The sequence below is a fragment of the Amia ocellicauda genome, chromosome 6 (assembly GCF_036373705.1).
Source record: "Amia ocellicauda isolate fAmiCal2 chromosome 6, fAmiCal2.hap1, whole genome shotgun sequence".
Classification (NCBI taxonomy): domain Eukaryota; kingdom Metazoa; phylum Chordata; class Actinopteri; order Amiiformes; family Amiidae; genus Amia; species Amia ocellicauda.
Genome location: NC_089855.1, coordinates 4448495 through 4736852, shown reverse-complemented (window position 1 = coordinate 4736852; position 288358 = coordinate 4448495). Strand labels below are relative to the sequence as shown.

Sequence of the window (288358 nt, the reverse complement as noted above, 5' to 3'; positions counted from 1 at the left end):
TTGAACTGGTATGTCTGTTCAAAATTGCAAACAGCTAGACTAGCACTAGAAGCGAGAGGAAGGCATTTGACCCGATGTACTCGTCTTGGAAGCTGCAGTAATTAAATCGTTCTAGAATCGCGGCCAGTCCGTGTTTAAATGACCCCAAGGAGTCGTCTGCAGCACGATGCTTGGCCAGTCTGTGTCCGTCCACCTCACTCTGTGTGAATAAGTGCTTCCTGTTTCCTGTCCTCACTCCCTTCAAACCCGGTCTCTCCTTACGTTCCTCTGTCCTCGTGCCCCTGTTCACGTTGAAGTGATGCTCTGGACTCTTATTATTATTATTATTATTATTTTTATTTCTTGGCAGATGCCCTTATCCAGGGCGACTTACAACATAAGTGCAAAACAAAGTGAAAAATACAGTTAAGTAAAGGCATCAAACATTACAAATTCAATTTATATAAAACATCCCGGACAGTATGGTTAAGGCCTGTCTTGATTTTGAAGACCTGATTCACGTTTCCATGTAATCTTCTCTGTTCCAGCCTAAAAGACTCTGAAATACACTCACCTAAAGGATTATTAGGAACACCTGTTCAATTTCTCATTAATGCAATTATCTAACCAACCAATCACATGGCAGTTGCTTCAACGCATTTAGGGGTGTGGTCCTGGTCAAGACAATCTCCTGAACTCCAAAATGAATGTCTGAATGGGAAAGAAAGGTGATTTAAGCAATTTTGAGCGTGGCATGGTTGTTGGTGCCAGACGGGCCGGTCTGAGTATTTCACAATCTGCTCGGTTACTGGGATTTTCACGCACAACCATTTCTAGGGTTTACAAAGAATGGTGTGAAAAGGGAAAAACATCCAGTATGCGGCAGTCCTGTGGGCGAAAATGCCTTGTTGATGCTAGAGGTCAGAGGAGAATGGGCCGACTGATTCAAGCTGATAGAAGAGCAACTTTGACTGAAATAACCACTCGTTACAACCGAGGTATGCAGCAAAGCATTTGTGAAGCCACAACACATACAACCTTGAGGCGGATGGGCTACAACAGCAGAAGACCCCACCGGGTACCACTCATCTCCACTACAAATAGGACAAAGAGGCTACAATTTGCACAAGCTCACCAAAATTGGACAGTTGAAGACTGGAAAAATGTTGCCTGGTCTGATGAGTCTCGATTTCTGTTGAGACATTCAGATGGTAGAGTCAGAATTTGGTGTAAACAGAATGAGAACATGGATCCATCATGCCTTGTTACCACTGTGCAGGCTGGTGGTGGTGGTGTAATGGTGTGGGGGATGTTTTCTTGGCACACTTTAGGCCCCTTAGTGCCAATTGGGCATCGTTTAAATGCCACGGCCTACCTGAGCATTGTTTCTGACCATGTCCATCCCTTTATGACCACCATGTACCCATCCTCTGATGGCTACTTCCAGCAGGATAATGCACCATGTCACAAAGGTCGAATCATTTCAAATTGGTTTCTTGAACATGACAATGAGTTCACTGTACTAAACTGGCCCCCACAGTCACCAGATCTCAACCCAATAGAGCATCTTTGTGATGTGGTGGAACGGGAGCTTCGTGCCCTGGATGTGCATCCCACAAATCTCCATCAACTGCAAGATGCTATCCTATCAATATGGGCCAACATTTCTAAAGAATGCTTTCAGCACCTTGTTGAATCAATGCCACGTAGAATTAAGGCAGTTCTGAAGGCGAAAGGGGGTCAAACACAGTATTAGTATGGTGTTCCTAATAATCCTTTAGGTGAGTGTAAAGTTACAGGTCATTTTGAAGCAACCGGGGAACGAGGTGATCGATCCCGTGAAACGAGTTCCTGGCGAGGTATGTTATTTCTGTTGTAGTTTAAAGGAATAATATCGAAACTAAATCAGTTGTAATAACAGAATTCATTAAAGTATTGAGGACTGAGTTATTATAGAAGCAGACAGAAATTGTAGATTTGATTCATCGTGTGGGTAAGTTTGCATGTGCTTTGAACAAAGGTGGAGAATCCGCCATTTTGTGGTGATTCACTGTGTGAAGAAAAGCCGCGCTATGATCTCTGTGAACAGATGCTGACGAGCGAGTCTACAGTCCAGAGGCATCTTTTGAAAGGAGAAAGCAAAATCGTTTGTGATTACAGGTAATTAGATTAACGGACGTTTATTTTATGATGTGATCTGAAAGGGAGACGAGGTGCAGTGTTGTATGGTTTTGCAAAGGGGTGGATAGATCTGTAAAAAGCAATGTCAACCGCTGTGCAGCGTGTTAAAATGTCACATTGAAAAGCAATAGGGAAAGCACATGTTGAATTGTAAGGTAAGTTATTTAGGCTGCATAGTGCTAGTGGATCCTGTGTGCAGGTCGTTGTTTCCTGTGCTGTTTTCTTGTCTTGTGGAAGCTGTTACAGCTGGAATTGAACTCGCAGCCATTAGGACGCGCTGCGCCGCTCTGCGTGTATCCACACTGCGCATGTGCGCAGCCTCCGACATGTTCAGAGGTGTTTTTGCTATAAGCGTGAATATAAGAGCCGCGCCGTCCATTTTGATAATAATCTAAGATGAATGTAGTCTAAATATGTAAATAAGTGTCAGTGATCTGTGTCTGACTGTGCTATACATTTGAGCATGTATGTATTTTCATACAGCTCATATTTTGTTTGTATAGACCATCCGTCCATTTTGAGTCTTTTTGCCGAGTTCAGTGTGTTTACAGAGAAGCAGCGCAGCCGCGCAGACTCTCACTGCGGGGTTATATGCGATTTCATTAGTAGTTTGTTTTAATCCCAGTTACAAACGTTTTACGATTAAAATGGAGATGGTCAAATTAAACGATTTTGCATAAATATAACCTTAGTAAATGCAAATCCGTGAAATGTATGCATCGGCCAATCGTACACATGCACTGCAAGACAGACGCGCGTATCTGACCTTTGATCTACACAAATCACACACACACACACACAGTACTGCTGCCGGGTCAAATCATTATTCACTCAGAAGCCCACCCATTGGTGGAGAAGCGCAGAACTGCGCACATCTGCGCACATCTGCGCCACACGGACGTGACCGCAGCCCCGCCTCTTCCATTGACCCCAGCGCGCGCCCGGAACAAAACCAGACCACGTGTTTTACAGAAAAGCCATCTTTGTAGGGATCAGACGCAATTTTAAAAATGTTTAACGTACAAAATTAAGTTAGGTAAAGCAGGGTTCCCGCGGCTCCTTAAAAAGTCTTAAAATAAAACCTGTGAAATTCAGGTCATAAATTGTCGTAGGTATTAAATTTGCGGATGGTGGGTTTAAGGCTGATGTGAAAACTGTCTCGCACAGTGGCGCTGTAGGTAAAACGTCTAATTAGCGTGTATTTGTTTGATTAAAGGACGACTTAGTCGGATCCGCCCAAAATTCGGGCATCGATTACAAAGTATTAATGATCTGATTAACGATTTGAGATAAAGACAGGCGGTGTTTTTAGCTGCGTAGCTGAGATTGTGCTGAGAAGAGGCACGTGCGCTGTGTTTACATCGCGCACTTCCTGCTTTGAGAAGCGCATGCGCAGTGCAGCTCATGGGGCTGGAGTTGCCCAACGGAGAGGATTTACTGTGAGCGTCCCGAGCCGTGCAGATCTGCCTTTACTAGCCAATCAAAAAACCCGGCTCAGCAGCTGATCAGTGTCGGGTTACAGACCCAGCAGCGCCAGAGAGGTTCAGCTCATATCTCAGCTAGTATACATGCTACTGCTATACATGTGGGATCTATGGATTCAGAGCAGCTTCAGCTGTGCAAGTGTTATGTACTTATAGTACAGTATATATTATTATATTATATATACGTGGAAAATGTGCAATAAAGTAAAAACAGAAACAGAATTAGATTTTTTTTTCCAGCAATGGAAAACGGAAGCTGATTAAGATTGTAAGGTCAGCAGAATATATAACAAGACCCCCTGGCATGCCAGGTGCCCCTCTGCCACTTCCTGGAGAGGCCCAGCTTTGCTCAGTGGCATGTCTGAGGGACCTGAATAACTCGGGGAAAATAGGAGCTCAATGTTCTCCTGGGTCAGTTTGCAAAAAAGGTGCATTATTTCAGTGTTATGTACATAGTTTATTGAAATACAATGCATATTGCAATACCTAAGGCTTTGAAGAGTATGTTCTAAGTGTCAAAACTGTTCACTATTACTGTGTGGGGTGTGAAATCAATCATACTACAAAAACATGAATTCTGTTTATTTTGTATGGCACATTGTTCACTCAAATACTGTCTTATAAGTACATTTTGCATGAAAAATGCATTTAGCAGAGGTTGTTCTGAAGAAATAGATATAAAACACTGTGGTTTATAAGCAAATGCATATTGTTTTATCAGCAAGAATTCAGCAAAAATTGGCTCAGTCCTCCGAGGGTTAACTTAGTAATTGACAATGAGAGACTCCGCCATTAAAATAAGTTTTACGTTGACGTCTGGTTGCGTGTCATCTTTGCGTTGTTTAGACATTTTTGGGTCTTAAATTATATTTGTTGAGGTCTTAAAAAGCATTGAATTTGACTTTAAAAATGGTGCAAGAACCCTGTAAACATCTTTATAATACACAACTCGGATTGTTTATTTGATTCAAGTTTATGACCAGTTTGCGGTCCCTAATTACTGTATATTATGACATAATTTGCTATTGTTTCGTATAAAATACGAATTAAACTACATCATATAAACATATGAGGTACTTCTTACATTTAAACTTAACATTTGTATAATATCCCTGTAACAATGGTCATGATTTTGAGTAGGCCTGGATATTACACTTTAAAAAAAAAAAAATTACATTATGTATTGGTTTTGAAAAGTTAATTTAATCAAGGTGAAAATACATTTTTTCAAATACAGTGGATATTATTAGTGTATTATGGTTTGCCGTTTACAAGATCAATATGAATGACCTTTTTTGTTTGTTTATATGCCTGTTTGTTTCAGACTGGACGTGTTAACCGAAACAGTAGTTGGGAAATGGCAGCTACAGGTGACATGTGTGTTTTATGGGAAGATGAAACACTGGCGTTTTCTGTGAAAAGGACATTGTGTCTATGATGTCCACACATTCAAATATGGAAATGCAGTCACTGCACGCTATGGGAAGCAAACACACGCTGCCTTCGTGTTATTAGATCAGGTACCAAGACCTCTGTATTTCTGTTTAGCTTCACTTTTTTAAATGTTCATTGCTTGGATAAAGACGTCTGATGATGATTATAATAATAATTATTATTATTATTATAAATGTCTGCAATAATAACCCAAATATTTTATAAATATAAATGTTGTCCCAAATAGTGTTACCCGGCAGTATTTAGCAAGGTATAGGTGCTAGAAATAACATCACTGACAAATAGTGTCACCAGTGTTATATAAAACAGTGATGCCTTGTCCTTAAGTGTCCTAGGCTGGGATTAAATCAAAACTGTGACCCACCGCTAATAGAAACTACACCACTGTACTCAGTTGCAGCTGCATTTTCAGTAAGATGACACTTTCTGCTAATCAGAAATGTACCTGCTGTGATGTACAGGTGTGTAGTTTGTATGAGCGGGTGGGTCAAAGTTTTGATTTAATCCGGCCCCTAGTCTGCTGCTTCTTTTTCTGCGATATTTGTTTAAACTGTACCTTTCACTGTTGTAGTGTTAGGAGTACATTTGTGATACAGGTATGGTCTGCAATGCTAGTCTGTATTATTGTTATTAATTATTACATAATTAGTGAAAGCTGTATTTAAAAACAAAAATTAACATGATCATTCCATAGGTTCAGTGGAGGAGGTGTTATACCAGCTTGCAGATCATCTTGATGTATTTTTTAGAACAAAGAAAAGTTTCCAAAAAGAGAAAAATCAAACCCAAAACATTTGAGGATTACATCAGGCTTGAAGGAGAAGGTAAGTAGACTATTGACTCATAGTTCATGCAGCAATATGTGGTAAATGCAGTTTCAAATTAATCAGTATCAGTATCAAATTACTGTATTAAGGTAAACACAAACTACGGGTATACAGTCCTTACTAAACACATACAAGTAAAATGTACATATTGTACATAGATTATTAAAATGTGTTGTTTATTTGAAAACATTTGCCATATTTAATGTATTTGATTTTGTTTCATAGCAGAAGAAAAGCATCAATAAAGGCAATGCTCTTTATAATACTGCAACAATAGGCACTATAATACAATTATAGTACCAAAACAATTTGTATTAACTTGACTCATCCACAGTGACAAAATGGGGCACCTGTAAACTGACTTCTTATCACCCTGACCTGTGCAGCTTTCTGCTCTCAGAAAGCTGGTCAATATTCCTATTTCCATTCAGTGGACAATATGGTATTAATGTGAGCTCTAATGATTGGCTTATTCTCGTCCTAAAATTGTACTGTGTTAATGTTATATGTTTTATAACTACTTTGTCATGAAACTAACATGTTTTTTCTTCTTTCTTTAGTGTATGCCATCAACAAACTAAGAATGAATAATTCAGACTTCAATAAAGCACTACATTCAAAAGCCCTCACTTCCAAAAGGGCAGTTTTGATGAATCGTGTAAAGTATATCATGGCAGGGGAAGAGCAGGTCATATATACACTACCGTTTTTGGGGTCACTTAGAAATGTCCGTGAAACTTGTTCAGTTCATGTCTTAGTTGTTGAATCTTTTTATGTTCATACAAATATTTACACGTTAAGTTTGCTGAAAATAAAAGCAGTTGAAAGTGAGAGGACGTTTCTTTTTTGGCTGAGTATATATATATATATATATATATTTATGTTTTTCCTAATGTTCTATTGGATAAAAGTTTACAGATAGTTTTCAGTGTGTTATGATTTATGTTAGACAGTTATTTTATCTACTCTTATTTCAAGTATGTGAAGGGTATTTTGTTGCTATAGTTTAATTTAAATAGTTTTTTTAACATAATATGACACTATGTAGACACATTTTTACATTTAAAACTTCATCTGTTATACTTTCATTTATGTATTGAATGCAATTTTAAATGTAGTTTTCAATGTGATATTATTTTACAGAGGGTGCATAGGAATTACCTGCCATTTAAATAATTAGAACTTAGCAGTTATTGACTACTCTAAAATGTGTCATCTTTGAAGCAAACATTCAAATAACTTTTTAGACTGGTAAAGACTATCAAAATATGGATCAAGAAATAATTAGTTAACTTCTTGTTACAAGTGGTTAGCACACCATGAAGTACCAGTAGACTATGGAACATTAACCTGACAAATTATCTGTTAGCCAGAAGATCGCCACTACTGTTAGCCAGAACAGCTAATTTGCATATGAAAAAGTGAACTTGCAGCAAGTTTGCCGCTGACATTCACCACAAGTTTGCAGCAAGTTTGTGGAAAGCTCGCCACGACAGTTTCCCAGAAGGTGTATATTTTGGTAAGGGTGTGTATCCCTCAGTATCGGCCCACCCAAGGGTGTAGCTAGAGGACTAGGTGGCCAATTTTCGGCCCAAAATTCCTCCCCCTTTTTTTAATTATTATTAATAATAATAATTCTTGGCAGATGCCCTTATCCAGGGCGACTTACAACATAAGTGCAATACAAAGTGCAAGAATACAGTTAAATACAAGGCATCAAACATTAGAAATTCAAGTTTACATTATACAAGCAAATCAAAGCATAATACATTTTACGAATCCCAGTTTACACAGGTAAGTACAGTAAATGAGGTCATACATCCTGGACAGTAAAAGCCAAGTGCTGTCAAGATGTTCGGTCACAGTTAAGGGCTACGAGAAAGGGAGCAAGGAGGAAAACAATAATACAAGTATTAGTAACGCAAGCAGCATGGTCAAATGTTGTGAATTGCTATCTTATGGGGATTAAAGGAATTATATTACAGGTACTGTCTGAAAATGATTTTTATTGGACAAATCTGCATAGCAACAAATTGTTTACACCAATACCAGAGATGTTTATTGAGAGAATTAACCACTCCGAAAGCTTTTAAAACAAAGAGGTTTTGTTTTGGCTAAAAAAAACATCTCTTAAGAGAAGATGGGGAAAGATGGCGGCGCCCTGAAATTGCTCAGTCAAATGGGGGATGTTTTGAACATTTTACAGCGTCCGAGACTGGTAAAACTAAATACAATAAACTTTTTAGTATTGTAAACGTTTAATTTGGCACATTGATTAGTATTGTACACAGTTATGACAGCGATTTGGAAGAGGGGGAGGCAGAAGTTCATCTTTAACTTTTTTGGCCACTACCCACAGTGTCTGGTCGAAGGGAAAAACTTACCAGCCACTTGGTATTTTACCAGCCGAAGGAAAACATCACCAGAAATGCATGAGGGTGTGTAAATGTGTGGTGAACATGTTAAAACGTGGCATTTATTCAGGTAATGAATCACCATAACAAAAGCTAATTGCACACCTGTAGACTAGACAGGTGTGTATGAGTGAAATGGATCTGCATTGATAAAACATGCTCCCCCACAGTTTCTACTTGCAAGTGTCATAAGGTCTTTGATCAAAACATTGCATTCTATTGAATTATAACACTTGCTAATAGAGACAGTGTGGGAGCATCTTTTTCAAATTAATCAATCACATATGCAATAACATGGCAGCTAATGGGGATCTGTATCAACACACTAAACTAACACATGAGAAGGGGTGTTATATGGTGACACATTATTGCTCTTCATACTCCTCTTCCTCTTCAGTGCTTCTCCCTTCTCTGGGTCTCTGCACGTCATTAAAAGGATTTCAGTGGATTGGCTAGATATTCATAGAGTCACGGTCTGTGGTTGCGTAAAAAATATATCATCTCTAGGAATGATGACAGACAGTGACGTTGTTTCCATTGGTCAATACCGCACACCAGCAAAGACGGGATGCAAACAAACCGCACGTCTCTGTCGCAAATCATTTCAACATAAATGAATACGTTGTAATTGATGAATACTTATGTAACACAACAACTTTGTTAAATACATATCTATGTAATAATATATTATTAGAAGACGTATGGAAATGGCATAATAACAGCAGACCTGTCAGCTCTCACGCACCTCGTATCAGACTCTTGTATTATTGTCCCGACATTAGCACAACTTTTTAATGTCACAATTTCAAATTAACTATAAAGGTTGTGCCTGTTTTTTATAAAGGAATATTTTACAAGTACAGCTATAATTGACCGACCAATATGTTTTTCTTTTTCATTTTTTCATTCAATTGCCAGTTTAGCAATGTGAGCTGCAATGAAAATGCCTTAACATTAGCGTCCTTGTGGCAATGTTTTCCGGTCACAGCAGCGAAATACAAAATGTAGAAGACCTATGTAGCAATCTAATTTATACAATCTACTTGACTAAACGATTGACTTTTCCTCTCCAAACCACTCGGGCTGCCGCTCTGCATTCGGCAACATAACTGTGGGTTCGAGCTCCAGCGAATACAGAATAAATAGCAATAGCCGGCTGTGTGTGTATTCATGTGGTTGTTGCTCCTCTTTCCTTTTCCTTTTCAGATGCCATATATTAAAAAAAAAACCCATGATATTGTGGTTTGCCAAATCAACTTAAGATACCAACAATACGTCACCAAATGTATTCGTATTTTGAAACATACCGACAAATACTCTATCAGAAACTAAAAGTTGAGTTCCTGTACACTTGTTGGCCCCCCACCAAAGTGTCTGGTAAGATTGACAGATTTACCCGCCACACGCAAGTGTTGAAATGAGTGAAAACAAGGATAGATTTGAAACATTTATTAATCATTTCACTTGAGAATCACGGGTTCCAGCCGCTTGGGTGACCTCCGTCTCTACCTGGCGCCTCTCGGCCGGTGTGGCCCCGGTGTGGCCCCGCGTCTCCCTCCGTCAGCAGCAGAGGATCAGCTCAGGACGGTGACGATCTCACACGCCGAGCAATAACTGAGCAACATCTCAACAGCACCTAGACCAGCTCTCACTGTCTACACACTTTACTGATGCACTGCAAATGGGACACATTCATAATCTGTACTGAGACGCACAATGAGATGCACTATATAGTGACACACAGTATATACTGAGACAATACATACACACAATACACTGAGACACACACTATGTATACACACTATATAACTGAGACACACAGTATATACTGTGTGTATATACAGTGGGGGAAAAAAGTATTTGATCCCCTGCTGATTTTGTACGTTTGCCCACTGACAAAGAAATGATCAGTCTATCATTTTAATGGTAGGTGTATTTTAACAGTGAGAGACAGAATAACAACAAAACAATCCAGAAAAACGCATTTCAAAAAAGTTATACATTGATTTGCATGTTAATGAGGGAAATAAGTATTTGACCCCTTCGACTTAGTACTTGGTGGCAAAACCCTTGTTGGCAAACACAGAGGTCAGACGTTTCTTGTAGTTGGCCACCAGGTTTGCACACATCTCAGGAGGGATTTTGTCCCGCTCCTCTTTGCAGATCCTCTCCAAGTCATTAAGGTTTCGAGGCTGACGTTTGGCAACTCGAACCTTCAGCTCCCTCCACAGATTTTCTATGGGATTAAGGTCTGGAGACTGGCTAGGCCACTCCAGGACCTTAATGTGCTTCTTCTTGAGCCACTCCTTTGTTGCCTTGGCTGTGTGTTTTGGGTCATTGTCATGCTGGAATACCCATCCACGACCCATTTTCAATGCCCTGGCTGAGGGAAGGAGGTTCTCACCCAAGATTTGACGGTACATGGCCCCGTCCATCGTCCCTTTGATGCGGTGCAGTTGTCCTGTCCCCTTAGCAGAAAAACACCCCCAAAGCATAATGTTTCCACCTCCATGTTTGACGGTGGGGATGGTGTTCTTGGGGTCATTCGTCCTCCTCCAAACACGGCGAGTTGAGTTGATGCCAAAGAGCTCGATTTTGATCTCATCTGACCACAACACTTTCACCCAGTTCTCCTCTGAATCATTCAGATGTTCATTGGCAAACTTCAGACGGGCCTGTACATGTGCTTTCTTGAGCAGGGGGACCTTGCGGGCACTGCAGGATTTCAGTCCTACACGGCGTAGTGTGTTACCAATTGTTTTCTTGGCGACTATGGTCCCAGCTGCCTTGAGATCATTAAAAAGATCCTCCCATGTAGTTCTGGGCTGATTCCTCATCGTTCTCATGATCATTGAAACTCCACGAGGTGAGATCTTGCATGGAGCCCCAGACTGAGGGAGACTGACAGTTATTTTGTGTTTCTTCCAGCTGTTGTCACCTCCTCACCAAGCTGCTTGGCGATGGTCTTGTAGCCCATTCCAGCCTTGTGTAGGTCTACAATCTTGTCCCTGACATCCTTGGACAGCTCTTTGGTCTTGGCCATGGTGGAGAGTTTGGAATCTGATTGATTGATTGCTTCTGTGGACAGGTGTCTTTTAAACAGGTAACGAGCTGAGATTAGGAGCACTCTCTTAAAGGGTGCTTAAAGACCAAAGAGCTGTCCAAGGATGTCAGGGACAAGATTGTAGACCTACACCAAGCAGCTTGGTGAGAAAGTGACAACAGCTGGTGCGATTATTCGCAAATGGAAGATTCATTGATTGATTGAAATACTAATTCACACAAATGTCCTTTGGCTTTCTCTGTGTGTGATTGATCTGTTACAGGGGTTCCCAACCCTGGTCCTGGAGATCCCCTACCCTGCTGGGTTCTGTTCCAACTGAGCTCTCAATGACTTAATTGAACCCTTCATTTAATTAATTTGATTACATTTGAATCTTTACAATGTGTAAATAGTTCCTTAATAATATAATAATTTCCTTTAACTTAACGTAAACCCCCTACTGTTACAAATAAATAAAAGTCCCTGATTTAGGAAATTGTTAGTTCAATTAAGTAATTAAGTAAGAGCTCAGTTGAAGCAGCAGGGTAGGGGGTCCCTCAGGACCAGGGTTGAGAACCACTGATCTATTAAATTCTTTATTACAGTGTGGTATTTGTTAAGACACGCATTCAGTCTGACTGGGAGAGCGTATGTGCACAGTAATTAAGAATATTTTAAACAAGGGGCCAGGGGGGCAGGGAGCTCTGACAGTGGGAAGGAAGGAAGGAAAACCAAGGGAAACTGCTAGTAGGAAAGTCCTCAAATGTTTGTACCTCAATGCCAAGAGTATAAGGAACAAGATGTTAGACATAGAAGCCACAGTGCTGGCGTGTGACTATGATGTTGTAGGAGTGACAGAAACATGGCTTACAGAAAATAATGGGGATGAATACAAGTTGAAAGGATACACACAGTTTAGGAGGGTTGGGGTAACATTATATGTCAGAAATGACATTGAGGCAGAAGAACTCAAATTAGATCCCAGTAATGGAACAGAATCTTTGTGGGTTTTGAACAAGATATGATTCATATATATATATATATATATATATTCCTGTCCTGTATGAAGCATTCAGGGCTCTGCAGTGTGTGAAGGTATTTAACAATATACGTGATTTTCTTTTACTTTTAGATGTCAAGTTTAGCCATTGTTTGTTTTCTAATTGTCAGTATTATGCAAGGACAATGAAAGCAATCGATTCCCAAATTAATTTTGCAGTCGGTTATATGTTATAGCAGGTGTCACTTTGAATAATTTAGTTAAATTTAGTTAATTTAGGTAAAGACCCCATCAACAAAAAGACAAATCTTCAGTTGTCTTAATTGCTACTACAATATCCACTTGGATGGCATTTGAAAATAATACAGAATTAGATTGTGAAGTCTAAGACTGGCTTGAACTGGTATGTCTGTTCAAAATTGCAAACAGCTAGACTAGCACTAGAAGCGAGAGGAAGGCATTTGACCCGATGTACTCGTCTTGGAAGCTGCAGTAATTAAATCGTTCTAGAATCGCGGCCAGTCCGTGTTTAAATGACCCCAAGGAGTCGTCTGCAGCACGATGCTTGGCCAGTCTGTGTCCGTCCACCTCACTCTGTGTGAATAAGTGCTTCCTGTTTCCTGTCCTCACTCCCTTCAAACCCGGTCTCTCCTTACGTTCCTCTGTCCTCGTGCCCCTGTTCACGTTGAAGTGATGCTCTGGACTCTTATTATTATTATTATTATTATTATTATTTTTATTTCTTGGCAGATGCCCTTATCCAGGGCGACTTACAACATAAGTGCAAAACAAAGTGAAAAATACAGTTAAGTAAAGGCATCAAACATTACAAATTCAATTTATATAAAACATCCCGGACAGTATGGTCAAGGCCTGTCTTGATTTTGAAGACCTGATTCACGTTTCCATGTAATCTTCTCTGTTCCAGCCTAAAAGACTCTGAAATAAAGTTACAGGTCATTTTGAAGCAACCGGGGAACGAGGTGATCGATCCCGTGAAACGAGTTCCTGGCGAGGTATGTTATTTCTGTTGTAGTTTAAAGGAATAATATCGAAACTAAATCAGTTGTAATAACAGAATTCATTAAAGTATTGAGGACTGAGTTATTATAGAAGCAGACAGAAATTGTAGATTTGATTCATCGTGTGGGTAAGTTTGCATGTGCTTTGAACAAAGGTGGAGAATCCGCCATTTTGTGGTGATTCACTGTGTGAAGAAAAGCCGCGCTATGATCTCTGTGAACAGATGCTGACGAGCGAGTCTACAGTCCAGAGGCATCTTTTGAAAGGAGAAAGCAAAATCGTTTGTGATTACAGGTAATTAGATTAACGGACGTTTATTTTATGATGTGATCTGAAAGGGAGACGAGGTGCAGTGTTGTATGGTTTTGCAAAGGGGTGGATAGATCTGTAAAAAGCAATGTCAACCGCTGTGCAGCGTGTTAAAATGTCACATTGAAAAGCAATAGGGAAAGCACATGTTGAATTGTAAGGTAAGTTATTTAGGCTGCATAGTGCTAGTGGATCCTGTGTGCAGGTCGTTGTTTCCTGTGCTGTTTTCTTGTCTTGTGGAAGCTGTTACAGCTGGAATTGAACTCGCAGCCATTAGGACGCGCTGCGCCGCTCTGCGTGTATCCACACTGCGCATGTGCGCAGCCTGCGACATGTTCAGAGGTGTTTTTGCTATAAGCGTGAATATAAGAGCCGCGCCGTCCATTTTGATAATAATCTAAGATGAATGTAGTCTAAATATGTAAATAAGTGTCAGTGATCTGTGTCTGACTGTGCTATACATTTGAGCATGTATGTATTTTCATACAGCTCATATTTTGTTTGTATAGACCATCCGTCCATTTTGAGTCTTTTTGCCGAGTTCAGTGTGTTTACAGAGAAGCAGCGCAGCCGCGCAGACTCTCACTGCGGGGTTATATGCGATTTCATTAGTAGTTTGTTTTAATCCCAGTTACAAACGTTTTACGATTAAAATGGAGATGGTCAAATTAAACGATTTTGCATAAATATAACCTTAGTAAATGCAAATCCGTGAAATGTATGCATCGGCCAATCGTACACATGCACTGCAAGACAGACGCGCGTATCTGACCTTTGATCTACACAAATCACACACACACACACACAGTACTGCTGCCGGGTCAAATCATTATTCACTCAGAAGCCCACCCATTGGTGGAGAAGCGCAGAACTGCGCACATCTGCGCACATCTGCGCCACACGGACGTGACCGCAGCCCCGCCTCTTCCATTGACCCCAGCGCGCGCCCGGAACAAAACCAGACCACGTGTTTTACAGAAAAGCCATCTTTGTAGGGATCAGACGCAATTTTAAAAATGTTTAACGTACAAAATTAAGTTAGGTAAAGCAGGGTTCCCGCGGCTCCTTAAAAAGTCTTAAAATAAAACCTGTGAAATTCAGGTCATAAATTGTCGTAGGTATTAAATTTGCGGATGGTGGGTTTAAGGCTGATGTGAAAACTGTCTCGCACAGTGGCGCTGTAGGTAAAACGTCTAATTAGCGTGTATTTGTTTGATTAAAGGACGACTTAGTCGGATCCGCCCAAAATTCGGGCATCGATTACAAAGTATTAATGATCTGATTAACGATTTGAGATAAAGACAGGCGGTGTTTTTAGCTGCGTAGCTGAGATTGTGCTGAGAAGAGGCACGTGCGCTGTGTTTACATCGCGCACTTCCTGCTTTGAGAAGCGCATGCGCAGTGCAGCTCATGGGGCTGGAGTTGCCCAACGGAGAGGATTTACTGTGAGCGTCCCGAGCCGTGCAGATCTGCCTTTACTAGCCAATCAAAAAACCCGGCTCAGCAGCTGATCAGTGTCGGGTTACAGACCCAGCAGCGCCAGAGAGGTTCAGCTCATATCTCAGCTAGTATACATGCTACTGCTATACATGTGGGATCTATGGATTCAGAGCAGCTTCAGCTGTGCAAGTGTTATGTACTTATAGTACAGTATATATTATTATATTATATATACGTGGAAAATGTGCAATAAAGTAAAAACAGAAACAGAATTAGATTTTTTTTTCCAGCAATGGAAAACGGAAGCTGATTAAGATTGTAAGGTCAGCAGAATATATAACAAGACCCCCTGGCATGCCAGGTGCCCCTCTGCCACTTCCTGGAGAGGCCCAGCTTTGCTCAGTGGCATGTCTGAGGGACCTGAATAACTCGGGGAAAATAGGAGCTCAATGTTCTCCTGGGTCAGTTTGCAAAAAAGGTGCATTATTTCAGTGTTATGTACATAGTTTATTGAAATACAATGCATATTGCAATACCTAAGGCTTTGAAGAGTATGTTCTAAGTGTCAAAACTGTTCACTATTACTGTGTGGGGTGTGAAATCAATCATACTACAAAAACATGAATTCTGTTTATTTTGTATGGCACATTGTTCACTCAAATACTGTCTTATAAGTACATTTTGCATGAAAAATGCATTTAGCAGAGGTTGTTCTGAAGAAATAGATATAAAACACTGTGGTTTATAAGCAAATGCATATTGTTTTATCAGCAAGAATTCAGCAAAAATTGGCTCAGTCCTCCGAGGGTTAACTTAGTAATTGACAATGAGAGACTCCGCCATTAAAATAAGTTTTACGTTGACGTCTGGTTGCGTGTCATCTTTGCGTTGTTTAGACATTTTTGGGTCTTAAATTATATTTGTTGAGGTCTTAAAAAGCATTGAATTTGACTTTAAAAATGGTGCAAGAACCCTGTAAACATCTTTATAATACACAACTCGGATTGTTTATTTGATTCAAGTTTATGACCAGTTTGCGGTCCCTAATTACTGTATATTATGACATAATTTGCTATTGTTTCGTATAAAATACGAATTAAACTACATCATATAAACATATGAGGTACTTCTTACATTTAAACTTAACATTTGTATAATATCCCTGTAACAATGGTCATGATTTTGAGTAGGCCTGGATATTACACTTTAAAAAAAAAAAAATTACATTATGTATTGGTTTTGAAAAGTTAATTTAATCAAGGTGAAAATACATTTTTTCAAATACAGTGGATATTATTAGTGTATTATGGTTTGCCGTTTACAAGATCAATATGAATGACCTTTTTTGTTTGTTTATATGCCTGTTTGTTTCAGACTGGACGTGTTAACCGAAACAGTAGTTGGGAAATGGCAGCTACAGGTGACATGTGTGTTTTATGGGAAGATGAAACACTGGCGTTTTCTGTGAAAAGGACATTGTGTCTATGATGTCCACACATTCAAATATGGAAATGCAGTCACTGCACGCTATGGGAAGCAAACACACGCTGCCTTCGTGTTATTAGATCAGGTACCAAGACCTCTGTATTTCTGTTTAGCTTCACTTTTTTAAATGTTCATTGCTTGGATAAAGACGTCTGATGATGATTATAATAATAATTATTATTATTATTATAAATGTCTGCAATAATAACCCAAATATTTTATAAATATAAATGTTGTCCCAAATAGTGTTACCCGGCAGTATTTAGCAAGGTATAGGTGCTAGAAATAACATCACTGACAAATAGTGTCACCAGTGTTATATAAAACAGTGATGCCTTGTCCTTAAGTGTCCTAGGCTGGGATTAAATCAAAACTGTGACCCACCGCTAATAGAAACTACACCACTGTACTCAGTTGCAGCTGCATTTTCAGTAAGATGACACTTTCTGCTAATCAGAAATGTACCTGCTGTGATGTACAGGTGTGTAGTTTGTATGAGCGGGTGGGTCAAAGTTTTGATTTAATCCGGCCCCTAGTCTGCTGCTTCTTTTTCTGCGATATTTGTTTAAACTGTACCTTTCACTGTTGTAGTGTTAGGAGTACATTTGTGATACAGGTATGGTCTGCAATGCTAGTCTGTATTATTGTTATTAATTATTACATAATTAGTGAAAGCTGTATTTAAAAACAAAAATTAACATGATCATTCCATAGGTTCAGTGGAGGAGGTGTTATACCAGCTTGCAGATCATCTTGATGTATTTTTTAGAACAAAGAAAAGTTTCCAAAAAGAGAAAAATCAAACCCAAAACATTTGAGGATTACATCAGGCTTGAAGGAGAAGGTAAGTAGACTATTGACTCATAGTTCATGCAGCAATATGTGGTAAATGCAGTTTCAAATTAATCAGTATCAGTATCAAATTACTGTATTAAGGTAAACACAAACTACGGGTATACAGTCCTTACTAAACACATACAAGTAAAATGTACATATTGTACATAGATTATTAAAATGTGTTGTTTATTTGAAAACATTTGCCATATTTAATGTATTTGATTTTGTTTCATAGCAGAAGAAAAGCATCAATAAAGGCAATGCTCTTTATAATACTGCAACAATAGGCACTATAATACAATTATAGTACCAAAACAATTTGTATTAACTTGACTCATCCACAGTGACAAAATGGGGCACCTGTAAACTGACTTCTTATCACCCTGACCTGTGCAGCTTTCTGCTCTCAGAAAGCTGGTCAATATTCCTATTTCCATTCAGTGGACAATATGGTATTAATGTGAGCTCTAATGATTGGCTTATTCTCGTCCTAAAATTGTACTGTGTTAATGTTATATGTTTTATAACTACTTTGTCATGAAACTAACATGTTTTTTCTTCTTTCTTTAGTGTATGCCATCAACAAACTAAGAATGAATAATTCAGACTTCAATAAAGCACTACATTCAAAAGCCCTCACTTCCAAAAGGGCAGTTTTGATGAATCGTGTAAAGTATATCATGGCAGGGGAAGAGCAGGTCATATATACACTACCGTTTTTGGGGTCACTTAGAAATGTCCGTGAAACTTGTTCAGTTCATGTCTTAGTTGTTGAATCTTTTTATGTTCATACAAATATTTACACGTTAAGTTTGCTGAAAATAAAAGCAGTTGAAAGTGAGAGGACGTTTCTTTTTTGGCTGAGTATATATATATATATATATATATATATATTTATGTTTTTCCTAATGTTCTATTGGATAAAAGTTTACAGATAGTTTTCAGTGTGTTATGATTTATGTTAGACAGTTATTTTATCTACTCTTATTTCAAGTATGTGAAGGGTATTTTGTTGCTATAGTTTAATTTAAATAGTTTTTTTAACATAATATGACACTATGTAGACACATTTTTACATTTAAAACTTCATCTGTTATACTTTCATTTATGTATTGAATGCAATTTTAAATGTAGTTTTCAATGTGATATTATTTTACAGAGGGTGCATAGGAATTACCTGCCATTTAAATAATTAGAACTTAGCAGTTATTGACTACTCTAAAATGTGTCATCTTTGAAGCAAACATTCAAATAACTTTTTAGACTGGTAAAGACTATCAAAATATGGATCAAGAAATAATTAGTTAACTTCTTGTTACAAGTGGTTTGCACACCATGAAGTACCAGTAGACTATGGAACATTAACCTGACAAATTATCTGTTAGCCAGAAGATCGCCACTACTGTTAGCCAGAACAGCTAATTTGCATATGAAAAAGTGAACTTGCAGCAAGTTTGCCGCTGACATTCACCACAAGTTTGCAGCAAGTTTGTGGAAAGCTCGCCACGACAGTTTCCCAGAAGGTGTATATTTTGGTAAGGGTGTGTATCCCTCAGTATCGGCCCACCCAAGGGTGTCCAATAGCGAGAGAAACCTTTGTCCAGCAGGGGGCTTTTGAACTGTACTTGACAGTCTTTCTTTTTTCCTTGCAGGGAGCTGATCCATCAGGCCAGACCAGACGAGACGGGGAGGTGCCGGTTGACAGAGCTGCAGAGTCCTGGGTCCTTGGAGCGGTCCGGAGGCCGAGGCGAGTGGAGATTGGGACGGACCGGGAGCGACAGGGGACCTAGCCAGAGGGGTCGGAGGACTCCTCACGGAGTGGGTCCCATCCAGAAGCCCGGCCGACCATCTACCCGGAGCCCGGCCTGACCAGGACTGCTCCCCGCTGACGTCACCAGCCAGGATCCAGGAGAGGCCTCGGATTCCAGGGACCGACCAGGCCGATCGGCAACGTCCCTGAGGGAGGCCTCCTGCAGCCAGGGCCCGGACTTCTCCCCGCAAGGCCCGCTCCCTGCAAGAGCCCCGGAGGTGGAAGCTGCTCCCCAGCCAGGTGGACTTGCCCCGACCTCCGGATTGAGAGCCTTCCGACCCTTCTCCAAGGTAGGAAAGTGCAGCATGGCCCAGCGAACCGCCGGTGTGAGGCGCCATAATGCGGTGCGCTTCAGCCGTGAGGCTGGAGCCGAGACCGCGGCCCTCACCCGGCTGGAGTTCAGCAGGTCCGTGCTGCAGAGGGGCCTGGGCTTTGCCCCTTCTGAGCTGAACTGCGTGGTAAAACTGCCTGGACCTAGGGACGTGTTCGAGGTGAGCTTTAAGAACCCTCAAGTGCTGGAGAGTTTTTGGAACCTATATAGGGAGAAAAAAGACAGCATGCCCCTGAATGACTTTGTGGTCGACGCCCTGACGGATAGAGAGATTAAAATTGTAACTATTCAGTTTTACAACGAAGCAGTGGCAGAGTACGACGTAGAAGTATGGCTGAGGAGACACTGTGAGATCCTGTCTGAAAGTAGGAGAGTTAATGATGAGGATGGGGTCTGGACCGGTGCTCGGCGGTGGCAGGTGCGCCTGCAGGTGGAAGTGGCCGCCATCGGCGGAGTACGCCATCTACCAAGCACCGTGGTTTTAGGAGCAAATAGGGGGCTTGTCTTTTATCATGGCATGCCCAAATTATGTAGGAACTGCGGGGCCCTGGGTCATTTAGCCGCAGCCTGTACCATTGTTAAGTGCAAGGTCTGCGGCGGGGAACATCAGACCAGGGCCTGCAAGCAGGAGAGGGCCTGCAACCTGTGCGGTGGGGGAGGGCACCTCTTTAGGAATTGTCCCTCCTCCTATGCAAATAGGGCGCGGGCCCTCGGGGGTGGTGGAGAGAGAGAAAACCAAGCGGAGGCTCCTCCAAAGGTGATACCCCAAGATGGGGGTAGAGAGGAAACAATCCTCAGGAGCCTCATAGGCTCCCTCTCTGACTCTGGGTCAGAAGTGGAGGCAGAGGGAGAGTGGACAGTGGTAGCGGGGAAGAGAAGGAGGGCTGAGAAGAGGAGCATGGGTAGGGGGGGTATGATGAAAAAGAGGATTCATTCTGCAGATTCTCCCCCCCCTGCCGGCTCCTCCCCCGCTCCAGAGTCCCCTCCCTCTAATTTTTATACACCCCACTCTGACTCCGGAGAGGAGAGTGGTGGGCCTTCTCCACTGCCCCGAGTGGGCAGCCTGGTAGATGAGAGGCCCCCTAGAAATAACATTCCTCCTGCCCCACAACTGAGACTCTCCCAGGGGAGGGGTCAGGTATGCCCTCCCGGCAGTAGTGGGAGAGCCGCAGGTCCTCAGGAGACGAGAGTCGGCGCCAGTGTCCTTTCCCAGAAAGACATCAGGGACGTGATGGCAAGGTCACTGGCGCTGGGGGAGGAGGCCTGCGGCGGCAGACAGCCGGGAAGGGAGAGACCACCCCCTCCCCCACCATTAGTTAAAAGAACGACTAGCGGGGTCTATACAGTTTTCTCCCCAGTTGTACATAAAGCCTCTGCCCTGCCATCTGTTCGTCGGGCCTCGGCCTCAAAGGAACCAGGGAGAACCTCCAGCACCACGGGCCCTGAGCCCAGTGGAGTTTTGCCCGCCTTACCGGGTGGCGGGAGCCGAGCCCCCCCCATAGTCTTCCTAGAGGATCAAGCGGTGAGGCAAATGATTGAAATGATGGGTGCTAGCGCTAAGCTAGGTGAGGGAGAAGAGAGGAGTGGGGAAGAGAAAGGTTTCTTTACATGATTGTTACGGAGCGGGTAATTGCCCTCACAGCCATTATGGCATTAACCATTATTTCAATTAATGTGAGGAGCATTGCTGAGGTGAAAAAGAGGACCGATGTTTTAAACTCTCTGGCTGGAATGAAGGCGGATATTATCTGTTTGCAGGAGTGCGGCATCCCGTTCCAAAAAGAATACAAAGATCTCCGGGACACTTGGACCCTAGGAGAATCCTTCTGGTCGGGGTCCAATGTGTCCCGAGCGGACGGGATTGCCGTACTCCTGAAAAACCCCTTCTTAATAGTTAAAACATTCAAGGTTATAGAGGCGGGCAGACTGGCCAGCCTCGATTTTAAATACAAGGGGGCTGTATTGAGGCTGGTCAATGTCTATGCCCCCACCAGCCAGAGAGAGAGAGTCCTCTTTCTCCCTCAGCTACGCCCGCTCCTGATCGGCACCTTGCCAGTTATCATTTCAGGTGATTTCAACTGTGCTCTGAGGGATGTAGACCGGAGTAAGCCCCGCAACGATAGATCCAGCAGGGACCTCGCTGCGTTCGTGGAGGACTTTGAACTCTGCGACGCAGGTCGGGACCTGGTCCCCTTGTTCACCTGGGTGAGTTCTTCTGGCTCCTCCTTCTCCAGGATAGATCTCGTCCTCCTCAGTAAGCCACTGGAGAGGACCGCCATGTCTTCGGAGGCGGTCTTCTTTTCAGACCACAGGCTCCTGACGACAGAGGTGCTCATTCCGAGCACACGGGAGTCGGGGCCTGGGGTCTGGAAGCTCAACACCTCTCTGCTCGATGACCCTCGTGTGATTAAGACCTTTAGCAGACGCCTCGAAGAGTGGAGGACCCTGAAGGACCTTTTTGATTCTCCCATAGAGTGGTGGGAGATGATGAAGAAAAGAACCAAGGGCTACTTCATTCAGCTGGGGAAACGGAAAGCTCGCGAGAGGCGGGCGAGATATTCCCATCTAAACGCCCGCCTCCAGCGCCTGAGTCTTTTACAGCTCAGAGGCTTCGACCTAGCTGAGGAGGTGGCCCGGGTCAAACTGAGTCTCTCCGCCCTCTATCGGGAGGAGCAAGAAAAGATCAAGGTCCTTTCCAGGGTCCGCATCATGGAGGACGATGAGAAATGCAGCCGCTTCTTCTTCAAGAAAACGAAGGAGAGGCGGCCTGCAATGTCCTCCATGATCGACTCCTCGGGGCAAGAGGTGGAGGGCAGAGAGGCTGTTGAGACAGTGGTGCGGGATTTCTACAGGGAGTTGTACGACCAGAAGGTGGTGGATCAAAATCTGATCCATCACTTTCTGTCCCTGTTGGAGTCCCGCAATGAGGGGGACGAGGAGGAGGAGGAGGATCCAGAGATCACCACCACTGAACTCTCCCAGGTGATAAAGAGTCTTAACTCTGGAAGGACACCGGGTCCCGATGGGATCCCTGCTGAGTTCTATAAGATCTTTTGGGAGGTGCTTAAGGAAGATCTGGGCCAGGTCCTGGGGTCGATGTACAGAGAGGGCAGATTGGCCCCTTCGATGAAGAAAAGTATCCTCTCCCTTCTTCACAAGAAGGGAGACCCAAAAGATCTGAGGAACTGGCGGCCAGTCAGCCTCCTGTGCACCGACTACAAGATACTGGCCAAAGCACTGACGCTCCGGCTGCAGCGGCCACTCCCTCAAGTCGTGGGTCCCGACCAGGTCTGTGGTGCCCGGGGGAGATCGGCGGCCGACAACGCCATGCTGCTCAGGGATGTCGTGGCCTACTCGAACGAGAGAGGGCTTCCCCTGGTCCTAATCAGCTTGGACCAGGAGAAAGCCTTCGACAGAGTGGGCCACGAATACCTGCAGCTCGTTATGGAGAGGATGGGTCTCGCTCTTGGCCTGAGGAAGTGGGTGAAGATCATCTACAGCGGCCTAAGCAGCAGGGTCCTTGTGAACCGCCACCTGACCGAACCATTTCCGGTCAGGTCGGGGGTCCGGCAGGGTTGTCCCCTGTCGGCCCTGCTGTACGTCCTCTGCTTGGAGCCGTTCATGCAGGCGATCCGCCGGGACGTCCGGGTGACAGGTTTCCATCTCCCGGGTTCCGGCGGAGAGCAACTGAAGGCCCTGGCCTATATGGACGACGTGGCCGTGGTCTGCACGGACGCTCCGTCCGTGGCCAGGGTCGAGGAACTGCTGGACGGCTTCTGCAGGGCGACGGGGGCCGCTGTGAACAAGGCCAAGAGCGAGGTCTACCTCTCCAGGGCATGGCCTGTCGGCCGGGGCCCGCCGACCGTGTTCCCTGTGAAGCCGTTTATCAAGGTTCTGGGGATCACGATCGACGGGACCAACACGGGCACCCGGAGCTGGGAGGAGGCCATAGCAAAGGTCCAAAGGAAGATCCACGGCTGGAGCACAAGGACCTTGACGATGGCTGGTAAGGTGCTGGTCGTAAAGGCCATCCTCTTCCCGATACTCCTCTACGTAGGAATGATCTTCCCCCCAGACAAGGGTATCGCAAAACTAGTGACCCGAATTATATTTCGGTTTGTCTGGGGGAGCAAAATGGAGAGGCTGAAAAGAGTGCAGATGGTGAAGGGTACCCTGGATGGAGGCAGGGGGGTCCCGGACGTTGTGCGGCTGATAAAGGCGCAGGGGCTGGCCTATGTGGTTAAGAACATCCAGGCTGCTGGCAAGAAAGTGAGTTTCATGAACCGCTTTTATTTTGCCAGCAGCCTGAGACCATTCGGCCTCTGCGCCATGGACAACACCAGGCCGCACTCGTGGGATCCCCCGCCGTTCTACAGGGCGCTCCGAGCCTTTGCGCTCGAAGTAGGCCTCCATAAAGTCGTGCTGGCCTCCTGGGATTATAAGACCATCTGTAGTCAGATGAGATCTGCCCAGGAGACCAGCCGGATAGAAGATTTCCCTCCCGAAACCTGCCGGTTTATCTGGGCTAACGCTACGCACGTTTGCCTCACGAACACGCAGAAAGATGTCTCCTGGATGGCTGTGAGTCGGTGTCTCCCCACCCGAGTGTTTATGCACAGAAGGGGCATAGCTCCTTATGACACCTGCCCCTATAAGGGTTGCTTGGGGAAGGAGACGGAGGCTCACATTTTTAGTGAGTGCCCCTCCGCCCACAGGGTCTGGCTCCTGTTTTCTCCGTTCCTCCACAGGTTCGCCGTTCCTGCGCGGGCGACCGCCCAGCAGATCCTATACGGTCCGGCAAGGGGAATTTCAACATCAACCCTGAGGTGCTGGTGGCGTGTCGTCTGCGCAGTGAAGCAGGCACTGTGGGAGGGACGGAACATCTGTTTGTTTAATAAGCAGGAGCTGGACCCGATCGTCATCGCGCGGAGGGGCATGGTGTTTGTAAAAGACTACGTCAATCTGGAGGTCCATCAGAGGGGCAAGGAGGAAGCCTTTAAGAACTGGCGTATACAAGATCTGGGGGAGCTCAGGATCCCATGATGGGACCCACCTCCGGGGACGGTTAGTTCCCCCTGCTGGAGCCCGAGTCCAAGATCTTTTAAAGATCTTTTAAAGATTTTATGAATGATTGTTTTTAAAAGAAGATTTTAAATAACAAATCTTAATTGTTTTTAAAGACTTAGTTGTTTTTAAATCACAATTGTTTAGGGTTTCTGGTATAGTTTTGTTATATTTTTTTGTCAAATACATTGACCGTTTTGGGTTTAATTTAAAATGCATTAGACTTTTTTGTTTGTTTTTTATTTTTACTTTTTAATTGTTTCTTTAGTTTGTCTATTGCATTTTCTGTTATCTTCAATGTATTTGACTTTTTTGTTGGTGTGCAGTTTTTGCTTTTATCACGTTTTGTTTATTTGATTTGAGCACGTTTATTTTAAAGTTTATTGTTTTAGTTTTGTTAAAAAAATCACAAGATTTTAAAAATTTTAAGTGATTTTAAGAACTGATATTTTAAACGATTTTAATCATAAGTATTAAAATTGAAATTGTTCTATTTTAAGAAATGTAAAAATACTAAACCTAATAAACAGTATTCCACCCAAGGGTGTAGCTAGAGGACTAGGTGGCCAATTTTCGGCCCAAAATTCCTCCCCCTTTTTTTAATTATTATTAATAATAATAATTCTTGGCAGATGCCCTTATCCAGGGCGACTTACAACATAAGTGCAATACAAAGTGCAAGAATACAGTTAAATACAAGGCATCAAACATTAGAAATTCAAGTTTACATTATACAAGCAAATCAAAGCATAATACATTTTACGAATCCCAGTTTACACAGGTAAGTACAGTAAATGAGGTCATACATCCTGGACAGTAAAAGCCAAGTGCTGTCAAGATGTTCGGTCACAGTTAAGGGCTACGAGAAAGGGAGCAAGGAGGAAAACAATAATACAAGTATTAGTAACGCAAGCAGCATGGTCAAATGTTGTGAATTGCTATCTTACGGGGATTAAAGGAATTATATTACAGGTACTGTCTGAAAATGATTTTTATTGGACAAATCTGCATAGCAACAAATTGTTTACACCAATACCAGAGATGTTTATTGAGAGAATTAACCACTCCGAAAGCTTTTAAAACAAAGAGGTTTTGTTTTGGCTAAAAAAAACATCTCTTAAGAGAAGATGGGGAAAGATGGCGGCGCCCTGAAATTGCTCAGTCAAATGGGGGATGTTTTGAACATTTTACAGCGTCCGAGACTGGTAAAACTAAATACAATAAACTTTTTAGTATTGTAAACGTTTAATTTGGCACATTGATTAGTATTGTACACAGTTATGACAGCGATTTGGAAGAGGGGGAGGCAGAAGTTCATCTTTAACTTTTTTGGCCACTACCCACAGTGTCTGGTCGAAGGGAAAAACTTACCAGCCACTTGGTATTTTACCAGCCGAAGGCAAACATCACCAGAAATGCATGAGGGTGTGTAAATGTGTGGTGAACATGTTAAAACGTGGCATTTATTCAGGTAATGAATCACCATAACAAAAGCTAATTGCACACCTGTAGACTAGACAGGTGTGTATGAGTGAAATGGATCTGCATTGATAAAACATGCTCCCCCACAGTTTCTACTTGCAAGTGTCATAAGGTCTTTGATCAAAACATTGCATTCTATTGAATTATAACACTTGCTAATAGAGACAGTGTGGGAGCATCTTTTTCAAATTAATCAATCACATATGCAATAACATGGCAGCTAATGGGGATCTGTATCAACACACTAAACTAACACATGAGAAGGGGTGTTATATGGTGACACATTATTGCTCTTCATACTCCTCTTCCTCTTCAGTGCTTCTCCCTTCTCTGGGTCTCTGCACGTCATTAAAAGGATTTCAGTGGATTGGCTAGATATTCATAGAGTCACGGTCTGTGGTTGCGTAAAAAATATATCATCTCTAGGAATGATGACAGACAGTGACGTTGTTTCCATTGGTCAATACCGCACACCAGCAAAGACGGGATGCAAACAAACCGCACGTCTCTGTCGCAAATCATTTCAACATAAATGAATACGTTGTAATTGATGAATACTTATGTAACACAACAACTTTGTTAAATACATATCTATGTAATAATATATTATTAGAAGACGTATGGAAATGGCATAATAACAGCAGACCTGTCAGCTCTCACGCACCTCGTATCAGACTCTTGTATTATTGTCCCGACATTAGCACAACTTTTTAATGTCACAATTTCAAATTAACTATAAAGGTTGTGCCTGTTTTTTATAAAGGAATATTTTACAAGTACAGCTATAATTGACCGACCAATATGTTTTTCTTTTTCATTTTTTCATTCAATTGCCAGTTTAGCAATGTGAGCTGCAATGAAAATGCCTTAACATTAGCGTCCTTGTGGCAATGTTTTCCGGTCACAGCAGCGAAATACAAAATGTAGAAGACCTATGTAGCAATCTAATTTATACAATCTACTTGACTAAACGATTGACTTTTCCTCTCCAAACCACTCGGGCTGCCGCTCTGCGTTCGGCAACATAACTGTGGGTTCGAGCTCCAGCGAATACAGAATAAATAGCAATAGCCGGCTGTGTGTGTATTCATGTGGTTGTTGCTCCTCTTTCCTTTTCCTTTTCAGATGCCATATATTAAAAAAAAACCCCATGATATTGTGGTTTGCCAAATCAACTTAAGATACCAACAATACGTCACCAAATGTATTCGTATTTTGAAACATACCGACAAATACTCTATCAGAAACTAAAAGTTGAGTTCCTGTACACTTGTTGGCCCCCCACCAAAGTGTCTGGTAAGATTGACAGATTTACCCGCCACACGCAAGTGTTGAAATGAGTGAAAACAAGGATAGATTTGAAACATTTATTAATCATTTCACTTGAGAATCACGGGTTCCAGCCGCTTGGGTGACCTCCGTCTCTACCTGGCGCCTCTCGGCCGGTGTGGCCCCGGTGTGGCCCCGCGTCTCCCTCCGTCAGCAGCAGAGGATCAGCTCAGGACGGTGACGATCTCACACGCCGAGCAATAACTGAGCAACATCTCAACAGCACCTAGACCAGCTCTCACTGTCTACACACTTTACTGATGCACTTCAAATGGGACACATTCATAATCTGTACTGAGACGCACAATGAGATGCACTATATAGTGACACACAGTATATACTGAGACAATACATACACACAATACACTGAGACACACACTATGTATACACACTATATAACTGAGACACACAGTATATAGTGTGTGTATATACAGTGGGGGAAAAAAGTATTTGATCCCCTGCTGATTTTGTACGTTTGCCCACTGACAAAGAAATGATCAGTCTATCATTTTAATGGTAGGTGTATTTTAACAGTGAGAGACAGAATAACAACAAAACAATCCAGAAAAACGCATTTCAAAAAAGTTATACATTGATTTGCATGTTAATGAGGGAAATAAGTATTTGACCCCTTCGACTTAGTACTTGGTGGCAAAACCCTTGTTGGCAAACACAGAGGTCAGACGTTTCTTGTAGTTGGCCACCAGGTTTGCACACATCTCAGGAGGGATTTTGTCCCGCTCCTCTTTGCAGATCCTCTCCAAGTCATTAAGGTTTCGAGGCTGACGTTTGGCAACTCGAACCTTCAGCTCCCTCCACAGATTTTCTATGGGATTAAGGTCTGGAGACTGGCTAGGCCACTCCAGGACCTTAATGTGCTTCTTCTTGAGCCACTCCTTTGTTGCCTTGGCTGTGTGTTTTGGGTCATTGTCATGCTGGAATACCCATCCACGACCCATTTTCAATGCCCTGGCTGAGGGAAGGAGGTTCTCACCCAAGATTTGACGGTACATGGCCCCGTCCATCGTCCCTTTGATGCGGTGCAGTTGTCCTGTCCCCTTAGCAGAAAAACACCCCCAAAGCATAATGTTTCCACCTCCATGTTTGACGGTGGGGATGGTGTTCTTGGGGTCATTCGTCCTCCTCCAAACACGGCGAGTTGAGTTGATGCCAAAGAGCTCGATTTTGATCTCATCTGACCACAACACTTTCACCCAGTTCTCCTCTGAATCATTCAGATGTTCATTGGCAAACTTCAGACGGGCCTGTACATGTGCTTTCTTGAGCAGGGGGACCTTGCGGGCACTGCAGGATTTCAGTCCTACACGGCGTAGTGTGTTACCAATTGTTTTCTTGGCGACTATGGTCCCAGCTGCCTTGAGATCATTAAAAAGATCCTCCCGTGTAGTTCTGGGCTGATTCCTCATCGTTCTCATGATCATTGAAACTCCACGAGGTGAGATCTTGCATGGAGCCCCAGACTGAGGGAGACTGACAGTTATTTTGTGTTTCTTCCAGCTGTTGTCACCTCCTCACCAAGCTGCTTGGCGATGGTCTTGTAGCCCATTCCAGCCTTGTGTAGGTCTACAATCTTATCCCTGACATCCTTGGACAGCTCTTTGGTCTTGGCCATGGTGGAGAGTTTGGAATCTGATTGATTGATTGCTTCTGTGGACAGGTGTCTTTTAAACAGGTAACGAGCTGAGATTAGGAGCACTCTCTTAAAGGGTGCTTAAAGACCAAAGAGCTGTCCAAGGATGTCAGGGACAAGATTGTAGACCTACACCAAGCAGCTTGGTGAGAAAGTGACAACAGCTGGTGCGATTATTCGCAAATGGAAGATTCATTGATTGATTGAAATACTAATTCACACAAATGTCCTTTGGCTTTCTCTGTGTGTGATTGATCTGTTACAGGGGTTCCCAACCCTGGTCCTGGAGATCCCCTACCCTGCTGGGTTCTGTTCCAACTGAGCTCTCAATGACTTAATTGAACCCTTCATTTAATTAATTTGATTACATTTGAATCTTTACAATGTGTAAATAGTTCCTTAATAATATAATAATTTCCTTTAACTTAACGTAAACCCCCTACTGTTACAAATAAATAAAAGTCCCTGATTTAGGAAATTGTTAGTTCAATTAAGTAATTAAGTAAGAGCTCAGTTGAAGCAGCAGGGTAGGGGGTCCCTCAGGACCAGGGTTGAGAACCACTGATCTATTAAATTCTTTATTACAGTGTGGTATTTGTTAAGACACGCATTCAGTCTGACTGGGAGAGCGTATGTGCACAGTAATTAAGAATATTTTAAACAAGGGGCCAGGGGGGCAGGGAGCTCTGACAGTGGGAAGGAAGGAAGGAAAACCAAGGGAAACTGCTAGTAGGAAAGTCCTCAAATGTTTGTACCTCAATGCCAAGAGTATAAGGAACAAGATGTTAGACATAGAAGCCACAGTGCTGGCGTGTGACTATGATGTTGTAGGAGTGACAGAAACATGGCTTACAGAAAATAATGGGGATGAATACAAGTTGAAAGGATACACACAGTTTAGGAGGGTTGGGGTAACATTATATGTCAGAAATGACATTGAGGCAGAAGAACTCAAATTAGATCCCAGTAATGGAACAGAATCTTTGTGGGTTTTGAACAAGATATGATTCATATATATATATATATATATATTCCTGTCCTGTATGAAGCATTCAGGGCTCTGCAGTGTGTGAAGGTATTTAACAATATACGTGATTTTCTTTTACTTTTAGATGTCAAGTTTAGCCATTGTTTGTTTTCTAATTGTCAGTATTATGCAAGGACAATGAAAGCAATCGATTCCCAAATTAATTTTGCAGTCGGTTATATGTTATAGCAGGTGTCACTTTGAATAATTTAGTTAAATTTAGTTAATTTAGGTAAAGACCCCATCAACAAAAAGACAAATCTTCAGTTGTCTTAATTGCTACTACAATATCCACTTGGATGGCATTTGAAAATAATACAGAATTAGATTGTGAAGTCTAAGACTGGCTTGAACTGGTATGTCTGTTCAAAATTGCAAACAGCTAGACTAGCACTAGAAGCGAGAGGAAGGCATTTGACCCGATGTACTCGTCTTGGAAGCTGCAGTAATTAAATCGTTCTAGAATCGCGGCCAGTCCGTGTTTAAATGACCCCAAGGAGTCGTCTGCAGCACGATGCTTGGCCAGTCTGTGTCCGTCCACCTCACTCTGTGTGAATAAGTGCTTCCTGTTTCCTGTCCTCACTCCCTTCAAACCCGGTCTCTCCTTACGTTCCTCTGTCCTCGTGCCCCTGTTCACGTTGAAGTGATGCTCTGGACTCTTATTATTATTATTATTATTATTATTATTTTTATTTCTTGGCAGATGCCCTTATCCAGGGCGACTTACAACATAAGTGCAAAACAAAGTGAAAAATACAGTTAAGTAAAGGCATCAAACATTACAAATTCAATTTATATAAAACATCCCGGACAGTATGGTCAAGGCCTGTCTTGATTTTGAAGACCTGATTCACGTTTCCATGTAATCTTCTCTGTTCCAGCCTAAAAGACTCTGAAATAAAGTTACAGGTCATTTTGAAGCAACCGGGGAACGAGGTGATCGATCCCGTGAAACGAGTTCCTGGCGAGGTATGTTATTTCTGTTGTAGTTTAAAGGAATAATATCGAAACTAAATCAGTTGTAATAACAGAATTCATTAAAGTATTGAGGACTGAGTTATTATAGAAGCAGACAGAAATTGTAGATTTGATTCATCGTGTGGGTAAGTTTGCATGTGCTTTGAACAAAGGTGGAGAATCCGCCATTTTGTGGTGATTCACTGTGTGAAGAAAAGCCGCGCTATGATCTCTGTGAACAGATGCTGACGAGCGAGTCTACAGTCCAGAGGCATCTTTTGAAAGGAGAAAGCAAAATCGTTTGTGATTACAGGTAATTAGATTAACGGACGTTTATTTTATGATGTGATCTGAAAGGGAGACGAGGTGCAGTGTTGTATGGTTTTGCAAAGGGGTGGATAGATCTGTAAAAAGCAATGTCAACCGCTGTGCAGCGTGTTAAAATGTCACATTGAAAAGCAATAGGGAAAGCACATGTTGAATTGTAAGGTAAGTTATTTAGGCTGCATAGTGCTAGTGGATCCTGTGTGCAGGTCGTTGTTTCCTGTGCTGTTTTCTTGTCTTGTGGAAGCTGTTACAGCTGGAATTGAACTCGCAGCCATTAGGACGCGCTGCGCCGCTCTGCGTGTATCCACACTGCGCATGTGCGCAGCCTCCGACATGTTCAGAGGTGTTTTTGCTATAAGCGTGAATATAAGAGCCGCGCCGTCCATTTTGATAATAATCTAAGATGAATGTAGTCTAAATATGTAAATAAGTGTCAGTGATCTGTGTCTGACTGTGCTATACATTTGAGCATGTATGTATTTTCATACAGCTCATATTTTGTTTGTATAGACCATCCGTCCATTTTGAGTCTTTTTGCCGAGTTCAGTGTGTTTACAGAGAAGCAGCGCAGCCGCGCAGACTCTCACTGCGGGGTTATATGCGATTTCATTAGTAGTTTGTTTTAATCCCAGTTACAAACGTTTTACGATTAAAATGGAGATGGTCAAATTAAACGATTTTGCATAAATATAACCTTAGTAAATGCAAATCCGTGAAATGTATGCATCGGCCAATCGTACACATGCACTGCAAGACAGACGCGCGTATCTGACCTTTGATCTACACAAATCACACACACACACACACAGTACTGCTGCCGGGTCAAATCATTATTCACTCAGAAGCCCACCCATTGGTGGAGAAGCGCAGAACTGCGCACATCTGCGCACATCTGCGCCACACGGACGTGACCGCAGCCCCGCCTCTTCCATTGACCCCAGCGCGCGCCCGGAACAAAACCAGACCACGTGTTTTACAGAAAAGCCATCTTTGTAGGGATCAGACGCAATTTTAAAAATGTTTAACGTACAAAATTAAGTTAGGTAAAGCAGGGTTCCCGCGGCTCCTTAAAAAGTCTTAAAATAAAACCTGTGAAATTCAGGTCATAAATTGTCGTAGGTATTAAATTTGCGGATGGTGGGTTTAAGGCTGATGTGAAAACTGTCTCGCACAGTGGCGCTGTAGGTAAAACGTCTAATTAGCGTGTATTTGTTTGATTAAAGGACGACTTAGTCGGATCCGCCCAAAATTCGGGCATCGATTACAAAGTATTAATGATCTGATTAACGATTTGAGATAAAGACAGGCGGTGTTTTTAGCTGCGTAGCTGAGATTGTGCTGAGAAGAGGCACGTGCGCTGTGTTTACATCGCGCACTTCCTGCTTTGAGAAGCGCATGCGCAGTGCAGCTCATGGGGCTGGAGTTGCCCAACGGAGAGGATTTACTGTGAGCGTCCCGAGCCGTGCAGATCTGCCTTTACTAGCCAATCAAAAAACCCGGCTCAGCAGCTGATCAGTGTCGGGTTACAGACCCAGCAGCGCCAGAGAGGTTCAGCTCATATCTCAGCTAGTATACATGCTACTGCTATACATGTGGGATCTATGGATTCAGAGCAGCTTCAGCTGTGCAAGTGTTATGTACTTATAGTACAGTATATATTATTATATTATATATACGTGGAAAATGTGCAATAAAGTAAAAACAGAAACAGAATTAGATTTTTTTTTCCAGCAATGGAAAACGGAAGCTGATTAAGATTGTAAGGTCAGCAGAATATATAACAAGACCCCCTGGCATGCCAGGTGCCCCTCTGCCACTTCCTGGAGAGGCCCAGCTTTGCTCAGTGGCATGTCTGAGGGACCTGAATAACTCGGGGAAAATAGGAGCTCAATGTTCTCCTGGGTCAGTTTGCAAAAAAGGTGCATTATTTCAGTGTTATGTACATAGTTTATTGAAATACAATGCATATTGCAATACCTAAGGCTTTGAAGAGTATGTTCTAAGTGTCAAAACTGTTCACTATTACTGTGTGGGGTGTGAAATCAATCATACTACAAAAACATGAATTCTGTTTATTTTGTATGGCACATTGTTCACTCAAATACTGTCTTATAAGTACATTTTGCATGAAAAATGCATTTAGCAGAGGTTGTTCTGAAGAAATAGATATAAAACACTGTGGTTTATAAGCAAATGCATATTGTTTTATCAGCAAGAATTCAGCAAAAATTGGCTCAGTCCTCCGAGGGTTAACTTAGTAATTGACAATGAGAGACTCCGCCATTAAAATAAGTTTTACGTTGACGTCTGGTTGCGTGTCATCTTTGCGTTGTTTAGACATTTTTGGGTCTTAAATTATATTTGTTGAGGTCTTAAAAAGCATTGAATTTGACTTTAAAAATGGTGCAAGAACCCTGTAAACATCTTTATAATACACAACTCGGATTGTTTATTTGATTCAAGTTTATGACCAGTTTGCGGTCCCTAATTACTGTATATTATGACATAATTTGCTATTGTTTCGTATAAAATACGAATTAAACTACATCATATAAACATATGAGGTACTTCTTACATTTAAACTTAACATTTGTATAATATCCCTGTAACAATGGTCATGATTTTGAGTAGGCCTGGATATTACACTTTAAAAAAAAAAAAATTACATTATGTATTGGTTTTGAAAAGTTAATTTAATCAAGGTGAAAATACATTTTTTCAAATACAGTGGATATTATTAGTGTATTATGGTTTGCCGTTTACAAGATCAATATGAATGACCTTTTTTGTTTGTTTATATGCCTGTTTGTTTCAGACTGGACGTGTTAACCGAAACAGTAGTTGGGAAATGGCAGCTACAGGTGACATGTGTGTTTTATGGGAAGATGAAACACTGGCGTTTTCTGTGAAAAGGACATTGTGTCTATGATGTCCACACATTCAAATATGGAAATGCAGTCACTGCACGCTATGGGAAGCAAACACACGCTGCCTTCGTGTTATTAGATCAGGTACCAAGACCTCTGTATTTCTGTTTAGCTTCACTTTTTTAAATGTTCATTGCTTGGATAAAGACGTCTGATGATGATTATAATAATAATTATTATTATTATTATAAATGTCTGCAATAATAACCCAAATATTTTATAAATATAAATGTTGTCCCAAATAGTGTTACCCGGCAGTATTTAGCAAGGTATAGGTGCTAGAAATAACATCACTGACAAATAGTGTCACCAGTGTTATATAAAACAGTGATGCCTTGTCCTTAAGTGTCCTAGGCTGGGATTAAATCAAAACTGTGACCCACCGCTAATAGAAACTACACCACTGTACTCAGTTGCAGCTGCATTTTCAGTAAGATGACACTTTCTGCTAATCAGAAATGTACCTGCTGTGATGTACAGGTGTGTAGTTTGTATGAGCGGGTGGGTCAAAGTTTTGATTTAATCCGGCCCCTAGTCTGCTGCTTCTTTTTCTGCGATATTTGTTTAAACTGTACCTTTCACTGTTGTAGTGTTAGGAGTACATTTGTGATACAGGTATGGTCTGCAATGCTAGTCTGTATTATTGTTATTAATTATTACATAATTAGTGAAAGCTGTATTTAAAAACAAAAATTAACATGATCATTCCATAGGTTCAGTGGAGGAGGTGTTATACCAGCTTGCAGATCATCTTGATGTATTTTTTAGAACAAAGAAAAGTTTCCAAAAAGAGAAAAATCAAACCCAAAACATTTGAGGATTACATCAGGCTTGAAGGAGAAGGTAAGTAGACTATTGACTCATAGTTCATGCAGCAATATGTGGTAAATGCAGTTTCAAATTAATCAGTATCAGTATCAAATTACTGTATTAAGGTAAACACAAACTACGGGTATACAGTCCTTACTAAACACATACAAGTAAAATGTACATATTGTACATAGATTATTAAAATGTGTTGTTTATTTGAAAACATTTGCCATATTTAATGTATTTGATTTTGTTTCATAGCAGAAGAAAAGCATCAATAAAGGCAATGCTCTTTATAATACTGCAACAATAGGCACTATAATACAATTATAGTACCAAAACAATTTGTATTAACTTGACTCATCCACAGTGACAAAATGGGGCACCTGTAAACTGACTTCTTATCACCCTGACCTGTGCAGCTTTCTGCTCTCAGAAAGCTGGTCAATATTCCTATTTCCATTCAGTGGACAATATGGTATTAATGTGAGCTCTAATGATTGGCTTATTCTCGTCCTAAAATTGTACTGTGTTAATGTTATATGTTTTATAACTACTTTGTCATGAAACTAACATGTTTTTTCTTCTTTCTTTAGTGTATGCCATCAACAAACTAAGAATGAATAATTCAGACTTCAATAAAGCACTACATTCAAAAGCCCTCACTTCCAAAAGGGCAGTTTTGATGAATCGTGTAAAGTATATCATGGCAGGGGAAGAGCAGGTCATATATACACTACCGTTTTTGGGGTCACTTAGAAATGTCCGTGAAACTTGTTCAGTTCATGTCTTAGTTGTTGAATCTTTTTATGTTCATACAAATATTTACACGTTAAGTTTGCTGAAAATAAAAGCAGTTGAAAGTGAGAGGACGTTTCTTTTTTGGCTGAGTATATATATATATATATATATATTTATGTTTTTCCTAATGTTCTATTGGATAAAAGTTTACAGATAGTTTTCAGTGTGTTATGATTTATGTTAGACAGTTATTTTATCTACTCTTATTTCAAGTATGTGAAGGGTATTTTGTTGCTATAGTTTAATTTAAATAGTTTTTTTAACATAATATGACACTATGTAGACACATTTTTACATTTAAAACTTCATCTGTTATACTTTCATTTATGTATTGAATGCAATTTTAAATGTAGTTTTCAATGTGATATTATTTTACAGAGGGTGCATAGGAATTACCTGCCATTTAAATAATTAGAACTTAGCAGTTATTGACTACTCTAAAATGTGTCATCTTTGAAGCAAACATTCAAATAACTTTTTAGACTGGTAAAGACTATCAAAATATGGATCAAGAAATAATTAGTTAACTTCTTGTTACAAGTGGTTAGCACACCATGAAGTACCAGTAGACTATGGAACATTAACCTGACAAATTATCTGTTAGCCAGAAGATCGCCACTACTGTTAGCCAGAACAGCTAATTTGCATATGAAAAAGTGAACTTGCAGCAAGTTTGCCGCTGACATTCACCACAAGTTTGCAGCAAGTTTGTGGAAAGCTCGCCACGACAGTTTCCCAGAAGGTGTATATTTTGGTAAGGGTGTGTATCCCTCAGTATCGGCCCACCCAAGGGTGTAGCTAGAGGACTAGGTGGCCAATTTTCGGCCCAAAATTCCTCCCCCTTTTTTTAATTATTATTAATAATAATAATTCTTGGCAGATGCCCTTATCCAGGGCGACTTACAACATAAGTGCAATACAAAGTACAAGAATACAGTTAAGTACAAGGCATCAAACATTAGAAATTCAAGTTTACATTATACAAGCAAATCAAAGCATAATACATTTTACGAATCCCAGTTTACACAGGTAAGTACAGTAAATGAGGTCATACATCCTGGACAGTAAAAGCCAAGTGCTGTCAAGATGTTCGGTCACAGTTAAGGGCTACGAGAAAGGGAGCAAGGAGGAAAACAATAATACAAGTATTAGTAACGCAAGCAGCATGGTCAAATGTTGTGAATTGCTATCTTACGGGGATTAAAGGAATTATATTACAGGTACTGTCTGAAAAAAAAAACATCTCTTAAGAGAAGATGGGGAAAGATGGCGGCGCCCTGAAATTGCTCAGTCAAATGGGGGATGTTTTGAACATTTTACAGCGTCCGAGACTGGTAAAACTAAATACAATAAACTTTTTAGTATTGTAAACGTTTAATTTGGCACATTGATTAGTATTGTACACAGTTATGACAGCGATTTGGAAGAGGGGGAGGCAGAAGTTCATCTTTAACTTTTTTGGCCACTACCCACAGTGTCTGGTCGAAGGGAAAAACTTACCAGCCACTTGGTATTTTACCAGCCGAAGGAAAACATCACCAGAAATGCATGAGGGTGTGTAAATGTGTGGTGAACATGTTAAAACGTGGCATTTATTCAGGTAATGAATCACCATAACAAAAGCTAATTGCACACCTGTAGACTAGACAGGTGTGTATGAGTGAAATGGATCTGCATTGATAAAACATGCTCCCCCACAGTTTCTACTTGCAAGTGTCATAAGGTCTTTGATCAAAACATTGCATTCTATTGAATTATAACACTTGCTAATAGAGACAGTGTGGGAGCATCTTTTTCAAATTAATCAATCACATATGCAATAACATGGCAGCTAATGGGGATCTGTATCAACACACTAAACTAACACATGAGAAGGGGTGTTATATGGTGACACATTATTGCTCTTCATACTCCTCTTCCTCTTCAGTGCTTCTCCCTTCTCTGGGTCTCTGCACGTCATTAAAAGGATTTCAGTGGATTGGCTAGATATTCATAGAGTCACGGTCTGTGGTTGCGTGAAAAATATATCATCTCTAGGAATGATGACAGACAGTGACGTTGTTTCCATTGGTCAATACCGCACACCAGCAAAGACGGGATGCAAACAAACCGCACGTCTCTGTCGCAAATCATTTCAACATAAATGAATACGTTGTAATTGATGAATACTTATGTAACACAACAACTTTGTTAAATACATATCTATGTAATAATATATTATTAGAAGACGTATGGAAATGGCATAATAACAGCAGACCTGTCAGCTCTCACGCACCTCGTATCAGACTCTTGTATTATTGTCCCGACATTAGCACAACTTTTTAATGTCACAATTTCAAATTAACTATAAAGGTTGTGCCTGTTTTTTATAAAGGAATATTTTACAATTACAGCTATAATTGACCGACCAATATGTTTTTCTTTTTCATTTTTTCATTCAATTGCCAGTTTAGCAATGTGAGCTGCAATGAAAATGCCTTAACATTAGCGTCCTTGTGGCAATGTTTTCCGGTCACAGCAGCGAAATACAAAATGTATAAGACCTATGTAGCAATCTAATTTATACAATCTACTTGACTAAACGATTGACTTTTCCTCTCCAAACCACTCGGGCTGCCGCTCTGCGTTCGGCAACATAACTGTGGGTTCGAGCTCCAGCGAATACAGAATAAATAGCAATAGCCGGCTGTGTGTGTATTCATGTGTTTGTTGCTCCTCTTTCCTTTTCCTTTTCAGATGCCATATATTAAAAAAAAAAACCATGATATTGTGGTTTGCCAAATCAACTTAAGATACCAACAATACGTCACCAAATGTATTCGTATTTTGAAACATACCGACAAATACTCTATCAGAAACTAAAAGTTGAGTTCCTGTACACTTGTTGGCCCCCCACCAAAGTGTCTGGTAAGATTGACAGATTTACCCGCCACACGCAAGTGTTGAAATGAGTGAAAACAAGGATAGATTTGAAACATTTATTAATCATTTCACTTGAGAATCATGGGTTCCAGCCGCTTGGGTGACCTCCGTCTCTACCTGGCGCCTCTCGGCCGGTGTGGCCCCGGTGTGGCCCCGCGTCTCCCTCCGTCAGCAGCAGAGGATCAGCTCAGGACGGTGACGATCTCACACGCCGAGCAATAACTGAGCAACATCTCAACAGCACCTAGACCAGCTCTCACTGTCTACACACTTTACTGATGCACTGCAAATGGGACACATTCATAATCTGTACTGAGACGCACAATGAGATGCACTATATAGTGACACACAGTATATACTGAGACAATACATACACACAATACACTGAGACACACACTATGTATACACACTATATAACTGAGACACACAGTATATAGTGTGTGTATATACAGTGGGGGAAAAAAGTATTTGATCCCCTGCTGATTTTGTACGTTTGCCCACTGACAAAGAAATGATCAGTCTATCATTTTAATGGTAGGTGTATTTTAACAGTGAGAGACAGAATAACAACAAAACAATCCAGAAAAACGCATTTCAAAAAAGTTATACATTGATTTGCATGTTAATGAGGGAAATAAGTATTTGACCCCTTCGACTTAGTACTTGGTGGCAAAACCCTTGTTGGCAAACACAGAGGTCAGACGTTTCTTGTAGTTGGCCACCAGGTTTGCACACATCTCAGGAGGGATTTTGTCCCGCTCCTCTTTGCAGATCCTCTCCAAGTCATTAAGGTTTCGAGGCTGACGTTTGGCAACTCGAACCTTCAGCTCCCTCCACAGATTTTCTATGGGATTAAGGTCTGGAGACTGGCTAGGCCACTCCAGGACCTTAATGTGCTTCTTCTTGAGCCACTCCTTTGTTGCCTTGGCTGTGTGTTTTGGGTCATTGTCATGCTGGAATACCCATCCACGACCCATTTTCAATGCCCTGGCTGAGGGAAGGAGGTTCTCACCCAAGATTTGACGGTACATGGCCCCGTCCATCGTCCCTTTGATGCGGTGCAGTTGTCCTGTCCCCTTAGCAGAAAAACACCCCCAAAGCATAATGTTTCCACCTCCATGTTTGACGGTGGGGATGGTGTTCTTGGGGTCATTCGTCCTCCTCCAAACACGGCGAGTTGAGTTGATGCCAAAGAGCTCGATTTTGATCTCATCTGACCACAACACTTTCACCCAGTTCTCCTCTGAATCATTCAGATGTTCATTGGCAAACTTCAGACGGGCCTGTACATGTGCTTTCTTGAGCAGGGGGACCTTGCGGGCACTGCAGGATTTCAGTCCTACACGGCGTAGTGTGTTACCAATTGTTTTCTTGGCGACTATGGTCCCAGCTGCCTTGAGATCATTAAAAAGATCCTCCCGTGTAGTTCTGGGCTGATTCCTCATCGTTCTCATGATCATTGAAACTCCACGAGGTGAGATCTTGCATGGAGCCCCAGACTGAGGGAGACTGACAGTTATTTTGTGTTTCTTCCAGCTGTTGTCACCTCCTCACCAAGCTGCTTGGCGATGGTCTTGTAGCCCATTCCAGCCTTGTGTAGGTCTACAATCTTGTCCCTGACATCCTTGGACAGCTCTTTGGTCTTGGCCATGGTGGAGAGTTTGGAATCTGATTGATTGATTGCTTCTGTGGACAGGTGTCTTTTAAACAGGTAACGAGCTGAGATTAGGAGCACTCTCTTAAAGGGTGCTTAAAGACCAAAGAGCTGTCCAAGGATGTCAGGGACAAGATTGTAGACCTACACCAAGCAGCTTGGTGAGAAAGTGACAACAGCTGGTGCGATTATTCGCAAATGGAAGATTCATTGATTGATTGAAATACTAATTCACACAAATGTCCTTTGGCTTTCTCTGTGTGTGATTGATCTGTTACAGGGGTTCCCAACCCTGCTCCTGGAGATCCCCTACCCTGCTGGGTTCTGTTCCAACTGAGCTCTCAATGACTTAATTGAACCCTTCATTTAATTAATTTGATTACATTTGAATCTTTACAATGTGTAAATAGTTCCTTAATAATATAATAATTTCCTTTAACTTAACGTAAACCCCCTACTGTTACAAATAAATAAAAGTCCCTGATTTAGGAAATTGTTAGTTCAATTAAGTAATTAAGTAAGAGCTCAGTTGAAGCAGCAGGGTAGGGGGTCCCTCAGGACCAGGGTTGAGAACCACTGATCTATTAAATTCTTTATTACAGTGTGGTATTTGTTAAGACACGCATTCAGTCTGACTGGGAGAGCGTATGTGCACAGTAATTAAGAATATTTTAAACAAGGGGCCAGGGGGGCAGGGAGCTCTGACAGTGGGAAGGAAGGAAGGAAAACCAAGGGAAACTGCTAGTAGGAAAGTCCTCAAATGTTTGTACCTCAATGCCAAGAGTATAAGGAACAAGATGTTAGACATAGAAGCCACAGTGCTGGCGTGTGACTATGATGTTGTAGGAGTGACAGAAACATGGCTTACAGAAAATAATGGGGATGAATACAAGTTGAAAGGATACACACAGTTTAGGAGGGTTGGGGTAACATTATATGTCAGAAATGACATTGAGGCAGAAGAACTCAAATTAGATCCCAGTAATGGAACAGAATCTTTGTGGGTTTTGAACAAGATATGATTCATATATATATATATATATATTCCTGTCCTGTATGAAGCATTCAGGGCTCTGCAGTGTGTGAAGGTATTTAACAATATACGTGATTTTCTTTTACTTTTAGATGTCAAGTTTAGCCATTGTTTGTTTTCTAATTGTCAGTATTATGCAAGGACAATGAAAGCAATCGATTCCCAAATTAATTTTGCAGTCGGTTATATGTTATAGCAGGTGTCACTTTGAATAATTTAGTTAAATTTAGTTAATTTAGGTAAAGACCCCATCAACAAAAAGACAAATCTTCAGTTGTCTTAATTGCTACTACAATATCCACTTGGATGGCATTTGAAAATAATACAGAATTAGATTGTGAAGTCTAAGACTGGCTTGAACTGGTATGTCTGTTCAAAATTGCAAACAGCTAGACTAGCACTAGAAGCGAGAGGAAGGCATTTGACCCGATGTACTCGTCTTGGAAGCTGCAGTAATTAAATCGTTCTAGAATCGCGGCCAGTCCGTGTTTAAATGACCCCAAGGAGTCGTCTGCAGCACGATGCTTGGCCAGTCTGTGTCCGTCCACCTCACTCTGTGTGAATAAGTGCTTCCTGTTTCCTGTCCTCACTCCCTTCAAACCCGGTCTCTCCTTACGTTCCTCTGTCCTCGTGCCCCTGTTCACGTTGAAGTGATGCTCTGGACTCTTATTATTATTATTATTATTATTATTATTTTTATTTCTTGGCAGATGCCCTTATCCAGGGCGACTTACAACATAAGTGCAAAACAAAGTGAAAAATACAGTTAAGTAAAGGCATCAAACATTACAAATTCAATTTATATAAAACATCCCGGACAGTATGGTCAAGGCCTGTCTTGATTTTGAAGACCTGATTCACGTTTCCATGTAATCTTCTCTGTTCCAGCCTAAAAGACTCTGAAATAAAGTTACAGGTCATTTTGAAGCAACCGGGGAACGAGGTGATCGATCCCGTGAAACGAGTTCCTGGCGAGGTATGTTATTTCTGTTGTAGTTTAAAGGAATAATATCGAAACTAAATCAGTTGTAATAACAGAATTCATTAAAGTATTGAGGACTGAGTTATTATAGAAGCAGACAGAAATTGTAGATTTGATTCATCGTGTGGGTAAGTTTGCATGTGCTTTGAACAAAGGTGGAGAATCCGCCATTTTGTGGTGATTCACTGTGTGAAGAAAAGCCGCGCTATGATCTCTGTGAACAGATGCTGACGAGCGAGTCTACAGTCCAGAGGCATCTTTTGAAAGGAGAAAGCAAAATCGTTTGTGATTACAGGTAATTAGATTAACGGACGTTTATTTTATGATGTGATCTGAAAGGGAGACGAGGTGCAGTGTTGTATGGTTTTGCAAAGGGGTGGATAGATCTGTAAAAAGCAATGTCAACCGCTGTGCAGCGTGTTAAAATGTCACATTGAAAAGCAATAGGGAAAGCACATGTTGAATTGTAAGGTAAGTTATTTAGGCTGCATAGTGCTAGTGGATCCTGTGTGCAGGTCGTTGTTTCCTGTGCTGTTTTCTTGTCTTGTGGAAGCTGTTACAGCTGGAATTGAACTCGCAGCCATTAGGACGCGCTGCGCCGCTCTGCGTGTATCCACACTGCGCATGTGCGCAGCCTCCGACATGTTCAGAGGTGTTTTTGCTATAAGCGTGAATATAAGAGCCGCGCCGTCCATTTTGATAATAATCTAAGATGAATGTAGTCTAAATATGTAAATAAGTGTCAGTGATCTGTGTCTGACTGTGCTATACATTTGAGCATGTATGTATTTTCATACAGCTCATATTTTGTTTGTATAGACCATCCGTCCATTTTGAGTCTTTTTGCCGAGTTCAGTGTGTTTACAGAGAAGCAGCGCAGCCGCGCAGACTCTCACTGCGGGGTTATATGCGATTTCATTAGTAGTTTGTTTTAATCCCAGTTACAAACGTTTTACGATTAAAATGGAGATGGTCAAATTAAACGATTTTGCATAAATATAACCTTAGTAAATGCAAATCCGTGAAATGTATGCATCGGCCAATCGTACACATGCACTGCAAGACAGACGCGCGTATCTGACCTTTGATCTACACAAATCACACACACACACACACAGTACTGCTGCCGGGTCAAATCATTATTCACTCAGAAGCCCACCCATTGGTGGAGAAGCGCAGAACTGCGCACATCTGCGCACATCTGCGCCACACGGACGTGACCGCAGCCCCGCCTCTTCCATTGACCCCAGCGCGCGCCCGGAACAAAACCAGACCACGTGTTTTACAGAAAAGCCATCTTTGTAGGGATCAGACGCAATTTTAAAAATGTTTAACGTACAAAATTAAGTTAGGTAAAGCAGGGTTCCCGCGGCTCCTTAAAAAGTCTTAAAATAAAACCTGTGAAATTCAGGTCATAAATTGTCGTAGGTATTAAATTTGCGGATGGTGGGTTTAAGGCTGATGTGAAAACTGTCTCGCACAGTGGCGCTGTAGGTAAAACGTCTAATTAGCGTGTATTTGTTTGATTAAAGGACGACTTAGTCGGATCCGCCCAAAATTCGGGCATCGATTACAAAGTATTAATGATCTGATTAACGATTTGAGATAAAGACAGGCGGTGTTTTTAGCTGCGTAGCTGAGATTGTGCTGAGAAGAGGCACGTGCGCTGTGTTTACATCGCGCACTTCCTGCTTTGAGAAGCGCATGCGCAGTGCAGCTCATGGGGCTGGAGTTGCCCAACGGAGAGGATTTACTGTGAGCGTCCCGAGCCGTGCAGATCTGCCTTTACTAGCCAATCAAAAAACCCGGCTCAGCAGCTGATCAGTGTCGGGTTACAGACCCAGCAGCGCCAGAGAGGTTCAGCTCATATCTCAGCTAGTATACATGCTACTGCTATACATGTGGGATCTATGGATTCAGAGCAGCTTCAGCTGTGCAAGTGTTATGTACTTATAGTACAGTATATATTATTATATTATATATACGTGGAAAATGTGCAATAAAGTAAAAACAGAAACAGAATTAGATTTTTTTTTCCAGCAATGGAAAACGGAAGCTGATTAAGATTGTAAGGTCAGCAGAATATATAACAAGACCCCCTGGCATGCCAGGTGCCCCTCTGCCACTTCCTGGAGAGGCCCAGCTTTGCTCAGTGGCATGTCTGAGGGACCTGAATAACTCGGGGAAAATAGGAGCTCAATGTTCTCCTGGGTCAGTTTGCAAAAAAGGTGCATTATTTCAGTGTTATGTACATAGTTTATTGAAATACAATGCATATTGCAATACCTAAGGCTTTGAAGAGTATGTTCTAAGTGTCAAAACTGTTCACTATTACTGTGTGGGGTGTGAAATCAATCATACTACAAAAACATGAATTCTGTTTATTTTGTATGGCACATTGTTCACTCAAATACTGTCTTATAAGTACATTTTGCATGAAAAATGCATTTAGCAGAGGTTGTTCTGAAGAAATAGATATAAAACACTGTGGTTTATAAGCAAATGCATATTGTTTTATCAGCAAGAATTCAGCAAAAATTGGCTCAGTCCTCCGAGGGTTAACTTAGTAATTGACAATGAGAGACTCCGCCATTAAAATAAGTTTTACGTTGACGTCTGGTTGCGTGTCATCTTTGCGTTGTTTAGACATTTTTGGGTCTTAAATTATATTTGTTGAGGTCTTAAAAAGCATTGAATTTGACTTTAAAAATGGTGCAAGAACCCTGTAAACATCTTTATAATACACAACTCGGATTGTTTATTTGATTCAAGTTTATGACCAGTTTGCGGTCCCTAATTACTGTATATTATGACATAATTTGCTATTGTTTCGTATAAAATACGAATTAAACTACATCATATAAACATATGAGGTACTTCTTACATTTAAACTTAACATTTGTATAATATCCCTGTAACAATGGTCATGATTTTGAGTAGGCCTGGATATTACACTTTAAAAAAAAAAAAATTACATTATGTATTGGTTTTGAAAAGTTAATTTAATCAAGGTGAAAATACATTTTTTCAAATACAGTGGATATTATTAGTGTATTATGGTTTGCCGTTTACAAGATCAATATGAATGACCTTTTTTGTTTGTTTATATGCCTGTTTGTTTCAGACTGGACGTGTTAACCGAAACAGTAGTTGGGAAATGGCAGCTACAGGTGACATGTGTGTTTTATGGGAAGATGAAACACTGGCGTTTTCTGTGAAAAGGACATTGTGTCTATGATGTCCACACATTCAAATATGGAAATGCAGTCACTGCACGCTATGGGAAGCAAACACACGCTGCCTTCGTGTTATTAGATCAGGTACCAAGACCTCTGTATTTCTGTTTAGCTTCACTTTTTTAAATGTTCATTGCTTGGATAAAGACGTCTGATGATGATTATAATAATAATTATTATTATTATTATAAATGTCTGCAATAATAACCCAAATATTTTATAAATATAAATGTTGTCCCAAATAGTGTTACCCGGCAGTATTTAGCAAGGTATAGGTGCTAGAAATAACATCACTGACAAATAGTGTCACCAGTGTTATATAAAACAGTGATGCCTTGTCCTTAAGTGTCCTAGGCTGGGATTAAATCAAAACTGTGACCCACCGCTAATAGAAACTACACCACTGTACTCAGTTGCAGCTGCATTTTCAGTAAGATGACACTTTCTGCTAATCAGAAATGTACCTGCTGTGATGTACAGGTGTGTAGTTTGTATGAGCGGGTGGGTCAAAGTTTTGATTTAATCCGGCCCCTAGTCTGCTGCTTCTTTTTCTGCGATATTTGTTTAAACTGTACCTTTCACTGTTGTAGTGTTAGGAGTACATTTGTGATACAGGTATGGTCTGCAATGCTAGTCTGTATTATTGTTATTAATTATTACATAATTAGTGAAAGCTGTATTTAAAAACAAAAATTAACATGATCATTCCATAGGTTCAGTGGAGGAGGTGTTATACCAGCTTGCAGATCATCTTGATGTATTTTTTAGAACAAAGAAAAGTTTCCAAAAAGAGAAAAATCAAACCCAAAACATTTGAGGATTACATCAGGCTTGAAGGAGAAGGTAAGTAGACTATTGACTCATAGTTCATGCAGCAATATGTGGTAAATGCAGTTTCAAATTAATCAGTATCAGTATCAAATTACTGTATTAAGGTAAACACAAACTACGGGTATACAGTCCTTACTAAACACATACAAGTAAAATGTACATATTGTACATAGATTATTAAAATGTGTTGTTTATTTGAAAACATTTGCCATATTTAATGTATTTGATTTTGTTTCATAGCAGAAGAAAAGCATCAATAAAGGCAATGCTCTTTATAATACTGCAACAATAGGCACTATAATACAATTATAGTACCAAAACAATTTGTATTAACTTGACTCATCCACAGTGACAAAATGGGGCACCTGTAAACTGACTTCTTATCACCCTGACCTGTGCAGCTTTCTGCTCTCAGAAAGCTGGTCAATATTCCTATTTCCATTCAGTGGACAATATGGTATTAATGTGAGCTCTAATGATTGGCTTATTCTCGTCCTAAAATTGTACTGTGTTAATGTTATATGTTTTATAACTACTTTGTCATGAAACTAACATGTTTTTTCTTCTTTCTTTAGTGTATGCCATCAACAAACTAAGAATGAATAATTCAGACTTCAATAAAGCACTACATTCAAAAGCCCTCACTTCCAAAAGGGCAGTTTTGATGAATCGTGTAAAGTATATCATGGCAGGGGAAGAGCAGGTCATATATACACTACCGTTTTTGGGGTCACTTAGAAATGTCCGTGAAACTTGTTCAGTTCATGTCTTAGTTGTTGAATCTTTTTATGTTCATACAAATATTTACACGTTAAGTTTGCTGAAAATAAAAGCAGTTGAAAGTGAGAGGACGTTTCTTTTTTGGCTGAGTATATATATATATATATATATATTTATGTTTTTCCTAATGTTCTATTGGATAAAAGTTTACAGATAGTTTTCAGTGTGTTATGATTTATGTTAGACAGTTATTTTATCTACTCTTATTTCAAGTATGTGAAGGGTATTTTGTTGCTATAGTTTAATTTAAATAGTTTTTTTAACATAATATGACACTATGTAGACACATTTTTACATTTAAAACTTCATCTGTTATACTTTCATTTATGTATTGAATGCAATTTTAAATGTAGTTTTCAATGTGATATTATTTTACAGAGGGTGCATAGGAATTACCTGCCATTTAAATAATTAGAACTTAGCAGTTATTGACTACTCTAAAATGTGTAATCTTTGAAGCAAACATTCAAATAACTTTTTAGACTGGTAAAGACTATCAAAATATGGATCAAGAAATAATTAGTTAACTTCTTGTTACAAGTGGTTAGCACACCATGAAGTACCAGTAGACTATGGAACATTAACCTGACAAATTATCTGTTAGCCAGAAGATCGCCACTACTGTTAGCCAGAACAGCTAATTTGCATATGAAAAAGTGAACTTGCAGCAAGTTTGCCGCTGACATTCACCACAAGTTTGCAGCAAGTTTGTGGAAAGCTCGCCACGACAGTTTCCCAGAAGGTGTATATTTTGGTAAGGGTGTGTATCCCTCAGTATCGGCCCACCCAAGGGTGTAGCTAGAGGACTAGGTGGCCAATTTTCGGCCCAAAATTCCTCCCCCTTTTTTTAATTATTATTAATAATAATAATTCTTGGCAGATGCCCTTATCCAGGGCGACTTACAACATAAGTGCAATACAAAGTGCAAGAATACAGTTAAGTACAAGGCATCAAACATTAGAAATTCAAGTTTACATTATACAAGCAAATCAAAGCATAATACATTTTACGAATCCCAGTTTACACAGGTAAGTACAGTAAATGAGGTCATACATCCTGGACAGTAAAAGCCAAGTGCTGTCAAGATGTTCGGTCACAGTTAAGGGCTACGAGAAAGGGAGCAAGGAGGAAAACAATAATACAAGTATTAGTAACGCAAGCAGCATGGTCAAATGTTGTGAATTGCTATCTTACGGGGATTAAAGGAATTATATTACAGGTACTGTCTGAAAATGATTTTTATTGGACAAATCTGCATAGCAACAAATTGTTTACACCAATACCAGAGATGTTTATTGAGAGAATTAACCACTCCGAAAGCTTTTAAAACAAAGAGGTTTTGTTTTGGCTAAAAAAAACATCTCTTAAGAGAAGATGGGGAAAGATGGCGGCGCCCTGAAATTGCTCAGTCAAATGGGGGATGTTTTGAACATTTTACAGCGTCCGAGACTGGTAAAACTAAATACAATAAACTTTTTAGTATTGTAAACGTTTAATTTGGCACATTGATTAGTATTGTACACAGTTATGACAGCGATTTGGAAGAGGGGGAGGCAGAAGTTCATCTTTAACTTTTTTGGCCACTACCCACAGTGTCTGGTCGAAGGGAAAAACTTACCAGCCACTTGGTATTTTACCAGCCGAAGGCAAACATCACCAGAAATGCATGAGGGTGTGTAAATGTGTGGTGAACATGTTAAAACGTGGCATTTATTCAGGTAATGAATCACCATAACAAAAGCTAATTGCACACCTGTAGACTAGACAGGTGTGTATGAGTGAAATGGATCTGCATTGATAAAACATGCTCCCCCACAGTTTCTACTTGCAAGTGTCATAAGGTCTTTGATCAAAACATTGCATTCTATTGAATTATAACACTTGCTAATAGAGACAGTGTGGGAGCATCTTTTTCAAATTAATCAATCACATATGCAATAACATGGCAGCTAATGGGGATCTGTATCAACACACTAAACTAACACATGAGAAGGGGTGTTATATGGTGACACATTATTGCTCTTCATACTCCTCTTCCTCTTCAGTGCTTCTCCCTTCTCTGGGTCTCTGCACGTCATTAAAAGGATTTCAGTGGATTGGCTAGATATTCATAGAGTCACGGTCTGTGGTTGCGTGAAAAATATATCATCTCTAGGAATGATGACAGACAGTGACGTTGTTTCCATTGGTCAATACCGCACACCAGCAAAGACGGGATGCAAACAAACCGCACGTCTCTGTCGCAAATCATTTCAACATAAATGAATACGTTGTAATTGATGAATACTTATGTAACACAACAACTTTGTTAAATACATATCTATGTAATAATATATTATTAGAAGACGTATGGAAATGGCATAATAACAGCAGACCTGTCAGCTCTCACGCACCTCGTATCAGACTCTTGTATTATTGTCCCGACATTAGCACAACTTTTTAATGTCACAATTTCAAATTAACTATAAAGGTTGTGCCTGTTTTTTATAAAGGAATATTTTACAATTACAGCTATAATTGACCGACCAATATGTTTTTCTTTTTCATTTTTTCATTCAATTGCCAGTTTAGCAATGTGAGCTGCAATGAAAATGCCTTAACATTAGCGTCCTTGTGGCAATGTTTTCCGGTCACAGCAGCGAAATACAAAATGTAGAAGACCTATGTAGCAATCTAATTTATACAATCTACTTGACTAAACGATTGACTTTTCCTCTCCAAACCACTCGGGCTGCCGCTCTGCATTCGGCAACATAACTGTGGGTTCGAGCTCCAGCGAATACAGAATAAATAGCAATAGCCGGCTGTGTGTGTATTCATGTGGTTGTTGCTCCTCTTTCCTTTTCCTTTTCAGATGCCATATATTAAAAAAAAAAAACATGATATTGTGGTTTGCCAAATCAACTTAAGATACCAACAATACGTCACCAAATGTATTCGTATTTTGAAACATACCGACAAATACTCTATCAGAAACTGGTAAGATTGACAGATTTACCCGCCACACGCAAGTGTTGAAATGAGTGAAAACAAGGATAGATTTGAAACATTTATTAATCATTTCACTTGAGAATCATGGGTTCCAGCCGCTTGGGTGACCTCCGTCTCTACCTGGCGCCTCTCGGCCGGTGTGGCCCCGGTGTGGCCCCGCGTCTCCCTCCGTCAGCAGCAGAGGATCAGCTCAGGACGGTGACGATCTCACACGCCGAGCAATAACTGAGCAACATCTCAACAGCACCTAGACCAGCTCTCACTGTCTACACACTTTACTGATGCACTGCAAATGGGACACATTCATAATCTGTACTGAGACGCACAATGAGATGCACTATATAGTGACACACAGTATATACTGAGACAATACATACACACAATACACTGAGACACACACTATGTATACACACTATATAACTGAGACACACAGTATATACTGTGTGTATATACAGTGGGGGAAAAAGTATTTGATCCCCTGCTGATTTTGTACTTTTGCCCACTGACAAAGAAATGATCAGTCTATCATTTTAATGGTAGGTGTATTTTAACAGTGAGAGACAGAATAACAACAAAACAATCCAGAAAAACGCATTTCAAAAAAGTTATACATTGATTTGCATGTTAATGAGGGAAATAAGTATTTGACCCCTTCGACTTAGTACTTGGTGGCAAAACCCTTGTTGGCAAACACAGAGGTCAGACGTTTCTTGTAGTTGGCCACCAGGTTTGCACACATCTCAGGAGGGATTTTGTCCCACTCCTCTTTGCAGATCCTCTCCAAGTCATTAAGGTTTCGAGGCTGACGTTTGGCAACTCGAACCTTCAGCTCCCTCCACAGATTTTCTATGGGATTAAGGTCTGGAGACTGGCTAGGCCACTCCAGGACCTTAATGTGCTTCTTCTTGAGCCACTCCTTTGTTGCCTTGGCTGTGTGTCTTGGGTCATTGTCATGCTGGAATACCCATCCACGACCCATTTTCAATGCCCTGGCTGAGGGAAGGAGGTTCTCACCCAAGATTTCACGGTACATGGCCCCGTCCATCGTCCCTTTGATGCAGTGCAGTTGTCCTGTCCCCTTAGCAGAAAAACACCCCCAAAGCATGTTTCCACCTCCATGTTTGACGGTGGGGATGGTGTTCTTGGGGTCATTCGTCCTCCTCCAAACACGGCGAGTTGAGTTGATGCCAAAGAGCTCGATTTTGATCTCATCTGACCACAACACTTTCACCCAGTTCTCCTCTGAATCATTCAGATGTTCATTGGCAAACTTCAGACGGGCCTGTACATGTGCTTTCTTGAGCAGGGGGACCTTGCGGGCACTGCAGGATTTCAGTCCTTCACGGCATAGTGTGTTACCAATTGTTTTCTTGGCGACTATGGTCCCAGCTGCCTTGAGATCATTAAAAAGATCCTCCCGTGTAGTTCTGGGCTGATTCCTCATCGTTCTCATGATCATTGAAACTCCACGAGGTGAGATCTTGCATGGAGCCCCAGACTGAGGGAGACTGACAGTTATTTTGTGTTTCTTCCAGCTGTTGTCACCTTCTCACCAAGCTGCTTGGCGATGGTCTTGTAGCCCATTCCAGCCTTGTGTAGGTCTACAATCTTGTCCCTGACATCCTTGGACAGCTCTTTGGTCTTGGCCATGGTGGAGAGTTTGGAATCTGATTGATTGATTGCTTCTGTGGACAGGTGTCTTTTAAACAGGTAACGAGCTGAGATTAGGAGCACTCTCTTAAAGGGTGCTTAAAGACCAAAGAGCTGTCCAAGGATGTCAGGGACAAGATTGTAGACCTACACCAAGCAGCTTGGTGAGAAAGTGACAACAGCTGGTGCGATTATTCGCAAATGGAAGAAACACAAGATAACTGTCAGTCTCCCTCAGTCTGGGGCTCCATGCAAGATCTCACCTCGTGGAGTTTCAATGATCATGAGAACGGTGAGGAATCAGCCCAGAACTACACGGGAGGATCTTGTTAATGATGTCAAGGCAGCTGGGACCATAGTCACCAAGAAAACAATTGGTAACACACTACGCCGTGAAGGACTGAAATCCTGCAGCGCCCGCAAGGTCCCCCTGCTCAAGAAAGCACATGTACAGGCCCGTCTGAAGTTTGCCAATGAACATCTGAATGATTCAGAGGAGAACTGGATGAAAGTGTTGTGGTCAGATGAGACCAAAATCAAGCTCTTTGGCATCAACTCAACTCGCCATGTTTGGAGGAGGAGGAATGACCCCAAGTACACCATCCCCACCGTCAAACATGGAGGTGGAAACATTATGCTTTGGGGGTGTTTTTCTGCTAAGGGGACAGGACAACTGCACCGCATCAAAGGGACGATGGACGGGGCCATGTACCGTCAAATCTTGGGTGAGAACCTCCTTCCCTCAGCCAGGGCATTGAAAATGGGTCGTGGATGGGTATTCCAGCATGACAATGACCCAAGACACACAGCCAAGGCAACAAAGGAGTGGCTCAAGAAGAAGCACATTAAGGTCCTGGAGTGGCCTAGCCAGTCTCCAGACCTTAATCCCATAGAAAATCTGTGGAGGGAGCTGAAGGTTCGAGTTGCCAAACGTCAGCCTCGAAACCTTAATGACTTGGAGAGGATCTGCAAAGAGGAGTGGGACAAAATCCCTCCTGAGATGTGTGCAAACCTGGTGGCCAACTACAAGAAACGTCTGACCTCTGTGATTGCCAACAAGGGTTTTGCCACCAAGTACTAAGTCGAAGGGGTCAAATACTTATTTCCCTCATTAACATGCAAATCAATGTATAACTTTTTTGAAATGCATTTTTCAGAATTTTTTTGTGTTATTCTGTCTCTCACTGTTAAAATACACCTACCATTAAAATTATAGACTGATGATTTCTTTGTCATTGGGCAAACGTACAAAATCAGCAGGGGATCAAATACTTTCTCCCCCACTGTATATACACACACTATATACTGTGTGTCTCAGTATATACTGTGTGTCTCAGTTATATAGTGTGTATACATACTGTGTGTCTCAGTATATAGCGTCTCAGTAAATAGTGTGTGTATATATACTGTGCGTCTCAGTATAAAGCGTCACAGTATATAGCGTCTCACAGTATATATATATATACTGTGTGTCTCAGTATATAGTGTCTCAGTATATAGCGTCTCAGTACATAGTGTGTGTGTATATATATATATATATATATATATATATATATATATATATATACTGTGTGTCTCAGTATATAGCGTCTCAGAATATAGTTTGTGTATATATACTGTGTCTCAGTATATAGTGTCTCAGTATATAGTGTGTGTATATATATATATATATATATATATATATACTGTGTGTGTCTCAGTATATAGTGTGTGCATATATACTCTGTGTGTCTATGCACTATAGTGCATCCACTGAGATTACCGGTACTGTGAGATGTCACTCAGTTGATCCTCTGGCCGCCTCTAGGATTACTCCTGCACGTCCACGCTGCGGCAGCAGCAAACACGGCTCAGGAAACAGCAGAAGCGCTTCCACGCGGACAGTCTGGCCTGCTCCGGCACCTGGTTCTGGTTCTGCTGTTCGGATGGATGGTCGTCGTCCGGGGACACCACATCCGGGGACTCATTATCCAGGGACACCTCGACCAGGGACTCATTATCCGGGGACACCACATCCGGGGACTCATTATCCAGGGACACCTCGTCCAGGGACTCATTATCCGGGGACACCACGTCCAGGGACACCTCGTCCTGGGACTCATTATCCGGGGACACCACGTCCGGGGACACCTCGTCCGGGGACACCACGTCCGGGGACTCATTATCCAGGGACACCTCGTCCTGGGACTCATTGTCCGGGGACACCTCGTCCGGGGACACCTCGTCCGGGGACACCTCGTCCGGGGACTCATTATCCGGGGACACCTCGTCCGGGGACTCCTCGTCCGGGGACTCATTATCCAGGGACACCTCGTCCGGGGACTCCTCGTCCGGGGAATCCTCGTCCGGGGAATCCTCGTCCGGGGACACTTGGGACGGCGGGCCCTCCAACACCTCAGAAGGTTTCCAGGTGGCGGCACTTACGGCACAGTGCTTCCAGGGGGCTGAGGCCCTCGCCTCTGCAGCCTGTATCAGCTTTGACACCCGGCCCGAAACTCCGGCCACAGACGCCTCTTCAGTCTCCTGCCACAGTGGATAAAAACACAAACACAAAGCAAATGAGCACTCAGTACACAGCTCTCCTCTCCCCTTCTCTCCTCTCCGCCTCTCTTTCCCTCTCTCAGCTTCTGGGGGACTGCAGGGGAGACTCTCACGGGCCCCCGGGGGGCTGGGGTCACTGCCCCCGTGGCGCCCTCTCTCCTCTCCCCCCTCTCTCCTGTCGCCCCTCTCTCCCTCTCTCTATCCTCCCCCTCTCTCCTTTCCCCTGTTCTCCTCCCCCTCTCTCCTTCTTTCTCCCCTTCCCCTCTCACCGGCTTCAGGTGGACTGCTGGGGTCACTGACTTTGCGGCGTCCCGATCCCTTGCCTCTGCAGCCTGGATCAGCTTTGCCACCCGGCCCGAAACTCCGGCCACAGACGCCTGTTCAGTCTCCTGCCACAGTGGATAAAAACACAAACACAAAGCAAATGAGCACTCAGTACACAGCTCTCCTCTCCCCTTCTCTCCTCCCCCTCTCTCCGCCTCTCTTTCCCTCTCTCGGCTTCTGGGGGACTGCAGGGGGGACTCTCACGGGACCCCGGGGGGCTGGGGTCACTGCCCCTGTGGCGCCCTCTCTCCTGTCCCCCCTCTCTCCTGTCGCCCCTCTCTCCCTCTCTCCTTTCCCCCGTTCTCCTCCCCCTCTCTCCTTCTTTCTCCCCTTCCCCTCTCACCGGCTTCAGGTGGACTGCTGGGGTCACTGACTTTGCGGCGTCCCGATCCCTTGCCTCTGCAGCCTGGATCAGCTTTGCCACCCGGCCCGAAACTCCGGCCACAGACGCCTGTTCAGTCTCCTGCCACAGTGGAAAAAAACACAAACACAAAGCAAATGAGCACTCAGTACACAGCTCTCCTCTCCCCTTCTCTCCTCCCCCTCTCTCCGCCTCTCTTTCCCTCTCTCGGCTTCTGGGGGACTGCAGGGGGGACTCTCACGGGACCCCGGGGGGCTGGGGTCACTGCCCCTGTGGCGCCCTCTCTCCTGTCCCCCCTCTCTCCTGTCGCCCCTCTCTCCCTCTCTCTATCCTCCCCCTCTCTCCTTTCCCCCGTTCTCCTCCCCCTCTCTCCTTCTTTCTCCCCTTCCCCTCTCACCGGCTTCAGGTGGACTGCTGGGGTCACTGACTTTGCGGCGTCCCGATCCCTTGCCTCTGCAGCCTGGATCAGCTTTGCCACCCGGCCCGAAACTCCGGCCACAGACGCCTCTTCAGTCTCCTGCCACAGTGGATAAAAACACAAACACAAAGCAAATGAGCACTCAGTACACAGCTCTCCTCTCCCCTTCTCTCCTCCCCCTCTCTCCCCTTCTCTTTCCCTCTCTCCCATTCCCCTCTCAGCTTCTGGGGGACTGCAGGGGGGATTCTCACGGGACCCCGGGGGGCTGGGGTCACTGCCCCTGTGGCGCCCTCTCTCCTGTCCCCCCTCTCTCCTGTCGCCCCTCTCTCCCTCTCTCTATCCTCCCCCTCTCTCCATTCCCCCATTCTCCTCCCCCTCTCTCCTTCTTTCTCCTCTCCCCTTCTCTCCTCTCCCCCGTTCTCCTCCCCCTCTCTCCCTCTCTCCACCTCTCCCCTCTCACCGGCTGCAGGTGGACTGCTGGGGTCACGGACTTTGCGGCGTCCCGATCCCTTGCCTCTGCAGCCTGGATCAGCTTTGCCACCCGGCCCGAAACTCCGGCCACAGACGCCTCTTCAGTCTCCTGCCACAGTGGATAAAAACACAAACACAAAGCAAATGAGCACTCAGTACACAGCTCTCCTCTCCCCTTCTCTCCTCCCCCTCTCTCCGCCTCTCTTTCCCTCTCTCGGCTTCTGGGGGACTGCAGGGGGGACTCTCACGGGACCCCGGGGGGCTGGGGTCACTGCCCCTGTGGCGCCCTCTCTCCTCTCCCCCCTCTCTCCTCTCCCCCCTCTCTCCTGTCGCCCCTCTCTCCCTCTCTCTATCCTCCCCCTCTCTCCTTTCCCCCGTTCTCCTCCCCCTCTCTCCTTCTTTCTCCCCTTCCCCTCTCACCGGCTTCAGGTGGACTGCTGGGGTCACTGACTTTGCGGCGTCCCGATCCCTTGCCTCTGCAGCCTGGATCAGCTTTGCCGCCCGGCCCGAAACTCCGGCCACAGACGCCTCTTCAGTCTCCTGCCACAGTGGATAAAAACACAAACACAAAGCAAATGAGCACTCAGTACACAGCTCTCCTCTCCCCTTCTCTCCTCTCCGCCTCTCTTTCCCTCTCTCAGCTTCTGGGGGACTGCAGGGGAGACTCTCACGGGCCCCCGGGGGGCTGGGGTCACTGCCCCTGTGGCGCCCTCTCTCCTCTCCCCCCTCTCTCCTGTCGCCCCTCTCTCCCTCCTCTCCCTCCCCCTCTCCCTCCCTCTCTCTCTCTCCTCCCCCTCTCTCTCCCCCTCTCTCTTCCCCCTCTCCCTCCCTCTCTCTCCCCCTCTCTCTTCCCCCTCTCCCTCCCTCTCTCTCCCCCTCTCTCTTCCCCCTCTCCCTCCCTCTCTCTCCCCCTCTCTCTCTCTCCCTCCCCTCTCTCTCTCTCTCTCCTCCCCCTCTCTCTCTCTCCCTCCCCTCTCTCCCACAGTGAGATGTACCTCCTGGCTATTGTCGCCGTAGTTGTTCCGCATTGTTCGGCCGCCGCCATGTCCTCCTATCTTAGGCTCCTGGCTGGCGGCCTCCTGCAAGTGAGCACATTTGAACAGACGGATCAGACAAAACCCAGCAGAGCGGATCAGGGGCCCCGTGCAGCTAAATGTTTTGGGGACCCAGTTGGAAAACAGAATACAATAGCTAAAAACAACTGCTATTCAATGCTTTCAACTCCATGTATAGGTAGTGTAAGTTACTTTAAATGTAAGTGTACATTAATGCAGGGGTTCCCAGCCCCGTGCCTGGAGCAGCCCCTACCCTGCTGGTCTTTGTTCCAACCCAGCTCAGTTACTTCATTGCACAATTCTACACTTACACTACAATTAAAGGGCTCTGATTTAGGACATTATTTGTTCAATTAAGGGTTCAGTTAAGTAACTGAGATCCCGGTTGGTACCAGCAGGGTAGGGGCTCTGTACAGAAAGAAGTTTGTAACGTTTCTCCAGTCCAGTAAAAAGCCAGTGGGCTTAAACTATTCAGGTAGAGATGGAAAAATAATAAAAACCGAAAAAATAATGATATCGCTTATCTCACAATTTACAGTAAGCTAATTCGTGCATTGATGAACCCTCTTTTTTCTGTTAGTTAATTAGCTAACATTAACACATACTTCCCAGGCCTTGTTGATGCATTAGTTACGGACTTGTTCATGCTGAAGAACAGATCACTAGTCACTGTTATATGATAGACACGTGTTACAACGTGTTGCCAATTTGCTTTATCAAACCAAAACGTACAGTGAGTTTTTTATTTTGGATAAATACATGCAAATATACAACCCTGTGACAATCCGTGTTAGAAATCGCTGCAGTGCAGAGTTGACTGGATCTCAGTGCCGAGGGTTTAAGACTTTTGAACCTCGTTTGTAATACATCGATGAAGGGAAACGGTTACTTACGTTCTCTTTAGCTTTCCAGAATTCTCTAGCGGCTTTTATCCGACACGCAATACTCAATAGCTCTGCGCGAATGAGGCGGCGGCGGCGGCGCCCGCGAGAGCGAACTGCGCGCCATTGTGACGTAGCCACCCAGAACGCGGCGGCGTCCTTAGCGACCGACGTCACCGCCCTGGCAACCGTCACAACACGTGTCTGAACACGTGACTGATCTGAAGGGCGCTATACGATAAACGTCGATTGATTCATTGATTGATTGAAATACTAATTCACACAAATGTCCTTTGGCTTTCTCTGTGTGTGATTGATCTGTTACAGGGGTTCCCAACCCTGCTCCTGGAGATCCCCTACCCTGCTGGGTTCTGTTCCAACTGAGCTCTCAATGACTTAATTGAACCCTTCATTTAATTAATTTGATTACATTTGAATCTTTACAATGTGTAAATAGTTCCTTAATAATATAATAATTTCCTTTAACTTAACGTAAACCCCCTACTGTTACAAATAAATAAAAGTCCCTGATTTAGGAAATTGTTAGTTCAATTAAGTAATTAAGTAAGAGCTCAGTTGAAGCAGCAGGGTAGGGGGTCCCTCAGGACCAGGGTTGAGAACCACTGATCTATTAAATTCTTTATTACAGTGTGGTATTTGTTAAGACACGCATTCAGTCTGACTGGGAGAGCGTATGTGCACAGTAATTAAGAATATTTTAAACAAGGGGCCAGGGGGGCAGGGAGCTCTGACAGTGGGAAGGAAGGAAGGAAAACCAAGGGAAACTGCTAGTAGGAAAGTCCTCAAATGTTTGTACCTCAATGCCAAGAGTATAAGGAACAAGATGTTAGACATAGAAGCCACAGTGCTGGCGTGTGACTATGATGTTGTAGGAGTGACAGAAACATGGCTTACAGAAAATAATGGGGATGAATACAAGTTGAAAGGATACACACAGTTTAGGAGGGTTGGGGTAACATTATATGTCAGAAATGACATTGAGGCAGAAGAACTCAAATTAGATCCCAGTAATGGAACAGAATCTTTGTGGGTTTTGAACAAGATATGATTCATATATATATATATATATATATATTCCTGTCCTGTATGAAGCATTCAGGGCTCTGCAGTGTGTGAAGGTATTTAACAATATACGTGATTTTCTTTTACTTTTAGATGTCAAGTTTAGCCATTGTTTGTTTTCTAATTGTCAGTATTATGCAAGGACAATGAAAGCAATCGATTCCCAAATTAATTTTGCAGTCGGTTATATGTTATAGCAGGTGTCACTTTGAATAATTTAGTTAAATTTAGTTAATTTAGGTAAAGACCCCATCAACAAAAAGACAAATCTTCAGTTGTCTTAATTGCTACTACAATATCCACTTGGATGGCATTTGAAAATAATACAGAATTAGATTGTGAAGTCTAAGACTGGCTTGAACTGGTATGTCTGTTCAAAATTGCAAACAGCTAGACTAGCACTAGAAGCGAGAGGAAGGCATTTGACCCGATGTACTCGTCTTGGAAGCTGCAGTAATTAAATCGTTCTAGAATCGCGGCCAGTCCGTGTTTAAATGACCCCAAGGAGTCGTCTGCAGCACGATGCTTGGCCAGTCTGTGTCCGTCCACCTCACTCTGTGTGAATAAGTGCTTCCTGTTTCCTGTCCTCACTCCCTTCAAACCCGGTCTCTCCTTACGTTCCTCTGTCCTCGTGCCCCTGTTCACGTTGAAGTGATGCTCTGGACTCTTATTATTATTATTATTATTATTATTATTTTTATTTCTTGGCAGATGCCCTTATCCAGGGCGACTTACAACATAAGTGCAAAACAAAGTGAAAAATACAGTTAAGTAAAGGCATCAAACATTACAAATTCAATTTATATAAAACATCCCGGACAGTATGGTCAAGGCCTGTCTTGATTTTGAAGACCTGATTCACGTTTCCATGTAATCTTCTCTGTTCCAGCCTAAAAGACTCTGAAATAAAGTTACAGGTCATTTTGAAGCAACCGGGGAACGAGGTGATCGATCCCGTGAAACGAGTTCCTGGCGAGGTATGTTATTTCTGTTGTAGTTTAAAGGAATAATATCGAAACTAAATCAGTTGTAATAACAGAATTCATTAAAGTATTGAGGACTGAGTTATTATAGAAGCAGACAGAAATTGTAGATTTGATTCATCGTGTGGGTAAGTTTGCATGTGCTTTGAACAAAGGTGGAGAATCCGCCATTTTGTGGTGATTCACTGTGTGAAGAAAAGCCGCGCTATGATCTCTGTGAACAGATGCTGACGAGCGAGTCTACAGTCCAGAGGCATCTTTTGAAAGGAGAAAGCAAAATCGTTTGTGATTACAGGTAATTAGATTAACGGACGTTTATTTTATGATGTGATCTGAAAGGGAGACGAGGTGCAGTGTTGTATGGTTTTGCAAAGGGGTGGATAGATCTGTAAAAAGCAATGTCAACCGCTGTGCAGCGTGTTAAAATGTCACATTGAAAAGCAATAGGGAAAGCACATGTTGAATTGTAAGGTAAGTTATTTAGGCTGCATAGTGCTAGTGGATCCTGTGTGCAGGTCGTTGTTTCCTGTGCTGTTTTCTTGTCTTGTGGAAGCTGTTACAGCTGGAATTGAACTCGCAGCCATTAGGACGCGCTGCGCCGCTCTGCGTGTATCCACACTGCGCATGTGCGCAGCCTCCGACATGTTCAGAGGTGTTTTTGCTATAAGCGTGAATATAAGAGCCGCGCCGTCCATTTTGATAATAATCTAAGATGAATGTAGTCTAAATATGTAAATAAGTGTCAGTGATCTGTGTCTGACTGTGCTATACATTTGAGCATGTATGTATTTTCATACAGCTCATATTTTGTTTGTATAGACCATCCGTCCATTTTGAGTCTTTTTGCCGAGTTCAGTGTGTTTACAGAGAAGCAGCGCAGCCGCGCAGACTCTCACTGCGGGGTTATATGCGATTTCATTAGTAGTTTGTTTTAATCCCAGTTACAAACGTTTTACGATTAAAATGGAGATGGTCAAATTAAACGATTTTGCATAAATATAACCTTAGTAAATGCAAATCCGTGAAATGTATGCATCGGCCAATCGTACACATGCACTGCAAGACAGACGCGCGTATCTGACCTTTGATCTACACAAATCACACACACACACACACAGTACTGCTGCCGGGTCAAATCATTATTCACTCAGAAGCCCACCCATTGGTGGAGAAGCGCAGAACTGCGCACATCTGCGCACATCTGCGCCACACGGACGTGACCGCAGCCCCGCCTCTTCCATTGACCCCAGCGCGCGCCCGGAACAAAACCAGACCACGTGTTTTACAGAAAAGCCATCTTTGTAGGGATCAGACGCAATTTTAAAAATGTTTAACGTACAAAACGAGGTAAACATCTTTATAATACACAACTCCGATTGTTTAATTGATTACATTTTAAAACCAGTTTGCGACCCCTACTTTAAGTCAGTATTGCGGTGCATTGTGGCAGAGAGCTCGGGTTTTATTTGTTATTTACCAGTAAACCTCAGTATTTAGTTACTGTCTGACATTACCCGCATGTGTGTGCGAATATATATTGTAGCGTTTCAAGTGCGTTAATTAATTACCTTCCTTGAATAATAACACGATGACGACAAGGTGACCTGGTAAATAGGAGGTCGACTTTATTCTTCCTGTCTCTACACCCCACGGGCTTTGTTAGCCAAGCACACGCCAAAACAATAAACCCACAACGACTTCAAGTTCCCTATTTTTCTGTGTCTCAATACCAGCCACTTGGTCTGGTTGCTCAGGCACATTATTTGTACAGCTTTGTCTCTAACAACAGCCTCTGTGTACAGCGTCCTCTTCTCCAACCCCCGCCATCGCTATTTATACCCCCTCCCACGTGATTTCCTCCCTCCAATCCCTGTTTCTCCTGGGCCTGACCTCTGACCCCTGACCACTAAACGCGCCAGGATCGCTGGGTTCTGGATCAGAAACTTCGTTTTCCAGGATAGTGTGGATGGCGGGATGACTGTGGTTTCTATCTGATCAGCTGCAATCGTGTGAAGTAAGATCGTGAGTAGACAAAGCACAGATAACCCTGCTACTGAACAAGTGTGTCTTATAGCCGGTTGGATTAATATAACTCGGCCCCCCTGTGAACGGAGAGATAAACAGCGAGGCGGTGAAAAGGAGAGTAAACACCTTCGTGAAGTTGGCACTCCGTATAATTAAATAATCACCAAAACTATTCCATTAATTTGTGCTGATTTGTGCCGCAAAAATGAACGTTTGTGCTGGTTTGGTCTTTGAGATATTAAACATTCTTTTTTGGGCTGTGTGACGTCACTCTCCACCCCATCTCGCTCAAATCGCTCCAAACCGGTGCGATTCGTTTGCGCTCGATTTGTGCCGTTAAAAGAAACAATCTAAGTAATTCCCTTTACATAGAAATAACACAATTATCTCCCGGATCTGTGGCGTCAGTCTTGCATTTACCCCATCTCGTCCAACGCACTCATTTTCTGACTCGTTCGTCTGTGCTCTCGGTGCGGGTTTCTTATCATCGCTGTCATTGTTTTTTTTTAATTTTGACAGTAACTTCAATCCTCAAATCCAATCACATTTGCCCTGTATCTGTGCTCGGGTAGCACTTGTTTGAATTCACCTCGTGTATATTGGAACTTAATATAATGTTGCTTGTGTTCTGGTGCATCGCTGAAGCAAGCATTACATCTCGTTTATTACCATCATGTTTTAGGAGTTTATTCAAAGTAAAAAGTAGACTAACTTTACCTCAGTGAATATATCGTTGAGGCCACTGCATTATAATAACCGTTTGCTCGATTAGTTAGTGGTTGTTTCGTTATTATTTCCCTTGTGTCTAAAAGATAAGTGACTTGTAGTTGAAGGTACAAGGTAAAGAACTGAACTGCTATGTGTTGTTGTGTTTATTTCTGAATATGTGAAATCTGTTTCCTGGATATACTAACGTCGTGAGCAATGCTATTTGTGTGTAGGCATCACAATAATCCCTTCATTTCAGGGTATTACGAGCTTGCAGGTACACAGGGAGGAGAATCAATATCACTGTTTATGTGGGGACCCGGGGATTTGTTCTGAACTTGTGCAATGTTAACTCCTACATTCATGACAGGTGCTTGTGCTGGTAACTTTACATTTATGAATAAAATGCAGGATACAGAGTGAAGACCCTTAACCTCTGCCCTGGCTGGTGTATTGACACTGGGGTATCTTGTGCAGCACCCTTCTAGTCACGGGGCTCTACAGGGCAATTCCAGAGTGAGATTATTGAACTACACTTATTTATTTGTAAGTCATGTCATTTCTGACAGCTTTTCACAATGTGAAGCAGTAACAGAAATGCTGAACTGTAAATCAGATTATGATGGTTATTTCTTAGCCTTATGCATGCATACACAAGCACTTCTGTGACTCTGGTGTGCATTTGCCCTCAATAAACAAGGGGCACCATATTTTAGCCCCCCCCATAAGCCTGTTGACCTTGTGTGTGTGTGTGTGTAGTTCATCATTGTACACAATCCCTTAAGGCAGGGGTTCTTAACTGATTTGGACCTACAGACCCTCTAGTCTGACCCATGGCCACATGATACATGGGATCCACATCAGAGCTCAGTGGAAGTGCACAAGCCATTCGTACGTCATTCCTCAGGGACTCATGCATTCATTCATTCATTCATTCATTAAGACTTGGTGCCATTATTGTCATGTGTCACCACTTAGACCTGAGGCCTCAACACAGACCTTCAAGAACACACTGTTGCACAAGGGTTCGATCAAAGCTGATTTAATGCCTTTACTAAATTTGCTTTGCTTGGTGCTTTGAGGAATCGGCCTGTGATTGATGTCTAGTAAATATACACGTTGTATAGCGTTTATATAGTTGCTGTGCTTATTGGAATGATATAGAAAGCTAATCTCATTTGTCCTCTTAATTTTTCTGGGATTAGAAAAATAAAGCCTATTTACACATTCATACTACAACAGCTCGGGCAGGTAACGGTTTATTTTGCTATAAATAATATTGAGGATGGAGATTATGGTTATGTTTCAACCCTACATTGTGTTTATATTACCCTAAGTGGTTCTGTAATGCAGAAAAAAATGAATAAAATACAATGCTAGGCAAACCTTGAGATGAAATGATATTAATGGTTTCATATTCTCCCTCAGGTTTATCTTCCAGGACTAATATTTAGGGGTGTTTTATTCTATGTCTCCACTGGAGGGCTCTGTCCTCTGGATCCATATACAGTCCTCATATATTACTAGATTTATATCGGCATGACTTGTGTGTGTTTTTGTGTACATATATTTGTGCTCTCAATACACAACGTTGTGGCAAAATGTCGTCTCTCTTTGTTTTTCCTATAGTGAATATCGATTGTGGATAAATACAGCTGCACCCACGAGAGCGAAATTACATTTTTAAAGAGCCCTACAGGACAAAGTAATTTTAGGTTTTCATCACTTAAAGTCTGCTAATAAATAATCCTTGAAAGCTCAGAAAAGCATTTCATAATACTGCAAATGTCTTTCCCCTCAATGCCAGTGGTGGGACACACAGCCCCATACTGTAGATGAGGAGTGTGGTTTGTAGTTCGCTAGTGGAGTTGTTTTGTGACTGTTAGTATTTCTGTCCCATTTACAGCTGTGTGTGACTGTTGGAGACCAGCAGGGTGCGCGGTCCTGCTCTTCCCTGCTCAATCCACGCCCTCCAGCAGGGACACCCGCTCTCGCCACGGCCGCCCGAGACGGGGCTCAGTGTAGTCCGTTCATTTGTTTATTTTCATTAGGATCAGAAGGAGATGCGTCTCAGTACACAGTGTGCGCGTGTGTGTGCGTCTCAGTACACTGTGCATCTCAGTACATGGTGCATCTCAGTACACGGTGTGCGCATGTGTGCGTCTCAGTACACTGTGCATCTCAGTATACAGTGTACGCTTGCGTGCGTCTCAGTACACGGTGTGCACTTGCGTGCGTCTCAGTACACAGTGTGTACGTGCGTCTCACTACACTGTGCGTCTCAATACACTGTGTGCATGCGTCTCAGAGCACTGTGCGTCTCAGTACACTGTGCGTCTCAGATCACACTGTGCGCTTGCGTGCGTCTCGGTACACGGTGCGTCTCGGTACACGGTGCGTCTCGGTACACGGTGTGCGCGTGCACATGCAGGGGAGGGGGTGTGAACTGGGGACTGGCTCTCCACTGTGGCTGGGGTGGCAGATCGAGAGTTAAATACTCCCTGTTCAATACCAAAGCAGACACCGCTGGCTTGTACTGACTCCATTCGATCTCTTCTTTCTGCTTGAGAAGACTGAGCGCTTCCTGGGTGCCCTGGGATCTGTCTGGAAGGGCCCAGGACTGTGGATCAGCCACAATCTCCAGAAGGACTGAGAGGAAAGAGTGAAAATCAAAGACCTGCAATCCAAGTGTAATCCAAAGAGAAGTCCAAAAATTGTGAGTTCCTTACCGGGGTCAGTGTAGTCCGTCAGCGGGTCTGTGTGGGATTCTGGGGGTGAGCTCTGCCTCTTGTAGTTCGGGTGGGTACAATGTTGAGGTAGCGAGCTGGAATATATTGCCCGCCTATGACCAGGGCCCGTGGCTTGACACGCTGCGCAGCGGGGCGCGACTGATGGCTGGTCCTCTCTTCATCAAGCTCTTGCATTTTCACTTTAGACCTCTGCTCAGACAACAGCTTCTGCATTTGTTCCTCAAAACGATTGATTGTTTTCTGCTTCTCAGAGTTGTCAGTGAGCAGCTGAATAATGTTCTGCGCAGAAATCAATTTCGCATCGCTTTCGATTAGCCTCAAGGGCCTTTTGGAGCTGGGCGGTGAGGTGTTGGATGTGGGCTTGATCAGCCATCTTCTCAGATTGATTTCTCTTCTTCTTGGAGAGGACTTCCTCGCACATCTCTCTCTTGGGCACAAGAGCATTCTTATGCTTGCAAGTGATGGAGCGCAAGTCTTTCTCCAGAATCCTGGACTTCTCTCTCTCGTCCTGCAGCTCTGCAGCGAGCTGTTGGATCTGGACCTTATGGTTGGTCCTAGTTTGAGAGAGAGCATCACTCAGCTCTTGAATTTTCTCTGAATTGGACCTCTGCTCAGACTTCCATTCTTCTTCAAGAGTGCATTGGTGTGCTTTCTCTTGTTCAGCGGCTTTAGTGAGCAGCTTGATCTTCTCCTGCTCAGTAGTCAATTCCTCGCATCGCACTCGCTCTGTCTCCAAAGCCTTCTTGAGCTGGGCTGTGAGGTTTTCAATCTGTGTCTGATGGCTGGTCCTCTCGTCAACTAGAGCATCACCCAGCTCTTGCATTTTCAATTCGTTAGACTTCTGCTCAGACAGCAGCGTCTTTCTTTCTTGCTCAAGAGTGCAATTGATTTCTTTCAGCTTCTCAGACTCTTCAATGAGCAGATGGATTTTCTTCTGCAATGCAATCGATCCCTCACGTTGCAGTCGATCAGCATGATGAGCCCTTTGGAGCTGGGTAGTGAGGTGCTGGATCTGGCCTTTATCAGCCATCCTCTCTTGATGATTTCTCTTCTGTGAAAGGAGATCCTCGCACCTCACTCTCTTGGCCTCTAGAGCCTTTTTCTGAGTGCAAATGATGGAGTGTAGGCTTTCCTGAACAGCCCTGGAGTTCTCTCGCTCTTTCTGCAGCTCTGCAGTGAGGTTTTGAATCTCATGGCTGGTCCTCTCTTCCATTTTCAAAGCAGTTGACCTTTGCTCAGATAGTAATGTCTGCCTGTCTTCCTCAAGAATTGCTCTCTGCTTCTCAGCGCATTCTTGAGCTGCTTAGTGAGATCTTGTATCTCCGCCACCTTCACAGAGATCAGTCCCTCATATCTCTGCCTCTCCGCCTCGAGCTCCGTAAGTTTGCTGCCCTGCGTTAGTAGTAGGTTTTGCACACTTTCTCGAAGGGCAGCATTGGATTCGTTGTGCTCCTGTTGATCTGCTCTTAATCTCAGCCTCATACATCTGCTGTGCAGAAAGCAAGACCTGAGGAGGGGGGTGCAGGTGGGAAAGGGTGATTGTTTGTCAGCAGTAAGTGAGGTTAGAAGCTCTAAATGGGCTTAAGAAAAAATATCCCACACAATAAATGAATAAAATACATGACTAATACAATAAAAAAAAGTAATATTATACAAAATAAAGATGTAGTAAGTAATCATTTAAACTAACGATTGAATTAAGAAAAGAAAATACTGATTAGTATGTGTGTGTGAATGTGTGATATGTTTGCATAAATTTGCATACAAAGGGATACATTTGTGGGAATAAACTAGATGGTCAGGTTCATCACGTTTAGTTTAGTTTAGTTTAGTTTATGTTTAGAGTTAGTGAGGGAAGATGATGATTTAGCAATGTGGAAAGATGAATTCCAGAGCATGGGACCTCTGTATCTGAACAAGATTGTATTACTTTAGGTACGACAGTGAGGAGGGTGAAGGGTATTACAGGCTCGGTTGGGGGTCGGGTCAGATGTGCGGGTGGGAAGGGGGCGACTCGGCCCTGAATTCAGCCCAGAGTCCCCAACCCTGGTCCTGGAAGAGCCCCAACCCTGCTGCCTTTTGTTGCAACCAAGCTCTCAATTAGTTAATTGAACCCTTAATTGAACTAATTAACCAAATCGGAGCTTTTTCAATGTTTTAAACAGTAGGGGTTTTAAGTATAGAATTGTATAAATATCTTAATAAGGAACCAACTGTTTTATTACACTATTTAAAAAGTCAAATCTAAGCAGATTATTACTTCAATTAAGGTCCAATTAAGTAATTGCTCAGTTGGAACAAAAGCCAGGGTTGGGACCCTTGCACTACTACGCTGACTCCGGCGTACTGCTGTCCCCCTCGTCACTTACACTGTTGCACTTATTTATTCTTATTCACTATTTCGTTATCACTTTTGTTTTTTAATATCTATGTCCTTATTGTATCACTTGTTTTATTCATTTCACTTCACAGTCACACTGATTGAATTCTCTTCTGGGAGAGAGAGAGAGAAAGTCAGATATTTGAGATTTAAAACTCCTTTATTCTGAACAACAAAATAGATAATTATAAAATCCAAAAAAATTATCCAGTCCAGTATGAAGACATAAATATATATTAAATAAACCCCCAACACACATCAAAAATAACCGGCAGCAAACGTATAAAGCATTAGAAAGACTAATTGAAAATCAGAGTGCACCCCTCTTGCCCATGCTGCACCCTCTGCTGCACACCCCCACTGATATCTCTGCCCATGTTGAAAAAGGAAAAATCCACCGCTATCCTAATCGAAACAAGGACTTTAAAAATACATTGTACATCATCAAGACCTGCACTGGACAGCCTATTTTTACAGGATTTTAAAATGGCTAGCCTCGCTTGACCCAGGCGATCCTTTTATGAATATTGAATACTAAACATCAAAAGCTCTTTACGAAAAACACCCTAGAGACGTCAGTAGCCTAAACATTAAAAAGAAGGCTTTAACAGCCATAGTATAGAGCTGCCTCTTCTCTCCAGAGTGAAACTGCAGGTCAGTCTCTCTCTCCAGACTCCACAGCATCCGAGGCTGCTCACCCAACTCCCTCTCCGGCAACACCGAGGGGAACACGAGCTCGGGCCCCGGGACCCACCTCTCTGAAAAACACTGCAGGACAAACTCCAACATGGCAGGGGCCGTAGAGGCTCTAATCTCCACCAGCGGTCTGTCCATGAACCGCACAGAGGGCACGCCTGTCATGCCCAGCACCCCGGCCAGCTCAGCGCCGCTCTTCCACCTCCACTCGTCCCAGTCCACCAAGTGACCCAGGGTGGAGACTCCACCCTGCACAAAAACTAAAACAAACTGTCTGGAATCAAAACAGTGCATTTTAAAAATATAATTCAACAATAAAGGTACAGGTACAGGACAGCCGGCTTCAGCCAATGGTTTCCACTCCAGAATAACTTAACCAGAGTCTTCTGCACTGACTCCAGCAGCCCTAGGTGGGGATCCATACACACCAGTCTGTGCCAATGCATGGACTACCAGGTTATTAATCACCAGGACCCTCCCTCTGAAAGATGAGCCATCTCTGTAGTCTCCCCCTCCCAGTTTAGCTGCATGTAAGCCTCCGTGCCCAAATACACCCCCAGCACCTTCAGTCCCACTCTGTTCCACTCCAGCGCCTGTGGTAGAACGGGAGGCACCTTCCCCTGCCAACTGCCCTCCAGGAACGCTCCACTCTTGGCCTAAATCTGGCTCTGAGGAAGCTCTCTCACGTCCCGGTCATGAGTCACAAGACATTCACGTCATCGGCATACACTGAGACACGGACAGGCAGGGAGCCGGTGCAGCAGCAGCTCGACAGAGAGAGAGTAGAGCAGCCCTGTCTGATCCCTCTCTGTGCTGGAAAAGGCTGACTCAGACCGTTGTTAGTGTTAATAAAACTAAAAACATTTAAAATAGAGAAGTTTAAGATGAGAACCAAAAGCCTCCAGGGTGTTGAACAAAAACCCATGATCCACCTGGTCAAAGGCCTTCTTCTGGTCAAGCCACATCAGCCCAAACTCGAGATTGAAAAGGTCAGAAACGGAAAGTAAAAACGAATGATCAAAAATGGAGCGCCCTGGCACACAGTACGTTTGATCGCTGCGGGCGCCCCCGATATCGCTTCCAGGTACTTTTCCTCACATACTCATTTTTTTTTTTTTTTTATGACAGGTGGACTCCAGAACATGTCACTCATGCCGTGTATTACTACATTATTCATATTTCTGATGTTGAAAACCGTTAACAAAAAGTTTGACCCGAGTGTGGTCTGCTGTGTGAGTGCTTAATAATGCATGGTAGCCTCTTCCAAAAGCAGGTCTCAAACTAAAATACAAATCCCATACAAATTTTAAATAATGTTCTATGTAATGTTAGTGTGTTATAAAAATAATGCATAATGGTTCAAGGCATGTTCCCTGTAATGCAGTGTTGTCAATGTCAAGAAATGAATGATATTTGTTTACTCACTGGTTTTCGACAGTGTAAAACATCATGTGTAACTTTAACTTTAAAAAGGCTAACAGGATGTCAGGGTATATTGTCAAAAGTGTAGAATTGAGAACAAGGGCAGTGATGTTCAGACTGTACAATGCACTAGTTAGAGCTCATCTGGATACTGTGGACAGTTCTGGGCTCCACACTTCAAGAAAGATATCGCTGCTCTAGAGGCAGTTCAGAGGAGAGCAACCAGACTTATTCCAGGTCTGAAGGGAAAGTCCTACTGAGAGACTGAGGAACTGAACCTTCTCACCCTGGAACAGAGGAGACTACGTGGGGACTTGATCCAAGTCTTCAAAATCATGAAAGGCATCGACCACATCAAACCAGAGGAGCTTTTCCAGAGCAGCAGGGACATGCGCACCCGGGGACACAAATGGAAATTGGGCTTCAAGACATTCGAGACAGAAAACAGGAGACACTTCTTCACACAGAGAGGCGTCACAATCTGAACAAACTCCCCAATGATGTGGCTGAAGAGACAATTTGGGAACATTCAAAAACAGACTGGATAGGATACTTGATCACTTAGTTATTAATGGACACCAAAGGAGCACGATGGGGCGAATGGGCTCCTCTCGTTTGTCAGCTTTCTTATTTTCTTACTTGTATGCTATATGGATTTTGTCATAGATTTAAAAAACCCTAAGAATGACCTAATTAAGCAAATCATCAAAATAAGTTAATTAATAGTTCTGGTAAAGAATTAACAGCCTTACAAGCCGCACATTTCAGGCTAGTTTAGCTAGGTAAATGTATTCTTGCTATATAGGCAGAAAAATCCTTGATGAGGCATAAGTGAATGCGATGGGATTTAATGTCTGATGTCATACACGCGTATCATTTTTCTGGACGGTAGCAAATTTAAGGTTTTAAAGGTCAGTGATTGTTACCAACATGGAAAGTCCAGTTTGACTACTATCATATAATAAACCATAGATCTGTCATACATGTATATAATAAGAATAGAAAGATCCTACACTAAAAATACTCAATGAAGATGACTTTCTAATACTACGTGACATGAAAGAATAGATTTTATGTGTCGCTGCAAAACTGCTGGAAACTCAAACAGCTTGAAGTGGCACAATGCACTGAATCAACACTGGCTGAGTCAAGCTGTGTGTTTACCAGATAGTAACAATCTGGAGTAATCCTGGCTACCGCTGTGCCTCTGAATGTTATCAGTCCTGGCTGCTAAACAAGCAAATATTTTGTATTTTCTCTGCTATGCTTGAGTGAATTCAATGAGTACCTGACTGAGTAATGAGTACCAGAACCCTGTGTGCACTTTTTTAAAGTTTGCAGAGCCGTGTGAGCAGAGGTGTGTGATTTAAAGAGCTGGTATTAATGATTAAACCCATCCTCCCCCCTTTTAACTTTTGGTCTCACCCCACTGTAATCCCTCACCACTGGGAGTTTAAGATTGCCTCAAGTGGGATATTTCCTCTTTTCCTCAGTTTTCATGACTGGTGAGGATGTTAGCAAGAATTGTTTTTGTTTTCAGTCTCATATCGGCTGGTGCCACGCAACTCTGCCAACCTGGTAAGTAAACGTTTTTTTAAGATGCATTGACTACATCTGGGTCTTTTTATCTTCGTTTTTAATAATGGATAGATCCTGCAAACTAGTTTTCTATATTGCCATCCTCTTTTATAGAAAACATGTATGTATTTCCATTACAATAGGCACTTGAAGTTGAACAGCATGTTATGAGGGATTTTATCTCATTTGAAACCAATGTTTTGTTTTTTTCTCAGTACATCCCTTGTACAGCTGCAATGTAGAGCTGCACAGAATAAGTATTCACTTTCTCTAGTTGCTCCCTGTCTCTTCACACAGTTGCAGTTATCCTTCAACTTTAAGTTCTTAATGTTTTGAGCAACACTATTTTATTATGTTTTGCATTCAGATCTAATATTGGTTTATTTGTCATCAATGTTCCTGTCATTAATGAAGATAAATGTTTGACCTGTTGTGTTATTATTTACTATTTAGATTGTATTTTAAAAGTTATTTTGTGACTTGAAGCTTCATTCAAGGGATATTAAAAATGTGTACAAGCACGTGTATTCCTGTACAGTATGCATAGTAAGGAGAAACATTTTACATCTTAAATATTTGCTGTAACTAGTGCAATATGATCTCAGCAACTCCTGCTTATAATTCAGACATAATATGCTTTTAAGCTTTCCTTTAGCAACAATTTAAAATCAATCGATTGGGTTTACAAATGATGCATGCACACAGCCTCACAGACCTTCTACTGATTTACCTGTGTATCACATTTAAAATCAATCCCAGTGCCTTTACACCCAGGTACACCTGTCATAGACCCCCCTGGCCAGCAGGGCTCCTCAGGTTGTGCTTTGTGCAGATGCCCTGTGACCTTACGCTAATACTGGAGTCGCTGCAGGCACAGTATGTAAACTTATGTATGCTCCTACGGGTGACTTCAGATAGAGGTAAAGGGCTCTCCTGTAGAAGAACTGAAAATAATATGGAATATGCACAATCTAGAATTAGCTGGAAGGCAGATGGAAAAGGATAAGTGTGCACATGCCCAATGAGTATGTGATTCTGCTTTTCTACAGAGCATTATATTGTTCCTCCTTCACTCATCAGGAAGTTATTTAAGCTGAGCACTGTGTATACACACCACAGTATCTCACGAAGAGACTACACTGGGGTGGGATGTGTCTTTTATAGTTTCTCACAGCTGTCTGTTGTGGTATGTCTTCACTTTATAAATTGTCCTGTAAAGTAAAAGATGCTACAGGAAAACAAAATGTCTCTTTCCCCAGGTGGAGACGAGGCCAACCTAGTGAGGATAAGTATCAAAACCGCTCTGGGGAAAGATGCAGTAAGTGCCACTGTTCCTACAATATATCACACAGGTTTATATATATATATATATATGTTAAAAATACCTGGATAAGTCTCCACCCCACCGAGCGAGTGCTTGGTGGCACTTGGTTGAAGCACCTTTAGCAGGAATTACAGCTGTGAGTCAGTAAAGATGGGTATCTGCCATCTTTGCACACCTAGATTTGGCAATATCTAGATAGGGTTTTGATGGTGCCATACAGCTTCCACTTAATAATTTTCTTGACTGTGCTCCAAGGGATTTTGGTATTTTTTATACCCATCGCCTGCTCTGTGTCCCAGAGTTCTTTTGAAAACTCTTGGTGCTCACGGTTGAGTCTTTGCTTTGAAATGCACAACCCAGCAGAGGGAACCTACAGGAACTGTTGAATTTATCTGGAAATCACGTGAATCACTACAATTTTACACAGGTTGAAGCTACTTAACATGGTGTGTGATTTTGAAGGTGATTGCCTAAACCTGAGGTGATTCAGCTACTATTACAGGGAGTAGTGGACACTTATTCAACCAAGCTATTTCAGTTTTGAATTTTTATTAATTTGCTACAAATTTCTATAATATCTTCTTCACTTGGAAGCTGTGGGATAGGATGTGTAGATGCATTACAATCGTTGTTTTAACATGTATCTTAATTAGAAACTGTAAGGCAACAAAATAATAATTTAAAAGGGGTCTAGACTTTCTATAGGCACTGTTTATATGTGTGTGTGTGTGTATGTATAATATATAATATATATACACACACAAATGTATATTTCTTATCTTTTCACAGTATGCCTGGAATGAAAGTGAACTGTTTTTATTCAGAGCAACTATTGCATTTGCAGTCAGAAGACATTTCAATGATGACACTTACAAGTAAGTACAACATAAAGCAGCACCGATACTCATTTAATTAGTATTACTTATCTCTTATTAGCACAGCAAAGACAGAATGCCCGGCTTCATGGAGAAGGAAGGTCCTGGTTTAGCATTGTGCTAGAACAAACAGAAACCATTTCAATTCTTAGTTCATTGTCTGCAGTCAGCACTTTTCAACGATTGTTCTCCTAAAGCAAACACCACAGAAAAGAAAGATCAACCTCAGGCCCAAAGAAACCAAATACCATTTAACATGCTGTTGACATCTGGTCAGAAAATGCCTTTCATATTTGCAGAGCAAGATGTTTTTAATGTGTGTGTGTTTTAAAGTTTAACCTTCTTGTAGTTACCCAGGGAATGGGTGAATTATTTTCACCCCTTTCACACCATATTTACCCCCAAAAAAACTATTTTTAGTCAGTGGCAATGTTATTGTATTTTGATTATGTAACCTGCACAATCTGAGTGCTGCTAATTTTTCAAGCAGTCAAGCATGTAAGAGAGAAACACCCAGCACATCGTAACATTTCATACAGAATACTGCCAAATCTGTGAATCCTCAAATGAAATTCAATAATGACCATCAATGGCAACATATGTAAAGTCTTTAAAATGTAACCTGAATCAGATACAAACCCAGAACAAAAGAATAAATGAGGTTTGTGAAACTACGTACCAGTCTCTCTGGCTGGGTCGTTTCTGTTCCAAAGGAAGGAGCTCGTTATAATTGGGTCTGGGTTTTGGAAGTGGTTGTTGACTGTCCTTAGACAACACTTCCCACGCTATATAATGACAAAACGAAGCCTAGTTTTGAATCTAAAGTTCCCTGATACCAGCCATTGATGGGACAAAAAAATAATGTGATGTCACATTATTAATGCTGACTAAACGGTTTTACTTGACAACTGTATCTCTCTCTCTCTCTTCATCTCGAGGTTCACATGCTGCATAATATTTGTTTAAACTGATAACACAGTTTAATTTCTCAGCAGCTCTTTTCAGAAACCCGATATGTGCTTTAGGGAACACGTGTGCCACACTAGGCAGCACAGATTGATTGTATTCTTTGTATGTATTGAATGTTTCGATTTCTTGATAATTTATTTTCACATTAAAAACTCTCCCAAATAATTCATTCACATCTATATGACAAAGTGTGAATAGTGTGTATGAATACATTGATTAGTTATTATTTTGATGGTCACATTAGTTGTAAAGAGAACAGTATACACTTTAAATCAATGTGCTAGTTGTCCGCAAATAGGAGGACTACTATACATACTACACAATAATGTAATTTGGATTCGTTGTTATATAGATACATTATATACAGATTTCTTTATCTAAGCTCTCTTTATGCATATTATTTACAGCTGAAATTGAATTAAACTATATGGTACAGCAAATTTAATTAACACAAGCCTATTCATATACATGCATCTCTGCTGTGTTCCTTGCTTACTGGATTAGATTTTAAGGATGCCTCTCTAAGACATTTGTTTTTCCTCTTTATACAGTGTCTCCAGTGTGATTATCTGTAATGAAACTCCAAGGGTATCATTCTGGTTTGTGGTGACAAAACCTACAAATACATCAGAACTCGTTTCCAAACAAGATGTGGCATTGGCTGTCAGGTAAATTATCTCCAGTTCAAGGAAATGCATTACTGTTACTGTGCACATAAAAGTCAATGTGCAAGTGCTAGTGGCTTTGGTTCCTCAACACTGGAAAACCACAGTTGTTAACAAATTAAAATGATTTTAAAAGACTGAAACATGAGAAAAAATACAAAGGTTTTAATAATAGTTTCTTGGTTTCAAAAGACAGAAATCTTTACTCCATTATAAGGAGACATTAAACACAGGCTGAACGTGAACGTTTGTAAAATATTACGTGTGAATATTATGTATTTTTTTGGGGTGAAACAAGATTATCGAAACTGTTGCACAGGGAAACAAGACATTCTGCTTTCTAAAGAGAAACTGTACTGCTCCTTTTTGTAGTTGTTTTCAAACTGTGTTTCAAATTTGTCCCTGCATTACAGAAATAATTTGAGGATTGTACGTTATGTACAGTATTTGAATTACTCAAGTTTGGACCTACTTTTTGATAAGGGGATGTTGCAGCCATTGAAAATATTCCATTAAAAACCTTGAGCTCCTAAACAAACCCAGGCACAAATATCCTAGGCTCCTTAAATGAGATGAAAGTTGTCAGAATGAAAAAAATGTTAATTCCTTTTGAATAGGCTTTTTCTTTCTGGGATTAACCTTTTGGAACAGCAAAAGCATTATACAACTTCAATCACTTTGGCCTAAACATTATTCACATTTCATTAAAAACACACATTCTCTTATGAGACACACTGTTGATTCTGCCTGCCTGGTTAATCATAAGAAACTGCAGGACCCGAGTCTTTTAATGATACTATACTATACTATATCTCAGAAAACACATTTTTTTTTTTTAAGTCAGAAACAAAACATCTAAACATGATAACAATGTATTCTTCTTACACTGCTGTTGAGGATTTTTCAGTGACTCTGGTGTGAACTTCTTGCACTTGTGAAAAAGACATTTGGACCTTATATGGACCTCAGTCAAATCTTACACTGCTGTGTCCCAGGTCTTTACATTGTTACGGCTCCTGACAGTGGCCAGTTACTGTATGTATGAACTACATATACCATATTAAAATTCAATTTAGCCGTACATTTAATTAAGCCAACGTCGGCGTGTTCAAATCACTCATCTTTAATCGTTTTTTAATTAAATAATTTTCCGAGTGAGTGAGATACAGTTAACCACTTTGCCCTGGGATATTTTCTTCAGTCTGCTGGATATTTCTGTGGATTGAGACGTGAGTCCTATCTTTCTGTCCCTTAGGAAGTCAAGGAACCGAATTAATAATGCATTTCTGCTGACTGACAAAACCCTGCAGTTCGTTGACATTCCTCCCACACTGGCAGCTCCTGTCGAACCATCCACCCAGCCCTGGCTCATCGCGTTCGGGGTGGTCATTAGCTTGGTGATGGTGGCCATTGTTGCTCTCGTTATATCTGGAATGGTACAGAAACAACGGTAAGTACACACGACTGTCTGAGCTCTATTGAAATAAGATATTATTAGTCCCCACAGAAGATCAAACAAAACATAACATTTTTTCAGAATGTTTTTCCCCTTCTGTTTTTAAGGTTTTTTAAGTTGGACAGTTTAGATTCCTCCCAGTCAAAGTAGTTGCTCATTAAAAATGGCATCCCAGTCCTTAATTTGTCAGATTCTTTAGAATGCATATCACTAGAAATATGGAGTGTCTTAAATCAATAAATGCTTTTGCAAATTTGATATTGAAGCACTTTTATTTCATTCACATTTACAGTATTTTGTGTTAGAAGGGAATCTACCTGAGTTTCAAACTAGAAAACATACTGTAAAATGTGTGCACTTGACAAGGACATACAAGAGGCAGCCTTGACAAATGACTTCAGTCACAGTTCTTGCATTTTATATGCAAAGCAGAAAAAAAACATTAAAAATGCTATAATTGTTAGTTGCTGTTTGATCTAAGAACTGACACAGACATAAAGTCCCTTATGAGAGAAACAATGTAATTCAGGGATATAATCATTGTCTCGTATGTCATGCTTCAATGGTTTCATTACTGTGCACACAATGATTCATCTCTGGGCAGCTGTGACTGTGCAGTCTTAAGGTCAGTCTCTGTGCCAGTTCCTACAGGTCACTTCATTAGGTATTGTTTGTCCATGTATGGGTGCACTTGCCTTATACTTTACAATTTGAAACAAACAAGCCAGGATTTGAACACTGAAAGAAACAAAAAAAAAGAAAAAATGCCCTAATAGTTGTAATGATGATACTGAGCGATTTATTTCACGATGCTTTCTTAGAAGCCCCACCAGTCATTGTAAATAAGAAAAGTGCACACCAAACCAGGTGTTTTCATTCCCCTTGCAGGAAAGAAAAGGGCATGATTGAAGAGGAGGAGGATGAGGAGGAAAAGCAAGATAAAGTGGTTGAAAACGGCATCATCTATGAAGTGATGGACACAGACAAAGGAGCTGACAACAGAGGTTTTGCGGAGGATGATGACAGATTCACACGACTATAGAGACTCCATGGCTGAGGAAATGTACCCTGGAGTACAACGCAGTCACACTAAATGCTGTACAGTATTTCACTGTCAGAAAAGCTTCACGTGGTCACCTGTGGTAGAACTTGTCCCGAGTGCTAGGCTGACGGTTCAACTATAAAGGCTTGGCTAGACACTTCATAGCTTTAATTTTTCACAGATGTTAATAGCACATAAAATGCATCAAAGGATTACGGATTTCGTGGAAGTGTGTTTTGTTTCACTTTGTTTGCTATAATAATACGTTTATCCATCTGTACCAGTAATCACCGCACACCCATATCTGTTTTGTTGTTTATTTCCCAAGATTCACATTTCGATGTCTTTGTTTTGTAATTTTGTACATGAGTTCACCAACATTTTACAATCATATTTTTATGTAAATTGTGAAATATCCCATTGTATCTCTACAGTTTAAAGATGGTTTTTAGCAATATGAACCATCAGTCATCGAGAGAGAAAAGCAAACAAAACCTTTATTGTCTTTCATTATGGAGCAGCAGTTAAATATGAATTAAATGAATTCAGGGTGGAATAATAGATATTCTTACACTTCTTACACATGCAGCTGCAAGAACCTAAAGCAATGTGTTTGTAGCAACAGTGGACTGTATGCAATTAAATTAATAAAATGCTTTTATAAATCTACTGGAGTGCAAAACTTTGAACAGCAGAGGGCAGCACAACTTTATATTAAACCCCTAATGTTTGGCTGTGCAAACATTAATCGTAATTACAATAGATTATTTTTCATTAGACCCATTTGTGATCAAAGTTCTCATCAAATATGTCTAATGTTGACTCATTATCACGTTGTTCTTCACAACATCTTGATACCATGGAGTTTTATAGTGCTTACCCTTGCAGTTTCAGTTATAAGCCACACAGGGCAATAAACAAATCCCCTCTAGATAAAATAACCATTCTGCTCCAGTACCTGAACACACTTTGGAGCACTGAATATTTGATGTTTTCCTGCTCGAGCTGTAATGTTTACATTAACCTATTTTCAAAACCACATATTTTGGACCAAAGGATCAGATCCTGATTTGTTTTCAGTGTTAAGCTACAAACAGACCTGATAAAGAAACCAGATGTGTTTCCAGGCAAAGGGCCTTGAGATGCCTGAGCTTTGAGATATTTCATGGTGCATGGTCACATTCCACGTTTAAACAGGACTGTCAGGGTCAGCCTTTGGGGGCTGAGTCTCTGTACTCTTAACATTGCATTTCATAAATCAATTCAGGAGACTCTGGGAGATCACATGTGATTGGAAGGCTGAAGGTGCCGTTGAGAAGCTCTACTGAACTGTGTCTGCGGTTCCAGTGTCAGTCTGCTTTGTGGTGAGCACAAAAATGCTCTCCTCAGGAAAACCACGAGAAGGACAGTTTTCCTGTAATGCTGAGAGGAAGACAGTGAGCCTCCTTCCTAGAACTGCTCATGAGCAGAGGCACGAGCAGAGGCACGTCCACAGTCACCGCTGACTTGCAAGCTCTCCAGAAAGTGTGGTAGGAATCAGATGTTTTCTTAAAAAAAAAGGTAACTAAAGAAGAAAGAAAGAATGCCTGGTTTCAGCTTCTGGTAAGTTAACTATTAACCACCCTGTCAGTGTTTTATTACTGTTGTGCTACAGTGAATGAAAATGTCTTGAACCCTCCAGAAATTTAAATAGAACCATATTCAATGTAGTTATTCATTTCAGGAGAAGTGCAAACGCAAAGGGGAGTAACATGAGTGATTGAGGAAGTCAATTACTTAATCTATTTCTGTTTTTTTAACACCGAGCAGAACTTGCAACTTGTAAAAATGCAATTTGTAACACTTACCACAGACTTTGGCCTCTTTTAAAACGGAACGCCTATTACTTATTCAACAGGAAGGTTCAAAGTGCTCATGGGCTCTTATCGAGCAAATGAAACCAACACGCATGGAACACTCAAGGCTATTTGTTCAATAAAAAGTTGCTACTTGTAAGAACATTATCTTCGGCATTTAACTTCGATGAGAAAACTAAAAAAAAAGATACGGCTCATAATCATGACCTTTGGTGACTAGCTGCAATATCGCTGGCTATTTTTACACCTTAGGCAACGAGCTGGTTGAGCAATGTGTTTTCCTTGATAGCAGCCCTGAGTTCAGTTATGCAATTGAAAAGTAAAAAAGCAGAGATTAGAAACTGTAAAAATGGCGTTGATTTTAGTGTTCTTCATCATTAGGAAGTAGTCTTATGCACTAGGTAAATTCTCTGAGGGAAAGTCATAATTTAGTACAAGAACAAAACATACAAACAAACAAAACATACGAAGTATTACTTTATATACTTTATTTTGTAGACAGTTCAAGTAAGGGGTTCCTCTCTCATATTGTGATGCTGGAAAATGTTGTAAAATTCCTCATCTAGGTATGACAATCTTTAGTGTCCTGTAACATGAACCACCACAGCCTACTAGCATAATAGATTAAACTTCCTGCACACTGAAGCTCTTTCCAGACCCATAGCCTCTTATCAGAACTCAGATCCCACCCATGAATAGCAGCTGCTGCCCAGTTTTTGCTAGAGATGCAGAGTCTTGAACTTTTCTCAATGGCTTATCTTTCAAGTGTGTTCTGTTAAGATAATTTTCACTCCCCCAAGAACATACAGGTTTCTGTCAGTGAGAAAACTAAAGGGATGCCGTAGCATCATAACCTGAGAATTTCTACTTGTCAACTTGAAATTTCGACTTAAAAATATAAAAGTGCGACTTTTAAACAGAGAGGAAAGAACAGCAACTGTAAAGAATCAATACCGTGGATTGCATATGTAGATTATAGCTTGAGATTATATGACTATTGTGAAAGCTTCCATCCAGATTACATTCATTCCTGATTTCTCAATTTAAATTGGCATAAACGTCATCACCAAGTCCCAATAGTATTTTCTCCTGTAAAGTCCTGTAAAGTTTTCTGCATTTTGTAGATTTTGAGGCACAATGCATCCGCCTCACATTTGCATTTGCTGCAGCTGCATCATGGAAGTTTTAAAGTGGCAATTTTGAGTTTTTAAATCGAAATTCCATTTTTTAAACTGAAAATTTGTAGAAAATCCCCCAAAGGTGTGGCTCCCAGGAATGCCACTCACACGCCAGAATCTCACCAGGAAACCCACGCTTAATAGATGTCATTGTGTTTTACACCTGCTGTTTAAAGACCAGTGTTAACCTGTACAGTAAAGCTGTGATGTGCAACATCCTCATGTCTGGTAGTTTAACGCTGTGTTTAGTGCAGTTGCCACACGTGGTATTTCAAATGTTATGTTGGGGGAACATGTCGTGCAAATAACAATGGTATTTTATTTCTAGTTCAGTGTACAGATCACAAGCCTGAACACCGCTGAAGAGATCTGTCTAGATACCTACCATGTGTGCCTGCCAGACTGTCTGCATTGGAAGCAAGATGGTAATCTAATGTAAGATGCTTGGAAGACCAGTCTTGCCTTGGTGTCGAATGCCAGCGCAGTTTGGGTACACACTACAGCATATTTGATCCGTTCCATAGAAGTATAAAGGAAAGGCTGATGACCTGTTTTAATTTGTGTGAAAAGTATGTTTCCATGAGAACATGAACCTGCATTTCACATTTGTTTCTTCAAACTGACACGTAAGGGAGATTTATCTTGCGAGGGGTGTTTCATTCCGCCAAGGACCGCACCATCCATGGGCAATACTCCCTAGCTATTCCCAGGCCTTTTATCAGTGGTTTACCCCAATGGAGATAATAGTGCTTTATTTAGACCTATTTAATTATATTCCAATAAACTACTGTATTTCATGTTCCTCTCTTTTTATAAAGTGTTAGAATATACCTTGTGTACTTGGAAAGAGGCATTGTGATCTAGAATGGCCTGACGGATCATCTAACTGACATCCTGGGTCTTGAAAATGGAAGACATTTCCATGAAGAAAGAAAATCGTGGCTCCAGAGATAGAGGATATTATTCTGGTCAAATGATGAGACAAGTTAACACCAAAGCTGGTAAGATGAGGGTAAGAGCAACATACACCGGATCCGTCCCTTCCTCACCGACTACTCGACTCAGCTGCTCGTCCAGTCACTGGTCCTCTCCCGCCTGAACTACTGCAACTCCCTCCTGGCCGGCCTGCCTGCATCCACCACCCGTCCACTCCAGCTTATCCAGAACTCTGCGGCTTGTCTGGTGTCTCTCTGCCCCGATTCGCACACGCTACTCCACTGCTCCGCTCCCTCCACTGGCTCCCGATAGCAGCACACATTCAGTTCAAGACTTTGACCCTCACCTACCGCTGTCTTGACCACACTGCACCAAGCTACCTTCAGACCCTCGTCTCTCCATACATCCCCTCCAGACCACTGCGCTCCTCCAGTGCCAGAAGACTAACTCTGCCTCCTCTCCACTCTCCTTCCTCCAGAGCCGCTCCTTCTCATCCCTGACCCCTAAGTGGTGGAACGACCTGCCCACCGAAGTCAAAACGGCAGAGTCCTTGACCTCATTCCGGCGCTTACTCAAGACGCATCTCTTCCGACAGCACTTGTAATATTAGTCCTCTATCCCTGCTAGATAGCACTTCAGCATATTATGCTCCTTGCGTTCTTGATTGTTTTCCTCCTTGCTCCCTTTCCCGCAGCCCTAGCCTGTAACCCTACATCTTGACAACACTTAGCTTTCACCGTCCAGGATGTAGGAAGTCTCTTACTGTACTTGTGTAAATTGTAATTGGAATTTGTAAAATGTATTATTTTGAATTGCTATGTTTTAGCTAAGTTGAATTTGTAATTATTTATGCCTTGTACTTCTCTGTATTTTTGCACTTATGTTGTAAGTCGCCCTGGATAAGGGCGTCTGCCAAGAAATAAAAATATTATTATTATTATTATTATTATTATTATTATTATTATTATTATTATTATTTTTATTAAGAGAACAGCTGTTTATGCCCCAGTGGAAATCAGTGATGTAGGCAGGGTGGGAAAGTAGGGGGCCCTCATCGAGCTGAAGCAATGTGTGGTTTGACACACACATTGCAAACTAACAAACTGGCCTAACAAACAGCCCCAAGGCCTTAATTGTATTGAGTCTTGCAACCGAGGTCTCGCTGTAATTGGGTGATTGGCATCAGCTAATCCTCGACCAGTTAATTCAAAACAGAAGACATTAGGAGTAAGTTAATTAAAGGAAAATGAGTTAAAGGGAGGGACTAAACCTGTACTTGAGTGGTTCTGCCAACAGATTGGATAGAGGGAGGGCATCATCCTGTGATTTATGACCATGTTCAAAGGCCAGAGCTGTACAGTACTTGATAATATGTTCAAAATCTTCCACAGTCAGGGCTGCTTTGGTCATGGATGGTAGAATGGCTGTCCGTCTCCTCTTGGTGCTGACTGTGGCAGTCACCGCTGCTGCCCAGGGAAGTGAGCAGGAGGCCGAAGCCTTCCTGACCCAATTTGACCAGGAGGCCTCGCCGCTGATGTACCAGTACTCTCTGGCATCATGGGCATACAATACCAACATTACCGCTGAAAATTCACAAAAGCTGGTAAGTCTGCTTACAATCAGAATATATTATACTGCAACTGTTCTTACCCATGATTACCTTGGTCAGTTTAACTAAGGATTTGTGGACTTTTAAAATTGTTTTAGTGCCGTCACTGGTCTATACTACAGAGGACTGTGGTAAATGCTTCCAAGGCATGTTTACTAGAGTACACCATTGGTTACTATTTGTCTGGTGTAGTAAAGTTGTCACAGATGTGGTTTGGTTGTGGTAGACACAGAATGCTGTTGTGATGTGTATTCAATGTCAAATTGATGCTGGTATGATGTGAGATAGAAGCTTCAGTGTTTTTAGGGTTTAATACCCTTTCCATGAAAGTTAGAATTTTACATTTACACACATTTATTCTATCTATGAATGTATTTTTAATTGAAACACATCTGTAATAAATATGTCTGTAACAGTCATCATATAATCAATCAATCAATACTGTTTTCAACACTATTCAGCAACATACTTAGACATGACTGGTGCCTCCTGCCTCCCCCTACAGCTGCATCAACCACTTTCTCAGTTTATAGAAATGTATCCATAGTTATTGTGGAGGTGAAGCAACAGCTCCCCCCTCTGTCCTTCTCGGATGTGCTGTATATGCTGAAGTCAAAGTCTTGTCTCTCCCTGCTGGTCACACTTTGTGGACAGCTGACCTGATTGTACTTGTTCACTGACTGTGACTCCCTTAACCGTGCTTTCAAAATATGCAGAAATGTAAACTTACGATGAGTGTTTGCTTTGAGTTTTCCAGGCAGGCTTTAGAGGCCATTATTTAGACTGTGTTGCTTTTGCTTTCTGCAGAACGAAATGGGAGACAAATGGTCTGCATTCTACACTCAAGCGTCAGAAAATTCCACTAAATTTAATATTGAGCAAATGACTAACGAGACCACGAAACTGCAGCTGCGATTACTGCAAGACAAAGGATCGGGAGTGTTACCACCTGACAAACTGGCTCACGTATGTCACACCGAACAGCCCCGTCAGGAGATTCCTCACCTTCTCTCGTTTGCATCATGAATACAGTTGTACCTCATTCTTTCAAAACTTAAAGGAGAATGTCTTAATGTCGATCACTTTCTGTAGGGAATAGGGAAAGAGTTTATTACCTCTAGTGAGGTCAGGTTGTTTCTCATGAAATTCAGTAGCAAACAGTAACATTACCCTTTTGTGTGATCTTATCAGGAACAGGCACCGGTTATTCACCTCAGGATACTGTACAGCCTAGTCAGCTTCTTATTGATAGAAACAAATTCCTGCCAAAACTTAAACACTTATGATCCATCAATAGGAACTCCAAGCCACCGACAGTAAAATGCAACAGCCATTATTACTCAGAACTAATACTCAGAAGATCTAGTGCAACATGTCATACTTCTTATTAGGACATAATATTATCATACTATTATATTTAATATAATCTAGAGAAACAAATTATGTAATATGTTACTCTTGCTTAACACTGTTATAAGATACATTGTTTGTTCTAATTACAGCTCAATAAAGTCTTAAACGAGATGAGCACCATCTACAGTACTGGTACTGTATGTAAACCTGAAGACCCATTTGATTGTCAAACTTTAGAACCAGGTAACACATCGCCTTCTGCTTTGCTGATTTTTCCGGCGCTGAAAAATTAGCTATTATAAGATTTGCGTATGTTCATATGCTCCGCTGCTTTGTGTAATGTGTGCCTGCAACACACACATACACTGACACAAACACTAGTAATTTAGATGCAGGTGTGTTGTGTGTTTTGGCTGTTGCAGGCTGGCCTGTGATGACCAGTAATGCCTAGTGAACATCAAGCTATATAGGCATGACGATACTTTGTGTTACAATATTTATTAAATACGTGAAACATGATTACTGGCTATAATGGTGGCATGACACTCCTTGTTATGTTACAGGTCTGGAGGCCATTATGGCCAAGAGCACTGACTACTACGAGCGGCTGCACACCTGGGAGGGCTGGAGGGTTGCTGTGGGGAAGAAGATGAGACCCCTTTATGAGGACTATGTGGACTTGAAAAATGAAGCTTCAAAGATGAACAGTAAATACCTCTATTGTGAATTTTGAATATCTGGGATAGGGACAAGTGTGTACATGAAAATATGCTCAGGTTATTGTCCATACATGACTTTGTTAACATGATCACAGGTTATATTTTGTCAACATCAAGTTTTATTTTTATTCCGTATCGATTTAATTAAGATGCTTCTGGCACATTTTACGGTCTGGTGCATTTTTTTTCTTCCATTCTTCTTGGCATCATACACAGGGATATAATGGCTACAGTGATGTATTTTAATGTTACTGACCTACACCCATCAATACATATAATACATATGGTTGTGTGTGTGTATATATATTTATATTCGAGTTATAATGTATGTGATTCTGAGCTTTCATTCTTTAATTTCTTTTTTATTTACTTTCTAACCAAAGATTATGCCGACTATGGGGACTACTGGAGAGGAAACTACGAATGTGAAGATACTGGGGATTACAAATACACTCGAGATCAGCTCATGCACGATGTCCAGCGTCTATATCAGGAGGTACAGTCGGCTCATTCGCATGAACGTGGCATTCTTGTGGTTTAGGAGTCCGGTCATTCCTGTAGGCTTTGCCCACACAACCCCCCACACTCTGTGAATTCAGTGGAGCTCGTTGACCGTGAGAGTACACAGTATTCCAAGCACATCATTTTAAAGTTTAATCAGCATGCCCGTGTGTTTTATGAGGGTTTTGATGTTTCAGATCCTGCCTCTGTACAAGGAACTCCACGCCTATGTGAGAGGTAGACTGGCAGATGTGTACCCAGGTCACATTACCCCAGATGGGGGCATTCCAGCTCACTTATTAGGTAGGTCAGTGGTGGAGGTGTGCGTGTGTTTTACTGTTATAGCACTTGGCATCAACTGAACAATAGATTACAGATTTGTAGAAAAACATGTTGCTTAATCGATAATAATAACACACTGCTTAAAATAAAATGACAAATACTGCTTATGAATTATCAGGTGACATGTGGGGAAGGTTTTGGACGAATCTATACCCTTTAACAACACCCTATCCAAACAAAGAAGATATTGATGTATCCTCTACCATGGTCGAACAGGTAAGTCATTGTTCTAGTCATGAACACACAATGCTTTAATACTCAACTCATCTATTAGAAACTTACAGGATTTCCTTTTTGTTACAGTGAGGGAAAAAAGTATTTGATCCCCTGCTGATTTTGTACATTTGCCCACTGACAAAGAAATGATCAGTCTATAATTTTAATGGTAGGTGTATTTTAACAGTGAGAGACAGAATAACAACAAAAAAATCCAGAAAAACGCATTTCTAAAAAGTTATACTTAGTAATTAGTGGCAAAACCCTTGTTGGCAATAACAGAGGTCAGATGTTTCTTGTAGTTGGCCACCAGGTTTGCACACATCTCGGGAGGGATTTTGTCCCACTCCTCTTTGCAGATCCTCTCCAAGTCATTAAGGTTTCGAGGCTGACGTTTGGCATCTCGAACCTTCAGCTCCCTCCACAGATTTTCTATGGGATTAAGGTCTGGAGACTGGCTAGGCCACTCCAGGACCTTAATGTGCTTCTTCTTGAGCCACTCCTTTGTTGCCTTGGCTGTGTGTTTTGGGTCATTGTCATGCTGGAATACCCCTCCACGACCCATTTTCAATGCCCTGGCTGAGGGAAGGTGGTTCTCACCCAAGATTTGATGGTACATGGCCCCGTCCATCGTCCCTTTGATGCGGTGCAGTTGTCCTGTCCCCTTAGCAGAAAAACACCCACAAAGCATAATGTTTCCACCTCCATGTTTGACGGTGGGGATGGTGTTCTTGGGGTCATTCCTTCTCCTCCAAACATGGCGAGTTGAGTTGATGCCAAAGAGCTTGATTTTGGTCTCATCTGACCACAACACTTTCACCCAGTTCTCCTCTGAATCATTCAGATGTTCATTGGCAAACTTCAGACGGGTCTGTACATGTGCTTTCTTGAGCAGGGGGACTTTGCGGGTGCTGCAGGATTTCAGTCCTTCGCGGCGTAGTGTGTTACCAATTGTTTTCTTGGTGACTATGGTCCCAGCTGCCTTGAGATCATTAACAAGTTCCTCCCGTGTAGTTCTGGGCTGATTCCTCACCGTTCTCATGATCATTGAAACTCCACGAGGTGAGATCTTGCATGGAGCCCCAGAGTGAGGAAGACTGACAGTTATTTTGTGTTTCTTCCATTTGTGAATAATCGCACCAACTGTTGTCACCTTCTCACCAAGCTGCTTGGCGATGGTCTTGTAGCCCATTCCAGCCTTGTGTAGGTCTACAATCTTGTCCCTGACATCCTTGGACAGCTCTTTGGTCTTGGCCATGGTGGAGAGTTTGGAATCTGATTGATTGATTGCTTCTGTGGACAGGTGTCTTTTAAACAGGTAACGAGCTGAGATTAGGAGCACTCCCTTTAAGAGATTGCCCCTAATCTCAGCTCGTTACCTGTATAAAAGACACCTGGGAGCCAGAAATCTTGCTGATTGATAGGGGATCAAATACTTATTTCCCTCATTAACATACAAATCAATTTATAACTTTTTTGAAATGCGTTTTTCTGGATTTTTTTGTTGTTATTCTGTCTCTCACTGTTAAAATACACCTACCATTAAAATTATAGACTGATCATTTCTCTGTCAGTGGGCAAACGTACAAAATCAGCAGGGGATCAAATACTTTTTTCCCTCACTGTATGTTATCATTCATGAATTTGTATTGTGTTGGAGGAAAAACATACCTTGATCATGGAGATGCCACTAATGACCAACATATAAGCAATATAATCCATTGAATGCAGGAAAAAGTTGACATTGAAATTATTTTACGTAATGCGTGACCCTATGTCAGTAGTCTTTTGTTACTGTGTCACATTTAAGTTTTTTACTTCAGTGCTATGAATGTCATTTGACTTTTTTTAACCTATAAATAGACAATGATGTGTAAAGACAATATTTGGAGTTTTTCCATTCAAACTCTTCACAATGCCATAATTATCTTATAAATCCCATTTTATGTAAATGACAACAATATATTTTCCCTTTCTAAGGGCTGGGCAGTAGAGAGGATGTTTAAAGAAGCAGAGAAATTCTTTAAGTCTATCAGTCTCTATGAAATGCATCCAAATTTCTGGAACGATTCCATGCTTGTGAAACCTGATGATGGCAGAAAGGTGGTGTGCCACCCGACTGCCTGGGACATGGGCAATGGAGAAGACTTCCGGTAACTAGACCTCAAATGAATTGTATTACAGTGAACACCACTGTGATGTCATCACTCGATATGCTCTTTTGTCCAGAACTACAAAAGTGGTCAAGCTGTATATGTTGTTGTTTTGTCAATTATTGATGCACAATTTTAATTTACAGGGTGATTTTTACAAATCTTCTTGCCCTACAACAATGTTTGCTCTTGAATTTATGAAAGTAATTTTAAATGTTTAATGGTGAAAATATCCATCTATGCAGTCTCCTTTCCAGGTTACATGAGGGTGGTTTGTTTCATGGCATTATCACGGTGTTTGTCAGCCATACGTCACCACACTGAGCAGATGGTTTGGTGGGTACCTCTTTTACTTTAGACAGATAAGTATTTCTAATCAAGTCTTTGTGTTTCACCGGCAGAATTAAAATGTGCTCAAAGGTGAATATGGATGACTTTCTGACAGTCCATCATGAGATGGGGCACAACCAGTACCAGATGGCATATGCCAATCTGTCCTACCTGCTGCGAGACGGTGCCAATGAAGGTTTCCACGAGGCGGTGGGAGAGATCATGTCTCTTTCGGCAGCCACCCCAAAGCACCTGAAAGCGTTGAACCTTCTGCCATCACATTTTCAAGACGACAATGGTTTGTGTCTTGTTGATGCTTTCGAATGTGCTGTGCCTGTATTCCAGCCATTGAGGATATTTGTTTCAGCTTCACAATGTATAATTACTGAGCATTTATGTGCAAAGTTACAGTAGAAGCCTGGAACTGTCTGGAACATCACTCTACAGTAAGACTCACGCACTGGGGTTTTTCCTACTTTTCTAGAGACTGAAATCAACTTTCTGCTGAAGCAAGCGCTGACCATTGTGGGAACGCTGCCTTTCACCTACATGCTTGAGGAATGGAGATGGCAGGTGTTCAATGGGAACATCCCAAAGGACCAGTGGATGAAAAAGTGGTGGGAGATGAAGTAAGTTTCTCTCAGCCTGTATGTTACTTTAGAAGACTCATCAATGGAGTCTCACGATTTTAAGCCTCCAAGTTATTTATTATTGCAGTACATTTTAAGAACCCAAACATCTTCAAATGTGCAGCTTTTATTCACACAGTATTTAACAGACAGGTTTAGGCATAATGGAGAAGATGTGCACATGGTATGGCTAGGGTATAGATATGATACAAGATAGTGTTGTCTCCTGTCTCCTCCTATATCACTGGGATTTTGTTATTTCTTTAAATTGAAATTCACTATAACATCCACTGTGTGCATGGAACTGTTAACCTTTAACTACTTGTAAGCTGAACGTACATTTAGTGCTGATGCAGTATGGCTGAACGTGACCATTTTTCTCAACAGGAGAGAGCTGATTGGTGTGGTGGAGCCTTTGCCTCGTGACGAATCATACTGTGACCCCCCTGCTTTGTTTCATGTCTCCAATGACTACTCGTTCATCAGGTGACAGTTTGCTCTTTGTTCACTTTTCCAGGAATTTCACAAAGGAAGATAACATAAAACTACTTCTTGAATATTAAATACATTCACAGGTTCAGATGTATCAAAGAGTGATGAGAGAGAGAACCTGTCAACAGATATTTCAGTGCAGATATCACAGAAACAGTCATATTATTTTGTCTTCATTCATTAAAATCATAAAATGAGTTGTGATTATTTAGTATTTTGCTAAAACCACCCAAATTCATTGCAAAGCACCTTTAAATCCCCACAAAAAGAACTTCAGATCACAGATGGCTTGTATGTTCATTGCTTAGACTCAAAGACAAAACAGTATTAATTCTGAATTTATTTGATTTTTTAAGATTTTTGATGATGTATAATTGTCTGCATAGTTCATTCATTTGTGAGCATGAATTTGAAAGTGGTGTGGCTGAATGACAAAAAATAATTATTATTGCATGGTTTACAAAACAAACATTAATTATAAAAGCATGTGCTTGAATTAATAACCCAAGCTCACTAATTAATCTTATGTTTTATTTTACTCTGTAATCTCTTGACTCTTTGATTACATTCCTCTTAAACCCTTTAGAACCATCTAGATCAAATCATCTTGTCTTCATATATAGACACATCAGTTAAGGAATCATTTTTTCTCACAACAGCATTCATCTTTATTTTGTCTTTTTTCACACATTATGAAGATATTTCACCAGGACAATTTACCAGTTCCAGTTTCAAAAGGCTCTGTGTAAGGAAGCAGGAAACACAGATGATTTGTATAAATGTGATATCACCAACTCTGCAGCTGCTGGCAACAAACTGAGGTAAGCTATTTTTTCTCCTTCAGTTTTTCTATTTTATAATGAATATGATTTATTTACTTTAAAAATACTGTACTGTACTGATAATTTTAGAAACATTAATTTCATAAACATATCTGACATTTAGTCCCAATTGAACATACATACTGATGAGTCTGAAACTCTCCAGTCACAGTGGATGCATTTTTAAGTTCAGCAGGCCTTCAAATATTTGCTGCATAAGGGCTTCCTTCTGCCAAATGATTTTTTCTGTTTCTCATATGCAGTGACATCAGTTTTAAGATACCACTGGTAACATAGACTTTACATCTTAAAATTGCCACATTTCCTAGCACATTTTTGATCATAGCTTCCACAAAATATAAATTAAACAAATTCTTAATAATGTGTTATGATCAAACCCCGTGCCAGAACTCTGGGGTCCATAGCAAACGCAGAAGAGCTTCTTCAGTAATTTAGATGGAGCCCAAAATATCCTGCTGCTAATGAGTAGATTCACTACTAATCTGGACCTCCAGTGTATGGAAATCGCTTTAAATACCACTTTTAAAAAATGACATCAATACAGACAGGCTTCTGATTATATTCTCATTGCACCCCCTCCCTGCAGGGCAATGCTTGAGTTGGGAAGATCAAAGTCGTGGACCCGAGCACTGCAAGAAGTAACAATGGAAACCCGGATGAATTCCCAGCCCCTGATAGAGTATTTTTCCAAACTGTTCGATTGGTTAAAGGAGCAGAATTCTCAGAATAACAGGCATGTCGGCTGGAGGAAGCAATGGGATCCTTGTACGTATGCATTTTCAGTTCATACAGAGAAACGTTGCCCTGGACTGTTATTGCTGAGCATAAATACATACATACATACATACATACATACATACATACATACATACATATGTGCATATGAGACATAACTGCAAAGCAAACATTCATCCATGATCTTTGTTTGACTTCTTAGAGAGCAATGATTAATCATAATGATTAAGAACAGCATTTTTGCTGTACTGAAATTGTTACATTAATATTGTGCTGCTACTACTGCTACAGTTGTTGAAAGCAATGATGTATATTTATAGTTTAAACATTAACAAAAGTTAATCAATAAAGTCGTATCAGTTGACTTTTCACTCTCTCTCTCTCACACACACACATATAATTTTTATTATTCTATAGCATTTATTTATGTATTTATGTATTTATTTTTCTTCCATGTAGATTCATCAAATGCTTTCAAAGTGAGAATTAGCCTGAAGACAGCACTGGGAGATAATGCAGTAAGTAACTAAATATCGCTCTGGTTTATGCACAAAAGGGAACAAATCTGCTTTGGTTACCAGTTAAGCAACAATAAATATCTGAAATGTCAAACAAAGCAAATAGTCCTAATCATGTCTTATAAATGTTGTAAAAGAAAGATGTTTACCGCTTCCTTTTCTAACTGTATCATCTCAGTCGTTCTCTAGGAGAGAATTATGTTTATAAATCCTCTCAAATGCACTATAGTCTTGTTGTGCTCAGTGACAGAAAACATTTTTCTTTCTGTCCATGTACCAGCAAAAGCGTTTCATCATGTATTCTGGTGTTATGGAAATCAGGCCAAATTAGTGAAGTTTTGTGCAGAAAGATTGGTGTAAGGACTTTCTGTAGGCTGCCATTAAGCAATAATTTGTGTATACATCTTCCTATCCCATACTATTATGTTCTCAAATTCATGTGTAATTTATTTTACAGTATCAGTGGAATGAAAACGAAATGTATTTCTTCAAAGCAACGATGGCCTATGCTATGCGACAGTATTACATGAAGGTGACTGGGCAAACTCCTAAGTTTGTGTAAGTGTCACGTCACGACTTCATGTGTAAACTTTTGATACTCAATGAAGACTCTTAACTGAAGGATGCATGATTTCTTAATTTAAGAATAATATTTAGCAATCAGGCTCAGAAACTATTTTTATTCTTTAACATGTCTCTGTTTGCAGAGTAAAATCTACACAAAAAAATACAGAAATGAATTTAAAACGCTGCACTGTAACTCATACCGATGATGTAAGAATTAAATGAATGTAGCAGTTCCCTGACTGAAATGTTTATCATGGGCCTCGCCAAGACGTACATGAATGTTTATGTTTTTCTCAACTTTTAGGTCAGAAAACATCCAGACATACGACGAAACGCCTAGAATTTCCTTCTACTTTGTTGTCATGAATCCGGACAATTTAACCCAGATTCCCAAAGCAGACGTGGAGGCTGCTGTGCGGTATGATTTCTTCTCTAAACGCCTCTTCCCTGGTCTGTCACATAGTGGGCACAATGGTTTCCATTAATAGACCACAATTTTGCTCCACTGCACTCAGAGGCATACAAATATCAAAACCAGGGCACATGATATCCAACTATCAGTCCTTCTCATGGCACTCATGCAGTTTCTCACTAGTACAATAAGTTATGTTTTTTGTCACGATGTATACAATGTTATGCCCAAGAAACAAAAATGAATAAATGAATTGCTCTGTTACAGGTTGTCAAGAGACCGCATCAACAGTGCTTTTCTGTTAAGTGACAAAACCCTGGAGTTCGAAGGTCTCCAGTCGACCCTGGCTCCGCCCATAGAGCAGCCCGTGACCGTGTGGCTGGTTGTGTTTGGGGTCGTCATAGGGGTGGTGGTGGCTTTGGCCGTGTACCTGATCATATCCGGAGTCCTGACCAGGAAGAAGTAAGTATAGCACACTGCTGGATGAACTTCAGAGATCTTATGTCTGACAGAAAATATTCAGCATATACCTCACCACACCTTTATGATAAAATACAATTTATAATCTACCAAGATTGTTGTTTTAACCATATAACCTCCATTTTGTATTGTGTGTCTATGTATGTATTGTTAATGGTTAGTTCAAGGACAGCCTGTTGTCAAATAATACTTAGACATGTTATAAAGAAATCTTAATTACAGTACAATAATGCAAAACCACTCTGGAAACCAAGACTCTTCCATCAAGTACTTTGTCTCTAAATTGTAACATGAACATTAACAAGACATATCTGTTAATGGAAGAAGAAAGGTAATGTTCAGGTGTTCATGTCTTGTAAGCGATACAAATCTATTCCATTTCCTTTTGCATAGAAAATTAAGAGAACAAGAAGAAAAAGATGCATCAGAAAATCCTTACAGTGAAGCACAAGAGAACAATGCCACGCTGAATGGAGGATTTGTTCAGGAGGACAATGAACAAACAGGACTGTAATGCCAACACTTTTCATAAGAATTGCTTCTAAAATAGACTAATGTGATATGAAAGGCTTCGATGGAATTGTGAATGCAAAATATGTGCAGGTAATTTATATTAATATGCATATATACACTCACCTAAAGGATTATTAGGAACACCTGTTCAATTTCTCATTAATGCAATTATCTAACCAACCAATTACATGGCAGTTGCTTCAATGCATTTAGGGGTGTGGTCCTGGTCAAGACAATCTCCTGAACTCCAAACTGAATGTCTGAATGGGAAAGAAAGGTGATTTAAGCAATTTTGAGCGTGGCATGGTTGTTGGTGCCAGACGGGCCGGTCTGAGTATTTCACAATCTGCTCAGTTACTGGGATTTTCACGCACAACCATTTCTAGGGATTACAAAGAATGGTGTGAAAAGGGAAAAACATCCAGTATGCGGCAGTCCTGTGGGCGAAAATGCCTTGTTGATGCTAGAGGTCAGAGGAGAATGGGCCGACTGATTCAAGCTGATAGAAGAGCAACTTTGACTGAAATAACCACTCGTTACAACCGAGGTATGCAGCAAAGCATTTGTGAAGCCACAACACGTACAACCTTGAGGCGGATGGGCTACAACAGCAGAAGACCCCACCGGGTACCACTCATCTCCACTACAAATAGGAAAAAGAGGCTACAATTTGCACAAGCTCACCAAAATTGGACAGTTGAAGACTGGAAAAATGTTGCCTGGTCTGATGAGTCTCGATTTCTGTTGAGACATTCAGATGGTAGAGTCAGAATTTGGCGTAAACAGAATGAGAACATGGATCCATCATGCCTTGTTACCACTGTGCAGGCTGGTGGTGGTGGTGTAATGGTGTGGGGGATGTTTTCTTGGCCCCTTAGTGCCAATTGGGCATCGTTTAAATGCCACGGCCTACCTGAGCATTGTTTCTGACCATGTCCATCCCTTTATGACCACCATGTACCCATCCTCTGATGGCTACTTCCAGCAGGATAATGCACCATGTCACAAAGGTCGAATCATTTCAAATTGGTTTCTTGAACATGACAATGAGTTCACTGTACTAAACTGGCCCCCACAGTCACCAGATCTCAACCCAATAGAGCATCTTTGGGATGTGGTGGAACGGGAGCTTCGTGCCCTGGATGTGCATCCCACAAATCTCCATCAACTGCAAGATGCTGTCCTATCAATATGGGCCAACATTTCTAAAGAATGCTTTCAGCACCTTGTTGAATCAATGCCACGTAGAATTAAGGCAGTTCTGAAGGCGAAAGGGGGTCAAACACAGTATTAGTATGGTGTTCCTAATAATCCTTTAGGTGAGTGTATATAAATATAAATATATATGCATATAAATATATATATAAATATATAAGTATATATATATATATATATATATATATATATATATATATATATATATATATATATATATATATATATATATATATATATATATATATATAATTCTGTTATAAGCAGTTAACTAAAAAAAAAACATTTAAAATGCAAACATAACATACTAAAAACAAATAAATTATTATTACTACTAATACTGCTACTACTACTACTACTACTACTACGACTAATAATAATAATAATAATAATAATAATAATAATAATAATAATAATAATAATAATAATGATTTAGCTTTGTATTTTATAATTTTTTGACAATTGTACTGACAGATGTTCTAATTTCTGCTGATTCTGGCAGAGCTGAATTTGTAGACCTGGGATGTTTTAATTCCATTATTGTCTAGTTAAAATTGCCTTCCGCCACCCAGGCCAGCACAGTACAGCCATGCAGGCCCTTTTCAAGTGTGTTGTTCTGACTGTGTCTTTTGGAAATAAAATCCTGATTGATATTGGTACAAATACAGTGTGCTTTTGTGAATAGAAGATTATTCTAAACTCATATTTTTTCCTCATTGTCTCGGGACAATACAAATTATGCTAAAAGACACAATGAACATTCCTCTTCTCAATCATTAATTTACTGCACTTTGATAAATTGTCCTTATTCTTATAACTATTAAAAATTATTTAACTATAACTATTATATAACTATTAAAAAAAGACAATGAAAACCTAAACACATGCATTTGCATCTCTATCAGGCAGTGTTTTTGTTGTTGTTGTTGTTAGAAATAGAAGTAGAAATAGCAAGAAGTATTTTCAAAATCATTATTAATTACAGAGACATGGAATTCTAGACAAATATTAGATTTTAGATTTATCTAAAGCTATATTAACCATTTACATGAGATTGCAAGCTGCTGGCTGTTCTGTCCTCTAAATGTTAACTCAATACACATACATACAGATTTCATAAATATAAAGTGTATTAACTGAGCTGACCTTCCAAACAGAACGTTTCTATTAAATAACAAAGCAGATTTATATAATGTTTTTGATTTGAGTATAAAAAAATATGAATTTGATTTGATAACATTAAAAACAAATTGTAATAAGAAAGTATAAAACCTAACCTCAATTTACAAACATACAATGAAAGAAATGTTGCCAAGAAGCCAAAATTAAGCTTATTTTACTGTACTTCAAATTGTTTAAAATGTTTAAAATGTAAAAAATCTAGTAGTATTAATGGGACTAAGAGCACTGAGGCATATTCACAGCACAAGCTTCAATCATATTTGAAACAGAGAACAAACCATTGAATTAACCTGCATCTGCAGATTCAGGAAGGTGAATGTCTACCCCCCACAGACAATCACCACAGCGATTATTTCTTGATTACAATGAAGAAGTGTCCGTCCTTTGTGTTGGGTGATACCACCACTCTCTCTCCTTTGTCCTTGATGAACCACCCCGGACAGTTGGCAGACTCGAAACTTCGAGAGTTTTCTCCACTGGCTTTCATGTAGAAGACAAACGGCCAGGTTTCTGGGTTCCCACTCGAAATCTTCTTCAGTTTCTCTTTCTCGCAGGTCTGAGAGGACAAAGGAATGAGTTAAAGCACATTTAATCTGTTTCTTAGCTTACAGTTTATAGCTCTTTAAGTCAAAAATAAATAATTAAACATAACACAAGAATACTACTATTACTACAACGATTATTATGGGATTACAGTATATATTATTTGAAACACCAGTTGTTAGACAGATATAGTGATGTATGTTTTTTCGATTTTACTATTGAAACTTAGGTAATATATGCATAGTAGGTGAACCCTAAAATAAAGTGTTACTGGAAATAAAATGCGATTAAGACAATTAAGTAAAAGTACTTACATCAATTCTAAGAGTAACCTTGCCACGCTCAATACTGCATTTCAGAAAGCAATTCGAACTGGTGAAATTCAGGGTAACTGGGGTTCCTTTGAATTCTCCATCTACAACGTCACTTTTGTAGTAATAGAGAGTCATACTGGCTGAAACATGAGAGATAAAGATTGTCGTCAAGAGGTGAATGGTATGGGATAGCATAAGACACGTGTATGAGTTAAAACCAATGACCTTTTCAGCACGGAAGCATATGGTTCTACAACACATCCAAATGATTTTGGTAGTAGCAGTAACACATTACATTAGTTTCTGAGGTAATGATCCTATATTAATAATATGATTAAGCATGTCATTCAGGCTAAAACCATCAATGTGAAATGAAACTAGCACGCCAAGACAATGAAACAGATCTATGAAGTTAAACAAAAAGGGAACATAGCCTGGCCTGAGTAACTTTTGGATAGTAAACTTCCGATTCCTGGTTCCTTATTTTCACCTCCTATAAACTGTGTAGTAGTGTCATGTCATGTGGCTGCAGTCTAGAGGGAAAGTCCAGTTGTCGATTTCATGTGAGTCTGAGGAACCCTTTTACTTTTCACTGACCTGTAGGGATTGGTTTGAAATAAGGCCTCATTGCTGCACAACTTACTTATATCTCCCCTGTGAATCTAGAGAGAGATGAGCTCTCACAATATTATACTTTATCGATTTAAATGATTTGACTCTGCCATGTACTATATTTAAAATAGATTTGCGTGTGTTCAGATTTGAAAGCCACATCTCTGTATGCCTGCTACACACAGCAAATATACAGAGTGACAAACCTACGTCAAAAGACTGGTACCCTGATGGTGGGGGGCTTGTACACTTATCTTACATGTATATACATTACATTGTTATTTACTGAGCCCCATAAAGATGCTATTTAACACAACAATAACATGACATCACTCTTGAGGAACTTTATTACCCACCTGCATTTCTCGATGGCCGGATCACTGGTATGTTAGACCATTTTTGAATGTAATGATCGTAAAAAATACTTTGGATTATAATATTATCCTGAACCTTGTCCTGCAACAAATTGCAGGGGCCTCTGGAAACTAAAAAACAAAGGAAAATTGAAAAATAAACATAGAAAACAAGCAATCAAATAATGTTTAGATAAATGTTGTAAATAGAAAATGACATTTATCATTAAACAGCAGCTTCCTGAGATGTTTAAGGCTATGTCAAGTATTGTTTTAAAACAAAATCCTAAAAACAAAGAAAATACTTCTTAGAGTACTTTTCCCTTACCAAGTTTCACTTTACTGGATTCTGACACCACTACGACCTCGTTCATGGTGCAGGTGGTGCAGTCACGACACGGTGGTCCTGGCAGGTTTTCGCAGCCCCGTCCCACCATCACCGAGATACTGGTCCTCCTCATGGACACCAGCAGCAGGTTTTGGACGTCGCAGTCGGGGCTCTCCTCACCCAGGCAGCAGTCATCGTCTTCTCCGGGATTTCCCTCCTGTTCGCTCAGCGTTTCTCCCTCCTCCGTGCTGTTCTTATTCTCCATCTCTAAGCTGATTTTCAGGAACATATCCTCCTTGAAGTACGGCTTCATAAACATCTCCCCCTCACTCGTTTCCTCTCGTCTGGTCCGACTTTGCTGGTGCACCGTCTGGGAGGCCCATCATTGATGGACAGATAGACAGGTAAACGTAGATAAAATGTGTGGAGATTTAAATGTTTAAATTCTTAGGCACTATCTCGCAACAACTTCCTATTTCTCATGACTTTACTTAAGGCACACAGATTGTGCTGACGATGCTCCGATTTCTACAGGAAATCATGTCTATTTGATTTCGGTTTGATTCAGGGCAGGAAGGATGGAAACCCCAACACATGACTGAATTATCTCTTCAAAACTGGTGATTATTAATTGGGTGTGGACATTTACTCTAACATTGTGTTATACTCAATAGAATCTGCAATCGATTTACTTATCAGTTGATTAATATATCACATGAAAAACGATTTTGATGTTTTGTTATTTCATTTTCATTCTCTGTAGAAGTGGTTGCATTTTTACTCTTAAATCATCAAAGTTTTTTTACTCCTGTAAAATGCTGGGGACGGGATACTTGCTTCTCCTACTTCCACTCTTAAAAGGTCTGAAGACAGGCATTTACCAGTGAGACTGAACCTTCACTGAGAAGTTTTGCAAAAGCTTCTGGTGGCAGATCCTCCAGATTTGATCCATTGATCATCAGCAGTTTATCACCATTCCTGAAACGAAAGTGCCATCAGCCGTGTTCGATGGGAGTATCGGTTACATTAATCCATTCCAGGAAACATTGAACATCAAATGATCAGACAAAAGCATAATTGGTCGACCTTTGTAACTTTGTAATGTATTCATTGTAAGTAAGTAAAGCAAGTCAAGATGTTTGCTAATAGAATCATTTGTGAACATGATTCAATGTTTAGGCCCTTACCGTACAAAAGAGGCATTGATCTTGTCCTCTGTGTATCTCACCACGTTTTCTACTTCATAGTGATGCTTTCCATTTTCTGTCTTGTGAAGTATGCAAATTCCCCCGTTCATAAAAGTATCCTGAAAAATGAACACATATTCCTGAAATGCCCAAGTATACAAGATACACTTGAAGTCCGTTTCTCCTCAGCTATAGCATCAACCTAAGATGGATTTTAAATGAAACACGCTTTCTTGAATGTGAATTTAAAGTCTTTTATGATGTCAATAACTGACCCACTTCCTCTTTGAGTGGAAACAGGTCATATTTGGAGACCACAGGATGTATTTTGTTATTGAGGAAATCACATTTAAAGCAGTGCTGCAAATCTGCTTTCTGGTTAATTGATTTTGTATCACCTACCATATATTGTAAACAAATTAATGTAATTATACACACTTCTGGATATAAAAATAACTGTGGATTATTATAATAATTGTAATGAAGTCCGTAGTAAGGTACCCCAGCCCTGTCATTATGCAAGTTTACCATGGTAAATTTAACATGTGGGTTTTAACATGGTTTTATAAGGTTTTACAATATTTTATAATAGTTTCATGTGGATTGAACATGCCTTCACTGTGCTTTACTCAGCTGGGCCAGGAGTAAAGCATGGGGTGCCACAGCAAACATGTACTATGCTGTATCATGGTATTCCCATGATGAAGTGTAATAAAACACAGTAAAGGCATGTTGAACCCATAGGAAACTGTAGTAAAAGTATGGCCAAACAATCACACAAAAAAACTGCAAAAATCCTATGGTCGATTTAAATTAGAAAGTAGACCTCAGGGCACCAAGTTTTTGTGTTTTATTTTCACCAATTACCAAATTAAACACCTAACTGAGCTAGAAGTGTACATACTCACAAAAAATACAATGTAAATAATGTATATCAGAAATTAGTGTCTACTTCCAATTACTAGTATCAGTGAAAACAAATTACTTTTTTTTCTCCTCTGTGCCTAATGGTTTATTTTATGTTGGTTTACTTTAGTTTATTGAAAGTGTCAAGGATTATTTATTTATTTATTTAGTTGTTGTATGTTTATCATTCTGTAAAGCACTCTGTGGATACCATGTGTATAATGGTATATACTATACAAATAAACATTGATTGATCAATTTAAGGCATCCGAGGGTTGGAGCCCTGAGCTATTGTTTGTGAAGACTAGAAAAATACAAAAAATGCATACTGCACCTGGGCCATGTTCATCTTGTTTCGTCAATTATTGTGATCTTGGCAGTGATGATTCATTTCCTGAACTCCATCGCATTTATAGGCTTTTCATTAGCATGATGAAGGTTTCACACTTCTGCTTCTTTGCACAGAGCAGAAGTTCAAACTATGTGTAAGGGACATTCACTCATTAATTTTGACCAATAGAGGAAATTACCATTAATCATTCAACTAGAGTAGCTAGAAAGAGATTATAGATGTTTTTTCTGTACCATAATACCTTCCCCAACAGGGAATTGTCACAGGGATTTTCATTAGAAAATATGTGAAAGTTCAATTTTTAACAAATCAGTTGAGTGTGAGTATTAGATTTATTTTGAGTAAAGAATGAAGGTATGAAATTAGCCCTTAAGGATGCACAGACATGTCCCTGTTAGTTTTATTGTCATTAATTCAATCAGGTGAGCATGCGTGTAATTGGTCATGTGTTCTTGAAGTCTGGCAGCATTCACACAATTATGAGCAATGTCCTTTACATATATTTTGAGGGGAAATAAAACATGCACCATGCGTTGATATGTTTTAATATCTTAAAAATGATATAAACAGACATGAAAAACACAAACATAACAACTTAAATGAATTCCCACGAACAATACAATTCAAATATGTATAAGTAATGCAGTGGAATAAAAAACTGTCAGAATACATTGACCTTAAATAAACTTTAATAGATATATGTAATCTGAGTCAAAAGAATAACCATGTTAAATAAATATGAGCTTGTATAGTTATGTGTGTTGAGCATTTCTCATCCAAATCATCATTTTCAAACACATTTCGTAAATGCTGTTTTTGCATGTCCTCCAGTTCAAAGGCAGTGGGATAAAAAGGTTTCAAGTTAGTAATGTGGACAGTTTTAATATCCAAACCACTCTCCTCAATACAACTTGATAATTCACAGGACCTAGTTGTGCAACACGATATAGCCAACTTGGCTGAAAAATCATGCATGGCTCTAGAAAGAGGATGGCTGCGCACCCATACTCGATCCTCTAGGGCAAACTAGACATCGCGCCTGTGCTTATCATTGCTTTTCTGCCGGGCCTTAGCCTTCCTTACATTTACCTGCACCTGCTCTTTCACTTGAGAAAGTCGCTGTATGGTCGGGTAGGCAGGATGCCCGGGATTCACAGAATGTCCATTTAAAGCTAATTCCAATGGCCCTCTGATTTGTCTACCCAAGTTTAAACCAGTTGATTCCTGTGTACGGGTATTGATGGCAAATATCCCATTTCTTGTGCTGAGGTCCAACATAAGAAGCAATCATAGGTTAAGGGTGCGATTGACCCTATCCATGAAGTTAGTCTGCGGATGATAAGCAGTTGTCAATTTCTGCACCACTTTACATTGCTCACAGGTTTGATTCAAGACATGGGACACAAACCTCGATCAGAGACCAGAAATTGTGCCGTGCCCCATCTAGTAAATATTTCTTGAATTCGCACTTTAGCAATGGTTTTGGGAACAGCTCCACCCATTTTGTATAGCAATCTATTATAGCTAACAACTGGGTATTGTTTCTTGAGCTCTGGGGCAAGGGACCCATCAAATCAATACCAATCATCTCCCAAGGAGAAGTGGCTTCAATCTGCAGTTTTCCTGCCGGCCTACAATTTTCAGCCTGACAAGTTTGGCAATGACGTACATCTGTCCAGATCTTAGGCCAATAGGCAATTGCGGTGATTCTTTTGAGGGTTTTATATCGAACGAAATGGCCACTCATTATCATGGAATGCTCTTAATATCTCCACTCGAAGAGATGTATGTATGTAAATCTGGTAATGCACTCCACCATCAGCCAATTTGGTCTGTCGATACACCTTATCCTCCACAGGTTTCAAATTTTCTGTGGTCTCAGACGACTCTATGGCTGCTTCCCAGAGACTCTGATAGAGTTTCTGAGTCTCTGGATCATTCTGCTGGGCTTTCCAAGCATCGTCACAAGAGAAGGGGAAAGGAGGGCAATTATGAACATTTACTGAATTTTCTGGCTGAATCCCCAGAATCACTCCATCGACTGTTTCCAAATAGTGTCTCAATCTCTCCAATGCCCAAACCACTGCCAAGCACTCACCCTCTATAATAGCATTGTTTTGTTCAGGTGCAATTAGAGAGCGACTGGTATAAGCCAACACTTCCTCCGTACCACCAGGTAACATTTTAAATAAAACCACTCCTAAGCCATAACCACTGGCATCAGTATATCCGACAAAGGGATAGGACAAGTATGGATGTCCCAAAACTGGAGAAGACACCAGACTCTGTTTTAAACTCTCAAAAGCACATTGATAAGCAGTTGACCAGTTCTAGGTGGCAGACATCTCTTATGTCTTCCTAACATTAACTCCTAATACTCTTTGTAAGGTTGCCGGAGCATTTATTAAACCAAATGGCATAACATTAAAATGATAGAGTCCTTCAGGTGTCGCAAAGGCAGTTTCTTCTGGACTCGCTCCTGCCATCTCCACTTGCCAGTAACCACTTCTTAGATCCAGAGTAGTAAAAAAAGTGGATCCAGATAGAGACTCCAAATTTCAGACACTGCAGGCAACGGATATGAATCACTAACAGTCTGTGCTTTACGTTTTCGATAGTCTATACAGAACCTGAACATACCATCTTTCTTCAAAATCAAAACCGCAGAGGAACTCCAAGGTAACAGAAAAGAAGAAATAACTCCATCTACAAGCACATCTTGAATTAAGTCCTTAACAACCTGTTGCTTTGTTGAATGTAACCTAAGGTTTTTGTTTGATTGGTAGTGCATCCAGATGGACTTTACCAGGTTGAAATGGATGCTTCTGGCTTTTAAAGACGTAACTCTTGTCTTTAAGATCAATCACCAATTCAGTTGCACTTATAAGTCTAGTCCCAATACCAACACAAAAGCCAAGTTGTCTTTAGATAAAATGGCAGTTGGGAAAGGCACTACCTTTCCATGTAATGCAATGCAATGTCTCTTTCCGCCTTAAGCGTGGAGCACTTTTAGTTAGCAGTAACAGTACAGCCATGTCTCTTTCCCGCAACAGCCCAATACACAATGACCCAATCACCCGGAGCAGGAAGTCAGCTCCCATCTCGTTCTGCTACACACCGTGGGTTTTGTGAGCTCAACCTCACTTACATATGCTAATGTTCTTAAAGAGCCCTTCACAGTCATACATTTACACCCGGGATTGTAGAAATCCCTTCAGTTTGGATTATATTTGCCACAACTTGTTTCATTTATTATTCTACAAAACACAGGGCATTGGCTCCAAATTCCCACAGTGTCGTTATTCCTCTCGAAAGTATTGAATACTTTCAAGCAACTGATGAAAAGGAGGTCTGTCTTCAGGTTTCTGCAAGAAAATAATATTTGTCAGAAAATGTATTATCATAAACATCTTAAAGGAAAGGTCCTACAAGTTATAAAATCACTGTTTTATGCATTTTTATGTGTTGTTACAGTGTATAAGTCAGATACACTCACCAAATAATTGCAGATGTCAAACTTCAACACCCAAGTTCTCCGGATACTTAATCCGGATACTTGCCTTGGAGAAATCTGCTGATCCGTATTTGTTCAGCTTTCCATGATGTTATGACACACCACATTCAGATTAACTCGATAGAGAGCTTACATGCTGAAGTTTGACATCCGCCATTTGGTTAGTTTTAAATGCTATGCTTCTAAAAGTTGCTTATATGATGGACTCGAACTGGAAGAGTGGTTTTATGTAGTATCTTACTTATACACTCTAACAAGACACAAAGACACATTCAAACTGTGATTTTAGAACTACTGGGACCGTTCTTGAAATCTGAATTGTGCATGACTTACTGATGTCTTCAAATCAAAATCTACTTTGATACTTTGAACTAAAGAATCTTCCGCCATGCAAAAGTCATACTAAAGTCTATAACATGTGCTTTTGCTAAATGTTTTTATTTGTGTCTGTATCTAATCCACAACAATCATTTAAACCATTTCAGTTGAACTGCACTGAAAAATATGTTATCTTAGAGAAGATCGGTTCTCAGCTACTGACACAATACCATAATCCGAAATGCTCTTATCGACTTCAGCTAGGTGATTTGAAAATCACTCTGAGGGAGACATTACACGTATTTCAATCACCAAATGCACTTGCCTCATGCCAGCATCTTTTGATTAACTGGTAGAAGTCATCACAGGCCAGCTGGGGTCTGTACAACCTGTATCCCTCCATGATCTTCTGAGCCACCTGAGTGTTGTCATAGAGTTCATATGGCTGCTTTCCCAAAGTGAAGACCTCCCACATCAGGACTCCTGGTCACGAAACAGAACAGAGCGGTGAGGAGGGAGGTGTGACCCACAGTGGATTGGATTCACTGGACCAGACTTTCACATTTTCACACCACAATATGAGGTCGCCTGTTACCCCTGTGACTGAAACAGCCAACAGCTTTTCTTTCCAGTCCTGCAATCTGGAAGCCCTGAATCCACGTGCAGCACTTTCAGTAAGGATTTAAAGTGTTTTCATTTGATATTTTTATTATTTTTCATTTCCTCTACTCAGTGCACTTTCGCATGTCTTTTTCAAGCCTCCCCTATGTGGCTCAGAGTGGCCGCTCCTCACTGTGGACTCAGGGGCTTTTAATCTTTCAAAAATGTGATTAAATTATCCAGTTGGTTGATTGAATAGCTTTGCACTGCATGGGGACCGGACAGGAACAAGTCAACATAAAAGGTGCAAAGTGATATAAAGTGAAAATATATTAAATTAATCAATTCAAATTAAGGTACCAGTGTTCTCAGATTTACTTTTATTTTCCTTTTCTCAGGATTGAAACTCAGTACTGACAATGTGTGGTCAGTGGAGCAGGGGGTGAGCAGGAACAAAAGTAAAGGAAGTTTGTTTGTGGAGCAGGAATTGGTAACGGATTTGTGTGTGTTGGGTGTCTGTTATCTGTTTATCAAGGGATCTGTTTAAATGTGGAGGAAGACTCAAAAAGGAGGCAGGTGTTTGTTTATGATTTTTGTGTGCCAGTGAGTAAACCCGCCTTCCCTTTTACCGTAACCCTGCCTTTATCAGACCGTTTTACTAGACCCCAGCCCAGCACTGTGGCCATCCCCACGTTATCACAGGGCCACAAGAGATAGATAGAGAGATAGATAGACATAGAACTTCATGCTCAGTCTAACGTTAATCATTGCAGAAAAATTATTAAGGTAATGTAATATTTGTATGCTGTGTAGTTGTTAAGTTTATCCTCTAATGCACTTCATTTTTTAATTAAATCTCATGAGTATGAGATACATCTCAAAATTAATTAATGTCCAAAAGCAAAAGTTATGAACACTGTCACTATTTCTAGATTGGCCTGCATTTGCATCAACCCGCGGACCACCTGGAGAACTGGCGGGGACCCCACCTTTGAGAACCACAGCTCTAATACATATTGTATATTTATATTCAGTCAAACTACAATGCATCATACACATCATAATAACAAAACACTGAACATACCAAAAGCCCATACATCCGATTTACTGCTGAAACGAGAGTAGTTCAGGACCTCGGGCGCGGACCACTTCACTGGAAACTTAGTGCCGGCTGAACTTGTGTACTGGTCGTCCAAGACATACCTTTAAAACACAATATACATTGTTAATCCAGGATCAAAATGGACATTACTTTCATATTACAGGACTGCAGCAACATGGGATCCACATTAGCTTCTTAAACAAACCCAGAAACCATATCAATTGTTCATTGTATGTGACCTCCCTATTTGTAGGTGCTCCCTATTTCCCACAATCCATCTCTGGAAAGGACGTGCTGTTTATAAATAGGCCACCTCAGGCCTTGCTGCTTGCTATGCGCCTTTTCTGTTGGCTGTGTCCCTTTCCTAAACTCTTTCTCCAGAGCCGAAGAAAAGTTTTCCTACTTGATCTGCCTCTGAATGAATACAATGCCTGTACAGTGTCCTCTGTACTCCCTAGGATAATAAGCTTCTCAGGATACATTTCCCCCAGGCCTTATCTGCTTCCTTGGTTTGCCTATACTGTGTTGTATGCAAAAAAAATCAACAATTAAAACAACAACACAAAAAACTTCTTCAAAGAACACTTTAGTTACCTGGCCATTCCAAAATCTGAAACTTTAACTGTCAGATCCGTTTCCACCAAGCAGTTTCTCGCAGCCTGTTGAGGAAGGAATATAGTTTCCTGAGAATGCTGTAAAACACAGAAAGCAAGAAGGATATACAATTGATTGCTAGCTTACTAAGTCTCTGTGTATGAACTGCTGGTCCTCCAGGTAGGTCATGGCGTCACAGATGTCGAAGCACATCTCCACCAGGTGCATGCGCTGTAGTTTGTTCCCATTCGACTGCAGGTAGTTGAGCAGGCAGCCATTGCTCATGTACTCAGTCACAATGTACAGCGGGTAAGATTCGGTGCACACCCCATGGAGAGTCACTAGCTTTGGGTGCCTCAATTTCCTGGCAAAGAAGTACAGAAACAAACTCCTTACCGTTTCAGAAAGACAATATGGCCTGTTTTAAGAGCCATATTATAAGCACTTAATTTCAGAACTATTTTAAAATGTTTGTCCATTATTTCTCCTCTTCTTCTTTGTTCTGTAATTTTTGACTGTTGGATTTCTCTCTTCGGCTTCGAGTATCTACATTTAGTAAACAATCTGCGGGGATCTGACCAACAGGATATATGCCGGAATTTGCTTGTGTTGGGATTCCATCACTTTAGGTCTCATTAACACGCACAACAACTTGTTTGCTTGTAAATTGCATCGATAACTGATCTCTGAAGTTTTAATTAATATTTTTAAATATTATGTTGTTTTTTTTAAATATGAGGGCTAGCTTATGACTAGATTAAAATGTGGGCTAAATATATCTGTGACTAAAAACCCCACACTCCAAGCCTGTTACAGTAACCATCAATGAGACATGTAGCTGTTATAGGTACATTGTGTCAAAATTTAGTTTCCTTATTCTAATTGTACTTTCAAATGTGGGAATATGCATCACCATAGACAGGAAAGGAGTTCATTGTGTAGGATTTGTATACCTGTGGTAAATTATAATACATTAGTGAAGTTGGGAACACCTGTTACAGAAGTATGTGATAAAGAAGTTAAGAGCAGTTAAAAGCAGAAGTAAAACACACGAAAAAACATAAAACCTATTACATAAAAACATATTATTTGTTTGTTTATGTATGTATCTATATATGTATGTGTCTATGAATGTATTTTTTACCCATTGGTTAAACAAATCTACTTTCCTCCCCTGATGATGTAGAAAGCTAAAATAATACACATAAACTGGTAAAAAAAGTGTTTTAAAAATGTCACATCAATCTACCAAATGTACCATTAAAATTACCCTGGATTCGGAATCAGAAAATGTATTGCATGCCTTTTTTGTAACGATTTATGTCCTGAAAAAACATTTTATCATGCAAATGTCTTTATTTATTAAGTTGTGTTTCAGAAAAAAATGAAAGAGTGTGTCATCCTCGATTATACCAAGCTTTAGAGGACAATACAAGTCAAACCATTACTGCAATTCTGACGAAAATGGAAGGAAGCATGAAAAACAGGAACTGTTTTCACTTCCATATTCTCAATTAAAAATTGCGTTTGAAAACTTACATCATTATCTGAGCCTCCTCTATAAACTCATCCTCGGACATGGATCCTTCTTTAATCATTTTGATTGCGACCTCATATTTTTTCTTCCATAGGCCCAGCTGCACCACTCCGAACTGCCCACTCCCCAGCTCTTTAAGAAGGGTAATGTCTTTACGTTTCAGCTCCCATTTCCCTGGAACAGAGACACGCACATGTTTGTGATGTACCACACCTCAAATACAACAAAAAATCTGATGTTTCTCAGGGTGTTTTGATACACTTAAATGCCCAGCTCAATTATATATTGTTGTTGTGATTTTACAAATAATGGATCATTGAAGCATTATACCTCTACAGTCATATCGGAAAAGGAGACGTGTTGGATTTCCTGTACTAGAAAACTATTACGATATTGTCTACACATACGTAGAATTAAATTTTAACAAAACTTTACAAGTAACGTTTTGTGTGTGTTTGGGTGAACTGCAGTCACCACAACCAGAATATTTCCCAAATTTGATCCCTTTGGCAGTTGAAGGAATTTGAATGGCGTGTTGATCAATGTGTTTGATTCTGAAGCCTGGGAGACTTTTAAAAAGGCTTTGCTACTTCCATGCCGTGCAATTATCTGCAATTCTGCATTCTCACACCTCCACCGAGCGGTTATTACCATTGGCTGAGGAAGGTACTTTGGTGTCTTTGATGACAGCTGGATGACGTAGCCTAGTCACCATCCCTGAAGGTAAAAAAAACACAAAACATCTTTCTATTTTCTCCTCCCAAATATCATTATACAGTATAGAGTACCTTTTATATATAAAAAATATCAATAAAATCTAAGAACTTTATAGACAATGAGGCAAAAATCTGCTTAACCTGCAGACCTCTATATATGGTGGTTTGCAGTGTGTGGCCTGTTAAATACTAAACAATAGTAAACACAGACGTTGTTACTGGTTCACCGACATGTTAAATACAAGACCCGCTTTCTCTCATGGGCCCGACCTATTCAGGGAATGTTATAATATTGGACCGGCTGAAATGTGAACCGGTAGAGCAGAGGAAATGGGAGGTACCTGCTGCATTGTGCTGGTGGTACTGAATTAGTTTCGGAACAGAGTCAAACAGGTGATTTTCCGCAATGAAATACTGCTTGTCTGCGGTAACGTTTATAAGGTAATGGCGGACTGTCCCATTTTTTTCCCTGCAGTGAAAATGAAACGGTATTGAGAAATAAAGAGACATGGAAGCATTTATTCTCGCAATTTAAATGTATTTTATGTAAACACCACTACATATGACTGGTTTTATAAGCAAACAAAAATAGAATAAAAAACAAACAAGAAACAAACATTACCTTGTATGTAATGATAAAGAAATGAATTACTCATTAAATGTAATTCAAAGATAGCAAGTCTACTAAACAGGATGTAATCTTCAATAGAATCACAAAACCACATATTTTAAGGGGAAGTTAAAACAATTACCTATATTTTCAAGCCATGTTTATTACTACTCAAAAAAGTAAAGCAATGTTAATACATTTCCAAACTGACTTCTTTGGAAATGTATTAACATTGCTTTACTTTTTTGAGTAGTACACATTTTCTTAAAAAAACAAACAAATCTGCATTCTGACTAAACAGAGCTATAGGTTGCAAGGTAATGTGTGTCACTGTACTATTTAATTGCACTGTCCTGTAAAGGCATGCTCTGAGCAGGGTGTATGTCTCTGTCATGATCACGTCCTTATAAAAATCATTGTTTTGTTTGTGCTGAATACACACTGCCACGTGAACTGCGCTATTCATAGCAGCCCTGCAATTATTTCTGTAAGAAAGGAATCTCCCTTAAATCTGTTAATTTCATAGGGAAGTCACCTTGACATTCATCAGTGTTTTGATTTTGTGTTCTTATTGCATCAGTTATCATTCAAAACTAGATAAACAGTCCGGTTATAAAAACTGGTTATGACAATTGCGTGTCCATTAGGATTTTATCACCACAAGTAAAGGAAAGAACATTCTTTAAAAAACAAAAACAAATCGAGCTGTTTTTTGTGGAATAGGTCATTTTATCTCCCACCTTCAAATCCAAAAGCAATCAGCAACAGCATAACATATCACTGTATACTCACTCAAATGCAAGAGTGAAAATAGACACTGTGTATGTATCTTCTGAACTCGAGTCTCTCACAATAAAGGCTCCTTCTTTCCTCTATGAGTGAAAAGGAAAAAATAAGTCACTACTAAATTAGAACAAAAAACATATCTCTGGTTTTAACCTGTGCTTTGTGTGTAAAACTTCTACACCGACTTCATTTCCTACTTCATCTCTCCCAATTGTTTGGGTGAAAACAGTTACACAGCTACCTTTTTCATTCGGCATACAAACCTTTTCTCGTAAAAGCTGCTCTGCTTTTGCTCTTGGCAAATTTCCAGCATACCACCTAAAAGAATGATCATAATGTTGTGCTAAATATCTTTCAGGGTCAATACATTCACTGAAAAATGTAGTAGAAAACAACTCCCCTAAAATGTGATTATAAATTCTAATGTTTATTCTTTAAAGACTAAATGTTTTAATATTTACTGATTTTTAGACATTCGCAGGGCATCTTACAGTCATCACAAAAAGAAGTGATAGGAAGTTCAGTATATTTCCCAAATCAGCCACAGTTCAGCTACAGTTCAGCTACTTAACTGTGTTGAAGGCTCTCAAATATTTACATTACACAATTATTTAAAAAACAAAGAAAAATCGTATAATATTGGGGTTAACAGATTTAATAAAACGTATTCAGTACTTTGCAAGCATCATGGTCACAGCAGAGTGATAGAAAATCTGCTGTATTCATTCAGTCAGATTTAACACTTAACCAACTTCAGCTTTAATTAACTGTAAGGTTAGAATTTAGCAAGAAGGGAGATACATTTTAAATACTCACTCATAGTCTTCAACATGATCAGACTCTAAAGTGGGGGGGTTGTCTGGGATATTTCTGCTGTTCACACTGCAGGAAGGAGTTCAACAACATTAGTAAAAGACAGGGCCTGGATTAAATCAAAATGTAATCAAGTGCAGATTCTACACATGTACTTTTATGGTGGTTTTATGTTTGGCAGAGGTATCTTTCAGCTGCCCATTGGACACCTGCGAATATGTGGGCCGCAGTATTGATTCAACCTGGGATTACATTTAGATCAAACTTGTCTAATAATTGTTTGAACTGAGTCATTCAGGGGTCGACTGCAACGGAAACACGCAGCAGGGCTGAAGATCCCTGCACTACACTGGCACAGCTTCACTGACAACACGCTCAAGAGTAGCTGAGGAGGAAAATAAAAGTAGTGCAATTACTTAAAAATGTGTCTGTCATTTAAACGTTAAAAAATATCAATTGTACCATTTTACTTGTGAAATATACCTCATCTGCCTGTAGTATAATGTAGTATGTAAGCAATTACAATAGTACTAATATGCATAAATAATAAAAACCTAAAAAACGAATGCATAATTGCATGTGTTATTCTTAATGTTATCACTGTTGGGTTTTCAACTAACAATGCATTGACTTACTCATCCATGCTGAAAGAGCACTCGGCAAGGGCTGGAGAGGGTCGGAAACTGTACAGGGACGTACAAATAAAAAAGCAAACAAAGATGCTGAGAAATTCTGAAATTGGAGAGCGTCTGACCTCTAGACAACACCACTGGATTCAAATGACGCCTTTAATGACGCTTTATGATCATAAGACGTGATGGCAATTATCAGGATGACAACAGATACATCATTGCTGTCTAGTATTATCAGAAATGTGGCAGAGAAATTTAAAGAGATCTACAGCATGAGAAATAATCTACATCTAAAGAAAAACCACAGAACAGCGTATATCCATAAAATAATGTGAAGATTTGTTTTTTACAAGAAAGAAAAGTACATTGGCCGTGTAATTAGAAGAGTGCAACCATTTAATCTAAAATGTCACATAATACCGCACAAAATGTGTTGGAAGGAACAAAATCATTGTACTCACTCGCAATCTGTACTGATGGACCGCTCCATTGAGATTTTCTTCTTGCTGAGTATATGTTAAAACAAGTTTTTTAATGATAAAATGTGTTTATGGTATTTTCAAATAACTGCAGAATCAATGACTCAATTACTCTTTCTCTGTATATGTGTGTAAAGAAAATATATATATAATTTTAAAAGGAAATACATAAGATGGTGGCTGCAAAAACAAATGACTTGATGATTTTCTGAAAGCAACTCTGTGAAAGACTAACACAAGAGACCATACAGGTGTGGAAAACAACAACAGAACATAGAAATTGAATAAAATAAATGGAACAGCTAATGCTATGGACAATTGGTTCTGTTGTGTATCCATGAGGCTACGTATAGCACACAAAAGCCTCCGCATGTGGAGACCCACAGGAAAACAAGATGTATAGGTGGATGGTTGTAAGCTGCAGTTGTCATGATTTTTATAGTGAATTAAAGATCATTGCTTTGTTGGAAAACTCTTTGTGGATATAGAATTGACTTAAGGAGGGGTTAGTGTCCTATTTCTCCTTTGCTGTCCAAGGAGGAGGCTTTTGTGTGTGTATGTATGTTTGTATGTATGATTGTATGTATTTATGCATGTATGTATACACTCACATCAACACACACACAGTCAACCATTTCCACTTACACGGGATTAAGGCTTTTCTCTCGTATATAGGCAGTGGGAGCAAAGCCTTCCTTCCTGTAACGAATCACAGCACAGACAATACAAATGTTTTATTCATGTACATCCCATTCATTGTGAACCAGACAAATGAGTGATGTAATGCAGTAAACACAATCCTAAGGCAAGAGTGCAGTGAAAACAGGTCAGAACAGAAAAGGAATGAAGTCTTACCCATACGTGTCTCTCACTTTCCACCATTCTGCACTGTCTTCCTCTAGAACATAGTACTTTTCCCCTTTTACTAGGCTGAGCTCACGGGCCATCTGACTTGTGTAGCTGTACAGGGCCACCACTATTTTCAATGAGTCTTTCCCACTCTCTGGAATAGGGGGCAGAGTAGACCGTTCCCTGCACTGTGAAGAGGGATCATTTCAGCAAAGGGACACTGTTTGACAAAAATGCATTGGCAACATTGATTAGACCAACAAGGGCAGTGACTGTATAGAACTGAGTCGGCTAAAAAAATGAGTAAACTGAAAATAGGATGAATAGCACATGTGGTCATAGCTTCAGATGTTGCTGTTGCTTAGACCAGGGCTCTTCTCCAATGCCATTATGTGCTCATGTGTTTCAGTGATTTTAACCTCCATTTCTATGGTGGATTGTAAATGTGTCTTGATTTTTCTCTCTCATGAATTATATGTTTTTAGTTAATTGCACGGGCTGCTGTTTACCTGACGAAGGCGTGCGTTCATATGCAAATGAGCTCTTCGCTCAGCTCTCGCGCTGTTTTTGCAGGAAAATCCCGGAATGGGTGCGCGAGAACACGCGAAACGCTGACGTCACCGAACCCATGGCGGTCATGTGATGACGTGTTCAATTTTCACAGTGCGCAGCTGCGGCCTGTGCCTCGCGTCCAATTTAGTAATATCTTACGAGTCTTACCCGAGTGGTGGGTGCTTTACCAAACAAACGTAAGTTATCATTATTTTTTAAAATTAGCTGATTTAAGGATACCACTATCTCAATAGCATTCCCGTAAAATGTGCGTTTACGTGTGGAAACTGACATGTTTTTCCCGTGTTTTCATTTGCATTTTATTGGAAATGGTATTTTATTGGGAGGACGACTTAGAAATAATGTTACGACTATAGCATGATCAGTTACTAAAGAGCACTCGAATTCCCATTTGAAAACCAGAAATGTACACATAAGGAAATAAGACATGCAGGTACCCTGACTGGAAGGGGGGGAAGGAGGGTGTTGAAGAGAGGAGGGGCCATCTCCTGGTGTCCTGCTGCACAATGGACACAGAAAACAGCAGCTGAGTGAGAGATGCATATTGTAACCTGATGACTTGATGATTTAATTGATCTTTTGCATGTTGTATTTGCCTATAGGCCTATACTACGTATATTCTACTTACAACTCAAATGTCCATATGCTTTTCTACCATTATTATTAGAGACCTACTGATTCCTAAGCCAGCACTTAAGTGACATCTAGTGGCGCCTTGACCACAAAACAGCCATGGCCTGACACACACCCACACATGAGACATCACACACACACACACACACACGCATGATACATCACACACACCCACACACATGAGAGGCAGAATGAGCTACCCAGTAAACCCACTCACTTTCTACTGAACTGACAAGAGCTATTTTCATTGACAACTCTTCAACATTAGAGCAAGTTATCTTTTTGGCTAAATTGGATATGGTGTGTGTAAGGAATATACAGTTCCCATTTCTAACCTGTCATTGATGTACCGTATAAATGTGCTATATTATCAATATAACATGAATATAATTCCATAATTAGTAGATGTTTAGATACTGTTACATGTGCAATACAATAATAATCCATGCACAAAGTGTAAAGAATATAAAATTACTATGTATTTTTAAAAGACTACATTACATGACTTCCACATGGTGCATCCTGGTGCATGTTTGGAAGTCTGTTTACAGCAGAGAAATTTCCCATCCGTCCAAAAGCCACTGTGGTATTTCTTTAGCAGGTTGGAATTACTCTTGATTTCTGCGGAGTATAAGCATGATTATTCCAGACAACACAGGGTTAGTGATTTCTGCACTCAGTCTGATACACATTCAATAAGTACTTATTTATTGTGTTAATCCTGTTTGAATCGTGTATCGTTCTCTAGAGAGTTGACTACATCACTCACAGTACAAAAAAAATCTGTTTTGTAAATTAAGTCAGAACATGAATGAATGCCTGTTCTCCTTAATGAAGACATAAAACATCCCGAGGTCAGATCCAGGAAGCATTCCTGCAAGGCTGAGATTCCAGGATAGGAAAGACAAACGTGACATGGTTTGTACAAATCTGCCTATAGGGAGTCTTTAATCAGATTCCTTGAAGATGTACAGTACTGTGCAAAAGTTTTAGGCAGGTGTGAAAAAATGTTGTAAGGTAAGAATGCTTTCAAAAATAGACATGTTATAATAGATATAATAGATTATATTTATCAATTAACTAAATGCAAAGTGAGAGAACAGAAGACAAATCTAAATCAAATCCATATTTGGTGTGACCACCCTTTGCCTTCAAAACAGCATCAATTCTTCTAGGTACACTTGCACAAATTCAGGTGTATGATTAAACAATTATAACATAGATAATCAATTCAATATGTAGGTTGATACACAATCATTAACTGAAACAGCCAAACTCAGCTAACAAGGTTAGGCTGCTGAAGACACTTTACTGTCAAAAGTCATGCACCATGGCAAGACTGAGCACAGCGACAAGACACATGGAAGACTTGCGGACAAAAAGCCATATCTTCTACGTGGCAACAAGGCCAAGTTACTCAACTATGCACGAAAACACAGGAACTGGGGTGCAGAAAAATGGCAGCAGGTGCTCTGGACTGATGAGTCAAAATTTGAAATATTTGCGGTAGACGAATGAGTGTCTGCAGGCAACAGTGAAGCATGGTGGAGGTTCCTTGCAAGTTTGGGGCTGCATTTCTGCAAATGGAGTTGGGGATTTGGTCAGAATTAATGGTCTCCTCGATGCTGAGAAGTACAGGTGGATACTTATCCATCATGCTATACCATCAGGGAGGCATCTGATTGGCCCCTAATTCATTCTGCAGCATAACAACGACCCCAAACATACAGCGACAGTCATTAAGAACTATCTTCAGTGTGAAGAAGAACAAGGAGTCCTGGAAGTGATGGTATGGCCCCCACAGAGCCCTGATCTCACCATCATCGAGTCTGTCTGGGATTACATGAAGAGAGAGAAGCAACTGAGGCTGCCTAAATCCACAGAAGAACTGTGGTTAGTTCTCCAAGATGTTTGGGCCAACCTACCTGCCGAGTTCCTTCAAAACCTGTGTGTATGTGAACCTAGAAGAATTGATGCTGTTTTGAAGGCAAAGGGTGGTCACACCAAATATAGATTTGATGTAGATTTTTCTTCTGTTCACTCACTTTGCATTTAGTTAACTGATAAATATAATCTACTAACATGTCTATTTTTGAAAGCATTCTTACTTTACAGCATTTTTTCACACCTGCCTAAACCTTTTGCACAGTACTGTATGTGTCACTTCACAACTATATTGCATTGTGTTTAGTTTCTTTCCATAATGTATAAACTTTGTGGTAAATTATTTATGATTTTTGTTCTAGGTATTAATGATTCAGTGGCTGCTGCTGATGTTGCTGTTAAAGTTCATGCCAGTCATCCTGCAGTCAATGCCAGACATGTCTATGGTCATGTTGAAGGTGTGGGGAGCTACACAACACAGCTGCCGAAGCACAACTGACACATCAGGGGTCTGTGCCTCAGTCTAATGTTGGTAAGATATGATGCTCCTCAACACCACACTTCTTTCAGCTCCTCTGTCCAGGTCCGGTAACCAGTTGTCTTATAATATTCATGTGGTAGCAACGCACTCGATGTCTTGGGCTGACAATCTGAGACAAAATTGTTCTTTTCTCATTCCTTTGGTGGCCGACCTGGTGTTGTGTGATCGTCTTTCAAGTCGAAACCACTAAAATATTGTGTGCCTTCCCATTGGTAAAACTGTATATCTTAACATGCATGAAGAGAGAGGTGTCCACACTTTGTATTCATTTAGACATCAATACTAAAGATTATGCTTTTGACATATAAAATGTACTTATCTGGACCGAAGAGCACCAAGTTTTCTACATAACAGATAAAGCCTAATTGATATATATATATATATATATATCTACCAAGTACGTTACACAACATATGGAAAATTATTATAATATTTTGTTTCAGTTTCAGAAATCTGATGATGCAACGGTAATGTTACGATCGATACTTTGAGCATAAATAAGTTTGTAATTTGTTACCTTGGTATAATGCCTCCAACCAACTTCTTCTACTATTTTCATCTTTGGCGAATACATACAGAATCCCCTCGTCATACACAATCTGCAGTGAACAGGAACATGTCAGAGTTAGCTAGAAATTATGGAAAACTTAAATTATAGAAGTAACTGGCTGAAGTATTTGGATTTGTGTGCAGAAAGTCAAGTGGAGAGGTGGAAACAAACATGGCTTTTTACCACTCAAATCATGCTGTGCAATTTTTATTTTTTTTAGTTTATATTTATTTTTTAGACACAAAGTCACATGGTCGAAATCTTTGCAGCCCCACTTCCGATTCAGCCCCCACTGTACCTGAAATGGGTGCTGTCTCTGGACTGGAGTCTGTTCCTCCAGATTGACCGTGTCAATACAGGATATTCTCTCAACAAAGATGGACCCTTTTTTGCTTCCTTTTTTCTAGGGGAGCAAAAATACACATTATATCCAGTATATGGGACATAAGACATTAAAGGTTAACTTCCAGAGAAATAATTACAGCACCTGAGGTCAAAATATCATGTGGTTGTAGAATAACACATTTTGACACACAGGTCCATCTGGATGAAAATGAGGAGGACATACATATTTCAATATTTTGTAATATTTCAAAAGCAAGGATTGTCTGTTAAATATTTCTCAGTACATTTATCTTGTATAAAACCTTTGCACATCTGTTCTTGCAGTTCTCAGCTATTCTCTTCATGTTGTATGTTATGCTGCTGTGATGTTCTCCTGTCCCTCTGGCACCGTTGGTTTACTTCCAGGGATTGACAGTAATTCTGTGAAGACCACAAGCTCCACGGTACATTACAGACCGGTCACATCCAGTCTATAGTAAAGAGTGATGGTGTGTATCGAAGCCCAGCTCGGGGAAGAGGAAATGGGGGGGAAACGAGTAGAGGAGACCACGTGGTCACCAGTGGGCCAGCACATCGCTCCCCAGCATCCCGCAGCGCTCTGAGATAGAGAACCATAGTGGGCAATGCATGTGGTCTCACATGGCGAAGAGCTCATGACTCCAGAAGTAGGAGGAGTAGTACCCCTTGTGCATCAATGGAGGGGGCACTCTGGGGACGGCGCGCTTCTTAGGAAGGGTTGAAACTTCTGTATGAACCACCAAGTGCTGCAGACCGTCCTTCACGAATGTCCAGGGTGTATGTTTATCAAATTGAGAGCTGCTCAGGGGTGAACCGGTGGGTCAGAGACTGTTGGAAGCCTTCAGGGCTGGGGTGGTCCTGTGGTGCCGGGCAGCTGTGCGTTTTGTGTTGTTTTGTTTGTGTGTGTTTGGCCTTGCCTAACCAGGGGCGGAGCTGCCCGAGGCAGGGGGGTGGGAAGTGTCAAGCCGATGCGCAGATCACTAGGAGACCAAGATGGAGGTGGGCACACCCAAGGGCGAGTCACCGGAGTCTGAGCGGGGCTAAAGAGTGCAGGCATAGGTGCACTTGAGCCAGCTGCTGAGCTTGTTCCCTGGCTCAGCATGGTCTCCACGGCTGGGCCAAACGTGTCCCGGCGAGACAGGGGTGTCGATGAAGTACATTATTTCTGCATCGGGCACAAATCTGTCAGTAGCGGAAGTCACGAGCCAAACAGGAGTCCCAAGTGAATGGCAAAAAGAGTCTCTGTGTGCTGTACTGATTAAAGCAGGCAGGGGGCGGTGGGGGGGGGGTCTGCCTGAGTGACAGCACACAGCAGCCTGTGGGTAATGTTTGTTAGACAATTTGTTTTTAAACTCTCTTTTGAGTTGTACTGTACATAAAATACCTATATACATGATCTTTTTTAAAGTACCTGTTTTTCCTTAAAACCTTTTTTTTTTCTCCAGTTGATTCTATTTATTTTGGAGTCATGAGTTTCAACATAAAATAATATAAACTTGGGGCAACATCTGTGTCGATGTTTTGCTGTTTATACAGTTTACAACAATAAGAAGCAGACTAAATCCATGCTGAGAGAAATGTAAGCAAATCTAGAATCAATCCACAACTAAAATTCACACCATGAAAATCTAAGTAAATCTGTAAATGTAATAGTGATTATAATTTACACAAAGTAAAGCAGACAGTAGGCCTCCTACTCCTACTACCCATTAGAGAACTAGAAATAGGATAATAACTTACCCCCTTGTCATGCTCATAATATGAAAGTGTCGTTGTGGTCAATTCGAAGAGTCTTTCCTTGTAGTTTTTTGGTGATATTTTTTTCTTTTGCTGTGACATTTTAAGGAGGACCTCTTCCTTAATGAGGCCAGAATCCATCTTTGTTTCTGGTGCAAGTGAAAATGAAATGTGTATTCAGTATTCAGATAAAGCTGGTGAGCCTTTAAAGGAAATTATGCGACACAAAACATGAACAAGAAGTGATACTCGCAAAGCCAAAGACAACAGTCTCAAGGGATCAAAAAAAGAACCACATATTTAAATACAAAAATTAGTTATGTTTGGAATACATGTATATACCTGATTCCATACATTATGTTGAGGAAATAATGTTCTATATTAACTGTTGGTAAATAATCTATCTTTTCAGCCTGTGACTTTTAGATAGGGAAAGGTTTTAAAACTATTTAAATGACTCGTAAAACAATTTTTTGGAGAATTTACTAAGTTCCAAATGTTACAGTTTCAGTTTCATATCTGATCTCTCTTTTATTTCAAGGTAAACCCTCCCAGGGTTGCATCATTGCTTGTTTGGGCTTAATACAAAAATAGAAAATAGAAAAAGTACTCATACTTCTCAATTTTCTTGAGGTTAAATTCAGCTGCTTGATTTAAAATTGAACTAGGATTTACTTTTTTAAGTGTAGAAAACAAATGTATTTTTATGCATAATTCAGTCATTGAAACATAACATGTGACTTATTGAACATGTATGCCATACACAGAATTAAGTAGGAAATACATCACAAAATACTACAACCTTTATTATGTTTATTAACTCTCCACATCAAAAAGCTAGATAATCGATAATAATTAAATTATCAACTACATTGGAAAGCTGTAGAAATATACATAGAATATGTGATCTGATAAACCTTTGCTTTCTTTTGAGGAAAATAACCAATCTATACACAGCATAACGTTGCATAACATTATTTTCCTGTATATTTCCTGTACACTAATCTCCTGTAATGAAAAAAAAAGAACTTACCTGGAATTGCAAATAGCTGTTTTTCTATTTTCTGTATTCGCAGGTATTCAGAATATAACTGACTGGGCTGTTGTTGATAGTGTTGCTAGTTCAAATATGTACTGCTTTTAGTTCTTTGTTTGGATTAATTATAAACTGACTTTTAACAATGGCACTTTGTGCTCAACTCAGAGTTAGTCAAGGAAACATTTGCATGAGACCTACAGCTGTGCTCCAGACCTCACAGACACCTTTGTGAACGGCAGTGTATATAGATTTGCCTTCTGCCGCAACATAATTACATTTTCTGTGAAGTACAGTATCTGAACTGTGTTTATTAGGATTTCCTGCCTCAAGATGATGCATCTGCCGATAGGGGGGGAAATCTCTCTGGGGGTGAATATATGTGTTTACTGTCAGACAGGTCAACATTATTTATCATACGTTATTTCTCCTTGTATGACAGAAAATCTGAGAAGTGTATTAATTTTTGATTTCTGATTAATGATAGGGGCGAGAGTTGGTGGTGGTCTGTGCCAAATCTATTAATAGTCTGGACCAGGCACCTCCAGCAGCCAATGGTCAGTCTATTTATAGAAACACTTTGAACAGCTTGGGTTACCAGAATCCTATCTCAGATTATTGTCGGCTACAGTTTGAGCAGTTTTCTGCTATGGATATACTGATTGCTTTTGTATTCTTCCTCTCTTCTTCTCCCATTTCTCCGTGGTGTCTTCCTCTGTGTTTCAAATCTTAACCTTTCACCTCTCAGGTATAGTGCTCATTTGGGTTTGCATGAGCGACACATAAACAAATGGAAACATCACAGCTGCCGTTCCATTTTGAATCCGTACAACAATCTATAAAGCTGGCGCATTTGAAATGGTTTACAGCTGGATGGTGTTAATCTGTGATTGAGTGGTGACATCAGTTGTCAGACTCCTGGCAGCGACTTGAATTTTACAGATATTAATAGATTACAGCATTTGCATTTTTCCTGTTGTCATGTCCTGAGTTGAGCGCTCAAAACTCTTTTTCATCGCACGCACAACAACAAGCAGCCTGACAGATATTTACATACAAATGGTTTTATATGCAGAGAAAGAAACAAACAAACAAACACAAACTAAAACTGGAGGTTCAAATTCAAATATCTCCCAAATATAATAAGAACAATTTTAGAACATACATACATCAGTGTAAGAGTATTGATTTTGAAACTCATCAGCTACCTCCCTGTCATGCTCTCTCACACGAACGACGCTGTAGATGTCTGCTTATGTTTTCTTACCAACTAATGTTTGGTGAATGTAACTTTACCTCATGCCTCTTAGGGAACAAACGTATTTTTTATTTAACAGAATTGAAACTGCACATTTGCTTAGCAGAATGTCAGCCTTCCTTTCTCATTTTCAGATGGTTCTTACAAGCATCGGTATTTTCTCGCTGTGTTTCTTCCCCAGTCTGCGATGCTGGATGTGCTGATAATAGGGGGGGGCCCTCATGCTTTGACCCTGGCCTCGCTGTTAACCAATCCAGGTTGCCGAATACCGCAGCCCAGCTCTGGGGTTCTGGAAGGAGTTGTGTTCAGTAAGAGCTGGTGTAAGAAAGGGAAATCTAAACTCAGAGGAAGACCATCACCTGGTGGGCATTTTTCAAAATTAACTTACTTTAACTTTAATCCTAACCTGACACAGACTTAACACATAAACCTAACATTCAACCTCATTGTAGCCTTTTTTAAAACTTACTTTTTTACCTGATACAAACCCTACTTCTAAGACAAACCCCAATCCTAGTCTTACCTGAACCCTAACCAAAACCATAAATATAAATGTTCACTTCTCTGGAAACTGTAGTAACCATAACATTTCCAGAGATTAAACTCTTGGCCTGTAGTGCTATGTGTGTGTGTTTTTTTTTTAAACAAACTAATTTTAAAAAATACTTTAGGTCACACAGATGAGCTGTTAGAAACCTTGGACCTTCCCCCATGCCCTCAGTTGCAGTTGAAAGTGGTTGACACCTATGGACAATGGACAACCCTGTGGGAGAAACAGTTTGCAGCTCTGAATATACCTCATCTCCGCTCACATACCCTGGTGCACACAGATCCACTTAACAAGGTGTTTATTAAATGCTTAAATATAGACCATCTATGCCACCTTCATTTAGATTTGTGTGTGGTGTATTAATTGTGTGATTGTATCTAATGCTAAATATCTTTCATTCACAGAAAGCCCTGCAGGAATTTGTTTTAAAGCACGAGCGAACGAACGAACTACACACCCTGAAGGAACAAACTTACATTCAAGATGAAAACGCCTTCTTCAATGACAACCGTCTGGGCAAGAAGGACAAGAAGAAACTTACGTCCAATAGCACGTTAAGGAAAAGCTTGTATTTCAGCTTGCCAGGGACTAAACTCAGTGTGGACTTCTTCAGGGAGCAGGTTTGACAGTCTCGCTGGGCAGGATGGGTGCACTAACTCCGACTGCAGTATTGCCAGCTGCTGCAGACTGTTGCATCAGTTCGTGTACTAACAATACCTAATATGCGGAACAAATGCTCAAATGAACTGCACTCACTGGTATGGATTAGTTAACATCTGTTGCTGTAAAAAACAAGCAAACAAATGTATGCCACAAAAAGATGCCTGGTTGTGCCATCGATGAAAGAAATGTTCAATTAAATAACATCATGCTCTGATTTAGTTTCTAGAATGTACTGTTGAAACATGTCTGGTCTGTGCATGTTTTGATAACTTTACACAAACACGTTGTGGTTGTTATGAAATTATGTCCTAAATTCTGTTGAAACAACCAACCCACTAATCTTTCACCACTTAAGCAGGTTACTGAATTCAAAATGTATTCACCTCCAAGGCCTACAGGTAAATAGTTAACATCCACGCATTCCCATATTTGCCCCCCAAACATTACCATACTTCTAGATAAAGGGAGTTTTGTTTTTACAATAGTTTGTTAGTTTCTGATGCACATTCCATTCCTGGCACTTCCTTTGTTTGGACAAGAAATCAAAAATACAATCTATCTGTGTGGGCATTCCCAGCTCGAACATCTGTCCCTGCCTGACGGACCTTGTGATGTTTGCAGTGGTCGGATATGGGATTCATACAGACATACCCAAACCTTGACCTATGACCTGTTAACAACTTAACCATTGATTATGTGCCTATATATTCTGTGCAGAGCAATAGTACTTGAGTAGACATATTTAAAGATACACAAGGCCTTTTGTGCCCTACATTTTTTTAAGGCACCTGAGCTTCATCATTTATGAAAATACAATTCATTGCCAAATGAAGATTATAACTGTTTATTTTATACTGGAACAGCTGAATTGGGTGGATCAGTTTTAGAGTCACTGGAAGAGGTGTGATCTCTGATTCAAGACTTGGCCGTCTAAACACGCCGCAGTCTGGTTTAGAAGAGATAAATACAAATAACAAAAAGTTAACTTAGTAAAAGCAATTTTATCTATGATTCTGTCATGTTTAATTGTCTGTTTTAGTGTGAAGCGTATAAAGATAAGTACCATTACAATAATTATATTATTACATTTATTAACTTTTAAATAATTCAAAGAAGCACTCCCACACAAAAACACCTGCCTGAATAAACGGCCAGACTGTGTTACATTTTCCTTCTTCAAAATAATATTAAAAGCAAACGTTATCCTCATAGATCATACCAAAAGGAATTTCAGTTTCCTAAATATCACTTCAGAACTAAAAAAATTACAGTGTCTTCCTTCCTTCCTTCCATGTCGCATAACATCACTTCCTTGTATGCACTTCACATTTATGTTGTAATATCCATTCACTCCGGACCTCTTTCTGCAGACAGTTCTGATCCCTGATTAAACATATAATGAAAAATGAACTTGTTGCACTTGTCAAATGTGTTAATATACAAAATATTAAGGAAACATTTATTGGTAATATCAATAAATTAATCTTATGACTTCCCTTGTAACAGGGCAGCCTTGAAAAAAATACGTAGTTTTCAATGGGTTTTCCCTAGTTAAATAAAGGTTAATAATAATACAAAATAATAATAATAACATTGGTAGATGGAAAAAATGCTGATAAATGACCGCATTACAACAATTTAATCACCTTTAGATAATGAGCTTCATCCTGGTGGTTCAAAAGAGCGAACAAACTGGGAAAAATAGTCTCCTGCTATTGAAAAAGACAAGGTTGAAAAGAAAAATCTACACCTAAATGTAAATATAATGCAAACACACACCCACATGGGTGTATTTGTTTAGTAACTGTCTGTTTGTTTGTAATGATTACATGTAACTGGCCTCTGCTGTTTGTTTGTTTTTTGTCTCGGCCAGGTTTACAGATACCACCTGGAAAGTGTCTTAATCAAAGGCACAGTGGAGAGAATTATGCCAGTCGTAGAGGCCCAGTCCCCACCGTTGCCAGCAGACAGCGAAGGCAAGAGGGCGCAGTACTTCAGAGTGGTGCTGCAGAGTGGAGAGGTGATCGAGACGAAGCAGGTGGTCCTGGCAACGGGTCCCACGCGGGCTCAGATGGCCAACATTCCCGCCTGGGTCAGTGCAATCAGTGAGAGCTACCCAGAGGACAGCCTGCAGCACACCGTGAACCTCCTGCACGGTCAGCATCCCACACAGCAACGGGAAGGAGAGGAACCGGGAATAAAGAGCAGAGGTTGGTTTTTTAAAAATTGATTAAACCATGATGCAATCATCTGGTTAGGAAGAGATGGGAGAGTGACATGTTCTATACCACTGGACCAGTTTAAGTCCCTTGTGGTTGTTTCTTTCAGTTCCAGTACCACCGTCAGTGTGTCGGAGAGGAGAGAGGCTGATGGTGATTGGAGGAGGCCTGACCAGTGCCCACATTATTTCCATGGCTCTGCAGCAGGGAGCCAGTCACGTGACCTGGGTCATGCGGAAACATTTACAGGTGTTCACCAAGCAAAGAAATATCTGACCATTTCCCAGTTGCTGAAGAGAGTAAATATCCAGTTATCGGCACATCTGGATGTATAATCAAAAACGCTGCTTATTGGAAAAAACAGATACAAAATTAATGAAGGTGTATTTCAGAAAGTCTCCCTGGTACAACTGATGAAAACTGCCTTTTCTTCCTCTGAATATCTTGCAGCTGAAGCAATTTGATGTGGGTGATGTTGAGACTCTAATCGGACGCTACTCCCACATTGAACACGGCATCAAATTGGACGGACTCGCCTATCTCCGCCAGTTTTATAACGAGAGGAGTCTGCACAAGCGTCTGGCAATGATTCACCAAGCCAGAAAGGGGGGTGCGGTCACTCCGGAGGCCTACGCGCAGCTGCAACCCTACATCGGCAGCAGACACTTAACGGTGAAAACCTACTGCCAGGTATGCATACACATACAACTGCTTTGATCCCTACTGTCAGATTGTACAACTGAAAAAGACTGAGGACCTCTAAAACTGAAAAAACTGGCCATGCAAAGCTGTTACAAATGAGGTAACAGAATATCAAATACTCGTATCTGTCTTTTATACGTCTCAACTTACTTTAGTGGAAGGTTGTGATCGTGCGCCAGTAATTTTGCATGCTGAAAAGACCTGAGGAAAAGCTTACATATCACTGTCCTCTCTCCTATAATGATCCCTTTCATTTAGAGCATCTTTCTTGCTGGACAAATTGGCTTTGGAAATCACAATCTACAGGGAAGTAGCTACAAAGAGAAATACTGGACACCCTCAGCTTATATAACAAGGACTTGAAACAACAGGGAAATCAAGATGATACTAACAACTCGTACAAAGGGGGAAGTGCAAGCAGATTGTGTGTGTGTGTGTGTGTGTGTGTGTGTGCAGTGGGGGAGTTGATCTTATATCTACTTATCTACAGCCCCCGCACTTTCGAATCAGGTCAGCATGACAGGACAAGGATTTTCACCAAATTAAACTGATGTATTGTTTAATATCATCCTTCCCAGTGTACTATTGCCAACTCATTTGTTTATTTCAAGGTTTTGTACAGATTTCACATCAAAGTGAGATTGGAGCAATGTTTTCTTTATCTTTTCTTTTTTTAATTTGGAGGGAAGCCTTTAACGAATCAGGAACTTTCACACACTCTTGATTTGAGTATAATGATCAGTATCTAAATGATTAATTTCTCACAAAATGTGACTTGGAATGAGTTAACAAATGACCTTTAACTCCCTATTCAATTAGGGATATTACATTATTAGGAATAATCTACATTTATTTATATATTTTCAGTTCCATTTGTGGTTTTCTGTCAGTTTCAGGAGCAAGTCCAGTATTTTTTTCTAAATAGAACCAGATGTTTACATAGTCAACTTCGGTTTTCTGAACCACTGGGAAGATTCTGACATTTCTTATCAAATCCAAAGTGCATTCCAACAACACAACCAAGGTGCTGTAATTCTTTGATAGCTATAACCTATAGCATAAATATTGATGTTTAGACTTAAAACTTACATAAATAAAGAAATTTGACCTCATAGTCTCCAAAGCAGCTGGTTTAAACATTGGTGTCAAGAACTCTGTTATTACTTTTCAATTTGGTTCAACACAGTCATTTTGTATGTAATGGTACAGAAACAATTACGTTTTTTTTTAAAAAGGTTGATCTCAAGTAATTTATTGTTAATATCCTTACAGCTTATGGTCCTTGTTCCAACCAATCATATAATTGATGTAAACCTAATGTACCTGCCATACACCGATCAGCCATAACATTATGAGCACTGACAGGTGAAGTGAATAACACTGATAATCTCGTTATCATGGCACCTGTCAGTGGGTGGGATATATTAGGCAGCAAGTGAACATTTTGTCCTCAAAGTTGATGTGTTAGAAGCAGGAAAAATGGGCAGCGTAAGGATCTGAGCGACTTTGACAAGGGCCAAATTGTGATGGCTAGACGACTGGGTCAGAGCGTCTCCAAAACTGCAGCTCTTGTGGGGTGTTCCCGGTCTGCAGTGGTCAGTACCTATCAAAAGTGTCCAAGGAAGGAAAAGTGGTGAACCGGCGACAGGGTCATGGGCGGCCAAGGCTCATTGATGCACGTGGGGAGCGAAGGCTGGCCCGTGTGGTCCGATCCAACAGACGAGATACTGTAGCTCAAATTGCTGAAAAAATTAATGCTGGTTCTGATAGAAAGGTCAGGGTTCGAATTACAGGGGGGATTGGCGGGGTTGAACCCCCCTTAATTAAGACTTGGACCCCCCCGTAAGAGGCAAAAATAAAAGGGTGGGGGGGTCGAAACATGAATATATCGTAACGTAAATTACTGTCTGTTTCTTGTAAAATGCGGTCCCCCTCTCTCACGGTTCTCCCACCCGCTCTCACAGTTTTTGACTGTCAACCCCCCCCCCAGTCTGTGTCATATGAGCCCACTGCTGGCACAGACTCTGTACTAATGAGTGAAGGGAGGTAGCAAATAGTAAAGATGGTGTTCATGTGGCGTCTTCCATAAAACTCCAGCTTCCATTTGCTAGATTGCCAATGGCAGAGATGGGCAGAGATTCCCTCTGGAGAATATTGCCCATATCAGGCGAAGTTTTGTTTATTTATTCTACTGATTATTATCAGTGACCATCCAGTTTCTCAAACAGGAGCACACACAAAGAGGCAGGAGCTTCTAGATATGAACACCTGAACTTGTGGTGTTTTTTTTTTTGTGTCTTTCTAGACACCTCTTGTTTAGTGTTTTCAGCAGTCACTGATACAGTATCCCTTTAAAATCACCCCCCCAACACCTTTATGTTGGAAACACCAATCCTGTTTTCTTCAATGTTTAGGTTTCCGAAGCAAAGTGGTCTTACCGGAATCAGGCATGGGACGTGTCTGTGAACACAAGTGAGAGGTGGTCTGGGGACCGAATCTGGCTAGCCACCGGCTGCAAACTCGATGTGAATCAAGATCCTTTACTCAGCGAAGTCATGAGAGAGTTCCCCATTCAGGTAAACTGCCAGCATTTAATGCAGCAAGGCCCAAATGGGGTGTGATCTATTGATCAACAAAAATATATATATTATATTTAGCTTAGAGAAGTTTTTGTTTATTGTATTCAATTTAAAACGGCATGCCTGTTTAACACTGCCAAGAGAATATAATAAAACTGCTTTATTGATAAACATTACATGGTAATCGTCATGCTTCTCAAAATGCTTGTCGATTCAAGGCCTGTAATATTTTGAATAATTAGAAACATGGCCACCTGAACAACCAGAGCCAAAACTCGCTCATTAAGGATTTAATAGGTTTAAATAATTAAATATAATGGGGCATGGAAACTTTTTTACCCACATTCATTAAAAACACGAGGTCTTAAAGTGGCTAATAAAATCTGTAGGAATCCTTTTCTCAAGGACTGAAGTCATACATCTTTAAAACACATTCTGAAATATATATATTCCACATATATGGGGCGAGACAAACCCAACAGAATAGTATCAAACCTCAATCACCAGTATCATATTCCTGAAATGTCACTTGATACTAACTTCCAGGTAAAAGGAGGCACCTTCTTTGCACCTACACAATGGAAAGCCCCGCCCTGGATTGTATTTGACATTTTTGGTCTGTGGATTGGTAGTTATTATTAAATAGGGACAAGGTTTAGACATATCTAGTATGCAAAGTCATGATCCCTGGGTACATCTCCAAATAAGTGCAATATTTCCTGGTTGTGTTTTCCTCAGGTGCTTGATGGCTGGCCTTCAGTCTCTGAGAATCTGCAGTGGTCTCCTGGCTGCGCTCTCTACCTGATGGGGCAATATGCAGCACTTCAGGTCCTGCTTCTTCCAGTACATGTATTTATTAACAGATGAGACCTTACACAACAGCGCCAACTGTATATATGCTTATATGTATATGCTGTGTGTGTGTGTGTGTGTGTGTGTGTGTTTATGTTTAGTTTGATCATTTCTTCATTTCTCATTATTTCTCATGAAATCAATGTATTGCTACTTCAGATTGGGCCTCATTCTGTCAACCTGGCTGGAGGTCAGGCGGCCAGTGCACGCATTGCGAGAGACATCCTCAATAAACACAGTGAAGTGGGGGGAGGACAGGCAGCCCCCGACGGACAGGCTGCTGGGAAGTCACGGACGCAGGAGTACATACAGCAGATGCATGGGCTGATGTGGTTGTGATTTCCAGACTCTCCTGCAGCCACAGTGAATATCCCCTTCTGATAAGAAACTCGTGAGCTTTAATTTGAATTGTCATGTATAAGAAAAACAACTCTTAACGCAGCATCCCTTTGCAGGTTGTGTACGTGTTTTTCTTACACTTTGCTTTGTTGTGCAATGTGTTTGTATCTATAAGATTGTTAGTTACAGACATCCTTGTGTGTTTTCTAACGATAACTCCTCTGCCTCAATGTCTTCATATTCATATTTAAAATCCATATTCCAGTTTTTGGAGGTATTTTAGTTAGTTAGTTAGGTATTTTCATTAAGGGAAATTGGTAGATTAGGAATGTATTGAGTCAGGCATGAAGAAAGATATGTTTAGAAGAAAGATTGTCAAATATTTTACTTCAAGGTACACTTTAATCCATACACAGCACTTTAAAACTGTGATGGATAACACCAATGACTGGTCTTGGACTATGCATAAATGTTTTAAGGTGATTTTAACACATGAATGTACAAATAGAATTGTTTGTGTCAAGGCAGGAACTGAACCACGGGATTTTCAAGGCGTTGTTTGTGTATGTTTTAAGTCACTAGGCACAAAACTGCTGTCTCATGCTTAGCTAAGGAATAGCTTGTATGACGTCAGGAGGGCGCTACTGCACGAATGAGGAAGTTCATCCAAAGATAATTTACAGTCGCCTGTGGATATTAAATAAATAACATTGAAATCTAAGTGGAAACTCTGCATACATGTAGGACCCACGCCTGTCGCACAGCAGTGATGCAGGACCCGTATTTTGCAAAGATGTCAGCTGCATAGAAATTGTGCTGGCGTTCTTGTAGCGCAGGTATCCGCAGGTCTGCACGGTTCTGCGCTCCTCCACCAATGGGATCACTGGGATTGTGCAGATTGCGCAGACCTGCGGAATCTGCGCTGCAAGAACGCCAGTACAGTTTTGGCGCAGCTGAACGCAGCAGCAAATGAAACACGTCCTGTCACACAAGCCTGCTGTCTAGTAAGGCGTTTTTATTTATTGTATCTTAGTATATTAATTTTCTACATCTCCATGATGTGTTGACACAGTTCATTATGAGTCGTTCCTGGTGTTTTTCAAAGCTCATAAGTATTCCTGCCCATGAATGCATGCAGTCTGTACGGTATTTAATGAACATGAATACATATGACATGTACAATCTATTGCCAACAAGTTGCATTCATAGGACAGGAGGTGATGTTTTCGAGACCACAGGCACCTGCAACTAAATTATGCAAAGTGGCAACTAAAGACACACACCAGGGGAAATGCTGAGTCATAGTGTAAGCAGCTTGCAGAGAAAGGCAATTGGCAGATGAGCGCAGTTTCAATTCGGATCTGCGGCTGGAAGCACTTGGTAAGTTTTGGTGCTGCTGTTAAAAAAGCAAGTACTTCTGTTAAAAGTGATACAAGGAAATGATTGAAAGGAGGAGGTTGCGGTGTTATACTTGAGAGATGGCTATGCCAAAAATAGATCATAGCAGCAGGCGGGGTTGTACCTTCAAAACAAAACCTAACAAATAATTAAATGAGACATTTGCATTCAGATTGTGTTGATGATCCTTTTCCTTTTTCAAATATACCCGACATGCTTTACTAAGCATAGAATTCAAATCAAATAGACTTACATTTCAAATGATGTAATTAACAAGTAAAGACATGTTACATGTGTATTTAGTTGGAGCTGACTCTGTGGGTTTCTTTTGTAATCACTGAATGACATCCATTTGTCCTTTTTAAAGGTACATGTGTGTGTCAGTGTAAAGACTCTGGAAAAGCCTTTCGTTTTATATATATATATTTCAGAAAGCAAACTATAACCTGCAGATATAAAAGAGGGGGCAGAGAAAAGAGAAAGATGCGCAGGGCGGTGCAGACGGTGCTGAGTGTGGAGCAGGCGGAGGGCGTCGGGGCCCGAGTGCGCAGAAGCATCGGCCGCAGAGAGGTGGGAGCCGCTCGACGCGTCTCGGTCCTGCAGCGCAGATGTCCGCAGCTCTGCGCAGATCTGCAGGATCCCACCGATCCCATTGGTGGACGAGAGCAGTTACGCGCAGAGCTGCGGACTTCTGCGCCACTCGAGCGAGCCGGCGTGTGCTGCAGGCTGTGCGCTCTCAACGACGTGCGCACGGATAGCAAATCAGTTGACCAAGTTACACGATATCTGCATAAGCACTTCATTAGCATGCTGCAAAGAAAGGCCAGACGCAGCCTTACTGCTGCACACTAACATTACATTAAGAATTTAGTTGAATAAATATTTCTCAGTGAACTGTACTTGATACAATATTATTATTTTATTAATATGGTGTGTAGACTTTGGGCAAAGTTGTACACACCCAACACACAGTATACAGTATATACATAATATAGTTGCAGGAATAAGCAGCTTTAATCCACAATCTCATGCTAACATGTTGTAGATGGCAGTAAACCACTTTGCTTTATATTATAGATAGGCATCCTGTACAGTAGTGGCTATTAAATTCCTTATCTTCTACTTGATTTCAGCTCAGGAATTTAGACCCCTTTTTGATGTTAGATGAATTTAAAGTCAGCAAGCCTGCAGGATTTCCTGACCACCCACACAGAGGCTTTGAAACAGTAAGTGTTTTGTGGTGTTTTAAATTAATTATTAATATTAATATTTATAGTTGTGAAATGTTACATATTCAAAATCCTATGCAGCTGTGTATTCGTATTTTCAATACCAATAAATGTGCATTTTACTTCCAAAATCATAAATTCATTAAATTAGACTCGACAAGCTTTTGGAAAACCATAAGCTCAGTGTGTCATGTATCTTGAGGATTCAAACAAATATTTTTGTGTTTATTAATGTGTGTCATCAAGCAGTTTTTTGCTTGGAATTGCATGAATTTGCGTTGTTCTATACCTTTAGGTTTCTCTGATGCGAGGTGTTGTGCACTGTCTCGAGTTTTCCAGTAGGGGGTACAAGTCGCTCTCATGTAATTGCAGTGATTATTGTTGAAAGGAATTTGTGTTTAAAAAATGTTGAAATCTGTCTTTTTAAAGATCACGTCTTAAATCATAACTTGTCCTGTTCTGTCTTGTCACCTATTTCAATGTCTGATGTTTTTTTTTTGTCTGTGAGAAAGGAGTTGCTGTCTTACACCAATTTCTAATGTCTGTTTTGGAGAAGTGTCCAGAAAGGGAAACAATGTGGTATGGAGTGGCCTTGTGCGAGTTTTGCTAAATTGTTATGTCATAATAAGGAAGGAGCATGTTTTACAGATCTGTCCTAAATGTGTACACATTGTCCCCCCCTTGCTTTGGTTCATTGTGACCTGGTGTATAATCGAATAGATTTATGATTTCCTGTGCCTAAATTTAAATTACTTCTGATTAATGGAGCAAGTGTTAATGGAGAGACGTTTGTTCAGACGTAATAAGCTTTGTTTGAAGCTGTGTTCATCTAAACATCTTTGCTTAATTTGGTGCTGAAAAGTAAATGCGTAAAGGCGCTTGAAAAAGTCCAACTGGTTATTGTTTTGAAGCTGCAAACCAATTTGCCAAGATCTCCGATAAGATATATTAAAGAAAAGAACGGGCATGTTGAAGTCATTTATTAAAAGAGAGGGTCTGCACTGCTTCTTATCTCACTTACTGCTCAGTTTTCAATTTGTAATTTAATGGCACTGCTTGTGCTGCAGAACTCCCAGGCTGTAATCACCTTGACATGATTATTCACAGTTACAGGTCCCCAAGATCACAACCTCCTCCCAGTTTGAGCTCAGGAAATGTGCCAGAGCCAGCTGTTGCCCCCCGACCACATGCTGTCCCCATTCTGTAGGGCCAACAGTGGCCGGGGCCGCAGGCCAGGCCGCCGAATCTGCTATTTGCTGTTCAGTAGAAGTGTTTCCATAAAACATATCTATAAAATATACATTTCATTACAGTCAGGAAGTGTTTTAATATTTATATGTAGTACATTTCAAACTCTACTTTCTTAAATTGCATGATGTATAATAATTCCCCATACGTTACATTTTATGAGTTTGTTGACATGAACTGTTTGGGGAATTTGGTTGTAGAAAATTGTGACTGATTATGCCACAGTGTTTGGGCAATAAATTTGCACAAACAGGGGGAAAAGATTGCATCCTGTTTTAATATCTTGCAAACAATACCCGACCGGTCCAAATTCAGCATTTTGTTGTTCAGCTGTAATTAATCTCATAAGCAAACATCTGTGAAGAATTACCAGTATGTGTAATTTCATACTTGGAATGCTTGTCTGCATAACTTGAACTAATGAATCATTTGTGTCTCAGTCCTTTCTAACGTATGATATTGCAGAATCTGATGAATTTTTATTTCATGTGCTTCATTTCGTTTGTGTTTTTTGTATACTGTATGAGTAAAGGTGTAGTATATTTATGTTTAATGTCAGTCTTTTTCCATGCCATCGGTCGATTCTGAGAACACATCTCAGACTTGATTTTCAGGAACTACACAGGAGAAGTAAAGTACCTCTGTATCTTGTACTTTTTACCCCTCTTAAAAAAGTTTTTTCTCCCCTGCACTATTTCAGACTGAAGGCCTCGTCCATCTTCAAAAGCTCTTCTACTTGGGGATATATTTTCCATTTCATTATCTTAACTTACTTCAGTACAGCCTCCCAATACAATTAATCTTTCAGATTTCAAGATGGTTCAGCCAATTTCATTCCACAGTCACACAAAATGACTCTCCTCTAAATAAACAGCTGTATTTTTGTAATAATTTCCTAGTTACGGGCATTTTGACAAAAAATACACAAACTGTAGTAAATGTTTGAATAATATTTTAGTTTTTTCAATATTATTACTTTGGTCTAGGGTATTATAAAGTCTCCACTATCTGTCTTACTGATGGCATACAATTCTATGTCAACACTTTACATTAAGTGGACCGATTTGGGTGAAAGTACTGAACAATTAATACAGTTCATTTACACATATTTATCAACTTGGTAATGTATGTAACAACTTATGTTGTTAAATTATTACTCATCTGCTTGTATAGTTGAACTACAGTACACATTACATTTTGTAACTCTTTTACCTTCATTCAGGTCACTTATCTGTTACAAGGCGTTTCAGCTCATGAGGATTTCTGTGGCCACAGTGGGACGCTGAAGCCTGGGGATTTACAGGTACATGAAAAGTATTGTCTACATATATGTACAGTGTTACACTACACATCAACATCACTATGTAAACATAAGATGCTTTTTTATGGGAAGTTTGCCATTACAGACCCAATATTGATGTTTTTAATATAGTCTTTGCCTTCATACAACTGGAACTCAGCCCTTTGTTTTGTTGTGTTTTGTTTGCAGCATACAATAGACAGCTTTCTAATGAATTAAATAACCAATCCTGTAACAGTATAGTGTTATCCCTCTATTTTATTTCCTCCAGAGCACAACTGCTTCTACGCAGCTATAAACCTGTAAAGCTATAAAGCTGCTAAACTGAAGAGGATGTCCTGTACTTCGAGGGTCATTAAAGATTTTCCGTTTTGAAAGTGTATTATTTTTATGGGCATTTAATGATTTCACATCTTTCTGCCCCATTCAGACTAACCTGAGGCGTCTGTCTTTCCTGTCTGCTCCACTATCAAGTGTTCATTTTGAGACGTTTTGCTTATTAATTTTAAAAGGAAAGGGAACAAAGGAAAACAGCTGTAGTGTATACAAGAATGAAGGAAAGACTCGGGCAAACCGGAAGCAAAGTAGACACTAACGGACAGCAGTGCGTCGCCATCGCGTGCTTCTAGAACTGTTTAACACAATTCCAGTAAATTCATGCTTTGTAAATAGTAATATTTATAACGTTTTGTTCCCACTGATTTGCAGTGGATGACGGCAGGCAGAGGGGTAATGCACGCCGAAATGGCTGTGTCAGATGAGCCGCTCCACGGTCTACAGCTCTGGGTGAACCTGCGAAGCTCAGAGAAGATGGTGGAGCCACAGTATCAGGAACTGAAGAGCACAGATATCCCGAAACCCAGCAAGAATGGGGTGACCATCACTGTGATCTCCGGCGAAGCTTTGGGAAAGAAGGTCAGGGCTTTTGCTCTTTAGTACAATGTTTTCCAATTCATCACCCCTGCATTGGCCTCTAATCTTAATAAGATCCATCTCCACAGTGAAATTATTTATTGAATTTTTAAAATCTTCTAAAATAAACCGGGGTGTCAGAATCCAGTCCTGGGGGGCCACAGTGTCTGCTGGGTTTCATTCCAGTGCAACTCTTGGCTCCTTAATTGGTCTAATTAAACAATTAACTGGATGAATTGAACACTTCTCTCCAGACTCTGGAATGTTCTGTGGGTTCAGTGTTTTGAGTCCTTACAAATAGTAAGGGATCAGCTATAAAAATATAATATTAAAGTTTTAGATAAGCCTACCTGTATAAATAATTACATTAATTAAGTAATTGGGATCTCCTTTTGGAACACAAACCTGCAGACACTGTGGCCCCCCAAGGACTGGAAAATAACAAAAGTCTTAAGCTTTTTGCAGAGGGAAAAACAATAATATTTTAAAACTATGTAATGGTGTTTTTTCCACAGTGATATAATACTCCTGGAATGATGTATCATGGAAATCATAACTCTGTTTAGAGTAAAACCTAGAATAATATCTTAAAGTATTTTCTTAACTTGTATTTTTTAACAAGATTTGTGTTAATTTGAACATTCTAATATACAATGTTATTATCAGGCTAGTTTATGAGCAGATTCTTGTAAAACATGTCTTAGTTTAAAAGGAAACCACGTGTATATTGTTACATTGTCGACATATTCTTTTCTTTTCAACTTTTCAAGCCTGACATATGGAAAAAAGATTGTGTTAGTGTTTTATAAATTAATATTTTAGTTTATGGTCCAGCTCCTAGTCTTTACTGGTTGATGTTTCCTTTTTGGCAGGGTGAGCACAAGTCAAATGATGAAAGAGGTTCAGTAGGGTATACAGAACTGGGAAACACAAATTTTGAACAGTTTATTTCAATGGGCTTCCAACCAAAATCAAGTAAAACATAATTTACACTGAATACATACATATATAATTACTTGTGAAATTACTGCTGGCGAGAGTATGTGGCCTCATTTCAATTTCCAGAATATTTTATTATTATTTTTTGTATTTTATTCTTACAAATGAAAGGTGTCTAATTACCAGCAAGCCCACAGAGAAAGTACATAGAGATATGTTGGCATTGTTTTCTTTGGCCATTTTGTAACCATAATGTCAAATGTTACAACAAAACTATGTTTGGAAATACATTCATGTAACATCCATAATATCATTATTACATTTGTTTAAGCTTTTTATTATTTAAACACAACCATAAGAATTACTATTTTGGGACGTTGACCCATATTGTATAGGAGGGTCAGTGTTTTATTAGATGTAGGATCTTTAGGCCATCTCAATGCAGGTTTAAAATCTTAACAGCTCAGATGTCAGTGTTGTTTGCGCTGGATCTCCCTGCAAACTGTTAAATCATAAATCTCAGAGGCTCTTAAAGTGCAGTATCTTTGAGTAAAATCATAAAATACAAGCAAACTCACTTACCTCAAACTGAGGTTTTCAAACATACGAACAAAAAACAGTGCTGCTTACCCACCTTTCCTGAAGAATGTTCTTGCCTAGGATCCAACAGTTATATACACTTAGTATGTAATACAACCCTTGCAAACTTTTATATCTTTTGCACGGTCAAGCTTCAACTTTTCCACCATTTTTATTATTTCTGGAACTGATTTTTGTTCCTGATCAGAGTTTAAAAATATTAAAGCCTCTAATTGAGTTGCATATTTGTTTCATGAGTTGTTATATTAATTTCTTTCCTCAGGATGCAATTGAGACTGAGATAAAATGGGTTTTGATAAGGAGAGTATTTATAAGAAAAACCTGCTAGTGAGGTATTAAAACAAGTTCTGGGGCAAAACAAATGGTAAACTTGTTTAATCTTGGAGTTGCAGGCAGAATTATTACAGGGGTCAACATTGAGTTGCTTTTAATAGGCCTGTCACTGGATTGTTCCCTCATATCCAAAAGCACCATGCATTTTCTGTGCTGTAGTAGCCTGGTTTCTGCTTGATGGATTGCAGTAGGAAATTCAGAACAGACATCAGTGGAAGCAGTTTTATGTTTTCAATATAGATCTTAATGTCTGCCGGGGTTACGTGAGGGCAGACCCAGTGCAATGTAGTTCACAGAGTTTAATGCAGTTCACCCAGTTTATTTCAGTTCACAGAGTCCTGCGAACGATCACGTCTTTCAGGTGAGAGGAGGTGTAATGTATTCCAGATGAAATGGGTTTGAGAGGCATAGTAAAGCACTGACGTGTAACATTCCAGTGTGATTGCCATGGGATATTGATATTGACATTATTTTGCATTGGGTAACCCCTATGGTTTTAAGTTCATCAGCTTCAAAGAAAAGTCTTCATAAAAAAAGCCCAGTGTTATTCCTTTTTCTCTTCACCGTATCTTCTACAGATTATTGACAGGTGTGGTGGAATTACACTTGGAGGGAAGTTCAAAATGCCAACAGTCTAAAACCCACAATTAGATGAAGATGGTAACTAATATGCATCGCTGGTCTTTCCTTTCAGACTCTCCAGATGAAATACCCGACAGGAGCTCATTTCCTGGTGGGCTGTGTATAGATCCCATACCCTTTATGATAAAGATAACATTTTTCCCAATTTCTTTTCAGTCAAAAGTGTATACAAGAACCCCAACCATGTACCTTGATTTTAAACTGGACCCTGCAGCAAAGCATGTTCAACCAGTCCCCTTAGGTAAGGAAAACAGATTATAATTGATCTGGTGCACGCTAGTGTGATCTTGGTAAATTTGGGAAGAATGTTAGCAACTGGAACACATAAGTATCACGTTTATATTACACTGAAAACAAAACATTTATACATTTATAGAGGGAAACAAAATGTTATTTTCCTTTGCTGAAGCCGAAATTCAACATTTGTTGCCAGTAACAGTGAAATAAGACATTTCCTTCTCTAAAATACTTTTCGGTTGAGCTCAGCTTTCGGTATTTACGAGTGAAGAGTCACTAATATATTTCAGTTAGCTTAAAGGCATATATGTGCAGTAAATATTAGATGTCTTTAAAGTACACAATTATCCTATTTAGACAATGTTCCTCTGCATACGAAATACTTAATTTTCTTCCATGAAATTTTCCATTGCCATTGTGGTGAGGAAATGAAATTAGTTAAAGTGATTGAATCTCCATAATTCATTCCAGGGGTTTTAATGTTAATACACAACCCAGGCCTCCCAGGACTTTGTGAGGCCATATTGTGCTCAAGCCCAGCTGTGTAACTGTGACCTCCACCACCCAAAGACTCAAAAGACCCTCCCGCTTCTTCATCACCCAAGAAGTTGTCAAGTGAATTCAATATATATTCCTTGTGTGCGTGAATGCACTCACACACTCCCAGAGCTCAAGTTAAAAGGGCAGTAGGCACACACCGCTGTAAAGTTACAATTTTCCTAAACGAAGCCGGTTACATGAAACCGTATTCCATGGCCGTTTCACATGTTCTCCTCTCTGTCATTAAAGGTAAAACAGAATGAAAAAGAAACGAGGCCTGTTTTTTTTTTTAAGATATATCATCAGCAGCAAGTGAAACAAAACAGGACGTGTGTGTTTTGCCGATTTCATGTGGCTACAGATACGAGTTATGTGAAAAATGTAATCCAAGAGATCAATCTCATGATCCTAATTACTCCTACCACTACGGATATGCAATCCACAAAGGAACCTAAGGTCTTTACGTGAAATCTGAGGAATGTTTTCCTTTAAAGCACGAGGCTCGGTCCTCTGGTGTTTTTTCCCTAATTGTGGTTCATTTCCCGCTTGAGTCTTGCTCCTCCCTGGGCAGCTTGCCTACCATTTCTTCTAATGGTAGGTTATTACCAGTGTGTGCTGGTATCGGGTGAAGCCGACAGCCAAACAGACTTCAGTATTGGAAAAGCTTATGAAAGCAACATTTGATATCATCTTGTTGTGTGCACAGTATAGTTTCTGTCGAACAATGAGGAGATATCAGCTCATGTCAGTGAAGGGAATGCATTAATCCGTGCAAATGTGGGTACAGTGGAAACCACACTTTACGTGGAAATAATTAATTTCATGTCACATGCACAGACTGCCTGGGAGTGTAGGTTTAGAACGGACAATCTGATATTTAATGTTGCATCAGAATTTGGTAGTGACCTACAATGTTTGATGGCCGAAAATATTATAATTAAGATTTGAGAAACATTAGCAGATATCCAGTGTCCTGTACGTACTCGTTTTGTTTTGCAAATAATGTGACTGTATTGACTGGTTTAGGTAAGCGGGTAACTAGATTCTAGTAACTGTCTTTTATAAATCGTTTGCTTGAGTTGTTCACAGCTGCCTTGTATTTAACTGAAACTATGTACTTATGTTTAGGGTGGACGGCTTTTATCTACACACTGTCAGGATGTGTCCATGTTGGTAAGTGAATCTTCAGTGTCTTCAGTGTATGCGGTTATTGTATAGAATGTGGAGTTATTTATTATAAGAACACGGAATAATCAGGATTCTTATCAACCTGTTGGACATGGGAGAGGGAATTTAGGGTAAACAATGCCACACCTACTTGTGATTTGTGAATTCGCTGATTTGGCTCTGTTTGTGGTTCCCTCTGGGGTAAACCCAGGGCACATGTATGCTATGTTTTACTGCACTCGAATGATCTGAGGCCAAGATCAGCTGTTGTGCAGTGCCAGGACTGGAATTGGCAACATCCTCACACATGGCTTATCGGCACACCACATGATGTGCCAGTTATTAATGCAGGTGTCAGAATGCCAAAAACGAATTGAAAAAGCACACTGGTGTCGGTGGTACTAGATAGTTGTAGAGTCTTGGTTCAGAGTTTTCCTTTCCCTTGTGTTTATTTTTCGTAAGTTGTAGGTCTGTGTGTGTATATTTATTGTCGAAAGGTGAAATGGCTAGGTTTACAGAGAAAGACCAAAACAAAAAACAAGACTTGCATGTGGTTTCTAGGTTTGTTTATATAACACAGAGCAGCTGCTGCATAGGTTTACAGCTGTGCAAATGAGTCGCAGTGTTTTGTTTAGTTTTTTATTTTGTTTTGTAAAACTAGCCATTTCATGTTATTATTTTAATTTCACTATTATTTTAAGGAAATAAAGACTTCTGAGATGATGATATCACTAACAAAGGCACTTCAACATGTCACTTTCACTGTGGTTTATAGCTTAATGACTTGACAGCTTTTTGGGGGAACGACTTAAATTACAGAGAGATCATCCTTCATAATTATGGAATAATTGAAATAAATTGTAGTTTCAGATGCGCTGGTTTTGTGCTAGAGGTTTATTTATAGGGACGTGTTTGTAGGGCATTACATAACCATGAATTTACAATAGATTGTGTAGGCATATATACTTTATATAGTAAAATGGCTTTTCAAGGAGAATAATATATTCTCAGGGTATTAATGCATATGAAATCTAAAGCAAATACTTGTGTTAAATGATCATTATTTAATATTGTTAAATGTTCTCACTGTGAGCAGAGGCCACAACCAGCTGAACTAGTCAGCATCAAACACATTTGAGCTCTGGCTTTTTTTGCAAGCTGTGTAGCCAGTAACCATTACCCATGAAAAGCACAGTATATTTAAAAATCCACTGAACAATATAAACATATCCAAATGGTAATATAACCCTAACAATTTCCATTGGAATTGCAGATGTTACAAACCAAGCATGTCTTTATATAGGTCTTTACTACAGTATTTCAGTAGTGTGACTATATTTTTACACTGCATTATGGTTCAATAAAAATACAAAATGGATGCGATCAGCATCTTAGGCGAGAAGAGAGCATTACTGGATTGAGATAAAGCCTGACCCTTTTATTCCTGAACTATAGCAAAGTTCACTTTAACACAATATTGTGCTGAATATGTGCAACTGCTTTTCATTAAACATACATAAATATAAATACATTTGTAATATGCTGTGTTTGCCTTGCAGGTCCCAGTGATGATCAGAGAAAAATTGAACCCCATCATACGGTGGTGCTTGATGATGGAGATGGCGTGCAATTTGAAAACAAGGTCAGATTTGTCACAGTGCTTACTCATTAAAGTAATGACCTAAATAATGCAAAATATAAAGGAAAATATCAAATCAAGGAGCAGGAGGCATAATTTCATAATAACAGAATTCAGTGATATCCTTTCTTTTCACAGGACTCTGTGGTAACACACTTTGTGCTGATTGCAGGAGAACCGATCAAGGAACCAATTGTCCAACACGGTAAGCCTACAAAATGAACATTTGTACTCTGTGTTAACATTTCTGATTAATTTAGTCTTATTGGGATCGAGTGCACTTACTTTGAAACAAGTATGATTACTTAAATCTCTTTTCCTCTTTGCTTCAAATTGTGCCTTCTGGTTCTCAACCTCCAGAGGGAAATCTTATGTGGCACAAATTGTCTTGACCATTGAGCATCACTTCTGTTCTTGTGTGGTCAAGCATGGAGAGAATCATCTCCACATTCAGACACATGCTTGTGCAGTCAGGGCCCATAATGCCAGACTTACCTTTATTAGCCAAGACTACATTCCTGTGGTACTTTGTCTTGTTGACGTTTGGAGAACCTCTGCACCCTAAACCTGTAGTAATCTTTTATTTTCTTGCTGTTCTATCTGTGTTGTCTTTGTTCTTTTCCACAAGGTCCTTTTGTGATGAACACAGAGGAAGAAATATCACAAGCAATCAGTGACTTTAGGTCGGGAACCAATGGATTTGAAAAGGCAAAGACCTGGGAATCCAAGATTCGCAACCTCTGAAAAACAAATCGTGTTTGTTTAGGATTAATGGTGGAAATAGGAATAGCTTGTTTTCCTCAAGCTGAGGTAATTGTTACTGAGAAATGCTTATGTAACTCACAAGATGATTTTCAACCTTTAAACACTACATTGTGGTTTAAAGCTATGCAATTATGTCTACAAAGGTGAAACAGATCTCATATATATATATATATATATATATATATATATATATATATATATATATTAATGTGGTGGTATTTCTACATAGGAGTAAGAATTCGGTGGCTGGAAAGACTTTATTTGTCCCCTGAAACTGCTATCAAATATGATGTTATATTGCTGAAGTTGTTTTTCATATAATGAATCAATCAATCAAATACAATTTGCATTGCTGTACAAATAAACAGTGGTTGATCTTTTCTAAATCTCATACTCGACAATTGCTTGTTAGACGTAAAACAATACATTATCATAGCTGGAACTTGAACTTTACTTATTGTGGGTTCTACTGTGTAGAGAAAAGCATAATCTGATCCACAGAAATCTGTCAGCGACTACTTGAGATTGTCTTTTACATTTTAGTTGAATGATTCTGTAGTGAAAGTGATTGTGAACTTTACTGTAAAGAGGATTGATTATTTAGTTTTGTATCTTTTGAAAATAAACCACACCAGCAAAAAAAAATATAAATTCTGGAGGCACTAGATAGTTTAGATTTTTAAGTATATGTATACAACCACCAACACATCACTTATTCATTTTCATCAATTTGCTGAAATGACTAGACAGATAGAAATGTGTGTGTGTGTGTGTTGTACAATAGTGACTTTTATTTAAAGAAAGTAATTAACCCTTTTATGAATACTTCCTGCTTAGAGTAATCACTTCCACACAGAGGCAGAGTTTCGTATTTCAGGCTCATTTCTCCTCTAGTAGAATGACCTCTTATAGTACGAAGCGGTCAGATTGCCTGCTCCCATTGGCTGTGTGAGATGAACAGGGTTTGGGGTGGGATTAGAGCCAGATTTTTTATTGCACTCTGCTGAAGTCTGGATCACATTTGAAACACATGCTTCTACTTGAATCCACAAGGTCTGTGCATGAGGGGGAGATTGGATTAAACATTCGAAGTAAGAATCCTGGGTGACTGAAGTCGCACTAACGAGGAAAAAGCAAAGCAGGAGCAACACTTAGGCATCACCTACCAGGGATATATTTAAGAGAAACCAGCATGTCAGTGCCGCGTACTTTGTAAATGAGGAGAGTGCTAGCTTTGCATGACTGAAAACGAGCATGTTGGCTACAACCTTCACTTTTTCATTTCTGAAAGAGATTTACTGAGCTTTCAGATCCTGATTTCAATATTGCACTTCATCAGAACCATCCACAGTTTTCAATATCCTTCTTAATCAACTTACTCTATTTCTGAAATCCTTTTTTTCACCCTTTGTATTTTGCATTTAATTAATTTATTTTATTTAGTTTTAATTTTAGGACTGAAAGGTCGGTGCATTCTAATGCATACTTTTCTAAGCTAACTAGTTATTTGCCAATTTTAAGAAGATTTGTTTAGGTTAAGCTTTCATCTATAAAGCAATATAATGCCTGTCTGACTGGTCCTGCTACAGAATAATTGCTGGATATCGAAGGAACAATGAAGATACACTTGTGTATCCTAATGCATCTGTTGGTGGTTTCATATGTACGGCTAATGCAGGGGACTGATAATCATAACTCTCCAAAGGTAGGTTTTTATATATACACTATTATTACTATTATGATTTGTAGCAGGAGTTATATTAATGTAAGTCTAACTTAACAATTTGGGGATTTTGTTTTTGTTTGTTGCTTTGTTTTAGGTGAATTTTGTGTGGGTTAAATACACCTTTTTAGCAGTAGTATATGTATTTTGTGTTAATATGGTATGGTGCATTATTCAAATCTGACCTCAGATGTTCCTTGAACCATTTGATATTTCAAATTAACAATTTATAAAATCAGTGCTGGTTTTAACATGTCAAAAACATCACCTGTTCATAAGATTGGCTTCTGAGCACAGATTGTTAGTTTGGCACAAATATTTCTTGGCACAGAGGTCCTTCAGTTTCTTCAGTAACAGACTCAAGCGGGAAAAAAACTAGTCATGAGTACCAAAGAGACTAAGAATGATTACAGTGGCGCTTAAAATGTGTAGAAAAATAAAAACAATAATAATAATAATACAATACATTACTAGTATTAAAATGCAGTTTTAAGCTACCAGGTTTAGAGTATCTGACAACTGCATGCTTTGCAAAGCTGAATTATTTTAAAATTCAACATAAAAAAATGAAATTGTTGAAAAAAAAAATGCAATTTATCTTTGGCCTTCGGCTTATTAATTAATCCACTAATTTAAAGAAGACACAAGGTGTGTCTGATTTTATCCTTCACACATACTAAATCAATTGACTGTTACGCTTTCTATGCAAATTGGGCAAGTCGGTAAATGCTTTTCTGTAGACCTGCTCGTAGCCTGAGGTAGAGCTTTTGAAGTTCATAAATGTTAAGTCACCCGTTGATTCTCCCACACATTCTGCATTTTTTCTCGTTAGTTGCCAATAGACTCAAGAATAAATTGCAGTGGGAAACTCCAAAGCTTATCTGGCCATATGCTTCATCTCATTTAACTGGAAACAGTCTGCCCCACCCTTACATATTGAAGGGATCAGAGAGTTCCTGTTACTACAAGGTGGGTGAGGTAAATTAGGCAAACGCTACTGTCTACTGACAACTTTAATAATGCATAACAGCCTTTCCTGTCAGAGCTTAATCTATGAAAGTTTCCATCTGTTTTGGAGGCTTTCCTCCCGGGTAAATGATGACTATAACTTCCTTAGGTTTTTTCATTGCTTTATTTTCTTTCCACGCCCTTTCAACACCCATTATCATCTAGTAATTATGGAACATAATCTTGTTCTTCACTATAAAAATATAAATAGTTTGAAAAAAATGCCAACATAAAAAACATGCATGTTTTACAAATGAAGGAAGAATCCTAAATGATAGTTTTATGTGTTTGAATAGGAAAAAAATAAGAATATAAATAACACATCTGTGCAGGTGCAGCCAATATGTCCCTCTGTGGGGCTCAGACTAGTAGTTTTTCATCTTTCCTGCTCATATCTCCCAGCCAAAAAGAGAAGGCCCTAACCCTGAAGACAAGCCATTTTCAAAGGGGGATGTCGTCACTTGTAACGGTGCCAATTATTAAGCACTCTGTTTCACGGTTATCTGTTATAAAATGGCACAAAGTCATTTGGAAGTGTTCACGGCACAGCTGTGTTATGGTATGCATGGCACTTGTATTAACTGTGCTGTAAGATGTAATGGGGATCTTCTCTAAGTTCAGAGATGTGCTTCCCAGTCCTTTCTGTGTCCTGAGGGTTTTACTCTGGAGTTGCTCAACAGGTGGCTTGAAGGAAACACAGTTGGTGTTGGTCACGGCCAACATCCTGGTCACAGCTGTTCGAAGTCTTAGTGGGAGGCTTTTAGCAGATTGATGCCAAGAGATTCTACAAAAGGTGTTGTCTATTTTCACTGTACCTTGAACAGTTTGTGTACTATGGAGAAAAACACAAATAACAATATCTATAACCTACTATTTTGTATGAGACATTAAATCCTATCCCCTTCGAGGAGATTCAGTTTATGAAAGGATTTTTTGCACCGTAAAACAGGCGGCATACTCTGAACTCTGCATTTTAATCAACAGCTGCAACTTGGCAGTGAGTCTCCCATGATTCAAGGATTAATTCCCTGTTTTTAGGAAAGTATAACCATAAACTAATGATGCTCTACAGTGTTAATATCATGTTTAAGTGCAATGCTTGTAATATATACAGAAAGCCTCTGTGTTAATTATACTATTTCCATAGTGACTAGTGGTGATTGGTGGTCCAGATTAGAAAGCAGAACTATACATGTTCTTACAAAACACATTAAAACATTATCAGACTTGGACCAATATATATTTTAAATGAAAGCCTGTGGCAAATATGCAGGAGGACTAGTAGCCACTGACGTTTGCCAGGTCGTGCGTCTGTGCTTGTCATTAAATGTGTTGACAGAAGGATGTGTCTCATCAGCAACCTGCTAGGTTCAAGCACACGGCAAAATCATCGCACTGAAGTGAAATCCAAACCCACTGAAAAACAGGCTTCGCTCAGTGAAGTGTCAGGGTCTCTGTCACTCCCAGCAGGGGGGTCTGGTTAGAGGTGGAGTCGTATCTGCCTCCCGCTGCTGTGCTGCAGACTGGGGACAGGCATTGACAAGCTCTTGCATAAGGAAATTTCCATGCCTTCTCCGGGAGAGCTGCTGTTAGTGATTAAACACAGATGAGCTTTTTTCATTGATGACAGACGCTTCTCCACAAAGCCAAGGCTTGTAAGATGGAGTCAATTGCAGCTAGGTTTTTAGCCAGGTTAGATGGGCTGATTACTTGCATGTGGGGAATGCATTTGAAAAAAATTGTAATTTCATATGCTGTTTAATTAGTCCCGTTATTCGGTGGTTTATAATGATGTGGTGCAAGCATCTTTTCTGTTGAAAACTCTGCTCCCTCTTTTCTTACAAACAACTGGCACGTGTTCAATCTGAAATCTCTTCAGAACTGCTAAATACTCACTTCTTGTAGGTTACTAATATGATTAAAATACCATAAATGTGAAATCATTATATATGATCTGTCTTCCTTTCTTTCACTTCCATTGTGACTGTAAATTGGTCAGCTGTAGATCCCAACATCTGTGTGCCGTGCAAAACCCTGGGAGCTGATCAAATCCTAAAGAAGTTACATAGATGTCTTAGCTCAGCCTACAGATTCCTGGTGGCTAAATCAGTACTAAAAAACTGCATTAATCACTGGACAACATTCTTTTAAATGAAAAGTGTCAATACTTTTAAATTCCAACTGTGTATAGCATTTTATAATTAAAACACTTTTACAGAGCACCTTACACACATGATTAAACATAATTAAACACAAAACAAAGTCTGTGCAGGGGGTGAAATTCAAATGGTGAAATACAGATACTATACTGGGACCTTGTGCAGCGCATGAATAAATAGGCAGCCAAATCTGTTTCTTGTGTAGTAATATGTATGTAGTTGGGGTGAATTAATTGTGCTGCCACCTTTCACAGAGTGTGGACTGCATCAACATCCCTGCTCTGTGGGGAAGCCCAGTCCTGGCACCGGGTGTTAAAGGATGACCTGGGAAGTGGGATCTCTCAGACACAACCCACATTCACAAAGTGTTAATCCCTTGGGATGTTCATGGCTGTGGCAGAACTGTAATTCAGATTGAAATGTAAATGTGTCTGTGACTGGGGTACAATCTCCCATAGAAATGCAACTTTCCTTGCATGGATGGCAGTTGCCACAGACAGAGTGTTGACATCGCAGGAATAAGTTAAACCTCACTTGCAGTTCCACTGGACCAAATTATACCCCCACCAGACGCCGCATGAGGACAAGGGCGTTAACACAGTGTATTACAGCCACTCATCTACTGCCAGGGCTATTTATGCCTCCAAAATAAACAAGTGTTCATTACACAGATTGGCATCACTTTGCTTGTTAAGTATCTGTGTTTTTATATACATATATACATATACATACATACATACATACATATATATGACCTTTGCATGCCAGGTATTTTTATAATGGAACACTTTTTTTGGACAGTGTAATCTCTTTAAAAGCATCTATTTGAACGGCCAGGCAATGTACTAAGGTTGTACTGGTGACAGTGAAATAATGTCTCCTGTACTTGTATATTATTAATTACTGGGCCATTACAGTCACATCTCAAATATATATATAGGCTAATTAATCATGGTCATTTTTGCTGTGTTCCTGGATTTAATTGGCTTTCTCTTATAAACATTTTTTGGAAGCTGAGTGCACAAAATAACCAGTAATCGTGAGTGACAAACAATTTATTCACCAGGTGTTTTAATGTTTGATCTTACAGAAAAGTGAGTATTTAACAGTCTCTGTATTCTGTTATTTGTGACTATTGTTTCTCTAAAACTCTAGTATTTATAATTAATTGTTTTGACAACTGGAGTTTAAATTTGTGTTTGCCACAACTTCATATTGTTCTCCGTTCACTTTGATGAAATGATGCCACAATATTATTTACTTAGCTGGGTGGTTAAGAATAGAAGCCTAGCGCTGATCAGAAATCCAGATTTCATCACAACAGAAAATAATGTATTACAGGAATGGGTGCTTCTATTTCTTGGTCCTGCAGATCGTCAACAGTCAGCTCGTAAGAAGGTTATTTATAATGATTTGGTGTCTAGACTGCAATCTATTGCCAGAAACAAATATCCCAAGTGGTTCATTTTATTCAGTTCCTGATATCGTCTTTAATCAAAGCATTTCAGATTCACAACAGTCTCAGTCAGATTGCTGGGTCACAGAACAGCTCTGCTACAGCCTGACTGGAGTAAGGTAAACACCCTAGATAACAAACCTTACATATGTTAATGCACATTAGGTTTGCCTAAGGCTCTATGAGTAACTTTTCTAGAGCGTTTCAGAGTGATTTTATTACTTGTGGGAACTTTCCTATCTTACATCAGAAATTCCTTGTATGACCAACGGATACAATATTAGTTCCTTATCAAATGAGTTTTGACTTGCCTGTACAAGTGATTTTCCTTCCCCCTCATCAAAAGATATGGGGTGTTTAAAATATAATACCTAAATCTCTCTGGATTTGGTTTAATTTGGAAAGGTGGTGCCTCCTTGTGGAAATGAGAGAAATTTTGTTGTTCGTGTTTGTGGATCACAAATTATAGTGACAGAATTCACCCGGCTCTCCGAGAGAGTGTTCATGTGTTTAGCTGAAAGTTCACTCACTGACAACCTATAAAATGTGAGAGCTACATAGTGCAGATGGCAGATGGTTGACTTGGAGAATGTGTTATGAATGAATTGGTCGTCTTTTTATGTTATAAACATCTGCTGAAATGTTCTCTGTTTGTTTACTATAGGAAACATACTTCAGTAGCTGTAGGGTTTATGGAAATAAGCTATGGATCATTGGCTGCCTATTAGTTCCCTTCACAAGTTTCTATTACATATAGGATGTGATATTCAAATGCTTTCTGTCCTTGAAAAACCTTTTTAATACTAAGGAATATGTACTGCAGAACTTTTGTACTCTGGACTGGGGCTAGGTGGGGGTCAGCACCGCTTCTTGACATGTGACATCACCTCAGATATATTTTCCTCAGTACCTAAAGATGACAGAAGTGTCCCGTCCCTGGGAAGTGTTTGAACTTTACAGAAAGCCCTTAACATGACTTGCGTGGGTTGGGATTCTCAGCAGCATCATTTTTGGACTTTATCTTCTCAAGGAGCACACACATCATAGTTTATGAGCTGCTAGTTTACATAGTTTACACAGATGTCTCTGGCACATCTCATCAACAGATTAACTAGTCAGTTGTTACCTGCCTTGCACGACAAGGGCATTTAGCAGCATTGTAGTAGAAGGTTTCGTAAGTCAACTGACAGGAAACAGCTAGGCATTTGGACACCATATATTTTAGATATTTTTAAATATATCAAGATAAATCAATATGTTGATATAAAAACAGATGTGAGACACGTAAATGGATTCACATACAGATAATACAAATAGATACTCCTCTAATCTGGATCGTGTGGTTTGTCTCCTCATTCCTCAGAAGCAGGTAGAGAACCAGGAAGCATGGGAAGAGATGGTTCGCTCTGCCTCGAGTCTGGAGGAGCTGTTGCAACTGACCGACTATCCAGACTGGAAGCTGTGGAAGTGCAGACTGAAGCTCCAGCAGCTGTTGTCCTCCCCGGAGTCGAGGACCTCCTCCTCGGCCTCGCACCGCTCCGCGCGCTACGCCTCCGCTTCCTACAATCTAGAAATCCTGAAAGGTGAGGCAGAGGAGCAGGGTTCCCGGCACAAGGAAGAGGCATTTTCTTACATTTATTTAATTTGTCTTTGTCGCTGACTCATTAACTGAAGAAATATCAAATAAATAAAATTATGTTAGACTAAATATTTATACAAAAAGAGGTCCATGGTCCAACCATAAGATTTAAGTTCTGATTTGTACGCAAAGTCAGAGAGGTCATAAACAAGTTATAAACCAAACTGTTGATGTATTCTTGGTTCTTTGTCTTTGCTCTTAAAGGTACACATACACACACACACACACGTATATAAATAAAAATAATTCAGTGTGTGCATGTGTGTATATATACATATCTAGGAATATGTATGCATAACTTTAGGAAGATATCTATCAGTAGATATGTGTGTGTGTATTTGTTAGCGATAGCCTGATTTCCCCCATGGACAATGTCATGTCATGTGTGCAGTGTTTACCAGTGTTTATCAGTAACAACTTATGTATTTTTCCCTTAACAGTTATTGACGATGAATGGCAGAAAACACAGTGCATGCCCAGAGAAACCCATGTAGATGTGGCAAAGGAACTGGGCACCAGTACAAACATGTTCTTCAAACCCCCATGTGTGTCTGTCTTCAGGTGCAGTGGGTGCTGTAACAAAGAAGGCATGTCATGTAAAAACACAAGTTTTTCCTACGTTAATAAAACTGTAAGTGTTCTCATTTATTTTATTGCATAATGCTAATTGTTGAGTATGAGTACCTTTATACCTCATTGTAAACAAATTAAGCTCTACCAATCATCAGTAGCAATATTAACTTCATCAACAAAAACAACCACGATTTGTGTTTTATAAAATGTATTCACCCTACTAAGATTTTAGGATGTGACAGCCTTGGATTGTGGTGTCTGTACATCCAGTGCCTTGATATCTCTGTTACAGAACCTGATCTTCCCACAATCTCTTCACAGCTTTTCACGTTTTCAATACCACTAAGAAAAGACCCTGAGCCAGTACTGATAAAGGTAGCCAATCATACCGAATGTAAATGCATGGAGCCCAGTGTGATCCGCCGGCACGTACGCCCACACCGAGGAAACAGGTGAGATACAAATTGCATCCTGTCTAGCAACTGAATCCCAGCAAAAGTGAAGGTAAATTTAATCCCACAGCTAACACCAATGTAACATCCTGGGGGGTTCCAGCCACAGCAAGATTTGAACCCTGCTCTCCAACACAACCTTGTGCGGTGACCTTACCACATTACTATAAGGCCCAGGCATCAGGATCACTCCAATATTATGAGGTTCAGTTACATTTCAGTAGGTCCTGATGGCGTTTTAATTTAATATCTTCACCATCGTTTCAGATGTACTCTTGGACTCAAGAACCAAGGCCCACACAAGCTATGTGACAATGGCCTCATCTGGGACTGCATGTCATCGAAGTGTGTGCCATATCCCTCCACGAACAAGCAAGCAGGTAGGTGTTGATATACCCACTTAAAATCCAGTTATTTAGTGTATCATGATAGTTGATATATTGTCAGAGATCTGACATTTGAGAAGTAAAATGCTTTCCCTTGAAATCAGACACAGGAAACAATGTTAACTCAGTGTTACATATATGTTACATACAGAGGCCTGGTAAATTGGGCCTGTCAGATGTTTGTGATGTATACCTAACACTGGGTTCTTAATTAAGACTGGGTAGGTATAACCTAAACCACATCAGTGTATTCATATTGTCTCCTTTTTTCAGACTTTTCTCCAGTTACCAAACTGTCAGACTGCGGGCCTCCCCGGATGTTTGATGAAAACCAGTGTGACTGTGTTTGTGGAAACAACTGTACCAGGAATTATACCATGAACCACAGAAACTGCAGCTGTCAGTGTTCCCTAAACAATGAGATCTGCGCCACAGAAAGCAAACATTTTGACCAGTTCTCCTGCAGGTAAAGAGCTTTGTGCATTCACCTGAAGGAACCCATTTCGAGTAATCATAAATACTGCTTATATGTTGTTTGTAGAAGTTTTTTACATAATCCTCCTAAATATAGATTTCTTACTAGGATCTACCAGGTGTTATTAGATGCCCTACTTTTGTATATCTTTTAATATGTCTTTCTTTTCTTCTCCACAGATGTAAGTGAAACTGTTTGGGGACACGTACCGGGAAACTAAAAGACTGACAACAAAACCTTGAGAATCAAAGAAAAACCCTTAATTTATTGATACGTATATATATATATTTTATGTTATAATTGACCTACCCCACCTAACACACATCCATACACACTCACACACACCATGCACATGGGACATTACTAAGTAAACAATCATGTTTTAACATGTTAATGCGTTCTTTGTCTGTGTCATGCTAATGTTGTTTTTTTAACTCAGCTTCCTGTAGGCACTGAATACATATTTTTAATACATTATATTTTTGTATTTATCATAGTGTTTGTTATTGATTTTAAGATATCTATTTAAATGTATTTTATGAGAATATTAAAATGTTTGCATTTTTATACCAGCTGTCTTTGTGTTCGTTTTTCAGTAGTGCATGTGTGGATAATAATGAGGCAGTAATAATTATGTTGTACTTATTTGTGTGACACTGAGGGCACATTGACTTAATCTCCATATGTGGAATAGGCCTACAGCCAGGGTACTGTATATACTACAAGGAGCAATTAAAACCCCAAACCTATTAGGGTGCCAAACTTGTACAACCCAAGCCAGCCTCCTTCATTGGAACTATACTCTTGTGCTTTATATCTTCATAATCCTCTAAAGATCTCTTGGGGAAAGAAAGCATTTTCTGGAGTGGTAATAAAGTCAGGCCAAGTCCTGTGTCAGTCTGCTGAGTTCTGTGTGCTGTGTGTAGCATGCTCCATACTTGAATATACTGTAGACTATTGTAATTGAAGTACTGTTTTCTCCTGTACGTAAAAAAGAACAAGACTGTGTGTGATGTAGAATCACTATGTGACGTTTAATCTGTCTAGTGCTAAATCTGTGGAGGAAGGAGAAGCAGAAGCATATCCTGCAAGGGAACAGCTCTTGCATTTACTCACATGCTGACTAATAATACTACACATACCGGGCTGCATACATTTAAATCAGCAATTTCCTGCAATATTTCTAACATGAATAAAGGTTCATTAATAATAATAATAATAATAATAATAATAATAATAATAATAATGCAGAAAACTACCATTGTAGTATGGTGTTGTATGGCAAAAACACATTAAATACAGTGTGGTATAGCATGGAACAATCAGAGTAAAGTGCAGTGTGATGTACCATGGTAAAACACAGTGAAGTAGTGTGGTGTAGGCTGCCGTGATAAGCTGAGAGTGAAGTGTAATCTTGTGATCTTGTCAACGGGTCTTGATGGGAATGATGGAAGTGCAATCTGCAGACTGGAACATCCCACTCACATTCAGATTCAATGAATCCCTACAGGAGTTCAGTTCGAGCTTCTGTGATTGGATTATACCAATGTGCCAAAAAAGTAATCAAACCTTAGGTGCCCCCCTTCCCCTGAGGTCACTTGCATCACTCTTTTTCCAGGCTCATCACTGATTATATAACACAATTAGTTGTATAATAGTTTTGAATGTGGAATAAGGAAAATTGATTTATTACAGAAACGCAGTATTTGATCAGGAGTAAAAGGTCATTCCCTGACCGGGAATCGAACCCGGGCCGCGGCGGTGAGAGCGCCGAATCCTAACCACTAGACCACCAGGGAAGCGATACATGAGCGGGTAAACATGTGCTATTAAAGGAGTGTATAGTAATAATACATTTGCCATGACATTATTTGTGTTATAAACATATGCATTCACCGATCTCCATGTATTATTTCCACATAAACATGAACTTGCTTCGTGAAATTTAACAAGCCGATTCTCTCAACTCCCGACATGCCCCGCGGCGCAGTGACCCAGCGGAAGTGATTCGGATGAACCCCACAGCGCAGACGCGGAAGTGGCCAGTGCAGACTGAGATGTTTGAAAACAAAATTATACCTTTTTGTGTTGGACACTAAATACCGTCTATGAAACTCGCCCTGGAACAAAAGGTACTGTCGATGGTGTCTGTTATTAAAGAAAAAACAAACGTTTTACTTAATTTACTTAGACATACATTACAGCCGGCAACATCGCTTGCAATATTTTGGCCGCAGCCTTATGCAGTCATCACAGTGTTAGTGCATCAGCTTAATGCCGGAGACAGATCTGAGGGTGACGGCGCTTTATGTGATCCACTTGACAGTTACAGCTGAAGTACATTGATTATGTCTGGCTGTGAATGACTGCAGAATGTGTTGAACTATATTTACGGTGATTGTATGAGAAGGAGAGTTAACACTCAGTTCAAAGTAAATGGCATCCTATACATACACAGATTTTGTGATGTTTTTGGTCAGGTGCCACTCTGAATTAAGTCCAAAACAGTCACTGAACATGTGTGTTTAGGCTCAATGCTTGTGTTGCTGTACAAAAGAGGCACTACTGCATGTGTGGGTGGGTGGGTGGGTGAGGGGGGATAGGTAGCATTGCACAGTGAGAGAATAACAATATACGCTTCCATTACAGGGGCATGTTGAGGAATACTTGAATCTGGTGCTCCATAGAAACTGGAAGCATGGTCCAGAGACGAAGAGGGAGTCTGAAGGACACCCTGTCCACCAGGCACCCGCGTGGCACCCCTCTCAGTCTCCGAGGCGGCGCCCCACACAAGCACAACATCTGCATGGTGTCTGATTTCTTCTACCCCAACATGGGCGGCGTGGAGAGCCACATCTACCAGCTGTCCCAATGCTTGATTGAAAAGGGACACAAGGTCATCGTTGTGACCCATGCCTACGGAAACCGGAAAGGTGTCCGATACCTCACCAATGGACTCAAGGTGTACTACTTACCCCTGCAGGTGATGTACAACCAGTCCACGGCCACCACGTGTTTCCACAGTCTACCTCTGCTCAGGTGCATCTACATACACGAGAGGATCACCGTCGTCCACTCGCACAGCTCCTTCTCCGCCATGGCCCACGACTCCCTGTTCCACGCCAAGACCATGGGCCTGAACACGGTGTTCACAGACCACTCCCTCTTCGGCTTCGCGGACGTGAGCTCGGTGCTGACCAACAAGCTGCTCACCGTGACGCTTTGCGACACCAACCACATCATCTGTGTGTCGTTCACCAGCAAGGAGAACACCGTGCTGAGAGCCGCACTGGACCCCGAGATCGTGTCCGTCATCCCCAATGCTGTGGACCCCACCGACTTCACCCCGGACCCGTCCCAGAGAGACGACAACAAGATAACCATCGTGGTCGTGAGTCGCCTTGTTTATCGAAAGGGTAAGGGAGGAAAACAGCATAATGACAGATCATTGTCACACAGAGAGGCGTCACAATCTGAACTCCCCAGCGATGTGGTTGAAGCGACAATTTGGGAACATTCAAAAACAGACTGGATAGGATCCTTGATCACTTAGTTATTAATGGACACCAAACGAACACGATGGGTCGAATGGCCTCCTCTCGACTGGACACTGTCTTATGTTCTTATAATGCGGTTTTCAATTGAATGTCAGAATGAGGTTTGAATGAGACTTTCAACATGTTTTTTGTGACATGTTACACTTTTTCCTTCTCTTCGTTAGGCATCGACCTGCTGGGGGGTATAATTCCGGAACTCTGCCTCAAACATCCTGATTTGCATTTCCTGATTGGTGGAGAGGGACCCAAGCGAATAGTCTTGGAAGAAGTGAGGGAAAAGTACCAGCTTCACGACAGGTGCTGTGGGATTTCTGCGTTGTTTTGCAGTGATGAGATATTTGTTGTATCACGGAAAGTATAAATAATGTTTAAGAATGTTTTTTCTGATGAATACTACAATGGAAAGGGATGGGAAAGTCACATTGTGAATACAAAAGTTCACAATACTACGTTTGTAACTATTTTCCATGACCTAGACATGACTGCGGACATGATAAATATGATGAATTAAGCTTTGGAAACAAGTAGCTTACAGACAAAAGTTGATATTTTTTTGCTGCTTTATTTTTGTTTAGTTATTTGTGACTTCAGTTATTTACAGATTATTGCTGCTTGCTTTTAAATTAACTGTCACAGCAGAATGAAATGGGATTTTCTGTACGTGCTATTAAATGCCTCTATCTGCCTGCAGTGATTGCCATAATTGTTATTACTCGATTTCTTAGCAGCCACCCTTATCCAGGGTGACTAGTTACAAGACATCACATTATTTTTTACATTTAAGCTTTTGCAGATACATATATGAATGTCAGTGAAACTGCACATGGCTAACTGCACACTGTACACCAGCCTCTCAGAAAAGATCTCTCAATGTCTGTGTACTTTTTTTTCTTCTTATTCAGGGTTCGCCTTTTAGGAGCCTTGGAACACAAAGATGTTAGAAATGTTCTGGTTCAGGGTCATATCTTCCTCAACACATCCCTGACAGAAGCTTTCTGCATGGCTATTGTGGAGGGGGCCAGCTGTGGACTGCAGGTAATAATTCCTATTTGTAACACTTTAATGCATTGATCCAGTGTGTGAATCAGCTGTGAACAACCCCCTTACTTGAAAGCCAGAGTCATGATCACTGTATAGGCATCTTCATATCCATCACTAAATGTCTGATAAAGGAATGCTGCTTTTGACCAATTAACTAACAGATTCAATTCAGTAACCGAGGACAAGTGTGAAACAAAAGCCATAATGTAACTGCTGGATAAATTAATCTGCATATTATTAAACAATACATACATACATTGTTAGGCTATGTATCTATAAAGGTTATTGGTTGAATTTGGACTTGGTTTAATTGCATTGAAATAATGCAGAAGTATTATAATTTAACTAACTCTTAGCTTTGTACTCAGGGTGGCTTACATGGAATAGGACCATGGCTGTTTAGTACTGGGTATGATTTATAAAATGTGTTTTAAGAGCATTTCCTGTAGTTGATGCCATATTTGTGTATATTATGCTTGAATGGTCACCTCCAAGGTGTCATGTATTTCCAGTATGGTGTGTCAGGGTGACAGACAGTACTATTTCAGAGGTAAAGCCAATGAATTTGAACAGGCTTTAATTATAACCTATGGATAAATATCACAGGCGAATACATAAATAAACACATACATCTGAGATTGAATCTTTGTGTTTATGACCTATTGGAAGGTCTTATCATTTTAAACTGTAACATCAAACCACTTCGTCTTTCTCTGTATGCCCTTCCAAGGTTGTCAGCACAAGAGTGGGCGGCATCCCGGAGGTGCTGCCCGAGGACCTGATCACGCTGTGTGAGCCCACGGTGAAGTCGCTCTGTGAAGGGCTGGAGACGGTCATCGCCAGGCAGAGGGCGGGGAGCGTGCCACCGCCAGCCGAGATCCACGATAGAGTGCGGACTCTCTACACCTGGAGGAACGTTGCAGAGAGGACTGAAAAGGCACGGTCACTGCCAGAGAGTTGGGCAGACTATTTATTTTGTGTCAGTTGTGCTTCTGGGCTTAAAAGCTGGTGTTTTCATTAGAAGATGCATAAGACAGTGCTGTTCTTCATCGGGATGATTATGAGAGGGGAATAAATAACAAATACAGATCCATGTGTCTCTCTCAGCCTGCTGTGCATGATGGGAGAACTATATCCTCTGGGGAATTACTGGAATTAGTTGCACATTCACCTTTAAGTGCTCAAAGGTGTAAATTACAAATTCAGTTTATTTTCCGGTCTCTATACTGAGTGCTGCTGTTTCTCTTGTTGGGTAAACAATCCCATTTCCTGTTCGTAATCTTGATATGACCTATTAAAATTATTTTTCCCTTTTTTATTTGAAGACTTCTTGTCTGCAAGGATCAGTATTTAAAATCGCAATCTCTCAATGTTGCAGGTGTATGACCGAGTGGCCAAAGACGTGGTGCTGCCCATGGACAAGCGGCTGCAGAGACTGATGGCGCACTGTGGGCCTGTGTGTGGCTCGATTTTTGCCTTTGTTGCCGTGCTGGACTTCCTGCTCCTGCTATTTTTAAGATGGCTCGTCCCTGACTCTGTTATTGACATCGCCGTTGATGGCTGCGGCCCTCGTGGAGTCTGGAGGACAACCTGCAGCCAAGAGAGACGAGAATGAAGTGTCACCCAGCTGCGGAAACAAAGCACTCGGTCTGATTTCAGTCTGACGAACAAATATTCCTCTGATGCATAACTCATATGAAATGTCCTCGGCATCATTAACCATTTCACCGGACAGCCCCCCCCGCCTCCGCTCTTCCCTGCTAATTTTGCTCAGGTAATTCCAACGTGCTTTTAAAACATAAACGTGATGTTATTCTATTCTTAACCTTAACTAAGGGCTTATAACAGCTGCCTGTTTTCCGTAGCCTGTATTCCGGTCCCCGAATGAGGATTCAATATTGTGTCGTGAATTGTTTTGTTAAGATTGCATCATTTTATTTTCCTATTCTCCTTTATCAACAAATCTCCCAACATTCTCAGTCATTACAAGAAAGAACAGTAAGTAAATCATGTATTTAAAAAAGAAAAGGATTTAATCTTCGAATTTAATAGATGTATATAGATACTCATAAAGAGTAATCCTTTTATTAATGCCAAAATAGTTTTCTGTTCTTCAGGAACATGACATAAAGCTATAAAGTATTGTATTCAAACAAATGTTGCAATATAAGAAATGGGTTAGCCATGCACAGATTACACAATTTTCACGAGATCAAGCAAAGCTACGAAGTTTAAACTACAACATATATTTGTAAAAAAATGTCTATTGTATTTTAAAAAACTCTGCTTAACTCTAAATATATCCATCCATGCTTTATTCCATGCTTTTACTTCCTATTGTGTTTACATCGGCCCTGTTCCAAACTATGAAAAGCTTGTTTTGTTGACAAGAACGTGTATTATTTGAAGAACGTGGAACTCTGTACCCTTTATTTTATTCAGCTTTATTCTACTTCAGTTGCAAAGATTTTAAATATGTTTGTAACACATCCTGAGGTGTAGGTGCTGCCCGAAGATGCATCAACACTGCAAAACCCATAAAAAGGTCCTTCTGGTCAGAACAAGTTGACACGCTACAGCAGGGAGACGGACCAGGGATTTGAGATTGTGTTGGTGTGTTTCTGTTCTTGCTGCATACATTTTTGGAAACCTCATCTGTTTTTTTTAAATTTTATAATAGTAATTATTATTATTACTTTAATGTTTTCACATTTGAATTGCAAATTGTCACTGAAATTGCATAGTCATTAGGCACACCAAATAATGACAGATAAAGTGGAATATAATTTTCCTAGCCAATCTAGTTCTTCTAAACAATAATGCTCCAGAGACTGTTCCTTTCTGATCAATGGTAGCACTTTGCTTATGTGCACACTTGAGTTATGTTTCACTTTTTTATTTTACCATTTTATAGAACTATCACTTTATTATACTAAAGACATCTGTTGAGGGTGGTGCTTCATGTTGCACTGTGAGCGCCATGATATCTTCAATCGTATTTAAAAACCATGTAATTGTAATAATGACACGTCTATATATATATATTGTATTTATTGGAGGAGTAGAGTTCTTCATACAGAAGAAGAAAATGCTAGTAATCTCCCAACAGCTGGCCAGATTTTCTGCTTTAGCTGAGGTATTTGTTAATGTTTTCCCGTTAAACATTCAGACTTAGACATGCATATCAAAACTTACTCTATATAATTTCCTTTGATCAGTGTATCAGAGACTTATGGTGTTTAGAATAAATCTGTCCAGTAGTCTTTCCTCCAGACATCATCTTTAGTGTAACAGTGTTGCATTAATAAAATGTTATTCATGAAATTGTTTAAAAAATAAAATAAAGGTAAATATTTAATTTCCAATTTTTGTTCTTAAAATATTTATTTGCTTTTTCACGTATTTGTGTCCTTGATGGTAGTTTAGAAATGGTTATACAAGAAAGGAAATATTTAAATTGGAAATAGCTGGAGTTTAACCTCTGTATGTTATACCAGCTTTATGGATACTGAAACACATTGCATTTTTGATTGGCTGACACAGTGCTGTGAATACATGTTGTGAATCACTTGATGCCCTTCTATTTCTGACTAATCACTTCTTGCCATAATAATGACAGATGGGTAATTAAAATAACTAGGTGGTATCAACTCGGATCACTTGTCATATTCATAGATATAAATGGAACCACACACAACGATGTAAATTCTTAAAACACATCCGACCGACACACCCAAACACACACACTTACATTGCCTTGTCAGAAAAGGATGAATATCAGAGCATGTCCTGTTCGAGATGTTGTTCCCATGCTGATTCTGTTGTTCTCTCCCAAACTATCAGTGTTGTTGCACAATATCTCAGACGCCAGAGCAGGGACTTGTCTCGGCTGATTTATGTAAAAATATAGACACAGTAGACACAACACATGATTAATTCAAAATCAATAAAAGGGCGATGACTAAAATAATTTGATGTCACAGCAGAAAACTGCTTTGTTATTCTGCAGTTTCCCATCAAACGAGACCTTCAAATAAATAATAAGATAAAATATTTGATTTTGAAACACAGGATGGTTCACAGGGGTTGTGCTGGGATTTATCTTCAAGGCACTGGATTGAGTATAAAGCTTTAACGTATCCATAATGAAAAAAACAAAAATCAGATGAGATCAACTCATCACATGAATATAAATGAATTATTTTTACACACAAAAACAAACATGCATCCTTGTTATACCAAGATACTAACCCATCTGGCATAATCTGTCATTTGGATCGAATGTTCCCCAATCTGCCAAGCACATGCCTTCACAATCTTTCCTACAGTGCAGTCTGGAACGTGAAGCATGTCTGTTACAGTTCATTTATAAAAACAGATATTCCACTGGACATTCTTTCGAGTACAGACGGCTATTTTTAACCTCTGATCTCTTCCGTCTAAAATCTTAAAATACCCAACCGTGAGCTTTTAATGCCTGCTACCTCCCTACCCACAATGCACGACCGCAAAGGAAACTTTGTAATACATAAAAAAAAATGTATGAACTAATTATATTTTTAGTAACTGAGAGATGCACCAACTGTAGCAGGATTTAAAATAGAAGTCATATGATGCCAAGAATAGAATGGCAAAACATAGCAGACCCAGCATACTATCAGCACCAAACAAAATGGAAGACCATTCTATACTTGCTGCTTTCAATAATATTTATGTTACAATTTTTGCTCTGTTTTGCTTCAAGCTCTTGATCAAGATAAGTCTTGCCTTGTTAACTCACTTCTACATCGTCCAAGGAAACCGGAAGGAGGCTGCCAGGATTGCAGAAGAGATCTATGGAATAACACCAGGTACAAAAGGCTCCGAGCTAAATAGCCCTAGAGGCACGATACGAATCTAACCCTTCTTTCACAGTCTTGCCACAGTCTAGCGTAAGACATGTCATTGTGTCAGCAGGCTCGTGTGTTTGAATGTGTTAACCTGAGACAGAATCATTTGTCTTTTATACAGGAGGGTACGAGACATACTGCTGTCTTAACAGATAAGGGAAACTTGGAATATGTATTTGGTTGCAGCTTTTGAAAACCTCTTTCTTTATATTCTTCTCAAACTCTTACAAAAAGAATAGTTGGTAAATAGCCCGTCATTTGTTATGTTGCTTCATTTTCATAGATTCGATCTGAGTCTGTAAGATATTTTATCTGTTATAAGGTTTGTCAATCAGTGTAAACGCCTGCATGTGCTCAGTGTCGGTTACTCCTCAGTTTGGTTTTCTACCTCTCTCTCTCTCTCTCTCTCTCTCTCTCTCTCTCTCTCTCTCTCTCTCTCTCTCTCTCTCTCTCTCTCTCTCTCTCTCTCTCTCTGTCTGTCTATCTATACTTTATTTTATTTCTAAAACCTATTAAACATTTGAATTTCTGAGATTTTGGAATCAATAAAAATATAATTAGCTCAATACACTTACAGTTTAGCCCTTAGTTAAATCTGGAAGCTCAGTTTGTTTAGTTAGTTAATTTGTGAACCAGAGAGAAGTGTTCGGATGGTTTACAAATTTGTAATCTTTACATGAACCTGTAAGTAATTGTAACATTAATGGCTCCTCATATGTTAATTCTAACAGCCAATATAGGGAAATTAAAAAATCGTGTTTGTAACAGATTCCACCTTAAGTGTTAAATAATAATTTGATTCATATTATTTTCTAAGGAACCTGTTGTTTAAAATTAATTCAACTATTAAAACAGAGATCTATCAATATAGATTTTTAAATGTTTTCAAATCTTTTCTCAGTGTAAAGAAAGTCAGAAAGTGAACACCTTTTACTCTATGTCATGAACTTGCTGAACCAACCTTGTTTTCTAACATTGTCTGCTAAGTCATGCATGTTTTATTAATTGTACTTCATATTTTTTTCCTGTCTTCTGACTGCTCTTAAAAATGTATGTTTTTATTTAAAATATCATGTTTTTGTAACACTCTCTTGTTGGAAGTTTGAAATTCTACCTATGCTTCACATTTGGCTGAGAATTACTTATGAATAATTTCCACCCATTTCGTAAACTACGAGCACGTCAAATGTTGAACTAAAATGGAGAACAATGACTCATCTTTACTTGGGATCAATTCAATATAATGTGGGGAAGCTCTCAGAAGTCACGATCAAAGGGGAAATTATACATTTATGACCAATATAATGTCAGTTCCCAATTATATTGTCACCCTTCTGTATATATATATATACAGAACCCAACATAATGTGTCTCAGTAAGGTGTTGGGCACCACAAGCCCCAGAACAGCTTCAATGCTCTAGGCAAACCATGCCAGGAAAATGCCCCCCACAGCACAACAGAGCCTCTGGACACCCTCACTGTAGGGGTGCAGCAGTCAGGCCTGTCCCGTTCTCTATGTGTTGCCACACATGTACTTGCCCACTTGTCCAGAACATGGTGAAGGATGACTCATCTGACCAGATCACTTTTTTCCACATCTCTGTAGACCAGTGCCTATGGCTTTTGCCCCACTGCACTCTCAGATGTGTCTTTGTAATGAGGGGCTTATGCACTGCCATCCAAAATTGAGGTCAACTGGCCCTGCTCAGCATTTTTATACATGCCACAGAGAATGATAGGATGTTAATTGCTTAATTATGTAGTCATGAAGTACACCTGTTTGGACGCATCTGCATTCGTTATGATCCTCCACTCATTTATTCAGGTTTTTCCTTTCATTTGTCACCCGTCTGTATATATATTATTATTTTCCAGTGGTACATAATTTAAATGGATACATTCTATACAGAGTAGTTTAGCCAAAAGGCTTACAACCTTTTCAATCATGGTGGCTTAACCTTCGTCCATACAATATAATACAGTTCTGCAAGATACAGTAGCTGCAATGGTCTTGTTGAGCCATAATGCTCCTTTAAGACAGAATTAGGATGTTATACTGCCCCTCTTTAGTGCTCATGTTTTTCCTAGTTCAGATACCTGGAATGGGTTGCAAATTGTCTTTTAATTTGCATTTGTTTACCTTATTTATATATATATATATATTGCTATTTACATAACCAACAGTGTATGTTGCCCCATGATGTAACGTGTAACATGCCTTAATGTGCCAGGTCTTGAATGCTGCACAGCTTCTTAAATCATCTGCGGCAAACGTGTGAAACTAATTTCAGCCCGGTCTTCTTTTACACAACACAGAGACACGTGGTGTTTGTGCTGCTGTGTGTGGTAAACAGCTGCCAGATATAATACATCTGAACTGGAAAGCATGCAGCATGTCGACAAAGCTGACTTTACACTTAGAAGGTTTTGTGCAGAAGAGAACAGATATATCAGGAATATCTGCCTTGTCCTGGGACTCTAGATATGACTTGTACGGGAACTATATCTGTCATACTTTTCAAGGGGGTAAGTTGAGATTTTATAACTATTCTAGACAAAAACAAGTTAATTGTCTTTCATTTATCACCTGCTGTTAGATAAAAACACTTACACAATAAAATATAAATACATACAGTATTTTATTGTTTAGTTTAGCCTAGGAAGTCTGTCTTTTAAGTAATAATGGCAGCATTTTGTGCTCTCACAATCTTCTGTTCACATTTTCAGTTCACTTTAGCCCAGTTGGTTTAGTTTGAAATACATATTTTAATTTTAACTGAAACAGAATTGAGGTCTTTGCATTTGTTTAATAGCTAATAGAACAGGGACGGACTAGGCTCAGCAGGCAGGTCAGAGTTAGACCCAGACAGTTAGTCAATACTCCTCTATGTCCTCCTGTCCTCAGTCATGTGACGGTTGCACTTTGGTGAGATTACTTTGTTCATTTGGAATTCATATCACAAATGTAAAGACAAATAATCAAGTATGATTTTTCTTCTCATTTTATATACAGAATTCTTTTATGCTCTTCATACCATGTTACGTAAAAAAAACAAAAAACATTTATACACATTTTCATCAGTTGAAATATTTCACATTTTAAAATACAACATATATATATACGTTCAATGGGTTTCCTTCATTGGTTTATACAGCCTAGTCCTCCTTTTGTTATCTCCTCAGATGATCAGTTATCTCCTTCCATTCTGCTTGAAAATGTGCCTTCTTCCGAAGTGTCCACACCTGCAAAACTCCTTTAATCCTAGGATTCCTCTAACAATTGGCTCCCAGTTTCTGCTGTCCCCAGAGCTGTCCCACCACACACCAGCAGTGTGAACAGCATTTTTAACTCATTCATGGATGAATGTTTGTACAAATCATGCACCTTTTCAAAGCGTATTCTAGCAGGTTGGGGGGCTTGACACAAAAAGAGCTTGTAAGTTGGTGGGGTCTGGTCTTGAAACACACACTAGGGAGGCAGGCAAAGGGTACAAAACAGGCTCACTGTTTTATTGCTTCCCTCAATGACAGGCACAGTGTCAAAACAAACAAAACAAAATCTAGCTCTGTTTGAGCCCTAACTTAAACAGTCCCTAACTAACCCTGACCCTGGCCTTGCCTCTCACACTGCCACATATCCTCCCCCTCAAGAGTGAAGCCAGGGGCGCACATGAAGATGGCCATACCAAGGCCAAGCCCCCCTCCAAAAGACACAAGGGGCGGGCGCGTGGGCCGAAGAGCTAGATGGGGTCTCCAGCTGTTGGGTCATCCTCACGGTGGATGTTCTATTCCCCATGTCCTGTCCTTCTCCGTTTGTCACCCATCTGATTCTCGGGGTGTACTGGCATGTTCGTGGTTTCACTGAAGGTGGCTCCCCCTCACCGTCAAGTCTAGGGTAAGGACCTGTTGCTGCCCGGTCCCTCCAGGAACCAAGCTTGTCTGGCGGAGACCTCTCTGCTGCCACAGCATCACTTGGCTCCCCCCCAGTCTCTGGTCCGGCCTGGAGACACAGCGGGTCCTGGGCACTCTGAGGTGTCTCCATCTCCTTTGCTCCGGCCAGGAACTCTGGTTGTCCCGGAGACCTGATGGAGGAAGCACAGGAGTTTCACCCTCTGGTTGCTGTGACTCCTCTGTCTTCCGGGATCCCGACTGCGTTAACTGCAGCGTCTGTGGCTGCTGTATCTGTTGCGGCTGCTCTGGCTGCTCCGGTTTCTCTCCAGATTCAGGGCCTGGTATAATCTTCCCCTCTAATTCAGTGCAGGGGAAAACAGGCGATGCCTTCTCCTGGGTTATAGGCACCTCCTGTTCTGGTGTGGCCTCTGAGGAGACAGATGGCGACTCCCTCCTGAAGTCATCTTCTCCTGGTAGCTCCTTAGTGCTCAGGGGCAGACTCTTTTCTGCCAGACACGGTGGTGGATACTCTTCCACCATGTATGGTGGCGGACACTCACCCTTGGAGTGGGATGAGGAGGGCAGCACCTCTTCCTCATCTTCAGGACTCTTGGGTTCCTCCCTCCGGGGCTCTGAACACTTGGGCTCCTCCCTCTCAGACACTGGACACTCAGGCTTCACCCTCTGTGGTTCCGGCGGCAGGAACACCTCGACCCGCTGTGGCTCTGGGTCTTGGCATGGCCAGAGGCTCTCTTGCTCTAGCCACAGCAGGTCCTCTTCTTCCTCTCTCCCTGGCAGGTCTTCCTCTTGTATCAGCCATGGTGGAAGAAGCAGTTTCTCATCTTCTCCAGGTGTCTTTTGCTAAGGCACAAGTTCCTCCCATAGCTCTGTGAGGGAGGGAAACTCCACCTCATCCTCAGGCTCAGGGAAGGCATATAACTCTACCCCTCTCTCTGGGGTGGAGAGGGAGAGAAGCTCGACCTCCTCCTCTATAATGGCAAGGGAGGACAACTCAACCTCTTCCTCCAGCTCAGGCACAGACGGAGGCTTCTCCTCTTCCTCCTCAGGCTCCAGACAGTATTCTACTGTTAAGGCTCTTCCCCCTTCCCAGTATTCCTCTCCATCAGGCAAAACATGTCCAACCTGGAAACACCACTCTTCACCTGCAAGGCACAATGGACAAACCTTGCAATCCATGGTTGGGGAAGACTGCAGTTGAAGAGGCACTTCCTCTTCTTCTTCAGGCTGGAAGCAGGCACCGGCGAGAGCTTTGCCTCCTCTGGCTGCGTGGCCTTGTCCTTCTGCTGCTGCTGGTTCCGTTTCTCCATGAAATCCAGCAACTCCTGCACAGCTGTCTTAATGTCAGACTGACCTCCTTGGATAACCTCCAGCTTGTCAGGAACAGACAGGTAGAGAAACTCCAACAATAAGGAGCAAGTGGTGAGTTGCAGGTATTTGAGGTCAACAGCCACAGTGGAGAGCTGGGATTAAACATCCAGTCAGGACCGATCTCCACTTTGTTTTCCACCGCCGCCATTTTGTTTGCCTGCCTTTGTTGTTTGGCTTTTCTGCCCATTTTTTGTTTTTTTTCAAAAACAACCTTGCGTGTGTCTCTTTTCTTGACTCAGACTGCACAGCCTATGCCTGCATTCTTCACCAATTGTAGCAGGTTGGGAGGCCTGTCACAAAAAGGGCTTGTATGTAGGCGGAGTCTGGTCTTGAAACCCACACTAGGGAGGCAGGCAGAGGGCACAAAACAGGCTCGCTGTTGTATTGCTTCCCTCAATGACAGGCACAGTGTCAAAACAAACAAAACAAAACCTAGCTCTGTTTGAGTCCTAACTAAACTAAACCTAACTAAGTCAGTGAATCCGTCAACTTTCAACTTTGCCCTTCTTTCTCCTGCTCTCTCACTCTCTCGCTCTCTCTCTATTTAGTATAATGCCCTTTGCAGTGTAGCCACAGAGTGCTTTACAGATTGAAAATAAACTGACTAATAAAACCAAAATCTGCTAGCTGTGGTCTTCTCTCTAGTGGGGGAAGAGGAGCGGAGAGGGGGTACAGCGAGTCTTCTGGTGGTCTGGAGGAAATGTAAGAAGAGATGTGATCCTGCAGGTAGCTAGGTGCAGTCTATTCGAGACACCAATAGGTAAGAACCAAAGAACCAAAGTGGATGTGAGCTGAGAAAGTGGCGAAGCATGTGTGAATTGAAGCAGAGACACACCAGATGAGCAGACGAGTCTTGCATGATGTCATGACTGTCATGTTCTTGAATCAACATAAAACTTGGTACTTCAGTTTCCAACTGAAAAAATGGAAACATTTGAATGTATATCACGTTTTGTCCTGCGCTGCACATTCCAAATACACTGTCAATCGATATTTCGATGTGTTGATCCCACTTTGTAACATTAAGAGATAGCTACACTGTATGTTCTGACAGATGTGGAAAAGATAATTGCTCTCTGACATTTTAAATCAAACGCGTCTTCTTCACAGATACTGTCTTTCTACCATGTGTGTTTTTCACAGTGACAGGGGGTCAGTGGATAGCTAACCTGTTAATTAAGGGCCAGGTTGCAGACCCAAATCTTCCTCAACTCTATTGTCTTTCAAAGCTGCACAGGAGGAGGAGTTAGTTCTGGGGAGAGGTAAATAAGATAACACCGGCACATTTCAAGCAAAATCCATTGGGTTTCTCTTCAAGATGTTTGGTTTGGAAATGGCTAGTGAGCCAACAGAGATAACTGTGTTCAAGGAACCTTGGATTCGGTTGAGTAAGATACACGGGGAATACATCTGTAACCCTTTAATGGCTGGTAGGTGTTGTATTTTTTAAAACTTGTTCCAGATGTCTGCACTGAAGCCTTTGATACTTTGTGGTTATCATAACTCTTCATAACCTTCTTAAAGACAAAAAGGCCTTGTTGGCTCAAGTCCTTGAAAACTGAGATAGAGGTTTGGCAACAACAAAAAAGTCTTACAAATAGCTGGTGTTTGTCTGGCTCTTAAACCTGGGATAGGATTTGTGTTTTCTAGGCAGTTAGTATTGTTTTTTTTGTTTTTTTGTTTTTTTGAACAGTTTATGAATCTCTGGATGTGTGAATATCAAGGATAGAGGGATATTTGAAACGTGCAGACAGATGTGTCTTTGTAGTAAAATATGAACTCAAGGTTTTTGAAATGCTATAACAAAAATCAGTTTCCAAGACTTTAAGATAGATCCATTTTTTATTATTGCTCTTCTCAATAGACCATGGCCTTCAATTGCTCCTGGTGTCTTAATTAATGACGCACTAATTAATTCCATATCTGAACTATGGTGTTTCTCTCTCTCTAATCTCTGTCTCTTTACAGTTACCAGCCATTACTTACTGATGTGTTGAAATACAAAAATATAAAATTGAATTCTCAGCTCGCCGGCTATCCTGGGAGCTGAAAATGAAACTCAATGCCCTGGCTATTCAATGAGCTGTACTCAGACATGCTCCTTGGATTACCTCAGCAGGGAATTTCAACTAATTACGTCAAAAGCACCGCTCTGTGCCTTACATACTACCAGCATTTATACCAGATATGTAAGAGTCATAACATGTCTCAGAAAATGACAGTTCACTTCAGAAGAAAAAGAATGATGCAATTAAAAACATTGTAATGCAAAAGTGTTCTTATATTTTCAAATTAAAATATATAGATTAAAATACGTCAGTGTAAGAGATGCTTCCCACAGCCATTTCTGTGTCCATTGGCCTGTCCTGAACTGTGTGTTGTCTTCACAGGCTCCTGGGCGGACAGATCCCCTCTTCACGAAGCTGCCTTCCAGGGTCGCCTCCTCTCCCTCAAGACCCTGATCGCACAGGTACAGTAGAAGGATCCTGGCATATAATGTACTAGTGACGTAAACTACAGCAAACTAAACAAGTCAATCATCTCTCCGTGATTAATGAGAGTATCTACTGGTCTGTGTGTTTTATTTTAACAGATGCAAAGAATGCCATTTTTCCTTCAGCAACTAAACTATATGATTAACGCTGAAGAAAACAAATCATAATACAGTTCATTGAATAATGTTGTGATTCAAATGCAATGAATTAACTCTCTCTTTCTTTTCCTTCCCCAGGGTTTTAATGTGAATATTGTTACCATTGACAGGGTGTCTCCGCTCCACGATGCCTGTCTCGGGGGACATGTTGCTTGTGCCAAGGTTTTGCTGGAAAATGGGGCCAATGTAAGCACTTAATGACAGACATTCACATCTATTCAACCAACACGTCTTACTGGTGTTAACCTAAGCCTACCTGCTGAGCACAACACAAAACTAAACTCAGTACCTTATGGTGGGTTTGCATTAGAGAGGAAGATGACAAGGCGTATTCCTATCAGAAAATCTCAGTTTAACCTCACACATTTCATTTCCAGAATTCAATTTACTTTGGACTTTAAGGTGTAGTAGGTCTTGTGTGTCTTACATCACTTTCGATGGATCATTTAGAGATATCTTTAATTCATTTAAAGATACCTGCAAGTCAAATAGAGATATCTGCAAATCATTTAAAGATATCTTATTTAAAAGTACATTTAGAGATACCACTAACTGATTTGCAGATATCTTTAAATGATTTAAAGATATCTGCAAATCATTTAGAAATATCTGCAAATGACTTTCTGTTTATTTAGAGATATCTCTAAATTATATAAATATATCTGTAAATGATTGAGAGATATCTCTAAATATTTGATGATGTATTGAAATGCATTTAAAGATATCTCTAAATGATAATGTGGCTTGCCATAGGTGGCTGGGTGTTCCAACTTATTACTTGGTCCGGTTGAATTTCCGGCAGTGGTTAATGTGGCTTTATCTCTCGACGTCTCTTTTTCTCAGGTGAACTCGGTCACGATCGACGGCATCACTCCTCTGTACAACGCCTGCTGCAGCGGCAGTGCAGCCTGCGTCAACGTGCTTCTGGAGTACGGGCCGAGCCCGCAGGTGGACTGCCAGCTGGCATCGCCAATTCACGAAGCCACAAAACGAGGTGTGGTATGAGACAGTGTCCTATGTCTGAGTGATACGAATGCATGATCCTTTCGGCTGTTTGTCTTATTCTTTCTCCATCTGGAAGGGATATCATAATTTAAAGTAATTATTTCCTGATTATTCCTGGTGGGCAGAAAAAAATGCAACAAATGCTTACATAGACATATATAGACAGATAAATAATGTCTTGGATGTGATAGTGAAGATGCTTTTGCGTTTCTTAAACAAACAGAATTAGCCCAGATAAATTAAATCGAATGATATATGGTACTTGGCAAGGTGGAGATAACATATATCAGTTAGGACATTTAGAATATATATAAAACATTTGCTTTATCATTTTAAAAAACATACAGCACAGGACAGGTCAAATAACAATCACATTTTTAATAATAGATATATTTAATCTACACAAATAAAACTAGATTCCAAAATGTCCAACTTCTTTCACATTAATTTATTGATGCAGAACTTCCCTCTCCATTTCAAGGGAAATCCTTGTGAGAAACTGTATCACAATGCAGTTTAGGAGGAGTAATTATTATCACATTTATATGCAGATGCCCTTATCCATTATTGAATTATGTGTGCTGCCAGGATTGGGTGTCCCAATTTACCACATAAGGAATACTACTGAAAGCTTTTTAATCATCCAGTCGATACATTGTGCTTGTGATGCTCAAAGGTAATCAACCCTGGGGAATAGTTTGTCACTTATTGTTAACCAAGGCTTTGCGGTGACTGTCAGTTTCTCATTAGGGTCAAGCCCTTGTGGAAGAATAATACTGCCACCCCTAGGAAGGATGCTCTTCTTGATTTTGTTCTCTAATGTAGTAGTGGGAAGCATCTCTTATGCATTTAACTGGATTCAGTCATGTTCATTATTCATTGGGTTTAATTCATGAAAGAAAAATGCTGAAAAGTAGAAGGAGGAATACACTACAGATACATTAAATATAGAACAGTCAGTTATATTCCTTAATCAAAGATGTATGAAATGATTAAAGTAAATAAATTAGAGAGACATATCTATTTAGTCATTATGTGTGCTGCCAATTCACAGTAAAGTGCCGCACAGCAGGAACAGCGATCCCCCCGGCTGCACACAACACATCTAATCAGTAAAAGACTCTTTGCATTGCCAGTTCATGAGAGGGAGAGAGAGAGGACATGTCAGAGTACCAAGCTGACACCTCACTGCCAGGCCGGGGACATGAAGTGTTAACAGCACTTCACACAGTTTCTCCTGGACCAGAGGAGATCGTGAGCTTCTCCTAAAACAGATGAAGATCAATGGACACCTGGGGGATCGCCGGAGCGAACGGACGAAATGCAATTCACTGGTCATATCCAACCGACAGTGAATTACAGTAAAATGGAAGAGATTAATGAATTAAATCACACAAAACTATACCAGGTCTTTGTCAATTTCCCTGTTGCAATATGTAAGCCTTTAGAAAATCACCCAGTAGAAACACTTCATTACTATCAATTATTTAAGATGTGTAAATGTATGATATTGGTTTGTTTGCTCTACCAGGCCACAGAGAATGTATGGAGATTTTACTGACAAATGGAGTGAACATTGACCAAGAGCATCCTCAGATGGGGACCCCTCTTTATGTTGCCTGCACGTTTCAGAGGACGGACTGTGTGAGGAAGCTGCTGCAGCTAGGTTGGTGTCTTTCCCTGTTTTAACTTGAAATTAATAAAGTATTATGTAGTATAAAGTATTACTACAGACATTCTATGTGCAAATCAGAAAAGTCTATTCCATGGTATTGGGTTTAAACTGACATGAAATTGGCAGTGATAGAGCTGTAGGGTTGTATTCAATATTGAAAGAAAGAGTTATTGTAGTAAACGTGCATATTATTGTTAGAGACATCTTCAAGATTTGTCAGCTTACATTCATCACTTAAATACATAAATTAAAAGACAGATATGAACATTGTCTGTAAACAGTGAGATATCAGCTTCCGAAGGTTGCAATTCCTGTTTTTGACCTGCTGTTACAATGCATGTTGTTAATACATATGATAAACAAGGCGCAGCAATATAAAGTCACATTTGTTTCACAAAACACAGGAGCGAATGTCCACCAGGGAAGACTCCAAGACACCCCTCTCCACGCGGCTGCCCGGAAATCCAGTGCCAACCTGGTGGAGATGCTGATCGATTACGGAGCAGATGTGAAAAGCAGAAACAGTGAGGGGAAGAGACCAGTGGAGTTGGCGGCACCAAACAGCACCGTGGAGAGAGCGCTGTTACTACGGGAAGGTATTATCTACTTAACAGCATCTATACTTTCTCATCCTGGGGTGGAAAAGCTTTCAGCATACTTTATTCTTGCAAACATCACCTTGCGAACCTCACAGAAGAACATATAAGAACATAAGAAAGTTTACAAAAGAGAGGAGCCCATTCGCCCCATCGTGCTCATTTGGTGTCCATTAATAACTAAGTGATCCTATCCAGTATCCTTGGATCAGGGAATGTATCCTTCTTTGGAGCTGAGAAATATTGTGTAGAAACAGCTGTCGTGATATTCAGTGTGTGTTCTGCTCCCACGTGCTAATCGTGGGCCTGTCTGTCCCTCCTGTTGCTCCTCTGGTCCCCAGGTCCCACCGCCCTGTCTCAGCTGTGCCGTCTCTGTATACGCAAATGCCTGGGGAGATCGCGGCTCCACCGAATGTCCAGCTTAGATCTCCCAGAGCGGCTAAAGGAATTTCTCCTCTACAGGTAACCAACAAGATCACAGCTGTTGTTTATGTGTCAATAATCTGTTTCCCACCGATGGGGTATGGTCCGGTATCACACAAGAGGAGAGCCAAACAGCTGCTTCCCACACTGAATATGTATGAAGCAGGATTTCACAGAAGTGGGGTGTCCAGTTTTATTTGGAAAATAGTTTCAATGTTCCAACAAATAGTCATAGTTCATTCATTGTGTGCACGAGCGGAATACAGGTAGTATGTGTTTTTTATTATGGGTTTAAAATGTTTTTTTCCTTTTTTCCCAGAATATGCCAGTCTTTCTGAGGATGAAAAGATGTCTTCATTATATGCACATAGTTGACTTCTTCCCCGGTTGCACTGAAGCCTGTTCATTATCATACATAAGACAGTAGGGTACAGCTTTTACTTTGATGTTCCTTTTCAGAAAAAATACATTATAGTGATGCATGTTTTTCAGTTTATTCTGCTTTTACTGACATTTCAGCATAAATCAGGTTATTACACAGAACTTGCATGAAGTTAACATTTTATTGGTTAATGTGGTTTCACTCCAGATTCATTTTTAACGTAGCTTCCTAGCATATAGCTTTACAGCTCTGCAGAGTTCATATATGTCTCAAAAACACAAAGTTCACGTCAACAGCATTTGAACTGCACTACACTGCCTAATCCCAGATCACTGTTTCTGAAGAAGACAATTATGGTTAAACAATGTAAATAACTTTGTAAAATGAGCAATTACTGGCTTGTACTTGTACACATCTATGTCTATGTAGTGTTGTAATTGTTGAAGTACAACCAATTGTATTTCTACTCAGTTTAATTTTAGTCACCCTCACTGTACCTTTGTTACCTTTAGATGCTTTTTTGCATAAAATAATATTATTCCAACTTGTGAGAATAAATCTAAGTAATAAACTTTATTTGAATAAAGAAAAATGATCTAAAAGTCTGTTTGTAAAGATAGAAGTGCTGCTGCCTTGAAAAACAGCTTATTTGAATTATACAATGTATGTTTCTTTGTTACAAACATCACACTGCACATTCTTGAACTCTTATGCCCCGTTTCCACTGGCGGACGTGTCCGAGTTTTGTGGACGGTTAACTTGGATACACACATGACTTTCCATGTCCTTTGCTATCATTAAGTATTGAGCAGTACAAGCTCATCAATTGAATCTATTGTTCCACTATTTGGTATATCAATTCCACAAGCAGTGTTGACTAGAACAAGGTTTACATCTCAATCTGAAGCAACAGCCACTTCTGTTGAAGTACATTTTGTATTAATAATCACCAGGGGACGCTGGGACAACACAGTTAATGCTGTACACATTAAAGTATCAAACTAGTTAATTCACTGAACAACACAAAAGACAAATACAACATTGCTGTACATGACCTGTGGTTGTTAATTTGATTTGGTCAGGTTTAGATACCCTTGTGTCGTGATCCTGTGTCTACAATTTAGCAACTTTTCCATTTACGAAAATAAAACTCTAATGGGAACAATCATTTTCAATAACTTAATTCTCAGTCCAAGTTAAAAGGTTAAGATATAATACATCAGTTCCCAACACTGAAATGTTGTAGGCTTTATTGGTACCTGTCATAAGTCAACAACAACACCAACAACAGAAAATCCTGTTGCACATTCCTGGTATTTGAATTAGATTATGTATTTCATAAGCAACTATGCATTTTGGTAAAATTCCCTAGAATCCCATTTATATTCAGTTTATGCTGTTGTGAATTGTTAGTGAATCTCACACTGTTTTCTAAGAGTTATACAACTCCTGCATGACCAGCACCTTGTCTGCGGTTGTCGCAGTCACAGTTGCAGTTTTGTATCACTGCTTGCAGGCTATCATCCCTCGCAGCTGACAATGACATACTTGACCTTAAGGCAAAGACGTTGATGCCAAGTCTAAAATGCCAAGGTTTGATTTCAATCCTGGCACTTGTTTTATATTTTTTTCCTCTGTTTTTCAATCCTAAACCAAACCAATGTGCCTATTTTTGTAATTATTTGTTTTGCTCCTCTATGTTCTGTGATTTGAGTTGATGAAGGAAACTGAGCTTCAGGCTACAGAGCTGCTGAAATGAAGTTTACAGACTTTGGAAAAGCAATGAGAGTAAGATCTTTATCCAGGGAAATCTTCACCATATATTCACATTGCAGGGAATGTGTCTTTATTTGGGCATGCATATGACCAAGACAAAACTAAGTAAACATAAACCAATGTTATTTTGTATAAACTTTGGAAACTTATGATGTGTAATGCAGTCAACGAGACCTAAACGTGTGATATATTGAGATTAAATACTGCACACAGCTAACCTGAGCAAAAACATATCTGTTGGTGCACATGACGATTAACATGGATGGTCAGTGTGTTTCAGTCTATTATCCCATTAGAGCAGGTCATTCCTCACTCAGGGCCAATTTGTGAACTCGAGATTACAGGGCGATAGGAAGACGTTTTTACCTTTCTAGTTGAGGCAGGTCTGTGGTTATGAATTATTAAAATATGTAAAAACTTCAGAAGACTTTACTGGGCAAGGTTTTACAAGTTTCTCTAGATGTGTTTGTAGTAAATTCCAGTGTCTGTTTTGTTCATGTACTTATTTCAGTCAATATTAACTTAATTACAAAGGCCACAGAATGTTAATGGATGCAATAAAAACAAGTAAAAAAGGATAGAGGTGTTAGAGGTGTCCAGAAACTTCAGAGAGGTAGGATAAATCAGGACCTAGAACTGTGTACTGGGTGAATCACATGTGTACTGAGTGTAACAGAGGTGCCAAATTGATATTTTATGAAGGTAGAAATCATTGTACTAAACCAAAAGGCCTTTGACTTGAAGCTCTATCATTTCAACGTTTGCTGATGTTTCTAGTGGATTAGAAACAAAATTATATTTTATATTGAAAGTCTTTGTTCATTTCCCTCAGTGCAGAATAGCAAAGACTGGGAATTACATGACTTTTATCAATGTGGTCCAGCATTAATCTGAACTAAAAAGCTTCACACCTAACCTTGCAAGACATGCTGATACTCACTGCTCTTGTCAGGCAGACTCTGAACTACATTTCTACAACATTTCGACAGAAAAGGCTGTGGAGATTTCAAAAGCTAGACTATCAGAGCAACTTGGTTTTCTCACAAAGCTGTTTTCCCAGTAATTCACAGAGTCGAGATGGGTTTCAGTTTTGACACGTATGGGAGACATGAATATAAAAGTGTCTTGTAAACATAATTTTGATTATACTTTTCAGGCTGATGCATTTCCTTGTCTGAATATCATTCACTGTTTCAAGTTTCTCTTTGTGTACAAACCTTTATGCCATTTAAACACACGCACACATATATACACACACAAGGCTTAACCAACTTTTACAAGGTTCCCCTTTGTTTTGTCAGTCATTACCTTCAAATGCCAGTGTGAATTTAAATTGAAAACATCAGCTCTTTAAATAAGAAAAAAGAAAATAAGAGCATAAGACAGTGTCCAGTCGAGAGGAGCCCATTCGCCCCATCGTGCTCGTTTGGTGTCCATTAATAACTAAGTGATCCAAGGATCCTATCCAGTCTGTTTTTGAATGTTCCCAAATTGTCTCTTCAGCCACATCGCTGGGGAGTTTGTTCAGATTGTGACGCCTCTCTGTGTGAAGAAGTGTCTCCTGTTTTCTGTCTTGAATGCCTTGAAGCCCAATTTCCATTTGTGACCCCGGGCGCGTGTGTCCCTGCTGATCTGGAAAAGCTCCTCTGGTTTGATGTGGTCGATGCCTTTCATGAACATTTGCCACATCTTCTTATTTTTCTAAGATGCTTCCATTTTTGGTCTGTAACACACTACCACTAATCCTCCAGATCTCTTGTTCAAAGGTTTAACCCACAAAGATTCTGTTTCGTTAATGGGATCTAATTTGAGTTCTTCTGCCTCAATGTCATTTCTGACATATAATGCTACCCCACCACCTCTTCAATTTTTCCTGTCCCTCTCTCTACGCCAAGATTGCAACCACGTGTTAAACTTTCTAATCTCTGCCTGTCTCCCTGGCCATGCACGTGGTACCGGAAGTATTTCAGAGAAAACTACCGTTGAGGTTCTGCTCTTTAGTTTCTTTCCTAACTCTTTAAATTTGTCTTGCATAACCTCTGTCCTACCTTTTCCTATGTCATTGGTTCCAATGTGGACCATGACCAGTGGATTGCCCCAGGCTTTGGCCAGTAGCCCGTCTACTAGTTTAGGGAGATCTGCAACCTGAGCACCAGGCAGGCAAGATTAGAGCCCTGCATTTCAGCCCGAGCACGACGGGCCTCGACTTATTTACACCCCTCGGGCCAGGGGGCTTCGGGCTAATTTTCATGTCATAGTTCACACGTGGCCGGGCATCGGGCCTGTTTTAGGCACCTCCTCCTTTTTATATTTTAGACATTAATTAATTAAAATAAACTATGTTTTATAACCCGTCACACTGACACGCATGACACAGTCTGCTCACGCACACACACGCACACACGTTTCCCATGGAGAGCTGCTACTGCGCCTGCGCAGACCGGCTCGCACGGTGTTAGCCGGTGTGTCACCGAAGCGTTTTCCGCAGCTGAAAGCGCGGCTGCGAGGCTCCACAGCGCTTTGGATGCGCAGCGCTGTTTCAGTGCTTTGATACGGAATATCCGCGGCAGTCATGTGTTGAAGTGCCTAATATCGCAGATAGTTTGTGTTGCTAACAAATACTGACTGTACAATGTCGGCACAAGGGAAGACTGAAGCGCGTAGAGAGAGGACGTTTGTCCCGCCCCTCCTCCACTGTGATTGGACGGCTGGGTAAAAAGTGACAGTGACGAGCGCAGCGTTTTACCCGGCGACCAGACAAAAACGCGCAGCTCTGCGTGAAAAAACGCGGCTCCCATTGCAAACCATTGAGAAAACACGCCGACCTCAGGAAAAAGCGCTTTGGTGACACACGGGCTTGGTGTCGCCGCCAGCGGCAGCAGCAGCGCCTTCAGCGCAGCTGGAAGAGTTAGAGAAGAAGCAGGACTGACTGAAACCTCCGCCGTGGACGCTGTGCTTGTTCTCCACGATGCTCTGTAAGACTGATCTTCTGGCTGGTCCGTGTTAAGACTAGGAGACTGTCTTGTTTTTCATTTGATTGGAATTCATTTTCACTAGTCTAACTGTTGGAAACTAGTGGACATAAGAATGACCATGTCCTGTGTGACGCCTTGATTTTTGAGGTCAGACAACCTGCGTGTTTTATTTGATGTGTTTAGATCGTACAGCCCGTTGCGAGCAGCAGAGCAGCCTGGTCAGCTTGTCAAAAATGCCTTTTTACTGTGGTGGTGATAATGAATATTTAAACTAACATTGTGTGATATGCTTGAAGTGTTTTATATCTATGGATTTTATTGTAGGCAAGTCAAGTGTTGATTTGAGACGCTAAATTGATCAAACGTGAACAACTCACTGTCGTCCGCTGGCCGCTTGGTCATCACTTTAAAAAGCAAAAACTTTAATTTAACAAACAAAAAATGCTATAAACATTTTTCTAAATTAATAAAGAAACGAAAAATGCATATAAATACTTTGCCATTAAAAAAAAACTGAACTATTTTAATGGCTGCAACAGTAGTATAGACTGTGTAATGGGGAATAAAAATAAAATTAAAAAAAACACGGGCTCCAGTCGGACTCAGGCCGAGAATTGTTATCAGCTGTCAGGCCAGGGCTGGGCTGGGGCCTGAGCGTCTCGGGCCAGGGCCAGGCTAGGGCCTAGATTTGAGGCCCGTGCAGGGCTTTAGGCAAGATACCATGCGGGTCACCTTATCACTAGTACACACTGTGTGATCTACACCTCTAAGAATCAAGTCTCCTACTATAACTGCCTCCCTGTTCTGGGGGGAGTGGGCACCATGGTGCTCTGGTGCTCAACTGCCCTCCCATCACCCTCTGAGCTGTCACTGTCCAACTCAGTGTCCAGCAGTTGGACCCTGTTGGGCATTTCTAGTTCTTGAAATGTCTCTAGGGGTTGATCGCGCCCTTTTCTGCGGTTACGACCTACTGTAACCCAGCAATTCTCTACGCTGTCCTGCTCTGAGGTCTCCACTCTCCTAGGTTTTGGCGTGCACACCATCTCTCTCATGGGCTGATTGACCAATTCTTCCATATCACTAATACAGTGCCGATCAGCAAGCTGGGCCTCAAGATCATGAACCTTGATCTCTAGGACTTCAACATGCTGACAACGTTCACAAATGAAACCTTCTTGAATGAGTTAATCCAGAAAGGCAATCATTCTGCAAACCTGACACTGTAGTGGCCACATGTTTCTAAAGGTTACAGTTTTATTTTTTTTCGTCTCTTGGTTCCTGTTCCTTAGTCAACTGCTTAACTTTTTGTCACAGAGAAACAGTGCAGTTCTTCCTCAACAGGAGCTTTAAGTAGCTTTTGTCTACCTGCCACCAATTCACACCTAACAGGCTCCACCTGGCTCCTCCTGCAACAGAAATCCTGCTGTCTTCCTGCAAGGAACTTCTTTTAGGATCTAAACACGTCAAACATCTCCTTCAATTACATTTCAGAGCTTCCATGAAAACTGGTCTGGCCTAGGAAAGCCTGTCAATAATCCTGTGAATCAAAGGGAGTGAACATGCCCTATAAATCACTGTCTTAATTCCACTCAGTCACTCGTCACGGTGGAGGTGTTGCCTGCATTCGAGAGTAGCAGGTGGCTGGGTATGAACTGAAAATGAGCTGTCGAATTGGGAATTACAGGGGCTCAAGCAATTAATTTTACATCATTGCAGCTTGCTGTTGTAACTAATCAAACAGGAGATCGATGCTCTTGGACTTGGCACAGGTAAAGAGAACACATCCTGGAAGAATAGGGTGATGGAGAGGAGAAGTGGCCGGCAGATGGAGGTTTACACATTTAACTTAACTTTAAGTTTGTTCTCTGCCAGATTTTTGGGTGGGGTGCAAGGGAAGGAGTTGGGTTTAGCTTTGCAAGATATCTGCTGTGCGATTTATTTTCTAATATATACTGCTGTGATTTACCTTGAAGGAACTCAAAAGTGATCTTCCAAGTGCAATTCTTCACTGAAATGTAATGATGAAAACCTGAAACGTTTCCAATTTTGTCTTTGTTATTTTCAATAGTCCGGCGATAAAGAATGCAAAGTAATACTGATACTATTGTTTCTGTTAAACTTAATTTATCTAATTGTACATGTTTGGTTTCAGATGTTTTTTTTTTTAATGGACAAAGGAGAACAAAGTCTAGTACAAAATGAAGTTCAAAAACAATGTGTAATTATGCTTTATTAGGTACACACTCTTTCCTTTCAACTCAAAAGTAAGGAGACAGGAAATGAGTGATACAACTAGATAAAAAAACAACAGACCTGCAACAATCAACACAACGATTGTGATATTCACTGAACTCTGACTTGTAATATGTTGTGTCCTTTTGAATTTGACAGATTTCATGAGGAGCAACAACACAATCAATGAGGAGATGAATATTAAACCTATGGGATGAATGTGGTGCTTCTAGTGCCATGATTTGTTGATTGTAACAATTTAAGGAAGGAAATCATAGGGAAATCTCATATCTTGTTTGGAGTTGTTTCTGCATGTTTTTTTGCAAAAAAGTCACCACTGGCAGCACATTTCAATGACGAGGAATGGGTCGCAAAACTCGCTTACCTGTGCGACATTCAACCTGCTCAACAAACTAAATCTGTCACTTCAGGGGAGAATGACATCTGTCTTTAAATGGAACTGTGGGGACGGCGAGTGGACAGGGGCATATTTGACATGTTCCAAACATTAGCCGGGATTTTGGGAGAGACTGGGCCGTCTTTCTCCCAGCTGGTACGCGATCACCTAGCTTCGCTGTCAACGGAGTTCGAGCATTTGTGAAAGTTCCAGTTGAATCGTCCATGTCTGTGCAGGAAGAAGATCAACTCCTTGAGGTTGCAAATGACTGTGGCCTTAAAATAATTTTGAGATAACTTAATTTCTGCCGACCTTCTGGATTAAAATCAAGGCTGAATATCGTGAGATAGCCACAAAAGCACTGAAAACATTGCTTCTGTTTCCAACATCCTGTCTCTGCGAAGCAGGGTTTTCCGCAATGACGGCAATGGTAATCTGCCAACCGAAAGCTTGACTCTGAAATAATGGCTGTAATTTATTGTGTTTTCTCAGCGCAATCCCAGTGTACTTTATTTCCTCGTTCTGATGGGAGTCTGCACTAGTAAAACAGAGCAACTGATTGAGGGCACTGACTGCTGCTGTGCCGTGTTGCTGGGCGGGGCCAGGCCTCGAGGAGAACCCTCTCACCACCGGCATCAGAAACAGGAGGTCCTTGCACCAGTGCCACCCTCAGACCCAACAACTATGCCGTATTGCAGCACTTTTACTCGGGTAACACTTTCCACACGCACTCCATTAACATTGAATCACTCTTAAAACTGCAAAGATTAATGTAGGATGCAATTGCCAGGTTAACTATAGGACCGGAGGCGGTAAGCTCTGATGTATCCAATCTATATTATGTAATAGGTGGGCACTTGATTCAAGTCATGAACAACGTCATGAAAGGCATCGACCACATCAAACCAGAGGAGCTTTTCCAGATCAGCAGGGACACACGCACCCGGGACACAAATGGAAATTGGGCTTCAAGGCATTCAAGACAGAAAACAGGAGACACTTCTTCACACAGAGAGGCGTCACAACCTGAACAAACTCCCCAGCGATGTGGCTGAAGAGACAATTTGGGAACATTCAAAAACAGACTGGATAGGATCCTTGATCACTTAGTTATTCATGGACACTAAACAAGCGCGATGAGGTGCTCCTCTCATTTGTAAACTTTCTTATGTTATTAAAAGCAGGCATCTGCGAACGCACACAGCCCACTGAAAACAGCCCAGACTAGGACAGACACTTTTCTAAGAACAGAAGCCCGGTGAGATGAAGGGCCTGAGATGTTTCATGGAGCCCACAGCACTGCATTGAGTGAACTGTGTCAATGTGTCCCATCTGGCCCGTGGTGTAGCGCGGAGGGGCTAGGGCCTCAACTCATCCCTCTCACAGCTGCCGGGCCCTTGCAACACCGGCTTGGCCCGTCACCTGGTCAGAAATAGACAGTGTGCTGGAATCAGTGCCCTGAACTACTCGTCCTCCCTGCGGCCTCCATGGGGGGGTGTGGACCGTCCTGTCTGCTACACGTCCGTCTCGGTCAGACTGTCCAGCAGCTCTGTGTCCACCATCATCCCCCCCCACTCCTCCAGGCTGCCACTGCTGCCACCGCCCTTCAACTCCTCTGCAGAGACCAGAGAGAGACGGGAAGGTTATTGGGGAGAAAAGACCATCACTGAGGCTGAACATCCATTGATCTTGAAACCCCTAATACAGAAACAGCTGTGAGGCTGAATTTAAGCCAAGCTGAATGCCCTCTCCAGTGTCACTGGTATCTTGAATCAATCTGCAGAGTTTTCACAAGCTGACACACAGTCACAGGTCCTGGTTATCCAGCTGCTGCTGTTGCAGTGCGGGTGATGCAGAGGGCACAGGTACCTGTCCATGTCCGCGACTTCCTCATGGACTTCCTGTCCAGGCTGATCTGATAGCACAGGGTCGCTGCCACCATGACAGCCACAGCCACACACAGTGCCGCGCTGAACACCCACTTCACCCCCAAGCCATGGGCCTGAACGCTGTCTGGACACACAGACACCCAGCAGGACAGTCAGACACCAGTTCCCATGAGCACGTGCAGTTACAGCCCTGGACATGTGTGTTAAAGGGATCAAGAACACTCACTCATACTAATCAGTTACAAAGTAATATCTCTACAGCCTGCGTTCAGAACACACAGAGAGGGAGCCTTACTGAAGCAGAACTGGACTGGACCACAGCTGACAGGACCTGAGAGGGACATGGACACACACACAGACACACAGACGCATATCCTTACAGCTCCTCTCTGATGAGCTCCTGCTCTCGTTGAGTCGGGGGTTTTCAATGGTGCAGCTCACAGAGATGTCCTGTGTGGAGTGGACACTGACTGTGAGGCGGCTGGAGACACTGACCAGCCCAGTGACAGGGTCCTGAGTGTGGTGTGTCCTCTCTGTGTCCACAGGGGGGCGCTGTGAGTTAAGCAGCCAGTGGACCCTGGGCTCAGGAAAGCCCCCCGAGGAGGAGCAGCTGAACTGGGCGTCTCCTCCCTCTGGGACTGGGACTCTGTGCAGCTCTGGCTCTGAGTAACGGGCTGTAGAGAGGAGAGCAGTGTGAGGTCACTGTCGCACTTTCCATCAGCACATTAGTGTCAGTGTTAATATACAGCTGCAATCAGCTGATCATTGTGGTTTATTGCTCAGAGGTCTCCTCCTTAATTCTCAAACAACTGAACCACAAATCCTATTTCAACTGCACTTCCCCACAGTAACACTCCCCACACTGTACAATTATAACACACAGCCCCACACTACTGTATCTGAAAGTGAAACTCCTGAGATTTGGCACAGCCATTCTTCAGGTGTGTATTTATCTGGACTGTATTTCCTCTGTGAGTGAGACCACCGGTGTCCCCTCAGTGCGGGAGCTGACCTGCTGCAGTCAGACACACCCGGCACAGCCGCTCTGCTGTCTGCTGCCCGGCGGTGCTGCGGTAGCAGTGGTAGTCCTGCGCGTCTGCCAGGGTGATGCTGGAGAGCCGGAGGGACAGGTCTCCGGAGCGGCGGTCCGCAGCGAGCAGCTGGGCTCTCCCGCTGTAGGGGGGCTCCTCTCCCGACACTGAGCTGTGCACCATGGCGCCCTGGCTGCTCCTCCACTCAACGGTGCCATTCCCCATCTCCAGGTCCTCTGCATGGTGATCCACACAAGGCAGCGTCGCCCATCCCCCAACAACCCCCACAACACAGGGCTGTCCTGCAAGGTTTTAAACACAGTGGGGTCAGAAGCTGCTGTGCTAGTGCCTGCTCTGTTTCATGCCTGTCACTGTGCCACACACATTAGCTCAGTGCTCATTTCAATGTGGCAGGCCTGTGTAGGACATCAGTGTGTGTAGGTCATACCTGTGGATAGGCAGCAGTCCACGCAGCCCAGCAGCAGCATGGCTCTCCAGATCAGAAGCATCCCCCCTGCGGAGGAGAGCAGTGTGAGTTGGGGTTAAACAGCTACTCATCTGTCAGACCCCCTCATCTACACTGACAAGAGTACAGCTCGGTGTGTGCAGCACTGCACTGGGGTGAGGCGCTGGGGTCACAGCTCGGTGAAATATTTTCTGGGCACAAAAATTACTGTGGAGAAAGTTGTTGCACTTCCTCCAGTTTGAGCATGTCAAACATACCGATCTGTTTATTCATTCTGGAAACACTGAGGAGTCGCGTGTGTTGTGACCCGGGGTGGACCAGGCTCTGATACCCCAGCCCCCCACACTGCCCCTGGACTGTAGTGTGCAGTAGGGTGGAGAAGTCTGGACTCTGGAGTGGAGGTCATGGGTTCAATCCCAGGTGGGGGACACTGCTGTTGTATCCAAGGGACTGTACCTAGATTAATACCTAGTATAAATTGGTCAAATGTGATATGTTATAACAATCGTAAGTCACCCTGGATAAGGGTGTCTGCTAAGAAATTGAGTAGTAGTAGTAGTAGGAATGTTCAGGGGGCCCTCCTGCTGAGGGGGAAACCCACTGCAGTGGCACTACCATGGTTTTCTTCCTATAGTTATACATTAATATGACATAGATACATCAACCTGGAATAATATCACAAACCATCACCCAGATTATTTATTTGATCCATTGAAAACTACTGCTGTTAACATAACTACTAATATGAATGAGATTGAGAGGGATGAATGAACCGACCTCAGGTTTCCTTTAGACAAACACGACATATTTACATGACAAGATAAATGGTAGGGGACACGCTTGGGCAGAAATATGTTCCCACAGGAGCGGCCCGTCTGGCGGACAGCAGCGTCTGAATCGAGGCCTGCTCACCTGCCCTTCCTGTTTGAACATCATTACTCATGTCCTGTTCACTATGATTGACGCTGCTGTTTCACACACAACCACTGAATCCTCCTCCACTAACCTGGCCACGCTGCGGTGCAGTCCAGTAAACAGATTTTCTCACCCAGTTTCGTTATTTGTTGTATTATAAAGGAGATCAAACGCTCCTGCAGACAGCCGGTTGATCCTCCAGAGTCCCCGAGCCGCTGCTCCCTCCCCGGCTGCCTCGGCCGCGCCTCACCGCTCAACTGGTCCTGCCGCTTCCAGCAGTAGAGACACGCAGGGTCATGTCAGTATAATTGCTTAATTACATGTTGAAAGACCTGAGGTCTTGTCAAATTTAAATAGGCCTACAATAAATGACATATCAGCTCTGCATAAATATTCAAATATATATTAATATGTATATATATTTATTTTAATTGAATATGTAAAATGTTGTTGTATAGTTCTGTCTGTCTGTCTCTCTCCCCCTGCGCACCCACTTTTCTGGCTCTATGTGCAAAACACGTTGAACCACTCTCTCCCCCACAGTCCTTTGCGCATCCCAGAATGCATTGCGGAGGAAGCAGTGACGTCGCCCCAATGCTTGGTAACTCCACCCTCCAAAGAAGGAAGAGGAAGTAGAGAAGCGAGGGCTGAGCCAATCCACATGCACATCCGGGACACTGCCCTCTGCTGATTGGACATTATGCACCTTTTGCAAAGAGGTTTGCCGCCATTTTGGACTGTGGGACACAGTTACAGCACACAACCTGTACCGACACCATGAGCTCGACAGGCGAAGTCGAAGTGGAAAAACAACAGAAAGTCATGTTCATCAATGAACTGCAACAACTATCAGTTCTATAGTAAACAGTCTTGCCTTTCACCGTTTCACAAAGATCCTGACAGGTAATTATTCACAAAAGTGTAGAAAGTATTTTCAAGTGCGAGCGATGCTAGCGCTAGTACACCTGCTGACATCACGTTTCTTTTGCTACTACTGTACTGTATCTTCCTTTAGAAACTGCAGGTCCTACACTACAGTAGCCTTAAAACATAATATTCATTTCGATTCATATGGATGTGCCTCAGTAAGAATGGGGTTATTCAATTAAATACAGTGGCCGAATTCAATTAATTGATAACCTATTATTGTCTGTAAGACATGCTAAGGACACCACTTTGTTATAAGGTGATAAAGAATGATACATTACAGTACCCAATGTGAGACTACATAGTCTGCCTGTAGCCTATACTTACCCTCCTGCTTTAGAATTAATGTAGCCTTGTTTTTTTCTTCTCAGTATCTCTTGTTAGTTGTAATATTGAAATTGTAAATAAGGTAAATGAATGAATGAATGTGCAGGGTGGGTGCAGAACCTCAGGAATGCATCTTTGATGGGGATGAGCTCTCAGCCGCTCATCAGAGCTACAGGATGTGTAGCGCACATTTTCACCCAGCCAGTTTAAGAGGCCATCTAATGTGTATGTATATACTGAAAAACATATCACAATCAAATAGAAAATGCTTTTAGAAAAAAATCAGCCAATAAAAGGTATCAGTTTATCTTTTTGATTATCTTGTAGCCATGCAGGATTGAAATGGGATGCAGTGGCCACAAGGGTTAATGCCCCTAACCCACCACCCCCACTGGACTTGGAGTTAAGGAGAAAGCCACCAAAGAAACGTCAGTTCAGTACGTAAGAGTCTCATTGTTTAAATACAGGGATAGTGAGTGCCTATCACATTATCCATTTAGGAGTGAGTCTTATTGTCTGTTAATTGACAGTAATACCTTGTTGTATTGCTGTAAATTGATTTTAATTAATATTTTTCCAAATATGTGTGGGTTGGCCTGGGAAGGAAGCTGTTTATCCGTTGTATGGAGATTGTGAGTGAGTGCAGGGGAGTGGTGTGTGACAAGGAGTAGTGCAAAAAGTCACTTACCTACATGGTTACACTATATATACAGATCAGAATTCATCACATTTTACGCAGCCAAATTCGCAGAAACTCAGAGCCAGATCAGAAGCACAATAGAACATTTCTCATCAGTCATCAGTAAATCATGTCGTTTGTCATTTTCGTTGTTTAATAAATTAAATTCTGAATGAATGGTTTACACATTTCTGCTTTGATTCTTTAACAAATGGATTAAGCAAGTAAATAATTTGTATGAATATTTTATAGTATTTTATATATATCTATATATATAATTGTTTAACACATGCTATTTTGGTAGAGGCATTCAATATATGGCGATAAAATATTTATAATTTTGTTTGTACTTTTATACAGCAATTTGTTGGAGGGACTTTTTACTGGATTCACAGTCCAAAATGGTGGAGTCCAATCTGCTGCGCGCAGATGTTGCAATGGAGTGTCCTATTAGCCTTCGTCTCTTGTGCTTCTATACTCTTTGCCTTTTGTTTAGAACTTTATAAAAATGCAAACCTACAAGAGATCTGTAAGAAAAGCTGTTTGAACCCGAGACCGCATCGCATTCTCTGTTCTTCCGGCCCAGCCTGATTAAAAGACTTCTTTTCCATTTGCAACACAACTCCTGCGCTGCTGTTTTCGTCAATTTAAGAGGGTTTCTTCACGTGTTTATTAAGCTTTTCCTTTTAAAATTGCATTTAAACAAACAAAAAGCATTTTTCTTCTTTCCCATCTATACAAAATACTGCTCTCTCTGTGTCTAATCTGCTACATGACATAAAACATGTGTTAACAAAACACAAAAACACTGTTGTGGCTCACATGAAAGACACAGGACTGGGTAAATCAAACTATATTGGAGAGGATTCAGAAATGCTTGTATAATCTGTGCTGCGAGGTATCAAGTAGACATTGCCTCGATCAGACAGTTAAAAAGAGCAACAACATTAAATCACTGTGGATTTATTCATGTTAACAACTACACTCTTATCACAGTTACTGAAAACAACAAAGATGACACAATGAGTTGAAATGTGACCGAGCAGAGCAAAGAGCAGACATGTCTATCGGTATGTATGTGTACAGAGTTCATCAATGTGTTATCTGTAATTCAAATGGTAAAACTTATTAAGAGAAACTTTGCCAGCATTGTCTATGAACAGGGAGCCGTGCAGCGGGTCTCAGAGCTCAGAGGAGTGAAGCCGGACGGTCACTGGACACGATGCTGGACGAGATGCTGAAGCTGACTGGGATTAGAGATTGCAGGTGTGTGATATAGGTCATAAAATACACACTATTCTGAAATATACATACATACACAACACACTGTACCTGTCTGATACAAAGGTTTTATTATAATATTTTTATACAAAAATAAAGATAGAATAAAACATGTTTCATACAAACAATGACCTGTTTATACAGCTGTTTATTTTACTGGAGCAATCAAGGTACAGTACTGTCAGTACTAAATGGTACAGTTTCCAAACATCTCTACTGAGAAAAATTACATGTTAAAAACACACATTTAAAAACTCTGCAGTAAAAATCCATGAATGTGTATCTCAGATGAACAAACTCAGTCTAATTACAGAACATAAAGGACTGGTGTCACAGACCAGATGAGCACTACTCTGTTATTTCAGATAGATTGTCCAAGTCTAGTGCTAATCAATCTGTGAAACCAGCCAAAAAAAAACTCCCGTCATATTATAATGAGCATTATTGACACAGGTAGTTTCACTGAGCCAATAGAGCCGACACAAACACAGGGAGTCTCTGGACTGACACATGATGTCGTGCAGATGAGTTATATTGAATCCCATCATCTGCTATGTGTAGAGAATGGAAGTTCTCTTTCATAAGAATTCATTTCCAAAGCTCTGGTGCTGAGAGATCAACCACCCGGACCCACAGCATCCACATTTAAAAGGTAACTAATCATTCAAGAGCTCATCTTGGCACAGCAGTAACAATAATAAACACATAAGCGATCATGAGTTAATATGCAGCTCAACAAGCACCGTTACAATATTCTCCATGTGTTTAAACAGACCTTGAGAACAGAAGAAAAGTCCCTGAGGTTAAGCTGGGCATGAGTGGCTGAGGTCAAACTTTTTAGGAAAAATTGGGTTTAATTCCTCCATCTCGTGTCCTTCTTGTGCTGCAGTGAGGAAACAAACATGGTCAGCCTTCCCTACATTCATCTCACAGTTACACACATTAACACATATATACATACACACACACACACAGACTTAGCAAGTTGTGCTGCCAAAGGGAGGCAATGTCAGCACAGACACAACAATGTACTATATGAGGAAATTACTTCTGCTGGGTTATATTGCCACTTACGCAACAGAAAGAAAATGTATGTATTACAAATATGAATCCACTGTGTGGTTGTGCTGTGACTGAGGACGCCTGGAAGATATGGACAGAGAATAAGAACTTGAAACTACACAGCAAAAGTGCTTTCCTATAAATTAAACCATTAGCTTCTTGTGAACTGGGATTGGGAACATATTTTAAACTGGTTTCCAGTGAGTGAGATCCAGGGGCTTAAGACAAGACATGTATCAGGGTTGTGTAGACTCTTGTATTTGTTTCCTTTTGTAGTTTTATCATTGCTTCGACTGCTTTTCTTGTATAGTTTTACCATTGCCTTGACTGATTGTATGTGGATACTTTTAATAGTTTTATTATGAACTTCTCAGGTGACATATTGTCTGGAGGCAGTTCACCTCCGATCACTGCGAGAATGAGAGTCATGATGGTTGGCTTTGAGATTGTTTGCAGTTTGAGCATGATTATTATAAGTATAAAGGCTCTACTTTAAATGCACATTTTGTGGTTGTGGGGATCATTTTGCACTGGTTATTGTATGCATATTTTCTTTATATAATTGCTTGTGGCAGCTCTGTCCTTTTCCCCAGTGCTTGGTGGTGGACTGCCTTCATAGTTAACAGGAACAAATAGATTATCTTATATGCATTTGTATTAAATTGTATGCACTGACTGTGCCTGGGGTTGTTCCCATTTATACATAAAATATATTAACTGTTCCTCACCTTAATTAAATCTTTAATTGAACTCTGTTTGCAGGGACATTTATATACAGCTTTGAATGCATGTGTCCCCCTCTCCTACTGATATAAAGGGGGTGGCGTAGTTGTCTGCATCCACTAGGTGGCGACACACATTACAAAATGCTTAATCTGTAATTGTGCCTCTGTGTAATGTACGCAATTAAAAAATAAACATGGAACATGTGAGAGCAGCTCTGAAGTGTCTCCATCAGTAGCACTGCAGACAGGCTTGTCCGTCTCTGCACAGGGGAGAGGGCTGCTCAGGGTTATACAGCAGAGGCGACTACATTACCTTCATCATCGTTAGCTACTGTCACTGCAACCCCTGAACTGGGTTTCCCCCTGCTGAGGAAACAACACAAACACGATCAGAGCTCTGTGAAGACACTGTCAGTGTTCCTGCTGATGGGGTTCACAGTGTAAACTCAATACCAGCGTCTCTGTACCAGTGAGGCCGCTGGTGCTGCAGTCAGAGCGTCGGGAGTGAAGTGGCTGCTGGAAGCGACCAGCAGGAGTCGCAGCCTGCTGAGAATAATGTGATCACACGTATTGTGTGTGAGAATGAGCTGCTACACCCCCATCAGAGCTGTCCTACAGAGCGGAGCAGCACACAGGGGAGACGCCATCAACCACCTCTGAGTCTTAATGTGACCCTGTAATATCACTACCTATTGAGAAATACACTACAGAGAGCTACTGTGGGACTGTCCAGTAAAGACAACTACATTACCCTGGTCATTGTCTGGCCATTTCATAGGAACAGCCTCATCTCTGGCTCCTCCTGTGGAGAAAACACATACACAGCATCAGACGTCTGTGAAAGAGACTCTCAGTTTGCTGCTTCATCAGGCACTGAGGCAGTCTTCATGCTGCAGAGACTTCAGCAGCGACAGTCAGGTGACCCAGCTGCCCTGTGTTGTAGTGAAGCTGGAGTCACACTGAGACACTATCAGGAGTGGAAGCAGTTTTCTCAGCTCTGTGTCTGAGGGTGTGAGTGGGGCTGAACTGGGGTCAGCTGCTCACATGACAGAGACCCTGTGTCTCAGTTTTGCCAATAGGATCCCCTCCCTCAGAGCCAGCAGACACACTGATGATCTCAGCTGTCAGAGACACTAAACCAGGCCTTCTCCTCCTTCTTCTGTCCTGTATGTAACACTACAACACTGTACTGGTGTGGAAATGAACACAGCACTCCCACACTGGGCTCTGTGACAGGGCGGTCAGAGTGCGTTTATAACTGGACCCAATATGCGTTCTGAAGACTGGGTGATAAAGTGTGAAGACAGTGTTGATGAAGGGAAACATCCCCAATACAGCTGTGCTGTGTGTGGACAGGGGCAGCAGAGGGGTGTGCAGGATTCCTCAGGACATCCCCACTGTCCTGGGGTCCCACTGATAAACTACACACACACACACTCACACACAGACACGCACACACCCTGACACACTGCACCTGTCACACACACACAATGCAGCTCCCATACTGACACATTAACACAGTGTCACAGTGCATCACGGACACTAATAGATGATTCACACACAGCTCACTTACTCTGGTTATGCTGTAGATGTCTCCCACAAACCCTACACAATGACCTCCTCTTCAGTAAGACAATGACAGCCACGGCTACAGCTACTGCCACTGCAACAACTATTCCAGCTATCAGGAGAGAGTTTGATCCTTCATTTTGATCCTCCGTTTGTCTGTGATCTGAAATCAAAGTGAAAGAAGAGTTCAGCACAGATCCTGTCCCTCCATACCTGAACTGCCAGATCAGCAGACCTCAAACAGACTCTCAGTGTGGAAGTTGGGTTTTGTTATTTATTCATTACAGTAATAGAAATGTGGACAAAGCCTGAGTTATATCCCCTCTGGGTTCTAGTTTTCTCTCTGTTAAAAACAACATGCTAATTTTGCAGCTCTGCACCTGGTGTGTGATGTCATGGCATGTCGACTTAGACTTACTGACTTCAAAAGCGGTGATTTTAATAACAGATATACCGAAACCATGATTACTGAATTTAGTATATTTAGGCATTTCCTTATACTCAGCATAAATTAATACATTTTTTTAAACATTACTTTTATTAATGCATCTATTATGAAGTTTTGTGCACTTCCCATATGAACTAAACTTCTATTACAAAGAAAAGTTAGTAGTTTATGATGAATTTACCTTTAATGTATGTGGGCAACTAGGCATACAGACAAAGCATTTTATTTTGTTATGAACCACAAACCCTTACAATGATGGGTGGCTGAGCTCCTGCTCTCGTTGAGTCGGGGGTTTTCAATGGTGCAGCTCACAGTGATGTCCTGTGTGATGTTGACTGTGATATTGAGGCGGCTGGAGACTCTGTACAGTCCAGTGACAGGGTCCTGAGTATAGACTGTGTTCACTATGTCCACAGGGGGGCGCTGCGAGTTAAGCAGCCAGTGGACCCTGGGCTCAGGAAAGCCCCCCGAGGAGGAGCAGCTGAACTGGGCGTCTCCTCCCTCTGGGACTGGGACTCTGTGCAGCCCTGGCTCTGAGTAATGGGCTGTGGAGAGGAGCAGGGCACCGTTATACTGGGTATCAATAAAGGTTGTATAATAATTTAACACAAACGGTTAAAATACATCATATAATCTGTGCAGTACATCCACAGGTAGCTCCTGTGATCTGGACTGGGAACCACAGGGTTTGGGTAACTGAGCAGAACTGCTCTAGTAAAAACCCAGCAATATAAACGAGAGACTCTTAAGTAGTTTGGTTGAACAGACAAGTGTTTTTCTTCACATTATTCCGTGTGAGCTTGTGCAGCGTGTGTCCTGATCAGCTACAGTACTGCAGCGCTGATGGCAGCGCTGTGTCTAAACCCACATGTCTCTGCTAATGAAGCACTGAACCAAAGGACTGAGATAAGAGAACATCCCTCACCTGCAACAGAGAGGCACATTTTGTTCAGATGTATGGTTTTCTTAATACTTTTAGAATAATAAAGACACTTATAGTGCTGCTCATCTTCCTTCCCTGTATCTGAGAGTCGCAGAGAGAAATTCCCTTTCTCCAGGTGCTGTTTGAAGAGATGGGTTCTATTGTGGTAGTTCTTGCCCTGTTTATTCAGCACATCCTCTCCATTAACAAAGCTGTGCACAACAACACTGTCTGTCCTCCATTCAAGGGCAATGTTTCTCTGCTCCAGTCTCTCCTCTCCTGTGTAGTGACAGGGCAGGACAGTGGCTTCCCCAATGACCCCAACAATGCAGTCATTGCCTGGAGAGAAGAGCACAGAGTTCAGTGATGAGCACAGCCACACATACAGAGACTGTGGGATAGTTTTCTTTTTGTGAAAATTGTATACAGTAGCTTGCTTAGGGCGCTATGTGGGCAGAGATGTTTACTAGTTATCTAAAATGTGCTATTTTTTAACTATGTATTATGTTTAAATGTGACCAGTTTCCTGAATATACAAGGATATGATGCAGGCATTTGTTTACCTAATTATTATTATTTTTAGTTATTTGTTTTTAGATTAATGCAACCTCTTTAATATTTTTTAAGATTCATTTAAATATGTATGTATTCCTTTTTAGTTCTAAACTATACTTTACTTGGATATAACATTAAATTTGTGTTCTATTGACCTCAGCTAAAGGACACTATGTGCTTGTCTATATTGTATTGTATTGTTTTTGAGCGAGCTAGCTGGATTTGCCAGTTAAAAAACAACAGATTATAAGAGGGTAAGTGCAACAGGTTTACTGTCAGACCTCTTTACTGAAACAAAACTGGGCGGAGTCTGGTTGCAAACTACTCTTACCCCAGTGGGAACCGGTACCCCTATATATCTCTGATCACAGCGACCCCACTGTTCCTGCGGGGGCCTAACGTCCGACTCTCCACAATCATTAAATCAGATCCAGAGACAGAGACAGAGGCCACAGCTGCAGCCTGGAGAAGTAAATGTGTCCATCCATTTATTAAAGAGAAGGAGCCCGGGCGCAGTGTTTGGCAGTGGTGTGGATGTGTGCCTATTCTGTGCGAGAGGAGCGAGTGTCTGCGCTGCTGTTTGTGCCGAGTCTGGGCTGGAAGAGACCAGATCTGCAGCTGAGTGGAGACAAGAGGCAACAGCTACAGTTGTGAGAGAGGCTGGAGACAGCAAACATGTGTGCATACATTTTTCACTCATATACATGAACTATACTCTTAAAAATGTATGTTTATATTAGAAAATCTTTGACCATGGTTGTCTCGGTGCAGAACATACCTGTGCTGCTGTTGTCAGTGGCACAGATGAGGAGAGCTGCAATCATCAAATACCACGACATCCCCCTAAAAACATCAAGAAACAGAACAGTGATCACAGCACTGCAAAACAGGGTACAAATTCTATTTAATTCCTAGTTATTTTAGGCAATTAGGCAGCTGTTGCACTTAAGCGGGTGATGTATATCAATGTCATGACAGTGGTCTATTCTGCATATTTTCTTCTGTTACAGTGGCTATAGGAAGTATTCACCCCCTCGTCACGCCCACGAAGGAAACACTTCGCTTTCAGAAGGGAGGTGTGATTGACAAGTAGACAGACAGGGAAGAGAAACAGATACTAATCCGCTACATTATGAAGTGCCGAGTGCGATCACGACGAAATTAGTTTTATTAGCAGCTTGGAGTGAAGTCCACAGACAGAAACAATGACTGCTTACTGTTCATATCCGATAAAAAACCTGCCCAACAGGGATTTCACAGGACCGGTGCAGTGCCCTGATCATTTCAAATAAACTGAAGGATAATAATGTATTAAGACTGTATGAACAGCTGGCGGTGTTCAGGGTGTTATACAGCCCCACGGAGACAATCAGTGTGAAGGTGAACGTTTACAAAATAAATGAATGGATACATAAATACAGCAATAGGCGCAGGTTTAGGGAGGATGGGAATAATACATCATTAATACGGAAAAATAGTAAAAAAAATTACAAACCTGTAGAGAGAGTAATAAGTTAATGGAGCCACGTTGTGCCGTTTAAAAAGTCATATCTGGCACATATCTTGATGATAATAATAAATAATAATACATCGCAAATATGTATTAATATTATTATATTGTCTGAATAAAATGTCGCTCTTCCTATAATTTCTTAACAGAAACACTATTTATTACACAGTCTCCAATCACGTAAAGCAGACAGATTAAAATAGCACACAAGTCCTCTCCACGTCAGGCTGTCGCTCGCAGTGTTGTCCTCCGATGGGGCTCACAATGGCCAGCTGTTACAAGCTGTTGAAGCAGGTCTTCCTCAGGGATGTGCCTGTATTTGGCTCCATCCATCGTGCCCTCTACCCTGACAAGCCTCCCAGTTAGATGCTGCCCCACCAGCGTGCGGCACAGTAGAGGTGGCAGTGCCCGGGAGATCTGCTGTGTTGGGTTTGCATTTAGGACAAATAGATCCGAGTGTGTATGAAATCGGACCACAACATATCCTGCCACATCTCTTCAGTCTCCCACATGCTTTTTCCACAAGCGGGATGTATATGGTTATTTTTCTGGGCAATTGTTGACACACGGACAGTTTCTCAGTCATGAAACACTGCTGTAGGTCTTCCAGAGCCGTCAGTGGCCTCGGCTTCGTTTCCCACATTGGAAGTACCGGGTAGGTAACCCTCCACAAATCAACTACATCATTATATTGATGTTTTTAACTATTATTGACACCACAATACGACTTAAATGTAAAGGTTTATAGTAAATGATTTACATTACACTTTTAAAACGTTTTCTCAACCACACGTTCACTTACCGCAAACGATCATTGCAAACTGGAAACTCCCGTCAGAAGAAAGTGAAACTAAACCAATGACTTCCTTGTTGATCGCATGGCTGCGAAGTAGCGCTGCCTCCTGGTCGACTGTATGGATAGTAGTTTGTGTTGTAAATTGTCCTGTCATGTGGAGCATTTTAAGGGTCAAAATCCATCATCCATGTTCAAAACGTCTTATCCTGATGAGGGTCGCGGGGAAGCCGCAACCGATTAAAAATTAAATATTTAATTCATACATTCATTCGTCAATTCGAAAATTAAATAATACATGAATTCATATACCAATGAATCAATTCAAAAATCAATTAATTTATTGCGCTGTTTGCCACGCGATCTTTCAGTTTGAGTTATCTTCTTTTTAATGCTTGTCCATCAGCGAGGGGGCGGGTCCGATCGATGGTGCTGGAATTGTGACGCAGGCTGCTGCGCTGCTGGGGAGGGACGACTGATTCTGAGAACATTTTGACACGTCACAACAACTATAAAGTCTCGTAAGTGCTGTATTATTAATGTCCAAAAAGTACATGTAACAGACTGCTGTAACCCCATATAAACACACATTTTTCTCAATTCCTCAATTTATTTTAAATGAATTCGAATAATTCACTCATACAGACTACAGGCTACACCTAATTCAGACAGTTGGCAGCATTAGTAGGCTACTTAATAAAGGTTTCACAGGGAGCATTTCGTATGTACTTCCTGGTATAGTGGTTAGGAAACACCGCTGGTAACATAGTGTTAGGGGTTCGATTCCATAGAGTGGGTGTGTTATTTCTTATGAGACTTTATAGTTGTTGTCAGGGGTCAAAATGGACTCCATGAAATATCCTCAAAACTAGTCTCTCTGTGGGCTCTCACACCTACAGCACAGCAGCACAGTTTGCATCTATACTGGGCTTGGGTCTGATGACAACAAAACCAATAACAGGCTCAGTGTTGAGTGCTGATGTGTGATCTCTCTCAGAGGCGTCGAAAGGGGGTAGGCAACCCAGGCAATTGCCTGGGGCCCCAAGCTGGAAGGGGGCCCCCAAAGAGAAAACACCGTCACCCCCCAACCCCCGCCCCCCGCTCTCACCGGAGAAAACTCTGTCATTAAATATTTTGCCTGGGGCCCCTACATACTCTAGAATCGCCACTGATCTCTCTACATTGCAGAGCACACGCCTGTCTTCTCTACATGCTACCGTTTTAGGTAACACCCCCCCCTCTCTCTGCACCTCCAGGTACTTGTCTATCCAGAGCAGGGCAGTGAGCTGATGTCCACACAGAGGGATATCATGTATTTCTGTTGCATTGTCTTTCCACTGGAGTATTACCAGTATTAATTGGTCAGGATTATCCTTTTTGTAGATAATCAGACTGGGTCATGGCCAGTGCAGTAATAAAGGACTAAATAAAATAAAATCACATCAGGGGCTTTACAATGACAGCAGGCATGTGCCACACAGACAGGGTTCATATGAATTCATGCACTTGTGGTGGTGTGAAGCATGAAGGGAGGCCTATAGTTGTCAAGTCAAACTCAGTTACGCTACCCTGGGAGTAAATCACACTGTCAGTGTCTCAAGGTCAAAGGTCTCAAACGCTCTAGAATGAGGAAAGGTAATATTTGATCTGTAAAACCTCGACAAAAATAATCAATATCACAGTGCTCAACAAACTCTCACTCAATAAGAAATCCTGGGCTCAATTACTGTCACAGCCGCCATGTAAATTGATTAACACAGCTACCAAAAATAAAGAAAGATATTGTATTTGCAAATACCAAACTATATGCTGTCTTCATCTGGGTGAAAATTTAATTAGATAATGAGTTTCAAACACTAATTAGTACAAGAGTGCAAAACATCCAATGCTGCAGCAAGTGTGGTTTTCATATTTAAAGCAGCAATGACCTAATCACTTTGTTTTGTAAGCAAATAAATAAATAAATAAATAAATAAATAAATAAATAAATAGATAGATGCATTTATTTTTGACTTAATTCAATGATTTATATTGTTTTAATTTGCTTTTAACTTTGGCACAGTCTTTTCACTCTAGCATCAATTACTCAGGCAGTGAGCTGATCCAGTACCTTGGATATGGGGGCCTAAAATCCTGATAGTTTTTGTTCTCTTAGTTCCTTAATTGATCTGATAATTGGCCTGGATGGAGAGTCCACACTCAAAAGTGCTTTACTGTGTAACCAGAGCTGTTTCTAGACAGGTTGGCACACCCTGCACAGAGTGAGTGCAGTGTAAGAGGCTTAGACCCAGCAGCCCCGGGTGCACAGAGAACACAGCCCTCAGGTTCTGCACAGCCCTGCTCTCCAGCCCTGCTGTCTGGCCCCACAGCCCTGCTCTCTACACTGGCAATCACTGACAGAGGAACAGGGATGTTAATTCTCAGTTCTAATAGTCGGTCTGTTTTCTTCTTGAGAAGAACATTCAAATTTATCTTTTTTTCCTGATACACTTCATTTGAATATTTTAAATTTGTGATATTAACTGTAAATAAATTATATTAAACAGTTACTAATTGTCAAAGAATATGAAAATAATCTACTCACCGATGCTAGATGCACTTGTGTAATAAATCTTCATGTAAAAATACTTGATCTGAACTAAAATATTGTTCTGGGTTTTCACTTTGATTTTGATTATATTGTAGTGACCCGGGCAGACCTTGAAAGGACTTTTGTTCTATCTCTGTATGTGTCTGTCTTGTGCGTTTTCTACTGTGTATATACACTCACCTAAAGGATTATTAGGAACACCTGTTCAATTTCTCATTAATGCAATTATCTAACCAACCAATCACATGGCAATTGCTTCAATGCATTTAGGGGTGTGGTCCTGGTCAAGACAATCTCCTGAACTCCAAACTGAATGTCTGAATGGGAAAGAAAGGTGATTTAAGCAATTTTGAGCGTGGCATGGTTGTTGGTGCCAGACGGGCCGGTCTGAGTATTTCACAATCTGCTCAGTTACTGGGATTCTCACGCACAACCATTTCTAGGGTTTACAAAGAATGGTGTGAAAAGGGAAAAACATCCAGTATGCGGCAGTCCTGTGGGCGAAAATGCCTTGTTGATGCTAGAGGTCAGAGGAGAATGGGCCGACTGATTCAAGCTGATAGAAGAGCAACTTTGACTGAAATAACCACTCGTTACAACCGAGGTATGCAGCAAAGCATTTGTGAAGCCACAACACGTACAACCTTGAGGCGGATGGGCTACAACAGCAGAAGACCCCACCGGGTACCACTCATCTCCACTACAAATAGGAAAAAGAGGCTACAATTTGCACAAGCTCACCAACATTGGACAGTTGAAGACTGGAAAAATGTTGCCTGGTCTGATGAGTCTCGATTTCTGTTGAGACATTCAGATGGTAGAGTCAGAATTTGGTGTAAACAGAATGAGAACATGGATCCATCATGCCTTGTTACCACTGTGCAGGCTGGTGGTGGTGGTGTAATGGTGTGGGGGATGTTTTCTTGGCACACTTTAGGCCCCTTAGTGCCAATTGGGCATCGTTTAAATGCCACGGCCTACCTGAGCATTGTTTCTGACCATGTCCATCCCTTTATGACCACCATGTACCCATCCTCTGATGGCTACTTCCAGCAGGATAATGCACCATGTCGCAAAGGTCGAATCATTTCAAATTGGTTTCTTGAACATGACAATGAGTTCACTGTACTAAACTGGCCCCCACAGTCACCAGATCTCAACCCAATAGAGCATCTTTGGGATGTGGTGGAACGGGAGCTTCGTGCCCTGGATGTGCATCCCACAAATCTCCATCAACTGCAAGATGCTATCCTATCAATATGGGCCAACATTTCTAAAGAATGCTTTCAGCACCTTGTTGAATCAATGCCACGTAGAATTAAGGCAGTTCTGAAGGCGAAAGGGGGTCAAACACAGTATTAGTATGGTGTTCCTAATAATCCTTTAGGTGAGTGTATGTTCTGTAAATATTAAACTTTTGAATTAATAATGTTGGTCCAATTGAACCTGTGATTAATTAAGCATAAACATGTATTTAGTTTATCTTATAAGGACAAGTCAAAAGTAATCTAGACAATGGTAAAGGATTTAGCTTGTAAAGTGCAATATATTAATTACCAGTACTTATTTTCTTTTTCTTTTATATAGCTCAAATGAAAGCACAGGTGGATTGACAGATGCTATCTAACTTCAAGCAGCAAAGAAGGTATGAAATATGTATGTAATATACACTGATCAGCCATATCATTATGACCACTGACAGGTGAAGTGAATAACACTGATAATCCCGTTATCATGGCACCTGTCAGTGGGTGGGATATATTAGGCAGCAAGTGAACATTTTGTCCTCAAAGTTGATGTGTTAGAAGCAGGAAAAATGGGCAGTGTAAGGATCTGAGTGACTTTGACAAGGGCCAAATTGTGATGGCTAGATGACTGGGTCAGAGCATCTCCAAAACTGCAGCTCTTGTGGGGTGTTCCCGGTCTGCAGTGGTCAGTACCTATCAAAAGTGGTCCAAGGAAGGAAAAGCGGTGAACCAGCAACAGGGTCATGGGCGGCCAAGGCTCATTGATGCACGTGGGGAGCGAAGACTGGCCCGTGTGGTCCGATCCAACAGACGAGCTACTGTAGCTCAGATTGTTGACCAGACCAGTCATGGTGCCCATGCTGACCCCTGTCCACTGCTGAAAGTGCCTACAATGGGCACATGAGCATCAGAACTGGACCACGGAGCAATGGAAGAAGGTGGCCTGGTCTGATGAATCATGTTTTCGTTTACATCACGTGGATGGCCGGGTGTGTGTGCGTCACTTATAGGGTTGGGAATCTTAAATCGATTCCAATTCTGGAATCGGATACTTAAGGTGAGGAATCGGATACTTGCTATAAAATTAAAAATTTGTTTCCGCTTATCGATTCCTGTGTGCGCATTTTCAGATAAACTGGATATTTTTTACAGTTCATTTGTGAGGACCCGAGCTTCCTCTCTAATCTACGTCATCATCATGTAAACCTCAGTGGCGATGGCTACACTTTGTGAAGACAAAAGCTGAAAAAGCGAAGTGTAATATATGTAATACACTGCGCATGTCCGTTCGTGACTTTTCCTAACTATGTTTTATACATGCCTACAGCGTTTTAGCTGCATACATGCAAAAATAAATAAGTTATAAAAACATTTACCTAGAACAGCCAACATTTGTTTATTTTGACCAGTCATTTAAATACATAAGGACTCAAATAGGCCTATAACTCATAATCCTATCTGCTCTTTACAATAGAGTCAGTCTGGCACTCAAGTGGTGATCTCTATCCGTCTGCAGTCTTTCATGTGCTTGAAAAACACACGCATTGTACATCATTACAGGTGTTTTCTTACAGCTGTACTCAGATTGAGTGGATACAGTGATTACCAGCAAATAGACATGCCGTGTATATGAACATGACTGATTCAGGGGATCAGTGATACTGGGAATGACAGTGATGATTTGTGGGTTTGTGCCAGTGCTGTGAAAACACTGCGAGTGAAATGCAGGTCCAAATGGCACCGAGTGCTTTTACTCCACTGATCAATACGCGATTGCCACTGCAGTACAGAGAGCAATAGCACAGCACATCGCACGCAAAGTAATGATTCAGGGACATTATCAGCGGAGGAGCATTCATTGCAATGCTGTATATTTGTGGAGTAAAAGTGTTCACCTGGAGAGGGCTGTCAAAATGCAGTGTGAGGGACGAGCTCCTGCAGGGAAAGTGCAGAAACGTGTCCTGTGTGGACTGTACGAGCTGTCAGGTATACAGGCTAAATATATAGTAAATAGTTTATGGAATTACAAAGCTACAGTGAATAAAAGCAGTATATGTTGAAAATAAAGTTTACAGTGTTGAAAATGTTTACTTTAGTGTACAATTATGTTTTGATAAATGCAATATTTATTTTTGAACTAGAAAATATTGCTTCTGAGCATTATTCCAATATTTACGTTTGCACTGTTTTCATGATCTTATTGTATGCCGTTTTTGAGCTTTTTGCTTATTGTAGGCTATATAGTTATTCATGTTTTGACTGCAGAGTGTGCGTTTAGAAAAAAAAATTGCTTTGTTATTCATAGCAATATTAATGTTTTATGATCATATATCAATTTAAATCAATTTGTGCTATACAAATTTTGGATTTGATGTTCATGAATAAAACATGAGTTTTATACGATGGTTTGCCTTTGATTATCATATCACAGCTGTTAAACAGCTATCGGTTACAATGACCGGCGCTTGTAGGTAGTTCGAAATGTCGGCGCTTCTAGTGTTAATTTAACAGTTTTGCACACATACAGCTCTTAAAAACGTTTATGTAGCCTGTTGATTTTTGATCATGGTATTTAGCTGCAACTAAATGTTTTGTAAAATAAGACATAGAATAAATGTGTTTGATATCAAAACATTTGACTTGATATTTGTTACCACATTGGACTCGAAACTGGGAATCGATAAGAATCGGAATCGATAAGCAGAATCGGAATCGGAATTGGAATCAATAAAATTCAAACAATACCCAACCCTAGTCGCTTACCTGGAGAACACGTGGCACCAGGATGCACTATGGGAAGAAGGCAAGCAAGCGGAGGCAGTGTGATGCTTTGGGCAATGTTCTGCTGGGAAACCTTGGGTCCTGCCATTCATGTGGATGTTACTTTGACACGTACCAACTACGTAAGCATTGTTGCAGACCATGTAACCCTTTCATGGAAACGGTATTCCCTGATGGCATTGGTCTGTTTCAGCAGGATAATGCACCCTGGTGCTACAAGCGTCAGCAGTTTTATACATGTAAGTAATCGATGTGTGTACTTATAAAATAAAAGCCGGTGTAGTAGTGGATATAGAGCAAGTAACAATCAGTTGATTTATTTTTGTTTAAAGGAGTCATGAACTGAGAAATCAAAATTACCTTGATCTTTTGACATATAAGAGGTCATTGTACTATAAAAACATCCTGTAAGTTTCAGAACTCAAAACTTTCTCGTTAGTCTAAAAACAGCTTATATTGGAGCCAATCTGCAAAAACGACAGGATTTGGAATGTGCCACTTTATTACGTAATAGTGTGGCTAAACCCCGCCTCCGCAGAAAATCAACGCCTGCTTCTACATTACTGCCTGTTTAGCCCCGCCCACCGATTCACACATATAGTAGGTAAATAACGAGAGAGGCAAATGCAGGTCTATGCAAAAACCAAACGATAAAGATGGCACCGAAGACAACAAGATGCTGTGCATTGCCAAGTTGTGGAAAAACACAGTCTTTGCATTGCCTTCCTTCTGATCCCAACATTAGAAAAGAGTGGATGAACTTTATTTTGAATGAAGTTCCAGATTGTCAGTAAGAACTTGGTCCTTCGTTCACTTCATTTTACTGCGGATTCGTGTACAAAAAAGACACAATTCAACACAGGATTTTCAGAAAGATTGAAACTAAAAGACGATGCTGTGCCGACTATATTGGATCCGACAGTAATGTCGCACCACACAAGTGTGAGTAACTGTTTTTATTACATGGTCACTATTGCTTTGTCTTTTATTACAGATCGTTTGATATGTACTGAGTATTTATGCGTTTTTAACCTAAATCACAGCAGCGTCCATCTCTGAAGGATGTAGGCTGTCAAACATACATGCAGTTTTCAAAACAATTCACATGTATACTGACGGGGGAGTTGAAAATGTTTAAATATGCAAAACTGTTAGCCAGTCATACCAGTGGGCGTTTACTTCCGAGTCTACAATCCGCCACGCCTATTCAAACAGTGTGTTCCGATGAGGGGGGTCATAACAGGACAGAAAATAGCCTATTACTTCTAAATTATGATGTTTTTTGATGTAAAAATCTTGATAACTGAGTGGACCTCAGAGAACAGTACAACATAAGAAAAGACAGTTCATGACCCCTTTAATTTACTTGTTACGTTTGAGATACATGACAAAATTTATACATGCTTAACATTATCGGATGTGAAAATTTGGACTGGAAGAACTCTGAAGTAACTAAATAACAATTTCACTAAACTGACAACTCACTTAATTTTTTTTATTCATAAAAACATCCTAAAATAAAATTTAAAAGTAACGTAATGTATATGTATAACATATATTTTTTTTAATTAAATATATAGAACAGTATTGCCAGAATCAGGCCGGAGTGATATCGCCGATACTGATTTGTGTTTTCATGAAGCGACAGCACCGCTGTCAGACCAATGATGGCCTGATTGCCGGTCGGCGACTGCAATGACGAACCAACAGTGCCAATAACATGCCAGTGTCGGGCCGATTCTGCTGGCAGTCTGGGTAGGAACACAACAAGATGGCTGCCTCTCACCTGTACTGTCCTGTGTCTGTCTATGGCAACTTGTAAATCCTTCTGTTTACTTCTTGGTCTCAACAGAAGCTTAAAGTTCCTTTTGTCTAGGTGCCACCAATTCACACCACTGGCTCCACCTGGAACAGAATTCTAGCTAGTCCTTGACACTTTCACTTATTCATGTCTCCTGAGGTAATCTGAGGATACGCCTTTTCTCAATATGTTCTCAGAAGAGTGCTCAAACACTTTCAAATAAAAAAGCTGGGAACATTTTTGACAGTATTAAATATATTTACTATGATTAGTATTCATACGTATGATATTTTAAAGTTGTATAGGTCAATGTATTAAAACTAGTTGCACTGATATTGTGATAGGTAGATACAATGCACATTATGTAGTTAACAGTATATGCTGTATGCTATATATTGTGATAGTCTAAGGGGTAGGGTGCTCAATGGGAGATATGTGAGGGCAGAGGTGTTAATGGGAATGTGTCCTGTGGAAAGGTGGCTTTGTGGGCAGTAGTGTGGTGTAGTGGTTAGGGCTCTGGACTCTGGACTCTGGAGCACAGGCTTAATTGTGCCCAGCTGTATAAATGTGATTTCTTGTAACAATTGTAAGTCACCCTGGATAAGGGTGTCTCCTAAGAAATTGAGTAGTAATTGAGTAGTGGCTGCTTAAAAACAAGTGGACTACAGATGTCAAAATGTCCCAGCCATTTTCCTCCTTAATGAGTCCACCTGGTGGTAATCTACAAATCATCCACCAGGTGTAAAAGGGAAGAAACTGGGGGAAGGCAGCAGAGTTGGGAAAAGGCAACTGAGTTGGGCTGTGGAGTTGTTTTCATGAGGTTTGGGAGATTTGTGGTTTGTTTTGGCCCTAGAGCCTTGTTTCTTTTGTTTTGGTATTATTAAAAGTATTTTGTTTGAAGACTGGTCTCCTGCACATTCTTAAAGAACCGCTTTGTCACATATGGTGGAGAATGCAGGCAATCGTTAGACCCATACCAGTGCTTTATAAATAATAATAATTCAAATGGATGCCGTCGTGAGGGCCCTGCTTCAAGTTGTGACCAACAAAAGGCAACCAAGACACAGTTGACAGCGCATTTAAGATGCCTTACGAATGCATCAGGAGAGAGTGTGAGCTCAGCAGAAAAGCAACAAGCTGTTTTGTGAGGAGCAATTGAAGGTGAACAAAGATCTAAAAGAGACTATCCAAGGGTTGGCAGTTGATGATGATTACAAACCCTCAGAAAAGCGCACACCATTATCTGCAGAAGATGACACTGCAGGACGATGTGGAAGTGTATCTTACCACATTTGAGAGGACAGCAGAGAGGGAACAATGGCCAAAGGCCCAATGGGCAGGGCTCCTTGCCCCTTACCTGGCAGGAGATGCCCATAAACCCTATTAAAACCTGGAACTTAAAGATGCACAGGACTATGTGATGTTGAGAGCAGAGATTCTGACTTGACTGGGCATGACCAGGGCAGTGAGGGCTCATCAGTTCCATCAGTGGACCTATCGACCAGATTAACCACCCCGGAGCCAGATGTTCGACCTCATACACCTGGCCAGAAAATCGTTACAACCTGAAACCAGCACCCCAGCGGCTATCATTGAGACTGTTGTTCAGGATCACTTCCAACGGGGCCTGCCAAAAGAGGTCCAGCGCTGGGTTAGTCAGAATGAGGCAGCATCTGCCGACACTCTTGTCGCCATTGTGGAGCGGTTTTATACTGCAGGAACAGTGGAACAGTCCCCGGGAAACAACCCATTGTTGAATGCTTGCCCAGTTGTTATGGCTATTTCTTTTGGAATACCTCCGGAACATAAACATATGTGTAAGGTGAAGGTAGAGGGGAAAGTAGGGACTGCAATTTTAGATTCAGGCAGCATGATTACCCTGGTTGCTAAAAAGTTAGTAGCTACTAAGAAATTGGATAAAGGCTGAGACATGAGTATAACATGTATCCATGGAGATACTCAAAAATATCCCACTGCAATGGTAAATGATGCAGGACAGTTCTCTGCCTGAATGCCAAATATATGTTGCAGCAAGATTGTGTAACCCATGTATGAATTTAAGCTTTGTGTATTGCTCTGCAGTGGCCAGCTGCAGTAGTTCTGTGTAGCTAATTTTTAGAAAAACATTTTCATCCAAGGCCATAGTGAAAACAGAAGACAAAGGAGAAGTGTGTGATCAAGTTTGGGGTACCTCATTGAAATCATCTAGTTGTCCAACAACCAAAAGGAGTCATCTCGTATATGATAGCATGTTCTATAGAAAAACTTTAGATGTGTCTTGCCAACTGACCATCTCCGGAGTGCTTCGTTGTAGCTGAATAAACTATTTTGGTATTATTTCAGTTAAATCTGGTCCTGAGTATTCCTTGTCCGCCTATTTATTGAGGGAGTAATATTTCTCCGTATCAGTCAACAACCAAACCACTTTACGGTCTTTGGAATATGAGGTTGGTGTGGTACCTACCATGACTTATGATGTTATTTTAAGATTATATTTTCCTATGTTTTCAGAATTGGGAAAGAATCCGGAAAATGGCGGCTTACCCTCAGAGGTTAAAAGGTATGAAGCAGCCACTATCCAACAACCACAGTTAGAAAGGGGTGTGGTGCACACAAGCCACAAGTGAAGTTATTGGTGGAAGAAATTACCCAAACACTGAAAGCGAAGAAGAAAGGGCTATACCTAGCACTGACACTGAAACTGAAGTTGAGAATAGGAATGAAGAACCCAGCACGAGTGGTGAAGGGTTTCTTTCCGAAGTAGGTGATGGAGAGCTAGACAGAATAGACTTACTTGATATAGAGGTGTTCACAAATTTTGGAACTGCACAAGCACAAGACCTTACATTACAATGTGCTGACGAGAATGTGAAGGTCATTGATGGGGTCCCTGTAAATTCTGAATATTTGCCAAACAATTACCCATATATGATGATGAAAAACAACGTATTGTGACGATCTGCATTCGCCCCTGTCACTTTAAGGCAGTTTACTTTTTGCATTTCGTGAAGTCTATAAAATGTTCCTACTACGACCCGTAGAGGGCGGGGGTAGCAAAAGAGGAAAAGGTGTGTCAAAGGAGAGAAGAGGAACAAAAAGTGAGGGGAACGTGGAGACGGGTGAGACCCTTTTTCCAGACGGACCACTCAGCCCAGGGACGTGTAGGTGAGAGGGCGAGGTGATAACGCTGTCTGCGTATCCCGGCTCCGAGTCTTTTGAAGAGGACCTCTGCTAATGGGGAGCGGACTGGATCATGGACTGGCACTCTCTACTTGGCGTCTGGTTTGACTCTGTTTCTATATTTTCTTCCCTGAACTGCTGCTACCATTCCCTGTGCCTCTCTGCTATTATTATTATTATTATTATTATTATTATTATTATTATTATTATTATTATTATTATTATCATCATAATTATTCTTTGTCATGACTTTGTCATGTCTTCTTTCTTCTTTTCTGTGCATCTTGTATTTTCTAGGCCTAACACTGCCAAACTAAAAACCCAATTTCTCATATCTCTATTTAGAAGTTTAATTCTTAAATTTTCTTCTCTTTTATTAGGCTTATTTCCCTATTATACTTTACATTAATACTATATCTGTAGTTTGTTTATTCTCTGGTATGTGCTGTCTGTGTGTGGATGTTTCTGCTTTGTGTGTGTGTGTTTGTTATAGGGCCTGCACATTAAAGGCTTGGTCTGCTATCTTCATCACACTGCTCTCTGGAGTTCGCTATTCTTGTCAGTTTTCTGCAGGTGCACTTGTGCTGTCTCTCTCACACACACATATACCCACACACACTATCATACATCTCTCTCTCTTTTTCTCTCTCTTATTCCCTATTTGTGCCTTAAACTTAGGTTGGGCTCAACCGGTGGGGGGAAATAATACATCATACATTATTTGGAAAGTGACATTGAATATTTGTTTTGTGATGTAAATATGCTCATTTTGATTTTGATTCTCCTCCAATACCTCATTGAACTCCTTTGTTTAGTTTTGACCGGGACTGTGTTTGTTTAGTCAAGGTAACTGTTGAATTCAACTTTTAATTTTGTTATTGTATTTTCCTTTGTTTTCTTTATTTAAACTACTGATCAATTAAAAAATTAAAATCTGTTGTGTAGTTATTAACCCTATTGGTCTTAGGCTCTGGTTAGCCGGCACAGGGTACAGGTCATGTGATCTTTCTTTTGTCTTTTCTCACTCTCACTATACCTGTGTCCTGATGACGTTCCACGATTTCTTACTTACACTTTACTATCTGTCTTTTCTGGTGTGCTTTTATCACACCGGGCGCCCAACTTAGTGAGACCGTCACAGTATTGTACCGGGTAGACAAAATAGGGGTTGAAGTAATTGAGCATTTATGGTACCCTCGAAATACAGAAGAACAATGCTTTACTTAGCACATGGCCATATTTTAGGTGCTCATCCAGAGATAGGAGGTTTTCAAACATTGTAATGAATGTCCTGAGTGTCAACAGACAACTCCCAAACCTCCCATCAGGAGCCCACTGGTCCCATTGCCCATTATAGAAACACCATTTGATTGCATTGCAATGGATTTGTTAGGACCATTATCAAAATCTGCTAGGGGGCACCAGTACATTCTGGTAATACTGGATTATGCAACCCAATATCCAGAATCGTACAATTAATCGTTCCCTTACATACAATGGGAATTGCAAAGAAGCTTATGCTCATGTTTAGTAGAGTAGGAATTCCAAGGGAAATTTTGACTGACCAGTATACCCCATTCATGTCATGAGTAATGGCTGATCTCTGTAAACTCCTTAAAATAAAACAATTAAAGACCTCCGTGTACCACCCACAAACTGATGGCCTGGTAGAAAGGTTTAATAAAACCTTGAAGTCAATGCTTAGAAAAGCCATTGACAAAGATAGGAGGATTTTCTTTTACCTTACCTCATGTTTGCTATATGTGAGGTGCCATGATCCTCAATTGGGTTTTCACCATTTAAACTATGGTATGGAAGACACCCCCAGGAATTTTGGACATAGCTCGAGAAACGTGGGGGAAGTCAACTGTAGGGTCCGGCAGCCAAGTTGTCAGCCACTGGAGCAAGAATATCATATTAATTTGGTCAAAGTTTGGAAGGACAAGGAGACATTAGTGTCCATACTTACTTTCCCAACAGAACCCCTAGGATCCCCTGAGGTGAATATTGCCGCCACACTTTCTCCAGTACAGACCGAGGAAGTGAAAAGATTTGTAGAGAAGAATAGGGACGTCTTCTCAGGGAGACCAGTGTAGTGTTAAGTGGGGGGTGTATTTTGATAAGAGCATTTTAGCTCTGAGCTGAACTCTGATCTAAAGAAGACCTCTTCCCCAAAGTTATCAGATTTCCTAAGCTCATCAGCATGTGAACTGTTCTACATCAAAGTTGCAGTCTTGGGAGGATGGCACCGAGAATGGGCCAAATAGCTTGGAATCCCTGCTGTGAGATGTCTGGGGAAGGGGGCCTGTAGGTAATAAAAACTCTTTGAAATGGACGAGAGCCGAAATCCAGGCACAGAGCTATGAACCCGGGCCAACCGGCATTTCCAAAGATGGCATGGATTGACATCAGTCATAAATCAAGCCTCCCTCCAATAGGACACTGGGAGCTGAAACCGAAATCCAATCTCACAAACTCAAGAACCAATCACCTATTGATCTGACAGGCATATAAAGGGTAACGCACAGCAACTCTCTCTCTCTCACCTGAACCAGTAACTCGCTGCCACAACTCAACCTGTAGCTCTGTTGCCAGAACTGGAACCAGGAACCAACTAAGTTTTTGCCGGCAACAGACGAGTTAAACTGGGAGAAGGAGATTGAGCCGTACAAAGAATTCTTTAAAGAACTTTATTCAGTTGAAGAACTTTAGAAACTGCGCTGCCCGCCTGTACCCATCTGATCAGTGGAGTTTTACAGCTGGACAATTGACTAAGTCGACTGAATACGAAAGTGGTCAGTCATTTAAAAAGCTATTTGAGTCTTAAGAAACTTGACCAATGGAAACGAACAGGGCCCTGCTTTCCTCAAAGACTTTGTCTTCAAGTAACTACGGTGGAAAAACCCTGCTTGCAAAGAAGATTTTGTGCACAACCTTGGAGCCTTCAAACCAGTGGAAATTCTGTTTGGAAACGACTCTTCTTTCGCGAAACCCCAACTTCCAGGTGCATCGACTGAGTGGAAGTTATTGGACAAAGCCGAACCGGACTGCCTTTGTTCCAACCACACGGACCTCGTGCCGTGTGCTGTTATCTGAGCCCGAAGCCAGAGAGGCCTCTCTGCGACGAAGTTCAGATAAGTTTAACAGTTTGGAGTTCATGATTGTATTTTAACAGTGAGAGACAAAATAACAACAAAAAGATCCAGAAAAACGCATTTCAAATACTTATTTCACTCATTAACAAGCAAATCAATTTATAACTTTTTTGAAATGCGTGTTTCTGGATTTTGTTGTTGTTATTCTGTCTCTCACTGTTAAAATACACCTACCATTAAAATAACCAGGAAAGACACACATGGTGATGTATGATATAATCACAGAACCAGGAAAAAAGGTGAACTTGAGACGCTATAGGGTCCCAGAAGCATGCAGGGCCGGAATAGGAGCAGAGGTTCAAAGAATGTTGGAGGCAGGGGTAATAGAGGAATCCAATAGTGAGTGGTCTAGCCCCATCGTCTTAGTTCCTAAAGTTCTTTCTACGGTATACTACTGGTAGCTGATTAAAAGCATGTATATGCATTAATTAATCTAATGAAGCATCATTTCAGCACTAGGTTAAAATTAAATGGCTAGAACAAAAGTAAAATTAAAATGCTTTTATTAATATTCTATTAATTAGGAAATTATTATTATTATTATTTTTTTTTTATTTTTTTATTTTTTTATTTTTTTTATTTCTTGGCAGACGCCCTTATCCAGGGCAACTTACAACATAAATTAGGTTAGTAAAGTGTTTTTGCTTAAATGTATAGAGTTAATTATGACAATTATAACTTGCTTGCATAATCACTGCTTCCTGTGTGCAATTTCCCTTAATCAACAAAATTCTGAATGGCCTTTGTACAATTTACAACTGTATTTATTAATGGTTATAAAGTGGTAATTAAATCCTTAGTAATGTGCTTTATAAACTATGACTAAAGGCATTAATAAGGTAGCTGTTTGTTTTTCTACATCAATTATTGAATTATCTGTTAAGGCTATATAAAGTATTTCTACTCTGACCTTATTATAAAGTGCTATCATTGTGGAGACAGACTGTGATACCAAGTATTTTACCGGAAACTGCTATGCCTTTGTCTGCTTCAACATCAAAGACAGGGGATATTGCTAAGTGCATCATAAAAGTTCTGTCTTCAAAAGGCATCATTTCTGAATGCCGTACATACAAAAAATAATAATAATAACAGCTAGAATGGACTGCAGGTGGTTCACAGTGCATTTGCTGGCTGTCATCTTACTCCGTAAGTACTATATATATATATATATATATATTTAGTTTTTTTTGTTTATGTTTGTTAAAAATTAAGTTACATTGAATGCATAGAATTCAAATTCAGAAATATTTGTTTCTGAGTAAAAGAGCAATAATTAACTCAATTATGGATTCAATAACAAAATAAGGTTTTTGCACTGTGTGTGTAAGTCTTTAGCCTATATAATTGGTTGAGAGTGAATAAATCAGGTAAGCACGTAAGTGTGGGGCTCTTTAACAACACATGATTTATCAACCAAAAAAAATCATACAATAACAAACATATAATCAAAATACATAAAAACGCAACGAAAAAACAACAAATCAGTAACTTCGAAATAATATTTAATTGAGCAAATTTTATGATCTTCCGTGACACTAATTGCACCGCTTCAGTATGTTGATAAAGCCCAGGGTGTGATAATTATTTATGTTGAATTGTAACCTAAAAGGCTTATAATTTATTAAGCTTTATTAATCACCTTGCCTGCTTTGCACTGTACTTCAGGAAATGTTTGATAAAATGTGTTCACAGTGCATTTGCTGACTTTCATTTTACTCAGTAACTACTACTAATAATACGTAGTTTAGGAAGTGCTAGTACTTAAGATGTACATAGAATTCAATTGCAGGAAAAGTTGTTTATGAGAAACAGAGCAATATGTCATATATAAACACACACAACTTAAAAAAAATGTATTAAGTTAATTGTTCCTCAGTTTTGTATTCACAATTCACATCAAATTACATCTCCGAACTGTAACCTCAAGGTTACCACTGAAACCTAATGATATGAACATGCTCCACATGATGTCGCCAGTTCCTGTCGTCATTGTACAAGAGCATGTTGTCTGTCTACTGGATCAAGAATAGATGGGGCTCATATAGTCTTGTCTTTATCTGTTTATTACTTAGAGGTCTCTGTCAGCCTGTGAGAGGGTGATGAATAATCTCCACTCACTCTCTCACTCCAGGAGGTACAGACATCTTGGGCAACTTGGTTATGACCAGAAGTGTTGTGAAGGGTCTAGACACAATGGCTTGCTAATATGATGGATGATGTTACTGCATGATTTACTGTGCTAACATGTAAACCACACAGAGCAAGTTAGTAAGATCATACCCTTTCTGTGTCATTTGAGAAAGTGGTCTTATTTCAGCAATACACATGATAATTGTGATTTTGTTTCAGTGTTTAAACAAGAAAAATACAGTAAATAAATAGTCAAATATATGTCAAACGTTATTAAAAAATAGTGAAATAAAATAAAGATTTTGGTGCCTCAATCAGGATCCTGCTATACCCAGATAACCAATGAAATGGATTATCAGCAGCAGCTTAACTGTCAAGAGACGAAAGGAGAGCTTTTATGGTACCGACAACTTCCCAATCAACATCCTGTGCTAATTAGGAAAGATGAGCTAAACGAGGACCCAAGACCCAATGTCACATACTTCTGTGCTACAAAAAAGGATGACATATTTATATTTGGAAAAGGAGTAAAAAGTGAGTATATTCTCTGATACATATTTAATTAAGAGCTCAGTGAAAATATTTTGACATGGTTATATTATTTTACGTGCCAGATCTGGCATTATAGTGCTTGGCTACAAATTTTGTGTGTGGGTTTTGGGCCACAGCAGTCTCTGTATATAAACACATAGTATATAACCTTAGGCAAAATTCTAAAAATAGAAAATTATTACAAATAAAAAAGAACTATATATATATATATATATATATATATATATATATATATATATATATATATATATATATATATATATAATGCTTCTTGGGTAAACAGTAAATTGTCCTGGATCAGGGCATCTGCTAATAAATACATAATAATAATAATAATAATCATAATCATAATAATATGATGTAATGTATTATTATTATTATTATTATTATTATTATTATTATTATTATTATTATTATTATTATTATTATTATTCATTATTGCATTGCATTCAGAAGAAGCTCTATAAACATTAAGACATGTTGCAATCCAAAATAAACTAATAATCATTCTTGTAACAAATGTTAACAAATAAACACACATTCACACAATTGTACAAAGAAAAGGATGGGATGTTCTGTGGGGTTATGGTTTTCCAACTATCTTTTTATTTTTAGTTAAGTTTAGTTTACAAATAATTAATTAAAATGTGTGCACTTATTTGCTCTTCATGTCCAATGTAAGTAGAACTATTTATCTTATCTTTCCTTTTTGTTTTTTCTTTTTGCAGAATCTCAGAAATCTGGACAACACAAGACAGCTCATCAAAACAGTAAGTACTAACACATACATTGTAATACTAGCAATACAATATTAATGTTTTTGTAACCGCATGTAACAGTTATCCATAATAGCTGAAACACAACAGTCTATAAATAACAGCTCTCTGCTTTGACTGAAAAACACACCCAATCCTCATGAAGAGATTCTGTGTATTTGATTTCCTTTCACTATGAAAATACAGGTAATGACAATTTTATTTTATTTTTAGGAGAGGGCTCCGGTCATCAGGCAGTCCAGGTTGCCATTGGAAACAAATTTACTTCTCTTTGTCCACTGGATAGAAAGGACATTTCATGGTACAAACAGTCTGATAATAATCCTCCATTTGCCATTTTTACTTTTTACTATGAAACAAATCTTCCCATGCCTGTTTTTCACACTGAAGATCCTGACAGTTCTTTAGACACCAGCAGACAAGAGGATTATGTGTTTTTAAACATCACCAGTGTAAAACTAGAGCACGCTGGAACATACTACTGTGCCCAAGAGACAGACAAGAGGCTTCATTTTCTATCTGGAAAAACTTTAATTGTGCCAGGTAAGTACCATTAACGATTTATAAAATGTAAGGCTTATTTAGTCTTTAATATTTTGCCAATGAAAAGCAAATTAAGAGGACAACAATCAGAGTTATGCTTATTATTATTTGGAATTGCATTTGGTGGCAACCATAAGCTTAAAAAATCACTCTGTAAATTTGGCACAATGCTTTTGCCAATCTTATGATCTAATCATTGAGCAGCCAAGTGAATGAAGTAGCTATATTTACCTTTCAAATCAAGAAAACTACCAAAAGGGGGATGGAGCATCACTGTTTACCATTGGAACTCATGAATACATTGTCTAACAAAGCTGCCTATAGGCCTTCTATGTGCTGTCAGTCGGGCAGACCCCTGCTCTGCCTGCTTTAACTAGTACAGCACACAGCTACTCAGCCTTCTTTTGACATTCACCAGGAAGTTCTGTTTGACTTGTGTGCTCAAAAGGAATTTCTCTGTCTTAATATTATCATATTAATTCAATATATCGATTCAGTGCCTGTCCCACTGGACTGCACAAACTACTGCCTGCTGGCTGGCTTCAGTTGAGCCTTCAGTAGCCTGTGTGACACATGCGTCTGGCCTCTGTTGTTGTGTTACAGGTGGGCTATTGGCGTAGCACAGTGGTACTCAATAGGCGTCGAATGCTTTCAGAATGTCCGACTAGTTGACATAAAATAATATTAATTAATACAAAAAAAGCATTCATTATTCAATTCGTCAAGGAAGCACATACAACTAATTCTAACCTGTCACAGGCTCCCTGATATCTGATTTTGTCTTATTGAGTCTGATTGGGTAATTTACTTCTTGAAGCCAGGATTAAGTACAGTAACAGCCCAGAGACCTGGAATTCTGAATACATCACCTAATCAGTGGGTTCACATTTGTCATGTGGCAAGTAACCAATCAGATGTCAGAGAGCCTGTGACAGGTTAGAATAGAAACGTATGATCAGGTTTTTATATATATATGTATGCAGCCTAATACAAATGTACATTGGAACAATTAAAACTCAATGGAAATGCAATACATACAAATGTTAATGGCATCATTAATTCAATGCAAAATGTAAAATCCCTTTTTCAGGACACTGTATTTTGAAGATAATTTTGTAAAAATCCAAATAACTTTACAGATCTTGTTTTCCATGCTTGTTCAGTGAACCATAAACAATTAATGAACATGCACCAACAGACACTAACAGCTTACAGATGGTAGGCAATTAAGGTTATACAGTTATAAAAACTTAGGACCTAAAGAGACCTTTCTAGTGACTCTGAAAAACACCAAAAGAAAGATGCCCAGGGTCTCTGCTCATGTGAACATGTCTTAGGACATGATGTGGCCACCTAAGACAGTGGCAGGACCACATGTAACAACATATCAGACCTTACATCACATTATTTTTTTAAAACAGACACTCTTATCTAAGCCAATTTACCCATTTATGCAGCTGGGCATTTTACTGGAGCAATCTAAGTGAAGTGCTCAAGGGTACAACAGCACTGCCCCACCCAGGATTTGAACCACTACTACAACCCAACCACAGTGCTGCCACAGGTACAACAACTGCCCGAGCTACACCAGGAACGCACAATCCCTCCATCAGTGCTCAGACTGTCTGCAATAGGCTGAGAGAGGCTGGACTGAGGGCTTGTAGGCCTATTGTAAGGCAGGTCCTAACCAGACATCACCGGCAACAACGTCGTCTATGGGCACAAACACACCTGCGCTGGACGTGATTTCCTGCAAGACAGGAATGTCAGTGTTCTGCCATGGCCAGCGAAGAGCCCGGATCTCAATCCCATTGAGCACGTCTGGGGCCTGCAGGATCGGAGGGTGAGGGCTAGGGCCATTCCCCCCATAAATGTCCGGGAACTTGGAAGTGCCTTGGTGGAAGAGTGGGGTAACATCTCACAGCAAGAACTGGCAAATCTGGGTCAGTCCATGAGGAGGAGATGCACTGCTGTACTTAACACAGCTGGTGGCCACAGCAGATACTGACTGTTACTTTTGATTTTGACCCCCCCTTTGTTCAGGGACACATTATTCCATTTCTGTTAGTCACATGTCTGTGAAACTTGTTCAGTTTATGGTTTAGTTGTTGAATCTTTTTATGTTCATACGAATATTTACACATGTTAAGTTTGCTGAAAGTGAGAGGATGTTTCTTTTTTTGCTGAGTATATATAAAATGGTATATTTTACTTATATTCCACTGTTTGACAATGAAGATCTTTGTGCAAGTGTACCTAGAAGAATTGATGCTGTTTTGAAGGCAAAGGGTGGTCACACCAAATATGGATTTGATGTAGATTTTTCTTCTGTTCACTCACTTTGCATTTAGTTAATTGATAAATATAGAATATTAACATGTCTATTTTTGAAAGCATTCTTACTTTATAGCATTTTTTCACACCTGCCTAAAACTTTTGAACAGTACTGTATATATACAGTTTTGGAAAAAAATTAAGAGACCACTCCAAGTTCAGAAATCAATGTTAAGTGGTCTCTTAATTTTTTCTAGAGCTTTATATACACTACTGTTCAAAAGTTTGGGGTCACTTAGAAATTTCCTTGTTTTCGAAAAAAATGCAAATTTTTTGTCCCTTAAAATAACATCAAATTGATAAGAAATACAGTGTAGACATTGTTAATGTTGTAAATTACTATTGTAACTGGAAATGGCTGATTTGTAATGGAATATCTACATAGGCGTATTATCAGCAACCATCAGTCCTGTGCTCCAATGGCATGTTGTGTTTGCTAATCCAAGTTTATCATTTTAAAAGGCTAATTGATCATTAGAAAACCCTTTTGCATTTATGTTAGAACAGCTGAAAACTGTTATGCTGATTAAAGAAGCAATAAAACTGGCCTTCTTTAGACTAGTTGAGTATCTGGAGTATCAGCAACTGTGGGTTCAATTACAGGTTCAAAATGGCTAGAAACAAAGCACTTTCTTCTGTAACTCGTCAGTATATTCTTTTTCTGAGAAATGAAGGCTATTCCATGCAAGAAATTGCCAAGAAACTGAAGATCTCGTACAACACGGTGCACTACTCCCTTCACAGAACAGCGCAAACTGGCTCTAACCAGAATAGAAAGAGGAGTGGGAGGCCCCCGGTGCACAACTGAGCAAGAGGACAAATACATTAGAGTGTCTAGTTTGAGAAACAGACGCCTCACAGGTCCTCAACTGGCAGCTTCATTAAATAGTACCCACAAAACACCAGTCTCAACATCAACAGTGAAGAGGCGACTTCAGGATGCTGGCTTTCTAGGCAGAGTTGTAAAGGAAAAGACATATCCCAGACTGGCCAATAAAAGGAAAAGATTAAGAACACAGACACTGGACAGAGGAAGATTGGAAAAAAGTGTTATGGACAGACGAATCTGAGTTTGAGGTGTTCAGAAAGAAGAACATTCGTGAGATGCAGACCAAATGAACAGATGCTGGAGGAGTGCCTGATGCCATCTGCCAAGCATGGTGGAGGCAATGTGAGTGTCTGGGTGTGCTTTGGTGGTGGTAAAGTGGGAGATTTGTACAAGGTTAAATTGATCTTGAAGAAGGAAGGCTATCACTCCATTTTGCAATGCCATGCCATGATTGGACGGCGCTTGATTGGAGTCAGTTTCCTCCTACAACTGGACAGTAACCCAAAGCACAGCTCCAAACTATGGAAGAACTATTTTGGGAAGAAGTAGTCAGCAGTAGTGATGCGGGAGATCCGAGTTCTGAGTCCCCGTCCTGGCCGGCTCTGGAAAAAATTAAGAGACCACTTAACATTGATTTCTGAACTTGGAGTGGTCTCTTAATTTTTTTCAGAGCTGTATATATAATATGCTACATTAGGCTACATACCTACCTACCTAACATCATCATAATGATCATATTTGCTGATCGTACTGCATTGTATAATCTTGCATTTGAAAATGATTATTAAAAAATACACAAGGAAATAATTACCCTGATTGCTAGAATATTTAGGAAATTGCATTATTATTATTATTATTATTATTATTATTATTATTATTATTATCATTGTTAATATTATTAAGTTCAATAAGTTTATGTAGCTTTCTATTGGTGCATTTATTCCATCTCCATAGTAGGAACAGCCACAAGGTTTGTCTTGTGTGACTGGGTTTGAAGATTATAAAACACCAACACCGCAATCGCGTCACAGATGAGCATCTCCAGCAGTACCTGCGCCTTGCCCTAAACTCCTACAAACCAGTCTTCACAAAGCTGGCCAATGAACGACAATGCCACCTCTCCCATTAGATTGACACAAACAAATGTAATATTTATATTTTATAGACAATTTAATAAACTTAATGAAATTAAAAACACTAATACTACTGCCTTTCTACCCAACAGCCTATATGTTTTTGGTTAAAGTTATGTGCAAGTTTCTATTTTTGGGTCAAATTTCTGTGCACGGCCCACCCACTGTTACAAAATTCACAAATAAGCCCACAGGTTGATCTAATTGAGTACCCCTGGACTAGGATATCTCTTTTGTGAAACACTCCCCTTCAGGCTTGGGTCCTGAGTTCCCATGATAATGAGTGATGCCCCATGCCTCTTTAGGTAGTATTCTCTATTTTAAAGGTAAATCATTACTTGGTATTTACTTATTACTCTAAATATCCACTGATATCATGCTATAACGTCTCACCCTGTCTAACAACATTTTAAACTGTGCTTCTTGAACTTGTACTTCTTCATCTTGTAATTATGTAGCCCAGCAAAACTCAAGCTCTTGTACTTTTTTATCCTACTGGATCCTCCTCTTCTGTTCTGTTGGTGCTTCATGGATATTAACACAACAGCACATCTAGCATATTAAAAGGTGAGTGTGTGCATTTGTGTCTATACACTGCTGTGCAAAATTCTAAGACACATTCAGTAGTTACAATATATGGATGTTATTAGCATTTACAATGTATTCAATATTTCACTCACTTGCGTTGTCTATTGTAATAACTAAAAAAGCACAAATTACCTTATTTGGAACTTGCTATTTATTTGAAAATAAACTATCTTTGTGTCACAATAAACAAATTAAATATGTATAAAACATGAATGTTCCTTTTCTGTTTTACAGGGGGAATGTGAAAAGAAATTGGAATGTCAGGTTTTTAAACAAAGGATCGTTACAGTTTGACTTTGAAGCTAATAGAGGTATACATGAGTTTGTAGCACATGTTATTCCACCCTGTGTGTTAAATTCACCCAACTGCATGGCTTACTGCACTTGACTGCACAGTTACATATACACACTGTATGTCTTCTTATGCTATGTCTATGTTATGTTAATTAAAGTGATTATACCAGTAACTGCAGAAAAGGTTTTGCATCCATCTAAAATATCCTTTACTTTTTCTATTAGCTTTACTTTTAAAAAAGGTTTTAATATATTTTATATATAGTTTAGTTTTTATATATATATAGTATATTTTATATATAGTTTATTTTTGTAAATGTTATCAAGTATCCAGGACTACTTCTTTTTTAACCTGTTGTCACAATTATTTTGTATATGTCTGTCTCAATATCTTAGACTGTTCTTAATCATTGTATTTTGTAAAGCAATAAACGTTGATTTCAACATATTACATCTGGTTACTCTATTCTCTACAACAGTGAGGAGTGGGCATGCCTAATGACCACAAAGACCATCTAGGCCTGGGGGGTTCCAGGAAAATCTGGACACATTTCAGTTAAGATGGTAGATGTTTAGACAATAATAATATCAAATGTGGGTGAGGTTTGCTGTATTTATACGCCAGAAATACTCTGGAAAAGCTTGTGGTGGACCTCCTCTTAGCTGCACTGTTCCAAGAGAGGCCATACCCGTCACTGGCAACACTGGGGATTTAAATAATAATTTAAATGATCCAATTAATTGAACACAAAGACTAGCATTAGAGAACACAATTAAAATGTGCAAAGTGAAAAATGCAAATATAATTAATGTGAACTAAATAGTGGCCTGAGACAGCTACATATACATAGACCCAGTTTAAGGGGGAGAAAGGGGGGATATGTCCCCCCCAAGGTTGAGAGAACCTTAAATTGTCCACCCAATAATGTATGCCTGGCTCAAAATTGTCCCCTGCTCCCCACCCCCAATACTGACCTCCCCATCTATGTGCATGTCCAAGGGACGTTACGATCAAACAGAAAATCTTATGATCAAAGACATTTTAAATTCACAGATATACAGAAGAAGTAACATGCAGGCTATAGGACCATGCAGCATCTATTTTCGGGCATTTTGACAAACTGTCAGTTCCCCCACCACCCACGCTCCACATACCGTCAGCACCACCCCTTACGGAAACGAAACCTAAGCCAGTGTATACGAAAGTAGCACAGTTTTTGTGAAAAGTGGTTTTCAACTTCATACTTTGGCAGGGTGAAAGAAGAGAAACATTTCTTGGTATTATTCAACACTTCAGGGTACAGGAAGTGTGTGTTCAGAGGGTGGAGGGTAAGTTATGTGTGCATTGTCTTACAGGTGCATGGCTGTACATTTGCAAACACTGTGCAGATCTGCAGTTTCTGTCTGGTATTTCTTGTATTTCTTGTGTGTCAGTCCACTGGGCCACTTCCTTATATCAATGGAATGAATAATCTCTACTAAGTGAACAGCAGAGATAATAAGAACAGAAAGTCTTCAGAGTCTCAGATGTCTCACAAAAATAACAAATAAAATTTTGTTCCCATGCTGGTATAGGCATGATGTGAGTGGTGACCACTGTGCCATGCCCATGGTGCCTGATGGGGCTGTGACACAAATCTTTACTGTTTTGATTTAGCCTGGAGATATAACTTACCTGATATGTAAGGAATTCAGATTAGTTGTGGTTTACCATTTAAAAAAGGTTAAATGCAGTATTGTTTTCAAAATTTCAGACTCATTTCTCGGAAACCAGGTTAGATCCGTTTTTGTTTCCTGTTCTTCACACATGTGGCCCTGTGCACATGAGTATCTGTGCATGTGTGTAGGATATAGGTAACAAATGTTGAGGGTACAGGGTGGTTTTTAATCACCAATGCTTATTCTCGTAAAAAAAGACATATATTTCCAAATATTTAAAAATAGTGGTAAAAGAAACACGAGAAGTGAAATGTATATATATTATATTTATGACACAAGCTTGGATACTTGGCTTGTGTTTCAGCCAGTTTTAATCTATAGCCTAACAACACATTTAAACAACTATATTAATTGTATATACAATAAGGCTACAGTACATAGCCATACATATGTATAAAAAGCAAATGCATGATAAACCAGTGCTTTGCTGTATTACACAGGTTAGTTACATACCACTTTGACCTTGTATTCCACTTGTATGTACTTGTTGGGTTGCTAAACTCATTTGTAGGGCTACCACCAGTTGACTGAAATAAACTACAGAGTTCCCCATTGACAGTGCTGTGTGTCAGCCTTTGTGTTGCTCTCCTCTTCACAGTATTTGAGCCTTAATTGCATTACATTATTTGTTATTTAGCAGACACTCTTATCCAGGGCAACTTACATTTGTACCCATTTATACAGCTGGGCAATTTACTGGAGCAATTTAAGTGAAGTACCTTGACCAAGGGTACAACAGCACTGCACCACCCACTGAACCCACAACCTTCCAATTATGAGTCTAGTGGCCCAACCACTACTCCACAGTGCTGCCTGAATGTATTATTTCTGATAGTAGTTTTTCTATTAAAAGTACAGTGGCAGCTCAACTTGTTTCCTGTTTAACTAAAACTTGGACTGCGCGGGAGTACTTATATTTTGACATCACCTATGTGGTCTTGATTTCAGTGTACATGGTGCAAGCTTTTTCAGTGTAGAGAGTGCAAGGTTTGACGTTTTCAGTGTAGAGAGTGCACACAATCATTCATATTTAACACTCCCATAAAGTGGGCAAATAAATCTCTAAATTCTCAATAAATAAATAAATGATGCATTTGATTTGTAGAGTACAGTACAGCATTTTACAGTAGTTTGATACGAGAACATAATTTGTCTTTTTTTTTTAAATAAATGCCACTCGTTTATTTTACAAAATTTAAAAGCAGTAGATATTTTTAAGTAGGCTAAATACAAGCTGAAAAAAATGAAGGTACACTGGTACACATTGAAAGTGCAAACAAAAATCTAAACATGGAAGGGTTACTGATGCACCCAAATGAACAACTTCTACTTATTGTATTGTAATGGCAGGGCAATGGGGAATCTGTGAGACTTTGTGTTGGACTCCCAGCAGTGTGTGTGCTGTGTGTGATAGAAAGTAAGTGAGGAGTGTACGTGTGTGATGTCACCATCCATGAGTCCCTCTGCTGCAGTGTAATGCTTTGTGATTGTTTATTTTTAATGTACTTTAACACTATAATCCTTAAACTTCATACGTGATGAAATGTATATTTTTTATATCTGTAAATAAACAATAATATATCATCTGTAAGCAAAAATGTAACAAGGGACGAAAATAACCTGCATATTTATCATCTTTTTTGTCAGTATTTTTCTTGGTGTCTCACTTTATTCAACTTTATATTGAGCAGCAGAAGTCCCATTAGCAGACTGGAGCTCTTGTGCTTTCCAGACAACGGAGTGATGGTGGTGGTAGTGGGGACGGGGTGGATTCAATCTATATACATCTTGTATTTTGATTTGCTGTTAGTTTTGTTGGCATGTTTGCAAAATAATTTAAATACAACAATAAATACATATTCATATTGTTTTATAAACTTTTAAAACTGTATACAATTTTAATTCCCTAATTTATCATTGGCACCCTTGGCAACGTAAGCAAAGGTTCGTCATCCCTGTTACTTACAGTGATATCAATGGCTGCTGCTCTACCTCTGATTATAGATTATTTTACTTTACAAATGCGGCATTGTTAAAATCAGCTGCTGAATGTAATTCTTGCCAGAGAACAATTGAAGAAAAGCTTTGAACAACAGGCATCTTTCATGTACCCCCAGACTTGCAAGTGGCTAATGAAACAAACATTTTTAAATTGTACCAAGAGGGCATCAGGAGTTAATTGAAGAAAAATGCACTGTTTTAATTTATTATTTGGCTGAAGTCCTTATCCAAGGCATATGGGGTTCTCAAGCACTAAAATACAATGTGATATATAGCTAATATTATATCATTATATAATAATATACAACATGCAACAATTTTGTGTTTGTATAGCACATTTACTTTTGATAACTTTTATTAACTAGTGTTAAGTATATCATTAGGAAAATTGACAGTGGAAATGGTCTCTTACAGAGTTTATTTTATTACATGTTGATAATGTTAAGAAACATGAATAAACAATATAGGGAAATGGAAAAACAAGACTAAATGAGGTGACACACAAAGATTCATACCCCCTCCCCCGCATTCATGAAATGCTGGACCTGGTAGCAGGATCATCCTGGTTCCCTTCACTAGACCTGAAGAGTGACTACTGGCAAGTGCCCCTGTCACCTTCTGCAAAGTCCAAAACCGCAGCGGTCTATGGCAGTTCCGTGTCATGCCATTCAGACTCTGCAATGCCCCTGCAACTTTTGAGCGGCTAATAGAGAAGTTCCTGGTTGGCATCCCATGGCAAGAGTGCCTGGCTTACCTTGATGACCTCCTGGTGCATGGTGCATCATTCCAGTCGGCCCTGTGTGCACTCAGGAGGGTGCTGGAGAGAATAGCCACAGCTGGAGTGAAGCTTCACCCCAATAAGTGCCGCTTTATGCAGAGGGAGGTGAAATTTTTAGGTCACTGGATTGGTGGAGAGGGAATAAGCACTGTGACTGACAAAATGACTCCATAATGGCCCACTCCCACTGACCAGTGGCAGCTTTGGAGGTTCCTGGGCCTTGCCTCCTACTATAAATGGTTTGTGAGGGGCTTCTCCAGTATAGCGGCTCTGTAAGATATTATTTGTTAGAATGTATTTTTCTATGGGGAATATCTTGCTGTCTGGTTTGATCCAGGAAAATCCACATCTCCCTCTTTTTGCGTAGTTCCTGAGATTCCAAGGTGAACTCCTAGCAGTTAAACTAGAGATAAGAGTACAAGGTCAGACACCTCAAAGAGGCCAAAGTTAGGTTTCTTACTGCCATACTGAAATATGGTGTGATGTTGGCAAAATGTGATTGGTTCAAGAAAAATCTTATAACAGAAGAAACAGACAAAGAGAAAGGAGAACGGAAGAAGAAAATTGGTATTATCTGTTTTCTTTCTGTAATCCAGCAGAAGCTTAATATTACTTATTTTCAGTAATATAATTGAATGATATTAGTTTGCTATTTTTGTCACAAATAAATGATAATTGCACATCTGTGACTTGACCACATCTTCCCTGTAAAAAGAATCTTAAAAGAGAAACCAATTGGCCTATGAGTTTTCAGTTCAACTAGATTGACTGAAAAACCAAGCATATCAAATTCTCTTACAGCTCCCTTGTATAAGCTCCTACGCAAAAACAAGCCTTTCATGTTGACAGAAGAACAACAAGCAGCCTTTAACACTTTACAGCAGGCCCTGTCACAGTCTCCAGTACTCTTTCCACCAGACCCTAACCTGCCATTTATACTGGACACCGACACCAATAATGAAGGGATTGGAGCTGTGTTGGCCCAGGCTGAGGTCATAGGAGTGCCCAAACGAACGCTGCTATTGTGTCACCAGCAGGGAGCTCCTAGCTGTGGTTGCCACAGTCTGGCACTTCAGGCACAAACATCCTTGGCCTGCCCTTCATTGTGAGGATAGACCATGCTGCCCTGCAGTGGCTAATGACTTTCAAAGAACCAGAAGGTCTGGATTAAACAGCTGCAGGCTCTGAATTTTAAACTCCTGCATCGGGGGGAAGCCATCACACCAACGTGAATGCTCTATCCCGCTGACCTTGTAATAGAGATGGTTGTAGCTATTGTGAGAAGAGAGAGGTTCTGGAGGAAGAGTTGAGATCTCCTGGAGATGTTGATACCCCAAGGGCTGAAGTTCGCCACGCCAAAGTAATTGTTTGCTGGGAACTGACTGACTGAGGAGTGGAGGTGTCAACAGGTGCAGGACGTGGATCTACAACCAGTGCTTCAGTGGCTGAAAGAGCAACAGTGACCCCTGTGGGATGAAATAGCCCTTTACTCCCCATCCACAAAAATGTTGTGGTTGCAGTGGGAAAATCTGTCCCTTCGAGATGGAGTTCTGCAGCGGGGCTGGACGGAACCAGCCACAGGCGAAGTGAGGTGGCAGGTGCTGGTCCCCAAGACCTTAAGAGGGACAGTATTGAAAGCTCATCATGGCACCCCAGAGGCTGGGCATTTTGGTGTCACAAAAAGTCTGCACCACCTGCATCAGTGCTTCTATTGGGGGAAGTGTAAAAGAGATGTATCAGACTTTTGCCACCACTGCCACAGCTGTACTGCCCCAGAAAGGACCCACAGGCCGGACCCATGCAGCCCTTCAACAGTTTCTGGTCAGCGGACCCATGGAGTGGGTCGGGGTTGACATCCTAGGGCCCTTTCCCCAGTCTGACAAGGGAAATCATTTTGTGCTAGTGGCCCTTGATTATTTCATGAAGTTGCCAGAAGCCTATGCTCTGCCGGACCAGGAGGCTGAGACCGTTATGGAGGCCTTGATTAAAGGCTTCATCACCTGTTTTGGGATTCCTATGGAGATCCACAGCAATCAGGGTGGCAACTATGAGTCGCTGGTGTTCTCAGCCATGTGCCACCAGCTGGGCATCCACAAGACCAGGACCACACCTCTGCACCCTCAAGGCTCTCCTTGGAGTAGGGCAATCAGGTCTGCAAACCAGAATCTGCGAGACCACTGTGGGGCTATCAGCAGAACTGTCACTCGTTCTCTCCTGACCTTCTCCAGGGGGAATAGTGGGAAAACGTAAAGGAGACAGCACGGCCATATGTGGGCTAGCACGTCAATCCCTAGGGTTCCTGAGCGGACTCGGACGGAGAACCATAGTGGGCAGTATGTGGACTCTGCCAAGGCAAAGAGATCCACGTCCGCCCTGCCAAACCGGCTCCACAGTTGTTGTATCACAAACTGGTGGAGGCACCACACTGAGAACGGAGGGCCTCCCCGAGAAAGGAGGTCCGCCGCTATGTGTTGGACAGGACTGGGAGGTGAACTGCTCTGATGGAGCGGAACCATGGCTGCACCCACAGAAGCAGGCGGCATGCTAGACAATACAGTCTGCATGACCAGAGACCCCCTTGCCTGTTGATATAGGCAACCACCGCTGTGTTGTCCATCCAAACCAGCACGTCTCTCTGTAGGAATGGCAGGAAATGAGACAGTCCAAGGAGTACTGCTTGTAACTCCAGGATGATAATATGCAGGGCCAGTGCAGGCTCCATCCACCTGCTGCTGACTCCACGTCCGTCGCAGACTGCTCCCCAACCTTGCTTGGAAGTGTCTGTCGTCATGACTGCTCTGTGGTAGACTTACCCAGGGGCACACCGAGGGTCAAATTGTGAGGGCAGAGTGACTGTGACTCGGCGTGCATAATCGCAACGAGGATGCATCTGTAAAGACTCGAACCTCTGCTGCAGCGTCTTCAATCAGAGGAGGCTGATGGGGAGGGTCTGTGATGCTACCGTTAGAAGGCCCAGCAGCCTCTGGCAAGGGGACACCCTGACGTGAGCTCTCAGTCAGAAGAGGGAGAGACACACGTGTATAGCGTCAACTATTTCTGGCGCCAGCGCATAATTGAAGACGTGGAGCCCCGAACACGATGTCCATGAACTTGGAAAAAGTACGTGGGGCTAGTGACAGGCCAGAACAGCAAACTCGAATGCTCGGCCCTCTTAGGCGAAGCGGAGGAACTTCCTGTGCACCTGCACAATAGGGATGTGAAAGTAAGCAACTATCAGATCCACTGAAATTAACCAATCGCCGGGCCTGATGGCCTGGGACATGATTTGCAGGTTGAGCCATGCTGAAGCGCATCACCCTGAGGTGGCGGTTCGCAAATTGCTCGCTTCTCCAGGAGAGCGGCGATCTAGACGTGAAGTGCCATACACTGTAATGGGTCCCTCACTCACGGCCACACCATGCCTCAGAAGAGGGGTGGACGGACCTGAAACTACAGGGAGTAGCCAACTGTTATAGTTTGGAGTTGCTGGGAGGTGTACGGGTGGGCCAGAGACCGCTGGAATGTCACAGAGTCGAGGCGTAGGAGGGGAAGGGGGCGGAGGTCTTCCAGCCGTCCTCCTGATGCATGTCATGCCAGATAGGTCGTAAGGCCTGGCACCGGGCTGCCGCAAAAGGCACCTGCCTGCCGGTTCGAAGATCAGCAGGGGGGCAGGATTGCTCCCTGGACCGCCGCCTGGGAGCCAAGGTCGAGAGACATCAAACTCCTGAAGGCTGCCTGCGAGGCTGGGCCGAGAGTGTAACCGGGTAGACCCTGGCTCGCTGCAGGGACTGTTCCCTCTCCTGGGAAGGCGTGTCAGTATCTCCTTCATGGAAGGACCAAAAGTAAAGCAATATGGGCGCGTCTAGGAGGCAGGTACTGTTCGTGACAGGCACTCGTCTTTCCTGTGACAGCCAGAGCTGGCGGCGTGCCACCATAAGAGCTGCCAAGGAGCGTCCAGTTGCCCTTGCGCCGTGACGCATCACATTTACCAGCAGGTCGGCCGCCACCGCTATCTCTCTGATAGGGGGCAGGGCCTGTGATGCAGTGACTGGGTCTAGGGCCTCAGCCAGCTGGGCCAGGTAAAGGGCCAGTAGGCTTTTGGTGTTACGCAGGCGAGCCGCTTGGGCTCCAGCCTCGTAGGCCCTCCGGAGCAGGGTCTCCATCACACAACATTGCGTCAGGACAGGCCAAGTCACGTTAAGGAGACCAGCGCAGCGAATGTGGAGTTCACTCGGGGGAAGTCCACCAGGCCCACTTCAGCCGCACCCTGGGTTCTGGCATAGGCCTCCCCCACCCGCCTTTGTCGGATGGTCCCAGGTGGCTCTCAGGTCATCCAGGAGGTCCGGCAGCAGCGGGAGGGCCCGTGTGGGCTGCTGCGGCTGGTGCTCCCTCTTGAATCTGGAGTGTGAGGGGGCAGGGTCAGAGGGCCAAGGAATCTGCAAGCAGTCCACGACCCTCTGGATAACTACCCGAAACTCCTGGTCCTGACTTACAGGAACAGGGGAAGTGTTGTTGCTCAATGAAGTGGGGGGGGAAGAGGTTGGTTCCCCCTCCATGAGGTCCTCCTCCCAGATTACCTGTCTGCTGTCCTTGTCCATAGAGATGGCAGATTGGCTGCCCTCAGACTCCAGTGGTGGGGGGGGTCAGGGTCTGGGCTGCTGTTTCGCTGCAGTCAGAATATATAAGGCTCTTCTTGTGAACAAAACTGAAACCAAAAGCGCAGGGAGACCTCCGGTGCACGGATATGACAGAATCGGGATTAGCTATCAATAATAACTAAACACACACAAGACAGAGACGATGTGTAGCGAAAACGGTGGTGAACAACACTATGAAGTGAGCCAGCCAACTGAAATATGCAGTTTGAATGTTTATTACAAACACAGACACAGAGAGCTTATGTTCACGAGTCCAGCGAAACGGAAAAAGAGGACAAACCTGTGATGACATCACATTTTATAGAACAGGAAGTGGGAAGGGACCTGTTCTGAGTGACGAGCACAGGGGCCAATGGCAGCTTTGATAGAGTGACATTTCGATTGGGTTCCTACGGCAGTGCACAGAAACCCCTCCCCCTTGGGCAGTGCTTCCGACTTGAAAGATAAATAATATTACAGAACATTTTATGAGATTAATAGTGACTTTCTTCAAGGAATATCTATTGTAAAAAATACATATTTACTTACTTTGTAGATGCTTATGAAGTAAATATACATGGGGTTTATAATTTAGTATAAACATCTTTATTTTACTTTTACAACAAAGGATAACCTTATTAAATTGTTATAACACTATTGTATCCTAATTCTTCATCTTACTATTTTTTGCTGAAAGTTATGACAGCATGGGAAATGTAAAACTAAAAACCAGGTTAAATATTGATTCTGCTGTTAATATGTATAGTACTCTATGAATCTTATTGTTTAATACCAGTGGCGTCATTAGGCCTTTGCTTCCGGGGCTTAAGCCCTGGGTTTTCTGTACTAGCCCCGGGTCTTTTGATCCAATTCCAATAATATATCTGTACTCCGATTTTTTACCATAACGGCATTGCTGCGCGATTATATACAGATGTCTACTTGCACGTCTTGCCATCGAATGCACCGCTTACTTCACACAACTCCTTCCCTGACCAACACACACACACACACACACACACACACACACACACACACACACAGCCAAGGCACCAGATAGAGTTGTGAATGCCCCGTTATTGCTCAACATAACCTCTGTCAAGAGCAGCGGCGTCACCAGCCATATTTGCCGGGGCTGCAGCCCCGAACCTTTTGAGTGTAGCCCCGAATATAATTTTAATATCTCGACCAAAAAAACGTAATGTGTGTGAATGTGTGATTTTTTTAAACATGCTGTAATAGTCTGTCAAAATAAATGCAATGTCTCTCGCATGTCAGTGAACCTCTCTAGCTCCAACTAACTCTGTCTGAGGGTGTGGGTCTGATGGGTCCCGCTGAGTGACACTGAGAGTGACAGCGGGAAGAGAGAGTCAGCAGGAAGAGACTAGAGGAGAAATGGCAAAAACAACTGGGTAGTTTTGGATTTTTCCAAAAGAGGAGTAAGGGTAAGAATCTAGCTTATGTAGAAACTTTTGAAATTGCCTGTTGATTTATGAGAGAAATGTACATAGCTCATCATGATTGCCACCGTTGTAATTGTAGCTAGACTACTGTAGCTAGCTACTGTAATGGGCTAAACTTAACTTTATAGACCATTGTTGTCATGGTTCCAAGCCCTTTCCCTCTATCCCCACTAGAGGCTGCCACTGTTTTCCTACCTTTTCCTTCCCTTCTCCCTGCTATCCTCCTATTATCCCTTCAACATTCCTCCACGCCATGTGCACGTTTGATCTTTCCCTCTACTCCCATTGGCCCTGCACCTCCCAACCTGCCTTCCACGGTTCCACCTCCTGAGGCTTCCATGCCTCCCGAGGCTTCCACAGCACCGCCACCACAGCTTCCCTCGGTGCCGTCCCCTGTGACTGCGCCTCCCTTGACTCCACCTCCAGTGGCGCCGCCTCCCTTGGCGCTGCCTCCCCTGGTTCTGCCCCCGCCTCCCTCCCTGCAAAGCCTGGGCTCAAAGGGCAGGAGACTTGTTCTTGCTGAGGGGAAAAGTCAATCTAGTAGGTTAATATACTCTGGTTTGAATAGTCCAAAGGTACGTTAAAGAAATCCAATGGCGTGCACAGACATTGTGGGGGGCATGGGCTCAAGTCAGAAAAAGGGCACCCTGTGTTCACCCTGTGTTAAGTGCGGTCTGGGGTGGGAATCCACCGAAGTGTGGTCCGGGGGGCACCTGTGCGCATGCCTGAAGCTGTCTGTTGCTGTCCATTTCTGTCAATGCAGCACTGGAACCAGTAGTGTCTTTCAATGGAGAATTGGAGTTGTACAACTGTCAAAGTCCACGGAGGGGAAACATTATTTATTATTATTGTCACAGATGGTGACAGCTGGGTTTTTCACTATTTTATTATTTCTGTAATTTTCAATTGTTCACTTTCTTATATACACTCACCTAAAGGATTATTAGGAACACCTGTTCAATTTCTCATTAATGCAATTATCTAACCAACCAATCACATGGCAGTTGCTTCAATGCATTTAGGGGTGTGGTCCTGGTCAAGACAATCTCCTGAACTCCAAACTGAATGTCTGAATGGGAAAGAAAGGTGATTTAAGCAATTTTGAGCGTGGCATGGTTGTTGGTGCCAGACGGGCCGGTCTGAGTATTTCACAATCTGCTCAGTTACTGGGATTTTCACGCACAACCATTTCTAGGGTTTACAAAGAATGGTGTGAAAAGGGAAAAACATCCAGTATGCGGCAGTCCTGTGGGCGAAAATGCCTTGTTGATGCTAGAGGTCAGAGGAGAATGGGCCGACTTGCTCTTCTATCAGCTTGAATCACTTTGACTGAAATAACCACTCGTTACAACCGAGGTATGCAGCAAAGCATTTGTGAAGCCACAACATGTACAACCTTGAGGCGGATGGGCTACAACAGCAGAAGACCCCACCGGGTACCACTCATCTCCACTACAAATAGGAAAAAGAGGCTACAATTTGCACAAGCTCACCAACATTGGACAGTTGAAGACTGGAAAAATGTTGCCTGGTCTGATGAGTCTCGATTTCTGTTGAGACATTCAGAGTCAGAATTTGGCGTAAACAGAATGAGAACATGGATCCATCATGCCTTGTTACCACTGTGCAGGCTGCTGGTGGTGGTGTAATGGTGTGGGGGATGTTTTCTTGGCACACTTTAGGCCCCTTAGTGCCAATTGGGCATCGTTTAAATGCCACGGCCTACCTGAGCATTGTTTCTGACCATGTCCATCGCTTTATGACCACCATGTACCCATCCTCTGATGGCTACTTCCAGCAGGATAATGCACCATGTCACAAAGGTCGAATCATTTCAAATTGGTTTCTTGAACATGACAATGAGTTCACTGTACTAAACTGGCCCCCACAGTCACCAGATCTCAACCCAATAGAGCATCTTTGGGATGTGGTGGAACGGGAGCTTCGTGCCCTGGATGTGCATCCCACAAATCTCCATCAACTGCAAGATGCTATCCTATCAATATGGGCCAACATTTCTAAAGAATGCTTTCAGCACCTTGTTGAATCAATGCCACGTAGAATTAAGGCAGTTCTGATGGCGAAAGGGGGTCAAACACAGTATTAGTATGGTGTTCCTAATAATCCTTTAGGTGAGTGTATATTGTTTCCTTATTTCTTTATTATTTGCATGTGTGTGTTTATCATTGCTTTACTACCCAGCCAATCACTTGCACTCCTTTGGGACATACCACACACAGTCTCTGGAACTCTTCAACCGCACTGACCCCCAGGTGGATAAAGGCTGGTTGGTCCAGCAGAGAAGGAGGCAGACTGGAGAGCAGACAAAGAGATGAGAGCACAGAAGGGAACAGCGAGACCAGAAATGCGCAGCAGTTGCGCAATGGTGCAGTGGGAGGTGGTGGCTCTCTCTGGGCAGTAGATGGGACTGGGCAGCGCATGAGGCGAGTGACCAGGTGCCCCGCCCGGGGGCCGAGTGGATGGAAGACAGGAGAGCAAAGGTGGGTGTCTGCCCTGACTGTCCACGTGGAAGCTTGTGGTAGCCCCAGGGCTCCCAAATCCCTGACCATCCCCTCAGGTGTCCCGGACGGCCAGGGGAAAGAGTCACATACCCCGGGGTCGCATTGCCTCTGCCCTCTGCACCTGCAGACCCATCGCCTCCAGTGGGCAGTAAGGTTGCGCCATGGAGTAGACTGGAGCCACGGCGAAGGAGCAGAAGCGATGCATGGGACTCTGATGAGATGGGAGGTGACGGCATGTGGTAGTGGTGGCGAAGATGGTTTTCCCTGGCATAGGGGATGTCACATCCGTGACCAGATGACGGCAATTCCTGGTGTGGGTGGAGAATGGCTGGCAAGGACAGTGAACCCGTGGTCAGAAGATGGCAATCCCTGACACTTGGTGGAAGAAGTCCTTGGACTGGAGTATAAGGGGAGAGCCATCGCCACCAGTGCCTCCGTAGTTTCTCTCTGCTGCCTCCCGAGGACTGTGAATTTTGCAGATTTTGTTCCTGCCCCTTAGATCACGGCATCAGATGGAGAGCTGTCTGGTTGGGTGATATCTGGACAAGATAACAGACGAGGTAAGGAGGTAATCGGCTTGCGGAGAGGAAATCCCACAGAGCCCCAATATCATGCTTACCTATGACTGAGGGGATAGTTTTAGCTTATTATAGGGATTTTAGTTAGGTTTGTTATATTTTCTTTTCCATATTTGTTTAGTTTAGGGTATGGGTTTTATAGTTATGGCCCGGGCCAGTAAGGCGTTTTAAATGGATTTTAGTTAGTGTCCCTCTATTTATTGTATTGTTTGTCTTTTTATGGATCTGCCTCTTCGTAATAAACTATGCATTGATTGAACCTCGTGTCCTGTTGGTGTGCTGAGATCCTTACGTCCTATGTGGGGAGGGTGCGGAACAAGTTCTGTCTCTGTAATAAAACACAGCCCTAAGGCAAACTCTTGTCACAGACATGACAGAGGCTCACTTATATAATGTATCACTGTGTATCACTGTTTAATTGATTATCACTAATTATTATTTATATTGATTTATTGGTTGTGTTATTATGGTTTCTATTGTTTTGATGTATTTTCCTTGTTTTAACTTTATATTCACTATCTTTATTGTGTGGCATACGTTTTTGTGAGCTTCTGGACTGACAGGACACCCACTTGGACAATGAGGTATGTCACCTGCATTCCCACGCCAATTCCCCATTTCCACCTGCTCTCCAGGACTAATTATCCACCCCTGAGTGCTTTAATGGGGTGTGGTGCAGAGAGAAGGGGTGCTTCATTATTACCTGAGACGTGGACAAGAGACGAGGACTGTGAGCCAGCTGGGTGCAGGGACCTGGCTGTGGGAGAGATGCAGAATAAAGGAAGCTGCAAGACCGTGCGAGACTGAGCAGTGCACGTCTAGCCGTGAGACAGACCAGGAGATGTGCCTGAGCCAGGAGGCACGCATATGCCATATGAAATATTTCACCTGAAAGAGAGTTTAAGTGTGATTTAAAAAATATATTTAGAAGAGCCTTTGAAATCTATATGTTTCAGAGCTACACTGACAGATTATAAACTACTGCCAATCAACTAGTTTGACTAGACTGAAGTAGACTGAAATAGATAATAGATATAATAGACTGATTATTATTATTTATGTATTTATTTATTTATTTATTAACAGAGACCCTTATCCAGGCAACTTACAAAATGTATGATTATGATGTAATAACTTATATTTTGATGGATATCATTAAAAAAACAAAATAAACAAACACATTAAATCACTTACACAACACATAAACAACAATGAGGAATCGTTGCATCTTTGACAGCATCTATCTCAGATAAAGAAGTTATACCTTTATCTACAGTTTAACAGGATTATGACCAGCCCACACCAGAGGACTTTCAGGTCATTGAAACCGTAACTATCACTCACAGTAACTTTACCCTGACAGGAAAAACTAAAAATTCAGGTGTCTACCCTGCCAGTTTCAACTGACAAATTAGCAGATTAGCAGATAATCAGAGCAGGAACGGGACTGCAGGGGAGTGTGGGATGAGGGGCAGAAAATGTAGACTGTAGGGGCCTTTTCAGATGTTTACTAAAACAACTACTAGAATTACTAGAATAAAAAAAGATCAATGGGGATTAATAAATGAACCTTAACTTTAATTTGATTACAAAAATGATTACAAAAATTACATTTCAATTATAAAAATTAACATTTCATACTTTGGTTACAAACTGGATCACACAGATCAGATGAGTGAAACAATGTGTCACTTTTTGGATCATTTCCATTTCCCTAATTGATGAGTTCATGGAGTGTTAAAAAGACAGACCACCAAAGGATACAGAGGTGCTTTTGGGTATTTGAAATGCGCCGGTTGTCTCAGACTCCACAGCTGGGTCAGTGAATTAAGCATCTTTCTCTCCACCTGCCCTTATTTGTGCTTCCTGTTTCAATTAGTGTTCAGATATTAAGTCAGTCCTCCCATTTGTGCTGCTGTCTGTTGTCCTACACAGTACAAGTGAAGTAAAACACTTTTTTGCCGATTACCTGACAGCCCCTGGAGCGAGGAAAACTCACCCAACAATGTAATTTAACATGTTAAGATAATGATCCATGTGGTATTTGTTAACTATGCTTGTCACTTTGCTATAACAGCACAAATAAAAACCCAACTATGCCACCTCATGTTATACCAAGGGATAGGGCCTCGCATATATCAACTGTAAAAAAATATCTATTTAAAAATATATCTAACAGGATGAAAAAAAGGATGGAAAAAAAAATCTCTGTGCATTAAGTCTAAGAGCCTATAAAAGTGCTAAATTAGTCCAAGTCTCTATTCTACAACATTGGACTTGTATTAATCCTCATTAAAATGAAACAAGAATATCCCAGTCTCTCCTCCTCAAGCCTGAGAAGGAGGCTGATAAACACTGTCCTGTCCTTCACGCTCAGAAGTAGAAGATATAGTGTATTAACACTATATCTATATTGCACTTTGTATTGCACTTTTGCTGTAAGTCGCCCTGGATAAGGGCATCTGCTAAGAAATAATAATAATAATAATAATAATAATAATAATAATAATAATAATAATAATAATAATAATAATAATGCTGGTCGACTTTGGTGCTACAGGTTGTGCCCACATTATTCAGGAGCTGGGAATTGTGGGAGACAGGCTGGGCCAGCGAGTCCCCATCCCCCATGTGCACCTCTGTCTATACACAGTCTTCTTGTATTTGGTCTTGTGGCACAGATCTATAGCTCTCCGAAGCATATTAGGCTCACATAGGAAGTGTGTTTTTCCCTCTCTCAATGAGGGAATAATAATAATAATAATAATATTGCCTCACAGCTCCATGGTTCCGGGTTCAAGTCCCAGCTTGGGGGGACCTGTCTGTGAGGAGTTTGCATGTTCTCCCTGTGTTCGTGTGGGTTTTCTCCAGGCACTCTGGTTTCCTCCCACTGTCCAAGACATGCAGGTTAGGTTGATTGGTCTCACTAAATTGTGCTGTGTCTGTCTGTGAGTGTTGTCCAGTGATGGACTGGTGTCCTGTCCTCGGTGTATTCCTGCCTTGTGCCCTATGCCGGGATTGGCTCCAACTTCCCCACGATGGATGGAATAATGCTATTTCTACAATAATCTAGCTTCTGTAAGCAGGCCAATTATTTCCTTATATACAATCTTAAATAATCATATTCAAATACAATATTATGATATGCAGTATGATCAGAAAATATATTATTATGTTAGATAGGTAGGTATGTATCCTAATATTAGCTCATATACAGCTCTGGAAAAAATTAAGAGACCACTCCAAGTTCAGAAATCAATGTTAAGTGGTCTCTTATTTTTTTCCAGAGCAATATATATATATATATACAGTGGCTCTCAAAAGTATTCACCCCCCTTGGACTTTTACAACATGTAATCAGAATGGATTTAATCAGGAGTTTTTGCCACTCATCAACACAGAAAATGTCCATAATATCAAAATGAAAAACATAATCTGCAAATTGTTCGAAATAAATTACAAATACAATACAGAAGTAATCACTTGTTTTGATAGACTAGGCACAGAACAGAAGAACCCAGGTGTGGAGAGGCAAATAAGAGTCAAAACAGGCGAGGGTCGAGAGCTGGCAAACAGGATCTGTGGGAATAGGCAAAAGAGTCGTCAAGGGGGCAGGCAGGAGGCCAGGCAAGCATAGCAGGGCTTTCACCTGGTAAGCTGGTCCATCATGAAGGTCCAAGGGAGGCGGAGGTGGCTCACTGGAAGTAGCCAGCTGAAGGATAGACTGTGCAGGGTCCGAGTGCACCGGTTTCAACATCAACACATGGAAGGTGGGGGAGATCCTGTAATGTGGAGGTAATTGCAGCTGGCAAGCAACTGGATTTATGCGGCGCAGTACCTTAAAGGGGCAGATGAACCATGGGCTGAGCTTTTTTGAAGGAAGACGGAGGTGAATGTCCCTGGTGGAGAGCCAGACCTCTTGCCCCGGCTGATACTGTGGTGCCGGGCGCCGGTGTCAGTTGGCTTCAATCCACTGATGCTGAATTGCTCTTTGTAAATGCATGTGAGCCCTCTGCCATACGTCCACGCTGCGGCGAAGCCAGTCATCCACTGCCAGAACATCTGAGGACTTCTCTGTCCATGAGAATAAAGGTGGTTGGTACCCTAAGACACACTGAAAGGGCGACAGACCAGTGGAGGAGCTGATCAAGGAGTTCTGGGCACATTCTGCCCAAGGCAGAAACCGACTCCAGTCCTGTTGGTTGTCGCTGCAGTAAGAGCACAGGAACTGGTCGATCTCCTGATTGAGACTGCCCATTTGACAGAGATGTTAAGCACTTTACAGAATGCAGTCCAGACATGTGAGATGAATTGCTATCCCCTGTCAGAGACAATGTCTTTAGGCAGATCATACACTCAAAAGACATGGTGAAACAAAAATTTGTAGCAAGGGTGGTCGGAAGCCCCTTCAAGGGCACCAGTTTACACGCCCTGAAAAAAACAATCAACAGCCACTAGGATGTGTATCCTTGAGAACTGGGAAGATCCGTAATGAAGTCTATTGCCATGTGGGACCAGGGCCGATGTGGGATGGGGAGAGGTTCCAATAAGCCAGCGGGGAGCTGTTGCAAGGCTTTTGACTGAGCACAGGACACACAGGCGTTGACGAACTAAGTCACGATGTAACACTTTTAGTGTTCATTTTGTTGATTCATTGTGTTATTCTTCACTTTATTTTTGCACTTTTATTCACTGATTTGTTTTTTATTTAATTTGTTACACTTTTGAATTGGGGATTGGGTTCACCTGGGGATAGTTGTGAACAGCAATTTGACTCTATTGAATGAGTTGGAAAGAACAGGATTGGTTGAAAATAACTGGCTTCACCCCTAAACACACCTAGCAGTGTTTAAAAGGCAGATCCACTCAAGTTAGTGGAAGCTGCCTGTCTGAGACTGGATGTTTTATATTGAAGGTTGGTTTGGGGTTATACAGGGTTTTGTGTGGGTTTTAACTGACAAATAACTTGGAAGCTGCCTGTCTGAGACTGCATGTTTTATATTGAAGGTTCTTGGTTCCTGTCCTGTCCTGTCCTGGCTGTGTTGCTGTGTCGCTGTGTTGCTGTCTTATACTGTGAGCCTTCACATGTGTGCTGAGTCTTGCTGATCCCGCTTTGACCCATGCCCTACAGTGGAAAGAGCAAGCCATAAGAAGAGAAGAGAGACCATTGGACTGAACTCTGTGAGGACGGTAGGCAGGCTGGAACCAAAGTGCAGCAGCTCTTTTATTTATTTTAATTGCTTTTATTATCCTAACTGGTTTTGTTTATTTTAGTTGTCTCAGCCTTTTGTATTTTTAGTTTATTAGGGAGAACTACAGTACTGCTTACCTCTAGTGCTCTCTAACACACCTGCCTGTAGTGGGGTGTACTACATAACACACCAGTATCTATAGTCAGATTTGGTGACATAATTGGGAAAACTAAATAGGCTAAAAGCACAGTATAGCTGGGTTGCCTGTGATATAAAGTTAAGTGGGATTGGGCAGAGGCTAGGCAACTCTTATAGTTGTTAGCCTTATTACATGGTGCTTCAGGGCCTTTACAATCCCAGAATTACTCCCACTGAATTTTTGTGATTTTATTGTTTTTATTTATTTTTTTAGCTCCCTTTCTGTTCCTTTGTAAACATCCTGAATTTCATGGGGCGCGTGGAGACTGGGACAAAGGTTCAAGAAGCTGGGCATTGAGGTGTAGCGGTGACGATTCGAGGGCTTGGGTGATCTGCACCATGATGTCCCAGCAGATCGCAGCGACGATGCCTGATGAGGGCAGGATAAGTGCTGTAACAGCAGGTGTAGTGATGGAGTCAGTTTGCCGGGATAATGCATCTGCCTTGATGTTCTTGGATCCAGGTCTGTGAGAGCATAAAATCAAACTGGGTCAGTACCAGGAATGGATGGTGTGCCCCCTCATGCCAGTGTCACCACTCCTCCAAGGCCAGCTTCATGGCCAAGAGTTCCCGGTTGCCAATGTCGTAATTTCTCTCTGCTGCAGACAGCTTCCGGGAAAAAAAGGCACAAGGGTAAAGTTTCACTGGCTTACCGTGCCTTTGGGACAAGACAGCCCCTACAATGGATTCGGAGGCATCGACCTCAACCACAAAGGGAAGTGTTGGATCTGGGTGCTTCAAGATGGGTGCTGTGGAAAACAGAGTCTTTCATTGCTGAAAGGCTGAGGTGGTCCAGGCCAAAGAGCGCTTTGCACCCTTCAGGAGGGAAGTGAGGGGTGAGGTGACTGTAGAGCCGTTATTAATGTTTTATATAAACTGTATTATGTTTTATATTAATAGTAATATGCAGACCAAGCAAAGTAAATGTATTATGCCAGCAAAAATCACTTTGCAAGTTTTTCAGGGCATACCCTCTAGACATGCCTGTCAATAATAAAAGGATCAAATTGCAGAGAGAGAGAGGGCCCACAGCTGTTTGTTAAAAGTCTGTTTGTGGACTTAATCTTTTCTCCACATAGGCAGGAACTGTTTTTGTTAATGAGCGATTGATAATTGTTAAATGACGACCGTGGGATCGAATCTTCCTGGTGCACATCAAAGGAAGACATATGTTCTTTGGATACCACACTTCTCCCGAGGAAGACTACCATGAACATTACAAGGGTCAGAAATCTGACCTCAAGATAACACTCTGGGAAACCCCCAGTGATTGACCCAGCCCACAGACCCAAATGTCTTGCAATGTTTAAAAGCTGTATACTTTTGATATTCAGTGAGAGTCCCTATTGAGGTGGGAAGCTTCCATGTCGGGCCCCTTCCAGGCCTGGCATGTTAAATAAATAAATGTTAATATCAATGCATTAAGACTGGGTTCTTCACGACAGTCCTGAAATTGCGAATTAATCGACGAGTGAGCCTGCCACAGCCACATTGGAAAGAGGAATCGAAAGATTGTATATGTCATAATTATATATATATATATATATATATATATATATGTTATGCCCCGTGTATTTTCAACGTAGGTCATGTCTGCCTAAAACTGCATGCATCCATTTTTCCCTCTATCTTTACAAGGTTTCCAGGCCCTGATACAGAGAAGCATCCCCATAGCATGATGCTGCCACCACCATGCTTCATGGTAGGGATGGTGTTCTCAGGATGATGTGCGGTGTTAGGCATGCCCCAAACATAGCGCTTAGCGTTGAGGCCAAAAAGCTCTATTTTGGTCTCATCAGAACATAGAATCTTCCTCCATTTGTCTCAGAGTCTCCCACAAAGAGTTCTGGCAAACTCTAGTCCAGATCTGATGTTTTCCCATAAAGGACACTTTTGTGAAGCACCCGGGCTATTGTTGCAGTGTAACGCCCCTTCCATGCCCAACAAATTTAGAAATGTATGACCCTAATTTAATCGATACACAGTATAGGGGCCCTGAGTTCTTTTGTTAATGTTGCTTAACTGTTATTTCAAGCTTTTATGATTTCCCTGTCTAATAGATTCTTAACTTACCTAATTTATAGTGTATACTACATCCACCTTAAATAAGAGTACTAAACAAATAATAAAACCCCAGGCTAAGAATTTAACCAGCTCGGTAACTGCTCCCAAAAAACATTCATGCACACACAGTTAGATTAATTAAGTGGAATTACTGTTAATACTTCACAATAATAAAGGTTTTAAAATTCAGAAGGAATGAGAAAATAAACATTGGCAAAAGAATAATAAGGAAAATAAATCAATTAGTTATTGTTATCTTTGTATTTTGTAGCCAACAATACTGTGTTGCAAACAACTGTGATTATCTGTGATTAAGTCGGAAGAACTGCCCAAGGGGGAGGGGTTTCTGCACATTTCCTTAGGAACCAGATCGAAAACGTCACTCTATCAAAGCTGCCATTGGTCCCTGCACTCGTCACTCAGAACAGGTCCCTTCTCACTTCCTGTTCTATAAAACATGACGTCTGTGCAGGTTCTTCCTCTTTTGCCATTTTGCTGGACCAGAGAACATGAGCTCTCGGTGTCTGTGTTTGCAATAGACACGCATTTTGGCTGGCTGGCTTCACTTCATAGTGTTATTCACCACCATTTTTCGCTACACGTCGCCTCTGTCTTGTGTGTGATTAATTATTATCGGTGCTTACTTGGGCCAGAACGGTCCGGAACGGAATTTTATGGAAAACAGCTTTCTGGTTCCAGCGTTCTGCTTCTCATGCAAAAGCAATCAAAATAACACGTGCACCTCAGGAAAATGACATGCTAAAGCAAATTGACAAGATGTCTAGAGAAGAGATACACACTGCTTGTGTCTTTTGTACAGCTTACAAAATAGCCAAGAACACCGACCTGCCAACTGATATAATGTTGCAAGAGCTAAATGGACTGGAGATGGGGAGAGTTCTTCACTCTAATAAGGCATGTGCCAATGTGATTGACCATATTGCAGAGGAAATGAGGAAGAAAGTGTGTATGACACTGTGAAAAATAAAAGGAAAGTTTGTCTTTTAATAGATGAGTCCACAACAGTAAGTCAGTAAGCACACCAATCAAGGGAATGGCCTTCAAGGGTGTGGAGCTCCATGAAAACAAATGGGTGATGAGGATAAATGCATTCCAATTCTTCAGAAGTCTGACTAACCCCAACTACCTCCTCCTACGTCTGCGCAACAGACGTCGAGAGCAGGCAAAGAGACAGTGATATAATAGAAGATGTAAGGGTCCTGTATCCAGAATAGTGGCCTGGGGAGCTGGACATTCCATTTGGAGATAAAGCGGTTCCACCAGTGAATGTGAATGTGCTTTTAGCACAGACCTGTTCCTTGCCTTACTCCGGCCCGTTATGACCTCCAGACTAAATCATCATTTTGAATAATACACACTCACGTAGCTGTGAAAACTTTAGTAAAATAATGTAAAAGTCCTCTAAGTATTCATTAGCATGCACTTTGATTGTGAACACACACAGTTCAGGGGACTTTTAATGTACTTGGTTGACACAGGCCTCTGATTGGTTGCTGTGATGCGTGGCTATGGTTTAGCACTGTGCGGAAAGTGATGTCACATTCACCGGCACATTTACCACCACAACACAAGTTTATCTACGAAAAGAAACATAGACGCAGAACACAGAGTGTCTAAAAAAGAATGGACTTCAAAATACTTCTTTACTGATGTTGCAGGAAAAGCTGTGTGCTTAGTTTGCAAAGAAATTGTAGCAATATATAAAGAGCACAACGAGACAAAACATGCAAATATGAGCACGTCTTCGGAAAAGAAGGGCAGACAATCGCACGGGATGGTTTCACGAATGCAAAAGGAACAAAGCTTTTTCACAAGACTTTATTCCACTCAAGACGGAATTACCAAAACAAGCTATGTGGGTGCTCACAAAATCACAGAAAATGGCAAGCCATTCTCAGAGGGAGAATTCATCAAGCAATGTTTGGTTGAATCTGCTGCAATATTGTGCCCTGACAAGAAAGGGCTTTTTGAAAAACCTTCACTGTCAAGGCGAACTGTGATGTGACATGTTGAAGAAATCTGAGAACTTGCAACAACAGTTGAAAGGTATGGTAAACAATTTTAATTATTTTTCTCTGGCCCTTGACGAGAGCTGTGACGTTAAAGACCAGCTGTTGATTTTCATACGAGGCATTACTACAGATTTTACATTGACTGAAGAACTTGCATCAGTGCAGTCAATGAGAAACACAACTGTCCGGAAAATGTCCAATGGCTCAGTTTGGGGAAGGTGCTGAAAAGAGTGTAGGACCTGCAGTCAGAGATCGATTTGTTTTTGCGAGTGAAAGGAAAACTGCATGACGTGGACTGGCAGACTGATTTTGCGCTTGCCGTTGATGTCATGGGTCTCCTGAATTAACTGAATTAACTGAAGGAAGGAGGCTTTTTGCTCATGACATGTGCTTCCTTGTCAAAGCCTTCATGGCAAAGTTGCTACTTTTTTCCCGTCAAAATGAAGGCAAGAAATTCACACACCTCCCAACATTGCAACAGATTACGATATCTGATGTGAGTAAGGTGTAAGGCATAAGGCGCCAGTAAGGCATGTTCTGTTTTTGTTCTTAATTAAATTCATATCTGAAAATGCAGATTCACACAAGTAAGTTGAACTAAAAAGACAAGCAACTTTCATGGCTGCTGTTCAAACACCTTTGTACTTTTCTGGGTCAACAAGGCTCCAAAATTTAGATGACCCCTGGTGGGCTTTGAGGTGAATGTCACTTTGCAAAGTGAGAATGTCCATCTCTACCTCACTAGGACCTGGGCCATCCTAAATCTCAAATGTGAACGGGCCATAGATTTAAGATGGCCCTGGGCCGGATCAAAACTAGTCCCGCTTTTTGACCTGGCCTAAATCTTTTGAGGCAGCCTAAAGGCGACCTAAATGTGAATGTGAACGTGCCGGGCCCTGGGCCGGGTGGGTCAGCGTGTGACGCAACTCAAGCCCAGCCCCCAGAGACTGCGTGTGTGAGTCAAAGAGACGCCGTTTCACCAAAGGAGATGTAAACACAGGCACCAAAACAGCTCACACACTGCACAAGTCAAACAGTATTTTCTCTATATTGTTTGAATGTCATATCAATCTATAGCCTTAAATGTACAGATACATTTTGCTATCTCACATCTTTATATATATTAAAAAAAGTATAGGCTAAGTAATGAGTTATAATGATGTAAACAGTTCAAACTACTTGGTTGATTAAAATAAAAGTGTGTAGCTGGTAAACTTGCTATTGTTTTTTCTTGTACTAAGTATGATTGAAGTCTGAAATTTAACAGGATACAACTATAGAAGCGATCACAGAGACTTCTTTCGATGCATATGATTGTATACTAATGCAAACGATTTCTTGTGATTTAATGCAGATGTCCTAATAAAGGTGCTTCGCTTTCGAGTGAATTGTATAACAGCACTTTTGCAGAACCGAAGATAGACATTTGAAAAGGGAATATATTAATTTGATTCCCCATTGAACCAGCACATAAGATTACTTTCAAAGAAAATATAGAACCGATCAATATCAATAATCAATATTAATAAGTTGTGATAATAAATACATCGCATACACCTGTAAGCAGACCCAATGTCATGTGTAACTGGTTTGTTTGAGCAGATTTGTTTACTTCCCGGCATACATTTAGTTTAGGCCGCCTTTTCGCCCACATACGTGAACGCACTTAGGCCTCCTAAAACCGCAAATGTGAACGGGGTCTCTAAAAAAAGCTGGACTAAATTTGAAGCGGCCCAGGGCCGGCCTAAAAAGTGTGAACAGGGTCTAGAAAGTTAATTGCTTCACTTAATTGCTCAGAAATGCATGTCATGTCCACTTGCATAAAAGGATTTGAAATTAATGACACACATGGCTCCAGCTTATCAAAGTAATTGAATCTGTCTTCAAACTCTTGCCTAAGCCTAATAAAGCGTTCATTGTACTTATTCATAGCCCTGTCCAAGGCCCCAGATGCAGAAGCATTGTCATTTAGCAATGACTGTACAGAGGGAAAGTGAAGCAATTTCTTCCTCTGTAAATGCACAGAGAAAATGTTCATCTTGGCTTTGAATGCGTTTACAGCACTGATCATGTCACTGACAGTCTTACCTTTGCCCTGCAGTTCACAGTTCAAATGGCTCAGTTTCCCAGTGATGTCAGTTAGGAAGGCAAGGTCTAGTTGCCACTCGGTGTCCTGAAGCAGTGATGTGTCCTCCCCTCTGGACTCCATGAACACTTTGATTTCATCCTAAAGTGATAAGAAACACTGCAAAATCCTTCCCCTGCTGAGCCATCGGATTTCAGTGTGAAGTAAGAGGTCACCATATTCAGCTGACAGCTCCTCCAAAAGTACCTTGAATGACCTGTGCTGTTTCGCTTTTGAGCGGATGCTGGTTATGATCTTAACGACATGAGTCATGACGTGATCAAATCCCATCACTTTGGTGCACATTGCCTGCTGGTGTATGATGCAATGGTAATGAAGAAACTTCGGAAAATCAGCGTCACCTCTGCATCGTGCAACAAAGCCTGTATGACGGCCGGTCATCGCGGGGCTCCGTCTGTTGTCACCGAGACCAACTTTTCCAATGGGACATTATTTTTCCATGAAATACCCCTTCACTGCATCATAGATATCAACTCCCCTTGTTGTTGTCTTCAGGGGAAGTAATGTAAGGAGTTCTTCTTTCACAGAAAAATCATCGAACACCATTCTGATAAACACCATCAGCTGTGCCGTACTGCTGGCATCCACAGATTCATCGCATTGGATGGAGAACCATTTGCAGATACTTACATCTTTGTTCAGCTATTCAGTTAGGTTTGCGGACATGGCGGATACTCTTCTGGCCATTGTATTGGCACCCAATTGGACGTCTGAGGGAGCAGAAATTATTTATTACTTCTAATCTTTGAACAAAGTATTCGCAATCACAGTCATTGCCCCTTTCAGAATTTCACTGTCCGAGAACGTTTTTTTAGTCACTGTTTCTGGTCAAAAAGTGTGCAGCTCTGAATGACGCTTCAGTTGCAGCTTGGGACTTTTTTGCAGGCTTAATAAAAAAAGGACTGCTGTTTCCCTAAAGCTGCTTTTAACTCACGGGCCTTTTCTCTTCTTAAAGTGCTGCCTGGTGTGAAGCTCCCATTGAAGCTTTTGTGGCATGTAGTGAAATGCCTCTCCACATTGTGCCGCTTTGCTATTGCTATACAAGCCCCACAAATGAGGCATACAGTTTTGTCTTTAAAATTTGTGAAGAGGAACTATGCCTCCCACTCCTCGTTAAATTGATACATTTCTTTCTTTTTGCTGGATCAGCCATAATTCATAATTTGCTATATTATTTTCTTTATGCTTTTGTTGTAATGTTAGCTTGCCTGATCTTAGCTTGGCAACTTCCACAAGCAGAGTGAGTGAGCGGGAACGAACAGAACTTTGACCCAAGAGAAAATGTAAACATGTATATATTTATAAATTATTACGAACAATATATTAATGTTTTTAAAAGCTATATGCGATGTTAACATAGTTCTTTTTCTACGTTCATGAAAGTATTACGGAAAAAAAAATGGAGGCTATTTGTAGAACATGCTCTACATGCGACTCAGAGGCTCCCTGTGGGCTACCAGGTGCCCACAGGGACCACGTTGGAGACCACTGTTCTAGAGGCAAGTAACCAATCAAACACATCATATAGAGTATTGTTCCCCTGAGCAGTTCTTTCCTAAGAGTTGGTTTCCAAAACCTCGCTTCACTGATTGGATAATTTATTCTGTTTGAATGTGGGATTAAGCAGAGTGAGGTTAGGATTATTTTAAAAAGAATAATGTGAGGAAAGTAATAGACCTACTGAAGTTTGGAAACCTTGTGGGAGCAGTGATCAACTGTAAGATCTGAATTGTGAAACCGTGACATTTAAGTAAAATATACACGATCAAGTACAGTGCAAGTACTGTGAAGGCCATTCAATGCATTTATAATCCCCAAACGGACCCCGTGTGCGGCTTATGGCAACCAAACTGCACCATTCCAGTGGACTGATAAGTCTTGATTTTGTCCCATCATGCACCAATTACAGTCACATCGGGTGCACTATTGCAAATTAACCTAAAAAATACCTCCCTTCATTCAATGACGACTGAGCAACGACTGAATGGTCTGGCAACAATATGGACCAGACTGCACCAAGCTACCGTCAATCCGCTGCGGTCTTTCTGTGCCAGAAGACTAACCTTGCCTCCTCTCCACTCCCCTGTTTCAGATATATGGAATGAAGACAAATAGCGCCCACAACCGCAGGGCTATTATTAGTAGTGTTATTCACATTTTTATTATGGAGGTGATTTACAAATTTAGTCCTTCTGGTAGCTTGAACCACCGCCCACTGCGAGAATAGACAGGGCCCCTTTCGGCTGTAGGCTGCATTTCTCTGCGCGGGGTGTGCAGGCTGTGCTTCAGCTGACAGTCTGTGGTGTGTGTGTTCTCTGAGGTGGGGGCTGGCTGCCCCAAGTGTTTGCTGCAAGCTTCCTCTGGAGAGGCTGTAGAGTCTTTGGTGTCACCGCTTGGTGTTACTGCTGCTGGACTGCCAAATTCGATTGGTGGGCTTGGAATCAAAGATCCACTCCCCTCCTGCAGGGTCGGTTGTTCTGCCACTTGGAGATGTACCCGATTCCACCGATAAAAGGTGCCCTCCACTTCTACTAGATATGAGCAAGGTGCCACTTTCTTCACACAGAAGCCCAGTCTCCCGCGACCAGTGCAGTCCCCTGGAAGAGGTTTCATGCAGATTGGCTGGCCTATGTTTAGCACAGGTAAGTCTTTGGCTGATGTGTCATATATAGATTTTGAGATTTGCTTCCTCTGTCTCAGTTTCTTTGGGATGTCTTGTATTACACCGGGCTGCAGCAGAGTAGGAGTGACTGGCAAGGATGTCTTCAATCTTCTTGCCATTAGGCACTGTGCTGGACTGCTTCCAAAGCCTTCAGTCGGTGTGTTCCTCCAGTGTAATATAGCTTTCTATGGGTCCTGCTTGTCAAATCTGGCTTTTCTGCACAGGTTATTTTTTACTATCTTGACAGACGATTCAGCTTTGCCATTGGCCTGTGGGTGCCATGGAGAAGATGTGACATGTTCAAACTCCCATTCCTCGGCAAAACGCTGGAATAACTCACATTGAAACTGTGGTCCATTGTCTGAAATCACCTAATCAGGCTGGCCATATCGTGCAAATTGAGCCTTGCATCGCTTGATTGCTGTCTCAGTGGATAAGTCTGGTAGCAGCTTGATTTCCTAGAAAGTCTTTCCCTGCCTAGTTGAACAGATCCATGCTGACAATCTGCCAGGGCTTTGTAGGTATCTGTATATGTGACATCATGGTTTCTTTCTGTTGCACATAAGCATATTCGTTACACGCAGAACAATTGCTAACAAAGTCTGTGATCTCGCTGTGCATGTTTGGCCAGAATAGTGTGTCTTTAGCCTGTCGGTAGCACACATCTCCACCAATGTGGCTTGAGTGGATGCGGGCTAGCATTTCTGGCTGAAGAGATTTGGGGATGATGACACGTGGGCCCTTGTACAGAATGCTGTTCTGTATGCTAATTTCATCTCGGTATGACTAGTTCAAGTCAAGTTCAAAGTGCACTTCTCCCGGGATTGATTCAATGGGGCCATTGAACACATCCTCATATGTGTTTGTGAGTTGCTCTTTAGTCAAAGGTTGCTTCAGGTGATGTTCAATTTATTTAGCTCTGCTGGGATTGTGAACTGCATCAACCCCAAACACTGACATGGTGAGCCTGACAGTACGGGTTTTTGCTGAGCTTCCACAATCTCAAATTCAAGGCTCCGTACAACACACCTCGTTTTGAAGTGTCCCAGGGATTTCATTAGTTGTCCAGAATATAATCTCAGTTTATTGTCACTTGGCTGCAGCCTGGTTCCAGGTGCTGGTTTCATCTTGTCTAACAGGCCCATTACATCACATGTTGCCCCGGAGTCCTACTGGCAGGGTTGAATTTTGTTATTAAATGTGAGATTCACCTTTTGACCTAATGGCTTCAATGCTTTCTGTTGAATATATGCCTACTGTGCTGTGGGGATCTGCATCAGCTGTCATTGTTGCGTTTTGCTCCTCTAAGTTGTGTATTTTCCCCATTGGGTTCTGTCTCTTGCTTGCCAGGCACACTTTAGAGAAGTGGTTTGCGATGCCACATGATCTACACATTTTCCCATACGCAGGTCATAGCTCTCTCACTCGCTTGAGCATGCCGCCGCAGTATTTGCATGTTGTATGTTTATTGACTGGTGAGCTTTCGGTCTGGAAACTGCGCTGCGGTCTCTGTGAGCAGTCATCTTTGTAATCTTTGTTTCTCTGTAATATTAACATTCTCAGTCAGTTGTCTGTCCATTGCTTTTATTCTTTGGCCTGTGAGCTCTGCCGTGCGACATATTTCAATTGCTGCATTCAAATTTAGATTACTTTCCCTTCGAAAACAGCAGCGTGTGTTCTCACTTGTAATGCCTATGACTAATTTATTGCGTATGAGTTCGTCTCGTAATGTTCCGTACTCACATGTCGATGCCTTCTCTCTTAGCCGGGTGACGAAGCTGTCAATGGGTTCTCCTTTCTCCTGTTTGCAGTGGCCGAAGATATATCTTTCGTAGATCACATTCTTTGCAGGCTTGAAGTATTCCTCCAGTGCATCCAAAATGGCTTTCACATAATTTCTTTCAGGTTCAGGTTGTGCTTGTAAATATGCTGACACTCGCTGCCCATGACCCGTCTCAGTGTGGCTGCCAGGATGAAGTCCTCAAACTCTGCTCTGAACTTTTACCAGTTTGTACTCGCATTGCTCCTCATCTTCATCCCCTCAGGAGAAGGAATGTTATTCGTGCCTGCCATGGTTTTATCCGATGTATTTAATTATCATGCGTGGGAGGGAGTGCCATCCTGACAGCCTTGTGTCATTCAACGTAACACAGGTGTGCACTGTCCTAATTAGTTACAGTATTTAACAGCCCCCTTGACCCCTGCGCCAGCAGTCAGCGCCAGCAACCTTCAGTGCCACCCTTCCGAAGGGCCCCATCTCAAAAGGGTAGGGACTCTAGCTGCGGGACTTCAGCGAGCAGAAGACTGCGAGGAGACAGCAACAACAGGAAGCCATGACGATCTCACTGATCCCCGTCCTGCTCTCTGTCTTCTCGGCATGCACCTGCAACCTCATCTCCCTGCCTCTCCCCTCCTCCTCCCTCCCCTCTACTCCACTCTCTGGGGGCCTGTGGAACTGCCACTCAGCTTCCAACAAGGCCAACTTAATCTCCACCTTCGCCTCCCACAACTCCCTGGATTTCCTTCGCTCTCACCGAGACATGGATCTCCCCGGACAACTCTACCACCCCTACTGCCTTATCCTCTCTATTTGTCCTGTCCCACTCCCCCCGGCTTACCGGGCAGGGAGGAGGAACAGGGCTTCTGCTCTCCCCTTCTCTCCTCTTCTCTGTCCCATCCTTTCTCTCCTCTATCATGACCAACAGCTTTGACTCCTACTACTTGACTCAGCTGCTCGTCCAGTCACTGGTCCTCTCCCGCCTGGACTACTGCAACTCCCTCCTGGCCGGCCTGCCTGCATCCACTACCCGCCCGCTAAAGCTCATCCAGAACTCTGTGGCTCGTCTGGTATTAACTCTATCCCGATTCACACATGCTACTCCACTGCTGCACTCACTCAACTGGCTCCCAATACCGGCACGCATTCAGTTCAAGACATTGACCCTCACCTATTGCTGTCTCAACCACACTGCACCAAGCTACCTTCAGACACTCGTCTCCCCATACAGTGGGGGAAAAAAGTATTTGATCCCCTGCTGATTTTGTATGTTTGCCCACTGACAAAGAAATGATCAGTCTATAATTTTAATGGTAGGTGTATGTTAACAGTGAGAGACAGAGTAACAACAACAAAATCCAGAAAAATGCATTTCAAAAAAGTTATACATTGATTTGCATGTTAATGAGGGAAATAAGTATTTGACCCCTTCGACTTAGTACTTGGTGGCAAAACCCTTGTTGGCAATCACAGAGGTCAGATGTTTCTTGTAGTTGGTTTGCACACATCTCAGGAGGGACTTTGTCCCACTCCTCTTTGCAGATCCTCTCCAAGTCATTAAGGTTTCAAGGCTGACATTTGGCAACTCGAACCTTCAGCTTCCTCCACAGATTTTCTATGGGATTAAGGTCTGGAGGATGGCTAGGCCACTCCAGGACCTTAATGTGCTTCTTGAGCCACTCCTTTGTTGCCTTGGCTGTGTGTTTTGTGTTATTGTCATGCTGGAATACCATCCACGACCCATTTTCAATGCCCTGGCTGAGGGAAGGAGGTTCTCACCCAAGATTTGACGGTACATGGCCCCGTCCATCGTCCCTTTGATGCTGTGCAGTTGTCCTGTCCCCTTAGCATAAAAACACCCCCAAAGCATAATGTTTCCACCTCCATGTTTGATGGTGGGGATGGTGTTCTTGGGGTCATTCCTCCTCCTCCAAACACGGTGAGTTGAGTTGATGCCAAAGAGCTTGATTTTGGTCTCATCTGACCACAACACTTTCACCCAGTTCTCCTCTGAATCATTCAGATGTTCATTGGCAAACTTCAGACGGGTCTGTACATGTGCTTTCTTGAGCAGGGGGGCCTTGCAGACGCTGCAGGATTTCAGTCCTTCACAGCGTAGTGTGTAACCAATTGTTTTCTTGGTGACTATGGTCCCAGCTGCCTTGAGATCATTAACAAGATCCTCCCTTGTAGTTCTGGGCTGATTCCTCACCGTTCTCATGATCATTGAAACTCCACGAGGTGAGATCTTGCATGGAGCCCCAGACCAAGGGAGACTGACAGTTATTTTGTGTTTCTTCCATTTGCGAATAATCGCACCAACTGTTGTCACCTTCTCACCAAGCTGCTTGGCGATGGTCTTGTAGCCCATTCCAGCCTTGTGTAGGTCTACAATCTTGTCCCTGACATCCTTGGACAGCTCTTTGGTCTTGGCCATGGTGGAGAGTTTGGAATCTGATTGATTGATTGCTTCTGTGGACAGGTGTCTTTTATACAGGTAACGAGCTGAGATTAGGAGCACTCCCTTTAAGAGAGTGCTCCTAATCTCAGCTCGTTACCTGTATAAAAGACACTTGGGAGCCAGAAATCTTGCTGATTGATAGGGGATCAAATACTTATTTCCCTCATTATCATGCAAATCAATGTAAAACTTTTTTGAAATGCGTTTTTCTGGATTTTTTTGTTGTTATTCTGTCCCTCACTGTTAAAATACACCTACCATTAAAAGTATAGACTGATAATTTCTTTGTCAGTGGGCAAACGTACAAAATCAGCAGGGGATCAAATACTTTTTTCCCTCACTGTACATCCCCACCAGACCACTGTGGTCTTCCAGTGCCATAAGACTAACTCTGCCTCCTCTCCACTCTCCTTCCTCCAGAGCCGCTCCTTCTCATCCCTGGCCATTAAGTGGTGGCGGCCTTCCCACTGAAGTCAAAACAGCAGAGTCCTTGACCTCCTTCTGGCGCTAACTCAAGACACATCTTTTCAGACAGTACTTGTAATATTAGTCCTTTTAAGCCCAGTTAGATAGCACTTCACAGCATTTTATCATGCTTCTTGCATTACTAATACTTGTATTATTGATTGATTTCCCCATTGCTCCCTTTCCCGTAGCCCTTGACTGTGACCTTACATCTTGACAGCACTTAGCTTTTACTTTCCAGGATGTATGACCTCAATTACTGTACTTACCTGTGTAAATTGGAAGTTGTAAAATGTATTATATTTTGAATTGCTTTGTATAATGTAAATTTGAATTTGTAATATTTGATGCCTTGTACTTAACTTGGGAACGACCTCCCCATTGAAGTCAAGACAGCAGAGTCCCTGACCTCCTTCCAGCGATTACTGAAGACACATCTGTTCAGACTGTCCTTGTAATTTAGTTGTTTATTATCATGTAAAATTGCTGTTGGTGTAAAATTGCCCCCTATGTATTGTACACTCACCTAAAGGATTATTAGGAACACCTGTTCAATTTTTCATTAATGCAATTATCTAATCAACCAATCACATGGCAGTTGCTTCAATGCATTTAGGGGTGTGGTCCTGGTCAAGACAATCTCCTGAACTCCAAACTGAATGTCTGAATGGGAAAGAAAGGTGATTTAAGCAATTTTGAGCGTGGCATGGTTGTTGGTGCCAGACGGGCCGGTCTGAGTATTTCACAATCTGCTCAGTTACTGGGATTTTCACACACAACCATTTCTAGGGTTTACAAAGAACGGTGTGAAAAGGGAAAAACATCCAGTATGCGGCAGTCCTGTGGGCGAAAATGCCTTGTTGCTGCTAGAGGTCAGAGGAGAATGGGCCGACTGATTCAAGCTGATAGAAGAGCAACTTTGACTGAAATAACCACTCGTTACAACCGAGGTATGCAGCAAAGCATTTGTGAAGCCACAACACGTACAACCTTGAGGCGGATGGACTACAACAGCAGAAGACACCACCGGGTACCACTCATCTCCACTACAAATAGGAAAAAGAGGCTACAATTTGCACAAGCTCACCAAAATTGGACAGTTGAAGACTGGAAAAATGTTGCCTGGTCTGATGAGTCTCGATTTCTGTTGAGACATTCAGATGGTAGAGTCAGAATTTGGCGTAAACAGAATGAGAACATGGATCCATCATGCCTTGTTACCACTGTGCAGGCTGGTGGTGGTGGTGTAATGGTGTGGGGGATGTTTTCTTGGCACACTTTAGGCCCCTTAGTGCCAATTGGGCATCGTTTAAATGCCACGGCCTACCTGAGCATTGTTTCTGACCATGTCCATCCCTTTATGACCACCATGTACCCATCCTCTGATGGCTACTTCCAGCAGGATAATGCACCATGTCACAAAGGTCCAATCATTTCAAATTGGTTTCTTGAACATGACAATGAGTTCACTGTACTAAACTGGCCCCCACAGTCACCAGATCTCAACCCAATAGAGCATCTTTGGGATGTGGTGGAACAGGAGCTTCGTGCCCTGGATGTGCATCCCACAAATCTCCATCAACTGCAAGATGCTATCCTATCAATATGGGCCAACATTTCTAAAGAATGCTTTCAGCACCTTGTTGAATCAATGCCACGTAGAATTAAGGCAGATCTGAAGGCGAAAGGGGGTCAAACACAGTATTAGTATGGTGTTCCTAATAATCCTTTAGGTGAGTGTATACCCACTGTATAATACTATATTATATCACTATTTTGTCTGTATGATGCTGAATGTCTGTCAGTGAAACTGCTTGTTTGCACGCCTCGGACTAAGGAGGAACTTGTTTGTTATTGCACAAACAGCATTAGTCATGTACACTGAACTGTTGAACTGTTGTCGTGACAGGCTCCAGAGGAACCGAAACCTGTAACATCTGCGGAAATAACTTCTGTGTAGAGGTTTGTGCAAGTCTAGATGTCCTCTCCCTCGCAAACACATCCCCCCCCCCTTCCCCCCTGTCCAAACAGAACTTTAGGATTCGATTATAAGAATGTTGTTGAAACTTACGAGATTAAGGACTGCCCTGAACTCTTGCAAAACATGATCTTGGAGTGTATCAAAATGTGTGCTGTAGCATGAATGAATTGAAGTGAAACTAACTGGCTTTTGTATTTGTGAGTTTCCTTCCCGAGCTTGTATCCTGCGGAGGATCTACCATCCTGCATTGATGGTGCTAGATTAGCCTAGTCCAGGGAACTCGAAGGGTTCACTTCACTGTGAAGTGTTTGTACCTTACAATTGCACTGATTCAATGGAACGTATTGTCATACATTTTGCTTTGCATTACTAGTACTCATATTACTTATTTTAATTTCCCCTACGCCTCTTAGCTCTTAATGATGCCTGCACTTACTGGCTTTTACTATCTAGGATGTAAGACTTGTATTGTTTACTATATATTTCCTATACACTTGTGTAGATTGGAATTTGTAAATTGCATTATGCTTTGATCTGTACTGTATTAGAACATGAGAACATAAGAAAGTTTACAAATGAGAGGAGGTCATTCAACCCATCGTGCTCATTTGCAAAATGTTTAATAAATGCTTAACAACAGCAGCACTATAGCTTTATTAACAACTTGATTATGAGACACTTTGAGATGTATATCAATAATGCTCTTATACACTTTAGTTTAGGGGTGCAAAACCATTTATAAATGGTTAAGAACAGCTTATTACTTGTTACATTCATTTATAGCATATTTTGATTTAGGAGGGTCTATGGTTACAATGCTGTTATAGATAAAAAATCTGCACCACTTTAGTTTAGGGGTTGCAAAATGATGTATAAATGATCAACAACAGCTTATCAACAGTTATTTTAAATGTAAACACCTTGTATTTTAGGCATAGGTCTATATAGTGCATTTAGAGTTTACATTTGTGTTTACTATTATAAATTAAAGTAAGGAATTGCCAGCTGGCAGCAGGCATTCTCTTTGAAGAACTAGCGGGTTTCAGAGTTGAGTTTTCAAGTAGGGTATGTTTTTTAATGACATTGTCCAGAGAAGGTTTAGCTGTGTAGTGTATTCACCACACCCTCCATAGTAAAAAGATGCAGGATGTGATCAAGATCCAACAATGTAAAACATGTTTTGATGACTACGAGCAAGCAATAGCAGTTGTAATGGGTGTCTTTTGTTAAATAATATGATGGTGACCTACCTGGGTTATGTATTACTTCTCAAAACACAGTGTTGTAGGATGAAGAAGAAACTACACAATTCAATAACAATGTAATTCATGTGGTTATCAAGAATCCACAGGTCTGGATGGAAGGTATGGACATCATCTATTCACTGGGATATGTAATGTTTTTTATCCCAGTTGCATGTTTTGCAGGATATAAAAAGTGAAGACAAAAGCTGCTGACCCTATTTATTTTATTTTGTAATAATTTTTTATTGTGTCAGAATACCTGGCAATGTAATGAGAAACGTACAAATAGAACACAATGATATAATACATCATAGAATAGACTTAGAACCAAAACATATTACAGTTTAGAGATACATCAGTAAAACTGATGTATAAATGGTACTTATAAACTTACATTATAAGTAGAGCTATAACATATAATGCAGTCTTATAGTATATGTAATTAAATAGCATTATAAGATGTTTAATAGCAGTGAATAAATGGCATGGCAGATTATGATATAGATTGATGTTGGAATGAAAATGTCATGTTATAATACCTTTTATTAAATATGTTATTACATATATTATAACGTGTTATAGCAAAAAAAGACTAATAAAATATTTATAATTTGTAATAATAATCATATAACACTTAATAACATAATAATGTGTTAATAGATTGTTTATAATGGACACTTAAAATGAACTGTTACCAAATAAGATCAACACAGTAATCATATTTTGTATTCAAGTCTTTACATTTCTTTTAATAGCAAGCTAACAGGTAATTTTTTTTAAGCAAACACTACAGCAAGGGGTAATATCAAAAGTAACAAAACAATGAAGACAAAATAATATGCAAACAAAACAGTGTAGAGAGAGAAGTGGGGAAGAAGGAAATGAGAATAATAACAATAATCTGGCAGAGATGAGTAATGAGGGGATCCAAGGCATGTGCAGCAGGGCTGTGATTCAGGAACAAGGGCCAGCGGTTTATATTAGACAGGGAATTGAAAGACAAAAGCATTGTGTGTGGGGAGTAGGGGGAGTTGGAGGCAGGAAGGGCTGAGTGAGGGATGGAGCAAAGATTCTCCACAGATTCTTCCATCCTCACTCAAGAATGTACAGAAGAGCCCATGTTAAAAATAACACAGTGCACCATCTCATAACAATATAGACTCCGTGGATGTTTGTGAAGTAGTAACAGCTGTAGTGTGTTTTACAAGAGGAGGAAGGAAGTACTAAAGTATTACTCATGCAATTCATGTTGCCATTTTCCATATATTTTTTATTGTGGTATACATGTACGTACATTCTCCTTTGCATTCTCCATCCAGCAAGAGCAGCTTTTTCACAGATATGCATGAAACAAATTAGCACAATAGACATCTGTTCATTTCCTGAGTGTGTTAGTTTGGCTTTGGTCAGCTACATCCTGCCACTAATATAGCTATGCTGTGCACCATTAATCGCTAAATACAAATATCAATTCCAAAGGAGAGTGCAATTTAAAAACCCTTTAACTATGTTTAATGTTCTTGAATGCAAAAATAAGGGTAGACTCTGTTCCACTATTAGACATAAATTATTTAGTTATTAGTTGTCTGTTACTGACTGTGCACCATGAGTATAAATCAGGTACAGCCTGCATCCATAGAGTGTAGCTATATAAATATATGACTCTGACCTGTTTGCATGCCTTCATTGTTTCCTGTGTGGAGAATTCTGTTATATATATAAGAATATAAGTTGTATGAATTGTAAGATACATAGTGTATGTGTGTGTATTGATCATCATTGGTGTTGCTCAGCTTACAGGTGGTTATATATTCCATTATATATATATATATATATATATATATATATATATATATATATATATATATATATATATATATTATTATTATTATTGTTATTATTATTTACTCAACTAAGTTCTACCAAGGAACGAGAACTGAAAATATTAACTGAAAACACATTTTCAAAAAGGGCTGGCTTACAAAACAATATATCTGATTTTCTTACCAGTCAAGGCAATGACATAGATTTTATTGTTTGCACCAGAGTTTGCAGCAGAGTAAGGTGAGATGAAGAGTACATTATGATGCCTCTCTACAGTTTCAGAATCTTATGCTCCTGTAAAATATGTCTTTTACACAAACATAATAAGCAAAAATAGAGCTAGAACTGATATTTTGGTAACAAGACATCATGATAGCTTCTATGGCAATTTCCTTACAGCACACTGATATGATTTAGTTAAGCAATTTGTAACTCTAGGTCGTTTCTCTAATGCTGGACATTTTACCATGTGATTAATATGAAAGATGTGCGATAAACCACACTGCTGTGACTAAAAAAGCATGCAAGTCAATAACCACATAGGACTCAAAACCAGAGCAGCAGAGAGTCCGAGTCACAATTAACCGAGCTGCATGTCAGAGCTGTGTGGTTAATGCAGAATGGACATTGCTCATACCGACAGTAAAACATTGATACAAATAACACCATCCTGTAATTTAATTATTGCACCAATACTTTGTTACAAGCTTACAGTTGATAAACTAAAATAATTTTGGGGCTGTAAAGAAAATGCATTTTCTACAGCAGAATCAGACAGGCCTGGTGACATAAAGCTGTTGCCATACAGCTTTTGTAGGTGTCTACAAATGGCCATATTCCACTGTGTGGCTCATTTCTCCAGTAAAATTCCACTTGTATAACATCTCCTCATACTTCTTGCTTTTGCATTGCTAGTACTCATTATTTTGATTTCCCCCATGCCCCCTTTCCCTTAGCAGTTAACTATCACTTCACATCTTGTTTGCACTTATTAATTAATACAATCTAGGACTTATATTTTGTGTTTACTGTATATTTTCCTATATTTTCCTATATACTTTAATATCATTTGGAACTTGTATTTATATTATGCTTTGAACTGTACTGTATCATTGTACTGTATCAACTTATAAGTTGCTCTGGATAAGGGTGTCTGCTTAATAATAATAATAATAATAATAATAATAATAATAATAATAATAATAATCATAATAATCATAATAATAATAATAATCATAATAATCATAACCTGAAGACACCTCTACAGTTGTATCCCATAAATATTGATTGAGAGTTGCTGTGGAATTAGACACAGAAGATATTGCCCACTCGGGAGAGTGAACTGCTTTATCATTCTTACTGATTGAAGTTAAATAACTTCAAGACACTAACAAAGGGTAGATGCGAGGGAAGCATCCCCCTTTCTTTTAAATTATTGAAGAGTATCTAGAACATTTTATCTTCTTAATTGTTTATTTGTATTGTTTATTTTAAAGCTCCATCGAGTGATAGACAGGTGTCGAGCTGTGCGCCGATCAGGAAGGAGCAGACACATCCAGATTGTGGTGGGGGTTGATTCTTTTATATTGATTTGTTGTGGCTTTATTTGATTTATCTTGCTTGATTTGTGTTCATATTGATTGTTTATATGGGGATTATTGTATTGGTTTTATGCATCTGTTGGATGACATCTGATTAAATGTTTTCTTGATTTGGGAAGGTACTTGGGTGATTGTGTTTACTCCTTCCTGAGGTTGAGATCTTTGCACCAGTCCGAATACTTGGCTTTGATTTTAATATTTAATTTTTCCGAGATAATAAACATTTAGTATGATTTTATGTATCTGGTGTTCTTTGTGACCCCCCTCTTCTCCTTTAATTCTTAGTTTATTCCAGACCTGCCGGGTGAAAAAAGGTGGTGGCAGCAGAACGCTACTTATTGTATTAATTTGTAGCCCCCTGTAACAAAGGTCCGTTACAATATTTTAAAGGTTGTGAGGGTTTTCCACACATCTACAATGTTTAAAAATGCTGCCAGTGCCAGCATTTATAACAGTTGTTAGTGTGAAGTGGCTTACAGAGACCCAGACTGTCAACAGGGAAACATTATCAGCATGATTTTAAAAGTAGCACGATGAAAAATTGATTGGTTGAAAAGTGATTTTTAATGCCTGATTTATGTACCAGTAACTGAATCACCTCATCCTGTGTCAAATACATTGATAAATAATATTACAGAAAATGTTATGAACGTGACATTCTTCAAGGATTTTCTATTGTAAAACAGACATATTTACTTGCTTTTTAGATTATTATGACGTAAATATACATGGGGTTTATAATTTAGTATAAAAAATTATATTTGTGTTAAGGTAAGTAATTTATTTCAATACACACACATAAATAACTTTTACAACAAAGGATAACCTTATTAAATTGTTATAACCCTATTGTATCCTAATTGTTCATCTTACTATTTTTAATATATTTATTGCTGAAAGTTATGACAGCATGTGGGAAATGTAAAACTAAAGACCAGGTTAAATATTGATTCTGCTGTTAATATATGTATAATACTCTATGAATCTTATTGTTTAATACAGTATGTTATTTTTCTAAATACATAGGATTGTTCAAATAGTATTGTGCACCTTAAATGGTAATAGTTCTCCAATGTGTTCAACTTATTTTTGAAGAATGAATTCATCCATACACATTTCGGTTCTCTCTTTTCTTTGAATGTGTCTTTGTCCTGCATACATTGTACACTGCCTTGTCCCCGTGCATCAGGTCCTGAAAACAGTGTGATTCTATTATAACATATAATACATGTTTAAGGAAGAGAAAATATTTAATTAATATTAATATGTGAATACAAAGCCGGAGTACCTCATAGTCGCTCTCAGCCTGTGGTGTCGTCCTGTCTCTCTGATGGGGATGAAAGAAGCATTGTTACATGAATACCTTCACCAGCAGAAGAGTATTAGAGTCACAGATGAGAAGAATGAACTGAAACCTTCCTGTGCAGTCAAATCACAAACTACAAAGCCTGGGTTCAAAGACTTGAGATTTCTCAATTTAAATTGTGCAATCTAGTAGGTTAATATACTCTAGTTCGAATAGTCCAAAGGTACTTTAAAGTAATCTGTTGCTGTCTATTTCTGCCAATGCAGCACTGGAACCAGAAGTGACAGTCTTTCAGTGGAGAATTGCAGTTTTACAACTATCAAAGTCCACGGAGGGGAAACATGTACAGATGTGCAGTCTTACAGACTTCCAGAGAGAGATAGACCAGGAAGGTCAAAAATGAAAACCAGCACAGTGAACAGTGCTACATGAGGAAGATAAACTAGATGTTTGGTCAAATAGCTGTTACTCATGTCAGACACTGACACTACAGACTGTATACAGTGTTTGCACACACAACATCATACCATATTCAGTGAGCTGCCTGCCTGCTGCCTATGTTGGTTCCCCCACATACATACACTTGGACAATTCTTGCACATATCCTTCTAAGAGAACGGATTGGAGGGGAAAGCATATAGACTGTACTATACACTGTGACCTGTGACTGTACTGAACCCCCAATCAGATTTTATACACTGTCGCTCATGCAGTCTACCCAACAGAGTAGCGAATTATCTACACCAAAAGACTGGCAATGGAACTCAGACCGCATCGACTACATAAAGTGTAAATTAAACTTAATAGATTATTAATTGAAGGTAGGTCTATATCATGTATGAAAAAGGCCTGACCACCTAAAAATACTAGACCAATTTTCGAAAAGCTGGTAAAACATTTACTCATGAGCAATTGTTTATTAGTTATTTGTCACTTTATAATACTTACAACTTTTCTTTTCACCTCCTCCCTCATAAATAATAATTAATAAATAACCCCCCCCCCCCCCTCGCTATAACCGGCAAAGGCTCTGAAGCATTTGCAGTGCGGTGCAAAATACATCTGACTTACTTGTGCTGTCTGGGCCTTCCTCAACCCTGTATGTGGAAAAATATATAAATTACTATTTTGTTTAAAACAAAATTAGGTATAATAATAAAGATTGACTAAACAATATTATAACAAACAGTGTTATACATACATTTCTTCACAATATTATACTTTGAATATGGCTGGTGTAGAATGAATATGAAACAACACCATTAAAGTTTTGCTGTCACAAATAGAAAAAGGCTTGAGTTAATAGTTAACACCAATCTACACCTTCAACTGCTCTTTCCTGTGTGAAGAAACCCTACAGTAAGTATAGAGTTTCTCTCAGGGAGGTGGGTGGTGGCTAATTGGTTTGTTTTTCAAACAAACAAGATTAACTGGTCTTGCCTTGACTGCTCTCCCCAGTCAATTCCTTAACTCCAATTTAGCTCTGTTTTATATATTTATTAATATGTATAAAAGCTTGAATTCAACAGAGAAGTTACAGAAATGAAGGCTGATGGACCTAAACATGCTTGTGGTTTTGTTCTCAAGTACTTGATATGTCTTGAGAAACAATTTTTAATTAATTTAAATCAATACATGAATCCAGACGTTTTTTGGGAGTTTTGAGTCTGTATCTTTTCTTAAACTAAGACTTGAAATTCAAAATTGTGGTAAAGGTTGAAGTCCATGTTTATCTAGCATGTGAATTATGTTTCCATTGTGTTTTACTTTCTATCCTTTGTGTTACCCCCTTTAATTGCTGAATTACTTCCTCTGTCTTGTAAGTCTTGACAAATGTTCTAATGATTATTATATTTACACATATATAAATATATATTTTTTGACATTTACATTTTTCTTACTAACTGCCAGTACATCAAGGACATCAGATTCCAATTAAGAAACCATTTCCATTATAAAGTGGAATATTTCTGAATCTTCAAATTATTTTTAACATACATTTTGAGTTGTAGATTTCAGGGTCACTATACTAGCTGTGGAACCATTTCTTGTAATTATAAAAGTCTTTGAACTTAAAGATATGGGAAGACAAAAGCTTGCTTTTCACAGTTAATACATTGCATTCAGTTTCTTAATTAACAAAAAAAAATCTCTTATCCGTTTGTGTGAAATGGTCTGAATCTACACTGTCAAAAGAAAATCTAAGGAGTGAGGCAGTGGAGTGTGCAGCATTTCCCATTGTGCTGTGCCCAACATGTTCCTGTTTTCCCGAGTGAATACCCACCTTTTGTTTTGCAGCAGTACCACACAATGCCAACATAAGTCAACAGTACAATCACAGCAAGAATGACTGAAATAACGATAAGATTAAACTCCCATCCACCTGTGAGAAGAACAAGTGAAAAACAAATCTAAAAAATAGGGACACCTTAAATATACATTTATTTACTTGATAAATAAAATGCACAGTATTTGTGATGTGTGAAATATTCACTACTGTTTGATTTTATAAGCCTTGTTTAATAGGCCTACAAGGCGTGCCAGAGGATAGTGTAGTGATCTCAAGCCTTGCTAAGAGGCATGGGCATTTTAGTAATGTGGTAAGTTCGCTGCGCTGTGGCACAGGGGATTGGGGTTCAAGTCCCCATCATGGCCCGAACCCCCAAAACCTTTACAATATCAAATCAAACAGCAGAGAATATAAGTCAGTCAGAGTAAATAATAAGCTAAATGCTTATAGAAAGGTGGTGGACCTTTAATGATTCATACCTCTAGTACCATCATCAGCTGCCTTCCTTTCACAGTGCTCCCTTGAATCTTTAAGATATTAAGTTCAGAAAATCCATGTAATTAAATCAATCTACTCTTTAAGTAATGCGTCATATTTACTGAATATAATGTGCGAACGTGCTGATCAGAAAGATTTGTTCAGCACAATTAAATTATTGAGCCGAATTTACAGACCTGTGAAGTTCAGCAGGGCTCCGTTCCCAAACACCAGCTCTCCACTCTCCTTCATGGCACAGTAGTACGTTCCTGAGTCTGCCTCAGTGACATTAACAATCATTAAAACTGGAGATCCACCTTCCATGGAAGCCCTGAATTTTGTGTCCTCAAACCCATTGTAGTAAGTGGGAGGCAGAGCAGAGCTGCGTGAATACTGCAGGATGGCCCGTGGAGACTGACCAGGCTTGTGTCGGTACCAGGTCACCTCAGAGGCAGACAGATCACACGGCACCGTCTCACTGAGCCCCACACTGACCGACACATCAAAGGCACCTGAAAGAAAGTTAAAGTGTGATTTACAAAAAGTTTAGAAGAGCCTTCGAAATCTAAATGTCTCAAAGCAACACTGACAGATTATAAACTACTGCAAATCAACTAGTTAAGTATATTAAGTAGACTGAAAATCTTTATAATACATACCAAGAATGATGATGATGATGATGATGATTATTATTATTATTATTTATGTATGTATGTATGTATTTATTTATTCATTAACAGAGACCCTTATTCAGGGTGACTTATACATTTTATGATTATGATGTAATATCTTATATTTTGATGGATATCATACAAAAAACAAAATAAACAAACACATTAAATCACTTACACAACACATAAACAACAATGAGGAATTGTTGCATCTTTGACAGCATCTATCTCAGATAAAGAAGTTATACCTTTATCTACAGTTTAACAGGAAGTCAGAGCTGTCCAGCCCACACCAGAGGACTTTCAGGTCATTGAAACCATAACCATCACTCACAGTAACTGTACCCTGACAGGAAAATCTAAAGATTCAGATGTCTACCCAGCCCAGCTTGTACTGAAAATTGTGCAGATTTAATCAGAGCAGGAACAGGGCTGCAGGGGAGTGTGGGATGAGGGGCAGAAGATGTAGACTGTAGGGGCCTCTTTCAGATGTTTTTTTATAAATCAAGGGGGATTAATTAATTAACTTTTATTTTAATTTGATTACAAAAACGACCATTAAATGATAAAAATTAACACCATACCAGCATCATACTTTGGTGACAAACTGGGCACAATGATCAGATGAGTGAAAAGATTAGTCACTTTCTGGATCATTTCCCTAATTGAGGGGCTGGTGGAGTCAGACCACCAAAGGAGACAGAGGTAATTTTGGGTATTTGAAATGTGTCAGTTGTCTCAGACTCCACAGCTGGGTCAGTGAATTAAGCATCTTTCTCTCCACCTGCCCTTATCTGTGCTTCCTGGTTCAATTCATTTTCAGATATGAAGACAATCCTCCCATTTGCACTGCTGTCTGTTGTCTCCCACAGTACAAGTTAAGTAAAACACTTTTGCCAATTACCTGACAACCCCTGTAGCGAGGAAAATGCATCTAACAATGTAATTCAACGAGTAAATATAATTACTCATTTTGGTATTTTTAACACTGCTTGTCACTTTGCCATAACAGCATAAAAAATAAGCTAACTACGCCACCTTGCGTTATACCAAGGAAGAGGGCCTTGCATATATCCACTGTAATAAAATATTATTTATAAAAAAGGTTAAAGCTAAAAATGGAAGATTCTTAGAAAATGAAAGAAATGTGGCAAATGTTCTAAATGAGTATTTCACAGAGGTTTTTACAAATTAAAAAACAGATGACATGCCAGTCCAGTCCATGATCAGTCCAGTCAAACCCTAAGAGAGATCAGGATAAATGAGGAGGAGGTACTAAAACAAATGTCATACCTATCAACAAGAAAGGGGACAAAACTGAGCCAGGAAATTACAGACCAATCAGTCTCACCTGCATCACCGGTAAAATGTTGGAAAAAATGATTAGACAGAAGATAGAGGAGCATCTCAATGAAAACCATATTCTTGAAGATAGTCAACATGGGTTTAGACGAGGCAGATCATGTCTTACTAAATTTATTAAATTTTTTTGAACATGCAACTGCAGCTGTAGATCACGTGAAAGCATATGATATGATATACTTAGATTTCCAAAAGCTTTTTATAAGGTTCCACACCAAAGACTGATCCTCAAATTGGAAGCTGTAGGCATTCAGGGTAATGTAAGTAGATTATGAACTGGTTGATGTATAGGAAACGGAGGGTGTCGATTACAGGAGTCGCTTCTAACTGGAGTGAGGTTGTTAGTGGAGATCCACAGGGATCAGTACTAGGGCCTTTGCTGTCAAATTTGCAGATGGTACTAAAATAGGTGGCTCTGCAGATACAATCTCAGCAGCACAGGCTATTCAAAGGGACTTAGATAATATTCAGGTGTGGGCCGACACCTGACAGATGAAATTCAATGGGCACAAGTGCAAGGTATTACATGCAGGTAACAAAAATATCCACTATAATTACACTATGGGAGGAATAGAACTAGATTAAGTAACGCATGAGAAAGACCTAGGAGTCTACGTGGACTCCTCACTTTCTCCATCCAAGCAATGTGGGGAAGCAATTAAAAAGGTAAACAGGATGCTAGGGTATATTGTCAAAAGTGTAGAATTGAGAACAAGGGAAGTGATGTTCAGACTGTACAATGCACTAGTTAGAGATCATCTGGATACTGTGTGCAGTTCTGGGCTCCACACTTCAAGAAGGATATCGCTGCTCTAGAGGCAGTTCAGAGGAGAGCAACCAGACTTATTCCAGGTCTGAAGGGAAAGTCCTGCTGAGAGACTGAGGACCTGAACCTTTTCACCCTGGAACAGAGGAGACTACGTGGGGACTTGATCCAAGTCTTCAAAATCATGAAAGGCATCGACCACATCAAACCAGAAGAGCTTTTCCAGATCAGCAGGGACACACGCACCCGGGGACACAAATGGAAATTGGGCTTCGAGGCATTCAAAACGGAAAACAGGAGACACTTCTTCACACAGAGAGTAGTCACAATCTGGAGTAAACTACCCAGTGATGTGGTAGAAGCTGAAAGTTTGGGAACATTTAAAAAATAGACTGGATAGGATCCTTGGATCACTTAGATATTAATGAACACCAAACAAGAACGATGGGTCGAATGGCCTCCTCTCGTTTGTAAACTTTCTTATGTTCTTATGTTCTTAACTCCGCCCCCAAATATACAAATTCTTCACCGATCCGAGGTTACTAAAGACGTAGACATCTCCTCGCCACCCCCACTTGCTCAAAAAGCTCCAGGCCGACATAACCATTGTCCATTTCAAAGAGATAACCCCTTTGGCCCTGTTGAAGAGACAGCCTCGCGGATCTCGCTTAAGTAGAAGTATCTATGTTACTAAAGAATCGGGAGGGCTTTAATAGAGCTCTTTTGGAGCTTCACTCGCGTAGGGAAAAATATCTATGTTTTCTAAAGAATCTGAAGGGTATACAGAGCGCTCTTTTGGAGCTTCATACGTATAGAGAAAAATAGCTATTTTACTAAAGAATCAGTCTGGCTTAAAGACAAATCTTTTGGAAGGTTTGAAAAACAGTTTAAGACCCCCACCACCCTGCACATTCCTTCGGGGCCCTGTCAACTCCACCCATCAATATGGTAATTATTCTGTGACGTTATTCTGTACAAGCACCCCCTCCCCCCTAGGAAGGCCCCCTCCCCCTAGTTCAACTCAAGTTCAAGGTCAAAAGGTCAAATCCCCCCTTAACCCCCCTTAAACAGTGCCCTATATTACTACTCACAGGACATTCTGAAAGTTTCTTAATACACATACTGAGGAATTACAGTTTCTTTAGTCATCAGATATTTAAATAATAAATATGTATTTACATTGTATAATCAGAATATGTGTCAGTGTATGATCTGATATATCCTGTCCTGTTTTATATGGCATTACAGACTTGACGAGTCTGTGTTCCCGGGTACTATTGATAAACCAGCACTATAATGAAAAGGTCACCATGTGCTCAGCGTGTCCATCAATACTGCCTCCTGAAGACAGAGGCAGATCAGTCTGTACCTCACAGAGAGAGTCAGGACAGTAAAGCAGCCGGTCACGATGCTTACACTAATCCTAACCTGCGCAGTCTATCTAACTGGTAAATAATATTTAATGATGCATTTAATTTAAAAAATAATATAATACAAAATGTGTAATTTGTGCATTTCATAATTATTAATGTTGTTGTTTTGGTGGTATAGTTAGAGATTTGGTTAGAAAGAGAGAATTGTTGTGTAGTTAATCATAAAGTTTCACTGCATAATTGCTTTAGAAAAAGAGACAAAAGGCAGGAGTTGGTGTGTTTTCCAGGTGTGCCGGTCAGTGTGGGGCTCAGTGAGACGGTGCCGTGTGATCTGTCTGCCTCTGAGGTGACCTGGTACCGACACAAGCCTGGTCAGTCTCCACGGGCCATCCTGCAGTATTCAAGCATCTCCACTCTGCCTCCCACTTACTACAATGGGTTTAGGAGAACAAAGTTTACTGTTTCTAAAGATAATGGGACTTCAGTTTTAATCATTGTCAATGCCACTGAGGAAGATTCAGCTACTTACTACTGCAGCCAGCAGAGACACGCTGTGTTTGGCAACGGGACACAGCTTCACTTCAAAGGTCAGTCACTGAGCTCTTCCAATAATGGAAAATATCAGAAATTCACAAGTACGTAAGATCATCTAATATATTATCACCATTGTTAAAACACTCTTATTAAGATTACAGAAGTCTAAGATTACATTCTAAATCATTAATCCAAACTTGAATCAAGTACTAAAATCAAGTAAAAACTGAGAATTTCAAAAAGACAATAACTTTAATTAGTTCGAAAAGTAGACATCAGTACTACTGATATGTGATGCATAATTCAATGGTAATATGCATTGTTTCCAGATAATAGAAACCACACCCAAACTAACTGTAGCCACAACTGCAACTGCAGAAGAGGTAAAAATGATTTAATCTAATTTTAGTTTATCATATGTGTAGGACTGGTCATGTTATTTCCTTTGCATTTATGTAATCAAAATAAAGTATTTGTCTATGATACAGTAATGCTGTAAGATATCATCACAACTTTATAAGTGTAACTATAAACACAGTTTCTGACTTTTCTCTGCTGATATGAATCTTGACATGATTTACTAACCAGAGTTGTGTTGTCTGTGTGTCTCATTGTAAAACTAAATTATTAGTGCTTGCACAGAATACAATGTAACAAGTTCATTCTTTCAAAGATTTTGTTTGAAATGTTATGCCTTCACAAATGTTCTGTAATGTCCAATTCATCCAATATATCTTGTTTTGTCTGATGTATTAATGAATTAATTTAGAAGTTCTGACATTGATCTCTGGTCTTAGATGTGGAGGTTTACCTCTGTGGGCTAATAGCATCATTAGCAACGGCCGTGGTATCGAGTGGAATTGCTGTATTTTATTTTAAGAAAAGAAAAGGTCAGTATTGCATGTACAAATCTATGAACATACTGAGAGCTTCTTGAAGTCTCAGATTTGCTTTCAAAGACAATAAAAGGCAGATATTCATCAGAATTTAGAAGCATTAATGGTTAAATATAAAACTGTGCAGACACTGAACAAGCTTATCAGAAATACTGGCATACCATAACTTGTATCATTCTTGTGATTCTCAGCACTTAATTTTAAATACAGTGGGTTTGACATTTCCTTCTTAAACTGTGTGTGTAGCGGTACCTACACACAATTTTCACAATACTCCTTTTACACCAACACCCACAATCTATTCCTCCAACAATTAATATAGATTTGACTTATAATACCCAGTTGACCCCTCTATGCACAGTGTGTAGAAAATGCTGTGTGAGTCGTAATGAAGGCAGCGACTCTAATGTGTGGATTGGTTACAGATGGTGTTGTTCCCCTGAAAATCAACACTGACAGCGACAAGGTAAACATCTGTGTTCCTTTGTTTTTATTTTATTTCAATATTTTTTGTTTCTCATATAAGTCTTATATAATCTCATAATCAATTGACAGAATTCAGCAGTGAACACAATAGACCTGTGACTTTATGAAGGTAATTGGTAGAACTGAATTGTGTTACGATTCTGGTCAGGGTCAGGTATGTGTCAGTGTGGCAGTGATGCTGTGCTGCAGTGATGTGGTCCTGTTGTATCCTAGGGCTCAGGAGAGGATGGAGTCCAGTACGCCGCCCTGGATCTGTCTGCTCGAACTCGAAGGAACCGACAGAAACACAGCAGGGTGGACGACATGGCGGTCATTTACTCTGATGTCAGCCACGGCCAGCCTTAATACTCTGTGTGTCTGTATCTGCACTGCAGACAGAAGGACAGGGATGTACGTCAGGGTGAACAGCAATGTTGCTCTCTGGTCCAAAATCTTAATGTGTTATTACATTAACTTCAATTACATAAACCAGCAATACAAATAAAATATATGTTATGTCTCAATATGAATGTCTTTTCACATTTACATTCACATTTCAAATTGTTAAGCTGAATATCTTCACTTTTTTCACCTCAACTGCTATAACAGGGAGAGCAGGACACAATGTTCAGGTGAGCTGACAGGCTTTTTATTCAACACTTTTAAAGTACAGAAAAAATAAAATAACTATGTTCTTCACACTCCAGATTCTCTTCAGGAGCAAAACATTATAATTATAATAACAATTAAATAAACTAACCAAAGAAAGACAAACAAACACAAGGAAAGCTTCTTCAGACACTCCAAGGTTTACAAAAGCCTGCAGTGATCTGGAATCTTGAGAGCTTTTTATTTAGAGAGCTTTCAATAAGAATAATGATTTCGCAGATTATTAGTTTTGCATTAAATCTAAATAAAGTATATTATTTTATATTATCATGATGCAAAATATGCTGTTTCCAAATATTAAATAGTATACAAATCAAAGACTACATAAACATTAAGAAAAAATATAAATATATATTTGTATTGTTAATACAAATAATTGTTAAATATTTAAAGCATTTACCTTTTTTTTAATCAAATTAAATAACTTCCCAATATAATAAATGTGTCACTCATCTAAAACACCTTCCTTCTGATTAATTTGTCAGTTTTGAAGAAAGACCAGCTATGTGGATATTTAGTTTATATATATAACACATATTTCCTGTCAATGTTTTGTACTAATCGTGGTTGTTTTCTGCACAGAGCTTTCTGTATGTGTGTCAGGAGGCAAGGTTAATTCAAATACAGCCATCAATGGGTGGGTCCTGGACTGAATTGTATGAAATATTCAATTTTTGTAGTAGTTGTTTTATGCAATTGTTTAGATACATTGTTTGTGATACATTAAATCAGTTTAACATCTTGACTGTGTATCAGGGGGTCTGTCTCCTAAAGAGAGAGACGCACGTGGCCCCAGTGGCTGTGATTGATCGCCCCTATATGAGCTATAGACAGGCATTCTAAAGATTACACATCTCAGTTAGCCACAGTTAGTTTAATCTAGACTGAATCAGTAATTAATTTAAACTATTGGTAATTGATAAGAAATAAACAATATGTATAAAATAATCACTGAATAACATTGTTTGAAATGGGTGTGTGAATATATTTAAAATACAAATGTGTATATATAAAACAAAGCTCTTTATAATTGTATACAGTTTCATACTTATTTAGACACAGGAACAGATAACCTTCCATCAATATTAATATTTTTATTAAACATTCACTGGAAAGTCTTTTTTTCTTCTCTCAGTGGAACAGGTATTTAACACAGATGGTTTATAAACAGGGTTAACAGCTTAGACCAGCTGTCACAGGATGTGAAGCCGCAGCGCTGTCCCAGCCGTTCAGTTTGACACCTCACACTGCCCACAGCACAATTTCCATGAGCTGTGTATTAATATCTCACGTAGTCTCGCTGGTTGGCTTTCACATCTACAGCGCACCTAAACAGTTACTGCCTATTCTGAGCTCAGGTCTGACAACCACAAAAACAATAACAGACTCACAGTGTTGAGTGTGGATGTGTGATCTCATCTCTACATTGAACACCACACTCCTGTCTGCTCAATATGTTACTATTTTACTAGATGTTTATGACAAACTAATGGAAAATACACCCCCCTCCCTAACTACCCATATATATAGCTTCTTCATTTTCAGTTTTGTGTTTTTAAGTCCTGAACTAAATACCAAATGTCATGAAACCACCAGTCACATTTTTCTTGAATATACCTGATGACAGGTTAAAATTAGAGAGAGGGGAGACTCTTCTGTCAAACATAAGACCACCAGCAACCAGAGTTCAGTGAACAGCTGAACAGCTGTCATACAACATCACTAAACATTACACAGCAGGACCAGGACAGCACCATTCCCCATGTTGGTATGCAATGATGAAGAGGAAACACAATATACAGGAAGACCTCTGTGGCGGGTTGTTGAGGAAACAGCAGGACTTCGCTGATGCTGGCCTGGCTGGTCCCACAGTGGAGCTCAGTGCTGTGGTGTGGGGAGGTGACAGCAGAGACACTGGAGTGATTCACTGATGTCTCTGAGTGGCTGCACTTCTCTGGGCTCTGATCAGCTGCTGTTCCAGTCCAACGCTGTTACAACTGCAACTGTTACTGCATGGAAACACACTGACTGGGCTCTCCTGCTGTTTCCTTCTCTCTCTCTCTCTCTCTGTCTCTGTCTCTCTCTCTCTCTCTCCAGCCTGCAGCTTCGTGGCCAGGAAGATCGCGGCCTCCATCGCTGACAGAGAGCAGCAGGAGAAGCCCGACCCGGCGCCATGTAGCCAGGCTATAGGTGAGACTGCTGCCCCCTGCTGGCTCAGACAGACTGTTGCACACCCCCAATAAACCAGAAGAGTCAAAAAGGAAAAGCTCCCAAATGTTGTCAGCCTTTATTTTAACCTTTGTAAGTACAGCCTCTCTAACGGCACTCAGGGCAGCTGGCACAGAGCTGGCCTCGGTGTAATTCTGTGTTGGGCTCTTGATCTGTATTGATCATCTTCTCTCTGGTTGTTTGCTGTCCTGAGGGAGCCCAGTCCCCCGGCCCTGTGTGTCCAACACCCCCCCCAACCAGCAGCGAGTGACGGCTTCCTCACAACCTCCTGCAGCGGGAGCTGGGCAGGCCTGAAGGATGCTGCTGGAGCCGAGGCACACAGACTGCACTGATAATAAAGGCTTTGTGACTCAGTCGGGTGTGATCTGTTGTTTTTACAAAAGTTAAGGCAGCCCTCATCCCTCCTCTGTGGTGTGTGTCTCCTGTCGAACATTTCCAATAGAAACTGAGTTTAAAGGCTTCCAGAACAGAAGACAGGAGGCACATCTTCTCATTCTAGTACTTTATTACTATCAACGTTGCTGCACTGGGGAACCAATGGACATGGGGGGTCATGTTTAGAGTCTTTACTTCCTGAACTCTCTGACCTGATTAAATCAAACCTTCTCTACATTCAGCTCCACTGAAGACAGGCCTTTATGTGCACTGAGCCTCCAGCACTGGCCAGTGAAAATACACAGAGACGAATACTTGAAAGGTTTGTTTGGGAGATTTTAAACTCTGTAAAACATGATCTATTTCAGTGGGAGTTGTTTTCACGTCAAACAGATCATTTCCCAGAAAAGGTCACCTTAAACATTTCTGAAAGATCAATTTATCGCAGAGACTGTGGTGTCAACATATTTAATAAACAAATCCCCTAAATGACTATGTATAATTCATATAGTGAAGAAAACACAAAACCAAACACATACAACCATGAGAATATGTGCAGAATATCGTATAACCTCAACACCAGTGACAAACATTCACCTACTCAAATGGCCAAAACACGAGTTCACAATCTGTTTAAGTATTAAGTGATTAATTAGTTTCAATAAAAAAGGACATTTTAAATAATTCAAACATCAGGCAGCACAGTAAGCAATTCTGGTGTTCGTGCACTTTTAGCTGTGATCACCTGATGACCCACTGATTTCCTTTCTTTTTCTGGTATGTTAATTTCTTTAAGTTTGCTCACCTTAGGTCCCTTTTTCAGGACACATTCAGGAAGCACATATTTTAAACTGAAATCATGAATGCATACATTGCACATTGTGTTTTTACATATTTTATACTATTTCTATATTATCACCTGAAATGATTACATCGCTTATTACAGGTGACCAATGAGTTGGGTTCACACAGTAAGTAATTGTGATATTATCCAGCAACTCAACTGAACTAAAATGGGAGAATTTGTTGAAAATCTCTACAGAAAAATCCATGGGAGAACAAATCAATTTAAAATGATCTGTTAAAATATGACTTACAGCTTCCCATTCTAATTGTTTCCTCCAAAGGGTTCTAGCATTGATATTTGAAAGACTGCATTCAATAAGTGTAACATTTTCTTAAAAAAAAAACCTTAAGCACAAACTATGTGCACACATTTGTTTACATCCCAATTAGTGAATATTTCTCCTTTACCAAGATAATCCATCCACCTAACAGCTGTGGCACATCAAGAAGCTGATGAAACGGCATGATCATTACACAGGTGCGGCTTGTGCTGGGACAATAAAAGGCCGCTCCAAAACGTGTAGTTTTGTCATACAACACAATGCCATGTGTCTCCAGTGTTGAGGCAGTGTGTGATTTGCTACCAACTGCAGGAATGTCCACCAGAGCTGCCGTCGGGTCCAGACCCTGGTGTGGATGAGCCGCTGATGAGCTTCCCTGAGACGCTTTCTGACAGTTTGTGCAGTGACTGGTTGTGTAGACCCACAATGTCAGCTGACTGGGCAGCTGGTCTCAGATGATCCTGCAGCTGAAGGAGCCGGATGTGGAGTCCTGGGCTGGCGTGGGACACGTGTCTGCGGTTGTGAAGTTGGTTGGATGTGCTGCCAAATTCTCTACAATGTCATTGGAGGCAGTTTGTAGTAGAGATATTAACCTGCAATCCATAGATTAGGGCCTAATTTATTTATTTCAATTGACTAATTTCTTTACATAAACTAACTCTGTAAAATCGTTGAAACTGTTGCATGTTGCCCACCCCAGAGGGCTAACAGTGCACCTACACCCCAAGGTGTGACGAGCCATCGCCACCCAAGGGCTGTTGATGTTGACGTTCACGTTCCACACCCGAGGACCGGTGAGAGGCCCTCACCAGAGGGAAGACCACAGCCAGCAGCACCACCTGAGAACTTTCTCATCTTCTTGCTGCTGTAACATAATTCTACTGCTTGGAGGGGCGGCAACCATTAGGCCTGGGTCTTAAGCCGTGGACCCCCAGAGATACATTTTCTTCTAAAACAGCCTGCCATCCATAGGAGTTTATTCTCTCCTCTGTGCCTCATGGTTTATTTCATGTTGGTATATTTTATATTTGTTTACTTTATTTTAGTTTAAAGTGTTAAAGGTTTATTTATTTGATTTATGTTTATCAATCTGTAAAGTGCTCTATGGCTACCCTGTGAAGGGTGCTATACAAATAAAAATGGATTGATTGTTGAGTTTATATTTCTGTTAAGTGTATAAACCGTTAAGATCTCATCTTAGTACAACCATAGCAATAATAAAAACGCATTTCAACTTCAGTTCTACTCAACATCTTGATTCTGATTTCTCTTCTTTTAGTTTAATTTATCCAAGTCTTTTCCTTCTTCTTGTGCTGCAGTGACAAAACAAACATGGTCAGTCTTCCCTAAATTAAGGCCCAGTAACACAATACTCACACAGTACACACTTAGGAGTTGTGCTGTCAAAGGGAGGCAATGATACTAAAATATTGCTGCCTATTGAGAAATACACTACAGAGGGCTACTGGGGGACTGTTCAGTAAAGACCACTACATTACCCTGGTTATTGTCAGATCCTGTCAGAGGAACACCCTCATCTCTGGCTCCACCTGTGGAGAAAACACACACACAGCATCAGACGTCTGTGAAAGAGACTCTCAGTTTGCTGCTACATCAGGCACTGAGGCAGTCTTCATGCTGCAGAGACTTCAGCAGTGACAGTCAGGTGACCCAGCTGCCCTGTGTTGTAGTGAAGCTGGAGTCACACTGAGACACTATCAGGAGTGGAAGCAGTTTTCTCAGCTCTGTGTCTGAGGTTGTGAGTGGGGCTGAACTGGGGTCAGCTGCTCACATGACAGAGACCCTGTGTCTCAGTCTTGTCAATAGGATCCCCTCCCTCAGAGCCAGCAGACACACTGATGATCTCAGCTGTCAGAGACACTAAACCAGGCCTTCTCCTCCTTCTTCTGTCCTGTATGTAACACTACAACACTGTACTGGTGTGGAAATGAACACAGCACTCCCACACTGGTCTCTGTGACAGGGCGATCAGAGCGCGTTTATAACTGGAACCAATATGCGGTCTGAAGGCTGGGTGATAAAGTGTGAAGACAGTGTTGATGAAGGGAAACATCCCCAATACAGCTGTGCTGTGTGTGGACAGGGGCAGCAGAGGGGTGTGCAGGATTCCTCAGGACATCCCCACTGTCCTGGGGTCCCACTGATGAACTCTGCACACACACACTCACACACATACACATAGATACTCTCATACATACACACTGCACCTGACACACTCACACAGTGTCACAATGCAGCTCCCATACTGACACATTAACACAGTGTCACTGTGCAACACGGACACTAATAGATGATTCACACACAGCTCACTTACTCTGACTATACTGTAGATGTCTCCCCCAAACCCTACACAATGACCTCCTCTTCAGTAAGACAATGACAGCCACGGCTACAGCTACTGCCACTGCAACAACTATTCCAACTTTAAAGCCAGAGCGTGTGTGATCTGAAATCAAAGTGAAATAAGAGAGTTCAACACAGATCCTATCCCTCTGTTTAACTTACTCTGTTAAACTGATTTCTGCAGCACAAGTTAAGCTTTTAATAAAATATATACGGAAACAGTGATCACTGAATTTAGTGCATTTAGGCATTTGTTTTAATATTTTAGTATAAATTAATAAACCTTTTACAAATTACTTTAAATTAATGTACATTATGCAGTTTTGTGCACTTCCCACATAAACTACATCTCAGTTACAAAAACAAAAAGAGCTCAGTTAGTTTAATTTATTACTAGTTGAAAATGTATGTGGTCATACAGACAACGTATTTTATTTTGTTTAAGATAATCCACAAATCCTTACAGTTAATGAGCGTTGACGTCTTGCTCTCGTTAAGCTGGAGGTTTTCAATGGTGCAGCTCACAGCGATGTCCTGTGTGGAGTGGACAGTGAGGAGGCTGAAGACAGTGTACAGCCCAGTGATAGGGTCCTGAGACACCAGTGTCATCACTGTGTCCACAGGGGGGGGCTGTAAGTTAATGAGCCAGTGGACCCTGGGCTCAGGAAAGCCCCCCGAGGAGGAGCAGCTGAAATCTGCGTAATCTCCATCTGGGTCTCTGACTCCCTGCAGCTCTGTCTCTGAGTAACGGGCTGTGGAGAGGAGCAGGGCACAGTCACACTGTACATAACACACACTAACAGCACATCTAAAAGGGTATAAAAGTTGGCATACTGTTACCCTAAGATGTTTTGTATAGAAGGCTTATTACAGTGCTCTGTTCTCTAGAATTCAGTCAAGTTTCCATTAAATAAGCCATTTAACCAGTTTTTTTTAACCTGACTGGGCTTTACTCAGGTCTGAGAATCTGAAACAGGCAAACACCTTAGTGTGTCATCCTCAGGCACCACACCTGTCAATATTGTTTGTTACTGCTACATGGGTTTCTGAATAACTCTCAAATCAAATTGAACTCTGTTAATACTTGTGTTTTCAGTGAATCAAGGATAAAAAGTCTGCTTTTCTCACCTGCAGCTGCCAGACAAACCTGGTCCAATTGTTTGGTGGATTCCATGTCCTCTTTATGAAAATAACACACATATTTCCCCGGGTCCTTCTCAATAACATCAGAGAGTCTCAGGGAGAAGTTCCCTTCAGGCAGTCTTGCTGTGAACAGCTCTGTTCTCCCCCTGTATGAGGGGTCTTGATTTTCTAGAGCATCCCTCCCCTGGACAAAGGCATGGACCACCAGGCCATCATCTGATCTCCATTCAACAGAAACAGTTTGTGGCTCCAGTGTTTCATCACCTTTATAAACACAGGGAAGCACAGTGGAGTTTCCAATGACTCCAATAACACAGTCCTGCCCTGCAGAAGGATGAGAGATTCAGACACAATTTATACTGACAGGACATAGAGAGCAGGATTCTGAATGAGAATGAACACCTGAACATCTGAATCAGATCAACAGATTCAATTATATTTACAACATGGCCAAACACAAAAATGCCTTGGAATCAATAAGTTAATACATTTGTTTGAGCACTAACGATTATTATACAATGAACGTAATATCACTCAGTATATATTGTCCTTATATTTTGTCGATTCCAGCTGTGTATCTAACAGTCGTTGCTTAGTTCTAAATATGTTAACTAATTAATCAATTGATTAATTTATATTACATTTTTAAACAACAACATCATGGTAATCAAGCTGCAGCAAAGACTAGCAAATCCGCTTCAATGCTGACTTGTGTCAAGAAATACAATTATGACATAATATTTTCCTCATAATTAAATATAATGCCAGTTTATATCAATACATCAGCAGTGTTTTATTCTCTTCCCTTGGCGCATATTGTAAAGCCATATAATCTGACCCAACTCGGCAGCACTTTGGTGCACACAGGCCCAGTAACACAATACTCACAGTACACACCTAGAAGTTGTGCTGTCAAAAATATTAAAAATATTAAAATATCACTGCCTATTGAGAAACACACTACAGAGGGCTACTGTGGGACTGTCCAGTAAAGACCACTACATTACCCTGGTCATTGACTGGCCCAGTCACAGGAACAGCCTCATCTCTGGCTCCTCCTGTGGAGAAAACACACACACAGCATCAGACCTCTGTGAAAGACTCTCTGTCTGCTGCTAGTCGGGCACAGGGCGTCTTCATGCTGCAGAGATAGATACATTAGAAAGGGGAAAACAAAAGTAGAACATCAATCCCTTGCGTTAGAAGTTTGCAGAATCTGATGTGATATAATATGACAATCTTGTTATAATGGGATACTGCTACTGATTACCATTACATAAATAACCAACAATACAAGAGGGCGAAGAACAGGTTTATTGTGTCACACTGCACTGCTCCCAGCCTCTCTCTCAACTCCTCTCTTCCACCCAAACGATCTACACCAGAGTTACCGCCACACACAGGACCCGCAGTCTGCCCATCCACACGCACAGTGCTGCGGCTCACTTCGCTACAATGTGTATTTGGTTGCGTGTGACGTCATCAAGGCAGACGTACCTGCAGCCCCGCCGGCAGTGAGAAGCGCACAAACCGCGGCGCACAGCAGCAGCATCGCCCTTAAGACAGAAAACACAGTGATCACCTGTCCATCGCCTCCCTAGACCTGTGTCGCCACATACTGTATACAGCGTTGTCTGATTAAAAGTGAATTTGTCATTATTATACAGACCGACACTTCGTTTCGCTTCAGGAAGTCGAGCGCACAGGTTGAGTTTCCAGTATGACCTGCATTACCGGTCCTTACCGGGTTTAACAAAGGTGGAGGCAGCCCAATTAGTTAACACACCCCGCTAGAGGGGGTTGTTACAGTATGATCTGATGTATCCTGTCCTCTTTTACATTTGACAGATTTGTTTTATATGGCATTACAGACTCGATCAGTCTGTGTCCTCAGGTGGTAACCAGTTGATACACCAGCACTATAATGAAAAGGTCACCATGTGCTCAGCGTGTCCATCAATACTGTCTCCTGAAGACAGAGGCAGATCAGTCTGTACCTCACAGAGAGAGTCAGGACAGTAAAGCAGCCGGTCACGATGCTTACACTAATCCTAACCTGCGCAGTCTATCTAACTGGTAAATAATATTGAATTATACATTTCATATATATATATAAAATGTATAATGTATATATTTTGTATATATGTTGGTGGTATAGTTAGAGAATTGTTGTGTTGTTAATCATAAAGTTTCACTGCATAATTGCTTTAGAAAAAGAGACAAAAGGCAGGAGTTGGTGTGTTTTCCAGGTGTGCCGGTCAGTGTGGGGCTCAGTGAGACGGTGCCGTGTGATCTGTGTGCCTCTGAGGTGACCTGGTACCGACACAAGCCTGGTCAGTCTCCACGGGCCATCCTGCAGTATTCACACATCTCTACTCTGCCTCCCACTTACTACACTGGGTTTAGGAGAACAAAGTTTACTGTTTCTAAAGATGATGGGGCTTCACAAATATGTAAGAGCATCTAATATATTATCACCATTGTTAAAACACTCAATTAAGATTACAGAAGTCTAAGTTTACATTCTAAATCATTAATCCAAACCTGAATCAGCTACTAAAATAATGTAAAACCTGAGAATTTCAAAAAGACAATACACAACAATTGTGACAATATTTTGAAGGCTTACAATGATGACAACAACAATAAGAATAATGATATTAAAAATAAAACACATGTACCTTAAGGACACATTAAAGTTAAACTAACTGGGATAAAGTCCAGGAACAGAATTATTTATCTGAATGAAAGGGGAAGCTATACTAAGCATTCTTCAGTCTCTGAGTGTATGAGTTTAGCTGCTTTTGTAAAGTTGTTCTAGCAATAGTTAGTGGAAGCACCGCACTACAAACATGTGTTTTAATATGTGCTGCTTATTGAGCATTCAGCTACTTTTAAAAGACACTACATCAGAGATCAGCTCTGTTAAACTGGATATCTACAGCACAGAGGACAGACACTAACAGGGCCTGAATTTAATTAGATTGAAAAGTAGACATGAGAAATGACACATAAGCCAATGATAATGCACATTATTTCCAGATAATAGAAACCTGAACAGTACAGCATAGGTAAAGGCAGGAATCAGGATTGTGGTCATGTGATCAGGCAAACAGCACTAACTTGGAAATCCATAGAACAATGGTCAAAAAGAGGAAGAATAAGGTCAAGAACACAGAGAGCTCTATTGGGCTAATTGCTCAGAAATGCAAACTACAGGAGAAGACTTCACAAGGATGCTTGGGAAAAGGAGGGTTTAAAAACTCTTAGAGAATTAGATTAGGAAACAGAAGATAGGTGTGCAGGTTAATAGGAAAATACAATAAACCAATAATGTGAACTGAAATATGAGTAACCAGAAAGGGGAAAAAGGAAATGTAATAGTTCATTCTTTATACAATGTTGTTTAAAATGTTAGGCTCTCAAAAAAGTTATATGATATCCAATTCAATATTGTTTTGTCTGATGTATTAATTAATTAATTTAGATTAATTGAAAGTTCTGACATTGATCTCTGGTCTTAGATGTGGAGGTTTACCTCTGTGGGCTAATAGCATCATTAGCAACGGCCGTGGTATCGAGTGGATTTGCTGTATTTTATTTTAAGAAAAGAAAAGGTCAGTATTGCATGTACAAATCTATGAACATACTGAGAGCTTCTTGAAGTCTCAGATTTGCTTTCAAAGACAATAAAAGGCAGATATTCATCAGAATTTAGAAGCATTAATGGTTAAATATAAAACTGTGCAGACACTGAACAAGCTTATCAGAAATACTGGCATACCATAACTTGTATCATTCTTGTGATTCTCAGCACTTAATTTTAAATACAGTGGGTTTGACATTTCCTTCTTAAACTGTGTGTGTAGCGGTACCTACACACAATTTTCACAATACTCCTTTTACACCAACACCCACAATCTATTCCTCCACCAATTAATATAGATTTGACTTATAATACCCAGTTGACCCCTCTATGCACAGTGTGTAGAAAATGCTGTGTGAGTCGTAATGAAGGCAGTGACTCTAATGTGTGGATTGGTTACAGATGGTGTTGTTCCCCTGAAAATCAACACTGACAGCGACAAGGTAAACATCTGTGTTCCTTTGTTTTTATTTTATTTCAATATTTTTTGTTTCTCATATAAGTCTTATATAATCTCATAATCAATTGACAGAATTCAGCAGTGAACACAATAGACCTGTGACTTTATGAAGGTAATTGGTAGAACTCGAAGGAACCGACAGAAACACAGCAGGGTGGACGACATGGCGGTCATTTACTCTGATGTCAGCCACGGCCAGCCTTAATACTCTGTGTGTCTGTATCTGCACTGCAGACAGAAGGACAGGGATGTACGTCAGGGTGAACAGCCATATTTTTCAGCACAAACCACATGGTCTCCTCACTGCTCAGGAGAGCATTAATGGTTATATCATATAATGTGTAGATACATTTCAAACAGTGATCTCTGCACTCTGCTCCATTTCAATTGTGTTGTTTTCTATTTCTTTTTATGAACACATATAAACTAGACCTGTTGTGCAAATGAGGCTCCTGTTACTGATGAACTGGACAGGAAATCAGCGTGTGAATCGATAAAGAGAACTACAGCTCCCAGAAGGCATTGCACACAGCCCTGCCACAGTCGCTTCCGGGTGTCGTGTTGTTTCGTAAGCTTGTCTTCAATGGACGCTCTTTGCCATCTTGTCGCACAGAGATAATCAGAGGCCGCGGCTCATTGACACTGAAACCACAGAGGCGCGCTAGACATGGTCTGACTGCTCATTAAAGGTAATTAACGACCCTCCTGTCACTCGAGGATCCCGTCCTTGCGTCTGATTGTACTTTAAGAATGAACTTTAGCACCCGGACGAGAGAAAACAGATGTATTGTGTACTGCTACTATAAGGCCAATGGCGACTATCATTAAGAATTATTAATGCTTTTGTAACCTGTTTCACACCGTTTGACTGTATTGACTGTACACGATGAGAGGGCGGGGCTTACTGTGACCCAGCGCTGTTGCAACTACATACGTGTTACTGCATGGAAACACTGACCGAGTCTCTCTCTCTCTCTCTCTCTCTCTCTCTCTCTCTCTCTCTCTCTCCTTCCTGCTTCCCCCTCTCTCTCTCTCTCTCTCTCTCTCTCTCTCTCTCTCTCTCTCTCTCTCTCTCTAGCCTGCAGCTTCGTGGCCAGGAAGATCGCGGCCTCCATCGCTGACAGAGAGCAGCAGGAGAAGCCCGACCCGGCGCCATGTAGCCAGGCTATAGGTGAGACTGCTGCCCCCTGCTGGCTCAGACAGACTGTTGCACACCCCCAATAAACCAGAAGAGTCAAAAAGGAAAAGCTCCCAAATGTTGTCAGCCTTTATTTTAACCTTTGTAAGTACAGCCTCTCTAACGGCACTCAGGGCAGCTGGCACAGAGCTGGCCTCGGTGTAATTCTGTGTTGGGCTCCTGATCTGTATCAGAACTGCACAGCGGTGGATAATCTCTGGACAAGTGACAGTCATTTATAAACAGTGAGGCATGTCCTCTGCCCAGTCCACAGTGATCCGACTCCCTTGTGTGTTTGTGTCGTCTCTCCGCAGCTCCGCAGGGGCAGCAGTCGCACTCAGAGGAGGCAGCCATGCTGACCTCTGACCCCGGCGGCCCTGCTGCCCCACTACAGACAGCCGTGCAGAAGTGCGGCTCCTGAGGTTAAAGGTCACGCTGGCTGTGGGACTGGGAGAGGGAGGGAGGCGATTGATCATCTTCTCTCTGGTTGTTTGCTGTCCTGAGGGAGCCCAGTCCCCCAGCCCTGTGTGTCCAACACCCCCCCCAACCAGCAGCGAGTGACGGCTTCCTCACAACCTCCTGCAGCGGGAGCTGGGCAGGCCTGAAGGATGCTGCTGGAGCCGAGGCACACAGACCGCACTGATAATAAAGGCTTTGTGACTCAATCGGGTGTGATCTGTTGTTTTTACAAAAGCTAAGGCAGCCCTCATCCCTCCTCTGTGGTGTGTGTCTCCTGTCGAGCATTTCCATTAGCAGCCCAGGGACACCAGTAGAAACTGAATTGAAAGTCTTTCAGAACATCTCCTCAGTCTAGTACTTGATTACTCTGCACTTCACTACACTGGGGAACCAATGGACATGGGGGTCAAGCTTAGAGTCTTTACTCCCTGAACTCTCAGACCTGATTAAAACAAACCTCTACAGTCACCTCCACTGAAGACAGCCCTCTATGCGCACTGAGCCTCCAGCACTAGCCAGTGAACGGACTGGATTCAAATATTTAAAAAGCATAGCGATCTTTGTCTTCATTAATCAATCAATGTATGAAACAACATATCTCTAATTCAGGTATTGTGTTGGATTTTGCTATTTTATTTTAAATTAAATGCGTTTGAAGTTGATGTTTTCTGCAGATTTAACCACTTCTCAGTTTAGCATGTGTATTCCTATGTACAGTGGTTCTCAAAAGTATTCACCCCCCTTGGACTTTTCCACATTTCATTGTTACAATATGAAATCAGAATGGATTTAATCAGAAGATGTGGAAAATGTCAGAGTGAAAAATATAATCGGCAAATTGTTCTAAATTAATACAAACAGAAAATACTTGAATGCATAAGTAATCTCCCCCTTCAGTCAATATTTGGTAGAGGCACCTTTGTCAGCAATTACAGCCATGAGTCTATGTGGATAAGTCTTTACCAGCTTTGCACATCTGGACACAGCAATTTCTGCCTATTCGTCTTTGCAAAATTGCTCAAGCCCCATCAAGATGGATGGGGACCTTTGGTGAACAGCAATGTTCAACTCTTTCCACATATTCTCAATTGGATTGAGCCACTCCAGGACATTGACCATCTTGTTTGTAAGCCAACTCTTGGTGGCCTCCCTGACTAGTGCCCTTCTCGCCTGGATACTCAGTTTCTGAGGACAGCCTGATCCAGGCAGATTCATAGTTGTGTCATATTGTCTCCATGTCTTAATAATGGACTTTACTGTGCTCCAGGGGATATTCAGTGCCTTGGAAATGCTCTTATATCCAACCCCTGACTGGTGCTTTTGAAGAACCTTATTCCAGATTTGTTTTGAATGTTCCTTTGTCTTCATGATGTAGGTTTAGATAGGAATTGTACTAACCAACTGTGGGACCTCCCAGAGAATTTAACCTGAAATCATGTGACACACCTTCATGCACAGAGGTGGACTGAAGTTTCACCACAGCTCAATCAGGAGTGTCATAGCAAAGGGGGTAATTACTTATGTATTCAATTATTTTGTATTTGTATTCATTGACATGTGGAAAAGTCCAACAAAGGGGTGATTACTTTTGACAGCAACTGTATAATTTGTATAGTGAAGAAAACACAGAACTAAATGCATACAACCATGAGAATATGTGCAGAATATTGTATAACCTCAACACCAGTGACAAACATTCACCAGACTCAAATGGCCAAAACACGAGTTCACAATCTGTTTAAGTTTTAGGTGATTAGTTCATTTCAATTAAAATAAAACTCCATTTTAAATAATTCAAATATCAGGCACCACAGTAAGCTATTCTAGGCTGTGCGCACTTTTACCTGCGATCACTTCAGATCTCTGGATGACCCCCTGATCTGTTTTCCTGAATGTTAATTTAATTTAAGTTTGTCCACCTCACATTCCTTTTTTTCAGGACAAATTTAGGACATTAGCACAGATTTTAAACTGAAATAATGAATGCACACATTGCACATTGTCTTTTTACATATTTGGAACTATTTCTACAGTATCACCTGGAATAATCTGATTGCTTATTGCAGGTGTTCCACCATAAGACTGATTAATTTTATTTGTAACTAAAGAGATGCACACAGTAAGTAATTGTATTTTGAGCTCGCAGTCTGCCCCTGTGATATTATCCAGCAATGCAACTGAAGTAAAATGGGAGAATTTGTGAAAATCTTTACAGAAGAATCCATGGAAGATGACATAAATGTGATGTGAACCATTAAAATGTGATTCACAGCTTCTCATTAGTTCCTCCAAATAATCATTTATTTATGAAAGGTTGCATGGAAATAATGATAACATTTTCTTTTATAAATAACTTGCAATGTTTAGCTGAAACCCTTTAAAAGGAGGGGTTCAAATTATATTAAGATTAGTTCAATAGGAATTTCAGTTCAGTAAGAGCCAAGATGGACTGAAATCCAGATGATGAAAAATTGAAATTGAAAAACACAAATGTTGCTGTAGTAAAGGTCTTTACTCAGTTACATCACACCCCTTCAGTAAAAATAATCAAATAAAACAAATAAAGTATATAAAGCATTTCCCACATATCAGAGAACACGTCTGCTGCTTCAGATTGGCACTGTACACAACTCCCCGGGCACCCTTCTCCCCCGACACAAGACCCTGTCACGTCAGTGGCAGAGCGGACACAGACAGACCCGCTGGCAGCCGCTGTGGGGGGTGGCTGGCACCGGAGCCGCAGCCCGAGAGCCCCCTCAAGACGTCAGTCATCGCTGCCACTGTCGGCGCTCTCTCTCCCCGCTGCGCTGGCATCCTTGTAGAGGCCGGTGTAGGCCTGCAACACACAGACACAGGAGGCTGCACACACATAGGCTCAATCAATGCATAGGCTATCCCTACCTTGGTGTAGCACCTGTATCTGATCATTGTATAACAATCTCACAGCTCAAGACACAGGCACAAGGCCCTGCTGAGCCCAGTTCATGTGAGGTCCGTCACACAGCCCCTGGAGATGAGAAGCGCCGAGTTTCAAAGCAGCGCCTGCAGCCCTGGCAGTTTGCCTTTTTACTCTCAGGAGACAGTGCAGTTAACACCCCTTCAGAAAGGCTGCCTGCCAAACTACAGCAGCATCTGTACACTCATTGTAGCCCTCAGTGACTGCTGTCGGCCAGCCAGATTATCCAAGCACCAGAAGCTATAGCACTAAAACACACGACACTGAATGACTGGACTCCTCTGGATGGCACTAAGAGAACGAAACTCAGGCCACAGCCCAATCAGAGCTGCGGCCGTAATTTTGAGAAACAGACGAGCTCACAGAGTTATCTTATCGTTCTTACATCGATGGCTCCTTTCTTCCAGTCCCTCAGGAACTTCTTAACCGCTCGTTTGGGCAGACCAGTGATCTCCACGATCTCCGCCAGAGACTTCCCCCCTTTGTGGAAACCAACGATGAGACCGCGCTCAAAATCGGTCATCTCAGGGTCGATCACCTCTTTTCTGGAAAACACAGAAACAACTCTTCTCAATTTCAACAGCCGAGACAGAACAGCAGATCTGTAGTCATATCACTGCTGGGTGACTAACTGTGATATCTGTACAATGCAACTATCTTCCAACAGCAGACACATTAGCAATGTGAAAATACCCATGAGTCAAAAACATGTTACATCTGTGTCTGGAGTGAGAGATGAGGAGGGAGAAGGAAAGAGAGGGAATGGGGCAGGACGAGATGGGGGAGAGATAAGGATACCGGGCAGTTAAATAGTTTCTAGGGGGCAGCCAAAGTCTTGTACAGGATTTCAATTTCAATTGCATGTGGCTTCTAATACAGAAGTATTGAATGTTTGGTCTATAATTGATTGCTTCGTCAAAGCTCCGTTCATAGTTTGTATTGTATTAGAAGTCATTGTATTGCATTGTATTGTTCAGCTGGATAATATATACTCTCAGCATTTCACAGCTTTTGATGTGAATCCGAGATTGTAATTGTGTTGCCACAG

At 40.9% G+C, this 288358-nt stretch overlaps 13 protein-coding genes, 5 long non-coding RNA genes, 1 other non-coding gene and 1 gene segment (V, D, J or C); 11 read left to right on the top strand and 9 right to left on the bottom strand.

Moving 5' to 3' along the window:
- Positions 1–53723: 53723 nt before the first annotated feature.
- Positions 53724–65847, bottom strand: LOC136751741 (fibrous sheath CABYR-binding protein-like). The gene is made up of 10 exons (XM_066707534.1): positions 65709–65847; positions 65332–65572; positions 58137–58305; positions 57184–57267; positions 56609–56728; positions 56178–56297; positions 55697–55816; positions 55282–55401; positions 54884–55003; positions 53724–54596 (listed from the first exon to the last, which is right to left on the bottom strand). Exons 1-10 carry the CDS (start codon positions 65845–65847, stop codon positions 53883–53885), a joined length of 1947 nt encoding a protein of 648 aa, XP_066563631.1. The 3' UTR covers positions 53724–53882.
- Positions 62117–78749, top strand: cltrn (collectrin, amino acid transport regulator). Of its 2 annotated transcripts, none has more exons than XM_066705844.1 (7): positions 62117–62212; positions 71665–71749; positions 73009–73067; positions 73863–73948; positions 75469–75585; positions 76838–77032; positions 77927–78749. In XM_066705844.1, exons 2-7 carry the CDS (start codon positions 71683–71685, stop codon positions 78078–78080), a joined length of 678 nt encoding a protein of 225 aa, XP_066561941.1. In that variant the 5' UTR covers positions 62117–62212; positions 71665–71682; the 3' UTR covers positions 78081–78749. The 2 variants fall into 2 exon arrangements, with proteins under 2 accessions (XP_066561941.1, XP_066561942.1); XM_066705845.1 differs by having other exon boundaries at positions 62118–62204.
- Positions 78750–79371: 622 nt separating this feature from the next.
- On the top strand, positions 79372–94961 carry ace2 (angiotensin I converting enzyme 2). The gene is made up of 20 exons (XM_066705838.1): positions 79372–79682; positions 81443–81549; positions 83442–83653; positions 84467–84625; positions 85162–85255; positions 85576–85719; positions 86115–86227; positions 86430–86535; positions 86693–86790; positions 88771–88943; positions 89345–89571; positions 89758–89902; positions 90290–90388; positions 91093–91215; positions 91823–92001; positions 92431–92489; positions 92947–93047; positions 93361–93474; positions 93736–93930; positions 94342–94961. Exons 3-20 carry the CDS (start codon positions 83459–83461, stop codon positions 94460–94462), a joined length of 2445 nt encoding a protein of 814 aa, XP_066561935.1. The 5' UTR covers positions 79372–79682; positions 81443–81549; positions 83442–83458; the 3' UTR covers positions 94463–94961.
- A 1673-nt stretch (positions 94962–96634) lies between these two features.
- On the bottom strand, positions 96635–101517 carry LOC136750781 (uncharacterized). The gene is made up of 7 exons (XM_066705841.1): positions 101436–101517; positions 100196–100314; positions 99890–99986; positions 99009–99378; positions 98684–98812; positions 97716–97855; positions 96635–97414 (listed from the first exon to the last, which is right to left on the bottom strand). The coding sequence occupies exons 1-7, from the start codon at positions 101448–101450 to the stop codon at positions 97208–97210; spliced, it is 1077 nt and encodes a 358-aa protein (XP_066561938.1). The 5' UTR covers positions 101451–101517; the 3' UTR covers positions 96635–97207.
- A 3167-nt stretch (positions 101518–104684) lies between these two features.
- LOC136750780 (cytoplasmic tyrosine-protein kinase BMX) lies at positions 104685–122395 on the bottom strand. Its single transcript, XM_066705839.1, has 20 exons — positions 120288–122395; positions 118483–118587; positions 118152–118233; positions 115711–115830; positions 115014–115075; positions 114010–114191; positions 113800–113853; positions 113137–113181; positions 112679–112726; positions 112047–112112; positions 111494–111548; positions 111237–111316; positions 110176–110303; positions 109770–109835; positions 109121–109292; positions 107729–107945; positions 107582–107646; positions 106970–107088; positions 105611–105768; positions 104685–104818 (listed from the first exon to the last, which is right to left on the bottom strand). The coding sequence occupies exons 1-20, from the start codon at positions 120423–120425 to the stop codon at positions 104753–104755; spliced, it is 2028 nt and encodes a 675-aa protein (XP_066561936.1). The 5' UTR covers positions 120426–122395; the 3' UTR covers positions 104685–104752.
- Positions 114184–130918, top strand: LOC136750784 (uncharacterized). Its single transcript, XM_066705846.1, has 11 exons — positions 114184–114752; positions 117456–117625; positions 122760–122940; positions 123250–123422; positions 123533–123748; positions 125665–126001; positions 126126–126259; positions 126461–126700; positions 129127–129288; positions 130030–130119; positions 130303–130918. Exons 2-11 carry the CDS (start codon positions 117620–117622, stop codon positions 130480–130482), a joined length of 1719 nt encoding a protein of 572 aa, XP_066561943.1. The 5' UTR covers positions 114184–114752; positions 117456–117619; the 3' UTR covers positions 130483–130918.
- Positions 130919–131559: 641 nt separating this feature from the next.
- On the top strand, positions 131560–143817 carry pir (pirin). Of its 2 annotated transcripts, XM_066705842.1 has the most exons (10): positions 131570–131862; positions 132312–132450; positions 133014–133106; positions 135580–135660; positions 136366–136572; positions 139240–139324; positions 140989–141033; positions 142587–142669; positions 142805–142871; positions 143295–143817. In XM_066705842.1, exons 2-10 carry the CDS (start codon positions 132364–132366, stop codon positions 143408–143410), a joined length of 864 nt encoding a protein of 287 aa, XP_066561939.1. In that variant the 5' UTR covers positions 131570–131862; positions 132312–132363; the 3' UTR covers positions 143411–143817. The 2 variants fall into 2 exon arrangements, with proteins under 2 accessions (XP_066561940.1, XP_066561939.1); XM_066705843.1 differs by lacking the exon at positions 132312–132450 and having other exon boundaries at positions 131560–131862.
- Positions 143818–144428: 611 nt separating this feature from the next.
- Positions 144429–153869, top strand: vegfd (vascular endothelial growth factor D). 4 transcript variants are annotated; one of them, XM_066705835.1, is made up of 8 exons: positions 144429–144522; positions 145021–145136; positions 151141–151360; positions 151857–152047; positions 152311–152441; positions 152709–152821; positions 153101–153293; positions 153482–153869. In XM_066705835.1, exons 2-8 carry the CDS (start codon positions 145047–145049, stop codon positions 153489–153491), a joined length of 948 nt encoding a protein of 315 aa, XP_066561932.1. In that variant the 5' UTR covers positions 144429–144522; positions 145021–145046; the 3' UTR covers positions 153492–153869. The 4 variants fall into 4 exon arrangements, with proteins under 4 accessions (XP_066561932.1, XP_066561934.1, XP_066561933.1 ...); XM_066705837.1 differs by lacking the exon at positions 145021–145136 and having other exon boundaries at positions 144448–144522; XM_066705836.1 differs by lacking the exon at positions 144429–144522 and having other exon boundaries at positions 144529–145136; positions 151144–151360.
- Positions 153870–155029: 1160 nt separating this feature from the next.
- Positions 155030–155101, bottom strand: trnae-cuc (transfer RNA glutamic acid (anticodon CUC)). The gene has a single exon. It is a non-coding gene; the product is annotated as a tRNA-Glu (tRNA).
- Positions 155102–155315: 214 nt separating this feature from the next.
- On the top strand, positions 155316–161473 carry piga (phosphatidylinositol glycan anchor biosynthesis, class A). Its single transcript, XM_066705829.1, has 6 exons — positions 155316–155434; positions 155952–156718; positions 157024–157156; positions 157762–157894; positions 158631–158837; positions 159279–161473. The coding sequence occupies exons 2-6, from the start codon at positions 156001–156003 to the stop codon at positions 159513–159515; spliced, it is 1428 nt and encodes a 475-aa protein (XP_066561926.1). The 5' UTR covers positions 155316–155434; positions 155952–156000; the 3' UTR covers positions 159516–161473.
- On the bottom strand, positions 159400–162772 carry LOC136750777 (uncharacterized). Its single transcript, XR_010816959.1, has 3 exons — positions 162681–162772; positions 161652–161789; positions 159400–159490 (listed from the first exon to the last, which is right to left on the bottom strand). It is a non-coding gene; the product is annotated as an uncharacterized LOC136750777 (long non-coding RNA).
- On the top strand, positions 162207–175380 carry LOC136750776 (ankyrin repeat and SOCS box protein 11). Of its 3 annotated transcripts, none has more exons than XM_066705830.1 (8): positions 162207–162750; positions 170461–170540; positions 170802–170909; positions 171567–171717; positions 173260–173394; positions 173808–173999; positions 174341–174461; positions 174742–175380. In XM_066705830.1, the coding sequence occupies exons 1-8, from the start codon at positions 162528–162530 to the stop codon at positions 174758–174760; spliced, it is 1029 nt and encodes a 342-aa protein (XP_066561927.1). In that variant the 5' UTR covers positions 162207–162527; the 3' UTR covers positions 174761–175380. The 3 variants fall into 3 exon arrangements, with proteins under 3 accessions (XP_066561927.1, XP_066561928.1, XP_066561930.1); XM_066705831.1 differs by lacking the exon at positions 162207–162750 and adding an exon at positions 165178–165316; XM_066705833.1 differs by lacking the exon at positions 162207–162750 and adding an exon at positions 169117–169500.
- A 6388-nt stretch (positions 175381–181768) lies between these two features.
- Positions 181769–186760, bottom strand: LOC136750774 (ICOS ligand-like). Its single transcript, XM_066705828.1, has 6 exons — positions 186577–186760; positions 185553–185618; positions 185086–185406; positions 184454–184747; positions 184054–184197; positions 181769–183799 (listed from the first exon to the last, which is right to left on the bottom strand). Exons 2-6 carry the CDS (start codon positions 185611–185613, stop codon positions 183699–183701), a joined length of 921 nt encoding a protein of 306 aa, XP_066561925.1. The 5' UTR covers positions 185614–185618; positions 186577–186760; the 3' UTR covers positions 181769–183698.
- Positions 186761–189753: 2993 nt separating this feature from the next.
- LOC136750773 (T-lymphocyte activation antigen CD80) lies at positions 189754–197661 on the bottom strand. 3 transcript variants are annotated; one of them, XM_066705825.1, is made up of 8 exons: positions 197293–197661; positions 195759–195823; positions 194429–194764; positions 193755–194048; positions 193060–193218; positions 192238–192288; positions 191800–191852; positions 189754–190582 (listed from the first exon to the last, which is right to left on the bottom strand). In XM_066705825.1, exons 2-7 carry the CDS (start codon positions 195817–195819, stop codon positions 191821–191823), a joined length of 933 nt encoding a protein of 310 aa, XP_066561922.1. In that variant the 5' UTR covers positions 195820–195823; positions 197293–197661; the 3' UTR covers positions 189754–190582; positions 191800–191820. The 3 variants fall into 3 exon arrangements, with proteins under 3 accessions (XP_066561922.1, XP_066561924.1, XP_066561923.1); XM_066705827.1 differs by having other exon boundaries at positions 191800–191849; XM_066705826.1 differs by lacking the exon at positions 197293–197661 and adding an exon at positions 196476–197269.
- A 15372-nt stretch (positions 197662–213033) lies between these two features.
- On the top strand, positions 213034–221577 carry LOC136750772 (uncharacterized). Its single transcript, XR_010816958.1, has 6 exons — positions 213034–213186; positions 214489–214704; positions 215451–215492; positions 215712–216041; positions 220796–220904; positions 221160–221577. It is a non-coding gene; the product is annotated as an uncharacterized LOC136750772 (long non-coding RNA).
- An 18352-nt stretch (positions 221578–239929) lies between these two features.
- LOC136751767 (uncharacterized) lies at positions 239930–241720 on the top strand. The gene is made up of 2 exons (XR_010817063.1): positions 239930–240107; positions 240522–241720. It is a non-coding gene; the product is annotated as an uncharacterized LOC136751767 (long non-coding RNA).
- Positions 241721–260213: 18493 nt separating this feature from the next.
- Positions 260214–265526, bottom strand: LOC136751766 (Ig kappa chain V-II region 2S1.3-like). The segment is given in 7 exon segments: positions 260214–261774; positions 261854–261892; positions 262943–262968; positions 264156–264254; positions 264641–264688; positions 264836–265150; positions 265488–265526. Coding segments are annotated over 7 exon segments (585 nt in total).
- Positions 265527–270139: 4613 nt separating this feature from the next.
- Positions 270140–271159, top strand: LOC136751765 (uncharacterized). The gene is made up of 3 exons (XR_010817062.1): positions 270140–270234; positions 270666–270706; positions 270940–271159. It is a non-coding gene; the product is annotated as an uncharacterized LOC136751765 (long non-coding RNA).
- Positions 271160–274430: 3271 nt separating this feature from the next.
- LOC136750771 (ICOS ligand) lies at positions 274431–280348 on the bottom strand. Of its 2 annotated transcripts, none has more exons than XM_066705823.1 (7): positions 280110–280332; positions 279620–279670; positions 278598–278936; positions 277934–278221; positions 277441–277572; positions 276605–276655; positions 274431–276418 (listed from the first exon to the last, which is right to left on the bottom strand). In XM_066705823.1, the coding sequence occupies exons 1-7, from the start codon at positions 280162–280164 to the stop codon at positions 276381–276383; spliced, it is 954 nt and encodes a 317-aa protein (XP_066561920.1). In that variant the 5' UTR covers positions 280165–280332; the 3' UTR covers positions 274431–276380. The 2 variants fall into 2 exon arrangements, with proteins under 2 accessions (XP_066561920.1, XP_066561919.1); XM_066705822.1 differs by lacking the exon at positions 274431–276418 and having other exon boundaries at positions 276425–276655; positions 280110–280168; positions 280282–280348.
- Positions 280349–283248: 2900 nt separating this feature from the next.
- Positions 283249–284560, top strand: LOC136750770 (uncharacterized). Its single transcript, XR_010816957.1, has 3 exons — positions 283249–283407; positions 283797–283889; positions 284210–284560. It is a non-coding gene; the product is annotated as an uncharacterized LOC136750770 (long non-coding RNA).
- The last annotated feature ends 3798 nt before the right edge of the window (positions 284561–288358 follow it).

Excerpts from the sequence above, each read along its gene's own strand:
- LOC136750774 (XM_066705828.1), bottom strand. The coding sequence starts at position 185,613 with ATGCTTCTGATCTGGAGAGCCATGCTGCTGCTGGGCTGCGTGGACTGC. Across the intron at positions 184,748-185,085 it reads GGTGTGTCTGACTGCAGCAG|CCCGTTACTCAGAGCCAGAG; the intron begins GTCAGCTCCCGC and ends TCCTCTCTACAG. Across the intron at positions 183,800-184,053 it reads GAAGTCGCGGACATGGACAG|AGGAGTTGAAGGGCGGTGGC; the intron begins GTACCTGTGCCC and ends TGGTCTCTGCAG.
- ace2 (XM_066705838.1), top strand. The coding sequence starts at position 83,459 with ATGGATGGTAGAATGGCTGTCCGTCTCCTCTTGGTGCTGACTGTGGCA. Across the intron at positions 84,626-85,161 it reads CACCTGACAAACTGGCTCAC|CTCAATAAAGTCTTAAACGA; the intron begins GTATGTCACACC and ends TTCTAATTACAG. Across the intron at positions 92,002-92,430 it reads GAGGAAGCAATGGGATCCTT|ATTCATCAAATGCTTTCAAA; the intron begins GTACGTATGCAT and ends TCTTCCATGTAG.
- LOC136751741 (XM_066707534.1), bottom strand. The coding sequence starts at position 65,847 with ATGCAAGAGCTTGATGAAGAGAGGACCAGCCATCAGTCGCGCCCCGCT. Across the intron at positions 65,573-65,708 it reads ACCCACCCGAACTACAAGAG|TCCTTCTGGAGATTGTGGCT; the intron begins GCAGAGCTCACC and ends CTTTCCTCTCAG. Across the intron at positions 55,817-56,177 it reads CAGCAGTCCACCTGCAGCCG|GAGACTGAAGAGGCGTCTGT; the intron begins GTGAGAGGGGAG and ends CCACTGTGGCAG.
- pir (XM_066705842.1), top strand. The coding sequence starts at position 132,364 with ATGCGCAGGGCGGTGCAGACGGTGCTGAGTGTGGAGCAGGCGGAGGGC. Across the intron at positions 135,661-136,365 it reads TGAAGCCTGGGGATTTACAG|TGGATGACGGCAGGCAGAGG; the intron begins GTACATGAAAAG and ends ACTGATTTGCAG. Across the intron at positions 136,573-139,239 it reads GCGAAGCTTTGGGAAAGAAG|TCAAAAGTGTATACAAGAAC; the intron begins GTCAGGGCTTTT and ends ATTTCTTTTCAG.
- LOC136750776 (XM_066705830.1), top strand. The coding sequence starts at position 162,528 with ATGGCAAAACATAGCAGACCCAGCATACTATCAGCACCAAACAAAATG. Across the intron at positions 170,910-171,566 it reads TGCTGGAAAATGGGGCCAAT|GTGAACTCGGTCACGATCGA; the intron begins GTAAGCACTTAA and ends TCTTTTTCTCAG. Across the intron at positions 174,000-174,340 it reads AGCGCTGTTACTACGGGAAG|GTCCCACCGCCCTGTCTCAG; the intron begins GTATTATCTACT and ends TCTGGTCCCCAG.
- LOC136750773 (XM_066705825.1), bottom strand. The coding sequence starts at position 195,819 with ATGTCGTGGTATTTGATGATTGCAGCTCTCCTCATCTGTGCCACTGAC. Across the intron at positions 193,219-193,754 it reads GAGCTCAGCCACCCATCATT|ATCACAGACAAACGGAGGAT; the intron begins GTAAGGGTTTGT and ends CTTTGATTTCAG. Across the intron at positions 192,289-193,059 it reads ACATCTACAGCATAACCAGA|GAGGAGCCAGAGATGAGGCT; the intron begins GTAAGTGAGCTG and ends TTTTCTCCACAG.
- vegfd (XM_066705835.1), top strand. The coding sequence starts at position 145,047 with ATGAAGATACACTTGTGTATCCTAATGCATCTGTTGGTGGTTTCATAT. Across the intron at positions 145,137-151,140 it reads ATAATCATAACTCTCCAAAG|AAGCAGGTAGAGAACCAGGA; the intron begins GTAGGTTTTTAT and ends CTCATTCCTCAG. Across the intron at positions 151,361-151,856 it reads CAATCTAGAAATCCTGAAAG|TTATTGACGATGAATGGCAG; the intron begins GTGAGGCAGAGG and ends TTCCCTTAACAG.
- piga (XM_066705829.1), top strand. The coding sequence starts at position 156,001 with ATGGTCCAGAGACGAAGAGGGAGTCTGAAGGACACCCTGTCCACCAGG. Across the intron at positions 157,157-157,761 it reads AAGTACCAGCTTCACGACAG|GGTTCGCCTTTTAGGAGCCT; the intron begins GTGCTGTGGGAT and ends CTTCTTATTCAG. Across the intron at positions 158,838-159,278 it reads TTGCAGAGAGGACTGAAAAG|GTGTATGACCGAGTGGCCAA; the intron begins GCACGGTCACTG and ends TCAATGTTGCAG.
- LOC136750781 (XM_066705841.1), bottom strand. Across the intron at positions 98,813-99,008 it reads ATCCAGTAAAGTGAAACTTG|TTTCCAGAGGCCCCTGCAAT; the intron begins GTAAGGGAAAAG and ends TTTGTTTTTTAG. Across the intron at positions 97,856-98,683 it reads CCGGCCATCGAGAAATGCAG|CCAGTATGACTCTCTATTAC; the intron begins GTGGGTAATAAA and ends CTCATGTTTCAG.
- LOC136750784 (XM_066705846.1), top strand. Across the intron at positions 126,002-126,125 it reads ACCGGGAATAAAGAGCAGAG|TACCACCGTCAGTGTGTCGG; the intron begins GTTGGTTTTTTA and ends TTTCAGTTCCAG. Across the intron at positions 130,120-130,302 it reads GGCAATATGCAGCACTTCAG|ATTGGGCCTCATTCTGTCAA; the intron begins GTCCTGCTTCTT and ends TTGCTACTTCAG.
- LOC136750780 (XM_066705839.1), bottom strand. The coding sequence starts at position 120,425 with ATGGATTCTGGCCTCATTAAGGAAGAGGTCCTCCTTAAAATGTCACAG. Across the intron at positions 118,588-120,287 it reads ATTATGAGCATGACAAGGGG|AAAAAAGGAAGCAAAAAAGG; the intron begins GTAAGTTATTAT and ends TTGCTCCCCTAG. Across the intron at positions 113,182-113,799 it reads GAGAAAAGCCTTAATCCCGT|CAAGAAGAAAATCTCAATGG; the intron begins GTAAGTGGAAAT and ends ACATATACTCAG.
- cltrn (XM_066705844.1), top strand. The coding sequence starts at position 71,683 with ATGTTAGCAAGAATTGTTTTTGTTTTCAGTCTCATATCGGCTGGTGCC. Across the intron at positions 73,949-75,468 it reads TTCAATGATGACACTTACAA|TGTCTCCAGTGTGATTATCT; the intron begins GTAAGTACAACA and ends CTCTTTATACAG. Across the intron at positions 75,586-76,837 it reads GATGTGGCATTGGCTGTCAG|GAAGTCAAGGAACCGAATTA; the intron begins GTAAATTATCTC and ends TCTGTCCCTTAG.
- LOC136750771 (XM_066705822.1), bottom strand. The coding sequence starts at position 280,164 with ATGCTGCTGCTGTGCGCCGCGGTTTGTGCGCTTCTCACTGCCGGCGGG. Across the intron at positions 277,573-277,933 it reads GACGTCAACGCTCATTAACT|ATCACACACGCTCTGGCTTT; the intron begins GTAAGGATTTGT and ends CTTTGATTTCAG. Across the intron at positions 276,656-277,440 it reads ACATCTACAGTATAGTCAGA|GTGGAGCCAGAGATGAGGGT; the intron begins GTAAGTGAGCTG and ends TTTTCTCCACAG.